At 42.8% G+C, this 288,358-nt stretch overlaps 3 protein-coding genes across 13 annotated transcripts in view; 2 read left to right on the plus strand and 1 right to left on the minus strand.

The window, feature by feature from the left end:
* Nucleotides 1-8,792: 8,792 nt before the first annotated feature.
* On the minus strand, nt 8,793-178,043 carry CFAP77 (cilia and flagella associated protein 77). Its single transcript, XM_010587547.3, has 6 exons — nt 177,840-178,043; nt 107,196-107,295; nt 106,408-106,636; nt 49,449-49,554; nt 37,992-38,093; nt 8,793-9,186 (listed from the first exon to the last, which is right to left on the minus strand). Exons 1-6 carry the CDS (start codon nt 178,041-178,043, stop codon nt 9,064-9,066), a joined length of 864 nt encoding a protein of 287 aa, XP_010585849.2. The 3' UTR covers nt 8,793-9,063.
* Nucleotides 178,044-180,512: 2,469 nt separating this feature from the next.
* On the plus strand, nt 180,513-224,402 carry TTF1 (transcription termination factor 1). Of its 6 annotated transcripts, XM_023544792.2 has the most exons (13): nt 180,911-181,160; nt 181,243-181,331; nt 183,806-183,903; nt 193,762-194,832; nt 197,646-197,869; nt 199,713-199,898; nt 200,762-200,840; nt 206,868-206,998; nt 208,740-208,974; nt 212,318-212,407; nt 213,597-213,662; nt 219,673-219,758; nt 220,598-224,402. In XM_023544792.2, the coding sequence occupies exons 4-13, from the start codon at nt 193,769-193,771 to the stop codon at nt 220,777-220,779; spliced, it is 2,343 nt and encodes a 780-aa protein (XP_023400560.2). In that variant the 5' UTR covers nt 180,911-181,160; nt 181,243-181,331; nt 183,806-183,903; nt 193,762-193,768; the 3' UTR covers nt 220,780-224,402. The 6 variants fall into 6 exon arrangements, 5 of the variants coding, with proteins under 5 accessions (XP_064147339.1, XP_064147340.1, XP_023400560.2 ...); XM_064291269.1 differs by lacking the exons at nt 180,911-181,160; nt 181,243-181,331 and adding an exon at nt 180,513-180,902; XM_064291270.1 differs by lacking the exons at nt 180,911-181,160; nt 181,243-181,331 and adding an exon at nt 180,520-180,563.
* A 46,905-nt stretch (nt 224,403-271,307) lies between these two features.
* Nucleotides 271,308-288,358, plus strand: part of SETX (senataxin) — a 94,070-nt gene continuing 77,019 nt past the window's right edge. For 4 of the 6 annotated variants that reach the window (XR_010322978.1, XR_010322979.1, XM_064291273.1 and 1 more), the window contains exons 1-5: nt 271,308-271,436; nt 272,419-272,534; nt 282,842-283,025; nt 284,270-284,480; nt 287,967-288,076. Coding sequence is in view for 4 of the 6 variants with exons in the window: in XM_064291273.1 (XP_064147343.1) it covers nt 282,849-283,025; nt 284,270-284,480; nt 287,967-288,076 (498 nt within the window). In the remaining 2 variants the exon portion in view is untranslated. Of the gene's footprint in view, nt 271,437-271,637; nt 271,662-272,418; nt 272,535-278,669; nt 278,734-282,841; nt 283,026-284,269; nt 284,481-287,966; nt 288,077-288,358 lie in introns of those variants that run through there. The other 2 variants (XM_010587549.3, XM_064291274.1) reach the window with 2 other exon arrangements.

Raw genomic sequence — 288,358 nt, forward strand, 5'->3', positions numbered from 1 at the left:
CTAATTCCCTGTGGAGCCAGAGCTCACTCGGGGATGTATTTTTAAGGCAACACTGGAAACATGGGCTTTTATTGTGAATAACGCCCCCCTCACCCTCCCCACCCCGCCACAGTGCTCTAGCTCCACTCCTTTGGGGGGTCAGCCTCTAATGCCAAGGTCCAGGCAAGCGGTCAGATAAAAAGCTTGTCCGGAGCCTGGGATATCTCCATACAGCTCCAGGGATAGCGACCCGGGTCAGTGGCCAAAGGGAGGAGGGTGCAGAGGATTCGCGCCCGCTGCGGGGCCGCCCAGCCCGGGGTGCGGCGCCTCACGCCTGGAGCCCAGGCCTTAGCAGCAGGGCCCGGGCACTCCTGCTCACCTCCGAGAGCCCCAGAAAATTACCCCAGACCGTGCCTGAGGCCGCAGCGGAGTAGTAAGGCCCTTGCATCACCCGAGCCAGAGGTCGGGCCGCGGAAGCCCTACGCTGCCGGGCGGAGCAGAAACTTTCGCCTCCCTCGGGCGAGGCTGGCGGTGGCCTCACGCCCAGCTCCCCGCGCTTTCCGCCTGCGCCGGCCGGCAGATTGGAAGCGGCTCCGCAGCCGGCCGAGCTGGGGGCGAAGACGGGCGGCTCCCCCGGGACGACTGGCCGGCTCGGCTGCAAGCTGTCGGGAAGGCGGGGGGGGGGGGGGCGCCGAGGGGCCCCGAGCGGAGAGGCTGCAAGCGGTGCTCTGGGCAGTGGGTGCCTCCCGCCGTGGGGCCGGCCCGGGCTGGTCTTTGGTTTTAGTTTGGTGGATGGAGAGAGGGCCATGAATCAAAAGCACTGCAGGCTGACCCGACTCGTCCAGGTCAGCCCCCAGCTTGGGCCTCGCGGCTGCTCTCAGTACCTCTGGAAGCCTCGCTCTGCTTGCTCACCACTGGTCCAGCCCACCCCTGTTTCCTGGGCTATCACCAGAGGAACATCTGCTCCCCGCAGCATCCTAAGTTGGGTCTACGGGACTCACCCCTCCCGGACCGCCCCTCGGTCAGAATCCGCTGGCCCGGCCAGGCCCCAAGAGCCTCTGTGTCCTCTGCCCAAGACGGTACCCGCCGGTGCAGCTGGCAGCGCTCGGACCTTTTTTGGTCTCGGGTATTAGGGTCTTGTTTGGATCCCTGACCCAGCAAAAACGAGGCCTCCGGTGGCGCGGGGCTGTGTGAGGTCAGGCCCAAGCCAGGCACATTGAAAGGTGTGGCCTCATACCCACTGCTGCCCTGGCCTGTTTGGGATGCTTCTTGGAGCCCAAGAATATTTAACGGTTGAATGGTATCATTAGCACTGACTTATCATCAGTCTACTAAAAAATATGCCATGCGATTTATCTCATTTGGAATTTATGCTAGGATTCATTCCTGTCTTACGGAATGTGACCACTGACATCCTTTTATTCCTGTTTTGGGGTTTTCCAGCTGCACCAGGGTGCCTTCTCCATTTTCCTCCATCACTTGGATGGTTCTTTGCATCTCACTGTTTACAGTGTGAGAGGTTTGTGCACACGCCTGGGCTCTTGTTTAGCGGGAAGGAGCCCAAGAAGTGACATTTTACTAGGCCTCCAGGTGATCCTGCAGGGTGATCCATCCAACCCTTGGAGGGAGAAGCCTGGGAGGAGGGGTGGAGTATCTGAGCTTTGAGGTCAAATTGAAGCTAAGTGTGAACCTTAGCAAGTTACTTAATCTCTCTGAGCCTCCATTTACACAGTGGGAGGCAGACCTCTCTCCCTAGCCCCAGCCCCTGCTCACCAGACCTGGTTGAGGGGGGTGACAAGGCACTTCCAGGGACCAGGAGCCTAGTGTCACTTGGTTTTAATCAAAGGCTCAGAATCATCACTCAAGTGTCCAAGTCCTCTGTTCTGGGCTCCCTTTTCAAGATCCTAACTCCTAGTTTCCCACTTATTCTTCTCCAGAGTTGCTCTTCTCTGTTGCTCCTCTCCAGGGGCAAAGGAGGCAAGGTGAATGAACAAGCCATCAGAAGGCCAGTGTTCTGCCCCTGCCTTCTGCTCTGGACAGGCCATCTCTTGCTGGGTGCAAAAGTGTTAACAATACCAGTCTGTTTGCATCAGAGGTTTATGAGAAGGGCAAGGGTAGGAGAGGCCTACAGACCGCGTTGAAGTGGCCTGGCTGTAGAATTCACATCCTTCTTCTCCATCTGGGGCTCTTGACTTGCCTTTGGTGTCAGGAATGGAACTCAGGGTGCCTGGGCCTCTGGCTGGACCATGGTTCTTACCAACTTCCTTCCTCCCAGTCCTCTACCTCCCAGTTTCACCTCCCTGTCCACTTAATACCACTCAGCATGAAGAAGGGATTGTTTTTGCTGGTTTTGCTCACCTGGCCCAGCAGGTAGAGCCACAAAGGAAGATCTGCTCAAAGCTTTTTGAGAAGCATCTTGAGGTCTTCTCTGCTCATATATGATTTGTGGCTTGAAAGTCCTAATTCAAGGTTTTGAGTAGTTGGGGCTGGGGCAGCATACTGGGGGGTGGAGAGGAGGGAAGGAAGATGGCTAAGGGCATGGATTCTAGAATATGGCAGACTTGAATTAGAATCCTGGCTCTAGTCCCAGCTGGGATTAGGGTGAGGCAAGTGAAATGAGCCAGGCAATGGAGGGTCAGATTCTGTCTTTATTTAAAATTTTGATATTTTGTTTCTCAAGGATTTAAATTTTTTTTTTAAATATTGTACTAAAATTTTTTTGTCTTGGTTACTGGATTTTTCACCTCACCCTAGTCCTGACCCTGCTCTATGACCCTGAACAAATCAATTGACCTTTCTGAATTGGTTTTTGTGAGAAATATTTATGTGTACTTGGCTTGGGTCCTGGACAATAGTAATTACTCTGTTCATAGAACAAATACTGCTACTAGTAATAGTCAGAGCTTGTTCTCTGGCTCAGCCCATACCTTCTCCCTTGGTAGGTTAGAGCCCTCATGCTTGTCTCTCCAGCACCCACTGGAGAAGTCAGTTCTTGCCTTTGTCCAGGGCCTTCCTACCAAAACCATTTTTAAGATGGAAGGGATGGGGAAGTTTTTGGACGGTATAGGCCTGTGTGCAAACATCTCTGTGCTCTGCCAACAGATGGGTTGGACAAGGATTTGGGCAATTTGTGGGCTTCAAGGTCATGCTGTTCTCCACCATTTGTGCCTAGTTCCAAACCCCATGGAGCTCCTGAAACAGAGAAGAGAGCATAGTCTTTCTATTCCTTCCTTCCTTTCTTTCTGGCATGCACTCTATTCTGTGCACCTACTAGATGCTGCTGGTGTAGTGGAGAACTCGGCAGAGCAGAGATCACAGAATGCAAAAGGGCCAGTCACTCTAAATCCCCTTCATAGACAATTTCCTGTTTATAATTGTTTGTGCATTCAGTTCTAGAAACCTGTATAAAAAGCCAACCTAGTTTTTTTTTTTTTTAATAATTATTTCAAGCATCAGGGAGTTTCTCAAGTAAAAAGAAGTGCACTCAAAAGAATGTTTTGGTTCATAAAGGGTAAAATACAAGAGAAAGTACTCGACTGGAAACACAGACTTGCCTGGTTGCAATGCAGGCCCCCCTTGGCACCTAAGCTGGTAGTCTGCTTACTGCCACAGAGAGCGGCCTTCTCTTCTCCTCTGCCTCTGTTGTTTCCAAGCCAGCACCAGTTGGGGCTCAGGGATGGGTGAACCAGTAAGTCAAACCTTCTCTGTCTGGATCCAGAGACCTCCCCACAACTGGAACTGGATCTGTGGTCTATGAGCTGTGCTTCCTTTTCAGGTTTCTGGGAGCTCCATGCTGGGCAGGTGGTCGACATGGCTGTTGGCTCATTGCTACCATTGCTAGTAAAAATCCTTCACAACATTCAGACTCCATAACCTCCTCTTCTTTCTTCTAGTCAGGAATATGAATAATTATTTGGTTATATCACATAGAGAGATAGAGAGAGAATGAGAAAGAATATGAGATTTGAGTTCAAGTTAAAAACTGGAACTAGAGTGGAATCAGTTGGGGGACTATCCAGGAGGTCCAGCCGAGGCCTCCTTTTGCTGCTAAGTTAACTCTACAACCCTCTACCTTCACCTGATGAGACCTGATGATCTCTCAAGCCCTTTTCAGCTTTATGAGCCCTGTTTCCATAGGCTGTATCCCAACAACCTTTCATCCCAGGCCTGCATTTGCTGCCCCTCCTGCCAAGCCCACATCAGCATTGGTGCTGCCTCCTTCCCACCTCTAAAAGCCTTCAGAGGATCTCAGCCAGAGCAGGTGAGGGTCCAGACCAGCCACCTTTCCTATAGCTTGTGAAGGCAGTACATGCAGGCCTCTTTGGTTAGTTAAATATCCTGCAAGGTGTTGCCAAGAAATCCAACCAGGAGAGAGAGTGTTCTCAAATACCAACCAGTGGAAAAATTAACAAAAATAGGGGCCCATCTGATGACGACCATCCTCACATGGCATTTGTTGATATGATTAGGAGAAGGTGGGATGGAAAGCTAAGGTCTCCTCATTTCCCCTCATACTTGAATTAAGAAGCAGTTTGGGGGGCAGGCTCTGGAACACTCAGTGGACCCATCACTGAACGGGGGCCGAGACCCCTGGTCTGGTCTGCTCTCGGCCTGGCTTACTGAGGGGACGCAGGCCCCTTGGACATCTATTTTCCATCTGTGTAGCTGGGGGAATGGTTGTGGGAGGAGGTCAGCAGGATGAACCCCAAAGTCTTTCCAGGCTGGAACCTTTTGGGATCCTCTTTTTTTCTTGGGTCATGAAGGGCAGGCAGAAAGACCTCAGTTAGTGCTGGGCCCAGCCAGGGTGAGTGTGAGTGAGGGCAGGGGCTAGGCTGATGTGACAGGATACCCAAGAAGGTGGAATGAGACCCGGCTTTTGTGCAGGCACAAATAATTAATGAGGAAGGAAGAACTAAGCTGAAGACAGTGAGGGAAGATGGGGGCCAGGAACTTCCTGGGCCTCAGACTTACCAGTGGGTGGCAGTATAGGACAAGGAGCTGAGAAACACTCCGCTAGCACAGTGCAGGCCTGAGCAGGAGTACCAAGAGGCGCTGGACTCCAGGAGAGGATTCTAGGGCGGTGCTTCCAGGGCCTCTGGTCCACCTCTAGCAAAACCCATCAGTAGGCAGCCTGCCCATTCTCAGGGCAAGAAGCAATTGGATAAACAAAAGCAATTTTCCTGTAACTTTTTCTGGCTGAGCCCATATGTTCTCCCGTAGCCCAGAACTTGGAAAAGCAGCTGTGGTGGGGCCATTCACCTGTGGGCGTCTCTCTTTGCCATGACAGAGCTTGTCCCTCCCTTTGGTAGATACAGCCCAATCTCTGGTCCTTCAGGGCACTCTTCTGCCTCCTTCAAAACATTGGGCTTGGTTCGAAATGATCTTCACATTTTTCCAACATCTGGACACAAAGACGTTTGCTTCTTTGAAAATTCAATTAATAGTCACTCATTCTATCACGTCTTTATCCCTGTTACACATAAGGGTTCTGGCTGCCCCCTTTCAACATCCTTTATTCATAGTGAAAAGTAATAATTCACTTTTATCTATTGCTTAATAGTACCAGACCCTGTGCTAATCTCCCTATACACATTCTTTAAGATAATCAGTATTTACTTTAGTCTGAGGAAAATTTCTGTGATGTGTTGGAGTCCTTGTCATACAGATGAGGCACAGAGAAGGTAGGAAACTGCTTGAGGTCCCACAGAAGTTACCTGGAGGGTCTGGGTTTCATGTTCTTAACCACAGTGGGGATGGTATTGTCTGCAGCTGCACTGGCCTAGAAGCCAGGCTCCGGGCTGCCCCCTGCTCCCCCGCCAGTCTGATCCTGCTCTCTGTGGGTCTGAAGGCTCCAGAGTGGTTTTAGCCAACATGAGTGGGGATGTGGCTTCTATTGGGTTCATGTGGTAGGAGGGGTATTTTCAGGGTACGGTCCTATCAAGGCCCTGGTTAAGCCAGGTTTAGGAGGGGGTTGGTGTGTGGCATTTCTATGGAATTGGCTTCTAATGAGCAGCAGTGTGCGGGTGGAATGGGGTCTAATTAAGAAACTCAGTCAAATATGTAATGTGGCAATGGTTCCACCCCTTGGGTAATTGTAAGACTCAGGGTCCCTGACCAGGCTGCTCGCCATTCCCTGCCTGGAGGTGCCCTGTAGGTTCATTCTACAGTTGTGACTCAGCATCACCATGGGATGTGGTGATGAACAAGACCTCTTCAGTCCCTGACCTCAAGGAGTATCCCTTCTAGAGGGGGAGATAGGCCGTCGACTTTATGATAGGGGTCATTGATTTGCAGATCATAAGACAGGCTGATATGAATTTAACTGGTGAACATACTTGGCCGCTAATCAAAAGGTTAGTGGTTTGAGTCCACCCAGAGGTGCCACAGAAGAAAGGCCTGACAATCTACTTTTGAAAATTCTGCCATTGAAAACCCTGTGGAGCAGTTCTACTTTGACACACATGGGATTGCCATGAGCCCGAATTGTCTTGATGGTAACTGGTACTGGTACTATTTCAGGGAAGGGCTTTTGAGTAGGAGACTTGACTTTTTTATTTATTCATTTTACTTTAGATGAAGGTTTACAGAACGAACAAGTTTCCCATTAAACGGGATACATACTATTTTTTGACACTGGTTAACAACCCACGACCTTGGTTCACTATTACCAGCTTTCCTCTCCCCTTCTGCCCTTTAGTCCTTGCCCCTGGGCTGGTGTGCCCCTTTAGTCTTGTTTTGTTTTATGGGCCTGTCTAATCTTTGAATGAAGGGTGAACCTCAGTAGTGACTTCATAACTGGGCTAAAAGGGTGTCCGGGGGCCATATCTTGGGGTTTCTCCAGTCTCTGTCAGGCCAGTAAGTCTGGTCTTTTTGTGTGTGTGTGTGAGTTAGAATTTTATTCTACATTTTTCTTCAGCTCTGTCCAAGACTGTCTATTGTGATCCCTGTCAGAGCAGTCTGTGGTGGTAGCTGGGCACCATCTAATTGTACTGGATTCAGACTGCTGGAGGCCATGGTAGTTGTGGTCCATTAGTCCTTTGGTTTTCTTCACTCTCCCTTGCTCCTGAAGGGGTGAGACCAGTGGAGTATCTTAGATGGCTGCTCACAGGCTTTTAAGACCCCAGACGCTACTCACCAAAGAAGAAGGTAGAACATTTTCTTTATGAACTATGTTATGCCAATAGAGAGAGATGTTCCCTGAGGCCATGGTCCCCACAGACCCCATCCCGGCAATTTGGAGGAGACTTGACTTTTGAGCGAAGGTCTGAATGACGTCAGCTATAGGTTTTTTGTAGATGTCATTTATCAAGTTGAGGAAGTGCCCCTCCATTCTAGTTTACTGAGAGATTTTTATCATGTTGGACTTTGCCAAGTGCTTTTTCTGCATCTATTGATGTGCTCATATGATTTGTCTTCTTTAGCCTATTGGTGTGATGAATTATATTAGTTGATTTGTAATGTCGAACAAGCCTTGCATACTGTGGATAAATTCCACTTGGTTGTGGCGTATAATTCTTTTTTTCATACATTGTTAGATTCACTTTGTGAGGTCTGAATGACAAGAAGGGGCAGGCATGTGACCATCTAGGGCCAAAGTGTTCTAGGCAGAGGGAGAAATAAGCACAAAGTCTAAGGCAGGAATGAATGTGCTGTGGCCAGAGGAGAGTGATGAAAGGGGCAAGAGATTCGAGATGAAGCCAGAGGGATGGCCCTTGGCTACCCCCTAGGGTTGTACTGGCCCTGGTCAGAGTGTAGACTTGACTCTAAGAACAACAGGAGCCGCTGTAGTGTCAAGTGGCTGCCTTACCTGTGGAGGATGGATAGCAAGGGAAGCAAGAATGAAACAGGGAGATAGGTTAGGAATCTACTGCCTTTATCTACACAGGGGATGAGAGGCTGGGACTTCCCGTTGTGGGAGTGGAGATGAGGACAAGTGGATGTATCCAAGATATGTTTTTTGGAGGTAAAGTTGATAGGCTTGCTGATGGGTTAGGTGTGAGAGGTGAAGGAAAGAGAGTAATGAAGGTTTTTGGCTTCAGCCGCTGGGTTGATGGTTGGTCTCATTTATGAGATGGGAAAAACGAGGCAGAAGCAAGTTTAGGGGAAGAAGAATCAAGTGTTCTGTCTTGTCTGGGAGATGAGCATCAGATATCCAAGCGGTGGTGCCAAGTGGCCAGTTGGAAAAAAGAACTTCCAGGCAGTTCTCAGGGCTGGAGACCAACATTTGGGAATCCTCAGAGCAGAAATGGTATTTAAAGACTGGAGAATTTGTCTGACTCAGTAAAGGCACTGTTGGGATATCTCAGAGGAGGGTAGTCGACCTTGAAGAGCCTTTGCATGGTAATGCTCTCATCTAAAGAGTCTGTGGTTTTTTTCCCTCCCTAGTTTTACTGGTTTTCAAATAAAAGCACAAGAGGAGAATGACAAACAGCATCTTTAATTTAAAAAATCGATCAGGAGAGAACCGGTGAGGAGAAGCCAAAGAACACACAGAAAGATTGAGTTAAGAGGTGCCCAGGAGCTTGGCTGAGAAGTTCTCCAGCCTGTATACCTTCAGCCCACTGCTCACCCTGGCACCGAGGGGGTGGAGGCAGGCCCGAGGAATAATGCCTAATAATGCCACGGTGAGACACCAGGCATCTCAAAAACAGCAATGAAAACTCAGATTTGGAATATAAAACCAAGGCTTTCAAAGCATGTCACTGTTGCAGATACAGTTTGTTCTTAACTCTTAATGGGCAGAGCTGTGGAATTGATCCCTTGGCCTGGGGTCTAAAAAACTGTCTAGTAATTTGAGTTTGTCTTGTCCAGCGAGGGTGTGAGAAGAGATGCAGGATGAGGAGGGTGGTCCCCAGATAGATAGAAGAGTAGGACACTAGGGCGCAGGTAAGACTAGTATTGGCTGGCCTAAAAAGAGAGGGATCTACCAAAAATAATTAAACGAAGACCTGAATCTGTGGTCCTTGCAGAAGCAGAACCCCCCAAAAATGGGGGGTGGTATCCTATGTGACTTGGGGTAAGAAAGGTGAGTCCTGCAGGGAATTTCCTACTGCATCAAGAAGGCTTCTTATGGAAGGCGAGGGGCTAGGGGTGGGTGTAGTTGCCCATCCTCAGGGCCCCTTGGCGCACGGCATACTCTTCCCGGTGGGCTTTGAATGCTCTCTGGCGATCAGCTTCAGTGGGGAACGTGTCAAGCTGGGGGCCGACCTGCGGACAGAAAGGAAGCGCAGGCCAGTGAGAGTGAGTCTGCTGTGGAGGCAGCTCTGGACGCTCCCCTTTACCCCTTGCCTGCCCCTTACTTCAATCTTGGAGTAATAATAAAGATTGCTGTTACGTATTGGGAGCCTCCTAGGTGCCATCTAATTAGTTGTAAGATGCTAACGATGTAGGTATTTTGACCTTCGTTTCCCTGGGGCTATGAAAGATGAGGTACCTCCTCATCCCAGAGTCACACAAGCTAGTGGCCACACCAGGCCCTGACTTCCTACCCAGCTCATTTCACCCACAGTGTCTCCTTCAGACTGTGGCCCAGAGCCCAGAACTGGCTCACCTGGCCTCATGTCGGCCCATGCTGACTCCTTGTTTTCCATTTCACTTTCCTTCCACTTTCATAACCTCTCGTCTATTCCTTTCACACCCCTTTACTCCTCACTTCCACTCCCTGCAGGACAGGTTTAGTTGGACTGGAGTTTGGATCCTAGCTCTGCAGCTTATGACTGTGGGCTTTGGGGCAAGTCCCTTCATCTTTCTGAGCTTCCGTTGTGGTGTTGTTAGCTGCCATTGAGTTGGCCCCCGACTCATGACAACCTAGTACACAATAGGATCGGACGATTGTGATCCATAGAGGTTCCACTGGCTGATTTTTGGAATTACATCACACAAGGTCTTTCTTCCTAGTCTGTCTCAGTCTGGAGGCTGGGCTGAAATCTGTTCAGGGTGATAGCAACTCGCAAGCCTCCACTGACAGGTGGCAGTGGCTGCACATGAGGTGCATTGGCTGGAATTGAACCTGAGTCTCCCGCACGGAAGGCAAAAACTATATCACTGACCCACCACTTCTGTTACCTACCCTATGATTTGTTGAGAGAACTCCAGATACTGCATATAAATAGTGCAGCACAGTTAGCTCTCAGTTACTGGCCTGTTATTATTGTAATTATCCTTTCTTTTCTACCCCTTTTCTAATTCTTTTTCTTTTAACCTTTTTATATACATTAGCGAGCACCACGTTTGTCCTGTTTTTAATTTTTTTATTTAATTTTATATGTTTTTAAATTGTGGCAAAATATATATAACATAAAATTTACTCTTTTAACCACTTTAAAGTGTACTATTCGGTGGCATTTAGTAGCTTCACAAAGTTGTGTAGCCATCACCACTGTCTAGTTCCAAAACTTTTTCATCATTCCCAATGGAAACCCTGGGCCCGTTAAGCAGCCACTCCCCTTTTCCCACCTCTGCCCTGCCCCTGAGAAGCACTAGTCTACTTTTTGTCTCTTTGGATTTCCCGATTCCAGACTTTTCATTTAAGTGGGATCATACAATATTTGTCTTTTTGTGTCTTGCTTCTTTGACTCAGATTAGTGTTTCTGAAGTTCATCCGTGTCATAGCATGTATCAGTACCTAGTTCCTTTTTATGGCTGAATAGTATTCCATTATATGTATATACCGCATTTTGTTTATCCATTTATCTGTTGATGGACTTTTGGGTTGTTTCTATATTTTGGCTATTATGAATAATACTGCTATGAACATTTGTGTATAAGTTTCTGTGTGGACATAATGGTTTCATTTCTCTTGGGTATATAGCGAGGAGTAAAATTGCTGGGTCATATGGTGTCATGGATTGAATAGTGTCCCCCAAAATATGTGTCAACTTGGCTAGGCCATGATTTCCAGTATTATGTGGTTGTCCTCCATTGTGTGATCTGATGTAATTTTTCTCTGTGTTGTAAACTCTAATAGCTCCTTGTGGTTAACGAGGCAAGATTAGGCTATTCTAAAGAGGATTAGGGTGGGATGCAACAACCTTAATCAGGTCACAGCCCTGATTCGACATAAGGGGAGCTTCCCTGGGGTGTGGCCTGTATCACCTTTAATCTTACAAAAGATAAAAGGAGAGAGAAGCAAGCAGAGAGATAGGGACCTCAAAACCATCAAGCAAGAAGATCCAGGAGCAGATCACGTCCTCTGGACCCAGGGTCCCTGTGCTGAGAAGCTCCTACACCAGGGGAAGATTGATGACAAGGACCTTCCCCCAGAGCTTACAGAGTGAGAGAGTCTTCACCTGGAGCTGGCACCCTAAATTTGGACATCTAGCCTCCTAAACTGTGAGAGAATAATTTCTGTTTGTAAAAGCCATCTACTTGCGGTATTTCTGTTATAGCAGCACTAGATAACTAAGACATGTGGTAACCCTGTGTTACATTTCTGAGGATACATTTGTCTTTTAAGAGTGGGCGTGCCTAGAACAGTGTCTATAACTGGCCCCTGCTTTTACTTGCAACAGCATCCTGAAAGCCTTGTCTAAAGAAAACCCTTGTGAGGGCTCATCTGTTCTATGTCAGGGGTGAAAGCTGCCCCAGGGACAGCTGAAAAGGAAAGAAGTGAGAATAAGTGTTTCTGAGCACCCTGATCTGAGTTGGGGTGAGCCATGAAAGGGCGGTAGTCGAGAGGGGGGCTGCCCAGGTATCCCCGTGTCCCAGAGTTCCTTATCCTTACCAGCCCATTTCCAGAGAAGAGATATGCATAATAAATAGCACCTGACAGCAAGCTGCAGCCACTATGGACTAGAACCCAATAGCCAGTGCCCGTCCTTAAAATGCTGCTTTTTCATGACCAAACACCCCAACAAGCCACGCTGTCCCAGTGGCTGTCAACGCTCCTTCATTGGGAAGATAACCCGACTCCTCTCCAGCCAGCTGTGGGTGGGGGGCACCCCATAGGAATCAAGTGACTGACAATAGAACCAGAGCCAGGGTTCAAGAAAGCACCTCCTTGCCTCGTCGGAAGGAAACATGTGAGGAAGGCGGATCCAAGGAGTGGTGGTTTCAGTTAAAATTTTATGCAATCAATGTTTCAGACTGCCCTTCCTTCCCAGAGAATGGTAATCGGTGAAAACCCCTCCTGTCTCCTGGTATCCACCTTGTCCATTCTGTCCACCTCCAAGTGTGAGAAAATCTGACTCGTTAACTTAACGCAACATCCCGGCAAAATGGTGTTTTCCCCTTTAGAATAACCCGAGAGGCACGGGGCTGAAAGGGTCTCGGTTCACGTGTTTATTTATGCATCATTGATTCATTCATCATTCATTCATTTATGCAACATATTCATTGATCACCATTCTTTGCTAGGCGCTAGGGATACAGTGGTAAACAAGAGAGAGCTGGGCCCTATTCTCATGGCACTTTTAATCCAGAGGGAGAACACACACGGAACAATAATACCAAGTTATTTCATTACGAGTGACAGAGTAAAGATGAGGGGTGTGAATGAGAACAAAGAGCAATGGGTGAAACTTTGCTAGAGTCAGGGGCAGCCTCCTGAGGAAGAGACAGTTCATAGGAGGCTTGTGGGATGGGCATGGCTTTCCCAGGTAAAGGGAACAGCATGCACTGACCCCGGGGCCCTCTAGAGCTCAAGTTCATGAGGGGACGAGGTGACCTGAGGTGAGACTGGAGGGTCAGCAGGGCAGGTTCCCTCTGGATTTGGCAGGAAACACCAAAGGATAAAGCAGGACCCGTGCCCTGGGACCCCCACGAGCCTCTTGTCAAGAATTCAGGCCTGAGTTGCCCACCCGAGGGTGGTCTGCTTAGCCCCCAATCCTGTAGGCAGCCTTGAGGTGACAAAAGGTGAGAAAGGAGAAAAATGGGGAGAGGATAAAATGTTGAAAGGAAACGGAGGGATAACAAGGAGAAATTGAATAGAAATGTCTCTGTGCTTGGTGGGGGCCAGGGGTGGGGTCCCTCCTCCATCCCTACCCAGGGGAAATTAATGAACCTTAACCAGGGCTCTGCAGCCCGGCTGTGGGTTCTTCAAGGCAGAGAACTAGGATAATGTCTCTACTGAGGCCAGTTACGGAGCTGATGCAGCTCCGGGCCCCTCCAGGCTTGTCATCTGGCCTGTGTCCGCCTCCTTGCCCCAAGACAACATCAGGCTACCTCCAAATCCAAAGTCTGGGTCATTGCTTTGGGTCACTGTGACCTATACAGGCTGCAGACCTCAGGCCCAAGAAGCTGTGCTCACTCATTGTCAGGGGACATGAGAGCCCAGCAGAAACCAGCTTGGACTGTGGTCCCCATTTTACAGACAAGGAAACTGTGCCCCAGAGCTGGGTTTGGTTCAAGGTTTGCCCCACAGGGCAGAGAAGCTCTGACTTAGCCCCCAACCTTTAGGCTCTAAGTTCTGGATTCTCTCTAGAACATTGCACTGCAGCTGTGGCTCATGCTATGTCTGGGGTGCTTCCTGCATTCACCCACTGAGGTGAAATCAAAGAGGCGGGGGGGAGGGGCAGAAGCTCATGAAACCAGTTGCCGTTGAGACAGAACTGACTCAGGGCAACTCCATATGTGTCAGAGTAAAGCTGTGCTCCATCGGGTTCTCAATGGCTGATTTTTCAGAATTAAATAGACGGGGCTTTCTTCCAAGGAGCCTCTGCGGGGACACGAACCTCCAACTTCTCAGTTAACAGCTGAGCGCATTAACCATTCACACCACCCAGTGGCTCCAGAAGCTTATCAGAAAACCGTAAAAATCAAATGGTGATGAGTAGATGTAGTTAGTTATTTCAGGATACAAAAACATGTCCTTTAGTCTCTGGGGGATATGGACCCTTTGGAGACTCTGTGGAAAACCCAAAAACCCACATATTTTTACATATAAAACAGTACAGGCAGTCTCAGAGGTTTTGTAGACATTTGCATGTCCCTGTTTTGAGTATGCATAAGAATTTCCCCCAGGGCTCTTGTAAACCGTCAGGGTTTACCCAAAGCTGAGTCCACCAGGGCAGGGTCAAGGCTGCACGTTCTTAGCACAGTCACCTAACACCCACCCAGACCAAGGATTTCCAGGGAATGCACTCCAGGGCTAAATACCTGGTGCTCACTCATTCTGATCAGTCAAACCATGATCTTGTTCTCAGTTCAGCCTCCAGGTTTAGGAAAATTCCCCAACGGTTCACAAAAGTTATTGAAAAAAATGAAGGCCCTATCCATGGTGCAGGAAGAAAGTAGCCAGTAAACAAAGGCTTCTAGGCTACACCTTTGTGTCCCCTCTGGCAAGCGACGGCTGGATTTTTATACTGTGACACAATTTTCCTGATACCTGCAGTTCCCCAAAGACAGCTAGAGAAACTCAGCAAAGTTGGCCATATCAGGGTCCCAGGACCTCATGGACACCCCAGCAGATTCAGATCCCCAGCCAGGCTCTGACTTAAGCATTCAGATTGGTAATAGTTCTGTCCCTGGTGGCCCATCACCAATGGTTCTTAACAGGGAAGTGCAGCTCTGGGTTCTCTGCCATCTCCTCACATCCCTCCCTGGCCCCCAAGCCATCCCTGGCCTGTTCAGCATCCAGGAATAGGGGGTAGTGCTGATGGTGGAGGTACTGATGGTGGGTGGTACTATGGTGGGGTGGTGCTGAGGGCAGGTGGTACCTATGGCGGGTGGTGTTGATAGTGGGAATCTTGTCAGCACTTGCTCTCATCTTATTTCCTGAGGAGGCAGCAGGAAGAGTGAGCCCCTAAGGAGCTGCTCAGCTTAGAGGTAATGAGGTTAAAACCAGCACATGGACAAAAGTGAACCCCAATTAGAGATATTCTTTTTTGCAATCTCCATTTATTTAGACAGTTCAGTGAGGAAAAACACTAATTTGTTCATCTAAAAAATATTTATTAAGCACCTACTATGTGACAGGGGATACAGGCAAACGTCCCTTGTACTTTGGAATTCCAAGCTCTGTTTTTCCCCATGGTTTCCTGTAGAAGAGTTTGGGCAGGGGAGGGTTGCCCCAGGAACTGAGCACTACTGTGTTCCCAGCAATGCCAGGGAGGCAGAAGGCACGTAGCCTGTGTTCTCTGATGTTGATGAATTCCTGTTCCAACTGGAATCTCCTGGAGTTAAGTGATCCAATACGGTGGAGCTTAAGGAAGTATCAGCCCAGGAGATCTGCCAGACAAGGACTACAGCTGTCCTGCTCCCTGACGGAACCCTTGGGGCCAGGGGGTGTTTAAACAAAGTTGGATGGGTGAACAAACAAGTCAAGAATGAAGGAAGGAAAGAAGGAAGTGGTGGAACTCACCTGGCCTCAGGTAGTCAGAGAAGGCCTCTCTCTCTGGTCAGGTGGGACGTGAATCTGGCCTGGAAGGATTGGGATGAGGGCGGTGGGTTGAACGTTACAGGGGGAGAGAACAGTGTCAGAGGGGAGGAAGGGGCATGTTGAGTGTGGATATAAAGACCAAAGGAGATGCTTTGTGGCTGGATCCTGTGGGCATTCCTGAAAGCTGATTCACCTGAAAGCTTACACCCCATGGATCTTTAGAAAGAGAGGGGAATTTGGGCCTATTCTGAACCACTGATATTCCCACTTGATATCCCTAACCAGAAAATGGAAGTCCAAGTAGCAGGGGGACCCTCTGCAAAATTTTCCCTGGAATCTTCAGCCCCTGTTGTCAAGGCAATATTATAATAAAATCAGACCTGCCATTTGCCAGCAGCTCTGCATTATTTCCCACAAGCCTCAAAACGTCCCCATAAGGAAAGTGCCATCATTGTTTCCATTTGACAGATGTGGAAATAGAGGCTCAACAAGTTCAGTCCCTTGCCCAAGGTTGCAGAGGTTGAAACCCAGGGCTCTGGGCCCAGAGCTTTAATCTCCATGCAACATCGTCCTTTGATAAATGCTTGTGAAATGAGTCGAGTGCAAGTCCCTGCTGGGAGAGTTGTGGTCCCTGATCCTCCTAAAACAGCAGCTCAGGCAGAGATGAGGGTCCTAATTAGGAGTCAGCCTCCTTCCCCTGTGTTGTCACGATCCCATGGACCGCTGGAGTCAAAGGATGAAGAGCTCTGGAGCAAGGAATTCCTACTGAGATGCTTCTAAATTAAGCCATCTGCGGTCTGTCTCTGCCTGGAGCTAAGAAATTGTAACGGCTTTGGCAGGAGACAGCTTTGCTGAATGGAGATCTGAGCCGCTCTAAGGTCAATGCAGGTAAATAAGAGGCGAGCCCTGCACCTGCCAGCAGCCCTGGGAGCCGGGCAGGGCGGCTGCACCTCAGGTGGTGAAGGCGCTGGTCATGTGTGCATGGGGGGCACCTGTGTCACTTCCCACAAGTAAAGATGGAGTGCTTCCACTGTGCAAAACCCTGCCATGCCCACGTGAACCCTGCAGGCAGGCGTGGGAGGCAGGCACTAAGCACGCTATACTTGTAATCGCTCAGTAACAATTATACAAGAGCTGCTAAATATGATTGTGTATTGGGAAAAATCTCAGCCCATCCAAGAAGGCAGGAAGGTCTCTCTAGGGAAGATGAGTGAGCTAGCCAGTGGAAGAGAAATCGGCAGAGCGCTCCAGGCAGCAGAGGTCAGCCAGAGCCCTGAGGTGGGAGGAATTGGGACGAATCAGAGGAACAGAAACCAAGCCAGTGTGGCTAGGGACAGAAGATGACACTGGAGAGATGAGCAGTGGCCATATCTTCGAAGAGATTTTCCCTTGACACTCCTTATTCCAGTTGCCATGGATTGGACTCCAGCCCATGATGACCTCATGTGTGTCAGAGTAGAACTGTGCTCCATAGGGTTTTGAATGGCTGATGTTTTGGAACTAGATCACCAGGCCTTCCTTCCTAGTCTACCTTAGTCTAGAAGCTCCACTGAAACCTGTTTAGCATCATAGCAACATGCAAACCTCCACTGACAGATGGGCGGTGGCTGTACTTTAGGTCCATTGGCTGGGAATTGAACCTGGGACTCCTGCATGAAGAGCGAGAATTCTACCACTAAACCACCGATTATTACTGTTTTCTAATTTAATTTCTTTGGTGTCAGAGTAATCTGTCTGAATTAGATACTGTAGTCTTTGTTGAGGTTTTGCTTTGAATACTTGCTTGAAAACTCTGATCTACTTTCAACAGAAAATCTGTATGTACAGTGAACTGGCGCCATCAGAGAGGGCACCCACATGATCTAGGTTAGGAGGCAAGGTGTGGCCATCATCCTTCCATTCACTATTTTGCTCAGTGAATAGTTACGAGCATCCTCTATGTGCCAGACACTGTCCTAGGCACCAGGATGCAGTGAGAATCAAAGTCTCTGCTCTTATGGGGCCAGGAGGCTAGTAATAAAAATATAATTACAAAACATACGTGGAGCGAAGACAGTCAAGTAAAGCTAATGGCAGAAATTGGAATGATTAAGCTACAAGCTATGGAATACCAAGGCTTGCTGGAAGCCACCAGAAACTAGGAGACATGGAATGCATTCTTCCCTAGACTCCCAGTGACAGCAGGGCCCTGCCAACACCTTAATTTCAGATGTCTACCCTCTAGAACTGTGGGAATTTATTCTGCTGTTTTAAACTAGAAACAAAACCAGAACCAAAACATGTATATAATTACACAACTGATTTCATCATAATTGTGCTAAAAGAACAATGTTGCTGTCGAGTTGATTCCAACTCATAACAACCCTATAGATCAGAGAAGAACTGCCCCATAGGGTTTCCAAGGAGTCGCTGGTGGATTCAAACTGCCAACCTTTTGGTTAGCAGCCGTTCTTTTAACCACTGTGCCACCAGGGCTCCATAATTGTACTAAGTACTGTAAAAGAGGTACCAGATTCTGTAAGAGTTTATAATACAGAGAATAAAATTCATACCTTGGGACCAGAGAAGACTTCTGAAGGAAACAACGTAAAAAGCAGAGACTCAAAGGGTAAGGCAGAGACGGCAGGGGAAAATGATGGTAGGGTCCCACATCAATAGAAAAGTGGGCAGAAGAAATGAACAGGCAGCTCACAGAGGAAAAACCTGAATGGCCAACAAGCATAGGAAAAGATGCTCACCCTAATGTGTAATCAGGGAATAGCAAATTAAAGTAACAAAACACCATTTCACACCCATCGGGTTGGTAATAATAATAATCTGGCATCAGAAACGGAAACTTTTATATACTACTAGTGAGGGTGGCACAGTGGTTAAGAGCTCGGCTGCTGACCAAAAGGTTGGCAGTTCGAAACCACCAGCTGCTCCTTGGAAACCCTATGGGGCAGTTCTACTCTGTCCTATAGGGTTGCTGTGAGTCGGAATTAACTCGATGGCAATGAGTTTTTTTTTTTTTTTTTTTAGTAAGGGTGTTAATCGGTACAGACACTCTGAGAGGAATTTGGCCCCAACTAGAAAGCCTTTTCTTTTTTTTTTTTTTAGAAAGCCTGGAAATGTGTACACTCTATGAACCAATGAGTCCATGTTTAGATGCATATCCTGGAGAAACTTTTAAGCTAAAAGGGGTGTACAAGGATTCCCTCTGTAACATGATAATGTTGTTGTTGTTGGGTGACTTCAAGTCAATTCTGACTCACAGTGACCCCATGTGACAGAGTAGAACCGTCCTAATAGGGTTTTCTAGGCTGTGATCTTTACGGAAGCAGATCACCAGGTCTTTCTCCCTGGGAGCCACTGGGTGAGTTCAAACTGCCAACTTTTTGGTTAGCAACTAAGCACTCAACCATTGCGCCATCAGGGTAATACATACTGGAAACAACTGTATGTCCATCAGTAGTGGACTGGGTAAACCAAAGGTGGTAAATACATACAATGGAATACTACATCTGTTCAAATGAGTATTCTAGAGGTGCAGTGTCCAGCATGGTAGCCACTTGCCACATGTGGCTAGTTAAATTTAAATGAACTAAAATTTAATAAAATTAAAAAATAAGTTTCTCAGTCACACTCATCACATTTTAAGCGCTCCACAGCTGCCTGTGGCTTCCTAGTGGCTGCTGCTTTGGACAGCACAGGTTAAGAACATTTCCATCTTCCTAGAGAATTCTATTTGGAAACCTGGTGGGCGTAGTGGGCGAAAGCTGGACAATGAATAAGGAAGACGGAAGAAGAATTGACACCTTTGGATTGTGGTGTTGGCAAAGAATACTGAATATACCATGGACTGCCAAAAGAACGAACAAATCTGTCTTAGAAGAAGTACAACCAGAACGTACCTTAGAAGCAAGGATAGAAAGACTAGTCTCACATACTTTGGACATGTTATCAGGAGGGACCAGTCCCTGGAGAAGGACATCATGCTTGGTAAAGTGGAGGGTCAACGAAAAACAGGAAGACCCTCAATGAGATGGATTGATACAGTGGCTGCAACAATGGGCTCAAGCATTGCAACAACTGTGAGGATGGCGCAGGACCAGGCAGGGTTTCATTCTGTTGTGCAGAGGGTCGCTATGAATTGGAACTGACTCAAGGGCACCTAACAACAACAGAGAATTCTATTGGATGGCGCTGCTCTAGACCTATCTGAATCAACACGTATAAATATCAAAAGCATAATGTTGTGTGAAAAAAAAGTATTTAGGTTACAGAATAGAACGTAAATACGATGCCATTTATACAAAAATTTTAAGACATACAAAACGATTCCCTATATTGCTCAAGGATGCATCTGAATCTAGTTAAATGAAACAAAAGGGAAGGAAGGGATGCATGAGGAAGGCACTCTTGGGATTGCCTCGGGGAGGGGAGGATTGAGCATAGAAAAGGAAGAAGAGAGAATTTCTGCTTCATTTGTAAGGGATTATTGCCTCCCTCCCCCCGCCTTTTAATATGAAAACACAAACTGTGTTTTGGAGAGGTGTCTTAGGGGCAAGGAATAGGCATGCTGAGGGGCTGGACGGAATTGCCTTCCCCCCTTTCATGCACACACTTTAGAAAGAGTTGCTCTGTTTTATCAGTTTTATTTATTGGAGATGTGTGTATAATTCCATTAGAGTAATGAGTTCTGCTGCCAAGAGAAGGTTTACAACCAGCGGTTTGTGACATTGGCTTATGCTAACTTTGCCTCCTGATGGTTCCTCTCTGGAGTGCAATGGTTAATTAAATGGTGCAAATGGTTAACATGCTCAGCTGCTAACCAACTGAAAGGTTGGAGGCAAGTCCACTCAGAGGCACCTTGGAGGAAAGACTTAGCAAAAAAACAGCCACTGAAAACCCTATGGAGCACAGTTCTACTCTGACACAAATGAGGTTACCCTGAGTCGGAACTGACTTGACGGCAACTGGTTAAGCCTATCTTGGTTCATGGGACTTAAATTCATCTCAGTGCCTTATGAAAATATCCAAGACCCAGAGGCTCAAACTGAAGGTGAGACATTGGTTATTTTCCCATTTGCCCAGTGTCACTGGGCTTTTGTTGGACTCAATGGCTTTGGTCCACCTGCTAAAGGGTGAGTGGTATCTTGCTTTCTCTTCTTTCCTTGCTTTCTTCTTCCTTCAGCAGGAGCACTTTGCTACAGGTAGGGAATGCAGGCATCCATAGCCATGGGGCTCTTTAGAGTAGGAGGACAATGGATTTGATCCAGAGATTTGGGGTGTGTGTGGAGGGTCACAATGGGTAGAAGAAAACAAGCCCACTGGTGAGGCATACACTTAACTTTACCCAAAGAATCTGGTCTCTGTCCTTGGTTCCTGAAAGGTAATTTCTAAACCATTGAAATGCCCCAGACCACACTTACCTAATGGGCTATGCTCATGAGGTGACTCTTGGGTGAGGGATGGCCATGCTGTAAAGACCCACCACATGATATCAGCTGAAGCTCAGAGGATAGGGCTGGAGGTTGAGTTCAACCACATGCACAATGATTCAGTCAATCAACCCTGTGTAGCAAAAGCCCGGTAAAAGCTCCAGACACTTAGTCTTCATGGGATTCCTGTTCGGTGAAAGATACCAGTGCTTTGAGGGCAATGTTTTCCTTTTTGGGACATGGAAGCTCCGCATTGAGGGCCCTCCCAGACCTTGCCCTAGGTGTTGCTTCATTTGTATCCTTCTTGCTATAATAAAACTGCAGTCCTAAGTATAGGGCTTTTCCGAGTTCTGAGAATTATTCCAGTGAATTATTGAACCCGAGGAGGTAATGGAAATCTCCAAATTTGTAACCAGCAGATCAGAAGTGAGGGTATCGTGGAGCTCCAAGCTTGTGTCTGACATCTGAAGTCTTGGGCAAACTTGGCAGTCTGGAGGACTGTGCCCATTTGATTTGTGAGGTCTGACCTGGTTCTGATGGTCAGGGTCAGAAGAAGTGCTGCGTGTGCAGTTGATTTCAGGCAGCAGAGTTAGAATTAGTTGGTGTGCGTCAGAGAAGATAGAGAGATGCCCGATACACCACTGCTGTACAAATTCATGGGCTGAGCAGCTTTTCCGTGATGCTCCTAGAGTTTAGGTCCCTGGTCCAATCCCACTGCCAGGAGCAGCTGGTCCAGCTGACTCTCCAGCCCCGACTCATTAGTCACATGATGGTCCCACGCCTGGACATGAAGCTTCCCAGTGCCAAGTCTGTGGACCAAAAAGGCAAAAGAGAGGATTCGAGAAAAAAAAATAGCCAGATTTAAAAAAAAATCTGCCAAAGAGCTTAAAAAAAAAAAAAAAAAAGGCAGCCACAGAGATTTTAGTTTTGCTTTTTTTTTTTTAAGTGACAACCATTCAGGTGACTGGGAGAGAGATTTTGCTTTAAAAGATTGAGAGGCTGTCTACTTTAATGAGAGGCACTTGAAAATTATGGATCAGTCCCAGGTCAGTAATTTCTGTCAAGTTCGGGGCAGCTGGAGGTCAGAGGTCCTGGTAGGACACAAATCCATGTAAGACATCATGGGCAAACAGGCAGGACCCTAAGCTCTGATGTAGCAGGTTTGTATTTTAAGTAATTAATGAGGATAACAATCTCCCTAGAGATATCTGGTCTCCTAAATTGTTATTCTGCTACCAGCTCTAATTTCTCTGTAGTCCAAAAATAGATGGAGCAAGAACACAGGGGCATGACCCTCCCCGCTGACACACACCGCGTTTTCAAGGAACATCCAAACTCTGGCTGGGAAAACAAACTTCTTGCTTCTCCACAAGGTCTAGTATGGGTTCTAAAATGGCAACTGCAACAACCGCAGCAAACTGTGGTCAGGTGTGTGGGGCAGAGCAACAGCCTCTGGGAGGAGAAACATCATCCCCATTTGACAAGAAAGGAAACGGAAGCTCAGGATGGTTAAGACACTGGCCCAAGGTTTGGCAGCTACTGAGTGGCAAAGCCAGAACTGGAATCTGGGTCTGTGTGAAGGTGGGGTTTGGGCTGTAGGGTTCTTGAATATTTCTGAGGCTGAAGATAGTCACTCATGCCTGGAAGGGAGAATCAATTTGCTGTTTCCACAAGTCATCCAAACATCTTTAGAACATTCTCAAGGATTAGCTAAGGCTACTCGGCAGCCTTCCTTTAAGAAGAAAGGTCTGGCGATTTCCTTCCGAAAATTAGCCAATGAGAGAAAACCCTATGGATCACATTAGAATGTTGTTGGATATAGTGCTGGAAGATGAGCCCCCTGGTTGGAAGGCACTAAAAATATACGGTGGCCACAACTGTGGACTCAAGGCATACCAACAATCATGAAGATTGCACAGGACTGGGCAATGTTTTGTTCTGTTGTTACTTGGGGTTGCCATGAGCTGGAGCCAACTTGATGGCAGCTAACAACAATCAGCAGCACCTGAAATAAAGATTGAACAATGAATCTATCTGCTCGATGCTGATATATATATCGACCATGGTAACACCAGTTCCAAGGTGGGGCGTGCTTCTGAATTTCCCACAAACTTCCAGGTCAGTGTCCATCTCTGCTTCTTCAGCTTCTAAGTTTAATAGGATTCAGGTAAATGGGAGATGTAATGGATAATCAGGAGGAATTGAGGAAACACACGACCCTCTCTCACCATCTGGGGGCCATGTTATTTTATGGAAGCCAATTATCACCCTGCTCAGACTTCAAAGACAGAATTTGGGCAATGCTCCCTCATCTGACTCAGTGAGCTATTTTTTTCAAGTGGCCTGACTTTTTTAAAAAATAGCTTTATTTACATACCATACAATTCACCCATTTAAAGTGCACATTCAATGTTTTTCAAATAGTCACAGGGTTGTGCAACCATCAGTACAATCTAAGCTTAAACCATTTTCCTCACTCCAGAAAGAAACCCTGTACCTACTAGTACCATTAGTAGTCACTCCCCGTTTCCCTTCCAGCCTCTGGCAACTATTAACCTAGTTTCTGTTCCTACGGATTTGCCTGTTCTGGATGTTCCATGTAATTGGACTCATACAGCATATGGTCTTTTGTGTCTGGCTTGTTTAACATTTTTATAATATTAACAAGTACTTTCAAAGTTCATCCATGTTGTAGCATATTTCAGTACGTCTTTCCTTTTTATGGTCAAATATTCCATTTTGTTTAACTATCCATCAGTTGGATACTTGTGCTGTTTCCACTTTTGGCTGTTACGAATATTCACATACAAGCTTCTGTGTGGATGTATATTTTCATTTCTCTTAGGTATATTCTTAGGAGCACAGTTGCTGGGTCATCTACTAACTCTGTTTAACCTTTTGAGAAAGTGTCAGACTGTTTTCCAAATTGACTGCACCTCTTTAAATTTCCACCAACAATGTATGAGGGTTCCAGTTTTCCCACTTCTTCAACAACACTTGTTATTGTCTGTCTTTTCTTATTATAGCCATCCTGGTGGGTGTGAAGTAGTATCTCCCTATTGGCTACTGATGTTGAACAGCTTTTCATGTGCTCACTAGCCATTTGTATATCTTGACCATTTGTATGTATTTGGAGAAATGTCTATTCATATCCTTTGCCCATTTTTAATTGTGTTATCTTTTTATTATTGAATTTTAAGAGTTACTTACATATTATGGATACAAGTCATTTATATATGATTTGCAAATATTTTCTCCTGTTCTGTGGGTTAATTTTTCACTTTCTTATGGTGTTGTTTGCAGCATGAAAGTTTTTAATTTTGATGAAGTAAAATTTAACTATTTTTCTTCAGTGAGCTATTTTTTTTTTACTTCTTTTTATATAAATATCACCTTAATGTACCATAAAAAGACCATAATTTTTAGAATACTTAGCTATTTATTGAAATAACCCCTCAAAGGCAAGGGTGTTGTGTAGGTTTCATTTCACATAGCAGCTTTCATAGACTGATGATGGGTGATAGTAGTGTTCTGTTATAAAATATTCTCAGGCTGAATCCAGTGTGCAGTGATTGATTAGTAAGGTCTGCATGGACACGGGAGGGAGACAGTGCCATGTTTTTGCCCCAGGAGAGCAAAACAGAGTCTCCCACAGTAACAATGATGAATATAGACAATTTAACTAAAAATAACAATCATGAATATAAAAATCCAGGGAGGAGACATCCCCATTCATCTGCCTTTAACTCTCTCTCTTTCTCCGGTGACCTCAGGTCACCTGCATCTGGGCCGGCCAGTGAGTAGGTGCGATTGAGGGGAAGAACACCAAGATGGAAAGAGATGGGAGGGGAAGGCCCGCAGGAGGCCTGGTGAAGGAGCTGGGGCATGAAATCTCAAGAGCCTTATTATACATAGAGCAGCCCCAATCTGGCGTGGGTGCAGGAAAAAAATCAGGACTAACAAATGCTGCCATAGCCATCTCAGGGGAGAATAATGTGTGTCATTAAAAAAAAAAAAAAAAGGTTCTCCTTTTTAAAACCATTCAGTCCTTACATAGGTGCAGAGCAAAGGGAGTAAGCTTGTGGATGATGGCTTTAAACGGGGTCTGTAATAAGTTTTCCCTGGTAATAAGTTCTTTCTGATGAAATCTTGAATGTGGCTCCGAAGCTCTCCAAAGCTCCAAGTCTAGCTTGGACCATCCTTTTGCCCAGCACACCTGCCCTTAGCTCAGCTGTTGTCATACAGGCTCTGGGAGTCCAACAGCTTCAGGGTGCACTGGGTTTTCTCCTTTGCCTCCACCTCGGCTGTGTCCTGCAGGCCTGGAAGCCATCACTAACCACCCATTCATTATCTCTGGCTTTGCATCTTGGCTTCTCTTTGAAACACCTCAGCCCAAGAAGAATGTCATGCTGCAGATTCTTGTGCAGGAGCCAAATACAATGAGGGGAGAGACAGACCCCTTCCTGTTACCCCATCTCCATCCTGGAGCCCCCATCCAACACACATATACACACACCAGGATGCAAATGATAACCGCAGAGCCATCACTTGTGACGCTTGACAGAAAATAATGAGAAACACTAAATCTTTTATAAGGTCAACACTCGCCTTAGCCGAGCAGCTGTCAAACAAGAAAAGAATTTAGTGCCGGAGCCACGAAACTTCCATCGGCTCATTAAACCCAACAGGGCCCGGGCCTGGCGTGGCGGAGGAGACGCGGGGCCTTTCGTTTTGTGTCAGTAATTTGCGGCGGAGGAGGCAAGAAGAAACAGCCAGCGCCAAAGGGGCCTAGGGGATGGCTGGGGAATCGTTAGCGCGCCAGGAGCGGCCTCGGCTCCTAATTGGAAGCATTGGGCATTATCAACGGAGGATTTGCCTCAGTTCCCTGACAGCTAGTGGGCCCAAAATGATCGCCCACTTGTCAGTGTAAAAGACCATTAAAAACAAACCATTTTGATTTAATTGGAGGCGGTGCACTGTGGGGCCAGGTGAGGAAACTCGTCAACTGCAGCTCACCCAAGCTGCTGCCGCTCCCCCTCTGTATGATGGGGGTGGGGGCCGGGAGAGTGCGTGTGTTTTCCAGACTTTTTGCCTTTCAAAAACTGTCTGAGAAAGGAGTGAATGGGAGACAGAACGAGACTTCACAACTGCAGTGAGGTCTGTTTTCAATGGGGTTGTCAACAAATGCCTTGACAAGTTGAGCTGCTGGGAGGGGGAGATCCCCCTGTTCTTTTCAGAGCCCAGATGATGGGAGTCTATTTGGCTCTATTCTTCTGGGAGGTGGCAGGTGAGGGGTCTGGCTGGAGGGGCTCAGCCTGCAAGTGAGCAGCGGGGTACACCAGTGGGGTCCCCTCTCCTGCCTTAGCCTGCTGGCCCCACTTAGAAATAGCAAGGTATGAACGGTCATGGTAGATTCTGATCTTCAACCGGCAGTGGGACTTATTCTTTTCTTTTAACCTCAAGTGAGAGCTAAGAAGGAAGTTAGTGAAGGACAAGTGTTGATGGAGACCCTTCCGAGAAGTCTTTGCAAATGGAACAGTCCTTGGTGATTTGGGATGGCTTCTCTACAATGTTCCCCCAATGGCGGCCATGATGCTGGTGATGTCTGGTTGAGAATTTTACATTGTCTCTGGAAGAAGATTCCACTTGCTATAAATATTAACCTAAACTCCTGGTGGGTTCTCCCACCAGGGTGGGTGCCTCCAATCACACAAAGCATCTATTTGTAGCTTTTGAATTAGAGTGTAGATTCCCTGATGCCAGGGACTGTATGTTTTGCATGTTGATTCTCTGTATTGGGTACACCATGCATACTTGATAAATATTAATTGGCACTTGTTGGACCTCAGAGAGGTCTATATATTTGTATATTAATCTTACCCCTGTCTCAGAGCGGCGACCTCATTTGATGCTTCCTGCATCTTTGACAAGACAACACATGCAGACCCACACAGTGTGCCGGAAGGGCATCTTAGGGAGGGAGGGGGAACATACCAACAATCCCTTCATAAACCTCCACTGTTCATTTTGATGAAGGATCAGGCTGGGAGGAGACACCACATCCCTGGTGAGCATCAAATTTCAGAGCTCCAAATTTTGCTGCTGAATTTAGACAACGGGGATTCCTTAATTACTTTCTCTGGAAATTTACCTGACAGTGCTTTCTCAGGTAGTGCATGGTGGTTATCCAGGCGCACGGTGCCTCAGCTGACAGAGTCTTTGATTTTGTTCTCGGTTGCAAATTAAGTCCTTTGCTGAGCTGTCCGTACAGTGCCTGTCCGTCAGTACCTTATCGCTTATTCATATAGGCTGTTGAACAACTACTGTGTTACTTCCAGGGAAGCTGGGGACACACTCAGATGTTTGGTGTCCACAGCTCACTGGGGTGGGGTGCACTGTGGTGGGGTTTGGTGGTGTTTTTCTCCTTTTCTCTGATTGGAATAATGAACAGGAAGAATTTTTTTCTGGTATCTCATCTAAGAAGGAGAAGAACCTTTCCGTGGTTGATGAGGCCAATTCTCTCTAGTTATAAATAGGAATATTAGAGTTACATGTCCTCAGCCAGACAACAAGAATATTAGTGCTACGTTCTTGCCACTGTTCTGGGGCAATATCAGCAGACAGGAGACTTTCAAACAGCTTGGGTAACTCTACTGTTACGGGTACCAGGTAAACATCAACAAATCTCTGCTGGCTGGCTGACTGGCTGGCTTGACAGACAGATGGATGGATGAATGGATAGACAAATGGACAGACAAATGGCTGGCTTGCTGGCTGACTGGCTGGATGTATGCATGGATGGATAGATGGATGGTTAACTGGATGAACTGATAGATAGACGGATGGATGGATGGATAGATGAAGAACTTGGGACAAGACAACAGAGCCCTTAGAAATGAATCTAAGATTCAAGCATCCTGAAGATCCTTTCCATCTGCTTTGTTTAGCTTAACCTCTAAGTGGAAGAGGTGTTGTGTTTTATTTTCTTCAATGTTTATACTGCTTCTCTTTCCAAGTGACTTGAAGGGGCCTAACTGATTACACATGTCTCTAAATAAGAGATTCAAGGGTTATATAAAACAGACTATATGAAGAAAGTACAGAACCTTCAGGTCCCTGAGTTGAACAGGCTCTGACTGTTGGTCAATTTCTGCGACGTGAGGCAAAAAAGAAGCATATTCCATCCAGTGAACTAAGGTTTTTCAACAAAAGAAGGGACAGCAGCGGAGCTCGGTGGTGAGGAATGCAGGTTTTGAGTCAGAAAGATCTGAGCTCCTATTACTTTCCAGCCATGTGATCAGGGCCCTCAGTTTCTCAACTGCAAAGTGAGGGTAATACTACCCATCCCATGAGGTCATTGTGTGCCAAGCCCTTGGCATGATGGCTGGTACACAGGGTAAACATTTAAGACATGGCGGCTGCCACTATTATTACAATTATTAGCATACAAACCTGACTGCAATTTTTTCCTGAATTTGCCCTCAAGTAGGAAATTTTCACATAGATTCTTGTATTAAATGATTCAAGCGGCACTGATGGACATCTTCAACCACCATTTCTTTGAAAAGCATGTAGAAATGCAGTTCAAATTGACAGATGGTCTATGGCGGTGGATCAGGATGAAGGTGGAGAATGTAACAGCTGAGTGACAGAGACCACGTGGTCTGAGCTGCCTACCGTCATTGTCACACAGGGTTCAACCTGCCCACATTCAGAGCTCTGTGCCACAAGGAGCATAGAAACCTAGGGACTTATGAAGAAGTGGTGTCTGACTTCACGTATTCGAAGGGCTGTTACAGGGAAGGGGGAGCAGATGATTCTGTGGGGTTCCAGAAGCAAGAAACACACCAGGAGGTGGAAGGTGGAAGGAGGCATATTTGAACTGAACTTAAGAAAGAAGTTTATTACCCTTAGAGCTGTTTAACAGATGACAGCCTGTCTCTAAGAGACATCTTTCCTTTGAAGCCCCCAACATATGTCACATCAAACATATGAAAGTAAATATAGTAAATACATATTTTAAACATAATTGTATAAGCAAATATTATCTATGTTTTTACAACAACAAAGAAAAGAATTAACAAAAGATTAAACAAAGAAAACATAGCTGCATATGGGCAAAGTTGATGTTGGCCCATGCAGCTGGGGCAGGTGCTTGCTGAAAATGTAGATTTGGCGGCTACCCCGAACCCACTGAGCCAGACTCCTGGGTGGAACCCAGAAATCTACATTTTAACCTCTTCTCAGACATCCTAGGCACACCCAAGTTTAAGAACTACTGGTCTACCATAACCGACTCTAAGACCCTGCCCAACCAGAGACTCAATTGCTCCATGACCTTCCCTGGGCCAGGTCTGTGCCAAGGGCTTTGCATACACAATTGTACTTGATCCTGTTATTATCCCCACTTTACAGATGCAGAAACAGAGGCAGGTGCATGGTAGGCTGACACCTGAAGCTGGTCTGTGTGGCTTCCGAGCCTACCAGCTCAGCCCTCTCACTTTGCTCAGTCTCTGCCTTGTCCCTTTTGATAAAGCAAGGCTGAATCCCAGATCAACGGCTGCCGTCCTCTTTAGCCTTGGGGCCAAACTGCAATTTAAAAGATGCTTTTTTTTTTTTTTTTTTAATCTTATCAAGGTCTAAAGGCCTCGTGGCAGTGGGAAATCTGGTTTATTGCAAGGGATTAAATCAGCCAGAGCAGGGCTGGCCACGACCCTCTGGACAACTATAAAAACACTTATTCCTGACTGCCCTTCACGTCCCCTCATAGATCCTGCATTTAGCTTCTCTCTGACTCCCGAGCTTGGTATTTATTGGCTCTTCCAGGGCCTGAGGCCTGGAGGCAGCCAGCCAGAGGGTGAAGTCCCCACTCTACCACTTGCTAGTTATTAACCTTGGGCAAGTGATGTTAAGCCTCTGAGCCTTGGTTTCCTCATCACTGAGTTGGGGTGACATACCTCTATGACATGGGGTCATTATGAGTGTTGACATGAAATGAGATAATCCACACAAGTATCCAGCCTGACATGGAAGAAGTGCCCAGGATGTGGGAGCTGTTGATGTTGTTATTATTACTGCCATATAGGAACTCCGTCTTTAGAATGGCTTCCTTGATACCCTTCCCTGTACACTTCCAGCCATTCAACTGTGACTTTGGTCAAACTACCCACATTTTTTGCACAGGACTAAGGCACCATTTCCCAGGATCTCTTTAAGGAGAGGAAGGGAAGAAGCCAGAAGAACATCCCTATGGTCTTACTTTCTTGCCACGTATATCTCTGAAGGCAATGGACTTCGCATCTCCAAGGGAAATCAGTGAGATCGTGTTTGTTGCCTGTGGTCTTTAGATATAAAGATATGCCAGCATGTTAATCATGTCACTTGCCCTTTTGATAAAGCTCATTTTGAATGAAACTTGAGTTCTTCTGATGTTGTTTATCAGTTAGAACCTGTTGCTGGCCATGTGTTACAACTTTGGATTCCCATCACAACAAACCATGTTAGTGCCCGCGACTGAGGCTGACAAGTGGGAACATTGAGGAAGTCGTTGCAGAGGTGGCATAGGTTAGCCCAAACTCCTCCTCAAGCCAGTGGGATCCCCTTTAGGTCCTCAAGGATTTAATCTCTTGGGGGATGAGCTGGAAGCTAGAAGAAGAAATTGAAAACTCCCCAAATTCCATCAACTTCCCAGATTCAACATGAGATTCAAGTTATCTCTAGAGATTAGAAATATATTCCTGACTGCCAGAACAAGCTGCCTATTTTCTGGTTGACTTTCAAAATTAAATTTGAAGTACTTTCACACCCAATAGGGAGAAGGACCTTCTGGATTCAACTGGAAATTCCTCAGGAGCTGGGAAGATTAAATATGCAGCCAGGCTGGGGCCCCTGGGTTACAGGACCAGTCCTGCTAGAAGTACCAGCTTCAGGGCCTCTCACTCTTGGCCTCCCTGGACCCCACCATAGACATCTGACATCTTCCTCCAGGACCTGGGTTTCTGCTGCTCTCGGAACTTTGCTTCTCTCCTGCCTTTCCTCTCATCCCAGTACCCAGATCTCCAGCTCTGCCTATTTGTGACTTGCCAGTATTTGAGCAACAATGTCACCTCCTGAGCAGGTGCCTAAAAAGGCTGTACCTTTGCGACGAGGGATTATGTAAAACCAATTAAGCCCTTGCTTTTATCCCTTCAGCGAGCCTTCTTTTCTGCATACTGATCCGATTTATAATGAGGGGGTATCTGTATTTAGGGGAGAGATGTCAACTGCATCAGGGCCTCTGAGTCTTTCTTTCCAGTGCCCTGTTTCCATGTGTGACACATTCCATTGCTGCGCTCAGTGCCCTGCATGGAAACACAGGGTAATTCCTATTCCAGTGCAGGAAAGCGACAGGATTCTTAAAATACATCGCTGGTGCCAAGGTCTCTGGGAGGCGCAGGTGATCTGGGGTTCTGTCTTTCCTGGGCCTTGAAAGCATGACTTTGGGGTTGAAGACATCTTTGTGGAGAGTGGCCCTCTCTTTATTTTCACTGTGCAAGCCCTTTGGCAAGGTGGAGGTAGCGACATGGACAGGCTAAGAGCCTGCTCTGGGGGTTTAACAGAGAGTTAACTTCCCAGCCAGTTATGATTTGTAGGAGAGCTTAAAGGTGGAAAAGAAAATCCTTTTCTTAGATTCAGCAGCTTTCACTAATCAACCGCGTCTGGGTGTCACTGCTTGGCTGATTGTGCTGATAGTCCAGGTCTGTGAAGGAGCCTGGGGCCCAGGAGACCTGAGGCAGGGTTAGTCTTCCACAAAAAAAGAGGTCTGATCCCAGCATTCAGACCACAAGAGCTTGTAAATCAAACTGTTAGCTTAATAGCTTGGGCCATTATTCTAAAGCAGTGGGGCTGAAACCAAAAGCCAAATGAAAATATAGTCAATTTGTTCATACTTTAGTGACTGAATGACTATGTAATGTCAGTGGATATCGGGCTGTAGAGGAGAGACAAGGGCTGTGGGGGCGGGGGGGGGGTAGAAAGATGGCATGTGCAGGAAACTGTGAGATACTTGGGCAAACATACCTTGTAAAATGGATTTTGGGTCCCCAATAACAACATGGATGTGTCCATAAAGATCCAAACTTGGGAAGTCAGCAGGCTTCACTGCTGGGGTACAGCGTTTGCCTCAGAATTTTATGCCTGATGGAAACTGAATATGAAAAACTGGGTTTGGCCAGCAGCACATGAATGTTCAGTGAGACAATGGGAAGAACTGGGTGAAAGGGGGCTTGAACATTGGAAAGGGCACCCAGGAAAGGCTATGGAATCCCCATCCCCAAAGGAAATTTTAGTTTTTTTTTTTAATAGTCTTATTGGTTTTGTAAAAGTTATATGGACTCATAGTAAAAATTCATACAATTCAGAAAAGAGCATCAGAGAAAGTAAAAATCAGCCTACCTCTCACCCCCAGAGATCACCGCTGTTACCATGTGGAAGACCCTCCCTCCAGACGTCTGTCCACATGCACGGATATGTACAGAGATATACACGTGGGCTCTTATCCAAGAGGGGGCCACACGACACAGGCTATTAAGTAAACAGTTTTTTCCACCCAACAACATGTAATTAAAGTATCAATAAGCACAGGTCAAAATCATTATTTTTAATGGCTGCATGAATCTACCAACGTGTACTTAAGCCATTCCTTCACTGGTTGCAGCCAGTCTTTCACCATGTTATCAGCAATGCCGTAAGCTTTCAGGAGCACTTGTCCCAAGTCACTGGCAGTCCTTTTTAAAAGAAAGAGAAACTATCGGCTTTTCATGGCTTAATATTAGTTGACCATAGAATGTGTGGTTCAGACTAGGTCCTTTTACAAGCAAAAGGGGGTGCTATTAATAATCACACCTGGACAACAGGCCCAAACTAGGACTGTCCTGGGCAAGCTGGGGTATCTGCTAGGAAGAGCCCTGAGGAGGATTCTGCAAAAGGCATGTGAAGAGGGTGGGTGTTATGGTTTGAATTGTGTCCCCCAGAAAGATATCTTGAAGTCCTAACCCCTGGTACCTGTGAATATGACCTTGCTTGGAAACAGGGTCTTTGAAGATGCTATCAGTTAAGTGGAAACCCTGGTGCTGTAGTGGTTAAGTGCTATGACCGCTAACCAAGAGGTCAGCAGTTCAAATCCGCAAGGCACTCCTTGGAAACTCTGTGGGGCAGTTCTACTCCATTCTACAGGGTCGCTATGAGTCGGAATCGACTCGATGGCGGTGGGTTTGGTATCAGTTAAGTTAATATGAGGTCAAACAGGAGTAGGGTGGGTGGGTCCTAATCCAATCTGAGTGGTATCCTTATAAAAGAGGAGGAGGCGGACCTACAGACAGAGGAAGGATGGCTATGTGAAGCACACCTACAAACTAAAGAACGCCTGGGGCTACCAGAAGCTGGGAGGGACAAGAAAGGAACCTCTCCTAGAGCCTTTGGAGAGAGGTTGGCCTCACCAACACCCTGAATTCAGACTCCTACCATACAATGGACTCAAACATAGCCAGGATTGTGAGGATGGCACAGAACCAGAGAGTTTTGTTCTGTTGTACATAGGGTCACCATGAGTCGGAACTGACTCGACAGCACCTAATAACGCTACCGCCCTCCAGAACCATAAGACAATAAATTTCTCTTCTTATAAGCTGTCTACTGTGTGTTCCTTTATTACAGCAGCCCTAGGAAGCCAATACAGGGAGCCAGCCCATGCTGTGGTCATGGTTGATGTGGCCGAATCATCTCCACACCCCAGACCTGGGCTGCCAGCTGAGGTTGGTGTCTTCAAACCTGCGACGACTGGATACCTGGGAATGTAGCTTCACCAAATGTCCCCTGTCTAGCTATCCACCTGTGCAGCCACCTGTCCCTCCATCCACCCCATCCACACCAGTCACCAGCAACACAGCAGCAGCAGTACTAAACTTAAGGTGGCTTGTTCACCACCGTATCACCAGTGCCGAGAACAGAGCCGGGCACAAAGGTGCTCAATGAAAAACTGTGACCACTGTCATGGCAGTGTCATAACATGGGCCAGACACTGTACTAAACCCGGTACATACATCTGCTCACCAAATCCTCCTAGTAACCCTGCCAGAGAATCAGCACTGGCCCATTTTACAGAAAACTGGGTCTCAGATAAAGCCACTGGGTTCAAGGACAGTCACCTGACAGGTAAGGAGTGGCAGGGTCCTGATCTGATCCAGGTCTGGCCGACCCTGGAATCACACTCAGGGTGCCTCAACACCACCCTACTTCTCCTCTTCCTCCCCACGGACACCCCCCTTTTCCTTTAGCTCCATCACGCACTGGTGAAGGCATTAGACAGCCCCCATGCCCTGTGCACAGAGGATGTCAGCCCAAAGGCCAGCACCTCCTCCACTCAGTGGCTGGTTCACATCTAGTCCCCAGATGAGACTCTGAGGGAGGGCTCGAGCTGTTCCCCCACAACATTTCACTCTGGGTTTGGGGTGTGTCCCCTCCAAGAGTCCCCGGCTCCCACCTACATGGTTCCATGACTAGTGGACCTAGAATCACAGAATTTCCTGCAGGAGGAGGCCGTCAAGAAACTAGTCCCACCCCTCTTTTTCAGATAAAGAAACTGAGGCCCACAGAGGTTCAGGGCCCCTTCCGCTCCCTCAGCAGCCCAGGGGCACAGTGTTAACATCCCCACATGAAGGCCACTTGCCAGCAGTCAGCTGACCCATCCTCACTCTGTCCGGGCACTGGCCATTCTGCAGCAGGTGCCAGTCGCAGACCAGAAAAGGAAGATGCTTTCCAAGCCATCTGCCTGGGAGGATGCTGCGAGGAGGCAAGATAGAAGGAACTGTGCTGAGGGGTGTTTTCTTCACCTTTTCTCCGTCCCTCTGTGTCTCAGGACCCAAGTATGTGCCACAGAGTGTCGGAGGCGAGCGGGGCTCTCAGCAGCCCCTGGGAGCACCCCCCTAGTGGCTGGCAGAGTTGGTGCAGAAAGCCAGCTTGCTCGGGCGTAGATGCAGCCCAGCCCGAGAAGCGGCCTCCACCCAGGCCTGCTGCTTTTCCATGTGAAAGGTGTTTAATTATTTCTGACAGAGTTCAGCATCGACATCTGTTCGTGAGCGGGAGAGTCCATTTAGGCTATCCATCACTGTGACAGGTTCAACTTTTTTGGAAGCACTTTTTCCCTTCACAATGGGGTCTGGGTGGGGGCAGGACTGGGAGGCGGAGCAGTAAGGACGCAAGGCACAAAGACCCTCCTGGGGCTTTGCTCAGGATGCCAGCAGCAGACCCGTCGGGGGAGGAATGACCCTGGCTGCACGAGGCTTTCTGAGTCACCCCAGGCCCAATCTGTGGCTAGGAGAGATGCTGGGTGCTGGAGCCTTTGGGTTGGGAAGGAGGCTTTCAGCAGGTCTGTGAATGACTTTTAAATTCTTCCTCCATTCTGGGCTGTCCTGGTCATTCATTCATTCATCTCACGGACATTTGCTGACCACCTACTATGTGCTATGCACCGTGCTAGGCTCCAGGAAACACCACAGGCATGATTCTTGTGGGGCTCACATTCTACAGGGAAGGTGGAAGTTGAACAACTAATTCCACACCAAATTAATTAATTGCAGTGTTGAAAAGTGCCGTGAAGGGGAAGATGGCCCTTCAATGGAGAAGGGGGGGGGCCCGTTGTGGGGGGCTGAGAGGTCAGAGAAAGAGTCCTTGCAAGGCATCATAGCCTAACCTTGGGGTTAGCCAGCCCAGATTCTATCTGGGATCCCCTTCTTACTGGGCAAATTCCTTCACCTCTCTGGGCCTCAGTTTCCACATAAGCAAATGGGTACATCATACCTATGAGATAACGCATGTCCAGCACTTGACACATAGTAAGGGCTCCATAAATCCATTGGTGTTGTTTCCTGACACTGAGGGGACTAAGTGTTGTGCCTGTAATGGCAGCACTGCTGGGCTGTACAGGATAGGGCTGGGGGGTGAGTCCTGCTCTAGGAGTCTCACGCAAGTCCCTGTTTCCCTCAGTCAGTAGGACAGGGGTGATGGCGGCACCTCTACCTCACAGAATCCCAAGAAGTAGTTGTGAACGTCCTCAGAAAAGATGAAAAACACCCTATACATACTGGGACTTGCATTTTTACCCTCTTTCTCAATATTCTGTGATACACAGTGAGTACTGCCTACAAGCTTGGGCCCTGCAGTTGCACAGAGCTGGGTTCCAGGCCCAGCCATGTCCTGGGCGAGGCAGACACATGCCGTTCTGACTCTCATCTGCCCAGTGGGAATGATGATGTTTGTTCTGCCTGGCGCTGAATAACAGGTTATCCTTACTGTTTCATTATTGTTGTTTATAACAACAATCTAAGGACTGGGAGAGACCTGTGGGCAGCTAGTCAAACCCTCTCTTTTGAAGGCAGAAGTTCATTCATTTATTTATGCATTTAAGCTCATACTATGGGCCAGGCACTGGGAGGCTACAAAGGCGTGTGAGACCCGGAGCTCCCAACACAGCAGTATAGGTGTCTTCTGGGGGTGAAGGGGCTGGGGCGGGAGAGAAGCCCCTGTCCTTGCTTTGTTGGGGGAAGTAGCACCTGCATCCTTCTCTGACCATTACTTTGATAGCTATGGGTAGGTTCTAAATGGGAGATGAAGGGGTTGCATGGGGCCAGGAGTTGATGCCGCAGAGCAGAGCACTAGGAGGGCATAACAGCCGTGGGTCCTGGTCCCTCCCCGGGCTGCATCCTGGATGCCTGTGTCACATGAACATCGGAGAAAACAAGAGAGAAAGGAGGAAAGGCAACAGAACGAGGGGCCAGGAAGGAGGCGGTGGAAGGAAACTGGTGAGAGTGAGAAGGAAGAGAGGAGGGAGGTTGTTGAGAAATGGCGGGAAATCGAGAGAGAAATAGAGAAACTGGAGATGAGTGACGACTTAGAGGGCCAGGGTGCACGGGGCTCTGGTGCTCCGTGGCTCCCTCCACCTCCTGAACAACACTCAGTCATGTTCTTCCCTTGATGCACGCTGCGTGCTTGGAGGTGGCGGCCATGCAGGCTGACAGGCGGCGAGGCGAATGGTCACTGACATATGCTGATGGAGGCCAATTTGGGCAGGACATGAGAGGCCACATCAAGGGGGGTGAAGCAGGTTTCTCCCGTGAAGCTCCGCAGCTTGTTCAAGTGCATTAGCCTCAGGAAGGCACCAGCCCCTCCACTGTCTAAATTGCAGTTTAATGCAACACAGTGCTAGGCCTGGGCCTGGGCTGGCCAGGAATGCTGTTTGCGCAGCTGTCTCTCTGGGGGCCCGGCATGCCCCTCTGTGGCTAGACAGAAAGGGGCACACGCAGCCCCCTCCCATCCTGAAGCCACTGTCCCCAAACCTCCCACTTCCCTTCCTCTGCACAGTACCCCCCAACCCTTTGCCACCTCCCTCCCCCCTCCACCCCCGGCTCTTACACTGTTCTTTCCTGCTAAAAGCTGCTGAAGATAAACCCCTACATGGCTGTGTGAACGTGGGCTCAGTTCCAGGGCCGGAGCATGGCGGGTTCCCTGGGTCCTTGTCTGGACCAATCTGGGTGCCTGTCACATACCTGTGTCAGTAACCAGTAGATTATGCTCCTGCTCCCATGGGGACACCGCCCTGTGGAAGATTTGGTTTTGGCGCAGCCTCAAGTCCCCAGCCCCAGACAACTCCACCACCATAGGGAGGCTTGGCCCAGATACTGTCCCCTCAGGGTGGACGTACACACCAGCTCTGCAGCTGGCCAGAGATCTGTCATCTTAAAGGCCAGTTTCCCATCTGTATGTGGGGACGGTAACAGCAGCTCCTCCTCAGGGAGTGAAGATTCCGTGAGATAATGTAAGTGGAGCACCTAGCTCAGTGCACTTAGGAAATATTCAAAAAATGTGAATTGTTACTATTGCTATGATTATAGTTGTTGTTATGCCAATGGATGGTTAACAAAAACAAACCACTTGCTGTCGTGTTGATTCCGAGTCCCTGAAAGATGCAAATGGTTAAGTGCTCAACTAACTACTAACCAAAATGTTGGAGGTTTGAACGCACCCAGAGGTACCTTGGAAGAAAGGCCTGGCGAACTGCTTCCTAAAGGTCACAGCCTTGAAAACACTACAGAGGACACTTCTACTCTGACACACATGGGGTCACCATGAATGAATAGTTGGAAGCTCACAAAACTCCACAGAGACTCAGGAATAGACCAGGCAAGGCACCAACTTTCTGCCCTGGGCGCAGGAAGGGGAGAATGGAGGTAGGTTCTGACCTTCTGGAAGTGAGGCATATGCCAGAGCGCATCCAGCTTCACTGGCGGCTTGTACTTTCTCAGCTGACAGCTCCTGGTCTCGTACAGTTTCCCGAGGATCACCTGCAGGCCAGAGAAAAGCAAAAGTAAAGAGGATTACCTGGTTACCTGGGGAGGCCCACGCTAGAAGGGAGGCATGCAGGGCAGAGAGTTGGAATTTTGGATGTGGCAGACCCGTGGGTCACTCTGCCTCATTCCCTGGCCTCAAGCTTTGCTCTGGTTTCTGGTTTTACCCCAGAACACATGGAGTTGTGGATTATAGCCGTCTTGAAGGCAGGGATGATATCCCAGTCATCCTTGTAATTTCCCCTACAGATAGCACATTGCCTGGTGGGTCACAGGGACTCCACAGCGTTCAGATGATGAAATGCATTATTTGGTGGATTGTCATGATCTCTCAGGAGCAGGAGGACTTCTTTTTGGGGAGGACTTTAGGGGCCCAGTTCAGCGTCTACGACAGGGTCCCTGCAGGATGGGATTTCAGAGGCATGGAGGACATCCTGCCCCTTCTTCTTAACTGCTTGTCCTGTGCCCCTAACAAATGCCGGCAGGTCTGTGATTAGAGTCATGTAGTCCACGTGGTCCAAGGCCTCCAATCTCAGAATCAGCTGGGGCTGGGATTTCCAGGCACAGAGAAGCTCCCTTAGGCCATGGCTTTGATCCTTAGGGAAATTCAAGAACCCCTAGGGGACTTAGCAAGTAAGCTGTTCACTCTTGTGTATACCTAGAGCCTTGGTGTGAAGCGTTGGAGCCCCACACCTGCTACTGAAGAGGTGGGCAAAGTGGGAGAGGGCACTGGGACCCAAGTGACACAGACAGGATGTACCACTGTGGAAGGAGGCACAGAAAGGGACCCAGGACAGGGAGCAAAGGACCATCTTTGTAGATTTCTTCATCCTGCAGGGGTGGCTGGCCGCTGCAATAATAACACCGCACAACAGCTAATAGTTCCTAAGTTTATGCCCTCAGGCTCTGGGCCGGGTATCTTACTTGCATTCATTAATTCATTCATACACTCAACACATATTTATTGAGCATTCATCCCATGCCAGGCACTGTTATAGGAGCTAGGAATACGTCACTGAGTAAAACAAAGTCCCTGCCCTTATGGAGCTCATATTCTAGTGGGAAAGACGATAAACAAACAAAACAATTAGTTTTAAAATGTCAGGTAGTGATAAGTACTTAAAACAAACAACTAAAGCCAGGTAAGAGGCCACAGGGTGAGGGGGTGGAGATGATATTTCAGGGGGATCAGGGGAAGCCTCCTGGATAGCAGGTGACATTTGAGGGAAGACATAAGGTGGTAGAGGAGGAAGCCATCGAGATTTCCTAGAAAGAGCAACAGCAAGTTCAAAGGCCCTGGGGTAGCAGCGATCTGGGTATATGTTTAAGAAACAGGGAGGCCTGGGTGGCTTGTGTAGAAGAGGGGATCAGAGAGACTGAGGGGGCTAGATCATGTAGAGCCTTACAGAGCACTGTAAGGACTGTGCTGGATCAACTCTGGATTAATCTGGAAGCCTTTGGAAGGCAGTGTAAGGACATGATCTGAGAGGCTGACACAGCTGTTGGTGGAGGGTGCAAGGGTGGACCAGGGCAAGCAGGCAGGAGGCTATTGCAATGAGGGAGGCTTAGATTAGAGCAAAGACATGGACTCAGTGAGAAGGAGTCAGACCCTGGATTTGCTGAGGCATTGGAAATGGGGCACAAGAAAAAGAGAGGTGCTGAGTTTGTCTCTGAGGTTTTTGGCCCAAGCAACTGGAAAAAAGGAAGTTGCTGTTTACTGAGCTGGGAAAGATGGGGTGGCTAGGTTTAAGGGTAGGAATTGGGTGTTGGGCTTTGGATGTGTTACCATTTGAGATGCTCCTTAGATATCAGCTGGAGAAGGCGTGCAGGGAGCTAGGGGAAGGCTGGAAATACTAACCTGGGAGGAGCCCCCAGCATTCAGGCTCCCAGGGCCACAGGCCTCTGTCTCAGGGCAGAGCAGCGGGAACGAGTGTGGGGAGGAGAGAAGGCTCCTAGGACTCTTTCAGGCTGCCGGGGCATCCACATGGTTAATCTCAGTTGGGTCCCACCACATGAGGTACCAAAAAACGAAACCCATTGCCATTGAGTCGATTCCAACTCATAGCGACCCTATAGGACAGAGTAGAACTGCCCCATAGGGTTTCCAAGGAGCTCCTGGTGGATTCAAACTGCCAATCTTTTGGTTAGCAGCTGAACTCTTAAGCACTATGCCACCAGGGTTTCCATAGCCCATGAGGGAGGTTATTATTATTCCCTGAGACTCAAGGAACTGAGAAACTCACCTAAGATCACAGAGAGAGCTGGAAGTGGCAGAGTTGGGATATGAACCCTGGCAGTCCACATTTTGCAGCCTCTTTTATGGTCCCCTAGCTCCTGTGGGTCTCATAGGCAGAGTCAGGGTGCAGGAGCAGCCATGGCAGCGCCAGGAACCCCAGTGAGAAGTCTATTGTCCTGGGGACTTACCCTAATAGTAGTAGCTAACATTTACCGAGCTCTTATGCTGTACCAGTCACTGGATATATGCTCCATAATGTACCAGTTGTCAACAAGTCAGTTCCGACTCATGGGGACCTCACGTGTGTCAAAGTAGACCTGCGCTTCATAGGATTTCCAATGGCTGATTTTTAAGTAGATCGCCAAGCCTTTCTTCCGAGGAGCCTCTGAGTGGATCTGAACCTTCAACCTTTCGGTTAGTAGTCAAATGCTTAACTGTTTGCCCCACCCAGGGACTCTATAATGTACTTACAGTACTCCTTACATACTATCCCCATTCTAAAAATGAAAAAAACAAGGCTCAGTGGGATTAGGTCACTTTCCCAAGGTCCCACAGCTTTAAGCAGTAGGATGAGGGTTGGACCCAGGCCCTCTGACGCCCCTACACATGCCCCTGTCTGCACGATGAACCTACCCTCTCCTCACCTGCCCCATCGCTGTCTCTCATAGACTGTTGTCGCTGCGCCTTGGGTACAGGGGCTGCGAGTTGAGTTGAGCCTTTGCAGGCTGGAGCCAAGCTTGATAAGCACTTGCAACAAACATGCTGTGCTACTTGCTGCTTGTTTTGTGTATAGGTGGATTTTCCGAGAAGCTGATGTTACTTGAGCTTTGGGGCTCCTTACTCACACAGATCCCTCCTAAGGCCCTGGAGGGCCCTGGTCATGTGCTCATATGGCTTCATGTTTTTGTAAAAATCGTAACAGTAATATGCTTTTGTTTACTTTTTCTTACATCGGGTCCCCAGACTGTATACGTTTCAGGGCCCACAGAACCTGGATCTGCCCCAGGTTTCACCTGAGTTACCTTTGGTGTTTCCTTCAAGGCAGTTTTTCTCTGAGGGTCAGGTCCCAGCCAGATAGGCTTCCAGTGCCCCCCACAATAAAATACCTCCTGTAGAACCAGGCATGCAGAAGGTGAAGGCAACAAATAAGAGCTGAACCCCCTTTACTGATTAATGTTATTAATCAATTATATTAATTTCATTGAATGTGTCTGTGGACAACTTATGAGCCCTTCGGATCAGTCTAACCTCTCTGCTTTCTAGAACAGAATTTTGAAACTTTAACTTTGAACGAGTAGATGGTAAATTTTTTTTTTTTTTTTTTTTAAAGCAGAGAAGCTGTCTAGTGAGGGGTTAAAAAGCACAGTTCTACTCTGACACACATGGGATCGCCATGAGTTGGAATAGATTCGACGGCAACCGGTATGTTGTATAGAATGTATAAATGGGCTTCGGAATTGAACAGATGTGGACAAGTCACATACCCTTTTTTTAAATTATGCTTTAAGTGAAAGTTTACAGCTCAAGTTAGTTTCTCACACAAAAATTTATACACACATTGTTATGTGACCCTAGCTGCTCTCCCCGTAACGTGGCAGCACACTCCCCCTTTGCACCCCGGATTTCCCATGTCCATTCAACCAGCTCCTGTCCCCCTCTGCCTTCTCATCTTCCTTCTGGACAGGAGCTGCCCATTTAGTTTCATGTATCTTCTTGAGCTAAGATGCACACTCTTCATGAGTACCATTTTATCACATACCCTTTCTAAGTTTCAGTTCCCTCCTCTGGACAGTGGGGAACTGATGCCTAACATACGGGGTTGTTGTAGGAGTCACTGAGTTAAGCTTTGAGCAGAGTGTCTGGTGCAAGACAATTGCTCACTAAATGGTAGTGTTGGGGTAGAATTGCATTTGGGACATCACCGTCCAAAATCCAGGGCATCCCAAAGAAGAGGCAGGCTTCCCCTCGGTTGGTGGTAATTTGGCCTTGCAAACCAACAATCTCATCCACCCCAATAAATTGCTTATCAACCTCAGAAAACAGTCCCCCAGCAATTGGTGGATACCTAACTATTTGTAGGACAATTTAGCAGCCACAAAGAATGTAGGAACAGGAAGAGAATATTCACTTGTTTCAACAGAGTTTGCTGAGCACCTATGTGCTGGACACAAGATAGCAGGGCCCCCATTTAATCTGGGCTCTTCATTTGCCCAATGAGGAAACCGAGACCCAAACCCAGTGGTGACTCAAAGTCACACGCCTGGTGCTAGAGCCAGTTCCTCATTGGTGTTTGGGGTGGAGTCACCCACATTAGCTGCGTAAGGGATGCTTAGCTAAAAAAGAAGGGACACTATCTACAAGATCATTTCCTAGAGTCAGAAAATTGGTCCCCGAAGGCTCAGGTTTCTGTGGCTTTGTCGACACTCTCGGTTGTCAAGAAATAGCTGGTAATTAAAAAACACAGCTGTCATATTGAGCTATAAAACAGTTTGTAATGGCAATGCTCCCTCTGAAACGGGTCATTACCATCGTTGATTCTTGCTTCAGTCATTAACGAATAAACAAGTCATGGGCTGCTTTTAGAATGTTGTTACAACGCTGTGCTCTTTAAAGAGCCAGCCCCTTGGACTCCACTGACTGCCAAGGTGGGCGTGGGCTAGGGATGCTGAGAACAGCCTGGAGAGGCCTCTGCACTAAGCCACCGGCCTGAGGAGCCCTCAGCCCCTCCCTTCCACAGCACCGGCCCTTCAGGAAGATTCTCTATAACTGAGGGGACCAGGATTCCTGGTAAGCCTCTTCTGATACCCAGTTTGGCCCTAGAACATCACAGGTGTTGTCAAACCCTGGATTTGCTGAGGCTTCCCACAATCAGTGGGACGTAGGAGCTGGCCTTCAAAACAGCCTGGGCTCTGGGATTGGACACGCCTTTGGCAAGTCACTTAGTCTCTCTGAGTCTCAGTTTCCCCAAATGAAGATGAAACAAATTGAGATGGTGTCACTGACCTCGTGGAGTTTTTGGAAGGACTACATGCAGGAACACAGAGGGTGTGCTCGGCCAGGTACTTGACACAGAGTGTGGCTTGGGGGCGGTGGTGGTTGTAGTTGTTGTAACAACCAGTGACACTAAAGCCATGCCCTTAGTGAAATCTATAAAGCGCTTTGTGAACACAAAGCAATTCTTATTTTTATGGTGATCAGTTTGGAGCTACTGGAAAGGAGGCCAATCTGAGCTCTCAGAAAGTCTGAATTTTGGAATATTTTAAAGGAAGTACTGTTTTGGTATTTTCAAATGTGCACGGCAATGCAAATTAGCAGCTAACAATGTTTTTCCAGGTAAAAAAAATCTCGCCAGGCTGACTTTCTGCCAGTTGCTAATGATTCATGTTATTAGTCATTGGCAGTATCCACCCAATGGGGACAGCACAGGTTTGGAAGTCTGTCAGGCCTCAGCTCAAATTTCCCCATGCATGGCCCCACCTCTGTGAGCTTCAATTTCTACACCTACAAAATAGGGATAATAACACCCACCTCACAGGTTTTTGGGAGGCATGAATGAGACGATGTATATAATGTACAGAGTCCCTGCGTGGCACAAACAGTTAAGCTGTAGCTGCTAACCAAAAGATTGGTGGTTCATATCTACCCAGAGGTGCCTCAGAAGAAGACTGGTGATCTATTTCCAGAAAATTAGCCATTGAAAACCCTATGGTACACAACAGCCAAATGGTGGAAACAACCTAAATGTGGTACATACATACAATGGAATACTACTAAGCCAGTGGGAGAAATGAAGTCTTGATAGATCCTGCAGTATGGATGGAGTTGGGAAACATGCCGAGTGAAACTGGTCAATCGCAAAAGGATAAATATTGTATGGCCTCACTTACATAATATAAAAAGACAAGAACAAACAAATGTATAGAGAACGAAGTTTACCAGGGGCAGGAGGGAAGGGGAAAGGAGGTTTTAACAGTGATGGAAATATCACGTTAATTAACAGTCAATTATTGTAATTGCTGTTAATAAGTTATACACCTGTAAAAAGTTGACTTGGCAAAAGCTGTGTGATAGATACATTTACAACAATGACCAAAAAAAGAAAAGAAAAAGAGAAAGAGTAGCTGCCGAGGCTGAAAACCTCGCAGGAGTTGGTTTCTTGGTTTGGAGGTTTAGGGTCATGGTTTCATGGGACATCTCAGTTAATTGGCCTAATAACACGTTTAGACCTCTGCTCTACCTCTTAGTTCGATTCGTAGTGCCGGGGGTCTTAAGAGCTTACAAGTAGACTTTCAAGGCACAACAATTGGTCTCTAGCCTGCAACAACAGAGGAAGAAGGAGAGTCAGCAGTAGGAGGAGGATATGGAATGTGTGGCTAATTGCTTCCATTAACAACTGCCTCCTTTACCAGGAGACAAGAAGAACTGGATGGTGACTCGCTACCATTACTGAACATTTTGATCAAAGATTCCATAGAAGAATCCTAATCAAAAGGGGGGAAATGTAGAACAGAATTTCAAATTCTCTTGGATTCCAGACTTCCTGGAGCCATGAAGGCTGGATGAACTCCTGGAACTACTGGCTTGAGATAACCTTTAAACCTTAAACCAAAAATATCCCCTGAATTCTTCTTAAAACCAAAGAACGTTTAGCTTAACTAGTAAAAAAAAAAGTCTGCCTTGAGCAATATGTTTGTCATGGATTGAATTGTGTTCCCCCAAAATATCTGTCAACTTGGCTAGTCATGATTCCCTTGTATGACTATCTGCCATTTTATCTTCTGATGTGATTTCCCTGTATAGTGTAAATCCTAACACTATGATGTAGTAAAATTGATTAGCGGCCATTATACTGATGAGGTCTACAAGATTATGTGGCGTCTTAACCCAATCTCTTTTGAGATATAAAAGAGATAAGTGATCAGAGAGACCTGGGAACCTCACACCACCAAGAAAGCAGCACCAGGAGCAGAGCACGTCCTTTGGACCTGAGGTTCCTGCACTAAGATTCTCCCAGACCAAGGGAAGACTGATGACAAGGACCCTCCTCCAGAGCTGATAGATAGAGAAAGCCTTCCCCTGGAGCTGGCGCCCTGAATTTGGACTTCCAGCCTATTGGACTGTAAGAGAATAAACTTCACTTTGTTAAAGCCATCCACTTGTGTAGTATTTCCGTTATAGCAGCACTAGAAGACTAAGACAATTCTCTGTTCAGAACTATTTCTATGGGATCAAATTGACAGTAGCAACTCAAAAAAATTAGGTAGAAACCTTACAGCACAGTGAATATATGTTAATGGGAAAGGAACAACTCAGAAAAGGAGGAAGAGAGTGGTTGCACAACTCAAAGAATGTAATCAATGTCACTGAATTGTATGTGTAGAAGCTGTCAAATTGCTGCTTTTTTTTTTTAGTTGTCCTTTATGTGAAAGTTTACAGCTCAAGTTAGTTTCTCATACGAAAATTTAGACACACTTTGTTATGTGACCCTAGTTGCTCTCTCTATAATGTAACAGCACACTCCTTTCCACTCCAGATTTCTCATGTCCATTCAACCAGCTCCTGTCCCTTTCTGCCTTCTCAGCTTGCCTCCGGACAGGAGCTGCCCGTTTAGTCTCATGTATCCACTTTAACTAAGAACAGTTCTCACGAGCATCATTTTATGTCTTATAGTCCAGTCTAATCTTTGTTTGAGCAGTTGGCTTCAGGAATGGTTTTAGTTCCGGGTTAACAAACAGTCCAGGGGCCATGTCTTCTGGAGTTCCTCCAGTTTCAAGCAGACCATTAAGTCTGGTCTTTTTACTAGAATTTGAGTTCTGCACCCCACTTTTCTCCTTCTCGCTCAGGAACTCTCTGTTGTGTTCCCTGTCAGGGTAGTCACTGGTGGTAGCCAGGCACTATCTAGTTCTTCTGGTCTCAGGTTGATGGAGTCTCTGGTTTACGTGGCCCTTTCTGTCTCCTGGGCTAATGTTTTCCTTTTGACTCTTTGCTGTTCTTCATTCTCCTTTGCTCCAGGTGGGTTGAGACCAATTGATGCATCTTAGATGGCCGCTTGCTAGCTTTTAAGACCCCAGACGCCACTCACCAAAGTGGGATGCAGAATATTTTCTTAATAAACTTTGTTAGGCCAATTGACCTAGATGTCCCTGAAACCATGGTCCCCAGACCCCTCCCCTGCTACTTCGTCCCTCGAAATGTTTGGTTGTATTCAGGAAACTTCTTAGCTTTTGGTTTAGTCCAGTTGTGCTGACCTCCCCCGTATTCTGTGTTGTCCTTCCCTTCACCTAAGATAATTCTTGTCTACTACCTTTTTTTTACTACCTAGTTAGTGAATACCCCTCTCCCTCCCTCTTCACCCCTTTAACCATCAAAGAATGTTTTCATCTGCGTTTAAACTTTTTCTTGACTTCTCATAACAGTGGTGTCATACAATATTTGTCCTTTTGCGACTGACTAATTTCACTCAGCATAATGCCTTCCAGATTCATCCATGTTATGAGATGTTTTTCAGATTAATCGTTGTTCTTTATCATTGTGTAGTATTCAATTGTGTAATTTGTTTATCCATTCTTCCATTGATGGGTGCCTAGGTTGTTTCCACCTTTTTGCTATTGTGAACAGTGCTGCAGTGAACATGGACGTGCATGTATCTATTCATGTAAAGGCTCTTATTTCTCTAGGATATATTCCAAGGAGTGGGATTGCTGGATCGTATGGTACTTCTATTTCAAGCTTTTCCAGGAAGTGTCAAATCAATTTCCAAAATGGTTGTACCATTTTACATTCCCACCAGCAGTGTATAAGTGTTCCAGTCTCTCCACAACCTCTCCAACATTTATTACTTTGTGATTTTTGGATTAATTGTAGCCTTGTTGGGGTGAGATGGTATCTCATTATAGTTTTGCTTTTTGTTTCTCTAATAGCTAATGATAGTGAGCATTTCCTCATGTATCTGTTAGCTGCCGGAATGTCTTCTTTAGTGAAGTCCTGTTCATATCCTTTGCCCGTTTTTTAATTGGGTTATTTGTCTTTTTGTTGTTGAGGTTTTGCAGTATTTTGTAGATTTTAGAGATTAGGCCCTGATTGGATATGTCGTAGCCAAATTTTTTTTCCTAGCCTGTAGGTTGTCTTTTTACTCTTTTGGTGAAGTCTCTTGATGAGCATTTAAGTGTTTGATTTTTGGGAGCTCCCAGTTACCTAGTTTTTCTTCTGGTGTTTGTGTATTGTTAGTAATGATTTGTATTCTGTTTATGCCATGTATTAGGGTTCCTAGCATTGTCCCTATTTTTTCTTCCCTAATCTTTATCGTTTTAGATTTTATATTTACGTCTTTGATCCATTTTGAGTTACTTTCTGCACTTGGTGTGATGTATGCATCTTGTTTCATTTTTTTGCAGATGGGTATCCAGTTATGCAAGCACCATTTGTTAAAGAGGCTGTCTTTTTTCCGTTGAACAGCCTTGAGGCCTTTGTCAAATATCAGCTACTCATAGGTGGTTGAATTTACGTCTGGATCCTCAATTCTGTTCCATTTGTCTATGTGTCTATTGTTGTACCAGTACCAGGCTGTTTTGACTACTGTGGCGGTAGGTATAATAAGTTCTAAAATCAGGTAGTGTGAAACCTCCCACTTTGTTCTTCTTATGCCTTACTTATCCAGGGCTTCTTCCCTTTCCATATGAAGTTGGTAATTTGTTTCTCCATCTCATTAAAAAATGCCATCGGAATTTGGATTGGGATTTCATTGTATCTGTAGATTGCTTTGGATAGAATTGGCATTTTGACAATGTTGAATCTTCCTATCCATGGGCAATGTATGTTTTTCTACTTATGTGCAGCAGTGTCTTATAGTTTTCTTTCTATAGGTATTTTACATCTCTGGTTAGTTTACTCCTAAGTATTTTATCTTCTTGGGGGCTATTGTAAATGGTATTCATTTGGTGATTTCCTCTTGGAGGTTCTCTTTGTTGGTGGATAGGAATCCAACTGATTTCTGTATGTTTGTCTTGTATCCTGACACTCTGCTGAACTGTTCTATTAGTTCCAATAGTTTTCTTGTGGATTCTTTGGGGTTTTCTGTGTATAAGATCATATCATCTGCAAGTAGAAATACTTTTACTTCTTCCTTAGAATTGGTGTATGTTTTGCTGTGTAAATTCTCAAGAACAACAACAAAATAAATAAAATTATATTAAAAGAAAAAAAGGAAAGAAAACCCTGTGGAGCACAATTCTACTCTGACACGCGTGGGGTTGCCATGTTTTATATAATGTACCTGAAGTGTTTAGCCTGGGGTCTATTCATTAATCTTAACAAAATATATTCCTAATGTTTAATAGAATGTGTTCTTTAAAGCAATCTCCTGGAAGTTAGTTTTCATTTTTAGCTTTTCCTTGTTCTCTATAGATAGTATAGGGCATGTATTTCCATCTAGACCAGATTAGTTTTAGATTAAAATCAGATTTTTGGATGGGCTCAGTGGTTAAGAGCTCAGCTGCTAACCAGAAGGTTGGCAGTTTGGATCCACTAGTTGCTCCTTGGAAACCCTGTGGGGCAGTTCTGCTCTGTTCTATAGGGTCACTATGAGTTGGAATCGACTCGATGGCAAAAGGTTTTTTGGATTTGGTGGCATAGTATTTGAGAACTTGGCCACTACCCAAAAGTTCTTCAGTTGGAATCCACCAGCCGCTTCTTGGAAATCCTATGGGGCAGTTCTACTCTGTCCTATAGGGTTACTATGAGTTAGAATTGACTCGATGGTGATGGGTTTGGTTTTCCTTTGAAGTCACGAAGGAGTTTGGTGGAAAGAACCCCTGGGCAGGAATCAGGAGAGCTGGGTTCTAATCCTGCCTTGGAGGCACAAAGGGCCAAATTGCTGGCGAGATGGCCCAGTCCCTTACACACTCTGGGCTTAAAGGGACTGAATGTGAAAATCTCCAAATCCTTTCCAGCTTACTAATTCTTTGATGCCCGGTTAGCAGAGCAATAAGCAACTTGATTCCTCATCCCACCCTCAAAGACAAACATACGCAGATGTCAATCAGAGCTTTGCCTGGGCCAGTCTTTTTCTCCCCTGCCACCCCAACAACTTGCCACCCAGGAGTTGTGGCTGCATTTACCTTGTGCTTTTTCTCCATTTTAATGGCCTTCTGGGCAGCCTTTTGTTCCTGCACCCACAGTTGCTGGTACCGGTGCTGCAGCAGATCAAAGAAGGGTGTCGAAGGCCTAGAGGGAAGTCCAGACAGAGCTTGAGGTCTTGGAAAAGCCAGCGTCACCCCCCTTCCACACGGTGCTTACCTAACAGGGCTACAGATCAAATCTTCCCAGGGTTGTGAAGACCCTTCCCAAGCCTGCAAAAGCCATGGAAGGAGCAGATCCCTTGCATGATTCATTCAACAAACATTTACTTTGCACCTACAGATGCTAGGGCTGGGGACTGTCTTGTAGCCAAGAAGCCTGCAGTCCTGTGGGCACTTATCCTGTGCTAAGCACTGTATATGCCCTGCCCCCTAGCAGCACATTACAGCAGGTACAATTATTAAAGTCCACTACCCAGCTGTCAGTTTTTTGTACTGTGGTGGCTTTTATGTTGCTATGATGCTGGAAGCTATGACACTGGTATTTCAAATACCAGCAGGGTCACCCATGGGGGCAGGTTTCAGCAGAGCTTCCAGACTAAGACTAGGAAGAAAGGCCTGGCAATCTACTTCTGAAAATTAGTCAGTGAAAGCCATATACATCACAACAGAATATTATCTGATATTGTCATGAATTGAATTGTGTCCCCCCAAAATATGTGTCAACTTGACTAGGCCATGATCCTTAGTAGTATGTAATTATCCTCCATTTTGTGACCTGATATAATTATTCTTCACTTTTTGATCTGATGTAATTATCCTATGTGCTGTAAATCCTAACATCTATGATGTTAATGAGCAAGATTAGAGGTAGTTATGTTAATGAAGCAGGACACAATCTACAAGATTAGGTTGTATCTTCAGTTGATCTCTTGAGTATAAAAGAGATTAAACAAGTAAGCAGAAATCAAGGGACTCCCTACTATTAAGAAAGAAGAGCTGGGAGTGAAGTGTGTCCTTTAGACCCTGGGTCCCTGCACTGAGAAGCTCCTAGATAAGGGGAAGATTGGTGACAAGGACCTTACCCCAGAGCCAACAGAGCAAGAAAGACTTCCCCTGGTATAACAGAAATACAAGTGGCTAGTTTGTTAAAGCCATTCACTTACGGTATTTTTGTTACAGCAGCACTAGGTAACTTTTGCCAGTTCAACTTTTTACAGGTGTACAACTTGTTAGCAGCAATTACATTAATTAGCTATGCTACCCTACCCTTAATCAATGACATTTTTCTATCACTGTAAACTGAAATTCTGTATTCCATAAGCTATAACCCCCTCTCCCCCTCCCTCCTGCCCCTTTGTTCTTTGTTCTCTATACAGTTGCCTGTTCTTGTCTTTTTTATAGGAAGCCGTTGTGGTGCAGTGGTTCAGCACTCGGCTACTAACCTAAAAATCTATGATTTGAACCCACCAGCCACTCCAAGGGAAAAAGATGTGACAGTTTGCTTCCATAAAGATTTACAGCCTTGGAAACCCTATGGAGCAGTTCTACTCTGTCCTATAGGGTTGCTATGAGTAAGCACTGGCTCAATGGCAATGGGTTTGGTTCTTTTTTTATGTAAGTGAGGTAATATAATATTTGTCCTTTTGTGATTGATTTATTTCACTCACCATAATGTCTTCAAGCTCCATCTATATTGTAGCATGTATTGAGACTTCATTTCTCCTACTTGCTGCATAGTATTCCACTGTATGAACGTACCACATTTTGTTTATCCATTCATCTGCTGATGGACATTTAGATTGTTTTCACCTTTTGGCTATTGTACATAGTGCTGCAGTAAACATTGGTGTACAAATCTCTGTTTGGGTCTCTGCTTTCAAGTCTTTTGGGTATATACCTAGGAGTGGAATTCCTGGGTCACATGATTGTTATATTTTTAGTTTTTTGAGAAACCGCCAAACTGTTTTCTACAACAGCTGTACTACTTTGCATTCCCATCAGCGATGGGTAAGAGTTCCAATTTTTCCACATCCTCACCAACATTTGTTATTTTCTGTTGTTTTTTTTTTTTTTAAGCCATTCTAGTGGAAGTGAAATGGTATCTCATCGTGGTTTTGATTTGCATCTCTCTCATGGCTACTGACGTTGAATTTTTTTCCTGTGTTTGGTGGCCATTTGAACATTCTCTTTGGTGAAATGTCTATACAAGCCCTTTGCCCATTTTATGATGGGGTTATTTGTCTTTTTGTTGTTAAGTTGTTGAAATTTTATATATATTCATTAGATTCTTGTCAGATATATGGTTTCTGAAGATATTCTTCCAGTTGGTATTTTGGTTTTTCACTTTTTGGGTAAAGTTTTTGATAAAAAGTTTTTAATTTTTATGAGATCTTATTTATTTTGTTTTTGCTGTTTGTGCTATTGTTATTACATTAGATAATCCACTGTTAAAAGCTAGGCCTGACAGCATTGCCCCTGCTTTGTCTTTTAACAATTTTATGGTTTTAGTTTTCACATTTAGGTCTTTAATCTTTTTTGAGGAGGCGAGGCCAAGATGGTGAAATAGACACATCCTGTGGTCCCTCTTACAACAAAGACCAAAAAAAACAAGTGAATAGATTATATATGACAATCTAGAAGTCCTGAACATCAAGGATAAAGTTGAAGAGTCAGACTTAGTGGCAGGGGGAGGGAGAGTTCGGAAGCGGCAAAGAAGTGCCATATGTGACCTAGCCAGCATCCTGCAGGCTGGGTCATTTGGTGCACGTGGGCTGAGACAAGCAGTAGGGCCTGGGATGCATTTTACCACATCAGGAGAGACCTAGTGGTGGAGAGTCTGCACAAGCCTCCAGAGCCAAGAAGAAGCAGCGCTGGATCTGTGAAAGTTAAGTCCAAGTGTCTAACCTAAAGCACAGGTTCAAAATAACCTTTCCTCTCTGGGACTTCCAGGAGGGAGAAGTGCCTCTCTTCTCCTCACCTACCCCCACCCTGCTCTGCTGCAGTGTCAATTGGCAGTATTCAGCAGTTGCTGCACCCCGTAGGCCGGAAGTGGGACCTGTTGCACCTGAGCCTGTCTCCTGGCCTTTGAGGAGAGAACAAATGAACAAACAAACAAAAAAGAAACCACCAGCTCCTCTAAGCTGGGAGCTCAGGACTAACCTTACCCAAGCCAGTCTCGTGGGTTTAAAAATTGCCACACCCCCTAAGCTGGGAACTTATGACAGGCACTGCCTCTTTGCCTAGGCACAGGCATAAGGGGTCCATGGACTTCAGTGCCTTTCATCCCTGCCTAGACTTGTGTGGGCCCATTCAACAGCATATGCCCTCATTAGCATAGTCAACAGGATACATACCTGAAGCCTATTTTCAGTTGCAACAGCTAAGGGGGAGTGGCAGATTCGCAGCATTTGACACCACCCTGCCCATTAAGCAGGGTCCTCAGTCACCCATATCAGGGGCCTGAGGACTGGTGGCTTAACGCATTCCACCTAGCCACCCACGACAGGGGTCTGAGAAAAAGTGGTGCCTTCCAGTTCTTACAGCCAACAGCACTGGTGCCCAAAGTCTGGCTGTAAAACCCACCCTTCTACATGCTATAGGGGACAGGGACATACCTTCCATCCAGGCACTCAGGGGCAGCTGTCAGCCCCCTACCTTGCTCAGCACATAACCCACTACTGCATCCAGATGCCTGTGACTGCTCCAATCACCCCTACATAGCCCTGCCCGTCTAGCACTGTAGATTATAGGCTGTACCACATACTCGGTGACTGAAAACTTGGACACCTGAACTGAATCCACACAAGAAAGTAAACGGACTCCTGGGCTCACACACCTAGTAGCAGCTCTAGCCACCTAGAGACAGAGTTTCAAGGACACCAATAACCAAAGTAGCTCACATGCCCAGCTTATTTAAGCATATTAAAACAAAACAAAACTAGAAGGTAGGACACAGTAAGCAAACACAAAATAAATAAATACAATAACTTATTGATGGCTCAGAGACAACAGTTAATATCAAATCACATAAAGAAGCAGACCATAATGGCTTCAGCAAGTGACCAAAACAAAGAACCAAAAAACCTTCTGGAGGAAGAGAAGGTCTTAGAATTACTAGAGGTAGAATTCAAAAAATTAATATACAGAGCTCTTCAAGAAATCAGGAAGAAGATCAGGCAAAACTCAGACCAAGCCAAGGGACACCACAGACAAAGCAACAGAGGAATTTAGGAAAACTATACAAGAGCAGAATGACAAATTTAACAGGCTGCTAGAATCTATAGAGAGAGAGCAAACAGAAATTCAAAAGACTAACAATAAAATTCCAGAATTAGACAACTCAGTAGAAAGTCAGAGGAGCAGAATTGAGGCAATGGAAGTCAGAAGTAGTGGGATTGAAGATAAAGCACTTGACACCAATTTATTTGAAGAAAAATCAGATAAAAGAATTTTAAAAAGTGAAGAAACCCTAAGAATTATGTGTGACTCTATCAACAGGAATAGCCTACGAGTGATCACAGTACCAGAATGGGGGAAGGGGGGAGAGGAGATAAAAGAAATTACAGAGAGAATTGTTGAAGATTTGCTGGCAGAAAACTTCCCTGATATCATGAAAGATGAGAAGATATCTACGCAAGAAGCTCATCAAACTCCACATAGGGTAGACCCCAAGACATAGTATAATCAAACGTACCAAACCAAAGACAAAAAGAATTTTAAGAACAGCTAGGGATTGAAAAGTCACCTACAAAGGAGAGTCAATAAGACTAAGCTCTGACTACTCAGCAGAAACCACGCAGGCAAGAAAGCAATGCAATGACGTATATAAAGCCTTGAAGGAAAAAAATTGCCAGCCAAGATTTAAATATCCAGCAAAACTAGGGCATTTCCAGTTAAACAGAAGTTGAGGGAATTTGTAAAAACTAAACCAAAATTACAAGCTAATAGGAGTCCTCTGGCCAGAGAACCAATAAAACCAGATAACAACAGGAGACTAGAACACAGGACAGAACAACCAGATATCAACCCAGATAGCGAAGTCACAAAAATAAGTCAATGCTAAAACACTGAAGATAGGGAAACAGAGATGTCAATATGTAAAAGACGACAACATTAAGACAAAAAAGAGGGACTAAATAGTGTAATCATAGAACTTGCATATGGAGAGGAAGTTAAGGTGATATCAAGAAATAAAAGATTGGTTTAAACTTAGAAAAATACAGGTAAATTTTAAGGTAATCACAAAGGAAACTAACAACCCTACACATCAAAATGACAGCATTAAACTCCTACCTATCAATCGTTACACTGAATGTAAATGAACTAGCTGCACACATAAAGAGAGTGAGTACAGAATGGATTTTTAAAAAACATGATCTGTCTATATATGCTGCCTAAAAGAGACACACCTTAGTTTCAAAGACACACACAAACTAAAACTCAAGTGGGAGGCCTTACTTTACCAGATTTTCGAACCTATTATACTGCCACAGTAGTCAAAACAGCCTGGTACTGGTACAACAACAGATACATAGACCAATGGAACAGAATTGAGAATTCAGAGATAAAGCCATCCACATATGAGCAGTTGATATTCCACAAAGGCCTCAAAACAGCTAAATGGGGAAAAGACAGTCTTTTTAACAATTGCTGCTGGCATAACTGGATATCCATCTGCAAAAAAATGAAACAAGACCCATACCTCACTCCATGTACAAAAATGAGCTCAAAATGGATCAAAGACCTAAATATAAAATCTAAAACAATAAAGATCATGGAAGAAAAAATAGGGACAACGTTAGGAGCCCTAATATATGGCATAAACAGCATACAAAACATTAGTACAATGCAGAAGAAAAACTAGATAACTGGGAGCTCCTAAAAATCAAACACCTATGCTCATCCAAAGACTTCACCAAAAGAGTAAAAAGACTACCTACAGACTGGGAAAAAGTTTTTAGCTATGAAATTTCCAATCAGCACCTGATCTCTAAAATCTATATGATACTGCAAAAACTCAACTACAAAAAGACAAATAACCCTATTAAAAAATAGGCAAAAGATATGAACAGACACTTCACTAAAGAAGACATTCAGGTAGCTAACAAGATACATGAAGAAATGCTCACAATCATTAGCCATTAAAGAAATGCAGATCAAAACTACAATGAGATTTCATCTCACTCCAGTGAGGCTGGCTTTAATCCAAAAAACACAAAATAATAAATGGTGGAGAGGCTGCGGAGAGATTGGAACATTTATACACTGCTAGTGGGAATGTAAAATGGTACAACCACTTTGGAAATCGATTTGGCACTTCCTTAAAAAGCTAGAATTAGAACTACCATAGGATCGAGCAATCCCACTCCTTGGAATATATCCTAGAGAAATAAGAGCCTTTACATGAACAGATAAGTACACGCTCATGTTTATTGCAGCACTGTTTACAATAGCAAAAAGATGGATGTACCCAAGGTGCCCGTCAGCAGATGAATGGATAAATAAATCATGGTATATTCACGCAATGGAATACTACACATCTATTTTTTATAAAGAACAGTGAGGAATCTGTGAAACATTTCATAACGCGGAGGAACCTGGAAGACATTATGCTGAGTGAAATTAGTCAGTTGCAAAAGGGCAAATATTGTATAAGACCACTATTATAAGAACTTGAGAAATAGTTTAAACCGAGAAGAAAACATTCTTTTGTGGTTACGAGAGGAGGGAGGGAGGGAGGGTGGAAAAAAGGTATTCACTAATTAGATGGTAGATAAGGACTACTTTAGGTGAAGGGAAAGACAGTACACAATACAGGGGAGGTCAGCATTACTGGACTAAACCAAAAGCAAAGAAGTTTCCTGAATAAACTGGATGCTTCGAAGGCCAGTGTAGCAGGGGCAGGGGTTTGGGGACCATGATTTCAAGGGACATCTAAGTCAATTGGCATAATAAAATCTATTAAGAAAACATTCTGCATCCCACTTTGAAGAGTGGCATCTGGGGTCTTAAATGCTAGCAAGCAGCCATCTAGGATACATCAGTTGGTCTCAACCCACCTGGATCAAAGGAGAATGAAGAACACCAAGGACACAAGGTAATTACAAGCCCAAGAGACAGAAAGGGCCACGTGAGCCAGAGACTACCTCATCCTGAGACCAGAAGAACTAGATGGTGCCCGGCTACAACCGATGACTGCTCTGACAGGGAACACAAGAGAGAACCCCTGAGGGAGCAGGAGAGCAGTTGAATGCAGACCCCAAATTCTCATAAAAAGAGCAGACTTAATGGTCTGACTGAGACTGAAAGGACCCCAGTGGTCATGGCCCCCAGACCTTCTGTTGGCCCAGGACAGGAACCATTCCCAAAGCCAACTCTTCAGACATGGGTTGGACTGGACAATGGTTTGGAGAGGGATGCTGGTGAGGAGTGAGCTTCTTGGATCAGGTGGACACTTGAGACTATGTTGGCATCTCCTCCCTGGAGGGCAGATGAAAGGCTAGAGGGGGATAAAAGCTGGCGAAATGGACATGAAAAGAGAGAGTGGAGGGAGAGAGTGGGCTGTCTCATTAGGGGGAGAGTAATTGGGAGTGTGTAGCAAGGTGTATATAATGTTTTTATGTGAGAGACTGACTTGATTTGTAAACTTTCACTTAAAGCACAAGAAAAATTATTAAAAAAAAAAAAAAGCAGGAGTGGCAATGTTAATCTCTGACAAAGTAGATTTCAAAGCAAAATCCACCACAAAGGATAAAGATGGACACTATATAATGATTAAAGGGTCAATACACCAGGACGACATAGCCATAATAAATATATATGCACCCAACGACAGTGCTGCAAAATACATAAAACAGTCTAACAGCATTGAAAAGAGAAATAGACAGCTCTACAATAGTAGTAAGAGACTTCAACACTTCTGGTGAAGGACAGAATATCTAAAAAGAAGCTCAGGAAAGACAGGGAAGATCTAAATGCCACAGTCAACCAGCTTGATCTCATAGACATATACAGAACACTCCACTCAACTGCAGCCAAGTATACATCCTCCAGAATAGACCACATATTAGGCCACAAGGCAAGCTTCAACAGAACCCAAAACATCAAAATACTACAAAGCAACTTCTCTGACCATAAAGCCATAAAGGTAGAAATCAATAACAGAAAAAGCAAGGAAAAAAAAAAAAATCAAATACGTGGAAACTGAACAAAACCTTGCTCAAAAATATAGAAGAATTCAAGGGCAGAATAAAGAAATTCATAGAATCGAATGAGAATGAAAACACATCCTACCAGAACCTTTGGGACACAGCAAAAGCCATGCTGAATTTATAGCAGTAAATGCACACTTCCAAAAAGAAGAAAGGGCCAAAATCAAAACATTAACCCTACAACTCAAACAAATGGAAAGAGAGAAGCAAAAGAAACCCGTGGGCACCAGAGAAAGGAAATAATAAAAATTAGAGCAGAAATAAATGAAATAGAGAACAGAAAAACAATTGAAAGAGAAAACAAGACCAATAGCTGGTTCTTTGAAAAGATCATCAAAATTGATAAACCATTGGCTAAACCGACAGAAGAAAAATGGAATAGGAAGTAAATAACCCAGATAAGAAATGAGATGGGTGATGTTACAACAGACCCAACCGAAATTAAAAGAATCATAACAGAATACTATGAAACACTGTACTCCAACAAATCTGGAATCCTAGAGGAAATGGACAAATTTCTAGAAACATACCACCTACCTAAGCTAAAACAAACTGAGGTAGAAAAACTAAATAAACCTATAATAAAAGAAGAGATTGGAGAGGTAATGAAAGAAAACTCCCAACAAAAAAAAGCCCTGGCCCTGACAGCTTCACTGGCGAATTCTACCAAACTTTCAGAGAAGAGTTAACACCAGTACTACTAAAGGTATTTCAGAGCATAGAAAAAGGTGGAATACTTCTGAACTCATTCTATGAAGCCAGCATAACCCCGATACCAAAACCAGGTAAAGACACCACCAAAAAAAAAAAAAAAAATTACAGACCAATGTCCCTCTTGAACATAGACGCAAAAATCCTTAACGAAATTCTAACCAATAGAATTCGACAACATGTCAAAAAAATAATTCACCGTGACCAAGTGGGATTCATAGGAGGTATGCAGGAATGGTTCAACACTAGAATAATAATCAATGTAATCTGTCACATAAGTAAAACAAAATATAAGAAACACATGATTTTATCAATTGATACAGAAAAGGCATTTGACAAAGCCGTACACCCATCATGATAAAAACTGTCAACATAATAGAAGGGAAATTCCTTGACATAATAAAGGCCTTTTATGTAAAGCCAACACCAACATCATCCTAAACAGAGAGAGTCTGAAAGCATTCCCCTTGAGAACAGGAACCAGACAAGTATGCCTTTTATCACCACTTTTATTCAACATTGTGCTGGAGGTCCTAGGCAGAGCAATAAGGCAAGAAAAAGAAATAAAGGGCATCCGAATAGGTAAGGAAGAAGTAATCTATTTTGAATTTGTTTTTGTATATGGTGTGAGGCATGGGTCTTATTTAATTTTTCTGCAGGTGGAAACCCAATTTTGCCAACACTATATATTGAAGAAGGAGCCCTGGTGGCAAAATGGTTAAGAACCAGACTGCTAACTGAAAGGCCAGTGGTTCAAACCCACCGGTCGCTCTGTGAGAGAAATAGGTGGCAATCTGCTTCCATAAAAACTACACCCATGAAAACTCTATGGGCCAATTCTACCTGTCCTGTAGGGTCACTATGAGTCAGAATCAGCTTGATGGCAATGGGTTTTGCTTTATTTATTAAGAGACTCATCTTTCCCCATTGAATGGTCTTAGCACCCTTGTCAAAAATAAGTTGATCATAGATGTGTGGGTTTATTTCCGGACCCTCAATTCTATCCCATTGGTCTACATGTCTGTTCTTATACCAGTACCAGGCTGTTTTGATGACTGTAGCTGTATAATATGTTTTAAAATCAGTAAGTGTGAGTCCTCCTACTTTGTTCTTCTCTTTCAACATTGCATTAGCTATTTCAGACCTCTTGCCATTCCATATAAAGTTGAAGACTGGTTTTTTCCATATCTATAGAGAAGGCTGTTGGAATTTTGATCAGGATTGTGTTGAATCAATAGATCACTTTGGGTAGTATTGACATCTTAAAGATAGTAAGTCTTCCAATCTATGAACATGCAACCTCTTTCCATTTATTTAAGTCTTCTTTAATCTCTTTCAGCAGTGTTTTAAAATTTTCATTGTGTGAGTTTGTGGTGCAGTGAATTACTTAATATGGCCCTTTTAGCCATAGTCTTTGTGACTTCCACACCATGACTGGGTGGGACTATGTAAATAAGGCATATGGAACATGTGATGGTTAAGGTTATGTGTCAACTTGGCTGGGCCATGATTTTCAATGGTTTGGCAGTTATGTAATGATGTAATTTGGCAGTTATGCAATGATGTAGGCATCCTCCATTTTGTGACTGATGTAATTATTTTCCATTTTGTGACTGATGTAATTATCCTCCATTTTGTGATGTATTCCAAATCCTAGCCTCTATGCCTGTGTTTATGGTCCCATTTGGGAGTGAGTTGTCTGTTACGTTGATGAGGCAGGATTAGGGTAGGAAGTATCTTGAGTCATTACCCTATTATACGTTGTGACTCAAGTCACCACCCCTACCCCAGTCACCACCATTACTACCCGTATTCAAATCACTCCCTTACTTGAGACACATCTCTCATCTTACAAAAGATAAAAGGAGAGAGAAGTGAGCTGGTGAGGGACCCACTACAACCAAGAAGAAGAGCTAGGAGTGGAGTGCATCCCATGGGGCCAGGATCCCTGTGTAGAGAATCTCCTAGGCCCCTGAGGTAGAGAACTGTAACACTGGAGATGGTGCAAGTTGGCAAAAAGTGGTAGTAAGCATGGCAGAGACTCAGCAGCAGCAGAACCAGGAGACTAACATGAGACAGCACAGTGGGCTTCCTAGCCCACGGAGCAAGGTGGCTGCTGCAGATGTGCCAACCCACAGAGTGAGAGAGCTGAGCACCTTCAGGCAGGAGGCTTGCTAGTGGAGTGAGGTCCCTCTGGGCACTTTTTGGTGGAGCTAAAGAGATTTATGACACTTGCCTGAGCAGGGCAGAGGCCAGGCTGAGGGATCAAGGGGCCAAGAGGTCAAGGGGCCGAAGGGCTGAGGGACCAAGGGCCAGACAGAGAGGCATGCCTGCACGCACAGCTGAGAAGATGTTGTCCTGATCAACAAACTGTTTCCTGAGTCATTTCTGATCCTGAATTGTAACCTGCTACTTCCCTAATAAACTCCATAATTGTGTGTATGGTCTGTGAGTTCTGTGTGACCATTGCAACCAATTACTGGACCCAGCAGAGAAGTAGAGAGTGCCGCGGGAGGGACGGTGGGTGTCAGAATTGCTAAAAAGGTTGGAGGGTGGAGGTATGTCTGACCTCTGCTTCACAGGAATCAGTCTTGGGCTGTTGATGCTCATCTTCATTCTCCTTCCCTCTTGTGAACTTAGAGGAGATCAGATGACATCCTGCCATGCCATCTTTACAAAGTCCTTCACATCCTTGGTTAAATTTATTCCTAGGTATTTTATTCTGTTGCATGCTATTGTAAATGGAATCATTTCCCTCATTTATTTTCTTTTCAGATTTCTCATTGCTAGTGTATAACTTATTTTGAAACTATTATATATATCAAACAAAAACCAAACTCATTGCCGTCGAGTGGATTCCAACTCACAGTGACCCTACTTGTTTCAGAATAGAACTGCACTCCATAAGGTTTTCAATGGCTGTAATCTTATGAAAGTAGATTGCCAAGCCTTTCCTCTGTGGCATTGCTGGGTGGATTCAAACTGCCAACCTTTAGGTTAGTAGCCAAGAAATTGTATATATAGGGTAAAACAAATGAGGAATTATGTAAATGCCACTAGGACACAATACTTTCAGCATAAGAAAAAAGAAACACAAATATAAAATAAAAGGCATAAAAAACTTTTTAAAACTTTAACCTTTAAATTGTAAATTCATCAAGAATTCATGGATTTTCCTGTTTCTAAAAATATATATTTTCTACCTCTGTCCACTAAAAAGGTCTAGAAGCAATCACAATCCAGTAGCAATGAGCACCACTACTGCTCAGACTGTGGTCTCTAAGTGCCATTCTACACTAAAAGGAACCAGGGCTCAGTGAAGAAATGTCTGATCCCCTGTGCCTAAAAGCTCCCTGTGCCAGAAGCAAGGAAGTCATAGAGGCTACTAGAGGTCATGGCAATAGGACATAGGGACAAGCCTAAAGGGGTTCCCTCTGGCCAAAGACGGGACAATTTGAACATTAAGAAGAAAAATGACTGCCATAGATTGAAATATCACACACACACACACACACACACAGAGGAGATGGGAAGAGAATCAATATCAACATCAGCCCAAGGCTGACTCCTATGTGGCAGAGGTCAGACATACCTCTACCCTCCAAAATTTTTACCAATTTTGACACCAGCCGTCCCTCCCACAATGCTCTCTACTTCTCTGCTAGGTTTGATAATTCGTTGCAATTGTGACACAGAACTCACAGACCATGCTCATAGTTACGGGGTTTATTAGGGAAGTAACAGGTACAACTCAGGATACAGTTCTTCGATCAGGATGGCTGTAGGCAGGCCTCTGCTGCTGAGCCCTGCTTGGGCACGGGACCTTGTGCTTGGCTTCCAGGCTCCTCTCAGCTTTCTGAGGGCAGACTCCTCTTGGCCCCCTTAGGACAGGCTCCTCTTGGCCTCGTCTCTGCCCTGCTCAGGCAAGTGTTACACAGCTCTTTATCTTCACCAATAAGTGCCCAAAGCCACCCCACTCTGCCAGGAAGCCTCTTACCCAGAGGCACTCAGCTCTTTCACTCCATAGGTCAGCATGCCCACTGTAACCACATCCAGCCCACCAGTGTTCTGCTGCTATTGTTCTCTGCTGTGCTTGCCACTGCTTCTTGCCATCTTGTACCTTCTCAGTGTTACAGATTTCTTTCTGTCTCCTGGGTCTAGGAGGTTCTCAGCAGAGGGACCCCAGGTCCAAAGGATGTGCTCTGCTCCAGGCTTTTCTTTCCTGATGATAGTCAGGTCCCCTCTCTGCTCTGGGATTGGCTTTCTTTTCAAGCCTAGGAGGATGGCAAAACTGACCAATCCCCTCGTTAGTGTTACATACACATTATTTGCATGGCACCGCCCCCACAAGGGTTCCATTTACCTTACTGGCATTATTAGCAGGCTGTCCAAACCCCTCAGTAGGCCACAAACACCCTATTTGCATACTCCCACCCAATCATCGTGTGGGAGTCACAAAGACTATGGCTAGAAGGGCCATATTAATTCACTGTACTGCAACTGCATTTCAGGGTAACCAAATAGATGACGGAAGAAAGTTCTTTATAGAAGAAACAGGGTCAATAAACTTGGAATTAAGTGGGGGAATAAAATCACTATTTTGCAACCTCTAGTGAAATAATGGATCTAGGCAACGCTCATCAATGACTGCTAAAATGCTGAAGTGGAAGGTTGATGGGAAACTTTATAATGGACAGATCAGGCTGACAGTAGCTGAACTAAACGATCAGTCTTAGCGTCACTGAAAGTGTGAAAGACATAGTGCCAGGGTGATACAATGGGAGGGATGCAGCACCACTTACCATGTACTAACAAAACCACCATTAACAAAAATCCAGCGCCCCCTAAACAATGGCTCCTTCTTCACCCTTCCTTCCCACCCCTGGTAACCACTAATAAACTTTGCTCACTATAAAACCCCTGTTGCCGTGGAGTAGATTCCGACTCATAGTGACTCTCATAGGGTTTCCAAGGCTGTAATCTTTATGGAAGCAGGCTGCCATATCTTTCTCCCATGGAGCACCAGGGGGGTTTGAGCCACCAACATTTTGGTCATCAGCTAAGTGCTTAACCATTGCACCACCAGGGCTCCTTTGGTCTCTATACATTTCGCTATTTCATATAAGGAAGGCCATATAATATTTGTCCTTTTGTGATGACTTTTTTCACTCAGCATATTGTTTTCAAGGTTCATCCGTGTTGTAGCATGTCTAAGGACTTCGTTTCTCTTTGTGACTGAGTAATATTCCACTATGTCATCTGTTTATCGCAGGTTGTTAACGAGTCTTCCTCCAATCCTGATGCCTCGTTCTTCTTCACAGAGCTCAGCTTCTTGGATTATTTGCTCAGCATACAGATTGTGTAGGTAGTGAAAGGATACAACCCTGACGCACACCTTTCCTGACTTTAAGCCATGCAGTGTTCCCCCGTTCTGTTCGAATGATTGCCTCTGGTTTATGTACAGGTTCTTCATGAGCACAATTAAGCGTTCTGGAATTCCCATTCTTCATAACGTTATCCATAATTTGTTATGATCCACACGGTCAAATGCCTTTGAATAGTCAATGAAACACAAGTAAACATCTTTCTGGTGTTCTCTGCTTTCACCCAGGGTCCGTCTGACATCAGCAATGATATCCCCCATTCCACGTCCTCTTCCGAATCTGGCTTGAATTTCTAGCAATTCCCTGTCGATATACTGCTGCAGCCGCTTTTGAACAATCTTCAGCAAAATTTCACTTGCATGTGATAGTAATGATATTGTTCAATAATTTCTGCATTCAGTTGGATCATCTTTCTTGGGAATAGGCATAAATATGGATCTCTTCCAGACGGTTGGCCAGGAAGCTGTCTTCAAAATTTCTTGGCATAGATGAGTGAGCACTTCCAGCACTGCATCCATTTGTTGAAACAGCTCAACTGATATTCCATCAATTCCTGGAGCCTTGTTTTTTGCCAATGCCTTCAGCTTCCTTCCTTGAGTACCATCAGTTCCTGACCATATTCTACCCCTTCAAATGGTTCAACAGTGACAAATTCTTTTTGGTACAGTGACTCTGTGTATTTCTTCCATCTTCTTTTGATGCTTCCTGTGTCGTTTAATATTTTCCCTGTAGAATCCTGAGATACTGCAACTCAAGGCTTGAGTTTTTCCTTCAGTTCTTTCAGCTTGAGCAATGCCGAGCATGTTCTTCTCTTTTGGTTTTCTAATTCCAGGTCTTTGCATGTGTCATTATAATACTTTGTTTTCTTGAGCCGCCCTTTGAAATCTTCTGTTCAGCTGTTTGACTTCATTATTTTTCCCTTTGCTTTAGCTACTCGACATTCAAGAGCTCATTAACGACCTGTGATAGGTAGATGGTGCAACCTTGCTTGCTGAAAATGAAGAGGACTTGAAGCATTTACTGACGAATATTAAAGACCACAGCCTTCGGTGTAAATTACACCTCTACATAAAGAAAACAAAAATCCTCACAACTGGACCAATAAGCAACATCATGATAAATGGAGAAAAGATTGAAGTTGTCAAGGATTTCATTTTACTTGGATGCACAATCAACACCCATGGAAGCAGCAGTCAAGAAATCAAAAGATGCGTTGCACTGGGCAAATATGCTGCAAAAGACCTCTCTTTAAAGTGTCAAAAAGCAGAAATGTCATTTTGAAGACTAAGGTGTGCCTGACCCAAGCCATGGTGTTTTCAATCATCTCATATGCATGTGAAAGCTCGAAGGTGGACAAGGAAGACTGAATAAGAATTGGTACCTTTGAATTATGGTGTTGGAGAAAAATATTGAATATACCTTGGTCTGCCAAAAGAACGAATGAATCTGTCTTAGAAGAAGTACAGCCAGAATTCTCCTTAGAAGCAAGTATGGAGAGACTACGTCTCATATACTTTGGACGTGTTATCAGGAGGGATCAGTTCCTGGAAAAGGATGTTGTGCTTGGTAAAGCAGAGGGTGAGTGAAAAAGAAGAAGACTCTCAAGGAGATGGATTGACACAGTGGCTGCAACAATGAGCTTAAGCATAGCAACCATTGTGAGGACGGCACAGGACCGGGCAGTGTTTCTTCGATGGCACCTAACAACAACAACGATATTCCCTTGTATGTATATACTCTATTTTGTTGATCCATTCATCTTTAGATGGACATTTAGGTTGCTTCCATTTTTTGGCTATTGTGAATAGTGCTACAATAAACATTGGTGTACTTCTATTTCTTTGTGTTACTGCTTTCAATTCTTTTGGGTATGTACCTAGGAGTGGAAGTGCTGGATCGTATGATAATTCTGTTTAACTTTTTGAGGAATCTCAAAACATTTTTCCACAGCGGTGTGTCATTTTACAGTCCCACAGTGATGGATAAGTTTTCAAATTTCTCTGCATCCTCACCAATGCCTGTTTTCTTTCTTCTATTTTTTTTTAATCATAGACATCTTTGCAGAGGTGAAATGGCATCTCATTGTGGTTTTGATTTGCATTTCCTTAATGACTAATGGAGCCCTAGTGGCACAGTGGTTAAAAGTTTGCCTACTAACCAAAAGGTCAGCAGTTCAAATCCACCAGCCGCTCCTTGGAAGCCCTATGGGGCAGTTCTACTCTGTCCTATAGGGTCACTATGAGTTGGAATCGACTCCACAGCAATGGATTTGTTTGGTTTGGTTAATGATAATGACATTGAGCATCTTTTCACGTATTAATTGGCCATTTGTATATCCTCTTTGGTGAAATGTCCTTTGCCCGTTTTTCACAGAGTTATTTGTTATTTGCTATACTTTTGGGCATGTTTGAAATTTTTCATGCTAAAGAGAAAAAAAAAAACAGTGAGCAAAGCACTTTTGTGTGACCTTTCTCACCGTGGCTTTGTACCTCCCACCCAAGTGATTGGGTGGGAATGTGCAAATAAGGTAATTGTGGCCCACCAAAGGGATTGGTCAGTTTTGCCATCCCACTGGGCTTTAAATGAGCCATCCCAGGGGTGGGAAGGAGAGCAACCCACCGCCAAGCCAGGAGAGACTAGCAGAAGACGGTATAGTGGGCCTCCTGGCCCACAGAGCGAGAAAGCTGAGTGCCTTTGGGCAGGGGCCTTGCTGGCAGAGTAGGGTGCCTCTGGGCACTTATCGGCAGAGCTAAAAGAGTTTCGTGACACTTGCCTGAGCAGGGCAGAGGCTGAGGGCCAGAGAGGTGTGCCTGTGAGGATGGCTGGGAAGAGGCTATCCTGACAGAAGAACTGTATCTTCAGTGTTCCTGAACCTGATTTGTAACTATTACTTCACAATAAACTCCATAATCATGAGTATTATCTGTGAGTTCTGTGTGGCCACTGCAATAAATTATTGAACCCAGCAGATAAATATAGAGTGCTGTGAAAGGTACGGTGTCAGAATTAGTAAAGATGGCAGAGAGAGGAGGTAATTCTGACCTCTACCTCATAGGAACCAGCCATGGGCTGTTGATCTCGATTCTCCTTTCCCCTTGTACAGTTAGAGGTGGTCAGACACCGCCCTCACAACATTTTTATAAAAGCTCATTTTTCGCCTTCACTTCTTTCTAGTCTTTCTTTTGATCATGAACAGTTCTAGCTACCTTCTCCACCACCAGTTCAAATCTGAGCTGATTATTTCCTCATTTCTTTGGACCAGAGGTTCTGAGGTTTTACAGTACATAAGACCTACCTGGGCCCTACCCCCAGAGGTTTTTGTTTTTGCTTGCTTTCCTTTTGGGCTGGTGCGCCCATTAGTCTTGTATACATGATTGAACTATGAAGTATGTCCCTCATGTGTGTTATTGTTGGCCGTATAGACCTGTCTAATCTTTGACTGAAGTGTGAACATCAGGAGTAACTTCAGTACTAAGGTAAAAGGGTCTCTGGGGGTCCCCAGGGGTTTTGAATCAGGAAGTCTAGGAATGGAACCCAAGAAATAGAATTTTTAGCAAATACAGGAAGTAGTTCTGATGCAGGGTGAAGTAGGTTGAGTGGTGGCCCTCAAAAAGACATATCCATGTCTTAACCCCTGGAGCCTGTGAATATGAACTTATTTGAAAAAATGACTTTACAGATGTCATTAAGTTAAGGACCTTGAGATGAGCTCATCCTGGATCTTTTGGGTGGTCCTTAAATGTAATGGCAGTGTCTTCCTGAGAGGCAAAAAAGAACACCAGAGCCATCAGATGCTGGAAGAGGCAAGGAAGCATTCTCCCCTGGAGCCTTTGGAGGGCCCACAGCCCTGCCAATACCTTAATTTCAGACTTCTGTCCTCCAGAACTGTGAGAGAATAAATTTCTGTTGTTTGAAGCCACCCAGTTTGTGGTAATTTTCTACAGCAGCCTAAGGAAACTAACGCACAGGGTGTCCTCAGCTCACATATGTGAAAACATTGATAGAAACTGTTGTCCAGATGAGCGCTGTGCAGAGGGACTAAAAATCATGAGTCTTTTACAGCTGGAGGAACCTTAGAGCCACACTTGCCAAACTGCCACATGCACAGGAATCACCAGGGATTGATTAAAGGCAGGTTCTGGTTCAGTCTGTCTGAGGTGGGCCTGGGATGCCACAAGCAGGGACCACATTTCAAGTCTTAAGGCCTTAGAGATTACCTCGCCCCAGGGCTCTTTGCCCCCTGAATCTCCTCTAGTTTCAGCCAATCATTCATCAGCAGGTATGCAAGGACATTGTCTGGGGAGAAGATCCACAAACTTTATCAAATTTTCAAAGGCACAAGTGTCCCAGGAAAGGTCCAGAACTTCTGATCTTTCCCAGTGCCCTTATTTTGCAGACAAGGAAATGAGGAAATGGAGGTACCAAGTGGAAAGGCGATTCCCCCAAGAGCATCCAGCTGAGAACCAGAAACAGCAAACCAGGAGCCTCCAGCTTTGTGTTTTGTTAGGCCTGCACAGTGGGCACTTTGAAATTGCTGCCAATGCTGAAATATTGGGAAGTTTTACATAAACACCCCATTTTCTAGACTTTCTTGAAAATTTGGAAGCTCTGATAACACATATATGCATAATTGGCAGGAGCTGAGTGTCAACTGCCCTCTTTAGCCCCAGTCCTCACCCTTCCCTATTGTTTGTTTTACCCGGCCTAACAGCAGTGGGTTTTTTTTAACCCCACTGGCTATTGGGCCTCTGAGTTAGAGGCAGAGTTGGACTGGACCCTGAACCCTTCACCTGTCACTCTCCCACCCCATCTATGCTCTGGGTACAGTTTGCCTCACCCCTAACTTAGGACTCGCCTTTTCTAGTGTGTGGTCTTCCAGCTCTCTTCTGGACTTTAGTTGAGAGGAGGCAGCTTTGAAATGCTACTTATGCTCAGAGGTCTCTTTACAGAGCAGCCTGAAGCACATCTAAAACAGGGGCTCTTTGTTTTCTGGTTCTTTTACCCCTGTGGTGACTTTTATTACTTAATTATTACACACCCCGTGCTTCTGAGCAGCCTAATTTATAGCCGTGTTTTCTAATGGCACTAGATGCGTAATCTCGAAATATCTACCCCAGGAGGCCATTCACAACGGAAAACCATCTTCCCGGCAGCCCCTGCTGCATACATCACTGCCAGCCTACCTGCCTTCATTGCCCTCCTGCAGCCTCTGCTGACCACCATGGTGTCTTGCTCTGGACCGCAGTTTGTATTACTGGGAGAGAGGCAGGGAGGGGTTAGGAGCATGAGAACTGACCGACAAACCTTGTAAGTCATGACAGCCCGAGTTCTGGTTGCCAGAGGAAAATCTAGCAGGTTTTGCCTGTTTCTGCTCTGGATCATTAAACTGAATAAAATGGTGGAGAGGTTGGTCTGAGAAAGGGAAAAACCCAGGATATAAACTGGATCAAATCACTCCTTTCTTAAATCTTCCTCGATGACCACCCCATTTCTTAGATGAAACCCAGACTCCTTGCCATGGCCCACCAGGCCCTTCCAGATGCGGCTTCTGCCTCCCTCTCCAAACTCCTCCTTGACACTGGGCCTGTCCCTCGCTCCTTCCTTCTTTCCGTTACACCCTCTGCCTGGAATGCCCTTACTCCCTTTTGACACATGTTTGGCTTGACCTTTGTTGTGTCCCCTACTCCAGAGGGACTTGTCCCTGACCAGCCCATGCTAACACAGCTCTCTGGGTGTTCTCCATCTCATCGTCCAGTTTAACCCAGTGCCATCCAGTGTATTTGCTTTATATTCTTGTCCCAGGCAGGAGGACTCCCCTTCATTTCATTCATTTACTGGTTTAAAATTGGGTCCTTCATTGAACGTCAAGGCTACCAGGGCAGGAATAGTTTGTATCTAGCGTGAACTGGCAAAAGGGCGCTCTCAATAATGATTTTTTGTTGAAGGAGCACAGGAAGGGATGGAGGGAGAAAGAGAAAGAGATAGAGAAAAAGAAAGAAAGACTAGGCAAATTTTTAGGAGTTGTGCTTTTCATAATTCAGGGCATTGTAAATTAGGCTCTATGTAAGTTATAAAAAGTTAAACTAGGTAAATTCACGGAAATTGCAATTCAGTGGGGGAAAGGTAGTCTTTTCAACAAATGATACTGGAGCAATTAGATATCCAAGTTGTTGTTGTTAGGTGTCGTTGAGTTGGTTCTGGCTCATAGTAACCCTATGGATATCCTTGGGGGGGAAATGAACCTTGACCTAACCCTCACACATTATAAGAGAATTAACTCTAAATGGATCATAGATTTAACTGCAAAATGTAAAACTATAAAAGTTTTTAAAAGAAAACATGGGAGAAAATCTTTGGGACCCAAGGGCTGGATGAGAAGCTTTTAGACATGACATCAAAAGCATAATTCATAAAAGAAAAACAAAAAATCAGTAAGTCAGATTTCAGCAAAATTGAAAACTTTTGCTCCATGAAAGGCTCTGATAATAGGATGAAAAGACAAGAAACATACTGATGGAAGATGTTTGCAAACCACATACCTGACAAAGGACTCTTATATAGAATATATAAAGAACTCTCAAAACTCAACAATCCAATTAGATCAACAATCAAATAATCCAGTTAGAATATAGGCAAAAGAAATGAAGAGAAATTTCACCAAAGAGGATATATTGATGACAAATAAGCAATGAAAAAAATATTCAACATCACTAGCCATTAGGAAAATGCAAATTAAGACCATGATGAGATATCATGATACACCTCTTGGAATGGCTAAAATAAATAATGATAATATTAAATGCTTGGGAGAATGCAACTGGATCTCTCATACATTGTTTCTGGGAATGTAAAATGGTACAACTATTCTGCCCTCAACATAAAACAAAAATCCTCACAACTGGACCAATAAACAACACCATGATAAACGGAGAAAAGATTGAAGTTGTTAGGTATTTCATTCTACTTGGATCCACAATCAACAGCTATGGAAGCAGCAGTCACTTGAAAAGATGCATTGCATTGGGCAAATCTGCTGCAAAAGACCTCTTTAAAGTGTTAAAAAGCAAAGATGTCACCTTGAAGACTAAGGTGCGCCTGACCCAAGCCATGGTATTTTCAATCGCCTCATGAGCAAGCAAAAGCTGGACAATGAATAAGGAAGACCAAAGAAGAATTGACACCTTCGAATTATGGTGCTGGTGAAGAATATTGACTATACCATGGACCATCAAAAGAACAAACAAATCTGTCTTGGAAGAAATACAGCCAGAATCCTCCTGAAAAACAAGGATGGTGAGACCATGTCTCACATACTTTTCACATGTTATCAGGAGGGATCAGTCCCTGGAGAAGGACATCACGCTTGGTAAAGTAGAGGGTAGGTGAAAAAATGGAAGACCCTCAAGGAAATGGATTGACACAGTGGCTGCAACAATGGATTTAAGCATAACCATTGTGAGGATGGCACAGGACTGGGCAGTGTTTCGTTCTGTTGAACATAGAGTCGCTGTGAGTCAGAACCATACAACACCTACACAACAACAACAACATTCTGGAAAACGGTTTGGCAATTTCTTAAAAAAAAAAAACTAAGCAATTGCACTTCTGTTCATTTATCCCAGAGAAATGAAAGCTTATGTCCACATAAAAACCTATATACAAACGTTCATAGCAGCTTTATTTGTCATGATCTTCAGTGAGTGAATGGATAAACAAACTGGTACATTCATACCATGGAATACTACTTAAGAATGAAAAGGAACAAACTATGATACACACAAAAACTCGGATGGATCTCAAGTCTGTTATGCTGAGTAATAAAAAAAAAAAAAAAAAACAGTTTCAAAAGGTTACTGTTACGGATTGAATTGTGTCCCTCCAAAATATGTGTTGGAATCCTAACCCTATATCTGTGGATGTAATCCAGGATGGGAATAGGGTTTTCTTTATGTTAATGAGGCCCCGTTAGTGTACGGTGGGTCCTAAATCTAATCACTTCTGAGTGATGTGAAGAGAAATATATACACAGAGATGGTCAAGCACAAAAAGGGGGAGATAGATGCTACGTGAGGTAAAGCTCTCCAAGGAACTGAGGAATGCTGGGGCTAAAGAAGCTGAGACAAAGATCTCCCCCCAAAGTCAACAGAGAGAGAGCTTTCCCCTGTGGCCAGTGCCCTGAATTTGGGCTTCTTGGCTCCTAAACTGTGAGAAATTAATTTCTATTCTTCAAGGCCATTCAACTGTGGTATTTCTATTATATATAAAAATATATATATATATAGCAGCACTAAAAAAGTAAGTTATATTAAAAGAAAAGTTACATACTGTATGATTCTACATATATCACACTCTCAAAATTTGCCAGGAATTAGGAAATTGTGGGGGTGGTAGTGTCCCTATGGGGTAGCATGAAGGAGTTTTTTTGATGATGGCACTGTTCTGTATCTTGATTGCAGTTTTGGCTACATGAATCTATGTATGTGATAAAATTGCTTAGAACTACACACACACTCACACACACACATACAAGTACATGTAAAACTGGTAAAATCTGAATAAGATCTATGGATTTTACCAATGTCATTTTTTTTAATTTTAATATTGTACTACAAATTATGCAAATTGTTATTGGGGGACACTGGGTGAAGGGCATACCAGATCTCTTTGTACTATTTTTATAACTTCTTGTGAATCTATGATTTTTTCGAAGTAAGTTTTTAACCATTTTTAAGCGTACAATTCAGCAATATTAGTTACATCATGTTGTGCAACCATCTCCACTATCCATTTCCAAAACGTTTTCACCACCCCAAGCAGAAACTCAGGGGCCATTAAGCAATAACTCCCTATTCCCCTGCTCCCAAGGAGCCCTGGCAGCACAGTGGTTAAAGCGCTCAGCTGCTAACTGAAAGGTCGGCAGTTTGAATCCATCAGCTGCTCCGTGGGAGAAAAGATGTGGCAGTCTGCTTCTATAAAGATCACATACAGCTTTGGAAACCCTCTTGGGTAGTTCTCCCCTGTCGTATAGGGTTGCAATGAGTCAGAATCGACTTGACAGCAGTGGGGGCAGCCCCTTCTCTCCACAGGCCCTGGCAACTATATACCAAGTATGGTATAAATCATACATGGCTTTTATAGGACCCTTTTGCATCAAATAAAGCAAAGAAAAAAACCTGAGCCCGAGAGGTTGTGTGATTTGTTGGAGGCTGCACAGCCAGAGATGGGGTGATGGATCTGGGCCCCCAGACTTGGTGCAGGACACGTGTCCCCCACTGCCATCCACAGACTGGCACTGAATATCCCACCTCTCTCCTGGTTGGTTTTTCACCACAAACAGCCAAAGGTAACCAGGTCTTTCTAGGGCCACAGGGACAGAAGCCCTGACACCGTGGAGGGCCTTGGTAAGAGCCCGGCCCTGTACTGTTATGCATTGGGAATGCTTAACATTTCCCGTGTACTTGACCCTTCTAGGAGCCCTGGCACAGTGGTTAAGAGCTTGGCTGCTAACCAAAAGGTCAGCAGTTCAAATCTACCAACTGCTCCTTGGAAACCCTATGGGCAGTGCTACTCTGTCCTATAGGGTTACTATGAGTCTGAATCAACTTGATGGCAAAGGTTTTTTTTTTTTTTGACCCTTCTAGGATGCATCTTTGTTGTCGTTGTTAGTTGCCGTGAGTTGATCCCGACTCATGGCGACCCCATGTGTGCAGAGTAAAACTGCTCCAAAGGGTTTTCAAGGCTGTGACCTTTTGGAAGCAGACCGCCAAGCCTGTCTTCCAAGGTACCTCTGGGTGGGTTCAAACTGTCAACCTTCCGGCTAGTAGTCAAGCGCTTAACCATCTGTGCCACCCAGGGACTCCCTGGATGCGTCTTTAGGAGTATTTTTTCCTGTTTTCTTCCACAGCTATTTTTGCTTCTACCTTAAAACCTGTTCAGTATTTTTTAAAATGTAAATGTAGTTCTTTGTTGTAAAAAAAAAAGCATTTTTCCACCCAAAAATGAATGATTTTTGCCACAGGCTGAAAGCCCCTGTGGTAACAATTACAGCCATCCTATCTGCAGCTTTCTTTTGAGGAGCTGACGGGGTTCACATATAAGATCTTAATTATTTATCCTCACTAAATGAGGATGGGGGAAGTGTGGGCTGGGAGGCTGAAGCCCAGAGAGGTCAAATGGCTTGCCCAGGGTCACGAAGCATGCTCAGCTGTAAAGCCTGGACTCCTGCGCCTCAGGCTACAATGTCTCCAGCCGAAAGAATTCAAATCAATTTTCACAAAGGGTGAGGTGGATAAGGCTAGGGCCCTCCAGTGAGCCAACTGCAGACTGAGCCCCAAAGCCAGGAGGCCTGGCTATTTTCATGAAGGACCCCACACTTTCCAAGACATTGTCACTCTGTACTCTGTCACCAGGCACTGGATCTTTCCCCCACCCCACACACACACGTAGGAGCAGAGAATTTTTTTTAATTTTTATTGTGCTTTATGTAAAAGTTTACAAATCAAGTCAGTCTCTCACACAAAAACTTATATACACCTTGCTACGTACTCCCAATTGCTCTCCCCCTAATGAGATAGCCCACTCCCTCCCTCCACTCTCTCTTTTTGTGTCCATTTCGCCAGCTTTTAACCCCCTCTACCCTCTCATCTCTCCTCCAGGGAGGAGATGCCAACATAGTCTCAAGTGTCCACCTGATCGAAGAAGCTCACTCCTCACCAGCATCCCTCTCCAACCCATTGTCCAGTCCAATCCCTGTCTGAAGAGTTGGCTTTGGGGATGGTTCCTGTCCTGGGCCAACAGAAGGTCTGGGGGCCATGACCACCAGGGTCTTTCTAGTCTCAATCAGACCATTAAGTCCCGTCTTTTTACGAGAATTTGGGGTCTGCATCCCACTGCTCTCCTGCTCCCTTAGGGGTTCTCTCTTGTGTTCCCTGTCAGAGCAGTCATAGGTTGTAGCCGGGCACCATCTAGTTCTTCTGGTCTCAGGCTGATGGAGTCTCTGGTTTATATGGCCCTTTCTGTCTCTTGGGCTTGTAATTACCTTGTGTCCTTGGTGTTCTTCATTCTCCTTTGATCCAGGTGGGTTGAGACCAATTGATGCATCTTAGATGGTCACTTGCTAGCGTTTAAGACCCCAGACGCCTCTCTCCAAGGTGGGATGCAGAATGTTTTCTTAATAGATTTTTTTACACCAATTGACTTAGATGTCCCCCGAAACCATGATCCCCAAACCCCTACCCATGCTATGCTGGCCTTCGAAGCATTCAGTTTATTCCAGAAACTTCTTTGCCTTTGGTTTAGTCCAGTTGTGCTGACCTCGCCTGTATTGTTTGTTCTCTTTCCTGTCACCTAAAGTAGTTCTTATCTACTATCTAATTAGTGAATACCCCTCTCTCACTCTCCCTACCCCCTCTCGTAACCATCAAAGAATGTTTTCTTCTCTGTTTAAATTATTTCTTGAGTTCTTATAATAGTGGTCTTATACAATATTTGTCCTTTTGCAACTAAATTTCACTCAGCATAATGCCTTCCAGATTCCTTCATGTTATGAAATGTTTCACAGATTCATCACTGTTCTTTATTGATGTGTAGTACTTCATTGCGTGAATATACCATAATTTATTTATCCATTCATCCGGTGATGGGCACCTTGTTTGCTTCCATCTTTTTGCTATTGTAAACAGTGCTGCAATGAATATGGGTGTGCACTTATCTGTTCATGTAAAGGCTCTTATTTCTCTAGGATATATTCCAAGGAGTGGGATTGCTCGATCCTATGGTAGTTCTATTTCTAGCTTTTTAAAAAAAGTGCCAAATCGATTTCCAAAGTGGTTGTACCATTTTACATTCCCACCAGCAGTGCATATATGTTCCAATCTCTCCGCAGCCTCTCCAACATTTATTATTTTGTGTTTTAAGGATCAAAGCCAGCCTCATTGGAGTGAGATGAAATCTCATTGTAGCTTTGATTTGCATTTCTCTAATGGCTAATGATCGTGAGCATTTCCTCATGTATCTTGTTAGCTACCTGAATGTTGTCTTTAGTGAAGTGTCTGTTCATATCTTTTGCCCATTTTTTTTTAATTGGGCTATTTGTCTTTTTGTAGTTGAGTTTTGCAGTATCATGTAGATTTTAGAGATCAGGTGCTGATTGGAAATGTCATAGCTAAAAACTTTTTCCCAGTCTGTAGGTCATCTTTTTACTCTTTTGGTGAAGTCTTTGGATGAGCATAGGTGTTTCATTTTTAGGAGCTCCCAGTTATCTAGTTTTTCTTCTCCATTGTTAGTAATGTTTTGTATACTGTTTATGCCGTATATTAGGGCTCCTAACATTGTCCCTATTTTTTCTTCCATGATCTTTATTGTTTTAGATTTTATATTTAGGTCTTTGATCCATTTTGAGCTCATTGTTGTACATGGAGTGAGGTATGGGTCTTGTTTCATTTTTTTGCAGATGGATATCCAGTTATGCCAGCAGCATTTGTTAAAAAGACTGTCTTTTCCCATTTAACTGTTTTGGGGCCTTTGTGAAATATCAACTGCTCATATGTGGATGGATTTACGTCTGGATTCTCAATTCTGTTCCATTGGTCTATGTATCTGTTGTTGTACCAGTACCAGGCTGTTTTGACTACTGTGGTGGTATAATAGGTTCTAAAATCAAGTAGACTAAGGCTTCCCACTTTGTTCTTTTTCAGTAATGCTTTACTTATCCGGCGCCTCTTTTCCTTCCATATGAAGTTGGTGATTTGTTTCTCCATCTCATTAAAGAATGTGGTTGAGAGAACCCCTGAGGGAGCAGGAGAATAGTGGGATGCAGACCCCAAATTCTCATAAAAAGACCAGACTTAATGGTCTGACTGAGACTAGAGGAATCCTGGTGGTCATGGTCCCCAAACCTTCTGTTGGCCCAAGACAGTAACCATTCCCGAAGACAACTCATCAGACATGGAAGGGACTGGACAATGGGTTGGAGAGAGATGCTGATGAAGAGTGAGCTACTTGTATCAGGTGGACACTTGAGACTGTGTTGGCATCTCTTGTCTGGAGGGGAGACAGGAGAGTAGAGAGGGTTAGAAACTGGCAAAATTGTCACGAAAGTAGAGACTGGAAGGGCTGACTCATTAGGGGGACAGTAAGTGGGAGTATGGGGTAAGGTGTATAGAAGCTTATATGTGACAGACTGACTTGATTTGTAAACGTTCACTTAAAGCTCAATAAAAATTATTAAAAAAAAAAAAGAATGTCATTGGAATTTGGATCAGAATTGCATTAAATGCATAGATCGGGGCGGAGCCAAGATGGCGGACTAGGCAGACGCTACCTCGGATCCCTCTTACAACAAAGACACGGAAAAACAAGTGAATCGATTACATACATAACAATCTACGAACCCTGAACAACAAACACAGATTTAGAGACGGAGAACGAACTAATATGGGGAAGCAGCGATTGTTTCCAGAGCCTGGAGCCAGTGTACCAGTCAGGTACGGCACAAGCACAGAGAGCTGCTCCACCCCCCTGAACTAACCCCGGGAGGGGGACCAGCCGGTTCTACGGGCGGCGTGGGACGCAGCCGGTAGGAGAAGTCCCCGGGAGGCAGTGACTGGTCTTGGAGCAGAAAGAGCAGTGTCCGAGCCGGGGAACCGTCCCGCAGGGATTTGGACTGGACGCAGGTATGGCATAAACACGGAGAGTTGCTCCACCCCCCTGAACTAACCCCGGGAAGGGGACCAGCCGGGTCGTGCGGGCGGCGTGGGACGCAGCCGGTGGGAGAAATCCCCGGGAGGCAGCGACTGGTATTGGAGCGGGGAGAACAGCGTCCCAGCCGGGACACTCGGTCACGGCACAAGCACGGGGAGCTGCTCCACCCATCTGAACTAACCCCGGGAGGAGGCCCAACTGGCTCTCGGGTGTGGCACGGCCACGGGGCTGGAGGGACGAGAAGTCCCCGGGAGGCAGCGACTGATTTTGGAGTCGAGAGTGCACCGTCCCAGTAGGGGAGCCTTGACGCTGGGCGTGGGGCTGGAAGCGGAGGATCTGACCGTGACTCCAGCGGGCCAGACCCCCCGGGGGCAATCTCCACACAGCCAGCACACATAGGCGACGCGCCCCGCGAGAATCTCAGATATAATAGTCATTCCAAGCAAGACAAGCAACTCTGGCTATATTCTGAGGTGCTACTCTCCTATCTCTCTGTTCCCTCCCCCACCCTCCCCAGGCGGCTTCATTAACATCTGAATAGCCTGAGCCAGAGGGAGAACTCTGATAGGGATCTGACTGCATTTTTTTTTTAGCGGATTTTCTGGAAAAACTAGTTTCCCAGTGATGGCTCGGAGACAACAATCCATATCAAACCACTTAAAGAAGCAGACCATGACAGCTTCTCCAACCCCCCAAACAAAAGAATCAAAATCTTTCCCAAATGAAGATACAATCTTGGAATTATCAGATACAGAATATAAAAAACTAATTTACAGAATGCTTAATGATATCACAAATGAAATTAGGATAACTGCAGAAAAAGCCAAGGAACACACTGATAAAACTGTTGAAGAACTCAAAAAGATTATTCAAGAACATACTGGAAAAATTAATAAGTTGCAAGAATCCATAGAGAGACAACATGTAGAAATCCAAAAGATTAACAATAAAGTAACAGAATTAGACAACGCACTAGGAAGTCGGAGGAGCAGACTCGAGCAATTAGAATGCAGACTGGGACATCTGGAGGACCAGGGAATCAACACCAACATAGCTGAAAAAAATCAGATAAAAGAATTTAAAAAAATGAAGGAACCCTAAGAATTATGTGGGACTCTATCAAGAAGGATAACCTGCGGGTGATTGGAGTCCCAGAACAGGGAGGGGGGACAGAAAACACAGAGAAAATAGTTGAAGAACTCCTGACAGAAAACTTCCCTGACATCATGAAAGACGAAAGGATATCTATCCAAGATGCTCATCGAACCCCATTTAAGATTGATACAAAAAGAAAAACACCAAGACACATTATCATCAAACTCACCAAAACCAAAGATAAACAGAAAATTTTAAAAGCAGCCAGGGAGAAAAGAAAGGTTTCCTTCAAGGGAGAATCAATAAGAATATGTTCTGACTACTCAGCAGAAACCATGCAGGCAAGAAGGGAATGGGACCACATATACAGAACACTGAAGGAGAAAAACTGCCAGCCAAGGATCATATATCCAGCAAAACTCTCTCTGAAATATGAAGGCGAAATTAAGATATTTACAGACAAACACAAGTTTAGAGAATTTGCAAAAACCAAACCAAAGCTACAAGAAATACTAAAGGATATTGTTTGGTCAGAGAACCAATAATATCAGATATCAGCACAACACAAGGTCACAAAACAGAACGTCCTGATATCAACTCAAATAGGGAAATCACAAAAACAAACAAATTAAGATTAATTAAAAAAAAAATACACATAACAGGGAATCATGGAAGTCAATAGGTAAAAGATCACAATAATCAAAAAGAGGGACTAAATACAGGAGGCATCGAACTGCCATATGGAGAGTGATACAAGGCGATATAGAACAATACAAGTTAGGTTTTTACTTAGAAAAATAGGGGTAAATAATAAGGTAACCACAAAAAGGTATAACAACTCTATAACTCAAGATAAAAACCAAGAAAAACGTAACGACTCAACTAACATAAAGTCAAGCACTATGAAAATGAGGATCTCACAATTTACTAAGAAAAACGGCTCAGCACAAAAAAGTATGTGGAAAAATGAAATTGTCAACAACACACATAAAAAGGCATCAAAATGACAGCACTAAAAACTTATTTATCTATAATTACCCTGAATGTAAATGGACTAAATGCACCAATAAAGAGACAGAGAGTCACAGACTGGATAAAGAAACACGATCCATCTATATGCTGCCTACAAGAGACACACCTTAGACTTAGAGACACAAACAAACTAAAACTCAAAGGATGGAAAAAAGTATATCAAGCAAACAATAAGCAAAAAAGAAGAGGAGTAGCAATATTAATTTCTGACAAAATAGACTTTAGACTTAAATCCACCACAAAGGATAAAGAAGGACACTATATAATGATAAAAGGGACAATTGATCAGGAAGACATAACCATATTAAATATTTATGCACCCAATGACAGGGCTGCAAGATACATAAATCAAATTTTAGCAGAATTGAAAAGCGAGATAGATACCTCCACAATTATAGTAGGAGACTTCAACACACCAGTTTCGGAGAAGGACAGGACATCCAGTAAGAAGCTCAACAGAGACACGGAAGATCTAATTACAACAATCAACCAACTTGACCTCATTGACTTATACAGAACTCTCCACCCAACTGCTGCAAAATATACTTTTTTTGCTAGTGCACATGGAACATTCTCTAGAATAGACCACATATTAGGTCATAAAACAAACCTTTGCAGAGTCCAAAACATCGAAATATTACAAAGCATCTTCTCAGACCACAAGGCAATAAAACTAGAGATCAATAACAGAAAAACTAGGGAAAAGAAATCAAATACTTGGAAAATGAAAAATACCCTCCTGAAAAAAGACTGGGTTATAGAAGACATCAAGGAGGGAATAAGGAAATTCATAGAAAGCAACGAGAATGAAAATACTTCCTATCAAAACCTCTGGGACACAGCAAAAGCAGTGCTCAGAGGCCAATTCATATCAATAAATGCACACATACAAAAAGAAGAAAGAGCCAAAATCAGAGAACTGTCCCGACAACTTGAACAAATAGAAACTGAGCAACAAAAGAATCCATCAGGCACCAGAAGAAAACAAATAATAAAAATTAGAGCTGAACTAAATGAATCAGAGAACAGAAAAACAATTGAAAGAATTAACAAAGCCAAAAGCTGGTTCTTTGAAAAAATTAACAAAATTGATAAACCATTGGCTAGACTGACTAAAGAAACACAGGAAAGAAAACAAATAACCCGAATAAGAAATGAGAAGGACCACATCACAACAGAACCAAATGAAATTAAAAGAATCATTTCAGATTATTATGAAAAATTGTACTCTAACAAATTTGAAAACCTAGAAGAAATGGATGAATTCCTGGAAAAACACTACCTACCTAAACTAACACATTCAGAAGTAGAACAACTAAATAGACCCATAACAAAAAAAGAGATTGAAACGGTAATCAAAAAACTCCCAACAAAAAAAAGCCCTGGCCCGGACGGCTTCACTGCAGAGTTCTACCAAACTTTCAGAGAAGAGTTAACATCACTACTCCTAAAGGTATTCCAAAGCATAGAAAATGACGGAATACTACCCAACTCATTCTATGAAGCCACCATCTCCCTGATACCAAAACCAGGTAAAGACATTACAAAAAAAGAAAATTATAGACCTATATCCCTCATGAACATTGATGCAAAAATCCTCAGCAAAATTCTAGCCAATAGAATCCAACAACACATCAAAAAAATAATTCACCCTGATCAAGTGGGATTTATACCAGGTATGCAAGGCTGGTTTAATATCAGAAAAACCATTAATGTAATCCACCACATAAATAAAACAAAAGACAAAAACCACATGATCTTATCAATTGATGCAGAAAAGGCATTTGACAAAGTCCAACACCCATTCATGATAAAAACTCTTACCAAAATAGAAATTGAAGGAAAATTCCTCAACATAATAAAGGGCATCTATGCAAAGCCAACAGCCAATATCACTCTAAATGGAGAGAACCTGAAAGCATTTCCCTTGAGAACGGGAACCAGACAAGGATGCCCTTTATCACCGCTCTTATTCAACATCGTGTTGGAAGTCTTAGCCAGGGCAATTAGGCTAGACAAAGAAATAAAAGGTATCCGGATTGGCAAGGAAGAAGTAAAGTTATCACTATTTGCAGATGACATGATTATATACACAGAAAACCCTAAGGAATCCTCCAGAAAACTACTGAAACTAATAGAAGAGTTTGGCAGAGTCTCAGGATATAAAATAAACATATAAAAATCACTTGGATTCCTCTACATCAACAAAAAGAACACCGAAGAGGAAATCACCAAATCAATACCATTCACAGTAGCCCCCAAGAAGATAAGATACTTAGGAATAAATCTTACCAAGGATGTAAAAGACCTATACAAAGAAAACTACAAAGCTCTACTACAAGAAATTCAAAAGGACATACTTAAGTGGAAAAACATACCCTGCTCATGGATAGGAAGACTTAACATAGTAAAAATGTCTATTCTACCAAAAGCCATCTATACGTTTAACGCACTTCCGATCCAAATTCCAATGTCGTATTTTAAGGGGATAGAGAAACAAATCACCAATTTCATATGGAAGGGAAAGAAGCCCTGGATAAGCAAAGCACTACTGAAAAAGAAGAAGAAAGTGGGAGGCCTCACCTTACCTGACTTCAGAACCTATTATACAGCCACAGTAGTCAAAACAGCCTGGTATTGGTACAACAACAGACACATAGACCAATGGAACAGAATTGAGAACCCAGACATAGATCCATCCACGTATGAGCAGCTGATATTTGACAAAGGACCAGTGTCAATTAACTGGGGAAAAGATAGCCTTTTTAACAAATGGTGCTGGCATAACTGGATATCCATTTGCAAAAAAATGAAACAGGACCCATACCTCACACCATGCACAAAAACTAACTCCAAGTGGATCAAAGACCTAAACATAAAGACTAAAACGATAAAGATCATGGAAGAAAAAATTGGGACAACCCTAGGAGCCCTAATACAAGGTATAAACAGAATACAAAACATTACCAAAAATGATGAAGAGAAACCCGATAACTGGGAGCTCCTAAAAATCAAACACCTATGCTCATCTAGAGACTTCTCCAAAAGAGTAAAAAGACCACCTACAGACTGGGAAAGAATTTTCAGCTATGACATCTCCGACCAGCACCTGATCTCTAAAATCTACATGATTCTGTCAAAACTCAACCACAAAAAGACAAACAACCCAATCAAGAAGTGGGCAAAGGATATGAACACACATTTCACTAAAGAAGATATTCAGGCAGCCAACAGATACATGAGAAAATGCTCTCGATCATTAGCCATTAGAGAAATGCAAATTAAAACTACGATGAGATTCCATCTCACACCAGCAAGGCTGGCATTAATCCAAAAAACACAAAATAATAAATGTTGGAGAGGCTGCAGAGAGATTGGAACTCTCATACACTGCTGGTGGGAATGTAAAATGGTACAACCACTTTGGAAATCTATCTGGCGTTATCTTAAACAGTTAGAAATAGAACTACCATACAACCCAGAAATCCCACTCCTAGGAATATACCCTAGAGATACAAGAGCCTTCATACAAACAGATATATGCACACCCATGTTTATTGCAGCTCTGTTTACAATAGCAAAAAGTTGGAAGCAACCAAGGTGTCCATCAACGGATGAATGGGTAAATAAATTGTGGTATATTCACACAATGGAATACTACGCATCGATAAAGAACAGTGACGAATCTCTGAAACATTTCATAACGTGGAGGAACCTGGAAGGCATTATGCTGAGCGAAATTAGTCAGAGGCAAAAGGACAAATATTGTATAAGACCACTATTATAAGATCTTGAGAAATAGTAAACCTGAGAAGAACACATACTTTTGTGGTTATGAGGTGGGGAGGGAGGGAGGGTGGGAGAGGGTTTTTTATTGATTAATCAGTAGATAAGAACTGCTTTAGGTGAAGGGAAAGACAACACTCAATACATGGAAGGTCAGCTCAATTGGACTGGACCAAAAGCAAAGAAGTTTCCGGGATAAAATGAATGCTTCAAAGGTCAGGGGAGCAAGTGCGGGGGTCTGGGGAACATGGTTTGTGGGGACTTCTAAGTCAATTGGCAAAATAATTCTATTATGAAATCATTCTGCATCCCACTTTGAAATGTGGCATCTGGGGTCTTAAATGCTAACAAGCGGCCATCTAAGATGCAGCAATTGGTCTCAACCCACCTGGAGCAAAGGAAAATGAAGAACACCAAGGCCACACGACAACTAAGAGCCCAAGAGACAGAAAGGGCCACATGAACCAGAGACTTACATCATCTTGAGACCAGAAGAACTAGTTGGTGCCCGGCCACAATCGATGACTGCCCTGACAGGGAGCACAACAGAGGACCCCTGAGGGAGCAGGAGATCAGTGGGATACAGACCCCAAATTCTCATAAAAAGACCAAACTTAATGGTCTGACTGAGACTGGAGGAATCCCGGCGGCCATGCTCCCCAGACCTTCAGTTGACACAGGACAGGAAACATCCCCGAAGACAACTCATCAGAAATGAAAGGGACTGGTCAGCGGGTGGGAGAGAGACGCTGATGAAGAGTGAGCTAATTATATCAGGTGGACACTTGAGATTGTGTTGGCAACTCTTGTCTGGAGGGGGGATGGGAGGATAGAGAGAGAGGGAAGCCGGCAAAATTGTCAAGAAAGGAGAGACTGAAAGGGCTGACTCAAGAGGGGGAGAGCAAGTGGGAGTAGGGAGTGAGATGTATGTAAACTTATATGTGACAGACTGATTGGATTTGTAAACATTCACTTGAAGCTTAATAAAAGTTATTAAAAAAAAATGCATAGATCGCTTTGGGTAGAATAGCCATTTTTATAATGTTAAGTCTTCCTATCCATGAGCAAGGTATGTTTTTCCATTTATGTAGGTCTTTTTTGGTTTCTTGCAGAAGTGTATTGTAGTTTTCTTTGTATAAGTCTTTTACATCTCTGGTAAGATTTATTCCTAAGTATTTTGTCTTCTTGGGGGCTACTGTAAATAGCATTGATTTGGTGATTTCCTCTTCGATGTTCTTTTTGTTGGTGTAGAGGAATCCAACTGATTTATGTATGTTTATCTTGTATCCCGATACTCTGCTGAACTCTTACGTTAGTTTTAGTAGTTTTCATGAGGATTCCTTAGGGTTTTCTATGTATAAGATCATGTTGTCTGCAAATAGAGATAATTTTATTCCTTCCTTGCCAATCTGGATGCCCTTTATTTCTTTATCTAGTGTAATTGCTCTGGCTAGGACCTCCAACACAATGTTGAATAAGAGTGGTGATAAAGGACATCCTTGTCTGGTTCCCGATCTCAAGAGGAATGCTTTCAGGCTCTCTCCATTTACGGTGATGTTGGCTGTTGGCTTTGTATAAATGCCCTCTATTAGGTTGAGGAATTTTCCTTTTATTCTTATTTTGCTGAGAGTTTTTATCATGAATGGGTGTTGAACTTTGTCAAATGCCTTTTCCGCATCAATTGATAAAATCATGTGATTCTTGTCTTTTGTTTTATTTACTTGATAAATTACATTAATTGTTTTTCTAATGTTGAACCATCCCTGCACACCTGGTATGAATCCCACTTAGTCATGGTGAATTATTTTTTTGATATGTTGTTGAATTCTGTTGGCTAGAATTTTGTTGAGGATTTTTGCATCTAAGTTCATGAGGGATATAGGTCTGTAATTTTCTTTTTTTGTGGTGTCTTTACATGGTTTTGGTATCAAGGATATGGTGGCTTCAGAGAATGAGTTCGGTAGTGTTCATTGTTTTCTATGCTCAAGCAGAGCCTTTTTTAAAAACATAAACTTGGCCCTGTCTTTTCTAACACCAGCTAGTGACTTCCCATTGCCCTTAGGATGCAGTAAATAATTTTCAAAGACCCTCCGTGATCCCTGGTCTCTCCTGTTTCCTCCCAGACCAGTGTGTCCCAGGACGCTCCCAGCCCACACACGGCCCCCAACTGAGCTCCAGGAGCTCATTGCCCTCCACCTCTGCCTCCTGGGGTCCTCTTCACCTGAATCAATCCATCACAGCCTTCAGAGCCCAGTTTAAATGAAACGCCCCCAATCCTGCCCTAAGGCCCTTTTACCCCCATTCTCACCCCATCCCCATCTCCTTTAGCTCTGCTGACATCACCTTCCCTGCTCTTTGCACATGTGAAGGTATTTTCCAAATTATGTGTAACCACTGGCTCCTTGTCTGTCTTCCCCACTGGGCTCTGAGCTCCTTAGAACAGGGGTCTTGTCTCTTGTTCACTGGGAATCTCTGGGCCCGCACAGAGCATGTGCTTTGCAAAGAAGCTAAGTGACTCTGGGAGCTTTTCCTTGGACAGCTGACCTCCTCCACTCTAATGCCCCAGGACAGCCGTCTTCAGAATGAATGAGCTTTTCTTTGGGGAGTCTAGTGGTAGGGGAGCCCTGACATCTTGCAAAAAGGGGGTACACACCTGAGGACAAGCCACTTTGCTGCTTGATTCTTTTCCCTCTCTCTCCATCATGAAGGCACAGTCATGAAGGTTAGCACGTCAGATCCTCTTTGTCAAAACGGGGCAGCGGGGGGCAATCCCCAGAGCACAGAGGACCTGGCAGGGACAGGCAATACTGGAAAAGGCCCCTCCCTGAGAATGACTGAGAGGGATATCTGAAGCCCAGGAGCAGGTGGGCAATGAGCCCTCTAAGTCCCCATCCAGCTAAATCTGTGCTTCTCAGACTCATTCATTATAAATCTTCAAAACAACATTCCGAAGTAATTCAGGCTTACAAAAGTCTGTGCTTCCGTGTGCTGTACCAGTAGGATCCCCAAAGAGTACTGGGGTTGGGCATGTAGGGTTAGGGCTGCTCCAAAGCAGGTCAGTCGAACCATCCAGAACTTGATGGCTCTTTGGAGCCCCGAGAGAGACAAGCGGAGAGCTGGCTGCGCACAGACGTCTGGGAAGGAGCCCCTGGGCAAGCAGGTCAGGCTGACTAAGGCCGAGTGCACCACGGAAGGAAATGCTTCGCAGTCCTACGCCATCTTCGTGACCGTTGGTATGCATGAGTCCATTGTTGCAGCCACTGTATATTTTGAGTGACTTCCAGCCTAGGGGCTCATCTTCCAGCACTATATTGGACAAAACTGTGTTGTGATTCAGAGGGTTTTCATTGCTAATTTTTCAAAATAAGTTGCCAGGCCTTTCTTCCTAGCATTTCTTAATCTGGAGGCTCTGATGAAACCTGTCCACCATGGGCGACCCTGCTGGTATTTGAAACACCAGTGGCATAGCTTCCAGCATCATAGCAACTGCAAGTCACCACAGTATGACAAACTTTAACAGTGATTTAAAAATAACTCCCATTTTAATGAGCACTTGCTACACCAAGTATGCTTTTGAACATTCTGCCTGTAATCCCATTGATTCCTCACAACTCTGAAAGTAAGGATGAACATATGGAGAAACTGAGGCTCAGAGAAAGCAAGCTGCTTGCCCATGGTTTTTGCTCATGGACTCAGAGTAGCCAGGCAGTAGGATCTGAATCCAGATTGACTCTAAAGATTCTTGCTCCTAACCATTAGGCTGTGCACTAAGAGATTCCCTATTCGGATCTGAACGATCAAATCATCCTTGGCCACGTGGAGTCAGTGGGTCCCACCACTGGTCCTACTTTGTGCCTGGACGGTCGAGGTAAGTTGTACTTTTTCTATAACTTGCTTCCCTGGGCTTCTCCTACAGTGATGCCCCTGCACAAAGAAGTTCGATTTATCCTGATCCCTTAACAAGCAGCCAGTTGCTATTGAGTTGAATCTGACTCATGCGGACCTCATATGTGTCAGGGTAGAACTGTGCTCCATAGGGTTCTCAATGGCTGATTTTCTGGAAATAGGTTGCCAGGCCTTTCTTCTGAGGCACCTCTAGGTGGACTTGAACCTCCAACCTTTCATTTAGCAGAAGCTCCCCTGGCTCCCTGCTGAGGCCCAATCCTGAAGGCCTCAGACCCTCACACTTACACCGGGAGGTCTTCTGTAGTGCTGTTTGCGCCATTCCTAAAGCGGGGCTTTGTGCTTGCCTGTGGACCCCCAAGCAGCGTCCATCAGTCATGGCGGGGCTACCGCAAAGAGCTTCGACAAATTATTTGCTGATAACCTGGCAGGAACATCTCGGAGAAGTTCCTCACCGCCCCGGCGCTCCCACTAACAACAAAACTGTGTCAAAACTAAGTCTAATAAAGCAAAAGACGGGGGAATCAAATGAAATGAGATAAGCTCCTACTCAGGGTAGGGCTCCAAGAAACTTCAAATTAGTTCAGTCAGCTCCATCTTGGCTGCTTTGCGATTGATACCCCAGACCAGGGGTTGATCTCCAATGAAGGCACTGGGGACGTGTGAGGGAAATGGAAATTATTATTTGCAAACATTTGGCTGACACTTTGTGCGTGCGGGTGGATGGGGGCTGACAGCTCTGATTTGCCTGCTCGGCTCCTCTCTGCCAAAGAGTGCTCTGTGGAGATTAGAGGGGGCCCCTTTCATGGCAGCCCATCTCCATCTTCGCTGCTCATTAAAACTTTGTGGAGCTGGAGAACTTGGTGGAAGAGAGGAGGCTAGAAGAACCTTCTGAGGGACTTTAGGTGCACATTTGTTGAAAGGTGTTTGAGAAGGGAGCCTTGGGTCTGACAAACTGGATTTTAGTGCGGCTCTCCCTTCACAGCGGGCTGAAATAATTGGTCATCAGTGACTACTAATTCGGTTTAGTAGCCAGAGGCAATTTTTTTCTTCCTGGAAAATCAATGACAGCACGGAGGTCTGTTCAACGTGATTCCGCTCAAGACGGGTCCTTATTTAGCTCTTGATGCTTCTTCCAGCGGAGACAGCTATTTTGTTAAAATAAAATTAAAATCCATCTCTAATATGCCATCGGCCTTCTGCTCCCAGGGGATGGGAGAGGATTTGGCGCTGTCGCTGTTCCCACCAGGGGGGCGGGAGGAGTGGACCGTGGCCTCCCAGATGGGCTGCACCTCCTCCGCTACACATGAAATACAAAACACTGTTGGATCACGAAGGGTCTGGGATTTGGAGAGGTGGAAAAGCTGGTGGGCTGGGCTTCTCTCAGCGGTTCTAAATCAAAACTGAACCCACGAGGGACACCCAGCAGTGATACCACTTAAGGAGACCTGACTTCTTTTTCTCCCCCTGGAGATGTTTCTAAGCATCAGGTGGAGCTTCTGAGTATGTGGACAGCAGCAAGCAATGTGCTTCAGGGTTGGGGGCACCTTCCCTTTTTCTCATCACCTGTAAACTTCATGAATGGTCTTGTCTGACTGTCAAGTGACTTCAACTATTTATTGAGCACTTGTGGTGCAAATGGTTTGTGCTTGACTACTAACTTAAAGGTTGGAGGTTCAAACTTACTCAGTGCTGCCAAGGAAGAGAGGCCTAGTGATCTGTCTGTGAAGATTACAGCCAAGAAAACCCTACCGAGCAGCTCAACTCTGTAACACATGAGATCGCCAGGAGTTGGAATTGACTCGACAGCAAGGGGTTCAGTTTTTTTTTTTTAGGTTTCACTTGTGCCTAAAGTTTGTGCAGCTGTTTTTTCTAACAAGTGATTCTGCCAAACATTGCCCACATAGTACCAGAGTCATCAGTTAAATCTTTTTTTTTTTGCTTCTTTTTAATTGAAACCTTTATTGAGATAATTGTAGATTCACAAAAAGCTTTAAGAAATAATATAGAAAAATCCCATGTACCCTTTACCCAGTTTCTCCCAATGGTAACATCTTGCAAAGCTATAGTGCAATATCACAGGCAGGATATTGACATTGGTACAGTCCATCAATTGTATTCAGATTTCCCCCAGTTTTACTTGACTTGTGTGTGTGTGTGTGTGTATTTCTGTGAAATTTTAGCACATGTATAGGTTTGTGTATCCACCACAACAGTCCAAATATGGAATGGTTCCGTCATTACAACGATCGCTGGGGTTACCCTTTTATGACCACGCCCATCTCCCTCCCACATGGCACCCGTGTACCAGAGACTGCTTCATTTTGTCCTTATAAGAACAGTTATTATGTTATCTCCCATTTTATTGGTAAGGAAATCGGAGTTCAACGAAGTTAAATAATTTGCTCAGGATCAATGTTTAGCAAATACTGCACTACAGTGGTTGCAGATAACAAACTCTAAGCCACATCTGGCCTGAGAGTAGTAAAAAAAAAAAAAAAGAAAGAAACAAAACTCTTAAGTTACCAATATTTTTTAAAAAGTCAGAAGAATTCGTATAAAAATTCATATGTCTAGTTTTTCTTAACAAGACATTAGATTGTCTGGTAACACTGGGTCCTCATTCCTAAGTGTTGACAATTGGCTGGAGCTGCCGCCTTTAGACATGGAATGTGCTCAAGTTTGGAGCAGTCCCCACCACTCCCTACTGCTTTACACAAGGCCAGCATCACCCTTTAACCTGCCAGGCCTCTGTAACGTGTGAATTTGTAACGCCTGCTCAATGCCTCTTAAACAACAACAATACTTCGTTATCACTTTCTCTTCCCAAGAGCTCAAAAAAACTCTTAACTCATTAACTCCAGCCATTTTTTCTGACACAGACAAAGGCAGCTATCAATCCCATTTGTAAATGGAGAAACAGAGGCCCATGGAGATTAACTGCTGTGCTCAAAGTAACTCAACGTAGAAGTGGGAGAGCCAACAAGTTCTAGAGCCTTTGAGCTTGAGTCAGTTTACTACCCTTCCTCGGCTTTCATCTCTGCTCCTTCTGGGTGCACAGTTTTCCTCTCTAAAAATGGGGGGGGAGGGGGAGGGTGGAAGAGGTGGAAGAAGAAAGTAAACTCCCTTAAAGGAGAAAGGGAGTGATGAGGCCTGCCTGAGGGAAGAAGTAGGACCTACTTACCCATTAGGTCCAGGAGGCACAGTGCCTGGGCCCAGAGACATTTTTAGGGGCCAGTAAAAATGTTTTAATTTCTTTTAAAATCAGAAGAAAAATGCAATCCAGCTTAGACTATATTTGTCTTTATGCCAGCACAGTCACAAAATATTATTTAAATGTTTTGTTTTAGGTTAAAGTTTACACAGAAAATTAGATTCCCATGAACAGTTTTTATACAAATTATTCTGTGACATTGGTTACAATTTTCACAATGTGTCAGCATTCTCATTATTTCCATTCTGTTTGTTCTGTTTCCATTGATCTAGCTTCCCTTCCCCTCCTTGCCTTCTCAACATTGCTTTTGGGAAAATGTCAACTGTTTGGTCCATATAGTTGATTGTTTAAGGGAGCACATTACTCATGGGTAATACTGTTTTTTTTATAGGCCAATCTATCACTTGGCTAAGAGGTGACCTGCAGAAATAAATTTCAAAAGAAAACTTCAATTCCAAGTTCAAAGGGTATCTTGGGGTGATAGTCTTGGGAGTTCCTCTAGTCCCTATCGGTCCAGTAGGTCTGGCCTTTTTTAGGAATTTGAATTTTGTTCTACATTTTTCTCCCATTCTATCCAGGACCTTCTATTGTGTCCCTAGTCAGAACTGGTCAGTAGTGGTAGCTGGGCACCATCTAGTTCTTCTGGTCTCAGGTTATAAGAGGCTGTGGTTCACATAAGCTATTAGTCCTGTGAACCTGTTTCTTCTTTGAGTCTTTGGTTTCCTCCTTTCTCTTTTGCTCCAGGCGAGTAGTGACCAATAGTTGTATCTTAGATGGCTGCTCCAAGATTTTAAGACTCTAGACGCTACTCAGCAAACTAGGGTGTTGTTTTTTTTATGGGTCACAAAGGCAAAACTGCCTAGGTCCCACGGAAGCCCTACTGTGGCCTTGGGAGGGACAGTGGCACTCAGATCCAGCTATCCTGGAGCTGGAGAACACAAGCCTTGGCCTGAATCAGAAGTTGCGTTTTAATACTCTCTCTCCTCTACTTCATGGTGTTGAGGCTCGAAATTCTCAAACTTGAGTGTGACTAAGAATCACCCATCGAGTTTTTTCAAAATAGAGGTACCTGGGCCCACCCTCAGACATTCTGACTCGCCAGGTCTGGGAGGGCCCAGTAATCTGCATTTTAACAAGGGTGCTTCTGGCCCTCATGATCCTGGGCACCCTCTGAGGGCTACAGCTCTGAGCCTTTCCAATCTGCCTCCCACCAGCACCTCTGTTTGTCCAGCAGGAAGCTGGGGTGGGCTGGCTGGTCAGCTCGGCCCCAGGGGCAGTGGCAGCCCCCTCACCCGCCCTCTCCACCTTTTTCTTAATTGCTCCCCCTTGGCCTGAGGGCCTGTCTTTTCTAACGAGGCTGGGATGGAGGAAGGGGTGGTAATTGAGGCAAGCAGCCTCTCTGGCTGGCAGGACTCTTACAGCTAATTAGAGAAGAGGACTGCTGGGTTCATGGTTATTTTTTAATTGTTTGTGGATCCAACATAAAAGCTAATGACAGAGGAGGGAGGCTTAGATAGCAGCACATTTCCTGACTTCTAAGAGGTCATTTGCAATTTGTTAACGTTTTTTTCACAAGGGTGAATTCAATTAGCACTTATCGCCCAGGTGCCCAGCAGCAGGCTGGCAGGGCAGGCCCTGAGGTGGGCTGGATTTCCAGAAGCTTCCACCAAATTCAAGTGCCTGTGCTGGAAATTTCAGAGACCTCCCTGCCCATCCCCAACATCCCTCTACCCTGCCCCTGGGCTGCAGTTTAAGCTCCTCTCAACATAACTGAAATGGATATGGCTGAGAAGGAAATATCCTTGAGTCCACTCAGGAATCTACCATGCATCTGGAGAAAAAGATGAGAACAAGATGGGCTATCCCTGCAGGGAGGCAGTGAGGGTGATAGAAAGAGTGGTACACCGGGGTTGGAAGCCTGGGCTTTTGCCAAGTGTGTGTAACTAGGAGGTGGTCCTTCTGCTCTGGGCCTCAGTTTCCCCTTCTCTAAGTTGACCGTGGATGCCCATCCTTGGCCTTCCCAGGAGGACAGAGGGGGAAGCACCTCCACACTGCTACCTGTGGTCAGTGACTCTGGCAAGGTAGGAAAGAGGGAGAAGATGAGAGTGCAGATGGGCCAGGCACGGGGGGAAAAATGGGTGGCGTCTAGGATCAGCTGAGGAGGTCCCCACTTCAGCCCTGCAGTGCCACTTCTATGGAGGTCAACCCCAAGGAACTGTCCCACATGCACAAGGTGTGCGTGGGATGTCCACTGTGGCCTTGGTGTTTCGGGAAAATGAGAAGCAACCGGATGTCCGACAATAGGGAGATGCTCACCTCTGTGGTGGGCTATTCAGACAGTAGACCAGGGCAGCAAGTACAAACTTGTGAAGGAAGAAAGCAAGCTGCCATGCAAAGTGATTTCTAACAGTGTGAAGCCACTCTCCATGATCATATACAGGAAAACCTGTGAAAGCTGGAACCCATGTGGCGGGGGAGGGAACCCGACAGACAAGGAAAACTCAAATATTTTCCACTACAATGAGTGATAGAAAAGTGGTAAGACGGCACCCTGTCAAAGGCAGAAAACTTTCAAGACCTGGAAAAACAAGGCAGTCCTGTTGCGTTCTGAGTCTTGCAGGCTTTACTGTATTACATACAGCATCTATGGAAATCTAACGATACAGCAAAAACGTGGAAAGAGTGTGCATGCCAACCTCAGGCTGGTCTCCAAGGAAGAGAGGGAGGGACATGGGCTAGGAAGGGGTGTAAAGGGGCTTCAAACTGTATTTGTTATGTTTTATTTCTTTAATTATAATGGTAATAATAAAGATCAGGAGCACATGCTGCCAGGCGTTAACATTTGTTAAATCTGAGTGGTAGGTTCATGTGAGTTCGTTATGTAGCTTCTGTACTTTTCTATTTCTTTGAAAAGTTTCCTAATAAACAAAGGGAATGGTAAAAATGTTTGCTGCCGAGAAAAACATTTATACTTGTAATCTTTTGGTTGATTAAAACTTTTGATTGATTACAAACCACTTCGTATATTTTTCACAAAAATATAAGGAGGGAATATGTAACAAGGGGAGCCCTGGTTAAGAGCTCGGCTGCTAACCAAAAGGTTGGCAGTTCGAATCCACCAGGTGCTCCTTGGAAACCTTATGGGGCAGTTCTACCCTGTCCTATAGGGTCACTGGGTTGGAATCAACTCGATAGCAATGGGTTTGGTTTTTTATGTAACAAGATTCCACATATGGTTAATAATAATAAAATAATAGTCCTAAAGATAGTTGTCTCATAACCCCATGATATCTAAAATGGAGAACTTTCTGTCTTTGTGCTAAGATGCTCTGATGATTGTCATGGGTTGAATGGCAGCCTCCATATGTTATGTGCAAGTACTAACGCCGGGAACCCATGAATGGGGCTTTATTTGGATAAAGGAAGGGTCTTTGCAGGTATAATTCAGTGAAGGACTTTGAGATGAGATCATCCTGCGTTACTCGTGCGGGCGCTGAATTCAATGACAAATGTCCTTATAAAAGACAGAAGAGAAGGCACATGTGAAGACTGAGGCAGAAATTGGGGTGACGCAGGCACAAGCCAAGGAACACCAGGAGCCGCCAAAACCTGGAAGAGGTAAGGAAGGATTCGTCTTGATTTCAGACTTGAGGCTTCCAGAACTGTGAGAGAATAAATTTCTGTTGTTTAAGCCACCCAGGTTGTGGTAGTACCTTGCACCAGCCCTGGGAAGCTCAATGAAGACGTCAACACCCCCTAAAGCTGGAGCTCAGTGCCCAACATGAGTCACCCCCAGGAAAGAGTAGTCATCTCCTGTTCTTCGGCATTAGGATATTAGCTGTTCCCAATATTGGGGATGGACTGCAATCAAGCTAGCTATTCTTTCCCATGCAGTCAGTCAACAAGCATTTATTGAGCACCTACTATGTGCCAGGAACCTGCTAGGTACTGGGATACAGCAATGAGCAAAAGCAGACATGACTCTGTCCCACTGAGGGAAATTGGCAGGTCAGCAGGCACTGACCACGCACAGTAGCCTGAAGAATGGAGAGACATCAGTCAGGCAAAGCAGGGGAAGAGCATCCTGGCAGAGGGAAAAGCATGCGTAAGGCCAGAAGCAGGAGAAGATGTGGGGAGGAGAGAGGGGTTCAGAGGGCTGAAGGAGCTTTTTCATGGCAGAGGCCAGAGTCAGGTCACAGAAGCCCCACAAAGCACCCCCATGCCCTCCTCTGTGGCCCTCCTCTGCTTACCCAGGAACAGCACCCACACAGACTCCTGTAGCACTTAGCACACTGCATTGCTCTCTTATCCATTTGTTGCCTGTTTTATTTTGTGTATTTTTGCTTCTCTGAATCCCTAACTCCTGGCATAATGCCCAGAACAGGGTGAGCACTAACTGAGCACATAGCATAGAACAGAGGTAATGAACGTGGGCTATGACCAACTACTTTTTGGCTATGTGATCCTAGACAACTGTCTCTGGACCTCAGTTTTCTCATCTGTAAAATGGGGAAAAGAGTCATTACCTAAAGAGTTGTCATGTGATGATCACTTGAGATGATTACGTGAAGCACCTAGCATAGTACCTGGTCCCATACATCCTATATACCACTGAGTTGATTCCAACTCATAGTGACCCTGTAAGACAGAGTAAAACTGTCCCATAGGGTTTCCAAGGCTGTAGTCTTTGCAGAAGCAGCTGGGGGGGGTCAAACCATTGGCATTTTGGTCAGCAGCTGAGCACTCAAACACTGTGCAACCAGGGCTCCTTGGCCCCATATAGAGGATCAAAAAAAAGGGAAGCCGGTATTATTAATAATAATACAAACAAATGCCACCGTGCTGGGGCAGTCCAGCATGAACGCCTGCCTCCATCTGGTCTCCCAAGGGACTGAGCCAGGTGGCCATGCCTCCAGCTCACCCCTGGCTGAGCCAACTGGTCATAGGTGCCGTAGGCTCATTCTGTGGATAGTCTTGCTTGCCGGCTCCTTCACAGCAGTGGAATGTGGGTGATGTGTCGGGCTTGGAGTATGGCTCTTCCTGAGCACCAAGGAGAGTTGGCTCACAAAACTGCCAGCTCCTCCGTGCCCCATGGAGGCTGCCAGGTCACTGGAGCAGCAGAACCAACCATGCCCAGCAACCCCTTTAATTATGTCGAGGTGCCAGAGGCAGAAGAGACAACACCAGGCACCGAGCCGACCCCTGCAGCTGGCACCCAGCAAGGCTCAATGCGTTGTCCACCAATTCGGGCAAGGCTCAGCTCTGGAAAAATCAAAAGCCCAAGCCAGAGCCTGTGTGATGCAACTGGGGAGGCCCCGAGGGGGAGCGGCTGGCCCGGCCTCGTTAGCGCTGACCTTGGCCCAGAGCTGCTCCTGATGGATGGGGTTCGGGGCTGGATGGGCCCCATGGGAGAGGCGGCCCTATCCATTATGGGCCCATCAGCACCTCTCTGAACCCTCCCGGCTCGGAATGTCATGAGCGTCAGGCCGGGAATAAATCTCTGTCTTGGCCACAGGAGAGCAGAATGGGGGAAAAAAGGCAAAGAATGAAAAATATCTCCTTCCTGACTGGGGCAACAAAGCCAGCTGCGGATGAAGGAGCAAGAAGGGGCTCAGGAGATGGGAGAGGACAGAGCAGAAGCTGCAGGTGCCAAAGAGGAGAGGCTGGGCCCCTGGGATGGGACCAGGAAAGGATGGGCCTCAGGCCACCACCTCCTCCCAGGCACGTCTTCCTGCCTGGGCCGCTTGTAATGAAACTCCCCCGAGATCCAGGTCCATGGAAACAGGCTGGTCCTAAGGTGGAGGAGACCCCTGTCGGACCCAGTTTGAGGTGTTCCAGGTGGGTCCAAGCCCCAGTAGAGGGAGCCCAGCCCGGCAGAGATGCTGGGGCCCGGGTGTTGCCTCCACCTCCCGTAGGAATCCGTTCTGGCTACTAAGTGCGAGGGCCCTGGAGTCAAACTGCCTGGGTTTAAATCCTTATACCTCCACTTTTCAACTGTGACCTCTTGCTGAGTGACATACCCACTCCGTGCCCCATTTCCTAATGGGTAAATAGAGGTGATGACAGAACGTATCACCCAGGGCTGCAGTGAGGATTAATACACTTATTACATGAAAAGTGCTTGGCTGCATTAATAGAGGTAGAAGGTTCAGAACAAGGGAGGTGAACATTCTGCTCTATTCTGCAGCTCAGGCCATATTTGTTGAATCAAGTTCAAGGGCACTTAGCACTTGTCAGTGTTGGATGTTGATTGCTATAGTTGTTGTTCACAGGCACCATCCCACTGCTGAGGACCGCCTCTGTGCCAGGCAGCCTGGTCCATTGTTAATGGAGCTCAGGATGAGAAATAATGTCTTCATCCAGGGCCTTGCTCTGCCTCCTGGAAGCATGCAACACATGGATACAGACAGCGGCTCTGGAATGAAACGTTGCTCAAATCCTAGTGCTACCACTGACTAGCCTTGTGGCCTTGGGCAAGTGACTCTCTGAGCCTCAGATTCCCAATCTACAAAATTGGAATAACAGTCCCTAAGTTTTTCTTTTTTTTTTACTTGGTAGAGTTGTGAGGACCTAATGAGATGATGCATGCAATGCGCACCTGCTGGCTGCATAGCGAGGGCTCCACAGATGTTAGCCATGAGCACTACCCCCTCCCAACACACACACTGATCCTTGCTTTGTTCTCTAAAGCCACTGAAAGCAGAGCACACCCCTTGTCCTCATAACAGGGCTTCAGGTGTTGAGGATGGCTGTTGTGTCCCCTTTGCATCTTTTTCATCCAGCTAAGAAGACTTGGCCTCTTGCTATGTTCTTGATACCTGGTGGTCTCCCTCCTCCCTTCCTACCCACCATCCTCATATCTCCCTACTGGATACTCTCCTGTTTGTGGACCTGCTCCTGAATGTATGAAGTCCCAAATTTTTGAACTGGATGTTACAAGTATGACCTGAGCAGCAGAACAGAACAGGAAGTTCACCTTCCTTCTTCTGGACTTGCTACCTCTATTAATGCTGCCAAGGAAAACATTCAGCCTCTGAGGCTGTATCACCGCACTGCTGATGCATAACATTGGCCGGGGTAGAACACAGCAGAGTCTGTTAAACGACACAATCTCTGGCTTTACCATCTGCTCTCTAGGTCTCAAACGGAACATCTCTTTGCTTTCAACAACTTAGTTTCAAAACCTCAAAGGGCCCTGGATCATATTTCTCCCCAACAATTATTTATTAAGTGCCTACTACAAGCCAGGCACTGTGTTAGACTGTGATGATACAGCAGTGGACAAAACTGACATTGTCCCTGCTCTCTAGGCTCTGAGTGTCCAGTAGAGAAGCAGTGGTAGAAAGCAGAGAAATATTTACAGTTGTGGCCAGTGCTAAAGGGAGCAGGTGATGCAGGAGCCAGGAAGGCTTGGCTTTGCCTGGCAGGGTGTACATTGCAGCCTACCCTTTCAGGGCTGACTCTGGAGGCCTTGCGGTCTTTGAGAGGTCCGCTTGCTCCCTCTTGTGGTCAGCCCAGGATTCAGACCACAAGTAAATCTGGACTTGGCGTCGCCATTTAGAAACTGTCTTGAGTCACCGGGACAGTTGCCTGGGAAGGGACTTAGTATTATTTTATAGGAGTTTTGGTGGGTGATTTGGGTTTTGGCTGTTAGCTCCAGGAGAAACAAAATAATCCAGAGTGATTGATGGGCCCATTGTAAATTTGTAAAATAAATCAGCTTGGCAGAGAGATTCAAAAAAACTGTCAGGCGGCAAACATTTTTTTAACAGCCTGTAAAATTTTCTCCATCCTTCACATCTGTCAGTGTCAGGCTGATGATGCATCTGATGGAGGGGAGAGCAGCAGCCGCAGACACAGGGTGGGCCAGTACCATTTCCTGTTTTCCTCCAGTTTCTTGTTTTTCCTTGGCCTGACGGCTTCCAGCACCAGGGCTGGGGTGGAGGGAAGGTCTAGACTCGACTCATTAGTAGACAAACTAAATATTCTACTGAGGTTGCACATTGCTACTGGCTTTATCTTCTGATTCAAACGTGGTCAGTTGTTCATGCATTCATTCAGCAAACATTTACTGAGGGCCTCATCATCAGAGGCACTGTGGGGGGCACCGGGGATACTGCATGGAGCAAAAGCAGGCCTGGAGCTTCGGGTGTCGTAAGGAAGGTTCTGGATGCCTCATCAAGGAGTTTGAATTTATTGGGAAGTGGGGAGCTACAAAAGGTTAGAACAGGGAAGTGACACATCAAAAGAGAGGCTTGACGGGCTCTTTTGATTTGTTGAGATTAAGTTCTGAACCCTTAAGAAAAATTCAGGTAAGATGACCTCACAACATAAAGAGGTATCCTGTTTCAGGCCCCTCTAGTGCTTTTCTAGTGCAGGAAAAGTCTGAGTAGTGTCTCTACCTGCATTGCCTTCATCCCTGTGTTTGTTAGGAAGGTAGATCAGTGCCACGGCCATCCCATTACAGAGCAGCCACGAACAAACCATTTCATTACTTTGACCCTCTGTCTCCTTTTCTATACCAAAAAAAGCCAAACCCATTGCTGTCAAGTCGATTCCAACTCATAGCGACCCTACAGGACAGAGTAGAACTGCCGCATAGGGTTTCTAAGCAGCGCCTGGTAGATTAGAACTCCCCATCTCTTGGTTAGCAGCTGTTGCTTTTAACCACTACACCACCAGGGTTTCCCCTCTTCTGTAAGATGGGGATATAGAGTTCCAACCTCATACTCACTGAACTGTTGAGAGTTATTTAAGAAGGCAGTGCACAGGAGGTGCTCAGCCCAATGTCTGAAGTGTCATGGTAACAATAAAACAAAGTTGCCATTACTGGTTCAAAGCCAGGGTTTCCTCCCTTCTGTCTGGACCCCATCAGACACTGAGCATGGAGGGGATGGGGAGGAGGCTTTTTGTTCAGTGACTGAGTGACGGGTCCTTCTGCTAGCATACTTGACTTTTGGACGGCACAAGGGGAACGGCTCCCAAGCATGGTGGTGCTGGAGCCCTTGGCACCCAGAACTGGCCAAGGGCAAGAGCTGCTGCCCAGCTCCAGCGCTTGTTCCCTGTCTGCCAGCCCTGACTCAACAAGGCTGGACCAATTAGGAGCAGTAACAATTAAGATGCACCAAGGGCATGTGAACATTTGCAAACACTTATTCAAATGCATAAGTAATTAAGCACTCCTTTAATAGTTTTTTTGTTTTTTTAATAGTTACATTTCTGGCCTCCAGACATAGCTCTTTATGGACCTTGGGTCACAGCGTGCTCTGAGATCTGTGTTACCGCCTTAGAAGCTGGGAATGAGAATTCAAAATTCTCCCCAGACTTGAGTTCTGAGATATGACAGTGAAACTGTTGAGGGAAAGAGGCAGGGTCTCTTTCCAGAGGCCTGATCCCAGGCATGTGATCTCAAAGCTGGCCAGCCAGAACCAAGTACACGTCCAGGCTCCACAGCCCTGCAGCCTCAGGCAGGGTCCTTACCCTCCCTTTCCTGGTCTGTGAAGTGAGCAGAATGTTATTTGCCTCATAGGATTGATACAAGGATTTGCAGTTGCGTTTACAAAATGCCCACCACATTTAAGCTCAATTCACAGCAGCTACTATTAGTGGTGTAGTGGTTAAGAATTCGGCTGCTAACCAAAAGGTCAGGAGTTCAAATTCACCAGCTGCTCCTTCAAAACTCTATGGGGCACTTCTACTTTGCCCTATAGGGTCACTATGAGCCAGACCTGACATGATGGCACCTAACAACAACTGTTAGTGGTGGAACCCTGGTGGCGCAGTGGTTAAGAGCTTGGCTCCTAACCAAAAGGTTGGCAGTTTGAATCTACCCACCCTCCTTGGAAACCCTATGGGACAGTTCTGCCCTGTCCTATAGGGTCACTATGACTTGGACTATGAGTTGGAAAAGATTCAACTGCAAAACCTAACGAGTTTGGTTTTTGGTTTTACTGTTAATGATAAAGGACCCCTAGTGGCACAGTGGTTAAGAGCCCATCTGCTAACCAAAATGTCAGCAGTTCAAATCCACCAGCCACTCCTTGGAAAGCCTATGGAGCAGTTTTACTTTGTCCTATAGGGTCGCTATGAGCCAGAACTGACCAGACATCAATGAGTTTGGTTTTCTTGGTTAGTGGTAAGGAGTCTTGGTGGTGCAGTGGTTAAGTGCTCAGCTACTAACCAACAGATTGGTGGTCCAAATCCACCAGCTGCTCTGTAGGAGAAAGATGTGGCAGTCTGTTTCTGTAAACATCACAGCCTTGGAAGTCCTTATGAGGCAGTTCTGCTCTGTCCTACAGGGTCACTAGGAGTCAGAATTGACTCGACGGCAATGGGATTGGTTGGTTGTTTGGTACTGTTAGAGGTAGGAGTCCCTGGGTGGTGCAAACTGTTAAGCACTTGACTACTAGCGGAAAGGTTTGTGGTTCTAACCTACCCAGAGGCACCTTGGAAGAATGGCCTGGTGATCTGTTTCTGAAAGGTCACAGCCTCGAAAACCCTATAGAATGCAGTTCCACTCTGCAACACATGGGTCGCCGTAGTAGGAATTGTGTCAAGGGCAATAACAACAACAATATCATTAGTGGTAAGAGGACAGAAACAGGCAGCAGTTAGCTGAGCAATAAGATGACCAACTAACTACTCTACACCAGCAGTTGGAAATTCAATGCTTACAGGAACCAGGTAGATTATGAAATCGGGAAGTTTGGACTATATGGGGGCCTTGAAAACAGAAAATTGCAAATTACTTGGATTCTGTCCAAAAGGGGGACTACCTCTCAGCCCCAGACCCCTGGTGCCAGGTGGGAGTACGGACTCAGGGTGCATGGGCATCCTGAGAAGCAGGAAACCCAGGTTTTTATATGAAGTCTTCTGCCTTCTAAATGGGGCAACTCATTCAATTTTATAATTAAAAAAAAAAAAATCCCGTATGGGCCAAACAAATACGTGTGTCGGTTGACTTGGCCATGGCCGTAGACCACGGTCTACAGGGTCCCCGTTTTCCAGATAGTTGCTTAGGTCTCTACTTCCTTTAAGCCGTAGAGGCTTATGGGTTGAAATGTACCTTTACAAGTTAGTGATGACCCATAACAAACTAGTGTGGATTGGGAACTAAATAAGCTAACTGGGAAGGAGGTAATTGAGTAACTCCAAATTCAGGTTTGAATCCCATCTGGTATTGAGAGGCTGGATGGTGGGTGGATGGAAGTGTGTGGAAAAGAGAGAGCGCTGTCCCCTTATAGCCTATTAATTTTGCTTATTGCAAGTTATGTAAAGGGCAAGAGATTTGATGGTCAGGGTGAGGTGGGGAGGGAGGATGGGCAGTAGCTGTGCTTGAGAATTTAACTCAGGTGGTGGGTACAATCCCTCTCTTCTTGTTAGCATCCCTAGCTTAGAGCAAGCTTTTCATGCATTTAGTCTGAGGTGGTACTTTATTTTTAAATTTTATTGTGGTAAAAACAAAAACAAAAAACACATTGCCTCAGAGTGGATTCTGACTCATGGCTCGTGTGTTATAGATTGCCAGCTCTTTCTTCCATGGCACTGCTGGGTGGGTTCAAACTGCCAACCACTCGATTAGTTGCCAAATGAAAACCGTGTGTGCCATCGAGGGATCTTTCTGGTAAGATATTTGTAACCAAAAATTTGCCATTTTAAAATGTATATGTCAGTGGCATTAATTATATTCACCATACTTTGCAATCACCAGGGACTTCATAATTGTGAGGAAATGGCACTTGTTTGTTGGAGTAAACCACCCCAACAACTCTTTGGTAATTGGGTGTAATCAGGTTCGGTTTTTAACATGTTTTTAAAGTAAAGAAAAAAAAATACAATCAAGGCTTGTAAAAGGTGGCTGTTAGAGAATAGGCTTTGGCCCCATAACTTCAAAGTAATAGCCCCATTACAGAAAGGGGCAATTATTTTTTAACGGTTCTTCTGCACTTATGCTGGGAAGTTGAGGGGTTTTCTGGGTAGGTTGGGCATCTCAGTGAAAGCTTTTCCAGCAGCCATTTAACCTCCATTTATGAAGAAATAAAGTGAAATGGATGCTGATTTGGGCCTGCTTTGGGGGACATTTTTGTTTCATAAAAGCTCTTTTGCCTGCAATTTGCGGAGCTGCCCTGTCACATCAGAATGGGCTGCTGTTGATAAAGATAAAGCTTTATGGCCACAATATTTGCTGCTAACAGCAACCTAATGCAGCATTTTCATTTTTGTGCAATTAATGTTAATGTCTGCTACGAAAATTGTCATTAAATACCATTTTAAAATCCATTCAATTTGCATATGCAAAGCCCATTTACCATCACAGAAGATGCAGCCAGCACTTAATCACGTCCTTTCCCTGGAATTGTAGCCACTCGGTTTTATAGCAATTTAAGATTTTATATTGAAAGCTAGATGATAATGGATGGCCTTTCCGAGCCCAGCTGACTTAAGCTGACAATGGAAAAACAAGGCCCCAGGACCAGAAACTGTAGGTGTTCACATTACACCCCAGGACCAAGGAGGCAAAGCAGGGAAGACAGAGCACTGGACAGGGAGCCTGTCAGCCTGGCTCTAGTTCTGATGTGATTAACAACTTGCTGTGTGACCCCAGGAAATTCTCTTCTCCTCTCTGAACTTCTATTTTCTCCTGTTTTAAATAAGGACTTTAAACCAGGTGATACCTAATGTCTGCATATTCTAATATCATATATTAGAATATGCAGACATTAGGGATAGGTTTATATATATATATATATATATATGTATATGTAAAGTCTGGTCTGCTGGCAAGCATACTAGATTAAGAATCTAGGTCAAGCTCTGCTGTGAAGTTGTGTGAACTTGTGGAGGCCAATTAATCTTTCCCTGCCTCAGCTGTCCCTGACATGAAATGGGGATAATAAGCCTGCCTACTTCCTGATGGAGTTTTACTGAAAATAAAATGATATGATGAAGAGACAACAAATCCTGAGAATCACAGAATGCCAGGTTTCTAGGGTAACTCCCTATTTACAGATGAGGTAACATGGGAAGAGTGACATGGAGAGTTGGGGACAAATCTGGGACTAGAACCCCAGGCCGACATCTGGCCCAGAGTTCCTTCCATGACACCATGCTGCTTTTGAGACCCTTGATGACTAGCGTGGACCAGTCTAGTGCGCAGCGTGAACTCTGTTCTACTCTTGCTTCAGGCATTCTGCGAGAATGAGGGCCAGGAGGCCACAAGGGCTGAGGGGCTGCAGAAGAGGAGCCAGAATCAGGCAGAGATAATCAGGGAAGATGCCATGGGGGAACTGACATAGGGAATTATTTCAGAGGTGGGGGAAGGATGACGTACAGATAGTTAGTTAACCCAGCCCAGAAGGGACTTTACAATGTGTCTCTAACATCACAGTCCAGGTTTTAAAGGTTAATGAATAGAAATGCATTTCTGGTGAGAGAGATGCGCATAGTATTTGAGGCTCTGGGAGGTGGGGAATCTTGTCAAAGAGATGCCTCTGAGCTGAATTTTGAAGATTGAGTTGGCTTTACCAGGTAGGTTGGAGAGGGAAATGCGTGGACAAAGTAGGATAGTGTAGCCAAAGAAAGAGTCAGAGGCAAACATGGGACCCTGGCCTGGCCTACCAGTCCGTTTGAAAAACCTTAGTCACAGTGATTGGTTAAGGGATAAACATGTGACCCAAGTAGGATCAAAGAATTTCAAGGCTTTTGTAGTTTCTACACTTTTCTTACTGGCATCAATAATAGATGTAAGAATGGAACTGCTAGTGGCCTTTTTGCCACGTGCGGAAAAAGTTTGTCAGAGAACAGAACACAGCCAAGAGAGCTGAGTAGAGTTTTGATTACATGCAACCACACTCTATTTCTATAGAATGTCCTGGATGCCAGGGCTGGGCCATAGTTACATGTCTATCCCTGAACCAATCGCCATGACTAGAGTTTGTGAAATATACTGATTGGCCAGACCCAGGTTGTCACATGCCTGTCTCTGAAATAATTGCTGAGGCCAGGGCAATCTGATGCCCTGATTGACCAGGCTTGTGTCACCTGCCCATCCTGGAGTCAGGGGTGAAATCAGTCTATGCAATCCATGTGTGCTGACTGTAGAAAATATGTGGAAATATGGGGTTTTATGCTGTCAGTATGGATTACACCTCAACATAAAGAAAACAAAAATCCTCACAACTGGACCAATATGCAATATCATGATAAACAGAAAAAAGATTAAAACTGTCAAGGATTTCATTTTACTTGGATCCACAATCAACGTCCATGGAAGCAGCAGTAAGAAAATCAAAAGACGCGTTGCATTGAGCAAATCTGCTGCAAAGGACCTCTCTGAAGTGTTGAAAAAGCAAAGATGTCACCTTTAAGACTAAGGTGCACCTGACCCAAGCCATGGTATTTTCGATCGCATCATATGCATGTGAAAGCTGGACAATGAATAAGGAAGACCGAAGAAGAATCTACACCTTTGAATTGTGGTGTTGGTGAAGAATATTGAATATACCATGGACTGCCAAAAGAATGAACATATCTGTCTTGGAAGAAGTCCAGCCAGAATGCTCCTTAGAAGCAAAGATGTGAGACTGCGCCTCACATACTTTGGACATCTTGTCAGGAGGGATCAGTCCCTGGAGAAGGGCATCATGCTTGATAAAGTACAGTGTCAGCTGAAAAGAGGAAGACCCTCAACGTGGTGGATTGACACAGTGCCTGCAACAATGGGCTCAAGCATAACAATGATTGTGAGCATGGCTCAGGACTGGGCAGTGTTTCATTCTGTGGTACATAGGGTCGCTATGAGCCAGAACCGAATTGATGGCACCTAACAACAACATGCCCAGAAGGAAAGGGAATGGATGCTGGGCAGGTAAAAACAGCAAATAGCTGTTACAGATATCTGTGTAGGAAGCAACATAATTTGATCTGTGCTTTTGGAAAAAACTTTGGCAGTCATGTGGACGATGACTTGGGAAGGGACCATTCTAGAAGGAAGAAGAGCAATTGACTGGTTACTGCAGAGGTTCAGGCAGGGGAAGACAAGGACACTGAATGAAGAGTATTAAGGCTCCATGACTCCTTTTATGTTGGCAGCCCCAACTCCCTGCCTATGTGTGAACAGTGGATCCTCATTACCGTTAAAGGACTATAAAGTTCACAGCACTTAATATCAGCAAGAATGTGGAGCACCTGGAATGCTCATACAAACTAATATAGTCAAAGGTGATGGTGGGCAGAAGAGTGGTAACTTCTCAGGAGGCACATGGGAACTTTCTGGGGTGTTAAATATATTTTATATCTTTATATGGGTGGTGGTTACATGAACATTTCCATTTGTAAAAGTTCATTAAGCTGAACACTTAAAATCCATGTACTTTATTATGTATAAGTTATACCTCGACAAAAAAAAAAATTAATGTTGGTAGTACTTGGGTCTACACTTGGCATTACTGTTTTAACAATAATAATAGTTAACATTTATTGAGCACTCACTATGTCCCGGTCTCCATGTTAAGGCCTTTATATGTGGCACATCACCAAAACCTCACAGTAACACTACGAAGCAGGTACTGTTATCGTCCCCATTCTACAGATGCAGAAACCGAGGCAAGGATCCCACAGCTAGTTCTGACCAGTCCAGGCTTGAGCCCAGGCTCCAGAGCCTCTCTCGTGGTCTCATTGGCATGGCACTGTGCTGGGGTACCTGGCATGCTTGAACTCCCTCGCCCAGGTCATTAAGTCCCCTGAGGGCAGAGACAGGCCCGTAATCTGGTTCTTAATAAATGTTTGTTGAATGACAAAGTGGGTGGCCTGTGTACACCCCTATAGTGAGTCCCTGCGAGGCAAGGACACAGCTTAGCAGCATGCAGGGTGTGACTGCACAAGTAGACAGGATAGAGAAGTTGCTTCGCTTCCCTGTCATGCTGCGATATCATCCCTTGATTCACTTGGGGCCACTACCTTACCGTGCTGGGATCCCAAAAGTCATGTTTGGTGGTAGAGAGGGCCGCTCCTTCTTCGTGTGCCGGTCTTCCTGGTCGCTGATGCGGATGTCATTGAGCCGGCGGTAGAGGAAATTCTCTCGGGCCGTTGTCAGGCCAGCTTTCACGGCCCCCCGGTTCATCGCAATGTAATTCCGGGTCAGCTCATGGGGGCAGGTGGGCTGCTGCTTGAACACATTCCAGTGTCCAAGGGCTGGGAGCAGGGACAGACAGAAGGACAGCAAGGCAGTCAGTCTGGGAAGTAAGACTCCATGGCATCCGACTGAGAAGAAATGGGGCGAGTGGTGTACACGGGCCTTTTCACCTTCCCCCTTCCCTTCCCGCTAACCGGGAGTCTGCTGCGTGGCTCCAAAAGGGAGCAATCAGGATTCCCAGAGATTCCAGAGGGTGTTTTCGAAACCTACATGGACCTGGGTTCTCTTGGCCCTTGACTTCCTTTGGGCTTTCAAATACCACAGGGTAGATAGTCTTTCCCCGCCCCGCTGAGGACAGGGCTCCTTTGCAATTCCCCTGATATCTCAGACCTGGATCCTGCTTGGTCCTCCCCATGTTAGCCAATCCCTGGGTTTTACTACTATCTGCCCAGACCTGTGGCTTCCACCAGACATGTGCTTGGAGGCAGGCTCCTGGGCCCTTTCTGGGCACGCTGCCAGAAACCAAGAAGCCAGCCTAGGTGGAGAGCTCTGTGAGGAGGAATGAGCCCCCCCACCCAAACCTCGAGCCTTTATGGGCTCTGAAGCAGGCTCTCTCACCTGCGGGGACCCCTCCATCCGTTCCCCGGATGTACAGTCCATAATTAAAGCTAATTCCAGGCAGACTACAGCTTCTTTCCCGGGGCTTGCCAAGTTCAGCCTGTTGGGGGAAGGAAAGAGAGTGAAGTTGAGTAGTGGAATTTCAGCCAAACCATATAATTCAGCAACAGGGAGTGACTGCTTTGCCCCAGGCACCCTGCCCAACCTTCACAGGGTGCAGGACATGTACGACAGAGTCCCCCCCCCCCCCCGAAGAGGAGCCCAAACTGCGGTAAGGTAGTGAGACACACCAGTTGGAAAGACAGTTGCCATTGTGTCAATTCTCATTCAGCTCTTGAGGCAGTCACTTTCTCCTTGAATCCTCAACTCACAGTGGGGATCTGGTAAGGATGCCCGCTACCACTGGCTTGGCAGCTGACACCACCATGCCCCAAGAGGGTGTCCGTATGAGCAAAATCACTCCATCCTTTCAACAACCCCATTATAGCTCCCAGTTTAGAGAAATGGAAACTGAGTCCTAGAGAGGCAGAGCCATTATTCATGGCTAGTAAGGGATGGGCTGGATTCATATGCTGGTGTGTTTGACATCCAGGCTGGAGCTCATTGTACTACACTGCCTCGCTTTAGAGCAGCAGCTTCCTGCGATCAGAGACCCTATCTTGTGACAACTCTCCGGACTCCTCGGGCTCACAGTGGCCTCTCCTTTGTCTGAACTCTGGTAACTCTTACTACTCTCTTCTATTTATTTGGGGTTTAGGATTTAAATGATCTTCTCAATTTTCATGACTGCACATGCCAGGCTGGGCTGCCTAGATTATGAATTCCTACACAGCCAGACCCAAGACTTCTATTGCCTTTTATCCCCCTGGTGGCATAGAGTAGGTGCTCAACAAATACCTGATATTAAAAATCTCTTCCTAATTTTCACCCAATGCACAATAAAAAAATTTTAAAAAGAAGCTAAAATTATGTAATAAAAAAAATACATATATATCTTCCTCTGGGAAGCCTTCCCAGGTTGCCTGCAGTCCAGACAAGCCTCCTTGTTATACAGAACCATAGCACCCTGTGCCCACCTTTAAAATTACATAGCAGTACATGCTGTGACATGGATGAACCTAGAAAACATTTAATAAGTGAAAGAAGCCAGTCACAAATGGCCACATATTATACGATCCCATTTATATGAAATCTGCACACTAAGCAAATCCACAGAGACAAAATGGAGATTAGTGGTTGCCTAGGGCTAGAGAGGATGGGTGGATTGGGACATAGGGTTTCCTTTTGGGGTGATGAAAATTTCTACTATTGATTGTGGCAATTGTTGTACAACTCTGAATGCATTAAAAGCCACTGAATTTTATACTTTAAATGGGTGAATTGTATGGTGTGTGAGTTACATTTTGGTAAAGCTGTTAAAAAATTACATAGTAGTCTAGTTAAGTTATTCACTGCATGATAATTTGTTGAGTGAACATCTCCCCCAGGGGAATACGTGCTCCATGTGGGCAGAGATCAGTCTTCATTTTCACCCCTTTTCTTCCCAAAGTCCGGCACAGAATGTTGTTGTTGTTAGGTGCTGTTGAGTTGATTTCAACTCATAGTGACCCTATGTAACAGAGCAGAACTGCCCCACAGGGTTTCCTAGGCTGTAATCTTTATGGGAGCACATTGCCAGGTCTTTCTCCCACAGAGCTGCTGGGTGGGTTCGCACTGCCAACCTGTTGGTTAGCAGCCAAGCGCTTAGCTGTTGGCCACTAAAGCTCCTTCCAGCACAGAATTAAAAAAAAAAAAAAAAACCCATTACTGTAGAGTTGAATCCAAATCATAAATACATATAGATGCTAATAAATAGGTGTAGAATGAATGAATCAATACAGTGCCTATTTTGAGACTCCATAGATTCTTTTCTGCAGTGACTGGTCATTTTTCTCCCTCCTCTTACCCACCTCAAATCCCAGACCCTACCTCCCTCGCGAGCAGGTGGGTTCTGAGTTCCAGGTGGGTGCACAGGGCCTCTGCTGGGGTGGTTTGTTTTGAATTCCTTACAAACAACACACTCTGAGCTGCAGACAAAGCTCCGGCCTCTCATTTGTTTATGAAAATGATCTGGCCTCTCCAGTGACTGCTGAGGAAGTTAATTAAAATGTGATTTCTCTGAGAGAGGCCCTGCCTCCCTTAGGGCAGCTGCAGGTGGGCAGACTTCCAGCTGGCAGAAGGACGACAAACTCAGGAGCTGGCTGCCACCATCAGGCGGGCTGGTGAAGGAGCAGGCAGGCACCTCATTCTCCATGCTTTTTAATATGGGTTGTCTGGGAATCAATAACTGCCCAAACACATTGAAGCTTTAGGCTGCAAAAATCATACCAATGGAAGGGTCACACATTCATTCATTCCACAAATATTTAGTTTGTGCACACTCTGCACTGAGCCCTGTGTGAATAGGACAGTTAAACAAGTAATGACAGTCAAGTGCACCAGAAGGGTTGATGGGAGATGCATAGAGCACCTCTAGCTCTAAAAATTTGAGTCTATAGTGAGATAAGATGATCTACAAACATGTACCTGGCAAAGAACTCATCCATCATATATAAAGAGCTGCTACAGATCAATAAGAAAAGGCAGACAATTCTATAGAAAAATGAGCAAAAGACTTGAACAGGCACTTCATTAAGGGATATTGAAGTGAATAATACCCATACATAAAAGTGTTTAATCTATGTGGGATGTGCAAAGTAAAAGTTTAACACTATTGGTAAAGACGAAGAACAACTGGAACACTCATGTACTTGGTGGAAATGTAAACTGGTACAACCACTTTGGAAAACTGTTCAGCATTATCTGTTAAAGCTAAATGTTTGCCTACCTGTATCTCAACAATTTTCTCCTGAATGCCCGGCAGAAATGAGTGAATATGTTCACTCCAACTGGGAATATTCATAGCAGCTCAATTCATGATGGCCAAAACCCAGAAATGATCCAAATGGCCATCACAGGTGGATAAATCAGTTGTGACATATTCATATCATAGACTATAGCTGCAGTTCTCAACCCAGGGCCATTTTGTCCCCCAGAGAACATTTGGCAATGTCTGGAGTCATTTTTGGCTGTCACAGCCAGTGAGGAGGTACTACTGGCATCTAGCGGGTAGAGGCCAGAGATAGTACATCCCCCGACAACAATTATCTGCCCCCAATATCAATAGTGCCAAGGCTGAGAAACTGCTCTACAACAGTGAGAATGAAGGAATGACAACAGCACACAACAACATGGGTGGCTCCCACGCACAGTGTGGAGGGAAAGAAGCCAGGCACACAAGGATACATGCTACTCCATTCGGGTGAACTTCAAATGTGAGCATTATCAGTCCATGGTTTTAGCAGTCAGGAGTGTAAACACCTTTGGGGCAGGAGGTAGTGGCTGAAAGACGATACGGAGGCTTTAGGGGTACTGGCTACGTTCTGTTTCTTGACTTGATATTGGTGCCCTTAACACTGTAAAGTCCTGCCTGCTCCTGCCCACAGTATCTGTTTATCTGTAACTGCAGCCACTGATCCTTTCCTACCATACATGTCAAAAGACAAATGGGTTCCCTACATACAAGCAGGAGACCCAACTTCATACAAGAACCACATAAACACAGGCACAGAGGCAAAAGATCAACAACAGCTTTTTACCTCTCTGGGAATGTGTTTCTGAGACTGGGGGTGGGGGTGGGGGTCACATCCTGAAATCTCTGAGAGTGTGGTACTGGTTTTCTCGTTTCCTCTGACTTTCCCTGCCTGGAGAATGGCCTGGTGGAACAAAGTAGAACTGCCCAAGAATTTGGCTCAGAAGCAGATTCAGCATGATTGGCTCCTTAGCCTCCACCCTGGCAACTGGACTTCCCTCTCTGGAAGGTTACACCAAAGTATCGGTGAGGGCCACTTGCGGGATACCCAGGGCTCCCTGGGCCTGTCTTAAGCACAGTTTGAGAACATCCACAAAGCTTTTTAAAAAAAAAAAAATTTAGTATTTCTTCATGCTTTTATTCACTAATTTTTTGTGAGAAATAATATGTGTTTATTGTTTTAAGCCATTCAATTTTGAAGTGACTTGTTACACACCAAAACTACCCATACACAATTTCTAGTGACTGAGAACCCTACTTGATACACTCCCGCTTCCCGTTCATTTCCAAGTCCCATTGATTTTAACTCCTCATTCTGTCCTTTAGAACCATCGTATTTTCTTAACTATGGAAGTAAAGAAAGGAACAAGCAAGAGGATAAACATTGACTGAGCACCCACTGCACGCCAGGCACATTTTATATCCCATGACTTCATTTAACCAGAGACCAGTTGCGGCTAAGTGGATTTTGACTCTGTGACCCCATGCGTGTCAGAGTAGAGCTGTACTCCATAGGGTTTTCAATGGCTGATTTTTCAAAAGCAAATCATCAGGGCTTTCTTCCGAGGTGCCTCTGGGTGGACTTGAACCTCCAACCTTTCTGGCAGAAGTCGAGCATGTTAACCATTTGTACCACTCATGACCTCATTTGGCTGCCCCATTTATTGAACATTTACATGTGCTGGGCAGAAATCCTGGTGACGTAGTGGTTAAGAGTTCAGCTGCTAACCAAAAGTTCAGCAGTTCGAATCCGCTAGGTGCTCCTTGGAAACCCTTTGGGGGCACTTCTACTCTGTCCTATAGGGTCGCTATAAGTCAGAATCGCTTTGACAGCAACGAGTTTTTTTATGTGCTGGTCTTGTGACAAGAGCTTTTTGTGTTTCTCCCTTAATGCTGCCAACCCCACTGAAAGGAAACCTAAAGAGATAGGGAAAAAAAGTTTAGAGGGGCTAACACTTGCCCGAAGCCACTTGCCCAAAGTCACACAGGTATTAAGTAGAAGAGCTGGGACTCAGCTCTGTCAGATGTCACGCCTCTGTTGCTAACCCACAGTGGACTCTTGTAATGGTTTGAACGGTGGCCTCACAAAATATATGTCCGCCCAGAACCAGCGAATAGTATATGGCAAAAGAGTGAATATTACCTTATTTTAGCAAATGATGTGATTAAGTTCAGGATCTTGAGAGGAGGGGTTTATCAGGGTGGCTCTTAGATGCGATCGCAGTAACATTACAAGATAGAGGAGAGGGTAATTACAGACAGACACACCAAATACTTGCCATGTGAAGCCAGAGACATACAAGAACACAAATGCAGAGACTGGAGTTATGTTGCCACAAGCTAAGGAACACCTGGAGCTTCCAGAAGCTGGAAGAAACAGGGAGGATCCTCCCCTAGAGTGGTCAGAGGGAGTGTGGCCCTGACAACACCCTGATTTCAGGCTTCTAGCCTCCAGGGTGGCGTAGTGGTTAAGAGCTTTGGCCACTAACCAAAAGGTTGGCAGTTCGAATCCACCAGCTGCTCCTTGGAAACCCTATGGGATAGTTCTACTCTGTTCCGTAGGGTCGCTATTAGTCAGAATTGACTTGACGGCAGTGGGTAGGTAGGGTGGTAGTACCCTCCAGGGCTGTGAGTGAATAAATTTCTATTGTTTTAAGCCACCAAGTGTGTGGTACTTCATTAAGGCAGCCCTGGGAAATTAATACACTCCCCAACCCTCACAACAACCCTAAGATCGAGGCCATTGATCCCCACTTGAAGGGAAACTGAGGCTCAGAAAGGGAAGAGACTGATTAGCCCCTTTTAGCCTTCAAACCTCTTGCATTTCCCATTTCCTATAGCTGAATTGTAAAACATCTCACGAAAAATCCACAAGGCTGTTTAAGACGTACACCCTTAATTTTGCACATCAGAAAATTGTAAGATATTGGAAGCGATTCAAACACAGCCTACCAGCCTGCACCCCTGGTCATCAAGGTGTTAGAATCAAGAGACGAATGTGGGAGAAAAATCTCAGCTCTGAGTCTGACCCCCCACCCTCCTCAGCTGCCTTCAGACTGTGCCTTTCTCTGAGTTTCCTCAGTCACAAAGCGGCTTGGCTAGAATACAGCTCTGGGTGACAGCTGTCCCCATCAGCAGACAGCTTCATTAAACCTCATTAAGATGTCATCCTTCTCTGCCTTATTTCCCATCTCTCACTTCTAATTAAAACCATCTCTCTCCCTGTCCCAGGGGGTTCTGGGATTCTCCCAGCTCCTCCCGCAAAGGCGGCTCCCTCTGCTCCCCAGCATGAAGGGCCAGGCTGGGCAGCAGCCCCCAGGCCTGGAAGCAAGTACCTAGGTGGCGTTTTCCAAAGGATGCTGCCAGAGGTGCTGAGGCCTTGCTTTGAAGTCATCTGGGACCCAGGAATGGAGGTCCCTAGCTTGGGGGGGAGGGGTGAGCAGTGCTCACCAAAGCTTATGTTTGCATGATAATGTCTTAAAAAAAGAGCCCAGCCTTTCAACTCAAGTCTAATCATTTCTTATCCAACATATATATATATTTTTTAATTAGCTCTTATTCCCACGAAAGAGGCGAAATCAGTTGGCCTTATTGCTCATATGGCCTTGTGAGTACAGGGCAAGTGGGCTAGTGGTCATTTCCAAAATGGCTGGGTTTCCACCAGGGAGCTCGAAGCCGGGGCTCTAGGCCTATCTAAGATGTTCATTTGGTCAGGAGCAAACTTCTTATAGGATTCACTCCCCACTTCCTGGCAACCACATATAGTGTAACTCGTTAACCCTCAGGCCCTGTGTCTAAACTAAATAAATGTTTGTTCGACCGCTCACTTCCCTGCATTCCACAAAAGCATAGTTACATGCAATCCCACGGTTATCAGCTGGTAGTTATTAAATAAATATCTGTTTATAGCCATAACCATGCATACATATGCACACACATACCATTGTGCTCACGGGTGGGTAGTTCATTATTATAAAACAACTTAAGATCCTCGAATGAAAAGCACAATATAAATGCAAATTGTGATCATTATTAGCATAGGGGATATTTATTTATTTCCATAATGAGAACCTCAGATAAACAATCATGTAAAATAAGGAGCATTACGCATCAAAGGACCCAGGCATCGTCTTAGAAGCCAAATTCTTTGAACCATGTGCATTGTCTGAGTGGCAGTTGAACATTGCATAATGACACTAAAAAGCCACACATGAGAAGTCCACAACCCTACATGATCAAAGGCATATAAGATAATGTCAAGTTAAAAAAGAAAAACCAGCTGGATTCAAAATTTTATAGCAACTGTTAAGAACATGTAAAAAAATGCATTGAAAAAAAAAATACTGGAAGGAAACACAGTAATGCAGCCGTGACTGTTTGAGAGTATGTCATTAGAGATATGAGCCTTTTTTGGTATTGAGATTATTTTACTTTTATAATTAAAAAAGCCAATTAAAAAAAAAAAGCAGTTGCCATCAGCTCATGGTGGCCCCATGTGTATCAGAATAGGACTGCGCTTCATAGGGTTTTCAAGGCTGTGACCTTTTGAAAGCAGATCTCCAGGCCTTTCTTCTGAGGCACCTCTGGGTGGGTTCAAACTGCCAACCTTTTGGTTAGTAACTGAGCACTTAATGTTTGTATTCATTAACTTGGACTCCAGAAAGGAAAAAAAAAGCCGATAAGCAGACTTAAGTATAAGCTTCTATTTTATATATTAAAAAGTTACACAAAAGGTTTTCCTATGTCATTACAACTCTGCTGCAAGTTTTCTAATCAGGGTTCAGATGGCTGTTGCTAGGTGGGAGAAGGTAAAGAGGAAGAGGCTACAAGCCAAGGGTGACGTTTCGGGAAGCCAGTATGTTAAATTACATCACACACAAATAGGTACAATCTCAGCTCGGCCATTCCTGTGTGACCTTGGGTAAGCCACTTAACTTGTCTGGACTCCCATCTCCTTGCCTGTAAAAGCTTCACGGGGCTGGGAAATATGCTTGGTAATCAGTGGCTTCTATTACTGCTCTCTTCGTTGTATTACTATTGCAGCTCTCCAGCTTACGTCCAAGGGGAGCTCCAGACAGTGGGAAGACCTCTCCAAGCCCCACTGTGCCTGATTAGCCACCTCACTCGGCCCTTGCCTGGTTCTCACAGCCCTGGGCTGCGTGTGCCTTGCCACCACCTGCCCGGTTGCTCCCTCCTCCCAGGTGTAGCCCGACCTCCCTCCAGGCCGCCAGTACTGTTATTGCTGCTGATGTATGGCCCTGTGCTCTGTGAGGTGGTCACGATGACAGGGCCCAGTGCTCCCTCCCCTCCCCCTCGACAGCTTGAAATCAGGTCCTTCATTTGCATTTACATGATCTCGCTGTGCAGCTTATGAGATCGAGAGATTTATTTGCTACTTAGCTTGATGTTTGATTACACTCGGAGAAGATGGCAACAGCAAAGTGCATGGATGCATCCGCTCAGAGCCCGTGGCCTCTGGGGGCCGGTAACTCAACAGCAGGTTTAGGTGGATGAGGGAGAAATGCACAGCGTTTTGAAACAGGCAGATGGGAGGAGGTTGGAAGGAACAAACACCAGGATTTGGATTTAAAACAACAGCCACAACAAGAAAACCGGCTAGGTGTCATCTGAGACTATGAACAGGACCCACGTCACTTCTATGAGGTAGCTGTATTGTCCTGGGGAACTAACTCCCACAAACTTTTCCTCCTGAGCAAAATCCGAAGCTCCTAAAAGGGATGGTGTGTCCACTGTAGGGCATCCCTGGCTGGTGCAAATAGTGAACACGCTCAGCTGCTAATCAAAAGGCTGGAGGTTAGAGTCGGCTCAGAAGTGCCTGGGAAGAAAGAGGCCTGGTGATCTACTTCCAAAAAACCAGCCACTGAAAGTCTCACAGAGCACAGCTCTACTCTGATACACATGGTTGCCATGAGTCAGAATCAACTCCATGGCGACTGGTTAAAGCGTGGCTCTGGAATCTGAAGGAGTTCTTGCCAATGACCAGCTGGATGGTCTTGACCTAGTTACTTAACCTATGTGCACCCCAAGTCCCTGATCTCTAAAATGGGGAAAATAATGGCACCCCCTCTCTGATCGGTGGCTAAGAAGAACAAATGAAATGACGCTTACAAAAGCCTCAGCACTACGCTGGACACGGTGTAATTGCCCCACAAATGGTAGCTGTTATAGGTATGACGACTATTTTCCGAAGAAACTGAGGGATAAAACTAAACGGCCCGACTGAGAGAAATCGCTCAGTGTAGTTTTTGGGCAGCCAAGTGTCACTTACTTGCTTTGTGGGTTATCCAATGTGTGGGGCTTCATTCTAGCCACCCGTCAGGGCAGCTCCTGTGGCTCACAGCCGGGGCATGCTTAAGGAGGGCAAATTCATTTTCATGGCCATCTCAGTCGGAGCATAATCAGGAGCAGAGATCTGCTGCTGCCAGCTCACACCCTGTCACGTTCCAGATCCAAACAGAAATCATATGGCACTATAGGTTGGTGATTAAGAACAGGAGCTTGCTTGTGAGTGGCCATCTAAGATACTGCACTGGTCTCACCATGTCTGGAGCAAGGGAGAATGAAGAAAACCAAAGACACAAGGGAAAGATTAGTCCAAAGGACTAATGGACCACAAGTACCACAGCCTCCACCAGACTGAGTCCAGCACAGCTAGATGGTGCCCGGCTACCACCAACAACTGTTCTGACAGGGATCACATAGAGGGTCCTGGACAGAGCTGGAGAAAAATGTAGAACAATATTCTAACTCACACACACACACAAAGACCAGACTTACTTGGCCTGACAGAGACTGGAGAAACCCCAAGAGTATATATAGCCTGTGGACACCCTTTTCGCTCAGTACTGAAGTCACTCCTGAGGTTGACCCTTCAGCCAAAGATTAGACATGACTATAAAACAAAATGAGACTAAAAGAACAGGAGTTTGGGGCCAAACCACCGGAGTTGGAATTCTGGCTCCTCAATTCTCTGTGTGAACTTGAGCAAGTTATTTAACCTCAGAATCTCAGTTTCCTTCCCTATAAAATGGGCATAATGAGAGTACCCAGCCTGTAGGGTTGTTGGTACATTTAATAATGCAGATAAAGAATCTGGAAGGTTCTCATCGAAGAGTAGTAATTCTAGCTAGTGATCGTTTCTAGACTCTTCACTGTTTTGAATTATCAGCCACTCTATCTCCATTCCTGCAAGGAATAGACAACTAGCCATAAAATTACAATGCCTGCAAGGATAGGCCATGCCTCCCATCCAAGCAATTTAGGAAAATCTGTCTTAAGGATGGAAAAGGAAAGAAATGCAAAGAAAGTGACTATGTTGTCACACAATAGGATGACATGATTTGAAAACATTGCTGGACTTTGAAGTTGTGGGGGAAGTGGATATAGTGAGTGGGGGAGAGGGGTTCCAGCCTGAGACTAGAATTTTTAAGGTCGTTTCCCACCCATGTCTCATTGCTTTGATGGTGGGTAGGAGAGGTCCTGGTGGAAGCTGGTGGTGGGCATGTCTTTTAGAGGCTTTTTAGAGCTTCATAAAATATTTGTTCCAAGGCAAGTCCAAGGCTGGTGAAACTTGGTGGACTCCATTTCACTTTGTGTCCCTCCTTTGCTTTATGGGTCCTACCCTTCGAAGGCCAAGTAGGGAAGGAAAGGAGCACTGGACTGTGAGTCTGGAGACTTGGATGCTAGTGCCTGTCTGCCTGGCCTTTCCCCTGTGGCCCCCGCCTCAACCAAACCAGGGGGCATGGGATTGGATCAGCGAGCTTCCCACTGAGTGCCACAATCTCTCATGGCTCTAGAGAGGAGCTCAGGGCTGCCTCATGTGGAGGGTGAGGAGAAGGAGCACGGTAACACGAAGCCCTTCAGCCTGACCCAGCCAGGCGGCCACTCTGATACCTGTTTTATATATTGGCGGGGGTGGGGGGGGGTGGGAGGGTGGGGGGAGGGTCTCCACATAAGACTTCTTTTGAGGCACAGGTTCTCTGGCTTCAAGAAAAAAAGGAGAATCATTCAACTATGTAATCTCAGAGGTCCCCTAAAGCTTCCACCTGGCGTAGACAGATGGGATCTGAATCCAGACTCTGATACTTCACAGCGTAAATTTGAACAAGTTACTTGACCTCTTTGAGTCTCAGTTTCTCACCATTTGTAAAACAGGGGTAATCATCCCCACCTCAGGGTCCGACGACAAGATTTAAACAAGACAATTCAGGTAAAGTGCTACGGATGTGTCCAGCACGCAGCAGGTGTGCAGATGTTGGGAGGGGCTCTTCCTTTCCCCTCCAATGTGATATTATTTTAGTAAAAGGAAGAGACCTCTTTGAGCCTACTTTGATGTGGTGTCCAACAAGGAAAGAAATAACTTTCTGGACTGCTGACAAGTAATAAACACCCCCTCCATTGAGGTGGGGCCAATGGCATTGAAATAAACGGCATATTCATTTGATTATTTGGTCAGTTCAGCTGCCAAGGGTCAAAGCCAGAGGACCACAGAGTGAGCAAATTCAAGAAAGAGGCTCCCTATTTGGAAAAAAAAAAAAAAAAAAACCAGAATGAAAAATAGCAGAGAATGATCTGTGTACTTTTCAAAACTTAAAACAGAAATCAAAGGAAAACTGAACTGTTTTAAGTTTTGACAGCTGCAGGGATCATTCTGTTTGGTTGCTCTATTTATGTTTTCATTTTCTTTATAGATTCATTGAAAATCGTATCATGTAATAGGGAAGAAAAATGTTCTGTGTTCCCCCCCACCATAAACCCTTGTTCCTTCCCGAGAACAGATGAAAACGCCAGCTCCACTGACTTTTGTTTTGATGTATATTTCATAACAGCTCATTGATTGTAAGTTCTATTTCCATGTCAATAAAAAAAAGTGGTATTGTAATAAATGAGAAGGAATTTAACACAAAATGGCAGCCGACCTCCTGGCAAGGCAGATAGCAAAAGTGGAGGGTGTGGCACTAAAATGAAGCCTGTTAATAAGGATGGGTCATCTCTGGGAAGGAGAACCAGAGGCTATTGATTTCAGCACAAAGCTGGGAGGCGGGGGGACAGGGTCCCATCTCTCGCTTCTCCTTGCCACCTGTGAGGTAGTTTTGTGATGGTTCTGGCTTGACATTTCATGGGCAAGATGATGCAGGACCTAAACAATACTTCTCCTTTAGCAGTGGTGGCAGCAGCAGACACTTACAGGGGCACAATGCACTGTGCTTGGTACCTCGCAACATATAAAGATCAATAATAACCTAGTCAGGGAGAAAGAGCCCCAAGTAATACATCTTTTGCTTCCCTCCTTCACTCTCCACTTCAAGCCATTGGCTTTCTCTTAGCTTCTTGAACTTGGTAGCCTCCTTCCCACCTCAGAGTCTGTGCTCCATCACCTCCTTGTCCTTGTATCACCCCAGGGCTTCCCTAAATCCCAGATTAAATGTCACCTCCTTGGGGAAGCCGTCCTGACTGCAGCCTTGCTTAGAAAACCCATTGGCACAATCTTATGTATTTTCCTTCCTAGACTCATCCCATTGTAATTGATTGATCATTTGGGTGGTGGTTTCTGGGCATTTCTGTCTCCTTTGCTGTAGTATCTCAAGTATCCGACACCTAGTAGGCCTTCAAGACAGGTTTCTGGAATGCTGGTGTGGCTGAGTGCCTTTTGAGTGAATGGTGCAGATGGCCAACACTCTGGAAGCTCATGGAAGAAGCGCTGCTCCCAAGCCTGGGCTGTCTGGAGCAGGTCTTCTAGAACAGGGTATGGAATATGCTCCCAGGTTCTCTAGAGAGTTGAGGTATGAGGGCAAAAAGTGAAAAGGCCCCGCATTGTCCCAATGTGGGCCCTGTGGGGTGAGGGGAAGAAAAGGTTGGAGTTTCTGGGTCCAGTGGGAACAGCCAAATCAGGCAGTTTCCCACCTTGTGACTATGACAGGCAGGCAGGAGCCTAGAGGGGTGGGATGCTGGAGGTTAGCTGTATAACCTGGGACACCATGTAAGCCCATCTCTGGATATCACCCAATTTGTGGGCTTGGTGCCAGACTTCCAGGAGGTAGTATTCATTGCCTCCCCCGTTGTGATTGTAGATGTCAATCAACATTTGCAGTAGGAATGAACAGTAATTGTTATTAGAAAGAGTCAGTGCTCCCTGCCCCACATCCATAAGCAACACCTATACCTGGTGACCCACTCACACCCATCTGCCACATGCACTCAACCAGAATGGGCTATTTTGGGATGGAACTCCACACCATGGTCTCTCCAACACAGCCCACCAACCACTTGGCAGACCATCCCTGGGTTTGCGGGAAGTCCTTTAGACACTGAACTGCATCACGTATAACAAATGGAAAGTCTTTGAAGAATGTGATAATGAAGACCTTGGGTCAACCAAACCATGCCCAGCCCTCCAAGGCCTTCCCCCATGCATCCACCCACCCATGTCTACATCTACAGCCCCATGGATGGGAGGAGGGAATGAACTACAGTAGAAAAGGTTTGAGCTCCCCTGAAGATGTTCCAGAGAAAATGACAGCTGAGCGATGTTAACTCTGGGTGAGGGGCTAGACTATAGACAATTTAATGGAGGACTTCTTAGATGGAATAGGGTTGATAACTAAGGAAAAGGTTTCAAATATATGGCTTAATTGCCACATGTGAAATCTGTTTGTACTCAGCTTTTAGTCCTGGAAATTACCAAGCTCAGTGCCGCTCCTACAATTAATCATTAAAGAATTAAGAGTGAGAGTACCCATTATTGTAAAAGACTCTACTGATGGGTCTTGATCCAACTTATAAAATAGACAGATTTGGTGCAACTGAATAATTTTCCTCTTCTCTGCACAAAATCAGGAATGCTAGTCATACTCAGTGGCTGGAGTGAACGCTTACAAACTGGTATAGACCAGCCTATAATTACCAAAATAGCAAAAGAACAGCATTTTGTAATGAATGACAAGCTGCTGAGCGGAAATCTAATTTGGTCTAATTAAGCAGCCTTTTGTGAGGATTTGTCTTTAGATGAAAAGAGGGAGCCAAGGAGATCTAAATGCAAATGAACTCCATCATTTTGGTTTTAAAGCGCTAGGCTGATCTGAGCGTCTTCGCAGCCAGTCCTCTCCTCTTCATTAGATTATTAGTCATTACTGTTGTCACCTTGAGCCCATCATATGCTGGGCCCCACCCGCCTTGGAGAGGCCTCAAATTTTTTGTCCCTTGCCTCTCATATCTTTTCACACAGGACACCTCGCAGTGACAGGGCTGTCAGGCAGCTTTTGCTTATTCAGGAGCAAATTTTACTTTGCCCAAAGTAGTAAAAGCAAATGGGTTTTGCTTATTAGAGGAATTCTCTCCTGTGCTCTGAAGGTGCACCTTCTGAAGTCTGTAGGGTTAAAGGCACACCCAAGGCTTTCAGCGTTGACAGAGCAATTGGGGGAAAACAAACTCCACAGCGTGCTATGTGAGGTAGACCAGATATCCGTCTGCCTGGTTTCCCTGGATTCCCATCTGATCAAAGTTTGAGGCCAAATTCCAGGTTGGATGCCCACTTCTTCCACCAGATCATGGGTTCAATCATCTGATCCACTGGGTTCTCTTTGTCCCGCTAAAGATAAAGATGTACATCTTTTTTTTTTTTTTTAAGCATGTTCCAGGCATGCCCTAGGTGCTTTATTTCAGTAACTCATTTAACCCTCATGCCAACCTATGAGACAAGCACCACTGATCATTTTATAGATGAAGAAATGGAGGCACAGAGAGGTTAAGTCATTCGCCAAGGTCACATAGAACCTAAGTGGTAGAGGCAGGACTCAATCCGGGCCATCCGGATCCAGGGTTCTTGCGGGTAAAAACCAGTTGCCGTTGAGTCCAACTCATGATGATCCCATATCTATCAAAGTAGAACTGCCCTCCATAGGGTTTTCAAGGCTGTGACCAAGACTTTCTTCCAAGGTATCTCTGGGTGGGTTCAAATTGCCAACCTTTCAGTTAGTAGCCAAGGGTTTAACCTTTTGCACCACCCAGGGACCCCTTGCTGCTAACCATTGCAATATATTTGGTCTCAGGCTGGAGGCTCTACCAAGCCCTAATGGTCTTCTGATCTTTACCCTCCGTACACTCTGCTATTTCCTGAGGGAGCCGTGAGGTCCAGGAAACGTACATCTTAATGTCTACAATATTCTTTTTTGGTTCTTTTGTGACACATCCAGGAGGATCACATGCATACCCTTTGTCAGTCATTTTGAGTTAAAGTTGGTCACCAGAATTCTTAATAACTTAATAATGGTGGAAAGAGAGTGCTAGGACAACAAACAGCCTGGGGTGAGCCAGTAAGACAAGGAGAGCCAGGACTGGTACTTGTAAGCCTGGCGGCAGCCCTTAAACAAACTGAAAAATCCATTCAGTGGGTTGTAATGATGCACATCTTAATCCATCCTGCATGCTAGGTGGGAACCCCTCAGGTTTAGGCAGCCAACTTCAGGAAGGCCAAGGCCAAGGACTTGGCTGATCCTCTCTTGCCAACTACCCCCATTGTAAGCAGCAGAGTCATAAGACCTGGTTAAAAAGAAAAAGACCTGATTGACTCTGACTCATAATGACCCCGTGTGTGTCAAAATAGAACTATACTCCGCGGGGTTTTCAATGGCTGATATTTTAGAAGTAAATTGCCAGGCCTTTCTTCTGAGGCACTTTTGAGTGGCCTGGAGCCTCCAACCTTTCGGTTAGCAGCCAAGCACATTAACAGTTTACACCAACCAGGGTCAAAAATTCACTCACCTCCCTCTGTGATGCATCAATTGGTCCCAACCCACCGGGAGCAAAGGAGAATGAAGAATACCAAAGACACAAGGAAAATATTAGTCCAAGAGACAAAAGGGGCCATGTAAGCCAGAGACTCCATCAGCCTGAAACAGAAGAACTAGATGGTGCCCGGCTACCACCAATGACCGCCCTGACAGGGAATACAACAGAGAGTCCCTGAAGGAAAAGGAGAAAAGTGGGGTGCAGGGCTCAAATTCTAGTGAAAAGACCAGAGTTAATGGTCTGACTGAGATTAGAGGAACCCCAGAAGACATGGCCCCTGGACTGTCTGTTAACCCAGAACTAAAACCATTCCCGAAGCCAACTCTTCAGACAAAGATTAGACTGAACTGCAAGACATAAAATGATACTTGTGAAGAGTGTGCTTCTTAGTTCAAGTAGATATATGAGACTAAAAGGGCAGCTTCTGTCCAGAGGGGAGATGAGAAGGCAGAAAGAGATAGGAGCTGGATGAATGGACACGGAAAATTGGGGGTGGAAAGGAGTGTGCTGTCACATTATAGGGATAGCAACTAGGGTCACATAACAATGTGTGTATAAATTTTTGTACGAGAAACTAACTTGAGCTGTAAACTTTCACCTAAAGCACAATAAAATAAATAAATATATCCACTCAACTCCCACCGTCTCCACAATCTCTCATCTTAACTTTCTTCTTTGTTTTCAAAGAAATTACAAAATTTGGGCTTTTTCATGTTCCAAACAGGAACAAGTTGAGTGTATGAGAGAGCAGGGGATTGTGGCCAATTCACACCAGCTCAGCTATCCCACTGGCTCCCTCCTTGCAAACACTGCCCGGGTTCAGAGCGCCCACTCCCAGACTGCCCAACCAAGGCAAGAGTCCTTCACTTCTCCATCTGAGCTTGGTCAGTCCTCTCCTCACCCCTAGATGCCTGCTTTGGTGTCCAGAATGCTCAATGGAGGGAGCCAAGAGGAGGGACTTAAACAAAATGGGAGGCAAAAGAAGGCACAGAGCATCCCAAGGAGAAATAGAATGCAGGGGGCAGGAATTAACTTCTCTGCTTCAGTACAAATAGCTAATGTATGTTGAGCAATTACTATGTGCCCAGTACCATGGTTGGGGCTAAGCTCTGTATACCTACTGCCTCCTTGATCCCGTCCTGACCCAACCTCCCTATTTAAAACTGTAACTGCCTCCCTTTCCACCGTCTCTACACCTTCCCACTCCTTCCAGTCCATCTCCTCATACTCTTCCCTGCCTTGTGTTTCTCCACACCACTTGTCACCAACTAACAAGCTGAATTTTACTTACTAATTTTGGTCACCATCTTTCTCTTCTCCCTAAAATGTAAGCTTCGTGTGATAGAGATTTTCTGCCTTTTTTGTGCACTGTTCTGTCTCCAGTGCCTAGAATAGTATTTGCCACATAGTAGGTGCTCAGTAAATATTTGTTGAATGAATGAATGCATGAATTCTCAACATAACCTATGAAGCAGGTCTACTCTTGTTCTTGTTTTACACATTAGTGCTCAGAGAAGTTAAGTGTGTGCCCTGGGTCACACAGCCCAGAGGCAGAGCTGGGAGACCAGGTGTGCCTGACTCAGGAGCCCACTCTGGCTGATGCTGCCCAGCCTTCTTACCATTCTGGTGCACAGAGAGAACAATCATCTTTTTTTTAAAATCGTGCTTTAGATGAAGGTTTACAGAGCAAATTAGTTTCTCATTAAACAATTAATTAAACAAAACAATAAGGTATTGTTTTGTGACATTGGTTGCCAACCCCATGATGTGTCAACACGCTCCCCTTCTCAACCTTAGGTTTCCCTTTTCCATTCGTCCAGCTTTCCTGTCCCCTCCTGCCTTCTCGTCCTTGCCCCTGGGCTGGTGTGCCCATTTAGTCTCATTTAGTATACATGGTTGAACTATGTGTATTATCAGAACAATCATCTTGATATGAGACACTGAGGTAGATGCAAGAGGTTGCTTAAGGCTCCAGATGCCCCAAAGCCGAGGGAGATCAGTGTCACCAGGTGGGCAGGTTGGGAAACTCTATCTACAGCATCCCCCTCCTGGCCCCAAACCATCACCTCCAACAACACAACACAGCAACGCGATCTGCTGTCCATGCTGACAAGCCCACAGGGACACCCATCAGCACAGCACTTAATAGACAAGCATGTCACAGGAACCACTTCGGTGCCACGTGCTGTATGAAGATAAGCCAGACTTGTCTACTGGGACTGGCACCACGCATATGCTCTTCATTATAGCTCATGGGGAGAGAAGGGGCCCAGAGGATAAGACACATACGGAATTGCCTGGGCACAAAGGAGACCAGCCTAATCGCCGTAAGTGGAGGATAACAGGCCACAGGGGTTTCAAGGAGGGTATAGACCCGTCTGACTGCCAGGTTTGGGCAGACCTCCTGGAAGAGGTAGCCTTTGAGAAGAACTTTGAATGCTGAATAGAGAGTCATAAAGCAGCGTTTCACAGCATGAGCCAATCATGACTCCAGCCTATGAAACACAGATAGTAGAAAATGGTCCAGCAACAAGCGGTTAGAAAGCCAAGTTGTCTTCTTTGATAGTTAATAGGGAGCCACAGATGGTTGTGGGTCAATAGTCACAGAAGGACCAATACTGTGGTTTAGGGAAGCTGAATTGGTAGTGAATGCTGGACGGACTGGGAGAGCAGAAGATAGGGGACTTCCCAGGAGTCTATTTCTGCGCTCCAGGTGGAAGGTGATGAGGGTCAGAATTGGGAGAGAAGCTGTCAGGGTCCTCCCAACATCATGTCAATATACGATGTTTGAGCTCTTCAAGCTCAGGAGTATTCAAAGACGATTTGATGTAGAGAATGCTGCCATTCTAATTTCACATGTATTCTTTCACATGGGTTTTTCCAGATTTCTCCCTTGACTGGGGCATTCAGGACTGGCCATATGGAGGATCGTCTGTTCCGCCCCAAAGTGGACCTCCTCCCCACTCCAACATCCTCCCGGCCTGGAGGCTGCTTTGGGGACTGGAGCCAGCTGGGGTCCTATGCCATTCCCAACTGCAGACCCAGCATTAGAGATGGGGGCCAGTGGTGAACGATTCCATAAAAAAAAAATCAGAAAAAAAAAAACAAAGAATTAAATGTAGACTCCAGTCCAGATTTTTCTGTACGCCAAGATGTGTGATGCCCAGGCTGGGCTCCTCCAGATACCTGGTGAATCTGATAGTTCTTTTCAGATTATCAGAAGAGTCTAAATTTAAAGGTTAGAACATAAATGGCAAAGCAGAGTCGAAGAGTTGCTTGAAAGTTTAAAATGAGATTCCTTCTCCCTGGAAGAACTAAGGTTTAGTTAAATGCCTCAAGCTGGTAACAAAATCTTCTTGTTCTATTTGAATGATAAAAATCATTAAAAGTTTTTGCCAAAGAAAATGAAGAAAACTAAAGACACAAGGGAAAGATTAGTCCAAAGAACTAATGGACCACACCTACCACGGCCTTCACCAGGCTGAGTCCGATACAACTAGATGGTGCCTGGCTACCACCACCAACTGCTCTAACAGGGATCACAAGAGAGAGTCCCGGACAGAGCCGGTGACAAATGTAGAACAAAATTCTAACTCACAAAAAAAGACCAGACTTCTGGCCTCACAGAGACTGGAGAAACCCCAAGAGTATGGCCCCCGAACACCCTTTTAGCTCAGTAATGAAGTCACTCAGTCACAACAGTAGACAGACCCATAAGACAAAATGGGACTAAAGGGGCACACCAGCCCAGGATAGGAAGAGACTGGAAAGCTGGTGACAAGAAACCCAAGGTCAAGAAGGGAGAGTGTTGACATGTAGTGGGGTTGTTAACCAATGTTGTAAAACAATATGTGTACTAACTGTTTAATGAGAAGCTAGCTCTGTAAACATTCATCTAAAGTACAATTAAAAAAGGACATAAAAAAAAAAAGTTTTTGCTAAAATGCTGCGTTTCCTTAATGTAAAACAACCTCTGAAGGACAGGGCATTTTTACTATTCTACACCCCAGGATTCCCACAAGAAATCAAATATAATCCTCTTTAAGAAGCTTTAAATAATTTTGAGCTTTCTTATTGACTTATTAAAATGCAGCTTAAAACACATCTTCAATGCAATCCTTTTACAAGGGTCAGGGATATAAAATTTGAAGAAATATGATTAGTAGATCAGTTGGAAAGACATAAGCAGTCAGATCCAATTTTGACTATTTCCAAGAAAACTTCCCCTGGCTTTTCTGCTACCCTCAGCTGGCCTGCCCCTGAAACTGGGGCACCATTTTGCCTGCCTTTTGTCTGACCCTTTAACCCTGCATGCCTATTCATAACTAACCTAGTCATTCCCTAATTGTTCTCTGTGCAGAAAAATCTACTCCTGAACCCCGCTCACGTTCTCCCTACAACCCATTCTGAGTTGCTTCATATGTGAGCTTCCCTCTGGTCCTAATGACTGTGAACTTTCTTAGAAACTCCTTTGTTACAAGCTTCAAAGGGCTTAGAACATTCCAAGTATGGCCTTTGATCCCTGGAATACTTGAGCGATAAAAACCCACAGTGTCCTTTCTGAGGCACTGTGAAATACCACGTCTATTCTCTTTCACTTGAGTCATGATCCTTCCTGGGATAAATGAACCCCACAATCATGGTTTGATAATTGCACGTTTGGGTGAATGAGTGAATGAATGAATGAACAAATGAATGCATGCCTGAGGCCTTCGAAAGCATATGGATGTCCAACAAAAAGCCGCACAGAACAGGGGCTAGGAAAACCCTCTCTTTCAGGGGAAAGCATCCTTGGTGCCATATTTATTCCCTATTTAAACCAAAAAGACACAGCACTTAAGTGCATGATGAACTTTTTTTTTTTTAAGATGGGAGATTTTTACAAATGCAGACCCTTATAAGAGACAAACTTCAAACCTATACACCACTTTTGACACTTGCGGGGCTCCTGGATGACCCCTCCAGGACAGGCTCTTTGAGGGTTCGAGGCTGCTCCTGTCACAACAAGGAGTTGCCCTGTGTCTGTGCCAGGAAGGGTACTGGAACCTTCCACAGGTTGTCTGGGGTTCCACCAGACCACTCTGTGGGACCTTCTCAAAGTCTGCCTCTCATTTACATTATTTCCTGGTGGCTTTGGTTCACAAATGCCAGGGCCAAATCCTTGAAGGTCTGTGGCTTTCCTACCCGTTGAAGTACTCAAACTGCTTTCTTGGACTGCCCAGTTAGCTGCAGGCAAAATCGACTAATCCATCCAGCACAGTGCTTCAGGCTCAGGGCACTTTGAAGGGGTTCACAAAAATGTTTTAATTTTTTTTTAATCAGAAGGAAAAAAAATAAATACATCCTCCTGTTAAAAAAAAATTATATATATGGTTATGTGTATATAAGAAGCGCCTCAACTACTATCCGAGAGGTTGACAGTTAAAACCCATCCAGAAAGGCCTGGAGATCTGCTTCTGAAAGGTCAGTCTTAAAAACCCTATGGAGCAAGCAGTTCTACTCTGCACACATGGGGTCACCATGAGTTGGAATTGACAGTGAACACTAATGTAAACTATGGATTTTAATAAACTTATTAAATTAATAAATTAAATGTAATAAGTTTACTGAAACCCATAGTTTACATTAGTGTTCACTGTGTGTTGCACAAGCGTATGGATTTTCTTTCTCTGTTTTTTAAAAAATTTCTAAGGCAATAACACCCCATTTCCCCCTTCTAGTAAAATAAAATTTTTCTTTTATTTTTTTTAATGGAGTAAGGAACCCAGGAAGGCAAAAGTGCCTAGGGTTGATGACCATCCTATGTGTCCCTCCTTGCTGGTCGCTCCCATCCACCTCTTGCTCAAAGCATCTGATTCACTTGAGTGATGGCCCAAATTTCTTTCTCAAAAAAGAATAAGCATCCAGACTTCAGGGCACTGGTGCTCAGGAGGCACCGCACATCCCAGCAGAACACAGAGAAGTAAAGGGAACTAGACCTCGCCGCCTCCCTCCGCTGCAGTAGCTGTTGGAGGTCAAGGGCTCGGGCTCTGCAATCTCTAGACCTGGTTCTAATCCCACCTCCACCGCTTACCAGCTGTGGGACCCTGAATAAGGGGCAACCTCTCTGATCCTCAGCATCCCCATCCGTAAAACAGAGATCACAAGAGGACTTACTTCATCCAGCCCATAGAAACCCATTGCCGTTGAGTTGATTCCGACTCAAAGCGACTCTATAGGACAGAGTGTAGCTGCCCCATAGGGTTTCCAAGGAGTGGCTGGTAGATTCAAACTGTCTCAAACTGGAGACATTTTGGTTAGCAGCCAAGCTCTTAACCACTGCAGCACTAGGACTCCTACTTACCTCACAGGGAGGTTGTAATGATTCGGTAAGATACTGACTGTAAAGCACTAGCCTCAGGCTTGGCAGATGATACTTACCAAATGACACTTATTATCATTGCAATTAGTGCACATTGAGACGTTTATGAAATGCCCCAAAATAAGATGGAGCAACTGGTGAAACCTGACTGAGGTCTATAGATGGAACCAATGTCCGTTGCCTGGTTTTGATATTGTCCTATAGCTACTTGAGATATTACCACTGGGGGAGGCTGGGGGAAGGGTACTCAGGACCTCTTCATACTATTTTTGCAACTTCCTGCGAGTCTAAGATTATTTCAACATACGAAGTTAAAAACAAAAGATGGAGCAAATTAAATATCTTTGATAAAAGAGCACTTTGAAGGCAACGAAGACTGAGTGGACTTTGCAAACGACTCCCATTTTCTGGAGACCATGGATGTGCCTGTATGTGTCCTCGCCTCCTCCCGCTGCCCCTGTTCAGCTGCCGTGGCATTTTCCTTCATTATGCCAGTGCCTCAGAAGTAAACCTCTCTAATTTTCTACACCACAGCTATTTATTTAAATGCTAACTCGCATTATGAAGTGATAATCCACACGCGCAGGAGAAAATTTATGAACCATTTAAATTAAGAGCAGCAGCTAATTGGGAGCATGTGTCTTATAAGCCTTGCTAACACCAGAAAACTACAAATTAGGGGGGAAATGGAAGATATTTTTATCTTGTTTTTCTCTTCTTTTGTAAGGCACTGGGGGGAAAAATAACTCTGAGACTGCATGAGCCAGTCCACCGTCCACTCTCGTGGCTGTGTGGTCCCCCCGTCTCCCACCCTGCATTTAGGCTTTTTACAGAGACCCTATTATACCCGGGCAAGTGGTGGATCACCCCCTACAACCTGTTTTTCTAAAAGGGAGCATTCCTTTTTTTTTTTTTTCCTTAGAAAGCTTTTCAACTCCATTACAAAGAGGCAAGTGGCAAAGATGATACTTTTTAGGCATTTAAGCTTGATTGAAGGAAGAAAGAAAATTTGGAAGAGAGGACTGGGAGTTGGAGGATCAAAATAAAATGTGGTGCATTTTATAGTTATTTCAGCTCTTCCATTTGAGAAAGGGTGCCTGCATTTTTGCACATAGGCTGAAAGTTAAACACGTGGGCTCCGTGTATGCAAGTGTGCGCCTGTGTGTGTTCCCAAGTATGCAGATGTGTGCATTTATTCTTTGAAAAGATATTAAGTGAGCACCTACCATATGAAAGGCACTGAGCAGTGAACAAAAGAGACATCATAGTCCGTGGCTGCATGAAGCTTCCTTCTAACTGGAAAGACAGATATTAAACAAGTTACAGGATAAAGTATTAGTTATCCTTGAGGTAAGTGTCGCAACAGGAAAGTACAGGCTGCTTTTGGGGTGTTCAGCAGGGAGCTGCGGCCTGGTCTGGAGGGGTGAGGGAAGGCTCCCCTTAGAGAGAAACATGTAAGTTGAGACCTGAAGGATGAGTAAAAAATAGTTGGACAAGAAGGTGGGCAAGCGGGGTGGGTGGGGTGGGTGGGTATGAGAATGGAGTTTCCAGGTTCTAGAGAGAGTGTCCAGGGAGATGGTTTGAACGGTGGACACAGTCCAGAACATGTAGTGCTCTGGCCCATTTTAAGGACTCTGGTCTTTAGTTCTAAAGCAATAAGGAGGCTTCGAAGGATTTTCAGCAGCAGGGGAAGAGTGAACTCTTCATGTTTAGGTTTAATTTTGTGACCCTTATCCCAGAACACTTAACTCACATAGCATTTAAAAGGATGTTCTCAGCCCCAGGACAACTAGCTATGACAAAATGTCATTGGCTCATTTGGACCAAAGAATTAGGGCAGGTGGAGGAGCCCCGGGGACCGTCTCCTGCAGGTCTTCCATTGGGCAAACCCTGGGGATAGGATGAGGGGGATCTGCTGGGCTTCTGGAAGAGGCTCCAAGGCCTGGGGAGAACTAATGCTCCTCTTGAAGGGCAGAAATAGCCCGTTAGGACCTCTCGGCCAGGTGTCTTCATGCCGATCCAAATGGTCATTCTCTCCCAGCGACCTGATATGCAGGAAATTGCTGATACGGTCAGAAGGGCAATTTAACATTCCCTGTCTGGTGTCTTTTTTTGGTCTGGTGTCTTGACTTACAGAATGTTCAGGAACCCTTGACCACAAGTTCCAGGAACTGTGCCCCTCCCAGGACTTGGCTTACAGGTGTGCCCAGCTTAACACAGCAGAGACACGGTTCTGCAATCTGAGGGTAACTCAATTTCTGTAAATCAAATGGCTGCCTAACAGAATCTTGCGTTGAAGCCTGTTTTTAAAGTAAAGCAGAGAGTCTCAACTCCAGCAGCCCAAATAGAATCATCTGGGACTTTTAAAAAATGTTAATGTTTGAGTCCCATCCCTAGGTATTCTGCGGCCAGGAATTCTTTGTAATGTAAGTTATAACCCCCTAACTTAATTTCCCAAGTTCAAGTATTAATATCAGATATCCACAGATCGAGGCAGACTGAATAGTCTGAGGTTCCTGGTGAGAGCTCTTCCACTTCACCAGCTCATTCATTGCCTCATTTTGGATCACTAGCCTCTGTTGAGTTTTTATGTCTCCTCATACCCTCAGCCCAGTTTACTCCTTTTGCTTCTAGAAAGTCCCTCAATTCTGTCAAACCCTGCTCCTGGAGCAAACAGGCAACTTCTCTGCCGTTTTTCCCGCAGCAATGGGCTTGTTTTTTTGTTTTTTTTTTAATAGTTGTAAAATAGACCCAGGATTTCAAAGACAGTACAAAAAAAAAAAGGAATGTAAAAGAAAAAAAGCTCATTAATAATTTTTATATTGATTATATGTTAAAAGGAAACTGAGTTAAAATATATATCATTAAAATTAATTTCATCTACTTCTTTTTATTTACTTAATGTGGCTTCCAGAGAATTCTACACCACGTATGTGGCTCATGCTGTGTATTATGGGTTGGCGCTGCTTCAGAGCCCCCGCTTCACAGCCATGTGGCACCCAGGACATGGGCTTTGGAAAAAGGCACATCCAAGCTGAGACTCCAGATCTGCCACCTTTTTTTTTTTAAATCTGGGTAAATAATCTGTAAAATGGGGGGCATGGGGAGGACTCAAGGGAAACCGTCTGCAGAGGCTGAGCCTGGTTGTGGCCCAGGACACACGCACTTAATCAACGGTAGCTATCAATATTCTAGCTATTGACTGGAAAATTAGTATATTTTCTTTATACATGAAATTAGAAAATGCTTGTGATTCTTTTAAGTGCAATTTCCTGAGAAGTACCTGGAATTTTTTATGGCTAGTGATTAAGAAACTAGTCTTCCATATGGAGACGTTTGCTGTCAGAGAAGCAAACGTTATGCGGGATTAGGTAAACCCACCTCTTTCCACGATTCCTATACATCTCACCCCCTTTTCCTGCCCCCAGACAAGAACACTGCATATTAGGAACCCTATCAAATGATTCCCAGCTCAGGTGTCCTTGGGGCTAGAATTTACCCACAACCATTCATTCACTCGAAGCCCTGGTGGCTCAGTGCTTCTATAAGCCATGGGCTGGGTTTGCTGAAGCAGGCTGACTCCACACTGGTGTCAGCTACTGGGTATGATGACCCCACCCTCCCCCTTCATTTGGTCAGTGTCCCCTTTTCTCCTGTGTCCCTTGGGGGTAATCTATTTGGGCAAGGCTCACTCCTCTAGTGTACTTGACCGACACCCTGGGGAAGGCCTAGGGAACGCTGAGCTTCCAACCTTATCCAGCTGTTCATTCCAGCTGCCTGCTGGACAGTAAGCTCCATGAAGGCAGGACTGGGTCTTTTTTCACTAGCACCAAGTCCACCGCTTGGCACACAATGGGAGTTCAGTAATTTATTTCTGGGTTTATTAATGTTGAGTACTATATTAGTTTCCCAGGGCTGTTTTAACAAAGCAACACAAAGTGGTTAACTTGTAAAAACAGAAATCTATTGTCTCACAATTCTGGAGGCTAGGAGTCCCAATTCAGAGTGTTGGCTGGGCCATGTTCTCTCTGAAGGTTCTAGAAAATCCTTTCTTATCTCCCTCAGCTTCTGGTAGCCCCAGGGGTTTCTTGGTTTGCAGATGCCTCTTCACATGGCTGTCTTTCCTGTCCATCTCTCTGTGCCTCTTCTCTTTTGTAGGTCACAACTCAGATGGGGGAGCCCTGGTGGTGCAGTCGTAAGAGTTTGGCTAAACAAAACGTTGGCAGTTCAAATCTACCAGGTGCTCCTTGGAAGCCCTCTGCGACAGTTCTACTCTGTTCTACAGGATCACTATGAGTCGGAATCAACTCAATGGCAACAGGTTTGGTTTTTTGGATACTCAGGTTGGATTAGGACCCTACTCTGTTATTGTCTCATGTTCTCTGATAACATTTTCAAAGACCCTATTTTCAAACAAGGTCACATCCATAGGTACCATGGAAAAGGTAGGTGACTGGGTATGGGACCAGAAGCGGGCACTCAGATGCTGTGGGTGGAGCACAAGTTGGTCAACCTTTGTGAAGGGCAATTTCCAGCACCTATGAACTTTTTAAGTGTGAGTACCCTTTGTCCCACCAACTCCACAACTAAAAATTAACCTACTTGCACGTATATACAAAGATGTTCTTGTGCCATGGTTTTGTAGTGTTGAAAACCTGGAAGTGAACGGCCATCATGGGGGAAGTTGCATATTTTATGACACATCCATGTAAAGGAATGAGAATCAGCCATTCAAAAAGGAGGAAGATATACACCTACTGCTTTGAAAAGGTGTCCCAGCCAGTGCCCAGCACAGTTAAAATTAAGTAAATGAAGTACAATCAGTCCCATTTGTGGAAAAACAAAGCGAACAAGGGAACAGAAAGGATATTGTCTTAGTTAGCTAGTGTCTCCATAACAGAAATACCACAGCATTCCACCATTCCTTGGCGATCTCCACGTGGCATCTATCTTTCCCCTACTTGTGCTTGCTTCTCTCTGTGTCTAATCTGCTCCTTTTTTTTTTTTTTTTTTTTAGTTTTGGTGAAAATAGACACAGCAGAGCATATACCCATTCATCAATTTCTATGTGTACAATTTAATAACATTTGGCTACATTCTTCACACTGTGTCACCGTTCTCATATGTCTACCCATATTGTTTCACCATTGACTTAGGCTCACTACTCTCTAAACTTCACGTCTGTGCTTTAGAATTACTGTTGACCGTTTGATCTCGTATAGATAATTTCTTTAGAAGAGCACAATGCTCATGGCAAGCATTCTTTACTATTTTAGCTAAACAGCTGTTTAGTTTAAAGATGACTTCAAGGGATAGTTTCGGTTCGTGGTTTGTAGATTTTTTCAGAGCGATAGATTCGGGGGTTCTTCCAGTTTCAATAGGTCCCGTAAGTTTGAATTTCGTAAGAATCTGAAATTTTGCTCCACATTTTCCCCCTTTTGATCAGGATTCATCTATTGATTCCTTGATCTAATCTGTTCTTTTTATATCTCAAAAGGCATTAGTTTTAAGACATACCCTACAACCATATTCTACATAACAAAGAAAACCCCATTCCCAAATGGGATTACATCCACAGGTATGTGGTTAGGATTCCAGCACAGATTTTGGGGAGACATTATTCAACCTATAGCAGATATGAACACTCACATGCACTTAAGAAATTGTCTGGAATAACTTGTAAGAGATGCCCCACAGACACAACCCCCTGGAAATGGGGCTGGATTTCTACCATCTGTTCCAGGGGAACCAGGGAGCCCATTCCCTTTCTGGTGCTCCAGTATCAAGGTTTGTAAACAGGGCTGAACACTGAAGCAGCCAGCTCACACTGGGACATGGGGGAGCAGCTGTGTGACAGTCACTAATCGCCTCCTCTCTGGGCCTCTTTTTTCTCTCCCATAAAAGGAAGGAGCAGAGTTGTTCAATAAATATATAGCAGGTGTCTGCCACATGCAAGGGACCACAAAGTCCTCTCTGGGTTTCCCTGATTTCTCCTCCTCTTTAAACATTTGCAGAGAAAACTGGAAAGGACCCTTGGGGCTTTTAAAAATGCTTACTGCATTCTCAAGGACGCAGCCTGGAATGGGGAGAAATTGCAGGCCCTCTGGAGGCATGGATGGAGTCACACAACAAAGGCTGGCATGGGGCCCCAAGCAGAAAGCCCGCCTGTCTTTAATAAAGCATCACCCGCACACACCAGTAATTGCCTTGTTATGGCCATTGGTGTCATCGTTCATCGGTCAGTCCCAGTAAGGGCCCAGGGGAGCAGTTCTGCCTTTGCTAAACCAATATCCCCCATGACAGCCCCCTACAGTCTCCCCTTTGCAGTCCTGGCAGAATAAACCCTCCATCGCTCTTTGCTGAATGATCATGAAGACATGATTAAAGCCCTAGGTTTATAGCTTCTGTGGGCTTGAGAAATCAAGCTGCTCTAGCAACTAGGGCCTGTCCCTGTTGGCTACAGGGGACAAGGAAGCAGGGATAGAGAGGTGGCCCCCAAGCCAGAGGGAAGGCTGCAGAAGCCAATGCAATAAACACATCTGCCAAATTGCAGCAGGTGCCACGGGGCTGCCCCGGCATCTCTAACTCATTCTGACTTTAGAGAGACAGCCAAAAGCGGTCCCCTGAACCCAGACACACCTTGTTCACATGCCTTGTCCAGCATATGGGCTTTGTCTAACTCAGGAAGAGCAGGTCCTTTGCCTGTGTTCCCACTCACATGTGTAAACAACCTCCTCGCATACAATTACTCTTTAAGCATTGCCCGAGTATGTCCCTGTTCATCCTGAGGGTGTCCTATGGTCAGAAGTGGGGGACTTCTATGCAGAAATCACACCCAGATGGCACATGCTTGGTTATCATTGTTCTTACTGTTACTAAGAGCTTCACTGAGCACTCACTTTGTGCCAGGCACTGTGGTATGGGCCTTACTCACTGAATGTTCATAGGATGCAGTCTCTGAGGTGGATGCTATTATCATCTCCATCCTACAGATGAGGAAACTGGGGCTTTGGGAGGTCAAATCACTTGCCCAAGGCCTCATGACAAACTAGTGGAGGAGGCTGAATATGACCAGGCAGCCTGACCGCTGAGTGCCCAGGACAAAAGCAACGGCAGTGGGGAGGGACAGCAGGACATGGGACACAGTGGCTTTTCAGTCACATTCCATCTGGCATATCCAGAAAAGCACATCCAGTTAACGCAGAAGGGGTTGATCAATAGCCCTATTGTTTATGAAGCCTTCGTGGTGTATAGTGCACTGTATTGAGCAATATTTTAAGACCTGGGTAATCAGGGGTAAGTTTCTTGAAGGTCTTTAGGAAGTACACACCCACCCATCTAGGCTGGATTAGGTTCTTGGGGATAAATAAGATGACTCTGGGATTGTAGAATGAGCTGCTGGGAAAGCAAGTGACAGTTTACCAGGATCATCTTTTAATTCTTAGCCAAAGGAAAGTTTTCCTTCATGACCTGGTCTGGTTATGAAGTCTGGGCATGTCTTCACTCCTGGTTGTGCTTAGGAAGAGAGTGTGACTTCAAAAAAGTTCAATCATTTCATGATTTTTTTTTTCATACTTTTATCTCCTTGTACATACCTCAGTTTTTTTTGTGCCAGCCTACTCAAGAGAGCAGCTGCTGGATATAACAAAAGACATAACCAAAGGAAGGCTTTCCTCTCGGAATTTTCCAGAGTGTCTGTCTATATCCCGGCTGTCTAATATGATAGCCACTAACAACATGTGCTATTTAAATTTAAATTAATTAAAATTCAGTTCTTCTGTCATGCTAGCTAAATTGCAAGCACTCAATAACCACATGTGGACAGAAGAGATACAAAATGTTTCCATCATCACAGAAAGTTCTATCGGACAGCACTGGTCTAACAGTTGTCGTTGAGTCCATTCTGACTAATGGTGACCCCATGTGTGTCAGGGTAGAACTGTGCTCTATAGGGTTTTCAGTAGCTGGTTTTTCCAAAGTAGATCGCCAGACCTTCCCTCCAAGGCACTTCTGGGTGGACTCTAGCTGCCAAGCTTTCAATTAGCAGCCAATCACGTTAACCATTGCACCACCCTGGGACTAGTCTACTCAATGCCAATTCCCTGAGTAATCATCTCCATTTCCCTCTGTACTCTGTAGTCCTGACCTGTGAAAGGAAATAATTATTTTCTTTTGCTGAGTAAAGATCATTAGCAGGATTGATACTGTGAAGATGGCAATGAAATGGAGGGAGACGAGGCAATGATGGATAATTCAGCAGAAATTCCCGATATGAAGAAAAGAAGGTGTGAAGGGTGGCCCAGGTGGGATCTACCAAGCCTTCCATACCCCCTGCCAGACAGACAAAGGTTGAAGGGCCTGTTGGTAAAGAAGAAAACAAAGTCTCCAAGCGAGCATGTGTCCCTGCAAGGAGCCGGAGTTAGTGAAAACGCACCTGGCTCCAGGATAACAGGACCCATCTTTATGTCCTGATTTAAGACCAGGCAGGGTTTTCATTGCTGCGCCCTGATCTCACACGCACAGCGAGGCCGCTCTGAGTCAGAAGGAGACCCACAAAGAAGCCCAACGCTTCACTGCCCCTTTGAGCTACAGAGAAAATGGGACCATAAAATACGAGAAGGGAGGCCCTGGGCCTCAGAAAGAAGGGATCGGGGCCGTTAGACTCCTAACTGTGCCTGGGAGAGTTGGGCCTGACAATCTGGTATACTGGATTAATGACGCCAAATCCAAGCTTGCAGATGGGTTTAAAGAAGTTGGGCAGAGAGCTGTTTGGGGAGGCAGCTTTCACGGAGGTGGAATCCAAAGAAAAAAGCACACCCTTCTTCACGCTCCTCCTCTCCTGCGTTTGCATTTTCCTTCTTTCTCTCTCTGCTTCCTCGAGAGCAAGCAGGAGCAGTTTGTTTTCGACTGCCGAAGGAGGCTTGAAATATTACAAAGGTGGTGCGTGGAACGCTCCCTACGGTCCTGCCCCGATGGCATGCGTACAGACATAAAACGCAAATACCATCAGTAACCTGTCGCCAGAACCCAGCAACAAGGCGAGAGCTTTCCTCCCTGCCGGGGCTGTTAGCGGCGATGTATCTCTCCCTGCACTAAGCACCATCTTTCCCAAGGCTGCATTACAATGATTTATAAACCCCATTTCTGAGGAAAACGAATAGATCAAAGTGAGGAGAAAGAAAAGGAGACACGAGCAGCTGGAGGAAGATATTGAAGCATGAAACAAAAACACAAATGAAAAACTAGGCAGTGACACAACGGAGCTATTCCGCGCCGCACTTTTATCAGAGAAAAATAATAGCGAAATCTCTATTTTAATCCTTTTTCTTCCCCCCTTCTCTCTCTCTCTAAGATGCAGCCTCCTGTCAGTTACTAGGGTTCTGAGTCATCTGGTGGGCATGCGCCGGAAGGGGCTACCCAAGATCACAAGGGACCCAGGGCTTTGCCAAGAGGCTGTTCAAATCTCAGCCTCACCCTTGCCTTCCTTGCCGTAAGGGGGTGGGGAGAGGGGTGACCTGTGTCATTTGGCTCCTGAGTAAATAAGCGGAATTGCCCTCAGTTGCTTTCACTGTAGGGATCACCCAGGGGTGGAATTTTATCAAGGCATGATCTTTTAAAAATCTCCGGCTTGATCAGTGACCTCTTCCCACTGCCCAGCTGGTTGTTGCCCAAGCTGAAGGGTTTCTTTGCCCTGCGGTTGTTCCATGCAGGCTACAGGAAGAAGAAACAGGCTGAGGGGAGAGTGTGCTGTCTAAAAGTTCACCGTGAAGGACGCTTCTCTGGAAATCCTACTAAGACTCCACACGTGGGTTCGAGTCCATCAACACTACATCACTGAAGGGGCATAAGACACGGTCCCTGCCTAGTTTTCTTGGAAAGGTTCAGCTCCACACATATTTCTGGAGCCTAACCACGTGCTCAAGAATGGTACCAAGCAGGCACCCTGGGGAACACCAGCGTGAGCTCACCAAGCACGGGGTGTAAATGAGAGCATGCTTAGCACACTGCAAGGCACACAGTGATGGGTGGAGGAAAGGAGATATCAGGGGGTCAGGCCAGGCTACCTGGAGGAGGCATCCTTTGAAATGGGTCTTGAAGGAAGGGCACTACTCAGAGCAGCCTTCCCTGCCTCCTTGTCCAGCCATTTACTAAAACCAGAAATGTTATTTTGTTGTTGTTGTTTGTTATTCATTCATTGTACAGCTTTTCCCAGTAGAGTATAAGCCCCACAATGAAGGCACCTTATTTGTTCAACTCATTCACCTAGGATAGTGCCTGACACACAGTAGGTGCTTCATAAACGTGTACCGAATGAATGAATGAGGCACAGCACTCACACTTTCTCATATAATCCCCACAGCAATGCTACAAGCATGTGTTCTTATTCCCATTTTACAGATAGGGAAACTAAGGACAGTTAAGTAACCTGCTCAAAGGTACACAACTGGTAAGTGACTGAGGCCAGATGAGAACTCAGGTCGGTGGACCTCAAAGCCTACCACGTTCGACAGCCTCCCCAAATCCTAAGATTTGGACTCACTGCTTCTCCCTGACAATTCCATCTTTTGGGGGCCAAGTAGTGAGAAACTAGGGAGTTGCTTTTGGCTTGTTTCTACTTTTTAAGGTGAGAACCCCATGCACAGCAACATTGTATCAGACTCAGCTGCAGTGACAAGCGACATTGCCAGGAGAAGGTTCATCACTAACAGGGCCTCATAACCTGCAAGTAGAATAAAGAGGCCGCCTACTCCTTCTCAAGATATCACTGAGTTTTACCACAAGACAAAGCAGGCTAATTTATCGGCTTCTCTTTTAAAGGCCAAACCAATCAAACAATATCTATACGGAGCTGTGACCAGGAGATAATTTGCATATAGAGCCGTGACATTTCAAGGTGTCCTCACTTCTTGAAGAGTGTGCGCCTTAGTTCAAGGAGATACACGAGACCAAATTGGTCAGCTCCTGTTCAAAGGCAGGATGGGAAGGCAGGAAGGGACAGGAACTGGTTGAATGGACACACGAAACCCGGGGTGGAAAAAAGAGGAGTGTGCCGTCTCATTATAAGGATTGCAACTAATGTCACATAACAATATGTGTATAAATTTTTGGATAAGAAATTAACTGAATCTGTAAACTTTCACCTAGAGTACAATAAAAAAAAAAAATGCACTGCCAACCTGCCCTCCTGGAAGGTTTAAAAATTAAAAAAAGGTGTCCTCACTCTCAGTGGGCTCTGAGACTGTGTAAGTGACCACGTACTTCTGACGTAAGGAGGCTTAGAAAGAAGTGCCTCGGCATGTGGGCTGGGTGGGAAAGGGCAGCTCAAGTCAGAGACTGACTGAGGTCAATAGATTATCCTTGGTGCCTGGAGTCCATGCATCTACCTGCATGCTAAACTGCGGGACACTTGTCCTGGCCTCATCTTCTCAATGACAAGGGTAGTGCTGGTCCTTGGCTACACTTACAGGTATGTCTACTTTCTTAAAAACCAATATGCCAAAAAAACAAATTGGCTGTCAAGTCAATTCCGACTCATGGGTGTGACCCCACGTGTTGCGGAGTAGAGCTGTGCTGCATCGGGTTTTCAATAGCAGTGATCTTTTGGAAGTAGACTGCCAGGCCTTTCTTCCGAGGCACCTCTGGATGGACTTGAACCACCAACTTTTGGTTAGTAAGCGAACACCAACCGTTTTGGTTTGTGCCACCCAGGGACTCCAAATATACCTATACCAATCTCATAATTAGGAGCATTTATATGCTTTCCTGAAGGAGGTTTCATTTCTGGAAAAGGAGTCACGTTGTGATTCCATTTAAAATGGCATTGTACCAAACTATGACTCAATTGGTAAAAAAAAAAAAGTGTAGGTAGCTTCTCCAGAACATACCTACCACTGAACACATATCAGAGACACTGAATCAAACACCTGTCCCCTCCAGTTGCAGCTGGAAACCCCAACAACATCTGAACACTTCTGATAGAAAAAGAAACTTAATTCCACTCTAAGGGGAAGAAAAACAAAAGTCCCACCCTGACTCACCCTACGTGTTTAATATTTTAGAAAGCACTCAGGTTCCTGGGATGACAAGCTATCACTGTATTTTGAGCCTGATCTGATTTTTAAATAGACAGATTACAAATCTCCTGAAAACTGGGGTTTATAATTGAAATATTGATAAACTCTTTCCCATAAAGAAGCTACTAGATGCTGCAGTAATAACTAGGAAATAGGCAAAAAATAATAAGAATGCTTTTCTCTGCTTAGCTAAGAAATACAATGGCAGAGGTTATTGCTTGCAAAACACAGCTGCCTCTCCTCAAATTGGATAGAAAAAAATGAACCCCGCTAAATTATGATGCCCCTAAATTCCAAAGAATGTACATCAATTATTGGGGGTGCCACCACCATCCTTCTGGGCAGCCTACTTATTAGGACGGTAATTTATTATTATTATGCTATGGTGCAAATATACAGGCTGATAAAAAATTCAAATCTATAAAAACAAATGTCCTCCTTTCTCTGAATCAGTAAGGGACAACATTCCAAAAGCAAATATTGTAAATTAAGAAAAACAAATGGCTCTTATATACTCAAAAGTGAGAGACCAAAAGATAATTGAGGTAGGAAACATCCCGTAAAATCCCAGCTTTCTGAATCTTACCCAAGAATCCAGGAATTGCTACCTAAGTGAGCAGAAAGATACAGGACTGGGGGTCAAAACCTGGTGTTCCTGGCCCCAACCTCCAGACTGAAGCCCTTTTAATGAAGACAAGATGGTTCTGTGGTATTTTTAAGAATCAGTCTTTTGGCTTAAATTTTAACCAACATCAGATACATTTCCTTCTTCAAGACATGAGAATTATATTGGCTTTTTAAAAAGCTGAATGTTAGATTTGGAAAGGACTTTAGGAATCTCCAAGTTACTCCATCCTTTACAGAGGAGAAAACAGAGACTCATTGAGAACACACAGGTGAACTGTCATGTCGTGGCCTGGATTTGCCCAGCTTCACCATGATACTTCACAAAAGAAAAGCCAACTGGTTTGCCTCGGCTGAGCACACACTGTGAATCTAACACAACGCCACTAAGGATGATCTTGTTAGATATGGAACTACTTCTTAGAGTCAATAAATTTGAGAGTCAGAAAGGGCCACCAGTACCAAAAGACCACTGTTTACATCACATATCCAAACCTAATTCATGATCTTTCTGCAGATCTGCTCCCTTTCTGGAATTTTCTATCTTGGTTAATGGCACCATCACTGGTTCAGTTGCCCACACCAAAAACCTGATATTCATCCTCCACTTCTTTTCCTTGCCTTCCATACCCAATGAAGCTACCTCTTGAATAGCTCTCTAATCCATCTCTTCACTTCTTCCCCACTGCTACTGTCTTACCTAAGACTGACCTTTACCTCTTACCTGGACAGCTGCAGCAGCCTGTTGCTTGGTCTCCCTTCCTCCAGGCTTACCCTTTCCATTCTGTTATCACCCTGCACCCAAGCGGTCTTGGGGGGAAAAAAAAAAAAGACATGTCTGTTCATTTCATTTCTCCACTTAAAATCTTTAAAGGCATCCCATGGCTTATAGAGTCATAACCAAGATTTCCAGGTTGGGCAGTGATGCATAATGGTTAAGCACATGGCTTGTACAGCCAGACCACCAGAGTCAAATTTCTACTGTAGTATTTACTAGCTATGGTCAGTAGCTAGCGAAGTACTATTTACCATATGGTAAGTAGGTAAGTTAATTAATCATGTCTCAGTTTCCTTATCTGTAAAAAGGGAAAATATCTCACAGAAGCTTGGAGGCTGGTACGCAGCATTTAAAGGGGGGTCATTGCAGTCATTGTTTTTATTATTAACAGTCTATGTTCATGTCCAGCCTCTTCCCACAGCTTGAGGTCATCTCCTGCTCTCCCAACTTCCCCACTCCCCAGGCCCCAACCTTTTGGCCCAGCAATACCGACCTACCTGCAATTCTCACATGTGTTTCCATTCTGCTTCTTGTTTCCTTGCCTCTTCACATGCTAAATTTTCTTTACCTGGAATACTCTCCCCACTCATCTGCCTACCAAACTCTAATCTTCCTCCAAAACTCAAGCATCAAAGTTAAAAAGATTGACAATATCAAGTGTTGGTGAGGGTGTGGAGCAACTGGAACTTTCATACACTGCTGGCAGGAATGCGAAATGGTACAGCCACTTTGGAAAACAACATGGCAGAACCTTGTAAAGTTAAACATACGTTGACTATGTGACCCAGCAATCACTACTAGTTCTATATACTCAAGAGAAGTGGAAACATATGCCCCCACAAAAACAGGTACATGGAAGTTCATAACAGCATTATTCACGTTGTTGTTGTTGTTAGGTGCCGTTGAGTCGGTTCTGACTCATAGCAACCCTATGTACAATAGAATGAGACACTGCCTGGTCTTGTACCATCCTCACCATCATTATCATGCTTGAGCCCATTGTTGCAGCATTATTCATAACAGCCCCAAATGGGCAGCAGCCCAAATGTCCATTGACTGGTGAATGGTAAACAAACTGCGGTACATCCATACAGTGGAATACTTGTTGTTGTTGTTAGGTACCACCGAGTCTGTTCCAACTTACAGCGACCTTATATATAACAGGACGAAACATTGTCCTGTCTGTGCCATCCTCAAAATCATTGCTATGTTTGAGCCCATTGTTGCAGCCACTGTGCCAATCCATCTCATTGAAGGCCGCTCTCTTTTTCACTGACCCTCTACTTTACCAAGCATGATGTCCTTCTTCTGTGATTAAAAGAGCAAAAAATTTAAAAACCAACCTCCAGAATCACCCCCTCTGTAAAATCTCTGACTGTTAGAGAGTTCATACTTCCTGCCTCAATGGCTGAACTTCTCCCATGATCTTGTAATGAGGTCTAACGAGTCTATCTCCAGGTTAGTCTAGAGATAGGGTCCTCAGCTCCTTCATTTATCTCTGCTCCCCTGCAGCTTGTAACGGAAAAAAGAAACTTCTCTTATTGAGCACTTACTGTGTTCCAAGAACTGTGCTGAGTGCTGTCTCATTTAATTCTCTAAACAACCCTGTAAGTTAGGTGTATTACTATCCCCATTTTACAAAGAAACAGAGGCTCAGAGAGGTTAAATGAATACCTAACTGTCCGACATCACATAGCTAGAAGTGGTGGGGCTGGATTTCAAAACCAGGTCTGTCTGTCTGACCTCCAAGTTGTACCTTAAACACTGTGTTAGGCTGCCTGATGCAGCACGGGGGTATCGAGAAAGCCCTTGGTAATTATGTGTTTTATTGACTGTAATTGAATGTGGGAGTCATTTCAATGCCCCCTACTCTGCCTCAGGCTACAATCTCTCCGAGGGTCACGCAATCAAAATGGTAAAGGTTTTGTAATATACGTATACTATCCGTGTGTGTGTGTGTTGTGTGTGTGTATGTGAGTGTGTATTCTTCATCCACTATTGCCTGGGCTTTTTCCCTCTCCTGACTTCTGAATTAAACCAAAAAGCTAAATTAGCCCTTAGCCCAGGAGACCAGTATTACCTTGCAAACAGCTAGCACCTCCAAGTTGTCATCTAATTAAGCCACACTCTCCAACAAAGCACTTAACAATGTCACCATATTAACAATGGCTACCTCCCCTGGCAGTTCCTAACTGCATAATGCAGTGGCTCGCTGTAAAACAAATAATCCCACTGCCGTCTAAACTGCGCTCTTAAGTAGGTCTTTTCCTTCAGCGGCTACTCCTTTGAACGTTTGGTGGTTTTATGAAGAAATATTCTAGGGCTGGGTACAGAGAGAAAGTAGCAGGTTGATTCTTTAATCAGCCCAATTTTCTGGTGTGTTCTACCTTTTAGCATTCTAGAAATCCTCTTTCAACATATACGTTGTTCTGCTTGGGTTTTGAAGTCTCTGTGTTCACTGCTGTCAGCAACTTTGTGTACATCTGAGAGGAGTGTTAGTTTAGAGCAATGCAGGAGTGCTGGGTACAGTTTCATGCTGATGTGAGTGTGCGCACGGCCAGCCCGGGAAAGGCCGAGGAGGTAGCAGGGGTGTGGATCACGTCCATGCTGGGGAGCAAGGACAAAGCCTCCATGCACCCTGGCCAGGGCAGATAGCTGTATGCCTCTCAGGGGCCTGGTTTCAATTATTTGCAATGCTTGAACTGAAACCAGAATTAGAATAATAGGATATTTTTTCTTAGGGAGGGGAAAGAGAAAACGATAAATTAATTTGACCTAGTTCACGCTCTGCCTTCCAAAAAGATGCAGGTGCTAATTGACAGATGGAGGACTGTCACTTCCAGCTGCTTTCCACATCAGGCTTCACTCATTAGTTGGTTTTTAGGAGAAAAACACAAAAACCCAGAATCAGTGGCAGAGTGGGGAATCTGGAGAGAGACAGGCCTGGTGTGTCATGGGTCCCCTACTTTACTGACTCTGAGACATTGGGGCAAGTCATCTAGCCTTCTTGAGCCCCTATTTTCACTTCTGTAAAATGGGAGAGCCAATATCTATCTCATAGGGCCACTGTGAGATTAATTTGAATGAGATGATGTTGATACATCACATAGCACGTTTTCTGACACAGAGCAGAGCCCTCAATAGCCACAGCATTATCTTTATTGTACAATTCCATGCCTAATTGTGAGAGAAAAGAATGACACAACCATGTGGCCACTGCATAAATGCATGAAGATTCTCTAAGGCAAGTTTATGAAACTGAGCCAACCCGAGATAACGTGGGTGATAAGAGGCCCAATTCTTATCCGGTGTTTCTGTCCAAATCTCCTACTTAAAATTCAAGCCTCAAATGCAAAGAGTACCAAAGAAAAGAATGAACTCAGAGAATGAACAAAGAGGGTGAAAAAAGGTTTAGTAATTCTTAAATCAAGGCAAGCGCCTTTTCTCTCAAACTTGCTGGTAAGGAATCGACTGTTTAATGACATATCTTCTTGCCCTGGCCCATCCCTGGATTGAGTCACCCCACCATGATCAGGACACCCAAGAAAAGGAGGGTCAGTTTAAGCTCTCCTTCAAACATGAGCACAACTACACAACTTGGTTCCCAATGGGGTAGGGAGTATCTCAAAGTGCAGCCCATGGGTGACCTACAGGAGAACCACCTGGGAGCTCAACAAAATGCTACTGAGTCAGACTCTCCAGATGTGGGGCCCAGGGAGTCATATTTCTAACAGGCTCCCCAGGTAGTTCAGTGAAGTGTGAGAAGCACTATATCTGTACTGACTTCATTACAGCTGGTGTTCACATGGCGACGATAGCAAAAAGGATCACCTGCATCCAGCAGACACCAAGACCTGGGGCTGGAGGTAGCAACTTCAGGTCTCAAAATCTGAGTTCAGGCCTACTTCCTAGGGCTACTCAAGCTGATTCCTTAACTTCCTAAATTCTAAGGAAGGTCTTCTCGGCCTTTCACCCATAGTGACAGTTAACATGTGTTCACATTGCCCAGGAGCAAACCTAGATCTTGAGGAATGTTCCCACCAAAATCACCATTTACAGGAGAATTAAATCAGAACGAGCGTTCATAATCAGCACAACTGTGTAAGGGCCAACAGTAAGGGCCTCTTACTAAAGCTGTGGTTAGACAAGTAGAAGAGCCATGCCCAGTGCCCACAGCCCTGCTGGAAGGCTCCCTCCTGCCCCCTCAGGAGAACGCTTCAGAGGGCACAGGGTAAGAGAAGCAAGACTAGAGAAATGCTCCCTTTTTTTCTTTCTTAATGGAAGCTTTTCCTCAAAAATTTAAACATAGAATTACCACAGGATTGAACAGTTCCACTCGTAGGTATATACTCAAGATACCTGAAGGCAAGGACACAAACAGATACATGTACACCCTCCTTCCTTGCACCACTATTCACAATAGCCAAAAGGCAGAAACAACCCAAATGTCCATCAGTGGATGAATGGATAAACAAAATGTGGTATATACGTACAATGGAATAATACTCTGCATAAAGAGAAATGAAGCCCTGGTACTTGTTATGACATGGAAGAACTTTGAAAACATTATGCTGAGTAAAATAAGTCAGACACAAAAGGGCAAATATTGTTTGATCCCATTCAAATGAAATATCTAGAGCAGGCAAATTCATACAGACCAAAATTTACTAGTTTACAGGGGCTAGAAGAAGAGGTAAAGAGGGAGTCACTGCTTAAGGGACACTCAGTTTCTGTTAATGGCGATGAAAAAAATTCTAAATGCACAGTGGTGATGATTTCCCAATGTAGAGAACATAATTAATGTCACTGAACTGTACACGTAGAATTGTTGAAATGGCAAATGTTAAATGTTAATTAAAAAAAAAGTCAATAACCTGCCAAAGTCGGTATTTTACCAGTAGTGACAAATTACTTGCAACACACACCGCAGTGGATCGAAACACCACAGCAGGTCAAAAGACCACAGCCAATCCCTGCCAGCCTGCCTGAAGGACTCAAACCTATCCGCCTTCCTGCCTGGCCTTGGCCGACTCTTGACTCTGACCATGGACACCTCCTGAACCTGCAGCACCTGGTGGCGGACCACAATCCAGGAGGAGGTACTGTGGCAGAGATATGGCGAGTGTGTGTGCTGCTTTGTCATCTCTCTTTCACTCTCTTTCCTCTTTCCTGGCATGTAACCAACCCATAATTAGGCAGATTCTCAAAGGAGAGAGAATACTTCCTGCCCAAATGACAAGCTGTGGATTATGCAAATCTCTTTCCAGATGTGGCATTTGTCTCCCTGGCAATGCTGCAGGTGGCTCTAGGTTTGCTTGGCCGAAAGCTCCATCTGAGCACATTATCCTCACAAATACCTTCCTCCGTTGCTTCTCCTTATGCTTTCATTTTCAAGCTGATTCCCCTCAAAGCTGCAAGGCCACCTCACTATAGGAAATGGGAAGAAAAAGGGGGAAGGGTGTTTTCAGAACCAAATGAGGGACCAGGTGTAGTCCTTTGCCCCCTTGGCTGCCTAGCTCTCAGCTCTCAGAATACTCTCAGGAATATCCGTGTGCTGATCTATGGCCTGGAGTGCCCACTCCATCAGCGACTGAGGAATGAATTCAATGGTTGATCGAATAAAATGAGAAAATGACCCTGGATAGCCACTGATTTCACGCAGGGTTGGCTGTGCTAACATTCATGCTTTGCAGACGCAAACAAATGATTTCCAAGTGTCAGGACCTAAAATTCAAGTGTGTCTAGGAGTCTCATGTATGGAGCCTGGAGTCCTGTTTTCAAGGTAACACTCTGATTTGATCCTTATAGACCATATTCTTATCCTTCACAGAAAGAATGCTTGCTACGCACTATTAACTTGGGTTAATAAATTGGAAACTGCTACAAACACATACAAGGGACAGCTTTTGATAATGTATATTTTGATACATGAAAATGCTACATTTTGATGATGTGATAATCCAAAATGAGCATAGCTGAACCATGAAAGTCCAGTTTACCAAAGGTGGTCTATTTCACATAAGATAAGCATGGGCCTGTTCTGAACTGAATTTTTTTTTTTTTTAATGAACATGATTATCTGGGTTCCAGGTCGCCTATAAGATGAGGTCTATGACCAAAGTTTATTAGTGGTTACTGGAGGCCTGTGGTGGGGGTGGGGACAGGTTCATTGTTTAGGAAGCATTGAGCATCTGCTTATGGTGATGGAAAATTTGGCAATGGATACTGGCGATGGTCGCACAAAATGACACAACATTATGTAATTGGTGTCATTAAATTATATATGTGAAAAACACTGTGGTGTCGCTGGGGATGGTGTCACCCGGTGTGAGAAGTCATGGTGTCACATCCCCCCCCCAAGGACCTCCTCCAGTACCAGACCATACAGAATCCTTAGTAATGTTTTTGTACCAATGTTACTCACGAATTGTAATTCCCATATATCGCTCTTTCTTTTCCTTTAATTACTAGTTCATTCTCAAAACAGTTATTGAAATAGACTCGCAAATACTAATCATCACAATACTGTAGCTAAAACACCAGGAAATTTCACAAAATCAGTGACTATAAAAATACTGGAAGCAACAAAAACAACAGTGCAGCTTATAGTGGGTGCAGACGAACCCCTGTGATTTGAAGTGTCATTGGAATAGGGTAATAATGACAGCTCTGACCAGAGCACATTAGAAGGTTCAAAAAGTAAGTTAGCCAAGCGGCCATCTAAGATGCATCAATTGGTCTCAACCCACATGGATCAAAGGAGAATTAAGAACACCAAGGACACAAGGCGATTACAAGCCCAAGAGACAGAAAGGGCCACATGAACCAGAGACTTACATCGTCATGAGAACAGAAGAACTAGATGGTGCCCGGCCACAACCAATGACTGACCTGACAGGGAACACAACAGAGAACCCCTGAGGGAGCAGAAGAACAGTGGGATGCAGACCCCAAATTCTCATAAAAAGACCAGACTTAACGGTCTGACTAAGACTAGAAGAATCCTGGCGGTCACGGTCCCCAAACCTTCTGTTGGCCCAGGACAGGAACCATTCCCAAAGACAACTCATCAGACATGGATTGGACTGGACAATGGGTTGGAGAGAGATGCAGATAAGGAGTGAGCTACTTGCATCAGGTGGACACTTGAGACTATGTTGGCATCTCCTGTCTGGAGGGGAGATGGGAGGCTAGAGGGGGTTAGAAACTGGCAAAACGGTCTCAAAAGGAGAGACTGGGAGGAGGAAGTGGGCTGACTCATTAGGGGGAGAGTAAATGGGAGTATGTAGTAAGGTGTATATAAGTTTATATGTGAGAGACTGACTTGATTTGTAAACTTTCACTTAAAGTACAATAAAAATTATTTTTAAAAAATTAAGTTAGCATAGTAAAAGCCTTGTAGGTATATTGATACATGTCAGCTGGGCTTACAAAAAATGTTTTTGTTATAACTAACTACAGGGATATTTTTATTAAAAATAATACATTTCCACTGAAACACTGCACAAAAATTTTATAGACAGTCACTTTGGTGTCACCTCTGACAGTATCGCCCTGTGCCATCCACACTCTCCACACCTCCCTAGTGACGCCCCTGGAAAACTATTGAATTGGCAAATATTGTGATACATATATTTTTACAATAAAAAAAACAAAGATGAGGTCTATGAGATTGTGTAGATGGATGAAGCGCAAACTATAACGTAGATGTGCTTTTTCTTACTTGGATAAATTTTGCCACTTACAACTCCATGAAGATGCAAATGCTATTCTGTCCAGATGAGAATGGCTTCCTAATCCATCCCACGTGAGATTACTGGTTCTATGTCTGGCTTCCAAGCTCCTAAAGGGCAGAGGCTTTGTCTGTCTTATTCCTTACGCCCCTAGTGCATAGCATGGCTCCTAGTATATACCACAAAAAAAAACCCAAACCTGTTGCCGTCGATACATAGTAGGTGCCAAATAAACGTGAGCCGATTAAGCGAATGACCACCGGTAATCCAGCTTCACTAGATCTGGGCAAAGAGTGAAGGATGCCCTAGGCCAGTGCTTCTCCAACTGCAACTTGCGCACAAATTAGCTTTGACCTTGTTAAAATGAATATTCTGGTTCGGTAGGTCCGGGGCGAGAGGTGAGATGCTGCACTTTTAATAGTACCCAGGGATGCAGGTGCTGCTGGTCCACCAGCCTCACTTTGAGGAGCGTGAGTCAAGCCACTACTAACTCTGCTCACCAGCAATTAGCTCTCTCCCTTCACTCATTCTGGAACTATCAGCTGAGCACCTACTGTGGACCCTACTTTTGGGGGGAAGCTGTTGTTATTAGTTGCCACAGAGTCAGCTCCAACTCATGGCAACTCCATGTACAAGAGAACGAAATACTGCCTAGTCCTGCACCATTTTCACGATCATTGGTATGCTCTTGTTCTTTGTTGTGGCCACTGTTTATTTCGTGTGCCTTCCAACCTAGGAGGCTCATCTTCTAGGACTGTATCAGAAAATATTCTGCTGTGACGCACAGGGTTTTCACTGGCTAATTTTTCAAAAGTAGATTGTCAGGCCTTTCTTCCTAGTCTGTCTTAGTCTGGAAGCTCCTCTGAAGCTTGTCCACCATGGGTGACCCTGCTAGTATTTGTATACCGGTGGCATAGCTTCAGCATCATAGCAACATGCAAGCCACCACAGTACAACAAACTAAAAAATGGGTGGTGGTTTGAGATGCTACCCATTGCCATCAAGTCGATCCCTACTCCTAGTAACCCTGTAAGACAGGGTAGAACTTCCCCCACAGGATTTCCAAGGCTATAAATCTTTATGGAAGCAGACTGCCACATCTTTCTCCCTCGGAGCCACTGGGGTGGGTTCCAACTGCCAACCTTTTGGTTAGCAGCCGAGCACTTAACAGCTGCTAGAGATTTAAAAAAGAGAGAGGGGGGGAAGCATCCACAAATAAAATATGATGAAGTACTTATTTAAAAAAAAAAAAGATTCAAGCCATACCAGACCCCAGCCATGCTACTGAAGAAGAAGAGCAGGCTTCCGCTTTAAATATCTGGGTTGTTTGTCTCCCCAGCCTTCACTGCTCACTCTGCCATAGCTGGCTTAGAGGCAGCCTAAGCACCTTCTTGTTGTTATCCTGAGGAGGATAATTAAGGTAATTGGCAACTTTTTCCCGTGATTCCAAGGTAGACTGTCATTTCAAGGAAAATACGTCCACTCCAATTCGGAACACTCTGTTTTCAATGTTTTCTTCTGTATGGCTCGGGGGTGGGGGAGGGAGAGCCTGTGGCCCCCAAAAGAAATATGCTCTTCTCCCTTTGTGTTTCCAAGCATGTAAACTCAGTCTGAATCACAGCTAATAAATAGGTCATCTTGTACTTTCAAAATAAAAACATGCCGTATTTCAGTGGAATAGCAACTGTACATTAAAAAGCTGTCAACTTCACTACAATTTCCCTGAACCTTGCACTGCAGAAAGATACCTTGTCACTCAGAGTTGAGTGCAGTTTTACTGAAATATCTCCTTGTCTGTGTAAATAATGAGTAGAATTGCACGAAAATATCTGGCCTGCAGCCTCCTTTTCCCCCTGCTCCCAAAGAAATGGTATGCAAATGACAGATTTAGGGGGTGAGCATCACAACATTTCACTTTGAAAACAAAGGGTGTTCCCACTAACGCTGGTGTTGTGCATTTAGGATTCAGGGAGAGGGTGGAGGGTGGTAGAGGGTAAGGGGCAAGAAGAGAAGGGTGGTGGTAATTAAGACAGTGGTCTTTGCAAGCTTCAAAGCAAGGGTGCTAGACTGTCATTCAACAGCTATTTTGAGAACATACACAGGTTGCATCAGAAAGCGCCATGTATGGGAGGTATTTACTGGAAAGGAATGGCCCATATCCCAGAAGATGTTTGCACAAAATAGAGCAGCCCACAACAGCCTGCAAGGTGAGGTGGTGGGCTGCCACAAGACACAGGTTTAAGGACCACTATACTGACCACCATGGGTGAGATCTTACAGGTCCTTCACCTCTTCCTCATCTCTCAGATGACAACAATAATGATTGCCTCACAGGGTTTTAGTAAATGAGGTGATAAATGCAAAGGTACTTTGTAAACTCTCAAGCGTGTTCTGAATACTAATTATTGTCAATAGCTAGCCAATGGAAATTGAGGCATTGTAGCACTTTTAACAAAGCAGCTGGCTTTGGAGTCAACCCAACTGAGGTTCAGAGCTTGGCCCCACCACTTAGTAGTGATGGGACTTCAAGTGAGTTTCTATGACTCTCTGACCTCAGTTTCCTTGTCTGTAAAATGGGATAACAATAGTACCTACTCTTGAAGGTGTTCAGTGAAAGAATTGTATGTTAAAACCAGTGCCTGGCCCATAGAGAGGGCTGAATAAATATAAGTTATTATTATTGTTATTGCTGCTGCTGCTGTTGATGACAATGATGACGACAACCATGATGATGACAATGATATCCATGATGATAATAATGATGACAATGACACTTCCCATTCCTCTCTGAGTGGTGATCTAGATTACTGTCAACACAGGACCAAGGAACAGAAGAGATGCTGGGGAATTGATTCTGACTCCTATGGACCCCATATGTTTCAGAGTAAAACTGCACCCCATAGGGTTTCCAATAGCTATGACCTTTTGAAAGCAGATCACCAGGCCTTTCTTCAGAGGCACCTGTAGGTGGGTTCAAACTGCCAACCTCTTGGTTGGTAGTCCCATGTGTAATTGTTTGTGCCGCCCATGGGCTCCTCTGAAACCTTAATAGTGGTTTATTTGTCTGAGGATGAGTCAGGGAAACTGGATCAGATCACAAAGAGCTGAAACTCTCAGCTCGTAGCTCAAAGGTTGGAGGGAAGAAGATGATTCAGTTACCTAGGTTGGCTTCATCATGGAGCTTTCTGGAGGAGGAGAGCCAAAGCCAGTGATTTAAGCAGGTGAAGGAGCAGGGAATACTGCTAAGCCCCCTTGCTGGTTTTGTAGTTCCCCATTTGCATCCTTCAGGTCCTATTCTATGGGACCCAGGGCTGGGCTAGGTCAGAGTGAAATGTCATGTTCAAATTCTTCCTAAGCCGTTTATTTAAGAATGTTGGTCATGACTTAAATATATCATATGGCCTCATAGACATCCACCACCAAATAAAGGGGATCCCAGGGATCCTCTCATCCCTGAGATTCTGGTGAGCAGTATAATCACTAAAATACACACATGTGAGGCTAGGTAGAAGCCAGTGGTGTGCAGAGCCAGTTTGTACTAGCTCATGAGTGCTACTTGTTAAATATTTGAGAATGCTGCCACCCCATATTAAAAATTAAATTACATAATCTTGCAGCTAAATAAATGATATTAAAAACAAAGGTAATAACTTAAAACTCATAACTTCCTAATTATTTTGCTATATATTACTATCTTCTATGCTCTTAACGTTATTTAAATCTATAACTAACTGTTACCCCTTTTCATTTTTCAGGGTTCCCTTCCAGGCCCTGCTCACATACAAGGATAATTTTTTGCATAACTATAACCATGCTAGAGGTATAACTTTGTGTTCTTCTTATTTCCCCACTTATATTATGAGCATTTCCTCCATTGTTTATAGTCTTCACAATCATAACTTTTAATGGGTATAAAATTAACCACATGTAGAATGATGGAGTGGCTGTGAGTGCTGGATCTCACATTCTTTTATGAATGTACTTTTTATAAGAGTCATTCTGCATATATATTCCTGCCACAGAGATTGAGAGAGAGAGAACCAATTTCTTTCTTGAAGCAAGAGTGAGAAATACTCCTTCAATCTTGGATCAACTGACCAATTCAACTTCATCTAGGCCAACTCTGCCAAGTCCGTTACCAGATCATCCTCTCTTCACTCCCTCCGTTCTTCCAGGGAATGAGCACCTGCTACTGGGGGATGGTGAGCCACCCAGTCCACCTGGCCTGCAAATCCTCTCTGGTAACAAAAACCTCAAACCCAGTCTTACCAGCATAAAAATCCCATTTGGGAGAATCTAGACAAAGTTGAATATTCTTTGTTTCCCTAATCTACTGTACATTGGGTGTCAATGAAGTCGTTTAGCTGAACTCACCAAGCATTTTAGAGAAAAAAAAAGGCAAGGGACTAAATGAAGATGGAGGACCCTGGGGTACTCTGACAATATTGAAGGGTGAGGTCATGCTGGGCTACATTAAATATCATATTAATTGAATTCTTGCCACAGTGGTGGAACCAAACACTGATGGGATAAACACTAAATCTGTTTGAGCACAGGGACCTCACCAAACACCGTCTGATACCAATGAGGCTTTTCAACTTGACTGGCGACCCACCCGGGGGACTGAGGCTTCATAAGCAAACCAGCCTCTTAGATTTGGGGGAAAAATACTCTGAAAAGAAATTCAAATGACTTCCATTTTTATTTGGTTCAGAGTGAACACAGAAAAAACCCTCCTCCTAGAAGAGTGTTATTATTGAAAATTGGAGATAAAATTTTCTATCACTAAAGACATGTTAGGGGATAGCTCATCGTGAACAAAGGGATGATGATAAAAAATGGCTTTCCAGCAAATTTTTGAAAATTGCTCTCTCACTCTCCCAGAACCCCAAAATGGAAGTTATAGCATTAAGTAAATAAATAAGTGGTGAATCACATGGTGACATTTTCATTAACCCACTCTCTTTCTGTCTCATTAGCTTTCATGGGGAGAGGAAGGATTGTTTTAATTAGCAGGGTTGCAAAGCCTGACTTGGGTTGCCTAGCCTCCCGCTGTTCCCAGGATTACCCTGTCAGCTTATAAATACAATACCAAATCACTACCTCCTGGAACATCACCTTCAAGGCAAAAGAAGAAAGAGAATCCACCAGCGCCCATGTTACGCATCTTTGAACAATGTTCTTTCTCTAAGTATTCAGGTATAACTCGAGCGTAATATCTGGCTTTATCAAACAGCTCAATATCCTCTCACAGAAAGGCCCTTTCTAGTGTAGGATCCGCCATGTGTTCTGTCTATTTCCTTTTATTCTCCAGGCGCCCAGGCACAGAGCACATCTGACAGAATGGCCTTGCTAGGATCGTGGTTCCAAAGTCCCCATTTGGATTTACTTGTTAAATGCTCAAATTAAAAGGCTAGCCAGAGGAACCTTAGATGCACGCTGCTAAGTGAAAGAAGCCAGTCTGCAAAAGCTACATAGTGTATGATTCCAACTACGTATGACATTCTAGAAATGCAAAAACTATAAAAAAAACAGTAAAATGATCAGTGGTTGCCAGGGGTTGGGGGGAATGAATAGGTGCTTGTTGTTAGGTGCAGTGGAGTTGGTTCCGACTTATAGCATCGCTGTGTACAACAGAACAAAACACTGCCCGGTCCTGCACCATCCTCACAATTGTTGTTATGCTTGAGCCCATTGTTGCAGCCACTGTGTCAATCCATCTCCTTGAGGGTCTTCCTCTTTCTTGCTAACCCTCTACTTTACCAAGTATGGTGTCCTTCTCTGGGGACTGGTCCCTCCTGATAACATGTCCAAAGTACATGAGACAAAGTCTCACCATCCTCGCTTGTGAGGATCGTTCCAGCTGTACTTCTTCCACGACAGATTTGTTCTTGCGGAGCACAAGACATTTTTAGGGCAATGAAACATTTTCCGTGATACTGTAATGGTAGACACGTGACATTAAGTATTTTTCAAACCCATAGAACTATACAACACCAAGAGTAAATCCTAATGTAAACTATGAGCTTTAGCTAATAATAACATATCAGTATTGATTCATCAATTGTAACAAATGTGTCGCACCAATGCAAGAGGTTAATAATAGAGGAAACTGGGGGCGGGGGGAGAGAGAGTATAGGTGAACTTTCTGTACTTTCTGCATGATTTTTCTGTAAACCTAAAATTGCTCTTAAAAAATTGTCTATTTAAAAAAAAAAAGAAAGGGTGACCAGAAACAGAAACAACCTCCCAAGTCCCCTACAGATTTCCATGTGTTTCTGCTGCTCTTTTGATAATACTTGTGTTGTTGATCTTAATTGCATTTCAATGACACAAAGTTCTATGCACAGATACTAGTTTCTCGATTAGGCCGAATCGCAAATTCATAGACTTCACCAACATACGCACAACCTTATGTCCTCCTTAATATGGAAAAACCCATCTTTAAATCTTAAAATGAAAGTGCCTTAAGTCTGAATTGAAAATACATCTAGACATTCATAGGGACACCAAGGTTACTATTTACTTGGAAACAGTCTCCAAGGTACTCATTAAATCGTTTATTTATTCACTTGTTCAACAAACATTTATTGAGCACCTACTTTATGCCAAGCACTCCAGGCACTGGGGATAAAAAGATGAATAAGACCTGGCTTGTGCCCACAAGGAGCCCCCAAGAGCAGACATTTAATACATATGGTAAGCGCAATGACAGAAATATACACAGGATATTAGAGAGGGGAAAGGAGGGCCCATAAAACATCTGGGACGGGGAATGGGGTTAGGAAAGGAAGTGACTCAGGGCTCTGTTTTGAAAGATGAGCCAGGAATGGCCATGTGACAACAGGAGGAAGAAGAGGAAGTAGAGAGTCAGCATCTTAGGTAGGCAGAGCAGCCTAACCACGGGCATGGAAGCTACAAATGTCACATCAACTACCTCATGCCATCACGGGTGTCCATCCTCACAGAGGTGATAAGGCACGTACCACATGTGGTAACACCTCACAAAGAGTGATGAGTAATGAATGTCTACAAAGGGCTTTAAGTGCCCCAAAGTAGGGGCTTCTAGCCAAGAGAATAATAGTAATAATTATAGCAATTGCCTTTTAGTAGGCTCTTGCTTAGTGGTTGAGAGCTACGGCTGCTAATCAAAAGGTTGGCAGTTTGAGTCCACCAGGTGCTCCTTGGAAACCATATGGGGCAGTTCTACTCTGTCCTATAGGGTTGCTAGGAGTCGGAATCGACTCGATGGCAATGGGTTTTTTGGGTTCTTGCCATTTACCCAGCTCTGCACTTAGCTCTTTACATACATTTACCTGATTTAATCTTTGCAAAAACCCTATGAGGTAGATACTATTATTCATTTGTTATTAGGTGCCCTCAAGTCGATTCCAACTCATAGCAACACCATGTGACAGAGCAGAACTGCCCCATATGGTTTTCTAGGCTGTGATCTTCACAGGAGCAGATTGCCAGATCTCTCTCCCGCAGAGCCACTGCGTGGGTTCTATTGTTAACCCCATTTTATAGACAGGAAACTGAGACTTAGGGAGGTGAAATAACTTGCCTGAGGCCATGCAGATAGAAAGTGGCAGAAGGAGGGAGAGGATGCAGAGCTGTCCAGGTCCAAAACCCACTCCCAGGTCCACGAGTAGAACTGGCTCCCAGCAAGATGATGAAGCTAACAGTGTTTCTCAAATATGGGTTCATAACTTTCCATCTCTTGACATCTGTTATGAGGTGATTTCTGTCCCCCCAAAATATATGTTCAAGTTCTAATCCCCAGAACCTGTGAGTATGACCTTATTTGGAAATAGCATCTTTGCGGATGTGGTTAGTTAACATGAGATCATACGAGAGTAGGGTAAGCCCTAATCCAATATATGACTTGGGTTCTTACAAGAAGAGAAGAGAAATGGGAGACATGAAGGGAAGACGGCCATGTAAAGATGGAGGCAGAGATTAGAGTTATGCTGCCACCAACCAAGGAAAGCCTGGGGCTACCAGAAGCTGTAAGAGTCAAGGAAAGATCTTCCATTAGAGGCTTCAGAGAGCGCATGGCCTTGCTGACACCCTGAATTTGGATTTCCAGCCTGGAGAGCTATGGAACTTCCAGAGAACACATTTGTGGGGTTTTCGGCCACTCAGTTTGTGGTACTTTGTTTCAGCAGCCCTAGGAAAGTGACACAAATGCTCCATTCATTTGTTGCTTAAGGATCCCACTGGGCCTTGTTGAACAAACCACACTTTTCTTCCATACATCACCCTTCCTCCCTCCCCAGCCCCAAATCTAGAATTGTTTATATTGTGTCCTGCTCCTTGATGTTCTTTTGAAAAACTAGACATTCTAATAAAGGAACACATGCCAAGGTCTCTATTACTGAACTCCATTGTTTCGAATAAGAAGTCAGCAATCGTTTGAATTGTTGCTCCCTTAAATGAAATGTTTTCTTTTTCACTGTTGGCTTTCAAGATTTTCTCTTTATCTTTGGTTCTTAACAATTTGACTATTATATGCATAGGTGTCATTTTGTTATATTTTTAAATCTTGGCTGGGGCTCATCGAGTTTTAGTCTGTAAATATATGTCTTTGAGTAAATCTGGGACATTTTTGGCTATTATTTCTTTAATTCTACATATGTTGGTAGTGTGTTAGACTTCTTGATATTGGATCACAGTTTCCTGAAGATCTGCCCATTTCTTTTCAATTATTTTTCTCTCAGTTCTTCAACTGGATAATTTCTATTACTGTATCTTTGAGTTCACTGACTCTTCTGTCATCTAGATTCTGTTGTTAAACCCAGTCAGTGAATTTTTTATTTCAGCTGTTGTATTTTCACTTCTAGAATTTTCATTTATTTCTTGTTCGTTCTTTTTCCTGTCTTCTCATTCATTATGATCATATTTTTCTTTACATCCCTGATCAAATTTATAATAGCTGCATTAAATTCTTGATTGCTAATCCCAAGTCTTGGTAATTTACGGCATTTATGTCAATCGAATGTCTTTTCACTTGAGAGTAGGTCATGTTTTCCCATTTCTTCATATGTCAAGTAATTTTGGACTGTACTATGGTTGTTGTGACTGATACACTGTAGAGATTCTGGATTCTGTTATATTCCTGCAAGAGTTAGTTAGTTTGTTTGTTTCAACCAGTTAACTTGGTTATTGCAAACTTTGCATCTTTTGCAATAAGCAGCATTTCAAATGTAAGTTCAGTTATTTTAGCCTTAGCTGGGCTTCTTATAGTCTGCCCCACTAATGCATGGTACTGGGATCATCCAGAGACTTAGGCAGAGTTTATCCACAGAATTTGGACTTCCCTTCCTGGCTGTCTCCTTTCTTGGCTTCTCCCCTCACTTTCCAATGGCTGCCCCAAAATCTATCTTCTGATTCTTCAGGATGCAGGACCACAGGGTTTTATCCTAATTCTATGGATAGAATTTGTGCAGCACTGACTGTAGTTTGGGCTTAAGCTAAAAGTCATTTTTAAATGGGAAAAACACCCCATGCTGTTCTCTTCTTCCGCGTGTCGACACCTATCATGTATCTGTCTCCTTTTGTCCACTCTCCAGTGTGTGGAATGCTTCTCCTTCCCTTCTGCCCCTCCCTCCACTGATCCTCGGGTTAATTCAAATCTCAGCTTAATTTTCACTTCCTCCAAGAAGACTTCTCTGACACCCTGATGAGGCCAAGTCCCCCAAGTAGATACACCATGAACTTCTACTTCAAATCTTACATTTATTTTTGATTCTTTGATTATATTCATTTGCCCTATTAGACTGTAAGGTTCCACAAGGATGATGCCAATATCAATTTTTGCTCACCAGTAACTCCCTAATGCCAAGTCCAGTGCATGGCACATATAATGAAAATCCAATAAAGTATTTGTTGAATGAAACAATGGATGGGTAGATGAATGGATAGCTATGGAGGTATCCATTCACCCATCCGTAGTTTTATTCGATTATTAGGCAGCATCTCTTTCCCTGGAGCATTGACCATGCCTTGAAGGTCTGCCACGCATCTCACTCTCAGGAGCCAGAATGATGGATGGCAAGAGAATGGCCAACACTTTTACACCTCCATAGCTGTGCCCATTTCAGCTTTGTTTGGAAGGAACTCCATTGCCAGAGCAACCTGGGCATGCTTCTGTCTTGCAAACTTAGAGTCCACTGCTCAGCAAGTATGAGCCAAGGGTCAATGGAAGGCAAAATCACTATACATCAGAATGACCAGAGAAGTCTTGATGGAGCAGATAGGATTTGGGCTGGGCTGAGAACTACAGGAAGAGTTGGATGGACAAAGAAAAAGGGAAGATCAGGACAGCATTCATGTTGGGAAGGAAACAGTGAACAGGCTGGAAGCAAAATCTTATTACCTCATCTCAGGAAAGGAAACCATCTTGCATCCAGATAGAAGAATCAGGGCTTCTTGTGTCCTAGAGAAGCCAGTTCTAAATTGCCTAAATTTGTTTGAGTCTGGCCCACCTGTGTTTTAAAATTTACTCTCTCCAGCCTGGAAATAACTTGACTGCAAGCTATTTATATTGATAAATTCATTATACTGTATTATTAAGCAGCATCTTCTATTTAGATTAATAACCACGTAATGATCACCTTTGCTGATTTACATGGCGTCATTTTGAGAAATTATGGTTTAGATCAATCTTCTCTTTCTCCTTTCCCTCTGCCCTCCCTGAATTATTCCTGAGGAGGAAACCAATTAATAGTAGCTTGACTGCTGTAATGCAGGCTGCTCTACAAAGTAGCAGTGTCTAATAGAGTTTTAATTTCCCCGTGGTGAGTCAATATTTGCTTTAAGAAAGAAAAATGTCACCATAAACCACTGCCCCAAATGAATTTGGTAGCACAGAGGGTGAGATAGTTTTCTTTCTTTTTTTAAACAGACAGTGATAGAAAGTGGATATGGGGGTAGGAGGGACCTCACTTTTCACAAATAGGATTGCTTAGGGTTTTTGCTGCTGCTTCAGAAAAAAAAGATGGTGGTTATTCAGTATTTTGCTTTGCAAATGCAGACGACTGTAAGAGACTCACCCACAGTTTAAAGGGTCTGAAACAAAGTCATTATAATATAGAGGAGGAACAATTTATTCCAGCCTTTTAATAACTTGTGGGGATTAAGAAGGAGAATAAGATTAGGCAGCCCTGTCTGAAGACATTAGGGTGGTTTCTTATTTCCCCAAACTCGAGTCGCATGTGGAAACCAAATCCTACTTTTTTAAAATGTATTCGACTTTTCAGCATTATGTGAGGAAATAAAGTTCTGCAATCCTCTCTCTCATAATAAGGCTGTCCAAAAATGATGTTGCTCATTCTGTTGAAAGATAGTTTCATTTCCTTCTCAAAATTGGTATGAAAAATTTGCCTTGCCAAATGAACATAGTATACTGAACTTGTCAAATCCTTTCTCCTGACACAAATAAAAGATAACATTGGGTGGCAGCATGTAAAACAGCTCTGACAAGATAGCAAAGGGAGACAAAGAAATATACATATTTTGATTCTCTGTTTTAGAAGCTGGGGAGGGGGGTACCAACCAAATGACTGGCCAGCGCTGGTGAATGCTTCAGGTAACAATTGAACAAGTCACTTTCATGTTGATTTTCAATAGTGTAATGACCCCATTTCCAATTAGCCAAAACATGACAAAATCTCAACTTTCATAGCAGCAAAAGCTGCCAAGGAGAAGAGTGCCTGACTGACAAGCCTCTTCATTCAAAAGTTTACTGGTGCACCATGTGGCTGTAATTACAAGTTCTAACACAGTGGGAAATTATTCCAAGTGTGTTTAAAAATAAATAAGGTAAATGATCACTCTTTCATTAGATCTGTACTCACATCATGTAAGGGACTTTTTTTTTTTCCTGTTAAAATTGTCGATTGAAGGTGGTTAGCTGTTTATCAGCTCAGAATTACATTTTTGCTCTCTTTGGGGCTACTGCCATTAAGAATCACACCCAGTGCCTCGTGAGTAACAAGAAAATACTCCTAAAACTGCAGTTCCAGGGGGGAAGAAAACGCAAGCCAGAAAACCAGATTGCACCTTCACGTCCCCAAAGGCATCACGCTTCTTTGTTCTGCTAAGAAAAATTAACCTCAATCTCAGCTCCAGGTCCCTAGATTGATTATCATAGTCATTTAAATACTGTAATCTCATTTTCAGCATCAGGATAAGGAGGCGGGAGGGGATGGGACTCACTGAGAAAGGAGCGAGGCTGGAGAGAGAAAGAGAGCAAGGGGGGAAAAGGAGAAAACAGAATAAATTATCTGACAAAAGGCGTCAGGTCTTTCTGCGTGCACAGCCTATTTCAGATCCTTCCACTTGATTGGAAAAGTTGATGAAGTTTAAATGAAGCAGAATTAGAACCTCAGGCCGCTGAGTATTGAAGGGGGCTACGTAAGAATGTGCAATTCGACAGCCTTGATTTCGGGAGAAAACAAGGGACGAGCCTAAATGGTATAATCTTCAATCAAATCCAACATCCACACTGACAAGGCAGGGTAATGAGTTAGGCCAGAGCAGGCCTGTTGGTTAAAGAAATTAATCCCTCCCGCCGCCCTGAGACCGGCTTTGATGCCTATTGTGCCGGCCTCTGTCCCAGTCTATCTAAATGCTAACTAACTTCGGGGGTGAGCCCGACTGCGCTTTTCAATGCTGGCGCTAATCTGATAACAATTTGCTCTCTCTGATTAGGGAGGTGAGGGTGGGAGGGGGACCAAGGGTGGGAGAGGCAGAAGAGACAACTTCCCTTAGAAAGAGCCAGAACATTCTGGTTGGCCTGGATGGAGGTTTGGCCCCAGCCATCCTAGCTCCCTTGCCAGTAGATGCCCACGTTTCAAAGAACCTAAAATCCAGGCATCCACGGGAAACCATGTGTCCATGTTCCTTTTTTCCTTATCTCACGTCTCTGCTTAAAACTTTAAGTGGAGACATCAAAAGTGCAGGCCTCTTAAACTGTCCCATCCTGATCCCAGAGTCCCTTTCCCAGGTGACCTCCCTCCCACTGCTTCCTTCTTTGTATTAAAATCCCTCCAGACTTAATCCTCCAGATTTACCCAAATGTATAGCATCTGATTTCTCACTTCATCTGCCTATTTTCTGCACTGAAAATGACCTTCTTTTCCTCTCAGCCTATCTGGGTCCTACTAGTCCTTCCAGCAACTCCACTAGGCCTTTCGAGACCACCCCAGGCCATGGGGCCCTCTCCCTCTTCCCAACTCTTTGTCACAGTCACTTACGTTTGGATCACTCCCTTGGCTCTGCTTGCTACAGTTTTAGTCAACTTGTAGGCGTATGTGTTAATGTGTGTGGTATGGCTTATCTGCCCAGTTAGAGGGTAAACTCCTTGAGAACAAAGTTGACCTTTTAGATGTAGGCATAGATGGAGATAGACATGGATACAGATATGGATGTGGATGTAGACATAGACACAGATTTAAACTAACTGGATTCTTCTCTCCAGTCAAGATAAAGGAGTCGCCGGGTAGTGGGCAGCGTGATACATCATATAAAGAGCAGGACGAACTACAGTCTCACACAAGCCAACTGCAAAGCCCAGCTCTGCCATTTACCCTCTGTGTGACCTTGGGCATATTACCGAGTCTTTCTGAGCTCAAAAAACCAACCCTGAAGAATTGAGATCATTTGGGTAATAGATCTGGTACTTGGTAGGTACTCAACAAGTGGTGCCACTGACGTCACTAAGTACTTTTAAAATATTTGCACAGTAGTTGTAACTACTATAGGCTTTGGAGTCACAGACCTGGCTAGCTCCTCCTTGGATTAGCTGAATGACCGTGGACAAGTTATATAACCTCCGATACCTTGGCTTCCGTATCTGTAAAATAGGAATGATAGTAACCATGTCCCACAGGACTGTTGAAAGATTTAAATAAGATAATTGGTAAGAAGGGCTAGCACAGTGCCTGGTACACAGCAGGGCACTCCTCGAAGGGTAGCTGCTGTCAGCCTGCATGGTGGTGGTGTCAGCTTACTAAAAGGGTTTACAAGCCAGGAGCTTCCGAGAAACCCAGATTCCAGAACTCAGCCTGCTCCTAAAATTCCTGATATGGGAGAAGTCAAGCCCAGGAGAAGTCAGGCCCAGGAGCATCCTGTGAGGTGATTCTGGAAGGATCTACCACAAGAAGCAGGTGGTTGCCTAAGAAAAGGCAGAGCTTTCAGAAAAGCCAGACAGGCACTTTCCTTTCAGAAAGGGAGTTTTTGAAAAACTTGCTTAAATCTCCAAATTTATGCCCACGGGGTGCCTACAGAGAGAGCAAAATCTTCAGTGACAGTTTATAAGGGTTTTGGAGACAGTCGCACAGCCCAGCACTCAGCCCTAAGGGACCCCTCGAAATCACTCAGCTGTTCCCTCAAACGACTTGGAGAAAATGCAGAACATAACAGACCCAGAGCTTGTTCAACTTGCAAAAAGTAAACAAATTGCAGTCGCTAACCCTAAATCATTGTAGCACACATTCCACTGATTGGCGCTTTAAATATCAGGCCTGTGACGGAAACAGGAAGCAGTTAATGTGTTCATTCCAGGGAAGGAGGATGCTAGGCATTTTTCCTTCAGGCAAACTGCAAGATCCTGGAGTCCAGAACATTTGTCAATTTGTTGTTGTCATCAACTCAGGACGGGAGATGTGGTCACTGTAGATGCGTTGTTTATTTCTGAGCTTGTCTCTCAGTCCTCTGTTCTCTGTCTTGTTTATTCCACTTGTTTTGACCCCTGCAGGCCTCTCAGTTGATTAGGGGCCTCACCAGACCTGGCCTCTGACTCACCACCCAGCGTCATCTTGTTGCCTTTCCCTTAGGTCGGTTGCTGCGCTCCAGCTACCAGCTTCCTTCTCCAAAGCTTCTGTTCCCTCATACTTTGTGCCTTCTCACCTAACCTCTTATTTTGCTTGGAACAATGTCCTCCCACCACCCACCCAAACATTAACACACCCACACCCTACCTCCTCCAGCACTTCTCTACCACCCAACTCTCTCATGAGTCTGGGCTTAATGTCACATTCCTAGCTTCCTGGTTACACAGCCTCTTAGCACCCTAGACTCCTTGACAGCGCTTATTCCTAAGTAAGAAAGAATTGGTTTATCGTCAGTCTTCACCAGGTCTCGTAAGCTGCAGGGACTAAGGCTGCCTGGTCCATTAAGTTACCCTCAAGGCCCTGCTCACCGCCTGGCACATAATAGCCCCTCAATAAAAGTTTTGCATATAGTCGAATGAGTAAATGAAGGATGGGTTTAAGGTTGTTTTCAGGAGAGAAGCCTTTCTTTCAGGTATGTGGGAATCAAGGCTCAGAGACATCCAGGACTCATTCAAGGTTTCAGAGCCAACAGGAGTGTGCAGTAGACAGTGAGCTCATCACAGTGGTCCTAACACCTGGTGTGCCTGGCTCAAGGGAAGTGTTCAGTACTTACTAAATGAATGAATGACATGTAGCATGGAGAAAAACCAAAGACTTTTAAATCCAGTAATATAGTGTATTTCCCCTTGTATCTCACCAGCCATACTATCCCTTTTCCTGAAAAGCTTTTTCTCCCTCAGCCAAAAGCTGATTTACCCTGAAGTTAATGAAGGTTCAGCTTCAGGGCCCCCCACTTGCATGGGCCTCTTCCAAGGCCTTGGACTTAGTTTCATTCATGGGTGATGGTTGCACAACATGATTAATCTAATGTCACCAACTTGTACACCTGAAAAATTTCAATTGGCAAATGTTGTGAGATATATGTACGTATATATATAAACCAAATCAAACCCACTGCCATTGAGTTGGTTCTGACTCATAGCGACCCTGTAGAACAGAGTAGAACTGCCCCATAGAGTTTCCAAGGAGCACCTGGTAGATTTGAACTGCCCATCTTTTGGTTCGCAGTCATAGCACTGAACTACTATGCCACCAGGGTTTCCTACATATGTATGTGTGTGTGTGTGTGTGTATAAAAAGGAGGAATCTACCAGATTAAATCTGGTAGATTAAAAAAAATTTTTTTTTCTAAAAAGGAAGACTCTACCAGATTCCAAAATTGTATTAGCTTCAAGCCATACTAAACCTGGATCCACCTCTGCCCCTGCCTCTCCAGCCCCTGCATACATTTATTAATCTTTGTGTCAAGATTCAGCTCAAGCTGTCTAGTCTATGAGACCTTCCTTTGCCTCAGCTCACAAAGGTGGGTCTGCCCTCACTGCTGGGTGAAGACTGCATCCAAATGGCTGTCACCACATCTGTACCACTTAGTTTATTTTTATTCATGCCTGTCACGGACTGAATTGTGTCCCCCGCCCCCGCCCCCAAAATATGTGTCAATTTGTTTAGGCCATGATTTCCAATATTGTGTGGTTGTCCTCCATTTTATGATTTTCCTGTGTGTTATAAATCATAATCTCCGCCTGTGGTTAAAGAGGAGTAGGGTGGGATGTAACACCCTTGCTCAGGTCAGATCCCTGATCCAATGTAAAGGGAATTTCCCTGGGGTGTGGCCTGCACCACCTTTTATCATAAAACCCAAAGCCCAGTGCTGTCTTTGAACTGCCGACCCTTTGGTTAGCAGCCGTAGCACTTAAACACTACGCCACCAGGTTTTCCCACCTTTTATCATGTAAGAGATAAAAGGAAAGCAAGCAGAGAGTTGGGGACCTCATACCACCAAGAAAGAAGCACTGGGAGCAGACTGTGTCCTTTGGACTCTAGGTCCCTGCACCTGAGAAGCTCTTCGTCCAGGGGAAGATTGATGAGAAGGACCTTCCTCCAGAGCCAACAGAGAAAGAAGCCTTCCCCTGGAGCTGATGCCCTGAATTTGAACTTTTAGCCTACTAGATTGTGAGAAAATAAATTTCTTTTTGTTAAAGTCATCCACTTGTGGCATTTCTGTTACAGCTGCACTAGGCAAAAAAGACAATGCCTGTTTCTGCTTAGTAGGTCGTCAGTTCTTTGAGGGTAAAGCCTATATGCAGGCTGATAACCAAAGGGTCGGCAGTTTGAATCCACCAGCTGCTACCTGGAAACCCTATGGGGCAGTTCTACTTTGTCCTATAGGGTTGCTATGAGTCGAAATTGACTCGACAGCAACAGGTTTGATTTTTGAGTGGCTTTATTGCCTAACAAAACTGCCAGCAAATTTTCTAATTCCCTCAACAAAAACATCATGGCCAAAAGGTCACCTCTCTCAATGTCTTCTTTGATGCCCCCATCTTTGTGGGAGGCTGAGGCATCCGAGTTGCGAGTTGCGGCTAAGGCTAACTCGGGCTTTCTCTCTGAATCAGCCTCAAGGCTTGGATGCTATGCTAATGGTTACAAATGGCCAGCAACCCAGCAGTGGTGTGGCCTTTCATTAACTCTGTACCTTGAAATCAAAGAGCTTCTGAGCCTCCACTTTCATTCTACTGGGCAAGCACAAAAGATTTTGATCCACACAAAGAAATTTACCTTGTACGCTTCGGGGTTCATTGGTCTCCCTAATATGTATTGTTTGGTTCATATAAAAGATCAAAAATCCCTCTTTTGGGCTCATTATGTGTTTTCTACAATCCCTTTGGTGGGCCACCTCCATCCTGTATGCTACTTGTGTTGACCTTTCTGCTCATTGACCCGTGTCAATCAGTTTCTTGACCAAACCTTGACGCATTTAAATTACTGGGTGGAGAGTACAGCTCTTTTCTTTATAAAGTGCATTTGTTTACTTCCTTGAAACGTTGTATTTAGCGTTACAATGAGAGCAAAAGATCCAGAATGGGGCCTTGGCCCACTGTGAGTTTAATTTCTGGTGTACCAAATCATTTCTGTTTTAAATCTTAGATTAGTCATGCTGAGGGAAAACCAAACAAAACCCTATCAGGTTGGTGGGCTGAGGAAACAAAACTAGTACGCTGGTCAGTGATCACTCAACAAACCAGCCCCTATGCTAATTCATTTATCTAATGAATTATTGAGCCACGCTGCATGTATTGCTAGAAATTCTTTTTTATTTTTTTTTAACTATTTTTTTTAAGATGGGCGAGGCTGAAGATAGACAAGGCTCAGACAAAATTTAGCAAACTTACACAACCTACATCACTAAGGGGAAAAAACTGATTCATAAAAGCACATTTAAAATAGCCATAAAATATATTTGAGGAAGGTAACCAGAAGCAAACAATGGATACAGAAGCAATTAAAACCAAACGGCCTCATCTGTATAATCTTTGTATCAGGTTTTCAAGAGATCATGGACCATAAAGAAAAACTAATTTCCCACACGTTTCTGTCTTCCACTTTAGGGTTTCTCACTGCTGACACTTGGGGCCGGATGATTCTTTGCTGCAGGGGATTGTCCTGTGCGCTGTAGAATATTTAATCACATCCCTAGCCTCTACCCACTAGATGCTGGTAGCACCCCTCCTCACTCGAAACATCCAAAAATGCCTCCAGACATTGCCATATGTTCCTTAGGGGACAAAATTGCCCCCAATTGAGAACCAACAATCTAGTTCCAGAATGTCATCATCTGTTACATAATATAGTGTCGTTTTTAACATTAGTCTTCATTACAATGCTGAGAAGTAGGCAAAGTTGGTATCAATGCTCACACTTTATAGATGAGGAAACTGAAGCTCAGAAATTAAGCCACTTGCCCAAGAATCCTCACAAGTAAGCATAGGAGGGGAACTAGAAGTGGATAATTTTCTCCCTTCACCAAGGCACTCCCATCTGCTCCAGGGCACAGAGTTGCAGGAACTTTAAGAGGGGATAGGTGACAGCATTTTTCATTGAGAAAGCAAAAGAGGGGGAAAAAGTAAGCATTAGATGGATATGTATCATTAAAAAATTATTTTATAATATTTTCTTAAAATCAATTGATGAGAACACTGAGGTTATTTTGAGGAATATAAAAATTTGGAATCAAGATGATGGATAATAACAAAAGTGTCTACTTATTGTGTGCCTTCCTGTGTCCTGGGCACCTCATTGAATCCTCACAACTCTCCCATGGGCCAGGTGTTATCTATTATCAACCCATTTTATAGCAAGGAAACTGAGGCTCAAAGAGTAAGTAACCTGATAGGTGGCACAGCAAACAGCAAAACAGAGCTCACACTCAGATATACCTGACTCCAAAGCCTGTGGGCTAAACTTCTACACTGGCCTTTTTTGCCAGTGAAGCAACTACGGTTTTATATCTGCCTGAACAACCAACTTATTTCTGTGTGTGTGTATGTGTGTGTGTGTGTGAAAACATTAGCTGCAGCCTAGAATCATGTTTAACAACAGTTTAATGATTCAGAATCTTGAAAGAAGAGGCAAGGGACAGTTTTATTTAAAGTTGAATCATTACCAACGATGAAGAAATGCTTGCATTTTTTTATAAATACAAAAGTTGCACGAGAAACACCCAATACCATATACACTAAAACCAATCAAGACACCCTACCATCATGACTGTGTTGTGCCATTGCTTGTTTTTGCCCAGCCAACCAGAGGGCCCAGAGGCAGAAGCAAAAGCCAAGCTGGTAGGTCTGAGGTTTAATTAAGCCCAGTTTCCAGGGACCTTGGATTCACCCCAGCCTGAAAGTCCAGCAAGACTCATGCTTGGTTACAATCTTCTTGGCCTGTGACAAGCTAACAGGTGGTTCAAACACAAACGCAGAACTAACTTCCCTAAACTAGTTCACCTCAGGGATGGATTACCCAATAAGCAAAGTAAGCACATGCTTAGGGCATTAACAAAACAGGGGTACCTGTTGTCCAAAGCAAAGACCCATAAATGCGAAGCAGACAGGACACAAGAAAAAGCAAGTGCTGCAGTGGAAGGGAACTGGCAGGGCACGAAATGAAACTGATACCAGCTCCAGTGTGTGAGAATGTGCCAGATGAAAACAAAGTTCACACAGGGTCACAAGGGTACCCACACGCAAGGTCGTCTAAGCTACGAGGCCCCTACTACTTCAACACCTTCATTGACATTTATCTCCTATGGTCCTTTCCCGTGTAATTGAAACTCCTTATCTCTGTAGGTCTCTTGGGCATATACTTTTTCTTTCTAATAAACAAGAAGTGGGGGTGGGCTGTCGAGTCTAGTTGCTACATTCACCCAATATGCAACTGGATCCAACATGAGTGGTTGCTGGGCAAGGACAGATTATATTAATAGATAATGGGTCTCTGATCCATTTTTAGAGAACCGGCTTGTACATCCACATCTGCTGCTCCAGCAACTCCAGGCAGGAGGGCCGGCAATGCTCTTTCACATGATACAAACATAAGAATATGCTCTTGCGCACATTCTGGTAAATAACCAAAAAACTCCAGTCCCAGGTGATGTGCGAAAGCAAAAGAACTTGAATAAGTCGACAATTGCAATGAATTCAATCAACTTATTTTTTAACTGTATAACCTGTATGTGCAGAGTTATGTTCTAAGTTTCATCAACAATAATATTTGTAACTTTAAAATATGTTTGGCTTACTATGTTGGCATCTCCTGCCTGGAGGGGAGATGAGAGGGTAGAGGGGGTTAGAACCTGGTGAAATGGACACGAAAAGAGAGAGTGGAAGGAGGGAGCAGGCTGTCTCATTCGTGGGAGAGTAATTGGGAGTATGTAGCAAGGTGTATATAAGTTTTTATGTGAGAGACTGACTTGGTTTGTAAACTTTCACTTAAAGCACAATAAAAATTATAAAAAAAAATGTTTGGCTTACATGCAGACGCAGCCTAGTTACACGTTTAATGTAATACTAACATGGGTAATTAATATAATCCTAAAATAGCAAACATCCAAAAATACTAGAAATATTAATATTTACCTAACATGAAAAGTTTCAATTTCCCGTTCTAAGGTGTAAGTTTTTGTTTTTTTTAAGGTGTAAGTAAGCAGAGGAGGGGGTACCACAGATTATCAATGCTTAGGGCGCTGGTTCACCTGAAAACAACTAACACACTGGTGGTCTCCAGTGTCAACATTTGGCATAGAATACATTTAATGGTGTTGAACTTTTGTTGTATTATTTAAACGCATTTTCTTGAAAAGCAATTTGAATCAGACATTTGTGAAACCTCTCATGCTTCTGGAGACCACAGAACAGTTTTAAAACCACTCCAGTAGAATTATAGAGTCTTGAAATTTTGTCTGCAGGGCCAGTTGTAAATCAAGAAAATTTTGTCTTTCCAATCAGGAGAAAGCAGCCTAAATTATACAATGGAACCACGATTGAGCCTGGATTGCTCTGGAAGGAGCTGGAAGCAGCCACTGACTAGTTCACTCAGTCTTCAGAATATTTCCTGGAGGAACAAGGCTTCCCACAGCGCTGCAGGGTATTCTGAGAACCCTGTAATCAGAAGGTAGCTGGAGTTCTGTGGGAGGAACCCAAATGTCGAGATCTTATCTTCATTAATGCTTCAAAGCCAAACCACCCCTTTCTAGGAAGGACAAAGAGGAAGCCGGCTCCTCTGTTGAAGCGGCTGCCCCTGGGGTGGGCTGAAAAGCTGGGCAGGCGAGGGAGCAACTCTGGCTTTCTGAAATTGTCATGGGGCTTTGGCTCCTGCTCACTGAAGGATGTGGCTGGGCACCAGGAAGAGGGAGGTTTTGATTTGAAAGGAAGAAAAAGAAAAAAGGATAGAGAGAGAGAGTTGCAACTATAGATAAACCCACAGCTTGCCATAGAAACACGAAACTTACCCACTGGTCAGCTGAGATTGGGCCATTAGGATGGACAGCTCATTTTTAACCCCCTCCTAACGTTTTATTTTCTCCTATTACGTTGTAATTGAGTATAAAAGGATTTGCGCAATCAGAGGTATATAATCGTCAACAGATAATGCTGAAATAACATTTTCACATTTTACTCAAATGTAATAAAAGTACTGACCCATGCTGAGATATTTGTACAACTGTGTGTTTGTCTGCCTGCCTTCTTTGCATTTGTCTTTATCTACATGTTTATGTTCACTGGCATCAATATTTATTAGAAATGTTAAGCTATTAGTGGGCATGGTGTGGTTGCCTAATTTTGTAGAGCGTCCAATTTGAAGACACTGGCTCTAAATAAATGCTTCCGCATAATGGTAATGATAATGATCCTTGCAGCGTTGCTGAGACTTGTACTCTAGAACTCAAGCTGTAGTGAAAACCTAAAAATACTTAGGAGATAAGGAGAGTGGCAGGAGTCTTGGTGGCGCAGTGGTTAAAAGAGCTCAGTTACTAACCCAAAAGGTCGGCAGCTCCCCAGGTCTGAAACCCTATGGGGCAGTTCTCCTCTGAGCTATAGGGTCACTATGAGTCGGCATTGACTCAAAAGTTAAGTACAGTGGAATCATTCGGCCCCAGAGGACTGGATTTTTTTTTTCCCCTCCAATTTCTTCACTCCAGATTTGAATCTGCCTCTTCACCCTTCAAGGTCCAATTTCAGGTCTATTCCTTCATAAAAAAAAAAAAAAAAAATTAAGCCTTCCCCAAATCCTTCCCAGGGCTCCCTCCTGAAAAACCCTAACCTCTCTAGGTAGTGCAGTTCACTTACTTACAGGGGGTGATCCATGACATCGTGTGTGTGTGTGTGTGTGCAACAATAAAACCAAAAAAACCAAACCCACTGCCATTGAGTTGATTCCAACTCATAGCAACTCTATAGAACAGAGTAGAACCGCCGTATAGGGTTTCCAAGGAGAGCCTAGTAGATTCGAACTGCCGGCTGTTTGGTTAGCAGCTGTAGCACTTAACCACTATGCCACCAGGGTTTCCGTGTGTAATAATAAGAGCTAACATTCCCTGACAGGCACTGTGCTAAGCTATATATATAAGTATGTATACATATATCTATGTATATCTATCTATATATCTATATACATCTACACATATACATGTGTATACATGTGCTAAGTTTTATGTATATGTATATGTATATATATATATATATGCTAAAGGAGCCCTGGTGGCACACTGGTCAAAGTGCTCTACTGCTAACTGAAAGGTCTATCATTCGAAACTACCAGCAGCTTCTCAGGAGAATAACGTTGCAGTCTGTTTTTGTGGAGATTTACAGCCTTGGAAACCCTATGGGGTCACCAAGAGTTGGAATTGACTCGATGGCAGTGGGTTTTTTTAAATATGTGCTAAGCTATATAGAGAGCCCTGGTGGCACAGTAGTTAAGAGCTTGCCTGCTAACCAAAAGGTCAGCAGTTCAAATCCACCAGCCGCTCCTTGGAAACCCTATGACACAATTCTACTATGTCCTACAGGGACACTATGAGTCATAATTGACTCCACGGCAACGGGTTATTAAGTTATATATCTGTATATATGTGCTGAGCTATATGTATGTATCACATCTCCCAGCTAAATAGTTAATTCCTTGTGGGCAAGGGCTGTGTTCTAAACTTGTTTCTCTGACCCCCCAAGAGAGTTTAGGATGGTATTAGGCATTTAGTAAACAATCAACAAATATTTCTTGGCTGTCAATGAGCCCCAAGATGTTAGCAGAGCTTACTTTGTAAGGAATGCTGAGTGAAATGATATTGGAATCAGATTTACTCGTGAACATTTTCTGACTGCCTGCTGTAAAGGACATAACCAATCTGGTTGTAATTAATTAACGAATGGTGTGTTGTGGTCAATTGAACATGAGGCTGGAAGTCAAGAGGCCTGACTCTCATCCACCTCTGCCACCAGGTCAGCGTAGTACCTGAGGCAAGTCTCTCCCCCTTTCTGGGCCTTAATGCCTCAAAAAAAAAAAAAAAAAAAGATTTGAACTAGATGTGTCTGTACGCCTCCTTCCAGCTCCCAAGTGCTGGGATCCTATGACTCTGTTTTACAAATGCATGCAGTTCTTATTTGTGACATAAACCCCCACAGAAAAACAAAGTCAGTAATAAATTATGAAAAAATCGGGTGCCATGATCATTTGCACTTTCTAAGGGTACTCAATCAATTCAATCAATTCCACCCCTGTACACAGCCTGCCTCTCCAGGGCGACAGAAGAGTCAAGGTTGTCAGTGGAGCAAACCAAGCAGTCTCTCCCTGTAATTGTATTGACAGGATATCAGCTGAGCTCTGATGGCAGGAAAGGTGCACCCCTGACAGGTTCTATGAAGGAGGCTTGAAAGCCACTGTAGCAGGATTCTATGTTGAGTCACAGAATTCTGGGGAAATGAGAATCAAGCAAAGAGAAGCTTGGTTCTTTCTCTATTTAATTTTATTCTTCCCAGAGAGTTACTTTTGAAGGAAAAACTGGCCAACTGCACATCACTTTATAAATAGGGTAAAAGCCCTATCTAATGGAAAAATATTAACATAACCATCCACGTCTCTTTGTGGCCACATAGAACACCAAGTTGATTCAATCAGTTCCATTAAATAACCAGTTGGTTTGGTTTTAAATGAGGCAAATGGCTGTTGAGCATTTGTGGATAAAATACCTGTGTGGTTGTCTGAGTTTTCCACTTCACTTGGTTACTGTGGCATCTTGCAGACACTTTCTTGAATAACTGATGTGTATAGAAATACGTCCTGTTAAATTCCATGGGTGTGAAATAGCAGCGTTGGGTTTTTTCAGTCAGTGTTTCTGCATTTTAAATGAAAAAATGCTGATCCTATTCACTAGAGAAAACAAACCAAGCAACAGCCCCCCAATACTGTAGAATAAATGACTATTTCTAAGATGCTATAGTCTTCCAGTATAGATGCACACCTTCAGGCTCAAACTTGCACAGACAAAACCAAAATACACTTCAGTTCCAATAATCCTCATAAAGACACCCAAGGCAGAGGGCACCCCCAGCTTCTGTCACACAGAAGGAGGAGGTACGTGCTAACCCCGGGTCCGAAACTCTGGCTTGCAAAACGGAGGTGCCATAAAGAAAAAATCCAATAGAAATTTCAGTAACATATAAAAAAAAGATTTAATAAAAAAAAGGTTTCTCAACCCTGAATACTTCCAATTTTCTCCCTTAAAACCAAAAGCCCAACGTTTTTTCATAATTCAAAAATTTTTTTAAATATAGGAAGCTGTTTGGAGTAGTAAAAATATGCTAGGCTAGAAGTCCGAGAACTTAGCTTCTAACCCGCATTCTGTCAGAATCTAGAGCAAAAAGCCCACCAGAGAGAGCTTCACTGTCTTCTTATGTAAAATTGGGTTTGAAAATTGTAACCGCCAAGATTTCTTTTCACTCTCGAATTCCCCGCAAACTTTTATTTAGGTCAGGTTTTGATAACAAGGCTAGAAAATCTTACAGAGGTGGTAAATAAATGAGATGTGGACACAATTTCAACTGCTTCAAACTAACGTAGGTACCTTGTGGCCCATCAAGAACCCAAGGAAAGAAATGAGCAGGGAAAGGCTGCCCCCTAGCTGGCCCCGACAGGAGAAGAGAATCCCAGGTTCCAGAGAGCGCTTGCTCGTAGCAGCCAGGTGCTCTGGCTGCTTCACCACTGCCCAGGGCAGCCCTGCTCAGCATCTCACGGCCTGAAGACAAAATCCCAGCCAAGGGTCACTCATCTCCTGTACATTTCCAACCCTAGGTTCGGGTTCAGGCACCCGGTATCAAATTTGCCCTGGAAGCTGTTCATCTAGTGCCATCCAAAGGCCAAATGTTGTTCTTGATATAGCAGAAGGGGGGAGAGTAAGGATGCGGGTGGGCAGAGAATCTGAGGAGTAAGAAGAAAAGGGGGGGGCGGGATTTTTATATCGCTCAGGGTGAGCATCCAGTTAACCGGTTGTCAATTCCAACTCACTGCCACCCACTTGTGTCAGAGTAGAATTGCTCCATAGGGTTTCAGTGGTTGATTTTTCAGAAGCAGACCACCAGGCCTTTCTTCTGAGGTGCCTCTGGGTGGACTTGAATCTCCAACCTTTCAATTAGAAGAGTGCATCAACCATTTGTCCCACCCAGGGATTCCACACTACCAATTCATTATGGATAATAACTTCATAACATCCTTCATCTTACATTTAATATAAAATGAGTAGCTGCCCATGAGTAGCTACTGAAGTAAAAGCAATGACCTAACATTAAAGCAGCTAATCAGAAGTGGTAGACTTGATTCTCCCCTTTAATCCCAAAATGGTGAGCCTCATCTGTTTCATCTGTCTGCTGAGAATGGCTCTTTCCACCTAGAAATAAGTGAAGGAAGGACCTTGTTCCACTTTGGGGGGGGGGGGGCTAAGGAAGGAGGCATATTAGATGGAAGGCTCTGGAGCGTGATAGCAAGCTTCCCCAAGGTGCTTGCTCAAGGTCCAGCTTGCCTGTGCAGCATTCTCCTGCCCCTGCAATGACTTAGCTTGGGGAAGACAGAGAGTCAGTGTTTCCTAGAAGCAAGTTAATTCTGGGGATTCTAGCACAGTGTTAAAAAGTTCAGGCTCCCTGTGCCAAAACCCAAAACTAACAACGAAAACAACAATCCTCAGAACTTTAATCAGGGCCTGGGCTCGGATAAATAATTGTTGCCGAATCCTTGGTTACAGGCCCTACCTAGGAAGCTAACTGCTCACATTTTTAAAGGCATACTGCCCTCCAGTGGCATAAGATAGTCTGCTCCATGACCGGCTCCCTAACAATCCCGCCAAACCACAGCTAGGCTCTTCCTGTGACCTGGGGAAGGTGTGGAGGTGCCACATGTGCACAGTCCCTAGGAGTTTGGGGTGAATCACCAGGAGGGGAAGGAGACTCCAAAGTGTGGGAGCATGCAGGTCAAGGGAGAGGTGATCTATTTAGAAACTGCAGCTCCCTCCCGCTGCGGGGTCTCTTAGGACAGTGATTCCTGCTTTCCTCTCTCTTTTCTTACGTTGTGATTTAGATGCGCATGTTTGAGCAGAAGCTAACTTGTGAAGCGATACTTTCAGGAGAGATTCAGAAACACTTGCTGCGTGGTTATCCCAGCGTGCAAGGAAAAATGAAGAGGCAAGCGGTGGTCTGCACCCTAAGAGGGTTGGCAGATGTGAGGAAGGACGTACACTGGGTGTATGCGACCTGTCAGCCACCTGTGAGTTCACTAGCCGGCTCCTGGGGAAATAACAGCAGCCAATATTGCAGGCTTACCACGCGTCCGGCCCTGCGCAAGGGTCCCGCAGGGGCTTTCCTATTCAATCTTCCCAATCTCCCTTTTTAATGGGTGCTGTTATGAATCGGAAACGACTCGATGGTAGTGTGTACTGTCTATCATCCCACTTCCAGGATGCGAAAACCCAGGCTCAGAGAGGCGACGCGACATGCCCGTGACCGCACCGGAGTCCAGGTCGGCACCACAGCTGCGGCTCCCAACGCTGCGATCCCACCAGGGGTCGGCGAGGGTCCCGGGCTCGGCGGGTGAAAGCCCCCGGCAGCTCGTGTGCCCGTGAGGGGGGACTGCGAAAGGGAGGTGGGAGTCGGGGTGGCTCACCTTGACGATGAGCGGATTCTGAAACATGGAATCCCTGACGACCCCCAGCCTCTCGTTCTCCATGCCGGGCCGAATGTCGGCCACGGTCAGGGGCCGCCGCGGGGGCGGGCAGATCTGGCTGGCCGTGCGGCGCGCCGGCTGCTGCGGCTGCTGCTTCTTCTTCCATTGCGCGACTTCCAGGCAGGCGGTCTTGGCCTCTGGCATCCTGGGGGTCGCCGGGGAGTCGGTCTGCGGGCTGAGTCCCGCGCGCTCGCTCCGCGGGTGCCGCCGCTTGTCCCGGGCCGTGCCACCTGGACCCCAGGGTGGACGGGGGACCCCGGGTTCCGTCCCGAGCGGGACACACCTGCCCCGCGCTGCCCCCTTCTTACGAGGACCTCTGAAGCACAACTTGAATCGCTTCGGCTTCTCAGAGCGGCTTCTGGGCCCTGCGCTGACAATTGGGAAAACAGACAAAATCAAGGCCGCCCCTTGAGGAAGGATGGAATGGTCTGTCTCCGTGACAACGGGACGCCAACGGCGCCCGGGCTGGGCCAGTCGTTTTCCGTCAGGAACCTACTGGTGGCCACAAATGTGGGCCTGCTTAGACTACTTTTAAAAAAAACCCGTTGCGGTGGAGTCCGTCCCAACTCATAACAACCCTGTAGGACAGAGTAGAACTGCCCCATAGGGTTTCCAAGGAGCGCCTGGTAGGTTTGAACTGCAAAATAGGCACGGGGGAAAAAAAAAGAAGCATCACCACTGGGTTGTGTTAAATCAACGGAGCTTGACCTTCAAGTCAAAGATACCTTCTTTCTTTCCACCCTATTCCTCGCTCCTCCCCACCTCTGCCCCGCACACCCCCTCACTCCCCACTGCACACACCTAGGGTATAGTAAAAAAGTTTTCATGATGAAATACAAGACTGCATTCCAGGCCTGATGTTGCCACTAGTCCACTGGATGATCTCGAACTAGTCACCCTCTCGAGCCTCAGTTTTTTCTCCCTTGAAATGGGTAGGAAGTCTAGAGTTAGACTAGATTAATGGTTTCCAACTTCGCGCAACAGGATGGGGGGAGAGAGGCAGAAAAACAGAGACTCACAGGATGCACCCCAGACTCACTGAACCACAATAATCTGAAAATGGAACCCGGAAATCTGATTTTAAAAAATTCTTCTTCCCCCAACTGGCCCTGGTGGTGCAGTGGGTTAAGCGTTTGGCTGCTAACCAAAAGGTTGGCAGTTTAAGTCCACCAGCTGCTCCTTGGAAACATGAGGCAGCTCTACTCTGTCCTGTTGGGTTGCTATGAGTGAGCATTGACTCTGTGGCAATGAGTTTGGTTTGGATTTTGGTTTTCCCCCTAAACTTTTTATTTTGAAAAACTTCAAACCAACAGAAAAGTTGAAACAATAGTAAATTAAAATTCGTATAGATTTAACTTAAATTCACCAGTCTTTTTTTTTTAACACTTGCCACATTTACTTTACCTCTGAATTGTCTCTTAAAATGAATCATTTGAAAATACCTGCAGACAAGATCATATTTGACTTTAAATACTTCAGCATGTACCTACCAAGAACAAGGACATTCTTGTACTTAACTACAATGTCATCATATTGTTCAAGTATTTTAAGGTGGTACAACAAAAAGTTGGGAATCTGCATTTTTTAAAAAGCTTCCCAGGTGATTGGCACAGTGTTTTTGGAACACACTAGACTGGATGATGATCTCTAAGCTTCCTTCTGGTTCCAGTCTTTTATAGGTTCATTCATCCACCGTTATCATCTTCCTTATGTGTGCAAATATCCACCTACATAAGTTTCTGGGTTTGTAGGTTTACCACAGAGCAAGCTGCGCCAAAGCCAAACCTGAACTTCCAGGCCTTACATATCAAAAGTGGTCAACACCCACCCCCCGTTTACAGACCAGACGGACTAAAAATAGGGCCTCCGATTGGTCCGAGGCGTGGAGTAGCTCCTGTGTGGTGATGCCTGTGTGCTCACGGCTTCTCCAGCCTGCTTCACGTCCAGACTTCCAGAGAAATGTATAGAGTGCAGTTTTTGATCAAAGCCACTTGGCAGCTCACACAGATGAAGTCAGGCTGGTGCAGCAAGGGACAGGATAGTGGAGTCGTAGAAAGGGTACAGGTTTGAATCCTGGTTGGGCCATGTAAGTCACCTTGGAAATGTTACCTAAGCCTCAGTTTCCTCATCCGAAAAAAAAAAAATGAGGCTAAAAATATCTTTTTTTTAAACCTACAACAGAAGATGAATGACAAAACTCATATTAAATAGACTGATTCCCTTCTCTTATTGCCGATGTGGTTATGTCACTTCTCAAAGGGTCTTCCCTTCCATCTGTCCCCAGTCACGCTCCATCACATCACCCTGTTTCATTTTTCTCACAGGATAATCCAAAATTATCTTGGTTAATTTGTTATCTGTTTTCCCCAGGTTAGGGACCTCACCACATTGTTCACTCCTGAACTATAGAAGGAGCTCAGCAAACATTTGTTGAATAAACTGAATGCATGCATGAATTAGTAAGGCAATGGAACTATGCCACCTCACCCCAAGCACGCTACGAACATGGGCAGGTAACTACGCATGCGTCATGTTGTAGCCCAGCGCACCACCTGTGTTACTATGGCAGCGTGACGCCAAGGCGGGACAGCGGCCCGGGACTACTTCCGCTTCCACTATGGTAGTGCTTCCGGGTTGGGAGAAAGATGGCGGGAGCTTCGGCCGGTAGGTTGTGAGCGCTTTTATTAATCCTTTCGGTTAAAAAAGAAATGCGCATTGTAGATCGAGTAGTGGATGATAGTTGTCTTCATTGCCGGAACCCTTCTTTGGCCTGAGGTCTCCAGGGTTGGGATTGGCGCCTCTGTCTCCTCAGCTGCCTCTCCAGGCCTGAACACATGGGAACTGAGACTCGGGTCTTTGGGAATAACAGGATCGAGAGTTGGACGTCAGGTTAAATCCTTCTAACTGCACACCCCAGAATAGGGTAGGCTCTCTGTTGTACCCTAAAGATTGTGAGAGAATCCGAGACCAGGCTTGCGCATGTGCGCTGCAGAGCGGGAAGCGGTAAGTGGGGATAAGTGTTTTTCTTTCTCTGCGTGTGTGTGTTGAGCGCTGTACTAGTTTCTGGGGGAATACGCTGCAGGCAAGACAGACATGATCCCTGCCCTTAAGGACGCCGGTCATATCGTAAACGCTGTAGGGAAGGAGCTGGATTGCCGAGAAGCACTGTAAACAGGGAGACGTGACCCATGTTAAAGCGCAACAGAGAAGACCTTCTTGAGGAAGTGATTTTCAAACTTAGACAACCTAAAGTGCGGGAAGGTGAGTGGAGGAAGAGCATTTCTAGCAGAAGGAACTGCTTTTGCAAAGTCTCTGAAATGAAAAAGAACATAATGTATCCTAGGAACTGAAAGAAGACAGGGTGTCCAAACCTCAGAGAGAAATGAGAGGTGGAAAGATAGGCACGGGCCAGACACCATCATGAAGGACCTTGTAAGTGTGTAAAGATTTTATCTTAAGAACAGGGGAAGAATAAAAAGTTTTTAGTGGGACGTGGTTGCCTAATTTATATAAAGTTGTACTGGACTCAAGGGATCAGAGGGAAAAGCTTGAGAGGTATTTTAAAAAGAAAAAGAAACTAATGGAAGGTAAAAGAATATTTAAAGTAGTCATCTGCTCTGCTTATTGCTATTTAGAGGCTCTGAAGATGGGCCCGAAAAGGGGCTATTGAATTTAATGGTTTGACCTGAGCAGTCTCAGTGAAAGTAGTGGGATGGGAGCTACAAGGAAGTAGGAAAAAAAGGGGATGGAAGGTGAGGAATAGAGAGAGCAGTTTTTCTCTTATAAAAATTTTGTGAGGGGGAGAAAAGAGAATAGCTAGATAGAACCTAAAGGTAAGGGAATGGTTCCTTTTTTTTTTTTTTTTTAAGTTAAAAAAACTAAAGATTGTTGAAGTGTAAATAGAAGGGAGCCAATGCAGAGAGGAGAAGCTGAGATAGGATACCTGATGGATTGCAACCTCTCTGAGAATGCAGGAGGAGGTTGGGATCCAGCACACACATGGAGGAAATGGCATTTGACAGGAGAAGGAACACTTCTTTTCTGGTGGCAAGAGGGAAAGGGGACAGGGAAATGCACGCAGTTGTATTAGATTTGGAAGTTAACATATTTCTTGTCTAATGTGTGTAAGAATGCGAGATAGTGGACAAGTTTATCTCAGCAATGAGAGAGAAGAAAGGAATTTAAAAGTTGAGAGTGGAGGAGGTTTCGAATAATTATTTCAAGAAGAATGAGAGACTACCACAATAAATAGATATATGGATAGAAAATATTCACAGCAGTTGATGACTAGGGCAGCTTCTCAAAATTTAATGGGCAGACAAATCAGCTGGGGAGCTTGATAAAAGGCAGATTTTGATTGCTTAGGATCTGAATGGGGTCCTTTTTGCATTTCTAGCAAACTCCCAGTTGTTGCAGTTGCTGCTGGTCTGGGGACCACGCTTTAAAAAAGAAGAGTGGGAGGGTGAGCTCTGTAGAGCAGCATGCACAGTCCAAAGAAACAGAATGAAAGCCACAAGTGTAATTTAAAATTTACTAGTAGCCACATTAAAACGCATTAAAAGGAACAGGAACAGGTGGAATTAATAATGTATTTTATTTAACCTACTATCCAAACTATTATTTCAAGGTGAAATTGATGTACAAATATTACTAATGAGATATCTTACCTTCTTTGTTCTAAGTCTCCAAAATCTGATAAGTATTTTACACTTAGAGCATATCATAATTTGGACTGGCCACATTTCAAGTGCTCAGTAGCCACATATGGCTAGTGATTACTGTATTGAACAGTAAAGATCTAGAGAGACATAGTTTGCTGGGTTGTGTTCATGTCCCAGTTTTAGGTGGGAACCAAGTGTTTATAATGGTGACCATCTGCCCAGTTGTGAGTTTTTTTATTCATTCAAAAAGTATTTACAGTATTGAACTCCTCCTATGAGCCAGGCACTATGCTAGATGCTGGGCCTTCATTAATGAATAAGACTGACAAAGTCCTCATTTTTATGGAACCCAATTATTGGATTCAGCCAGGATTGAGGCTTTGCCTGGCTATACATTGAAAGGACAGAGAGGCAGGGACTTAAAATGTTGAGACAAGTAGTCAGTGTGATGAACCATAGAATCTAAGGTGAATATGAACGAAGTGAACACAGCAGGTGACTGATGGATATAGTAAGGGACAAGATGGGTGAGCTGGAAGGTTCTGATGTGTGTAAAAAACGCCGTAGTAGCTGCATAGGCAAGCCAAAGAGATTCCTGAGTTCAGTTGTTGAATGTTTTCATTAATAGTTACAGAGTTACAAATTCTTGTAAAAAGACCAGACTTAATGGTCTGACTGAGACTAGAAGGACCTCAGAGGTCGTGGCCCCCAGACCTTCTGTTAGCCCAAGACAGGAACCATTCTCAAAGCCAATTCTTCAGACGAATTGGACTGGACTATGGGATAGAAAATGGTACTGGTGAAGACTGAGCTTCTTGGATCAAGTAGACACATGAGACTATGTGGGCAGCTCCTGTCTGGAGAGGAGATGAGAGGGCAGAGGGAGTTAGAAGCTGGCCGAATGGACATGAAAATAGAGAGTGGAGGGAAGGAGTGTGCTGTCTCCTTGGAGGGAGAATAACTAGGAGTATATAGCAAGGTGTGTATAAGTTTTTGTATGAGAGACTGACTTGGTTTGTAAACTTTCACTTAAAGCAAAATAAATAAAAATTTAAAAAAAAGTTATGGAGTCAGGGCAGTTCTGATTAAGGACAGGATAGAAGTAGTTGGCAGATCTGGCGTGAAGGAGAAAGTCGTTAGATAAGAGGAGGTCAGGGGATTGGATCCCGGTGGACATGGAAGTCAATGAAAATGAGATGACTCTTAAAAACCACTTTTTTAAAAAAGACCCAATTGCTTCTCTAGTTTGCAGGTATAGCTTTTGAACCTCACACAAGTTGAATTGAATAAGAAACCCCAAGCAGCAAACCTAGGAGCTTCAACCTGGCAAAAGCAACTAAAAGGTAAGGTTCTCCTTTTGTAGGCCGATTGTTAAAGGTACCTCCCTACCAAAAAGAAGAGTGGGAGAGTGAGCTGTTCAGAGCAGCATGTGCAGTCCAGAGAAACAGAATGCAAGCCACATGTGTAATTTAAAATTTGCTAATAGCCGCATTAGAACATATTAGAAGGAATAGGTGGAATTAGTAATATATTGTATTTAACCTACTAGCCAAACTATTATTTCAACATGAAATTAATATACAAATTTTACTAATGAGATATTTTACCTTCTTTGTTTTAAGTCATCTATATCTGGTACGTATTTTACCCTTGGAGCACATCTTAATTTGGACTGGCCACATTTCAAGTGCTCAGTAGCCACATGTAGCTAGGGACTACTGCATTGAACAGTACAGATCTTGGAAAAATACTGTAGTCCAAATGGAAAATCAGAGAAATAGATCTTTAGAATAGGCAGGAACTTCAGAAATTATGAACTCCCTGAAACTGGATATGTATGCAGAGAGGGTTCATCGTTTTTATTAGATGCTTAAAGCATTCTCAATCTAAGAGAAAACCTTTGATCTAGAGCAGAGGTCAGCAAACTGTGGCCTGCCATCTGTTTTTGTAAATAAAGTGTTCCTGGAACACAGCCATGCTCATTTGTTTACATATTGTAGGTGGCTACTTTCACACTACAACATTAGAGCTGAGTAGTTGTGACAGCGATGCATGATTCACAAAGCCTGAAATGTTTACTGTCTGGCTCTTTACATTAAAAGTTTACCAAGCCCTGGGCTAGAGCTGTGGTTATCATAGTGTGGTCCCAGGTAGAACAGGCCCAGCATCACCTGGGAAAACCAAAAAAAAATCCATTGCTGTTGAATTGATTTCGACTCATATGACTCTATAGGACAGAGTAGACTGCCCTGTAGGGTTTCCAAGGAGTACCTGGTGAATTTGAACTGCCGACCTTTTGCTAGCAGCCATGGCTCTTAACCACTACGCCACCAGGGTTGCCATCACGTGGGAATGTACTAGAAATATAAGTTCTCAGGTCCCACCCCATACTGCCAAGTAAGAAATTCAAGGTGGGGCCCAGCAATCTTGAACAAGCAGTCCAGTTGATTTTGGTAAACACTGAATTTTGAGATCTAGAATTAACCACACGTCCTACGCCACTGTCAAAAGCTAGTTAGCATCTGAACCGGGGTAAAAAGGGTTGTAGCCTGTTCCCTGGAAAGATTTTGACAAGGAGAAAGACCAAAAGAGTGCCAGGCATGATGAAAGACACTACCAGAAAATAAATAGAAAGTTATTTCCTCTTACTTAGCCACTTAGAGTGCCACGAACAGACCTGACATGAGGGCCGTACTTGAGCATAAACCAGTCAGCAAGGAAGGTTTAGTGAAGAATAAATGGAATAATCAAGAAGATAGACAGGGCATAGGGGAGCTGGCAGCTAAAAAGTGTGCAGTCTGGATGCCAGAGGCAGTATGGCCCGGTACCAGGAGTAGGGGTGGTTGGCACTCTTGAGCTTGACTGATGATGATGATTATGGCAGCAGCAGCAGCAGCAGCTACCATTTATTGCCATATACATACTAAGTGCTTTACGTATATGTGGTGTAGGATTTTGTCTTAGAAAATTCATAGAAAATACTGGGGTTTGTCATGCATAAATTCATTTAGTTTATTGCAAGGTAGTCATGACAAGGCACGCAGGTAAGACCTTATAACATTCATTTCGAACCAGAGAATCAGAATTAACAATTATCAAAAAAAAGAATTAACAATTGCAATTATAGTGTTGGTTCAGTGGTTCAAGTCCAAATCTTCAGATTTCAGGATTTTACTTGAATAAGAGGTCTCAGGAAGAAGGCTTAACCATGGCTAGAACTCAGTAGAAGCTTCTTGTAGTTAGGATCCAAGGTCAGCCGCAGCGGGCAGAGTCTCAACCGGTTCTTGGTGTTTGTTTCTGCCTTGTTTCAGTGAGTGAGCAAAATTTAGGGTTTTTATGTGAATTTGTCACCTTGGTTCCACATGGCAAGGGCCAGTGTGACATCAGAGATTACTATGTTAGCAATAGAAAGAATCAGTAAAACCAGAAGTTGATTCTTTGAAAAGATCGATAAAACTGACAAACCTTTAGCCAGACTGACAAAAAAAGAGAAAAGATGCAGATAACCGAAATAAGAAATGAAAGAGTAGACATAACATCTGCATTACAACTGACCTGATAGAAATAGAGTTATGACAGAATATTATGAACAACTGTATGGCAACAAGCTTGATAACTTAGATGAAATGCACACGTTCGTAGATGCACACAACCTACCCAGACTGACTCAACAGGAAATAGAAAGTCTCAACAGGCCCATAACAAGGGAAGGGATAGAATTAGTGGTCGAAAATCTCTTGAAAAAAGAAGTTCTGACCAGCTGGCTTCACTGAGAAATTCTACTAGACATTTAGAGAACTGACACCAGTACTGTTTAAACTCTTCCAAAAGATAGAGAAGGAAGTAATATTCCCTGATTCATTCTTTGAAGCAAACATAACCCTGATACCAAAACCAAAGACACCATAGGCCAATGTCTCTTATGAATATAGCTGCGAAAATCCTCAATAAAATACTAGTGAACAGAATTCAACAGCATATTAAAAGAGTCATACACTGTGACCAAGTGGGATTTATTCCAGGAATGTAGAAATGTTTCAACATTAGAAAATCAATCAATGTGTAACACACCACATTAGTAGAACAAAGGAAAACAACCATGTGGTCATCTCTGTCAGTGCATAAAAAGGATTTGATAAAATCCAACACCTTTTCTTGGTGAAGACCCTAAAGAAAATAGGAATAATGGAAAAACTAATCATTATATGGAAAAGAAAGAGAATAAGTAAAGCATTGTTGAAGAAGAAGAACAAAGTAGGAGGCCTCACACTACCTGACCTCAGAACCTGCTACACAGCTATGGTAGTCAGAACAGCCTGGTACTGGTACAACAACAGACACATTGACCAGTGAAACACAGTTGAGAACCCATCCATCTGTGGTCACCTGATCTTTGACAAAGGCCCAGAGTTCATTAAATGGGAAGAGACAGTCTTTTTAACAAATGGTGTTAGAAAAACTGGATGTCCATCTGTAAAAAAAAGGAACAGGACCCATACCTCACATCACACACATAAACTAATTCAAAATGAGTCAAAGACCTAAATATAAAAAAAAGTATACAGATTATGGAAGAAAAAATACAGCTAATGCTAGAGGCCCTAGTGTATGGCCTAAATAGGATACAAACCATACTAACAGTACACAAACACCAAAAGATAAGCTAGATGACTGGGATCTTGTAAAAATTAAACACTTACGCTCATCAAAAGAGTGAAAGAGAGTCTACAGACTGGGAAAAAAATTTTGGCTGTGACATATCCAACAAAGGTCTGACCTGTAAAATCTATAGGCAAATCCAAAACCTCTACAACCAAAAGACAAATTTAATCCAGTTGAAAAATGGGCAAAGGATATGAACAGACACTTCACCAAAGAAGACATTCAGGCAGCTAACAAACATGTGAGAAATGCTCACAATCACTAGCCGTTAAAGAAATGCAAATCAAAACTACAATGAGATACTGTCTCACCTCAATATTACTGCCAGTGATCAAAAAAACAGAAGATAACGTGTTGGAGAGGCAGCAGGGAGACTGGAACTCTTACGCACTGCTGATGGGAATGCAAAATGATACAACCATTTTGGAAAACAATATGGCACTTAAAAAGCTAGAAATAGAAATACCATATGATCCAGCATTCCCTCTCCTAGGAATATATCCTAGGGAAGTAAGAGTTGTCACGTGCATAGACATATACACACCCATGTTGAATGCGGCATTATTCACAATAGCAAAAAGATGGAAACAACTTAACATGCCCATCAGCAGATGAATGGATAAACAAACTATGGTACACACACACCATGGAATACTACACAACGATAATGATGAATCTGGGAAACATCTCACAACATGGATGAATCTGGAGGGCGTTATGCTGAGTGAAAAAGTCAGTTACAAAAGGTCAATGCTGTGTGAGACCATGTTGTGGATTGAATTGTGTCCCAAAATACCTGTGAACTTGGCTAGGTCATGATTCCCTTGTATGATTGTCTACCATTTTATCTTCTAACGTGATTTCCCTATGTGTTGTAAATCCTAGCACTATGATGTAACAAGATGGCTTAGTGGCAGTTATATTGATGAGGTCTACAAGATTAGATAGTGTCTTAAGCCAGTCTCTTCTGCAATGTAAAAGACAGAAGCAAGCAGAGAGATGGGAGGACCTCATACCACCAAGAAGGCAGTGCCAGGAGCAGAACGTGTCCTTTGGACCTGAGGTTCCTGCGCTGAGATACTTCCAGACCAAGGGAAGACTGATGCATCACAAAGACCTTCCTCCAGAGCCAACAGAAAGAGAAAGGCTTCCCTTGAAGCTGGCACCCTGAATTCAGACTCCTAGCCTACTGGACTGTGAGAGACTAAACTTCTCTTTGTTAAAGCCATCATCCACTTGTGGCATTTCTGTTATAGCAGCACTAGATGATTAAGACAGACCACTATTGTAAAACTCATGAAAAGGTTTACACACAGAAAGAAACAACCTTTGATGGTTATGAGGGAGGAGAGGGGAGGGGTAGAAAGGGAGAAACACTAACTAGACAATGGATAAGTGGTGCCTTTGGTGAAGGGTAAGACAGCACACAATACTGGGGCAGTCAGCACAACTTGACCAAGGCAAAGTCATAAAAGCTTCATAGTCACATCCAGACTCTCTGAGGCACCAAGTTACCATGCTGAGGGGTGGGGATTATAGTCTCAGGGGGCATCTAGACCAGTTGGCATAACATAATTTATAAAGAAAATGTTCTACATCCTACTTTGGTGAGTAGCATCTGGAGTCTTAATAGCTTGTGAGCGGCCATCTAAGATACATCTACTGGTCCCACCCCATTTGGAGCAATGGAGAATGAAGAAAACCAAAGACACAAGGAAAAGATTAATCCAAAGACTGATGGACCATAACTATCGCAGCCTCCACCAGACTGAGTCCAGCACAACTATATGGTGCCCAGCCACCGCCACCAACTGCTCTGACAGGGATCGCAATAGAGGGTCCTGGACAGAGCGGGAGAAAAATGTAGAACAAAATTCAAACTCACTAAAAAAGACAGACTTACTGGTCTGACAGAGATTGGAGAAACTCCAAGAATATGGCCCCTGTACACCCTTTTAACTTAGTACTGAAGTCACTCGTGATGTTCACCCCTCAGCCAAATGTTGTTGTTGTTGTTAGGTGCCATCGAGTCAGCTCCGACTCATAGTGACCCTATGCGCAACAGAACGAAACACTGCCCGGTCCTGAACCATCCTTACAATCGTTGTTATGCTTGAGCTCACTGTTGCAGCCACTGTGTCAGTCCACCTCGTTGAGGGTCTTCCTCTTTTCCACTGACCCTGTACTCTGCCAAGCATGATGTCCTTCTCCAGGGACTGCTCCCTCCTGACAGCATGTCCAAAGAATGAAAGATGCAGTCTCGCCATCCTTGCCTCTGAGGAGCATTCTGGTTGTACTTCTTCTAAGACAGATTTGTTCATTCTTTTGGCAGTCCGTGGTATACTCAATATTCTCCGCCAGCACCACAATTCAAAGGCGTCAACTCTTCTTCGGTTTTCCTTACTCATCGTCCAGCTGTCACGTGCATATGATGCGATTGAAAAATACCATGGCTTGGGTCAGGCACACCTTAGTCTTCAAGGTGACATCTTTGCTCGTTGATATTTTGAAGAGGTCCTTTGCAGCAGATTTACCTAATGCGATGCGTCTTTTGATTTCTTGACTGCTCCTTCCATCGCTGTTGATTGTGGATCCAAGTAAAATGAAATCCTTGACAACTTCAATCTTTTCTCTGTTTATCATGATGTTGCTCATTGGTCCAGTTGTGAGGATTTTTGTTTTCTTTATGTGAAGGTGCAATCCATATTGAAGGCTGTGGTATTTGATCTTTATTAGAAAGTGCTTCAAGTCCTCTTCACTTTAGCAAGCAAGGTTGTGTCATCTGCATAACGCAGGTTGTTAATAAGCCTTCCTCCAATCCTGATGCCCCGATCTTCTTCATGTAGTCCAGCTTCTCGGATTATTTGCTCAGAATACAGATTGAATAGGTACGGTGAAAGAATACAACCCTGACGCACACCTTTCCTGACCTGAAACCAATCAGTGTCCCCTTGTTCTGTGCAAACAACTGCCTCTTGATCTACGTAAAGGTTCCTCATGAGCGCAATTAAGTGTTCTGGAATTCCATTCTTTGCAATGTTATCCATAATTTGTTATGATCCACACAGTCGAATGCTTTTGCATAGTCATTAAAACAGAGATAAACATCCTTCTGGTATTCTCTGCTTTCAGCCAGGATCCATCTGATATCAGCAATGATATCTCTGGTTCCACATCCTCTTCTGAAAACAGCCTGAATTTCTGGCAGTTCCCTGTCAATATACTGCTGCAGCCGTTTTTGAATGATCTTCAGCAAAATTTTGCTTGTTTGTGTAATATTAATGATATTGTTCTATAATTTCCACATTCGGTTGGATCACCTTTCTTGGGAATAGGCATGAATATGGATCTCTTCCAGTCAGTTGGACAGGAAGCTGTCTTTCATATTTCTTGGCGTAGACGAGTGAGTACCTCCAGAGCTGCATCTGTTTGTTGAAACGTCTCAGTTGATATTCCGTCAATTCCTGGAGCCTTGTTTTTTGCCAGTGCCTTCAGAGCAGCTTGGACTTCTTCCTTCAGTACCATCGGTTCCTGATCATATGCCACCCTTGAAATGGTTGAACATCGAGTAATTAATTCTTTTTGGTGTAATGACTCTGCGTATTCCTTCCATCTTCTTTTGATGCTTCCTGCATCATTTAATAATTTCCCCATAGAATCCTTTACTGTTGCAACTCGAGGCAATTCAAGAAGCCAAATATTAGACAGACCTATAAAACAAACAAAAACACACATAGTTCAGTCATGTATACAAGACTAAATGAGCACAGCAGCACAAAAGCAAAGATGAGAAAGCAGGTAGGGACAGGAAAGCTGGAGAAATGAAAATCGGGAAGCCAAGGTCAAGAAGGGGAGAGTGTTGACACTTCGCAGGGCTGGCAACCAGTGTCACAAAGCAATATGTGTATTAATTGTTTGGTGAGAAACTAATTTGCTCTGTAAACTTTGATTTCAAGTATAATTTAAAAAAAGGAAAGAAAACGATTGTAATAGCAGGGAAATTCCTCAACATGATTCAGGGTGTATATGAAAAGCCAACAGCCAACATTATACTGAATGGAGAAAGACTGAGAGCTTTTCCCTTGAAAGTGAGAACAAGATAAGGGTGCCAGCTCTCACCACTTCTATTCAGTATTGTATTAGAAGTCCTAGCCAGAACAATAAGACAAGAAAAAGAAATAAATGTATCCAGATTGGAAAAGAAGAAGTAAAATTATCTCTATTTGCAGATGACATAATCCTACATATAGGAAATCCCAAAGAGTCCGTAAGAAAACTTCTAGAACTAATAGAAGAATTTAGCAAAGTTGCAGGTACAAGGTCAGCAAACAAAAATCCATTGAGTTTCTATACACCAGCAATGAGAAACGTGAAAGAGAACTTAGTGAAACGATTCCATTTACAATAGCATCTAAGAGAATAAAATATTTACGAATAAATCTAACCAGGGATGTGAAGGACTTATACGATGAATATAATAAAGCACTGCTAAAAGAAATTATGGAAGACTTAAATAAGTGGAAAAATGTCCCACATTCACGGGTTGGAAGACTTAATATTTTTAAGATGTCAGTACTGCCCAAAGTATTGTATAGATTCAATGCAATCCCAATCAAAATTCCAACAACCTTCTTTACAGAAATAGAAAAACCAATCTTCAACTTTATATGGAATGGCGAGGCTCCAAATAGCCAAAGCAGTGTTGAAAGAGAAGAACAAAGTAGAAGACTCACACTTCTGTCTTAGTCATCTAGGGCTGCTGTAACAGAAATACCACAAATGGATGCTTCAACAAACAAGTTTATTTTCTCACAGTCTGATAGGCTAGAAGTCCAAATTCAGGGCATTAGCTCCAGGGGAAGGCTTTCTCTCTCTGTTGGCTCTGGAGGAAGGTCCTTGTCATCAATCTTCCCCTGGACTAGGAATTTCTCAGCACAGGGACCCTGGGTCCAAAGGACACACTCTGCTCCAGCACTGCTTTCTTGGTGGTATGAGTTCGCCCTGTCTATCTGCTCGCTTCTCTCTTTTATATCTCATAAGAGTTTGACTTAAGACAAACCTCATCTTGTAGATTGAATCTTGCCTCATTAACATCATAGAGGTAGGATATATAACACACAGGAAAATCACATCAGAAGACAGAATGGTGGACAGTCACACAATACTGGGAATCATGGACTAGCCAAGTTGATACACGTATTTGGGAGACCCAACTCAATCCACAACACTTTCTGATTTTAAAACATACTTTTTCAGCCCTGGTGACGTAGTAGTTAAGAGCTTAGCTGCTGACCAAAAGGTCGGCAGTTCAAATCCACCAGTTGCTCTTTGGAAGCTATAGGGCAGTTCTACTCTGTCCTTTAGGGTTGCTATGAGTTGGAATCAACTTGATGGCAACAGATTTTGGTTATACAACCACAGTGATCAAAACAGCCTGGTACTGGTATAATGATAGACACATAGAAAAAAAGTAGAACCACCATATTGTCCAGCAGTTTCACTCCTGGGTATATACCCAAAAGACTTGAAAGCAGAGACTCAGAGATGTGTACACCACTGTTCACTGCAGCACTATTCACAACAGCCAAATGGTAAAAACAACCTAAATGCCCATCAGCAGATGAATGGATAAACAAACTGGTACATACATACACTGGAATACTACCAAGCCAGTAGGAGAAATGAAGTCTTGGTACATGGTGCAGTAAGGATGGAGCTGGAAGACATTATGCTGAGTGAAATAAGTAAACCACAAAAGGACAAATATTGTATAACCTCACTTATATAAAAAAAACAAGAAAAGACAAATTTTATAGATTCCAACATTTATTAGTGGTCACCAGGGGAGGGAGGGTGGGGCGGGGGGGGTTAACAGTGATGGAAATACCCATTGATTAAGGGTAGGGTTGCACAGTCAATTATTGTAATTACTGTCAATAAGTTGTACACCTATGAAAAGTTAAATAGACAAAAGCTATTTGATATAGATACAACAACCACAGCAACAAAAGAGGAGCTGCCAAGGCTGTTTATGTACAGCCAAAAACCTCATGGGATTTGGTTCCTTGGTTTGGAGGTTTTGGGTCATGGTTTCATGGAGTATCCCAGTTAATTAGGCTAGTAACATGTTTAGTGCTTCTGTTCTACCTCTAGCCATAAAGAGAGGTAAAGTTCTAATACATGCTACAACATGGATGAACCTTGCAAACATTATGCTGGGTGAAATACATCAGACCCAAAAGGAAAGTATTATATGATCCCACTTATGTAAACTATCTAGAAAAGGTAGATGCAGAGAGAACAAAGTTATTAGTGATTACTAGGTGCAGGTGGGAAGGGACAAAGGGAAGACATTGTTTAAGGGGCACTGAGCTTTCCTGTTAAGGCTGATGAAAAAAATAAACAGGTAATAGGATGGTTGTACATCCATCGTGAATGTAATTAATGTCACTGAATTGTACATGTAAAAATAGTTGAAATGGCAAATGTTTTGTCATATATATTTTATCACAGTAAACTGTTGTCGACTTTCCCTATAGGAAGAAAATGGAAGGAAAATCAAGCAGATATGAAATCCATACTCCAGTTGTTGACAAGAAGAAGAAAAAGAAGAAACATTTGGTAGACAAGGAAATACATCAGAAGTGCTCCAGTAAAAGTTTCAAAGATTCCTGCCTGGAAAACAAACAGTCTGAAATAACTAAGAGCAAAAAAAAGAGAAAAGATAAACAGCATCTCATTTCTTCTCCTTTGAACAAATCAGAAATTTGTGACAAGACCGAAAAGGCCACTTCAATACTCAAAAAGAAAAAAAAGAAGAGAAAAAGTGCTTTGGGGGTAGACAGGCAAACAGTTGTTGAATATGTCCTTGTGGATAAAGAAAACATTGAGAACACACCGAAGAATTTTAAAAAGGATGTCGGTGTCATTTCTGCTGATAAGAACAAGGAACAAAAGTCAGCAGAAGAGCCTGAAGCAGATGAACTGCCTTCAGTTCCTAAGTCATACAAAGATGAGTCAACAGAACTACATGATAAAGTCAGGAGAAAAAAGCATAAAAAACAGCAGAGGACAGAAGCACCCTGTGATCCCCAGGAAAGCCCACAGGCGACCATTGCCTGGCACCAATCAGAAACACAGGAGCAGGAATCCTTGCATTCTGGGGGCCTACGAGGGGAAACTCCAGAACTGTCAGTATCTGCTGTTAAAAAAAAGTCTAAGAAAAAAAAGAAGAAGAAGCTTTCAAATAACGCAGAGTTTGAGGCATCGGCCATGCCTGAGAGTCTTGAGAACCTGTCCCCTGAAGGATCACAAGTGCTCAGTGAGATTGGTACTGTAGAAGGCAGTGACGCCCTTAAAGAGATCAAGGAATCCAGCGGTGCAAAGACAAAGTCTAAGAAAAGGAAGCGAAGGTCTTTTGAAAGTGCTGTCGGATCTGGTGCTGATTTGTCAGTGCTCAATAAGAGCTCTGAGAACACACACGTAGGTCTGGAAGGTGATGGTTCACTGGCAAGTGAGGGTGCCTCGATTGAAGAAATTGTGAAAGCCAGGACAAAAAGGAAGAAAACCCAGTCCTGTTCAGAGGAGAAGTATGTGGAAGAGGTACAGAGGTAATTGGAATGTTAAGCCTTCTGGTGGTGTATTGCTTTTGCATGAATTCTGTCCTTGGTCACTATTCAGCACATACATACTAAATGGCAGAAATCAAAGGGACCCTCAGATGTACAGAATAATGAACATATTGAACTCCATGAACTTGACAGGTAGCTTAATTCCTTCATCTATGAAATTAGGCATTTAGATTAGATTTTCACTAAGAACTATTCTAGCCCTGAAATTCTATGAGTAAGTTAAGACATTTTAAAATCCCAAAATTACCTTTGTCTTCCTGCATGTGGATAGAAGAAATGATTAGGTATATAATGATTAAAATGTTAGAGAGCAGCAAAAAAAAATCTTGAATTAGGATTCTAATATAAGAAATTTAAATATTATTATTTATATAATACCTGATGAATAAAGGCAGAGATCTTTTTAAACCACTTTCATCTCATACTTTTTAGGACTTGGGATGAATTTTCTTCCTATTTCTTACATTGTTAGATTGTCTTGTCTTGAAATAGTTTAACGTAAAAGTTAATGGAAAAGGGCATCACTTCAGGTGGTAGTGATAATAGTCATGGGCCCACTCATGTCATCCGATCATGAGTCAGGAATATTCTAGGACTAATTAGTTTTTTTTTTTTATGGTTCTTCACTTGTATTGGGCTACAGGCTCTCTGAAAGCTGGTGACCCTTTGCTTAGACAAATGCACACAACATTTTCAGTTCCTAGTCTGACGGGAAACCCTGGTGGCATAATGGTTAAGTGCAGTTCAAATCCACCAGGTACTCCTTGGAAACTTTATGGGGCAGCTCTACTCTGTTCTATAGGGTCGCTGTGAGTCGGAATTGACTCCATGGCACGGGTTTGGTTTTGGTTAGACAGGTTAACCAATGTTTGAATACACTGAGGAGACAAACTTCAGGCAGAGAGTTAAAGGGTGAATTAGTGGTGGTGCAACAGCTAAGCTCTTAGCGGCTAACCAAAAGCCACTCCGTGGGAGAAAAGACTTGGTGCTCTGCTCCTGTAAAGATTACAGCCAAGGAAACCCTATGGGGTGGTTCTTCCCTGTTATACAGGGTCACGATGAGTCAAAATGGACTCGATAGCACACAACAAACAACAATACATAGAAAACTAAGCAAAGGAAAAAAGTTTACGGCAGCAAAACCAACTGTGATCCTAATGTCTTATGTGGCTCCAATGAGAATAATAGTGACACAATCTTGGTAATGCAAAGCCTGAATGTTGATTTAACCAATTATTAACCAGGATGTTATAAAACTTAACACATTGGGAGAATCTGGGAGAAGTACATGAACATCAGGGTAGAATAGAAGAGGGCTTAATCTTATTAGGAAGTCAATATCTTTTTTAAAAAATGAGGAATAGTAAATAAGCAAAAGTTATTTAGAAATTTGGAATTAAAACCAGGAAAAAAAAAAACCGTAGAAAAATAAAAAGTTAAAAGTGGTTACTTATGGAGGGTGGCAGGGGATGGCGTGGAATGTCTGTTTTTCCTTGTTGAACTATTTGATTTTTTTAAACTAGGCACGTTATGGCTTTGGTTTAAAGAGTAATACATCTACTCCTCACTTATCTACTATCCTGGTACCCGAAGTTTCACATTTATGATAATAAAAACTCTATCCAACTGCTTTGCACATTAATGAGACGGCAGGCACGGCAGCAACGGCTGCAGAGGATCCTCTCCGTCAAGGAAGGCCTCCAGGAAGCTGGGCAGCACTGCCCCATGCCCTCTGCTCCCTCCTACTGGCGGGGGTGCCAGGCCCAGCTGCTGCGTGTGTGGGGCTGGGTGGACTGGCAGGCAGCACCAAACTAGCAGGTGTCTGTTTTGGGTTCTCGGCTCCTGTGTGGCCCAAGGCCCTGCAGCTCAGAACTGCTGTGGGGTAGGAAGGGAGGAAAGAAAGAGGGAAGAAATGTCTGCAAGTTTATTGACATCCCAAAGTGAGCGGAACTGGGCCTGAACCCTCCGCCTAGGGGGTGAGTGGCTCCCAGTGCCCTTGCAGGATGCCCCGAGCCTCGGTGACTGGCCAGGCCCAGAGGGCAGAGCAGGCTCTGGGATTGTGAATGCAGGGCTTGCAGGAGTGGAAGTGGAGCCCTGGAGGCAGCTCTGAGAGGGAAGCTATGACATAGCACAGGAAGATGACGAAGTGGTTAAGCTGTGGGCCCTCAAGTCACACAGCCCAGCTTTATCCAGCTTTGTCTCCTCCAAGCCTCCTTGTTCGCAGAAGAATAATCCATAACTGGACTCATTACAAGAGCTCGGCTGCTAAGCAAAAGATAGGCAGTTCACATCCACTGGCTGCTCCTTGGAAACTCTGTGGGGCAGTTCTACTCTGTCCCATAGGGTCACGATGAGTCAAACTCAACGGCAATAGGTTTGGTTTTTGTTTTTTTATTTAGATTTGTCACAGCAATGAGTAGATCAGTAAATCTTAGCTGTTGTTATTTCTATGATCATATTTTCTAAATAAAAAAATCAGACAAATAGATGGTCTGAAAACGGGGGGCCGGGGGGAGTTCTCCGTGTTCATATAACTTGGATTTTTGTGTAACAACCTGGTCTTTGGAACCTAACCGTGTTGATAAGTGATGAGTGTATGTAGTGTGGAAATGTTTATCCAAGTAATTAAAATTTCTTGAAAGAGTTTGCAAATCATGGACTGAGTCAGCTCCAAGATCCCTTCCAGCCCTAACACTGTAGTAGTCTAGGTAAGAGTTATTTTAAGAAAAGAGTTTAAAAGATTTTAGGGCAAGTGATATGTTGATGCTTATCAACCCAATTTTTTCCCTTAGATTAGAATCGACAAATGAAGAAGAGATCAATTTGGAATCGGCTAGACATTCTGAAACATATTTATCTGACGATTCCAGAGATTCAGATGATTCAGATGTGGATTTGGGTTCTGCTGTGGAGAAGCTACGAGAATTTATTCCTGGTATAAAGGAAAGGGCTGCCACTACAATTAAGCGAATGTATCGAGATGACTTCGAACGGTTTAAAGAATTTAAAGCACAAGGTAAGCTTGTAGCACTTTAATATTTGTTGAACTTGTGATATAACTAGCACTTGACTTTCTCTTATGAATGGTTAAAATTTATCCATTGGCAAGATGTACCCTTCAGCTACTTCCAGCTTTGTCTCCTACCAGAGTTTTTATGAGGGCTATAAGATTAGCAGAATTAAGTGTACTAGTTTTCATCTTTGCCTAACTTCTGGTAGAGGAGGCCAGGAAGAGGAATGGAGAAATATGGCTGAGAGGAGTAACTTGAGACTTCTTTTAAACTTTATTTGAATGCTGTTTGAATTTTTAATGAACACGTATTACTTTTCAATATAAAAACACACACCCATAAGGATGGCTATTATTAAAAAAAAAAAACAGAAAATAAGTATTGGCAAGGATGTGGAAAGATTGGAACCCTCATGTACTGCTAGTAGGAATGTAAAATGGTACAACCACTGTGGAAGACAGTTTGGCACTTCCCCAAAAAGTTGAACATATAATTACCAAATGACTCAGCAGTTGCATTCCTAGGCATATAACCAAAAGAACTGAAAGCAGTGACTCAAACAGATATGTTCATTGCAGAATTATTCACAATAGCCAAAAGGTAGAAACAACCCAACTGTCCATCAGTAGGTAAATGGATAAACAAAATATGGCATATACATACAATATAATATTATTCAGTCATAAAGAGAAATGAGTCCAGATACATGCTACAACATGTGTGAAACTTGAAAACATGCTGAGCAAAATAAGTCTGACACAAAAGGACAAATATTATATGATCCCACTTAACATGAAGTACCTAGAATAGGTAGACTCATTAAGACAAAAAGTAGATTGGTGTTTACCAGGAACTGGTGAGAGAGAGAAATGGGAGTTATTACTTAAGGGGTACTGAGTTTCTGTTTGGGGTGTTGCAGAGAACAAAACTACTCAGTCCTTAAAATAAAATTAGGAGAATTTATACAGTAAAAAAGAAAGGTACATTCGAATACAGAGGGACACCAGTTCACATAAGTGAGAACTGATGACTCCAGTGAGAGAGCTTCTAACAGGAACAGATACAGTCCAAGGAACAAAGAAATTGTAATACAGATTGTTTGATTGGTTAGTCTTTGGTTGAGGTCACAGGAAGGATGGGTTAGGAGGTAGGGAACGGGCTTCTATTGGATAACTAGGTAGAGAGGCTTACAGTGGTTGATTTCAGGGACTAATTACAGAGGTTTTCAATCGTTAGTATCCTTCAGGAGGGGTCATAAAAACATCATTGGTTGATGTGAAACAGCTCTAACCAGATGTCTCAGGGATTCATGATAACCATTTGGTACCAGGACCTCATTTCCCAGAAACAGCTTGTTGAAACAAAACCCTGTTAAGTTGTTAAGTTGTCTGGCAAACCTTAGGTAAGGCTGGCTCCAGGACCCTTTCAAAACAATTTTTTTATTCCATCCTTGTCATAAACATTTCTGAGGCCCACTTTACACAAAAAGACACCTGTGTTGAGATCCCCTTCCTTAGAGTGTAAATCTTTCACATCCTGTTTGACAGCAGAGGGAAACACTCCCTCAATTCCCATGGCTACTAGTGGGTTGGGTTACTAGCAATTGAGGAGTCAAATGGCAGGTGCCCATGAAAAGTCTGGGTTGACTCGCTGTGAGCAGCTAGGCAAATAAAGAGTCCATGCAGGCATGTCGAAAGACCAGTTTAATTCAGCAGAAACTGAGTTTAATTCAGTCATTAAGTTCTGGTTCTAAAAGGCTCCATGTTGTAATTGCTGATTGAAGATCAACTGGTGGGTTTACTTTTACACATTATTGACGATAATATACTTTTTTTCCCTCAATCCTAGGTGTTTCTATTAAATTTGGCAAGTTTTCTGTAAAGGAGAATAAACAACTAGAGAAAAATGTACAAGAATTTCTGTCCCTGACAGGAATCGAGACTGCAGACAAGCTGCTGCACACTGACAGATATCCAGAGGAGAAATCTATGATCACCGATTTAAAACGAAAATATGCATTTAGATTGCACATTAGTAAGTTTAGAAATGTTCCTTCTCTGACCATCTGTATCTGTAACCTTATAACCTTAAAGTAAACAACATCACCCATGGTAAGTAAGATAGCCCCTGGCACAATGCCTGGCCCATTCAGTGCCTGTAGTGCATGTTAACTGCTGCTATGGTTAATAGTATTCTTATTATTGCTAGCCTATACTTGTAGGGATTTGGAATATATTCCAATCTCCCATATATAGTGCTTTTACAGATTTTATGAAAGTTTACACAATCAACTTCTATCTTTCCTCCTTAATAATAATTATGGTTTGGGTTTTATTGTTGTTGTTATCATTCCTTATTTACCTTTTTTTTTACTTCACAAAGCATATCCTTATATGTACCTTGGTCTCCTATTTTTTTTAGAATATAGCCATATGTGAGCCTTGTAGCTGGAACCTTCTTTCTGGAGGGCATGATTAGAAAGTTAAAAGGTCATGAAGTAATATGGGATCAGACTGAAAGAAAATCTCCCTTGAATTTGAAAAGGATAATTTCTTAGTTATTGTCTTATTTCAAATTATGTTAAAATTACTTTGCCATATAAGGGTCTTTTCCATGAATTTAGTAGACCAGAATCTGGGGCCTTTAGTTACTAAGCTTTTAGATTTGAAAGATCTCCAAGGAAACTGGTATTTTATATATCTGTTCCCCAAAACAACATTATACAAAACATGAGATCCCAACCTTAATGTGGGGGTTAGGATAGTTAGTGTTGTTAGAAAGAGTTTGTTTGGGTTACTTTTGTAAATGTGACTCTTTCATGCCATGCTCTGAAATGTTCCCCCCTTTTTAAAAAACTAAAATGTGTGTCTTCTGACTACTTTTCTTTTTGACTTTAGGCAAGGGCATTGCTCGGCCTTGGAAACTAGTATACTATAGAGCAAAGAAGATGTTTGATATCCATAATTACAAAGGCAGGTAAGGAAAAGGTCTTAGCTTGAGCCAGAACGTTTTCTTTGGTCTTTGACAATACTGTCAATCAAAATATCCACAGTGATAAATTTGAAGTAAAAGTTACATAGATCCTTTGGTGTGTGAAACCAGAAGATGTATTTGTTGTCATGTGTATGTCTTTCAAGGCCATTTTAATTTAAAGGCTTCTAATCTCTTTTCTAAATGCTTAGCTTTCCTTTCCTTTTTGCCTTTATTTTAGCACATAACATATTCTGCCTTTCTTACTGGTACTCATGAAATTTTCTCTGCTCTTTACCAAATTGTAAGCTCCTTATGAACCCAAACTTTCCTTCTCAGTCTGATGTTCTTTTAGCACTTGGCACAGTTCTTTGGATTTTCAATAAATATTTGAAGGCGCAGGTAAACACTAGTATTAGATCATTTACATGTGATTCAGTAGAGTTTAGGCAGAGTGCTTAATATGGTTATTCTAATTCCCTCCTCTCTTTGCCCTCCAATAAAATATCCAATTATAATTTGTTTCCAACATTCCAAAAGTAGATTAAGGATCTGCTATTGGAACCTTGGTAGTATAGTAGTTAAGAGACTGGCCACTAACCCAAAAGGTCAGCAGTTCAAATCTACCAGCAGCTCCTAGGAAACCCTGTGGGGCAGTGCTGCTCTATCCTATAGGGTTGCTATGAGTCAGAATCGACGTGATGGCAGTGGGTTTGGTTTGTGGATAAGCACTATGCTGAAGGACAAAGGGATAAGCAAGAAAGCATCAGGTCCCACCTCATAAGGCCCAAACAATTATTGGCTCGCCTGCTTTATCTTAAATTTGGGAGGCATGTTTAGTAAATTACAGCAGTTTTCTAGCAGGATTAATTGAGGTCTGTTCATCTGTATGACTTTAAACCAAAACATACACATTTTCTCAACTTCAGACATTGATATGACCTTAGTTTCTTTCCTGTTTTTAAATTTTTTACGGAAAGAAATAAAACCTCATGTAGAGGAGAGTTCCCACACAGACTGAAACTTGCTGTACCCTTTTTTTTCCAACCGCAAGGCTAGACATTTGTAAGCAGAGGTTTAAGAAAATTCACTAGATATGACATTTTAAGTGCAACTTGAAAGAATACTTTTAACTATTTTAAAAAATGCTTTTGGTAAAGATGGTGGCAGCCCAGGTAACATATTTCTCTACCTGTGACAGATGTGGAATGAAATTTTTTTCAATGAAGTTTTTTTAATTGTGATAGAATGAAATTTTTAGAATAATAAAATTCTGTCATGCTAATAATATTTTTTAAAAACTCATTTGATTTATGCCATATTATTTGTGATGTAATCATTTGCCCTTAGAATATTTTTCCAACTTAAAAAATTCTTAACTGATAAGCTCAACCACACATAGAAGACTAAATGGGCACGCCAGCCCTGGGGCAAGGACAAGAAAGCAGGAGGGGTTAGGAAACCTGGACAAATGGAAATAGGCAACCCAAGGTCGAGTAGGGGAAAGTGTTGACATGTTGCAGGGTTGGCAACCAATGTCACAAAACAATATGTGTATTAATTGTTTAATGAGAAACAGATTTGCTCTGTAAGCCTTCATCTAAAGCAAAAAAAAAAAATTCTTAACTAAAAAAAGTAGAAAGTCAAAAAAAATCAAAAAAATTTAAGGCTCTGAGGGGCTTTGGAAGTCAATGTACACTAGTCTCATTTTTTACACTCATTTTCTCTCTTACTGCCTCTACTCTGTGACTTCAAGGGTCCATTTAAAACAGTCTTTATACCAGAAGGACCCTGATTGCTTTGAAAACTACTAGAAAGTAGTACTTTTTGAAACCCATGGATTTTAATAATCAAGGATGATGAGTCTCTGTTGACCGTACTCTGCATTTACAGATGAATTTCCGAAAACATTAGGGTGTTATTTTCCTGAGGTGGTTCTGGATTGTAATCATCAGAGACCATTAGTATTTTGCCAGGGCTTCTTTTGTATTGCCTTTCGTAATAGCATAGCTCCCCTTCCCAATTAATGTTTAGAAGTCTTGGGATGTCACATAAATTGCTTTTTCTTCACTTAAACATTTCTGGTAGTTAATCTCAAATTTGATAATATTATAGTGCTTTTTTTGAGTTTTATAATACATTTTATGTGGTATTAATACACCTTAAAAATCTCTCAAATAATGAAGCCACCATATCCCTGATACCAAAACCAGGTAAAAAGACACCACAAAAAAAGAAAATTACAGACATATATCCCTCATGAACGTAGATGCAAAAATACTCAACAAAATTCTAGCCAATAGAATTCAAAACATATCAAAAAAATAATCCACCACGACCAAGTGGGATTTATACCAGGTATGCAAGGCTGGTTTAATATTAGAAAAACCATTAATGTAATCCACCATATAAATAAAACAAAAGACAAAAACCACATGATCGTATCAATTGATGCAGAAAAGGCATTTGACAAAGTTCAATACCCATTCATGATAAAAACTCTCAGGAAAATCCTACACAAGTGGAAAAACATACCTTGCTCATGGATAGGAAGACTTAACATAGTAAAAATGTCTATTCTACCAAAAGCTATCTATACATACAATGCACTTCCGATCCAAATTCCAATGACATTTTTTAATGTGTTGGAGAAACAAATCACCAACTTCATATGGAAGGGAAGGAAGCCCCGGATAAGTAAAGCATTACTGAAAAAGAAAGACAAAGTGGGAGGCCTCACTCTACCTGATTTTAGAACATATTATACAGCCACAGTAGTCAAAACAGCCTGGTATTGGTACAACAACAGACACATAGACCAATGGAACAGAATTGAGAACCCAGATATAAATCCATCCACATACGAGCAGCTGATATTTGACAAAGGCCCAGTGTCAGTTAATTGGGGAAAAGATAGTCTTTTTAACAAATGGTGCTGGCATAACTGGATATCCATTTGCAAAAAAATGAAACAGGACCCATACCTCACACCATGCACAAAAACTAACTCCAAGTGGATCAAAGACCTAAACATAAAGACTAAAACGATAAAGATCATGGAAGAAAAAATTGGGACAACGTTAGGAGCCCTAATACAAGGCATAAACAGAATACAAAACATTACCAAAAATGACGAAGAGAAACCCGATAACTGGGAGCTCCTAAAAATCAAACACCTATGCTCATCTAAAGATTTCACCAAAAGAGTAAAAAGACCACCTACAGACTGCAAAAAAATTTTCAGCTATGACATCTCCGACCAGTGCCTGATCTCTAAAATCTATATGATTCTGTTAAAACTCAATCACAAAAAGACAAACAACCCAATCAAAAAGTGGGCAAAGGATATGAACATGCACTTCACTAAAGAAGATATTCAGGCAGCTAACAGATACATGAGAAAATGCTCTCGCTCGTTAACCATTAGAGAAATGCAAATTAAAACTACAATGAGATTCCATCTCACTCCAGCAAGGCTGGCATTAATCCAAAAAACACAAAATAATAAATGTTGGAGAGGCTGCAGAGTGATTGGAACTCTTACACACTGCTGGTGGGAATGTAAAATGGTACAACCACTTTGGAAATCTATCTGGCGTTTTCTTAAAAAGCTAGAAATAGAACTACCATACAACCCAGAAATCCCACTCCTCGGAATATACCCTAGAGAAATAAGAGCCTTTACATGAACAGATGTATGCACACCCATGTTTATTGCAGCTCTGTTTACAACAGCAAAAAGCTGGAAGCAACCAAGCTGTCCATCAACGGATGAATGGTTAAATTATGGTATATTCACACAGTGGAATACTACGCATCGATAAAGAACAGTGACGAATCTGTGAAACATTTCATAACATGGAGGAACCTGGAAGGCATTACGCTGAGTGAAATCAGTCAGAGGCAAAAGGACAAATATTGTATAAGGCCACTATTACAAGATCTTGAGAAATAGTACAAACTGAGAACAATACATACTTTTGTGGTTACGAGGGGGAGAGGGAGGGAGGGTGGGAGAGGGTTATTTACTGATTAGATAGTAGATAAGAACTACTTTAGGTGAAGGGAAGGACAATACTCAATACAGGCAAGGTCAGCTCAACTGGACTGGACCAAAAGCAAAGAAGTTTCTGGGATAAACTGCATGCTTCAAAGGTCAGCAGAGCAAGGGTGGGGATTTGGTGACTATGGCTTAAGGGGACTTCTAAGTCAATTGGCAAAATAATTCTATTATGAAAACATTCTGCATCCCACTTTGAAGTGTGGCATCTGGGGTCTTAAATGCTAACAAGTGGCCATCTAAGATGCATCAATTGGTCTCAACCCACCTGGATCAAAGGAGAATGAAGAATACCAAGGTCACACGATAACTATGAACCCAAGAGACAGAAAGGGCCACATGAACCAGAGACTTACATCATCCTGAGACCAGAAGAACTAGTTGGTGCCCGGCCACAATCGATGACTGCCCTGACAGGGAGCACAACAGAGAACCCCTGAGGGAGCAGGAGATCAGTGGGATGCAGACCCTAAATTCTCATAAAAAGACCAGACTTAATGGTCTGACTAAGACTAGAAGAATCCCAGCAGTCATGGTCCCCAAACCTTCTGTTGGCCCAGGACAGGAACCATTCCCGAAGACAATTCATCAGACATGGAAGGGACTGGACAATGGGTTGGAGAGAGATGCTGATGAAGAGTGAACTACTTGTATCAGGGGGACACTTGAGACTGTGATGGCATCTCCTGTCTGGAGGGGAGATAGGAGGGTAGAGAGGGTTAGAAACTGGCAAAACGGTCATGGAAGGAGGGAGCGGGCTGACTCGGAGAGAGTAAGTGGGAGTATGGAGTAAGGTGTATGTAAGCTTATATGTAACAGACTGACTTGATTTGTAAACTTTCACTTAAAGCACAATAAAAGTTATTTAAAAATAAAAAAAATTAACTACCATCAATGTTAAAACCTAAAAAAAAAAAATACTCTCAAATAGTTTTATCTGTTGGTGTTAAGCCATTCATTGCCTATTTAATGAATATCTATTGCCTGGCAAGCATTATAGATGTGTTAGTAAACAAAACCCAAACTCATCCTCTACTCCCGTGCCATGGAAGCCACTCAGAGAGCAGAGAAAATCACATGAACACTTGAAATGTAGCTAGTCCAAATTGAGATGCACTGCAAGAGTAAGATATATATTAGATTTGGAAGACTTGGTTTGAAGAAAAGAATATTAAATATCTCATTAATACTTTTTATATTGATTATATGTTGAAATGATAATATTTATTATACATTGGTTTAAGTAAAACATTAAAATTTCACCTTTTTTTACTTTTTTTCATGTAACTACTAGAAAAATTTAAAATTACTTTTGTGGCTCGCATTATATTTCTGTTGGACAGAGTTGCTCTAGAGGAAGAGATGAATAAGCAAGGGAACCTATAAATATATAGCAGCAAATTCATTACAGTGAAAGAGAAGCACAATATTCTGTGAGATAAGTGGGGACCTTCCTAAGCTAAGGTAGTCAGGAAAGGCCTCTCTGAAGAAATGCCATTTAAGCTGTATTCTGAGGGTTTGTAGGAGTTTCCCAGTCAGAGTGGAGGGAAGGCCATTTCTACCATCGGTACAGAGGCTCAGAGGTGAGAAAGAGCTAAAACAAGGCTGGTGTGGCTGAACTGTGAAGAGCACAAGCTTTGAAGGTACTTTAATAAGTTGTATTTTATTGCAAGTGTAATGCGAAGCCTTTGGGGCTTGCATAGGAAGTAACATGATCCGATTCGTTTCCTCTGGCAGCTGTGTAACTGAGCCAGGTTTCTGGGCTGGGATTGTGATTATTAATTTATAGGATGAACACAGTTGAAACTAAGGGACATGAAGTGATAAGAGTTCTAGTCATCAGAAGGACTGGCGCTGAAACGGGGTTTCTGGCAGCACTCCCCACTCAGCTTGGTCCATTCTACTGCAATGAGAATAAAGCTTTTAATCTTGTAATTAATTCAGAATTGTGATATGTTTTCTCTTCCTCTTAGGTATAGTGAAGGAGATGCTGAGAAGGTAAAGCTATACCATTCCCTCCATGGAAATGACTGGAAAAAGATTGGTGAGCTGGTGGCCCGGAGTAGCCTGTCTGTTGCCCTGAAGTACTCCCAGATCAGCAATCGTAAGTTGCCATCTGTAGCATCCACTTAGGGGAATAAATCAGCCTCCACAGGCCTGGGTCAGCACACAAGCTGATCCAATGCCCAGAAATTGTTTCAGGCCTGTCTTCTAGCAGAGTTAGAATTTTATTTTGGTGAGTAGGATAGTTTGTCTCCTTTGTGGTTACCTTATTATTTACCCCTATTTTTCTAAATTTAAAACTAACTTTTATTTCTTTGTATTGCCGTATCTTCCTCTCCATATGGAAGGTGAGAGTTAGAATTTTAAAAGACGTTCTCTATACTGATTCATTTCATTTCCTCATGTTTATTGGAACCTTTATTCACAAGACCAATTTTAACCATACTTTTGGGTAGAAGCTTAGTAACTTTCACCACAAATATAACTGCCCAGTGGAGCCACATCCAAAGAAGCTAGTCAGTTGGAGAGACTGGGCGGAGGAGGTTGCTTCCCCAAGGTGGCAAGGGAGACTTTGGGAGGGATGGAAAGAGGGAGGGATACAGCTCAGTTGTCTGCTTAGACAGGACATTTCCCAAAACGAGGAGCCCTGGTGGCGCAGTGGTTAAGCATTTGGCTTCTAACTGAAAGGTTGGCAGTTCGAACCCACCAGTTTTTCTACGGGAGAAAGATACAGCAGACTGCTTCCATAAAGGTTTATAACCTTGGAAACCCTATGGGGCAGTTCTGCTCTCTCCTGCAGGGTTGCTATGAGTCAGAGTCAACTCAGCGGCAGTGGATCTGGGTTTGGTTTTCTCAAAACCAGTGTTGGTGATCTCCTACCTATCTGTCTCTCATTTTCATAAAGTTTCCTTGATTACATTCTTTACATTAAAAAATCCCCAATTGCTTTAAGAAGGCAGTAGCGCATGTTACTGTTCAGTGTGGAGGCACGTGTACTCCAGCACAGATAGCACTGTGAGCAACAGTGCGTCTGTGTGGGCAGCGCATGGCAGGCCCTATGATGAGCTGGAGAGACTGTACATCGTGTCATTTAATTCCAGCCACTCCTGCCATGTGAAGACTCCATGTGGCCAGTTCTTCCAGTGTCCAAGAATAAAGCAAAATTGAACATTTTTTAATGTGAAATTTACGTTTCTTTCCTTTTTTTTAATCTCTTGATTTTTAAATGTTATTGATAGGGTGGAACCAAATTGTGTGTCATACCAAAGATAGTCACAGGCTGTCAGTTTGAGACCACTTCCTTAGCATGACTGTGAGTGTCTGTAGTCAAGAAGAGTAAACCATAAATAAGTGCTTTTTGCACCCTACGTCGGTAATTTGTTTCAGAAGTTCTTCAGGTGTATTTATCATCAAGTACTGTGTTGCTGTCATTGGTGGCCATTAATTTTACACTAGGACCTCTTCTGGGGGAGGATTCATGTACATAATATAGAAGTCATTAGATTTTTTTTTCTGTTTAGTGTTTTACAATTTCCTGGAGAAGACATTGCTCTCGGAAACTGAAGAACAACTCTTTGTGAAGTTAAAAACAAAACAAAACATTGCTTTAAGAAAAGACTTGTTATTTAATAATTTCTGGCCTTTGATTATAAAAAGAATCCATTACCACTTTAGTAATTTCATTTTAATTTGCATATGATTGTATTTGATAATTTCTGTTTGTGTAATTGAGATGTCCACCCATTGTTTTCTGAAAAGTGCCTAGGTTATCATTTAGTTTTTAATATTGTGTTTGAAAGCAAATAGATGAGCAACTCTGAGACTGTCCTTTTATTCTATAGAAGTAAATCATGGTACTTGGAGTAAGACAGAAACCCAGAAACTAGTCAAGGCCGTTGAACAAGTGATTCTAAAAAAGATGTCTCTCGAGGAATTAAAGGAGGTAGATTCTAGGCTCCAGGAAAATCCTGAAGGCCGCCTATCAATTGTTCGGGAAAAGCTCTACAAGGGCATATCTTGGGTAGAAGTAGAAGCTAAAGTGGAAACAAGAAATTGGATGCAGTGTAAAAGTAAGTGGTAAGTTTTAAGATTTTCTTAATATAAATTTCAACAAGATGGTATTCTCTCTTGACAATTTCTGCAGAGTGAGTAGAGAGGTAAGGTTACTAAGAATATATGTTGCTATTATGTGAAAAACCTTACATGTCAAGAATTATCTGTAGTCTGCTTTCCAACCACTTCAATAGGTAATTTTAATTAGCACTTAACAGCCCTTACAATTCATTGAAGATTGTGTAGATTCCTCAAAAAGAATTCAAACCTTTTAATACCGAATGCTGACTTCAGGTTTCTTCACTCTGTCCTTTTCTAAGGCTTTAGTAAAAACAGGCAGTTATCTATTTGCAGCACACACACACACACACACACACACACACAATATATGAAACTAATGCTCAGGAGAGAAACGACAAGCATGGTATTCAGTAATAGCTCTGCCTTGCTTATTTTGCTTTGTAATTCATCATTTCCTCTGTCTCGTCTAAAGTAAGGCAGTCACGCTCTTGATTTTAGAACTCCTTTAGCTGAACCAGTCACCTGGAGTTATTTTCAGTTAACCTTGCTGTGTGTTGTTTGCCTGATGTAGCTTTTCTAAGCCCTGGAGGATGTCTGCGTGGGCTCTTCAGCTGCAGCATGAATCCTTGTATCAGTGGCTCTATGCATGCACAGCTCACACCTCATGCAAAAAAAAGGAGCTCAGTGATCCTTGAATATCAAATACGAATGAAGTCCAAAGTAGGCATAGTTTATTTTTAAAAGCAGACTCTTAGAATGTGCTGTTTATGTGCATTATAGTTTTTCTGGGGGGTATTTGTTTATTTTAAAACAAGATTCCGCTCAGGAAAATAAACTCCAAAGAACAGATAATGTTTTTTCAAAGTACTACAGGGAAGAACTAAAACCCTTTCTGCCCCTCTAATATGGGGGCAGAGGGGATTATAAGCCTCAGTTGGAGGACGATAGATCAATGTTAAAAAAAAAAAAAAAAAAGATACAGGGCTTTTGTGCATCAAAGGACTTTATCAACAAAGTAAAGAGACAACCTCCAGAATGGGAGAAAATATTTACAAACCATATATACGATAAGAGTTTAATATCCAGAATACATAAGGAACTATAACTGAACAAAAAACAACCTGATCAAAAAATAGGCAAAGGACTAAAGAAGATATACAAATGACCAACAAACACAGGAAAAGGTATTCAACATCATTAGTTATTAAAGAAATACAAATAAGCCACAGTGAGATACTTCAGCCCCACTACTAGTTTCTGTCTGTTTCACCTCCACTAGGATGGCTATTATAAAAAAATGGAAAATAACAAGTGTTAGCGAGGATGTGGAAAAATTGGAACCCTCATCCATTGCTGGTAGGATTGTAAAATGGTGCAGTTGCTGTGGAAAACAGTCCTCAAAAAGTTAAACATAGAATTACCATATTACCCAACAATTCCACTCCTAGGTCTATACCCAAGAGAATTGAAAGCAGTGATTCAAACAGGTACTTGTACACCAGTGTTCACTGCAGGATTGTTCACAATAGCCAAAAGGTGGAAACAACCCAAATGTCCATCAGCAGATGCATGGATGAACAAACTGCAATATATTCCTACCAGGAAAAAAAAACTCTTTGCCGTCAAGTCTATTCCAACTCATAGTGACCCTATAGGACAGACTACAACTGCCCCATAGAGTTTCCAAGAAGTGACTGGCGGATTCAAACTGCCAAGCTTTTGGTTAGCAGCTGAGCTCCTATCCACTGCACCACCAGGGCTCTGCAATGAAATATTATCTAGCCTTAAGGAAAAATGAAGTTCTGATACATGCTACCACATGGATAAACTTTGAAAACATGCTGAGTGAAAAAAAGTCAGACACAAAAGGACAAATATTGTATGATCCCACTTGCATGAAATATCCAGAATAGGCAAATTCATAGAGACCAAAGTTTATTGTTACCAGGGGCAAGTGGAAGGTCCCTGGGTAGCGTAAATTATGCTAACTACTAACCTAAAGGTTGGCAGTCTGAACTCAGCCAGTGGCACTGGAAGAAAAGGCAATCTGCTTTTGTAAAGATTACAGCCTAGAAGAACCCTGTGGACCAGTTCTGCTCTGTCATACGTGGGGTCTCTATGAGTTGGAATCAACTCAACGACAAAGGGTTTGGTTGTTTTTTGGTTTAGGGGCAGGTGAAAGGGGGAAATGGGAGGTATTAAGGGGTATTGCGTTTCTCTTAAAGGTGAAAAAATTTAGAAACAGTGGTGATGATTACACATGATGAGCATAATTCACTGAATTGTACACATAAAAATGGTCAAATTGACAAATGTATTCGGCCACCATAAAAAAGATAATGTAATGTCATATCTTAAAATATATAATGTGAGTAGCAAAATCCTTTGACTATCAACTCCATCTGAAATATAATATATATCCCAAGACATTAAGTCAGAATGGAATTAAGAAAGTATTGAAGTAAAAGCTTCTATCAAAGCTATTTATAAAGAAATTTGAAAACAGTTGTTTTTAAAAAAGACGGAGAATTATTAAGGGTATTGCTCCTTCAGGATTTGCATAATTAAGGTAACATGCGAGATTTCTTTTTTAGTTAAAGGGGGAAAAAAGGAATTGGAAGCCTCAGCATACATTTGCCCTGTGTAACATGGAAATGACACTGAGTGATACGTTTCAAAATTCTAAACGTGATAGGTATTAGTAAGAACAGCCTCTGTTATCTGTTTGTCATATATCTGCGTTATGAAGAATGACGTAATTGTAAGAGCTAGTGATCTGTCACCCAAATTGTGGCAGATTTTGCTATTCAAGAGAAGTAAGTTTTTAATATTTTTAACTGAGTTGCTACTCTCATTAGGTATTTCAGTCAACCCTGTCCTTCAACCATTAGCTTTGGGCAGGAGAGGAATCTTCACATCATTTATCACTGAATTTATGTAGTGTTCCAACAGCTGGTAACAGGAATAAGGGCAATATCCATCTGTTTCGGAACAACCCGAAGTGCAGTGAATTTCCGTAGTGTCTTTAAGCGCCTACTAGTGGCCTTACTCTTCCCCATTTGACTTTTACTGTGGAAATTTTCTAGCACACAAGTAAACGTAGTCCCTCATGTGTCATCATCCAGCTTCAGTAACCATCAATGTTCTATCGTTATTATTTTATGTATCTCTCCCTTGCTCTTTTTTTAAAAAAAATTGTGCTCTCGATGGTGGTAAATGTTAGCAGTGATAAATTGCGAAAGTTAGAAATTGGTTCTGAACGAGGGCAATTTAGATGAGCAAGAGAGATGTTAATGGAAACTCTGCCCCTGAAAGTAAATTATATTTTTCTCTTTTTCTAATGTAGGACTGAAGTTTTAACCAAAAGGATGACTAATGGTCAGGATGTATACCGGGGAGTCAATGCCCTGCAGGCCAAAATCAACCTTATTGAAAGGTACAGAAATAGGAATTGACGATATTTAACTGCTTTTCTCTCTAGCCAAAATGCAGTTGTTAAGACAGCAGGGTCTGCATTGAGATTACTAAAGTTCAGATCTGTTCAGCACTTTTCACTTGTATGACCTCGAGTATGTTACCTCTCAAGCTTCTGTTTAATCATCTTAAATGATACTGGTAATGGTAGTGACTACCTCTGTTGTTGCTGGGAAGATGAAATGTTGCATGTAAAACAGTGTAGTTATTTTAGTCCTTGAAACTTCTTCTGTGGTTATGTTATTTCCATCTATTGGAAAATTGAGGTGAATAATTCAGGCAAAGCCTTGCTGCTCTCGAGTACGCATTTGTTGGTGTCACTGTTGCTGGGTTTTTGTTTTTGTCTTTGCAATCATGGTCCATGCAGAGCCTTCTACTAGGTGTTTGAAGGGCCAAAAGGGAAAGGGAGGTGTGGACCTGTTTTATGAAGGGTGCTCGTCTAGGAGACCTGGGCTGATGCTGGGCTCATGTTGAATGAATAACAACAAAGCAGAAGAAACTTTTGGATTCTGGTCACCCTCTCCCATTTCATTCTCCCTGCTTTATGTCATGAGCTCTGCTTTAAGTTCATTGGTGTGCTTCCTGATTCTTCACACTGGCTGGCTGGCTATGCCTCCGCCCTTTTTTTCCCTGCTAGGGAGACAGCTTAGAACAGCAGATCCAAGGAGGACATCTCAAGTCAGGCAGGCCTGGGTTCCATATTAGTCATGTAACCTTGAGCCAGCTACTCTATCCCTCAGCTCCAGTTTCCTTGTCTGTAGAATGAGGATAATCCCCCCAATCTCATCAGGTGTTTTTGAGGATTACTGTAAATGAGTTAGTGGATTTAAAGGATTTAATAGTGTTGGGCGCATAGTAAGTGCTGAGTATAGATGTACTATTACTGTGTCTGCATTGAGTGGTGAGTTGTGTTTATGAGTAGGGTAAAGCAAAATGGTTTGGTGGGAGGTGCAAAGGACTCAGCAGGAGGAGAGTTGGCTTTTCAGTCCACCTTAGGCTAGGGTGCTGACCTTACGGCCTGTGCAATGAAGGGGCTGGAATGGGGGCTGAAAGTGCTGGTGCCTTCGAGCTATTAGTGTTCTGTGAGTCCATGAAAATGTCCATCATGTTGATTTTATTTTTGAAAACTTAATTTTTAATTTTTCTTGTAGGTTGTATAAAATAAATGTGGAAGATTCTAATGAAATAGATTGGGAAGACCTTGCCAGTGCCATAGGGTAAGACCATTTGTTTAATATTAAGCTAATTATAAGAGATGACTTAATACAACAACAAGAAGAATAAAAGAAATTACTTTTAAAAAGAGAGAGATGACTTAATAAATGACTGCCTATCAGATTTTGAAAAGTGAGGCTGAAATTCATACTGCATATGGAATTTTGTATCAGTGGCTAAAATTCATCGTATTTGCTAGAAAACCAATCCAATGTAATACAATAAACTTTAAAGCAAAGTGTACCTAAAAGTTCTGATCTGCTAGGTAGACAAGGTTTCCATGGCCCTAGATATATCATTAATTTGCTATGTTTTTCATTTTTCTTCAGATTTTTCTTTGGCTGTCCTATAAATTAAATCATCATACCTAAAGTGTTCTGTGATCACAGATTTTAGGTTGAGCAAAATGCCTGTGGCCCTCCACCTATCCCACCTGTTTGAATTCTCCAGTTTAAAAATAACTGTGATAAGGAAGTATTGCCATACAATCAAATTGGCATTTGCAGGAGATGGGGGTGAGAGGAGATTATAGATACCTTGCTTTAGTAGTAAGGTAGTGAATTGTTCTAGCACATACACTTCATCCAGACTAATTATTGGAAAATTAAAGGCCCAGAATTATTCCACGTCTACCAAATAGGAGCCCCTATATTCCAGAGATTTTTCTAGGCTCTAGAGCTGTGGCAGGGGGCGGTGGTGGTTCAGTGATAGAATTCTTGCCTTCCACACAGGAGAACCAGGCTTCATTCCTAGTCAGTGTACCTCATGTGCAGCCACCACCCATCTGTCAGTAGAGGCTTGCATGTTGCTATGATGCTGAACAGGCTTCAACAGAGCTTCCAGACTAAGATGGAGTAGGAAAAAAGGTCTGGTGATCTACCTCCATAAACCAGCCAATGAAAAGTCTATGGATCACAACAGCCCGATCCTCAACCGTTCATTGGGGTGGTGCAGTACTGGACAGAGTGTTGTTTCATTGTGCATGATGTCACCTTGAGTCAGGGGCTTACTGGACGGCAGCTAACAACAACAGAGATATGACAAAGAAAAAAGATAAATCGCCTGCCCTATGGAGCTTCCATTCCATAGATACAAATACCATAGGATTAACCTAAAAACTCAAAACAAACTACATCAACAATAATGTTGCCAAACTTACAATTACTTCATTCATTTACTTAACAAATATTTATTGACCACCTTCTATATGCCAGGTACAAAAGATAGTGGTGAATAAGGACACTAGTAAGTCTCATTTAGTTATAATGAGATTTTAAACAAATAAGCTCATTTCAGATGGTGATGAGTACACAAAAAAGAAAAGAAAAATGCAGTGGAAGCAATTGGGGCAATCAGATAGAGTGGTTAGGGAAGACCTCTCTAAGTGGCACTGTGTCCTCCAGGGATTGGTCCCTCCTGATAACATGTCCAAAGTATGTGAGATGAAGTCTCGCCATCCTTGCTTCTAATGAGCATCCTGGCTGTACTTCTTCCAAGTCAGATGTGTTTGTTCTTCTGGCAGTCCATGGTATATTCAGTATTCTTTGCCAGTATCACAATTCAAAGGCGTTAATTCTTCGGTCTTCCTTAGTCATCGTCCAGCTTTCTCATGTACACGAGGCAATTAAAAATACCATGGCTTGGGTCAGGTGCACCTTAGTCCTCAAAGTGAGATCTTTGCTTTTTGACAGTTTTTTTTTTTTTTCAGTTTTTTTGCAAACTTTTTATTAGGAAAATTTTCAATGTATGCTAAGTAAATAAACCCCCATGCACCCCTCAGTTCACTGCAGCAACTGTCAACACTCAGCCAGGCTTACCTTATCTCTGCATTCATCCATTTCAGACACCACACTTTTGTTTTTTTCATAATTTCATAGGTAGATTTTACATACTTTACAGATTCAGTATATTTCAAAATTACAAATAAACATTCCCTCTGATTGAGTAGTTTTATTTCTAGAAACATATATTACAGTATAAATTCACAGATGCATTAATGACTTGTGTACAAGATTATTTACTTCAGCAGTGTTTTTAGGAGAACAACCTAAGCATGCATTAATAGACGACATCACGTTCTACCCACATGATGAAATACTTCATGGCTGCAAAAAGAAATGAGGAAGCTCATTAAGTTCTGGTGCACAGAGAGTTCCAGGATATATTGTTAGATGGAAAAACAAGGTATAAAACTGTGGATGGTCTTCCAGCATTATTTAAACAAAAAAGAACATACTACGGGTGTGTTGCATCTGAAACCTCCACTTTGCTGTGGACAAAGTAAATTGGACCAACCCTTCCCCCACTGCACTTCCCACTGAAGGCACCTAGAAAAGATGCATAAAATGAGTGCAAAGTCTCTTAAAGGCTTCAGAGAGCTAACAGGTGGTGAAAATAATACAAAGAACTCCCATATACCCTTCACAGCCATAACCACCAATTCTGAACATTTTGCAACATTTGTTTTGTCATTCTCCCTTCCTTCCCCATCCCTCCAAGGGAATATGACTTTTCCCTTAGCTGTTTGAGAGTTTAACTGGCAACAACACGTCCTGAACAAGGATGTTATTTTCCGTAGCCACAGCACAATTATCATATTCAGGAATTTAACATTGGTAAAATACTGCTAATACTGCTACCTAAAACACAGTCTGCATTCAGATTTCGCCAAATGTCCCAATAAAGTCCTTCACAGCGATTTTCATCTGTTCCAAGATCCAGTCCAGGATCACACATTGCATTTAATTGTCATCTCTCCTTACTGTCTTCTAATCTGTAAAGTTCCTTTGCCTTTGTCTTTGAGGACATTGAAATTTGAGAAGAATACAGGCTAGTTTTGTAGAACATCCCCCCACTGGAGTTTGTTGGATGTTTCTAATTATAAGATTCAGGTGATGGGTTTTAGGCAGGGATACAACACAGGCAGTGTTATGTATGCCTTTATCACTGCATCACATTACGAGGCTAATGGTGCTAAGTTTGATCATTTGGCTAAGATGGTACCTGACACGTTTCCCCACTGTATAAAAGTACCCCTTTTCCCTTAGTGATTAAGAAATGGCTGTGGGGAGACACTCTTGAGACTGTATAAATAGACCCTGTTCCTCTTCAAGCTTTCATTTCACTCAGTGGTTTCTGTGTAGCCTCATTTGCATTTCTTATCTGAGGAGTGAAACTGAACATCACTTTCATATGTTAATTAGCTACTTCTGTTTGCCTTCACTGTGAGCCTTCATTGCATATAGTTCTCACATTTTCTATCACTTCCTGCTATTGAAGAACGAGGCCACCACACTTAATGTCTGAATTTATTGCTTGTTAAGCAAGGAGGAGCTATATTTGCAAAGCACAGTCTCTCTAAACAAAGCAGATTGTTGAGAAATGTGGCTCAGGGACTGGTGGACTTTCAGAAAGGAGAGTGTTGAGGGATTGTTTGGGCTTTGTTGTGGAAGTGTTTACATTGGAGCAAGGCTGCAGCCTCCTGGCTGACCCTCTCTCAAGTGTGGTTACTGATGGCCAGCTGTTGATCCTTTAGAAAGGCTTTAAACCTGTTCCGATGGTTAGTTATTAACAATTTGGGATTATGGCCAAAGGACAATCAGTCTTTTTCTTTCTTGGACTTGGAGAATTGGAGTATTTTTAGTGACTTCTCACAAACCCTGCCAGGAATCACAGACACGTGCCAATGGTTCCAAACTCTTTCTTCTTATTAGTTCAGCTGAGAGGCAGGGCCCACACTCTTCAGTCCCGTGGGTTCCTAAGAGATGAGAGTGTCAGAAGCTTTGAAAGAGGTGACTCTAATGTGCACCGCACCAGCTCCTGTCTTGAGAAGTGCTCACATTGACGTCTTCCCTTTTCAGTCTCAAACCACTTTTTAGAAACTTTCCATTAAACTTTCGTGTATTTTGTGACATTGCTTCAGAACATAGGTTTTTGTTTTTATTAAAATGGGTTTTTAATGACTTTAATTAAAATTATATTAAATATTATTTTACTTAAGATTTATATAATCTCAAAGCTGTTAAAGTAGAGAGTATAGCATCTAGATAGTATATTCCTAAAGTTTTGGTAATGGATTGAAACAAGGCAAATTAATGATATTAAGGTCCAGTTTCTTCAAATTTTTAAAGCCTGTTTTGTGTATTACTTAGGCAGGATTTAAAGAAAGCATCTCCACCAAATAAGATATAATACCTAACCGGTTTTAAATGTCCACATCATTGTTGTTCTTTCTCAGAGTTGGGCTTGTTTCTGCAGAACATCCACACTGGGTGCACAGCATTATGGGGAGAAGACAGGCATAGGGATGTCCTAGAGCTCAAGCTTTGGAGTCCCACAGCCCTGGCGCTGAGCCCTGGCACTCTGCTTACTAGCTAGCCGTCCTTGGGCAGGTCGTTACCTAAGTTTTCTCGAACTGTGGTCTCTTCAACTACAAAAAAGCTTCATAGGGCTGTGGTAAGGACTACGGGAGACAATGCAACAACATGTCCTAAATAAGGATGTTATTTTTTTATTGCTGTTATTTTTTTTCCTTTCTAAAGTGAGGCACCTCTATCTTTCGATCAAAGTAATAAGATTTATAAGCTAAAAGCTACTTGTGTTCCCTTTTGGCAGAAAAAGACATTTCCAGGTCAGTATTCTTAATATTTGAATAGTTAAGAACACAGAATATGGCGCCACATACATGTAGTTTGACCTTGGGCAAGTTATGTGACTTCTGGGAGCCTCAGGTTTGTCCATCGTAAAATGGTGAAAACTGTAAAATTCTTAGTTAGTGGTTGCTATGATGAAGAGATCAGAAGGACCTGATCATCTTTTATCTCTATATTGTTGTTGTTCAGTGTCGTTGAGTTGATTTCAACTCCTATCGACCCATGTGACAGAGTAGAACTGCCCTGTAGGGTTTTCTTGGCTGTAATCTTTATGGAAGTAGATCACCAGCTCTTTCTCCTGCAGAGCAGCTGGGTGGATTCGAACCACCAACCTTTCAGTTAGCAGCCAAACTGTTTGCACACTAGAGGTCCTATCTCTACACACTTAACAGATTAAATTATTTACAAAAACCATTTTAACAACTAAATTAGTTAATTTCTGAAAAAAGATGTTACACTTTTATTGTTCAAGAAAAAAAGTGTCCCGGAAGTTAGTGATTTTTACTTTTAAAACAACTTACGGTCTGGTTGTTTCTGTTCTTACCGTTATAAATCGAAAATGATAAGCATCTGCTTTTTCCTTTTTTAGCTTTGCAAGATAAAAAAGGAGGGCACATCTGCCTTCGAGTGGTGCCAGATATATATTCATCCTAAATGTGTGGTTAAGAGTGGAGGAGTTGGAGTCAGAGTACCCAGTTCACTTACCCCTTATTAGCTGTATGTTGTTGTTGTTTGTTGGATGCCATTGAGTCGATGATGACTCATAGCAATCCCATGTGACAGAGTAGAACTGCCCCACAAGGTTTTCTTGGCTGTAATCTTTGTAGGAACAAATCGCCAGGTCTTTCTCCCACAGAGCCGCTGGGCAGGTTCCAACCTTTGGGTTAGCAGCCCACACCTTAACCATTGTGCACCAGGGCGCCTTTATTAGCTGTCTGGCCTTCGGCGACTTCTCTTCGCTCATCTCCAAAATGAGGGATAGTAGTAGTAGCCGCTTCATGGAGTTGTCATGAGGGTTATTAGTACCCGTAAAGTGCTCAGGGCAGGGCCAAGGACATGGTAACATCATGTCAGCTGGTAGTATATTTTGTCTTCCTGACAAATAAATTAATTTAAACAAAATCCATGTTATTGCATTACTTATTTTCCTTCTCCCTTTTTTTTAACTGAACGAACAATAGCTTTTCATATGCATCTTATTTTTATCACATAGTTATAGACATAATTATTTCATATTTGGATAAGAAAACTACTTATGTCTGTAGACCTCATCTTAAAATAAATGTATTTATATTTAGCTCACTTTATTGAAATGGTAAATTTGTAAATTGACTGCCTTTTTTTTTTTTCCTTTCTAAAGTGATGTTCCTCCATCTTTTGTTCAAAGTAAATTTTATAAGCTAAAAGCTACCTGTGTTCCCTTTTGGCAGAAAAAGACTTTTCCAGGTCAGTATTCTTAATATTTGCATAGTTAAGAACACAGAATATGGTGTCACATACATGTAGTGTGACCTTGGGCAAGTTACATGACCCCTGGGAGCCTCAGGTTTGTCTATCGTAAAATGGTGAAAACTGTAAAATTATAATCCCTACCTGATAGGATTCTCAAAAGTATTAGATTCAATAACATTTGAATAATACATGTTCAGCACAGTATCACTACTGCTGCTACCGTCATCCTGTCCCCCACCCTGATTCTAGAAAGAATGTAAGATGCAAATTCCTTCTTGGTAGTCATTTGTAGGTGGTTTAGATATGTGTTTCCCATATTTGGATCATCTGAGTTTGTGTGGAAAGCTTATTAAAAATACAGATCCCTGGGCCTCATCCTAGACCTGCAGAAACCTAAGCTCCAGGGATGGGGTCCCATGTCTAGATGTTCTTTAACTAGCTTTCAGGTGAGTCTCATGTGATCTGCGTAGCACCAGTGCGTAGGAACCGCTGGTTTCGATGGCCTTGTATCCTGGGGTGTGTACTGAAGTAATTCTTGGCATTCTGCAGACATCACCACCTAGTTTTGAATCCTGGCTCCACTAACTCTATGACCTTGGGCAACCTTCTTAATGTCTTCATCCCTTGGTTTCCTCATTTGAAAAATAGTGCCTACCTTATAGGATGTTTATTAGGATTAACTGAGTGCATGTAAGTAAACCACTTAGAAGAAAACCTTGCACACAGTAATTATAATAGCAGTGTATTATTATTATTTATACCCTATATCCTTTGGCCGTGATAAGAGGCTTTGTACAGAAAAATAATTTCGAAATTAAATTTCTTTTCTTTAGAGATTATAGACTACCTTTATGAAACCAGTCTACCTTTGCTTAAAGAAAAGTTAGAAAAGAAGATAGAGAAAGAAGGCACTGAAATCCGGACTCCTGCAGCACCAAAGCAAGTTTTCCTTTTTCAAGACATCTTTTATAGTGAAGACGATAGTGAGGGAGAAGATGTAAATGAAAAATGTTAAGCAGAGGTCACCATTTTCTTGTCCTTTTTTTCTATCTGATTGTATTTATATACATGTATTAACAGAGCTCCTTTCAGTATTGGTGTTTATTAAAGAATGCACAATGGCCTGGGAAGGATATGAAAATCATTTATATTCTGGAACATTAGTAACTTATTAATGCATTCATATTAAAGTTTGTTTCAGTGTATGTAGAAAGAAGAGCATATGAGATGATTCAATATTTCTGTGCCATTTTTTTGAAAATACAAGTAACAGTTTAATAAAACAAAATATCCCTAGTCTCTCTGATTGCAGCAGAAGGCGGAGTCACGTCTTACGAACATTGAACATTTCGTTATGCGGACTCCACTGTATGTGCTCAGCAAAAATGAGAAAGTTCGCAATATTTATAATACATGCCATTTTGCTCTGTTTTTCTGGTTGTTTATATATGTATGTTCTCAGGATATATAAGCATTAGGTGCGAGTTGTGAATCTGCTGTATCCTCAGACTGGCCTCCGTTCCTGCTTACCTATCACAGTGTGTGCATCTCATCTTCCTGAGTAGGATTCCAGCGTTTAAACATGCGTGTTTTTTATACAAGATGCCCTCTGAAAGCAAGTTACCAAATTCATTTGATTTTGAACTGAAAAAAAAAAAAAACCAGCAGTGAATTGTTGCTTGTAGAAAAACTTATTTCTCATTTTATCATTTTCCTTTAAAAACTATTAATGGCTTTGTTAGACTTACTGAAAAATGGTATGTCAGTCTCACACTCAGCTCACACCTAATAGATTTTCAGTGATATTTTTAACATTGGGCTAGTGTGTTAGTGGCGGGGGGAGGGGAGCCACTGTAGATATTTCAGAGAAGGATTTAATATAGGTATTTGGATTACAAAATAGGATAGGATAAAGGAGGAAAGGGGGGTAGGCTGAATTACCCAGAGATCAGGAATTGTGGGGAAGCTGCTGCAGCCCCCTGTAAGGCCTGCACTAATCTGCCTCATGGGGGTCCCTGGGTAGCATAAACAGTTAAACACTCGACTCCTAGCTGAAAGGTTGGCAGTTTGAACCCCTCCAGAGGAGTCTTGAGAGACAGTCCTGGTGATCTGCTTCCAAAAGTTGACAGCCTTAAAAACCCTGTGGAGCAGTTCTACTCTGCACACACAGAGTCATCATGAGTTGGAATTGACTCAATAGCAACAAGCTATACCATCCTGCCTCTGGCTGAGCCCCAAACTCTGGGGTGGCTGCTGCTGCTGCTGCTGCTGCTGCTTCAGCCACTGTCACCACTGCCCTTGCAGGGGCCTGTGCTCCTCTCTCCCTTCGCTGCCACATGGCCACCTCAGGAACCTGTCATGTCCGGGGAACACAGCGGCTTCTGCCTCCCTCCTGCCTTCTCGTCTCTCATGAGTGCCTCCGACAGGCAGCCCCTTAGCAGGCAAGAGAGACTGGGAAATAAAGTTGTCAGGCATCTGTCCCTCTCTGTATAAGGGAGAGCATAGAAAGGAAACTAAGGGTTAACCGTGTCCAGTAGAGTGATATCACTATCTGTGCTAAGATGCAACGCCATTGTCTTCTCAGTGTGCTCTCTGATGTCTTTTATAGAACAATTTATGATGTTTTGTTAGTTAATCTACAAAGCTAGGTATTTTTCCAAACCGGCCATTGTTGGAGAGGGAGGAATTCCGAGAAACAAGTTTAGGAGTCCCTGTTCATCACTACATCCCCAGTACCTATCATTAAACCAAAAAGCCAAACCCGTTGACGTCCAGTTGATTCTGACTCATAGCAACCGTATAGGACAGGGTAAAATGACCCCATAGAGTTTCCAAGGAGCACCTGGTGGATTTGAACTGCTGACCTTTTGGTTAGCAGCCGTACACCTATCATACTGCTGTGCAAATAATAGACATTCACTAAATAAATGAATATATTTTCTTTCCAGCAAACAGCATTTCCCCTTAGTCACTTCCTTCTGTCTCTCAAATATACCAAGCTTCATGCTAATGGAAATATAAATTGTATATTTTCTTTTGAAGAACAATCCAGTAAGATACATCAAAAGCCTTATGAAAGTACGTATTCTATGATCCAGCAATTTCACGTCTAGCAAATTCTCCAAGGAGATGTCTTAGTTGTCTAGTGCTGCTGTAACAGAAATACCACAAGTGGGTGGCTTTAACAAACAAATTTATTTTCTCACAGTTTAGGAGGCTAGAAGTCCAAATTCAGAGCATCAGCTCAAGGGGAAAGCTTTTCTCTCTCTGTTGGCTCTGGGGGAAGGTCCTTGTATCTTCCCAGCTTCTATTCCTGTGATCTTCGTGTAGCTTAGCATCTATCTTCCCCAATCTCTGCTTGCTTAATCTACTCCTTTTATATCTCAAAGGAGATTAACTCAAGACACACTGTATGCTAATACTGCCTCATTGACATAACAAACACAACCATCCCCAAATGGGATTATAAACATAACTCACAGTGACTCTATACAGAGTAGAACTGCCCCATAGGGTTTTCAAGGAGCACCTTGTGGATTTGAACTGCCAGCCTTTTGGCTAGCAGCCATATCTCTTAACCACTGTACCACCAGGGTTTCCAAACCATAACTACAGGGGTTAGGATTTACAACGCATTTTTGGTGGACACAATTCAGTGCATAGCAGGGGATAATAGAAATAGTATATAAAAATGGCACATTTATAATAGAGAAAAAATAGAAAAATGTACATGTTCCTTAATAGGAAACTTGTTAAATTATAGTATACTACTAGAATGGAAGATTATGTAGTAATTTAAAAAGATAATGGTAGATTTGATTGACATGAAAAGGTTAACATTATCAACTGAAATATTTCAGAAGAGTGTATTTTCTCTTTTTTGTAAAGTAAAAAAAAATGTAAAGGAAATTGTATATATAGATGCATTAAAAAATATGGGAGGAAATAAACCCAAAATGTCAACAGTGGTTCTCTCTGGGCAATGGGGTTGTGAGTTTATAGGTTAGGACTCTGAATTGTAATTGCCAGAGAGTTAGACTCAAAAAGACTTAAGGAATCTGAGTTCTCAAAACTGAAAGTCCAAAGGTACCACTAGTTTAAGTAAGGGTTGAGCCATCTACTCAGTGTCACCAAAGACCTGCTTTCTTGCTGATTCTCTGCTGTGCCTTCTGTGGAGTCCACTTACCTTCAGTCCACACAAGGTGACCCTTTGGCCCCCCATACCCTCATATAGCCACATGATTTTAGCAGTTCTGTTCCCCACAGGGGAAAATAGAGGGTCTCTTCTGATAAAAAAAAAAAACTAGGTTTTGCTCTTAGTGCCCAAATAAGATCTCATACCCAACTCTGAATGATCACTGTAGCCAAGGGGATAGGATTGGGTTCAACCAATCTGGGCTTATCTCTCAAGCTGGGATTTGGCTCACTATTGCTTGAATGGCCGAGAGGGTAAATACCCAGTGTAAAGTCCAGGTACCATCAGCAGAAGAAGGGATGAATGGACTCTGGGGAAGCAACCAGCAAATGCATTACAGTGGGTAAATTATTTGTGCTACAAATTTTATCCAATAAACTTGTGTACTTTGTAAAAGTTTTGTTCCTGTAACTTGTTCTCACCTGTATTTCTCATGCCCCTTCCCTCAAAAAAAAAAAAAAAAGCAAGCAGTGTAAATCTTATCTTGGCCAAACACTTACATAAAAAGAATCCAGAAATTTGGAAGAAAGGTAGAGTGTATACATCAAGTGCATCCAGGAAAAGATTAGGTTGTAAGGGGAAATAGTGAATTTTGTTGGGATATGTAGACTTTGAGGTACTGATGGGGCACATTTGAGAAGAGCCCCGGTCTGTGGTATGAAAAGAATGAACAAAAGAGAAGAGCCATGCTAGAGATACGTAGGTCCATGAAAGTGATGGTCGAAACCATGAAATGGGAGACATACTGAGTTTAGACAGAAAATAGCAAAGGAAGAAACCTCAAGTAACATCCGTACTTGGGGGGAAGTGGAGAGGAAGAGTAGACTCTGAACAGAAGTAAAGAAAGAAAAAATATCCATTGCTGGTGGAAATGCAAAATGATACAGCCGTTGTGGAAAACAGTGTGGCAGTTCCTCAAAAAATTAAAAATAGAACTACCGTATGACCCAGAAATTCTACTCCTAGATATATGCCCAAAACACTTGAAAGCAGAGACTCAAACAGAGATGTGTACACCAGTATTCATTGCAGCGCTATTCACAATAGCCAAAAGTTGGAAACAATATAAATGCCCATCAGCAGACGAATGAATAATAGTACATACAATGGAATACTACTCAGCCAAGAGGAGAAATGAAGTCTTGATACATGCCACAATATGGATGGAGCTTCAAGACATTATGCTGAAATAAGTCAATCACAAAAGGACAAATGTTGTATGACCTCACTTATATAAAAAGAAAAGGCGAAGAATACGAGAGGCGGAGCCAAGATGGCGGACTAGGCAGACGCTACCTCGGATCCCTCTTACAACAAAGACACGGAAAAACAAGTGAATCGATCACATACATAACAATCTACGAACCCTGAACAACAAACACAGATTTAGAGACGGAGAACGAACTAATACGGGGAAGCAGCGATTGTTTTCAGAGCCTGGAGCCAGTGTACCAGTCAGGTACGGCACAAGCACAGAGAGCTCCTCCACCCCCCTGAACTAACCTCGGGAGGGAGACCAGCCGGTTCCGCGGGCGGCGTGGGACGCAGCTGGTAGGAGAAGTCCCCGGGAGGCAGTGACTGGTCTTGGAGCAGGAAGAGCAGCGTCCCAGCTGGGGAACCGTCTCGCCGGGATTTGGACTGGACACAGGTATGGCATAAACACGGAGACCTGCTCCACCCCCCTGAACTAACCCCGGGAAGGGGCCCAGCCGGGTTGCGCGGGCAGCGTGGGACACAGCCGATAGGAGAAGTCCCCGGGAGGCAGCGACTGGTATTGGAGCGGGGAGAACAGCGTCCCAGCCGGGACACTCGGTCACGGCACAAGCACGGAGAGCTGCTCTACCCATCTGAACTAACCCCGGGAGGGGGCCCACCTGATTCGCGGAGGCAGCACGGCCACGCGGCTGGAGGGACAAGAAGTCCCCGGGAGGCAGTGACTGATTTTGGAGTCGAGAGTGCACCGTCCCAGTAGGGGAGCCTTGACGCTGGGCGTGGGGCTGGAAGCGGAGGATCTGATCGTGACTCCAGCGGGCCAGACCCCCCGGGGGCAATCTCCACACAACCAGCACATACAGGCGACGCGCCCGCGGGAATCTCAGATATAATAGTCATTCCGAGCAAGACAAGCAACTCTGGCTATATCCTGATGTGCTACTCTCCTATCTCTCTGTTCCCTCCCCCACCCTCCCCAGGCGGCTTCATTAACATCCGAATACCCTGAGCCAGAGGGAGAACTCTGATAGGGGTCTGACTGCATTTTTTTTTTTAGCAGATTTTCTGGAAAAACTAGTTTCCCAGTGATGGCTCGGAGACAACAATCCATATCAAACCACTTAAAGAAGCAGACCATGACAGCTTCTCCAACCCCCCAAACAAAAGAATCAAAATCTTTCCCAAATGAAGATACAATCCTGGAATTATCAGATACAGAATATAAAAAACTAATTTACAGAATGCTAAATTATATCACAAATGAAATTAGGATAACTGCAGAAAAAGCCAAGGAACACACTGATAAAACTGTTGAAGAACTCAAAAAGATTATTCAAGAACATACTGGAAAAATTAATAAGTTGCAAGAATCCATAGAGAGACAGCATGTAGAAATCCAAAAGATTAACAATAAAATTACAGAATTAGACAACGCAATAGGAAGTCAGAGGAGCAGACTCGAGCAATTAGAATGCAGACTGGGACATCTGGAGGACCAGGGAATCAACACCAACATAGCTGAAAAAAAATCGGATAAAAGAATTTAAAAAAATGAAGAAACCCTAAGAATCATGTGGGACTCTATCAAGAAGGATAACTTGCGAGTGATTGGAGTCCCAGAACAGGGAGGGGGGACAGAAAACACAGAGAAAATAGTTGAGGAACTCCTGACAGAAAACTTCCCTGACATCATGAAAGACGAAAGGATATCTATCCAAGATGCTCATCGAACCCCATTTAAGATTGATCCAAAAAGAAAAACACCAAGACATATTATCATCAAACTCACCAAAACCAAAGATAAACAGAAAATTTTAAAAGCAGCCAGGGAGAAAAGAAAGGTTTCCTTCAAGGGAGAATCAATAAGAATAAGTTCAGACTACTCAGCAGAAACCATGCAGGCAAGAAGGGAATGGGACCACATATACAGAACACTGAAGGAGAAAAACTGCCAGCCAAGGATCATATATCCTGCAAAACTCTCTCTGAAATATGAAGGCGAAATTAAGATATTTACAGATAAACACAAGTTTAGAGAATTTGCAAAAACCAAACCAAAGCTACAAGAAATACTAAAGGATATTGTTTGGTCAGAGAACCAATAATATCAGATATCAGCACAACACAAGGTCACAAAACAGAACGTCCTGATATCAACTCAAATAGGGAAATCACAAAAACAAACAAATTAAGATTAATTAAAAAAAAAATACCTATAACAGGGAATCATGGAAGTCAACAGGTAAAAGATCACAATAATCAAAAAGAGGGACTAAATACAGGAGGCATTGAACTGCCATATGGAGAGTGATACAAGGCGAGATAGAACAATACAAGTTAGGTTTTTACTTAGAAAAATAGGGGTAAATAATAAGGTAACCACAAAAAGGTATAACAACTCTATAACTCAAGATAAAAGCCGAGAAAAACGTAACGACTCAACTAACATAAAGTCAAACACTATGAAAATGAGGATCTCACAATTTACTAAGAAAAACGTCTCAGCACAAAAAAGTATGCGGAAAAATGAAATTGTCAACAACACACATAAAAAGGCATCAAAATGACAGCACTAAAAATTTATCTATAATTACCCTGAATGTAAATGGACTAAATGCACCAATAAAGAGACAGAGAGTCACAGACTGGATAAAGAAACACGATCCATCTATATGCTGCCTACAAGAGACACACCTTAGACTTAGAGACACAAACAAACTAAAACTCAAAGGATGGAAAAAAGTATATCAAGCAAACAATAAGCAAAAAAGAAGAGGAGTAGCAATATTAATTTCTGACAAAATAGACTTTAGACTTAAATCTGCCACAAAGGATAAAGAAGGACGCTATATAATGATAAAAGGGACAATTGATCAGGAAGACATAACCATATTAAATATTTATGCACCCAATGACAGGGCTGCAAGATACATAAATCAAATTTTAACAGAATTGAAAAGTGAGATAGATACCTCCACAATTATAGTAGGAGACTTCAACACACCACTTTCGGAGAAGGACAGGACATCCAATAAGAAGCTCAATAGAGACACGGAAGATCTAATTACAACAATCAACCAACTTGACCTCATTGACTTATACAGAACTCTCCACCCAACTGCTGCAAAATATACTTTTTTTGCTAGCACACATGGAACATTCTCTAGAATAGACCACATATTAGGTCATAAAACAAACCTTTGCAGAGTCCAAAACATCGAAATATTACAAAGCATCTTCTCAGACCACAAGGCAATAAAACTAGAGATCAATAACAGAAAAACTAGGGAAAAGAAATCAAATACTTGGAAAATGAACAATACCCTCCTGAAAAAAGACTGGGTTATAGAAGACATCAAGGAGGGAATAAGGAAATTCATAGAAAGCAACGAGAATGAAAATACTTCCTATCAAAACCTCTGGGACACAGCAAAAGCAGTGCTTAGAGACCAATTTATATCGATCAATGCACACATACAAAAAGAGGAAAGAGCCAAAATCAGAGAACTGTCCCTTCAACTTAAACAAATAGAAACTGAGCAACAAAAGAATCCATCAGGCACCAGAAGAAAACAAATAACAAAAATTAGAGCTGAACTAAATGAATCAGAGAACAGAAAAACAATTGAAAGAATTAACAAAGCCAAAAGCTGGTTCTTTGAAAAAATTAACAAAATTGATAAACCATTGGCTAGACTGACTAAAGAAATACAGGAAAGGAAACAAATAACCCGAATAAGAAACGAGAAGGACCACATCACAACAGAACCAAATGAAATTAAAAGAATCATTTCAGATTATTATGAAAAATTGTACTCTAACAAATTTGAAAACCTAGAAGAAATGGATGAATTCCTGGAAAAACACTACCTACCTAAAGTAACACATTCAGAAGTAGAACAACTAAATAGACCCATAACAAAAAAAGAGATTGAAACGGTAATCAAAAAACTCCCAACAAAAAAAAGCCCTGGCCCGGACGGCTTCACTGCAGAGTTCTACCAAACTTTCAGAGAAGAGTTAACACCACTACTTCTGAAGGTATTCCAAAGCATAGAAAATGACGGGATACTACCCAACTCATTCTATGAAGCCACCATCTCCCTGATACCAAAACCAGGTAAAGACATTACAAAAAAAGAAAATTACAGACCTATATCCCTCATGAACATAGATGCAAAAATCCTCAACAAAATTCTAGCCAATAGAATCCAACAACACATCAAAAAAATAATTCACCCTGATCAAGTGGGATTTATACCAGGTATGCAAGGCTGGTTTAATATCAGAAAAACCATTAATGTAATCCATCACATAAATAAAACAAAAGACAAAAACCACATGATCTTATCAATTGATGCAGAAAAGGCATTTGACAAAGTCCAACACCCATTTATGATAAGAACTCTTACCAAAATAGGAATTGAAGGAAAATTCCTCAACATAATAAAGGGCATCTATGCAAAGCCAACAGCCAATATCACTCTAAATGGAGAGAACCTGAAAGCATTTCCCTTGAGAACGGGAACCAGACAAGGATGCCCTTTATCACCGCTCTTATTCAACATCGTGTTGGAAGTCCTAGCCAGGGCAATTAGGCTAGACAAAGAAATAAAAGGTATCCGGATTGGCAAGGAAGAAGTAAAGTTATCACTATTTGCAGATGACGTGATTATATACACAGAAAACCCTAAGAAATCCTCCAGAAAACTACTGAAACTAATAGAAGAGTTTGGCAGAGTCTCAGGTTATAAGATAAACATACAAAAATCACTTGGATTCCTCTACATCAACAAAAAGAACACCGAAGAGGAAATCACCAAATCAATACCATTCACAGTAGCCCCCAAGAAGATAAGATACTTAGGAATAAATCTTACCAAGGATGTAAAAGACCTATACAAAGAAAACTACAAAGCTCTACTACAAGAAATTCAAAAGGACATACTTCAGTGGAAAAACATACCTTGCTCATGGATAGGAAGACTTAACATAGTAAAAATGTCTATTCTACCAAAAGCCATCTATACGTTTAACGCACTTCCGATCCAAATTCCAATGTCGTATTTTAAGGGGATAGAGAAACAAATCACCAATTTCATATGGAAGGGAAAGAAGCCCCGGATAAGCAAAGCACTACTGAAAAACAAGAAGAAAGTGGGAGGCCTCACTTTACCTGACTTCAGAGCCTATTATACAGCCACAGTAGTCAAAACAGCCTGGTACTGGTACAACAACAGGCACATAGACCAATGGAACAGAATTGAGAACCCAGACATAGATCCATCCACGTATGAGCAGCTGATATTTGACAAAGGACCAGTGTCAATTAATTGGGGAAAAGAAAGCCTTTTTAACAAATGGTGCTGGCATAACTGGATATCCATTTGCAAAAAAATGAAACAGGACCCATACCTCACACCATGCACAAAAACTAACTCCAAGTGGATCAAAGACCTAAACATAAAGACTAAAACGATAAAGATCATGGAAGAAAAAATTGGGACAACCCTAGGAGCCCTAATACAAGGTATAAACAGAATACAAAACATTACCAAAAATGATGAAGAGAAACCCGATAACTGGGAGCTCCTAAAAATCAAACACCTATGCTCATCTAAAGACTTCTCCAAAAGAGTAAAAAGACCACCTACAGATTGGGAAAGAATTTTCAGCTATGACATCTCCGACCAGCGTCTGATCTCTAAAATCTACATGATTGTGTTAAAACTCAACCACAAAAAGACAAACAACCCAATCAAGAAGTGGGCAAAGGATATGAACACACATTTCACTAAAGAAGATATTCAGGCAGCCAACAGATACATGAGAAAATGCTCTCGATCATTAGCCATTAGAGAAATGCAAATTAAAACTACGATGAGATTCCATCTCACACCAGCAAGGCTGGCATTAATCCAAAAAACACAAAACAATAAATGTTGGAGAGGCTGCGGAGAGATTGGAACTCTCATACACTGCTGGTGGGAATGTAAAATGGTACAACCACTTTGGAAATCTATCTGGCGTTATCTTAAACAGTTAGAAATAGAACTACCATACAACCCAGAAATCCCACTCCTAGGAATATACCCTAGAGATACAAGAGCCTTCATACAAACAGATATATGCACACCCATGTTTATTGCAGCTCTGTTTACAATAGCAAAAAGCTGGAAGCAACCAAGGTGTCCATCAACGGATGAATGGGTAAATAAATTGTGGTATATTTACACAATGGAATACTACGCATCGATAAAGAACAGTGACGAATCTCTGAAACATTTCATAACATGGAGGAACCTGGAAGGCATTATGCTGAGCGAAATGAGTCAGAGGCAAGAGGACAAATATTGTATAAGACCACTATTATAAGATCTTGAGAAATAGTAAACCTGAGAAGAACACATACTTTTGTGGTTACGAGGAGGGGAGGGAGGGAGGGTGGGAGAGGGTTTTTTTTATTGATTAATCAGTAGATAAGAACTGCTTTAGGTGAAGGGAAAGACAACACTCAATACATGGAAGGTCAGCTCAATTGGACTGGACCAAAAGCAAAGAAGTTTCCGGGATAAAATGAATGCTTCAAAGGTCAGTGGAGCAAGCACGGGGGTCTGGGGAACATGGTTTGCGGGGAGTTCTAAGTCAATTGGCAAAATAATTCTATTATGAAATCATTCTGCATCCCACTTTGAAATGTGGCGTCTGGGGTCTTAAATGCTAACAAGCGGCCATCTAAGATGCATCAATTGGTCTCAACCCACCTGGAGCAAAGGAAAATGAAGAACACCAAGGCCACACGACAACTAAGAGCCCAAGAGACAGAAAGGGCCACATGAACCAGAGACCTACATCATCCTGAGACCAGAAGAACTAGTTGGTGCCCGGCCACAATCGATTACTGCCCTGACAGGGAGCACAGCAGAGAACCCCTGAGGGAGCAGGAGATCAGTGGGATACAGACCCCAAATTCTCATAAAAAGACCAAACTTAATGCTCTGACTGAGACTAGAGGAATCCCGGCAACCATGCTCCCCAGACTTTCTGTTGGCACAGGACAGGAACCATCCCCGAAGACAACTCATCAGACATGAAAGGGACTGGTCAGCGGGTGGGAGAGTGACGCTGATGAAGAGTGAGCTAATTATATCAGGTGGACACTTGAGATTGTGTTGGCAACTCTTGTCTGGAGAGGGGATGGGAGGATAGAGAGAGAGGGAAGCCGGCAAAATTGTCAAGAAAGGAGAGACTGAAAGGGCTGACTCAAGAGGGGGAGAGCAATTGGGAGTAGGGAGTGAGATGTATGTAAACTTATATGTGACAGACTGATTGGATTTGTAAACGTTCACTTGAAGCTTAATAAAAGTTATTAAAAAAAAAAAAAGAAAAGGCAAATGTATAGAGAACAAAGTTCATTAGTGGTTACCAGGGGCAAGAGTGAGGAGGTAAAGGGGGGTTAATGGTGATGGAAAAATCACATTGATAAGGGTAGGGTTGCACAGCCAATTATTGTAATTGCCGTCCATAGTTGTACACCTGTAAAAAGTTGAATTGACAAAAGTTGTTTGATAGATGTATTTCCAACAAAGACCCAAAGAGAAAAAGAGTAGCTGCTGAGGCTGCTTATGTACAACCAAACACCTCATGGGATTTGATTCCTTGGTTTGGAGGTTTAGGGCCATGGTTTCATGGGACATCTAGTTTGTTGCATAGTGCCTGGGGTATTAAAAGCTTGCAAGCAGCCATCCAAGGCCCAAAAATTGGTCCCTATTTACCTGGAGCAACAGAGGAAGGAAAGTCACGAATAGGAGAAGGAAATGGAATGTGTAGCTAATTGCCTCCATGTTTTAGGCTCAGTTCTCTAGAGAAGCAAAACCAGTAAAGCATATAAATATATATAGAGAGAGAGATTTATATCAAGGAAATGGCTCACACGGTTGTAGACGTTGTAACATCCCAAGTCCATGGGTCAGGAAAGAGGCTTCTCCTGATTAACGTAGCCATATAGGCTGTCAGACCCAAGATCAGCAGGCTAGACCACAGGTAAGCTGCTAGCTCAAGTCCCGAGAACTGGAGGTCAGACGAACAAGAGCCAGCTGCAGGATGCAGAACAAGCAAAAGCCCTGAGCCCTGCCTAAATGTCTGCCCGCACTCGAGGAAGGCCACATGCTCAAGGAAACTCCCCTTCAACTGTTTGGCTGCTCACAGCAGATCCCATCGTGGGGTTGATCACATCAAATCTCAACAGGGAAGTGATCACAACATTATATGACTGCCAAAACACCAAGAATCATGACCCAGCCAAGTTGACACACAATCTTAACCATCACACTCCATGAACTGCTTCCTTTGCCATGAGACAGAAGAACTGGATGGTGCCCGAATACTATTACCGGACATTTTGATCAAATATTCCACGGTAGAATCCTGATCAAAAGGGCGGAAATGCAGAAGAATTTAAAAATTCTCATGGACTCTAGACTTTCTGAAGCCATGGAGGGTGGATGAACCCCTGAAACTATTGCTCTGAGATAATCTTTAAACCTTAAATGAAAAGTAACCCCTGAAGTCTTCTTAAAACCAGGCAATAGTTTAACTAGTAAAAAAAGGTCTGCCTTGGCATTATGTTCTGTTAAGAACTATCTACATGGAATCAAATTGACAACGGCAACTGGAAAGATTAAATAGGAACCCTAGGGGGCAGTGAATTTATGTTAATGAGAGAAGAACAACTCAGAAAAGGAGGGTAAAAATGGTTGCACAACTCAAAGAATGTAATCAACGTTACTGGATTGTACCTGTAGAAACTCGGTGTATGCTTTGCTGTGTCTGGAAACCCTGGTGGCATTGTGGTTAAGACCTACAGGTGCTAACCAAAAGGTCAGCGGTTTGATTACACCAAGTGCTCCTTGCAAACCGTATGAGACAGTGCTACGCTGTCCTATAGGGTTGCTATAAGTCGAAAGTGACGACGACAATGGGTTTGGTTTTTTTTTTTTTTTTTTTTGGTTTTGCTGTGTCTACTCTCAAATAAAATTTAGAAGAAAAATAAGATTAATCACACACAAAAAATTATTAGACGAAAATGGTCAACATTTATCCTAAAGCAAAGATGAGAAGAGGGGGCAGGAAAGCTAGATAAATGGAAAGTGAACAACCAGGACAGAAATAATGAGGTGGGGCCAAGATTACAGAATAGTCAGACGCTTCCTGTGGTCCTTCTTACAGCAAAACCCCCCCGAAAACAAGTGAATCCATTATATGTGACAATCTAGGAGCCCTGAACATCAAAGACAAAGTTGAGGAGTCGGATTGAGCAGCAGGGGGAGGGAGAGACAGTTTAGAAGCAGCGAAGAAGTGCCAGACTTGAGCTAGCCTGGAACTGGTGGGCTGGTGCATGCGGGCTGAGGCAAACAGTAGTGCTCAATACGTGTTTTAACACAGTAGGACAGACCAGGTGGCAGAGAGTCTGCATAAGCCTCTGGAACAGGGGAAAATGGTGCTGGATCTGCAAAAGTTAAGTGGAAGCATCTAACCTACTGCTCGGGATCAAAATAACCCCCCTCTGAGACTTTCCTAGTGGAGAAGTGTCTCCCCCTCACCTACACCCTCCCCGCTTCTCTCCCATACCAGTCCAGCAGTATTCAGCAACTGCCACACCCCCTAAGCCCGAAATAGGACCTACTGTACCCAAACCAGTCTCCCGGCTTTAGGGAAAAAACAAACAAAAAAAACCCCACCAACTCCCCTAATCTGGGTACTCAGGACTAACCATACCCAAACCAGATATGAGGCTTTAAAAAATCACCACACCTCCTGAGCTGGGAACTCAGGGCAGACACTGCCCCTTTGCCTGGGCATAGGCATAAGGGGTCCACAGACTTCGAATGCCTTTCACCCCTGCCTAGACCTCATTAGGCCCTCGTTAGATACAACAGGGTATATACCAGAAGCCTATTTTCAACTGCAACAGCTAAGTTGCAGATTGATGACATTTGACATTGCCCTGCTCAATTTTGGCTGCTCATTAGGCAGAGTCCTTACCCACCCACATCAGGGGCCTGAGGACTGGCTGCTTCACCCATTCCACCTAGCCAACCATGACAGGGGTCTGAGAACAAGTGGTACCTCCCAGTCATTACAGCCAACAGCATTGGGTGGCCAAAGACCAGCTGCAAAACCCACCCATGTGAGCATTCTAGGGGACAAGGATATGCCTTCCACCTAGGCACTTAGGGGCAGCTATCACTCCCCTACCTTGCTTAGCACATAACCCCCTACTGCAGCTAGATACCTGTGCCTGTTCCAGTCACCCCTATGTAGTGCTGTCTGTCTAGGACTGTAGATGAGAGCCTGTACCACACATTCAGTGACTGACAACCTGGACACCTGAGCTGAATCCACACCAGAAAACTAAATGGTCTCCTGGGCCCACTCACCTAGTAGTAGCAGCTCTAACCACTTGGTGACAGAATGTGAAAGCTTCAAGGACACCAATAACCAAAGGAGCTCACATCCCCAGCCTATTTGGGCAAATCAAAACAAAATAAAAAGCTAGGACACAGTAAGCAAACATACAATAAATGAACATAATAATTTATTGATAGCTTGGAGACAAGTCAATATCATATAAAGAGGCAGATCGTGATGGCTCCAGCAAGCAACCAAAACAAAGAACCAGGAAACCTCCTGGAGGAAAACAAGGTCTTGGCATTACCAGAGGTAGAATTCAAAAGATTAATATACAGAGCTCTTCCTTCAAGAGATCAGGAAGGATATCAGGCAAAACTCAGACCAAGCCAAGGAACACAAAGACGAATCAATAGAGGGGTTAGGAAAACTATACAATCAACACCCATGGAAGCAGCAGTCAAGAAATCAAAAGACGCATTGCACTGGGCAAATCTGCTGCAAAGGACGTCTTTAAAACAAAGATGTCACTTGGAAGACTAAGGTATGCCTAACCCAAGCCATGGTATTTTCAATTGCATCATATGGAGGCGAAAGCTGGACAATGAATAAGGGAGACCAAAGAAGAACTGACACCTTTGAAATGCGGTGTTGGCGAAGAATACTCAATATACCATGGACTGGCAAAAGAACAAACAAATCTGTCTTGGAAGAAGTACGACCAGAATGCTCCTTAGAAGCAAGGATGGCGAGACTGTGTCTTACATACTTTAGACACGTTGTCAGGAGGGATCAGTCCCTGGAGAAGGACATCATGCTTGGTAAAGTAGAGGGACAGCAAAAAAAGAGGAAGACCCTCAATGAGATGGATTGACACAGTGGCTGCAACAATGGGCTCAAACATAACGACTGTGAGCATGGCGCAGGACTGGGCATTGTTTCATTCTATTGTACGATGAGTCAGAACTGACTTGATAGCACCTAACAACAATACAACATACAAGGTCAGAATGACAAATTTAACAGGCTACTAGAAGGAGACGGCAAATAGAAATCTAAAAGATCAACAATTTCAGAATTAGACAACTTGATAGAAAGTCATCAGAGCAGAATTGAGGCAATGGAAGTCAGAATTAGTGAGTTTGAAGATCAAGCACTTGACACCAATTCATTTGAGGCAAAATCAGATAAAAAAATTAAAAAAAATAAAGAAACCCTAAGAATTATGTAGGACTGTTATCAAGAGGAATAACCTACGAGTGACTGGAGTATCAGAATGGGGGGAATAACAGAAAACACAGAGAGAATTGTTGAAGATTTGCTGGCAGAAAACTTCCCTGATATCATGAAAGACAAGAAGCTCATTGAACCCCACATAGGGTAGATCTCAAAACAAAGTCACCAAGACATATTCAAACTTGCCAAAACCAAAGACAGAGAATTTTAAGAGCAGCTAGGGATAAACACAAAGTCACCTACAAAGAAGAGCCAACAAGACTAAACTCTAACTACTCAGCATAAGCCATGCAGGCAAGAAGGCAATGGGATGACATACATAAAGCCTTGAAGGAAAAAAAAACTGCCAACCAAGAATTATATATCCAGCAGAACATAATGAGAATGTTGCCACACTGTAAAAAAAAAAAAAAAAAAAAAATGTAACCAATGTCACTGAACAATATGTACAGAAATTGTTAAATGGGAACCTGATTTGCTGTGTAATTTTTCACCAAAAACACAATAAAATATTATTTAAAAAAAAAAAGGAATTCACAAACTGATTCTAAAATTTATTTAGAAATGCAAAGGACCTAGAATTACCAAAAAAAAAAAAAAAAAAAAAGTCGGAGGACTAATATTACCTGATTTTACAAGACTTTTATAGTTATAGTAATTAAGACAGTGTGGTACTGACGTAAGGACTGACATATAAAAATGTAAAATGATCAAGTCCAGGAACAGATCCAAAAATGTAGAGTCAACTAATTTTTGACAAAGGAGCCAATGCAACCGAATGGGGAAATTATAATCTTTTCATCAAGTGGTGCTGTAACAACTGATTATCTATAGGGAACACAATGAACGTCAAGTCTTAACCTCACAGCATATACAAACATCAACTTCAAATCTAAAAGTAAAAGCTAAAACTATATAAAAATTCTAGAAGGAAACATAAGAGAAAATTGTTGTGACCTTAAAGCAGGCAAGGATTTCTTAGCTAGGATACAAAAACCATGAACTATAAGGAAAAAATTGATGAAATGGACTTGCTCATCATGAAATACTTGTGCTCTTTGAAAGACACCATTAAGAAAATGAAACGGCAAGCCACAGACTGGGAGAAATTATTAACCATACATATATCTGCAAAACACTTGTATCCAGAATATAGAAAGAACCCTTACAACTCAAATTAATAATAAATAAGCAAACAGATAACAAAATGGATGAACAGTTACCAAGGAAGATAAATTGTGAAATAAAATTATAAGCTTTGCTTTATGAAAACAGAGTTCTCTTGCCCATGACACTAAAGGTTATCTTATTAAATGTTAGAAACCTATGTGCTCTATAATCATATATATATAATTTTTAAAGTTTATATATAATTTTTAAAGTCTATAGTTATGCCTTAAACTGTAACGAACCTTTAGAAGCAGCTTGTCTTGTTTCGCATAATTGTATTCAGGTGATCAGGCTCACTGAAACATTTGGAACTCATTCTTTCAGAAAACAATCAGAGATGAATGGACGTGTACTGTTCCTGAGGCTCAGAGGTCCTACAATTATGGCTCACTGATCTTGTGATTGTCTTGGCAAGATTTCTATTTTTCTATTCTTTATAATGTTTGAGCACATACTGTTCTCTTTTAAGATTTATATATTCTGATGTAATCATCAACCAATCAAAAGTTTTTTGTTCAAAGTTCCTGATGAAATTATATATAAGCCCCCAAAACTCATTGCTGTCCAGTCAATTCTGGCTCACAGCAACCCTATAAGACAGAGTAGAACTGCCCCCACTGAGTTTCCAAGGAGCAGCTAGTGGATTCGACCTGCGGACCTTTTGGTTAGCAGCTGAGCTCTTAACCCCTGTACCACCAGGGCTCTGCAATTATATAAAAGTACCCTGAAAGTCTTAATCAGAGCACAGATTTACTCGATAATGAGGTACTGTCCAACTTTAAAGTTGTCTATTAAACCTGCATAGCAATCTAAAAAAAAAGGAAAATTACTTCCAAGAATTTCTTCCAATCTCACAAGAAACAAAGCTTTGAGGGACAAATAAAATTGTTTTGTTTTTAAACAGCCTTGGCTAGATTGGGCATTATTTGAGTTCTTGGCCCAGTTCATTGATCATTTTGCACTTTTCAATGAGCATGCTTTTAAAAAGGAGCCCTGGTGGCGCAATGGCTAAGAGCTCAGCTGCTAACCGAAAGGTTAGTGCTTGGAACTCACCCAGCAGCTCCTCGGGAGAACAACCTGGCAATCTGTACCAGTACAGCCTAGAAAACCCTATGGGGCAGTTCTACTCTGTCACATGAGGTCACTATGAGTTGAAAATCGACTTGACAGCACCTAACAACAATCATACAAAATGTTCAATATATCAGAAAACAAAACTTATTTCAATAAGCACGCTCTCCAGCTTTTTATCTTCACTTATGGACAGCAGAGAGGTCCAGGACCCTGGGTAGGTAGAAAATGAATGCCTTAATCGGAACAAAAACATCCTTCTCCTCATAATACTACCTTCAGTTCAACAAACATTATTGACCCCATACAGTGTACCAAGCACTGTTAAGAGCTAAAGATACAGGAGTGTGTAGCATAGGCTCAGGGCCTGTTTTCCTGGAGGCTATACAGCCTTGTGGAAACTCTGATGGCGTAGTGTTTAAGTGCTACGCGTGCTAACCAAAGGGTTGGCAGTTCGAATCCTCCAGGTGCTGCTTGAAAACTCTACGGGGCAGTTCTACTCTGTCCTATAGGGTCGCTATGAGTCGGAATCGATTCGACGGCACTGGGTTTGGTTTTTGGTTTTGGTATACAGCCTTGTGGGAACCCTGGTGGCATAGTGGTTAATTGCAACGGCTGCTAACCAAAGGGTCAGCGGTTCAAATCTGCCAAGCGCTCCTTGGAAACTCTATGGGGCAGTTCTACGTTGTCCTGTAGGGCTGCTGTGAGTCAGAATCTACATGAACGGCAACAGTTTGGGTTTTTATATATACAGAACAGCCCGGTTGGTGCAGTGGTTAAAGCCCTCAACTGCTAACCAAAAGGTCGGTGGTTCGAAATCATCAGCAGCTCCAAGGGAGAACAAGGTGGCAGTCTGCTTCCATAAAGAGTTACAGTCTTGGAAACCCTATAGGGTCACTAAAAAAAACCCAAACCCAGCGCGATCGAATCGATTCTGACTCATAGCAGCCCTTACCCCTCACATTTTTTCAAAGATTTTGACCCTTTTGTTGATCCCTCTCTGAAATCCCTCCCCTGTTCTGGATCACTATGGACATATCAGCAAGCTCTAGTATCACCCACCTTAAAAACAAAAGCATATTTGGGAATCAATTAGCAGTTTCCGCTCCACTCCTCCCACTCCACCCAACTTCTATAAGTGTTAGGGCTTCTCAGGCCTCAGTTTTGGCCTCTCTTCTCTTCACAGACTCCCTAAAGGAATTCGTCCATTCCCATGCCTTTAAATGACATCTTAATGTCAGATTTTCCGCTGAACTCCAGGCTACTTAGGTGTCTTACATTTCAAATTTAACATATTACAAACAACTTCTTAATTACCCACACGCCCTTCAAAAATCTGTCACCCGCCCCCAGACTTCCTTGTCACTGTCAGTGTATCATCATTCACTTACTTGTGCTCAAGTCATCCTTTATTCTATCCTTTCCCCCAGCACCCCACAGCCAATCCATCAGCAAAACCCATCAATTCTGCCTCCAAACACTTGGAATCTATCCACCTCCACTGCCATGTCCCATGATCTCAAATATCATCCTCTGTCTGAACCATACTCATCTTCCTGCTTCCACTGTTGGCCCCTATCTAATTTATACTCCCCATATCTGCAAATTGATTGTCACCATCCTGTTTAAAAACGAAAACCAAGCCTGTTGCTCTCAAGTCCATTCCAACTCATCACATCCCAACATCTGTAACCGCCAGGCCTTTCTTCTGCAGTGCCACTAAGTGGGTTTGAACCACCAACATTTAGGTTACAAAACCCATTGCTGTGCAGAACAGAACCACCCCATAGGGTTTCCAAGGAGCAGCTGGTGGGTTTGAACTGCCGACCTTTTGGTTAGCAGCCGTAGCTCTTAACCACTGTGCCACCAGGGCTCCCTTTAGGTTAGTAGTCAAGTGCAAACCATTTGTGCCACCCAGAGACCCTTGAAATGGGTTTCCACTGCACTTTGGGATAATGTACAAACTATGTCATAGTGTCTACAAAGGTTCTCCACAACCTGCCTTCAATGATTTTTCCAGCGTTGTTCCAGTCCCCATTTCCGTCATGCACTCATGCCACACTAAACCATTGTATGAACAAATGAAACAATAGCAAAAATGCCTCAAGGCCTTTTCAGGAGCTGTTTCTTGGCTAGAACACCGCACCAGAGTTTTGCAAGGATGACTCACTTCTGTCTCAAATGTCACTTCCTCAGAGAGAAGAGATTTACTGACTTTCCCCAAAGTAGATCCCCAGTGAACATTTTTTCTTTTTATAGCATTTATCTAATTATCTTACCTATCTTTTTGTTTTTTCCTTTATAACAAATTATTTAATTCTAAGTTTATGTAATGTTTTTGTTTTTATAATTCATTTAATTTGTTTGGTTGTTGCTGTTGAGAATATAACAGTAAAACACACACTAATTCAACAGTTTCTACATGTAGATTGCAGTGGCAATGATTACATTCTTCGAATTGTACAACCCTTCACACTTCTTTTCTGAGTTGTTCCTCCCCACTAACATAAAATCACTGCCCCCTAAGGTTCATATCTAACCTTTCGAGTTGGTGTTGTCAATTTGATCCCATATACACTGTTCTTAAAAGAGCATAATGGTCATGGCAGACATTCTTTATTAGTTAAGCTAAACTGTTGTTTGGTTTTAATAAGACTTCAGGGGATATTTTTGGTTTAAGGTTTAAAGGCTATCTCAGGGCAATAGTTTTTGGGATTCATCCAGCTTCCATGGATCCAGAAAATCTGAAGTCCCTGAGAATCAGAAATTCTGGTCTTTATTTTCCCCTTTTAATCAGGATTCTTCTATAGAATATTTGATCAAAATGTTCAGTAGTGGTAGCGGGGCACTATTGAGTTCTTCTGGTCTCATGGCAAAGAAGGCAGTTGTTCATAGAGGCAATTAGCCACACATCCACACATTCCATATCCTCTCCTTCCTCCAGGTGAATACAGACCAATTGTTAGCTTTGGACGGCTGCTTGCAAGCTTTTAAGACCCCAGACCCTATGCAATGAACTAGGAGGTAGAATAGGAGCACCAAACACTGGGAATGTCCTATGAAACCATGACCCTAAACCTCCAAACTAAGGAACCAAATCCCATGAGGTATTTGGTTGTACATAAGCAACCTCACCAGCTCTCTTTTTTTCTTTTTTCGGCATTGTTGTAAATATATCTATCACAGAGCTTTTGCCAATTCAACTTTTTACAGGTTTGCAACTTATTGACAGCAATTTACAATAATCGGCTGTGCAACCCTACCCTTAATCAATGTGATTTTTCTATCATTGTAAACTGAAACTCAGTACTCCATAAGCAATAACCCTTTCCCCTCCTTCCTACCCTCTTAACCACTAATAAACTTTGGTCTCTATGTAGTTCCCTTTTCTTGTCTTTCTATATAAGTGAGGTCATACAATATTTGTTCTTTTGTGATTGACTTGTGTCCCTCAGCATAATGTCTTCAAGCTCAACCCATACTGGCTGAATAGTATTCCATTGTATGTATGTACCACATTGTGTTTGTCTGCTCATCTGCTGACGGGCACTTAGGTTGTTTCCACATTTTAGCTATTGCAAATAATGCTGCAATGAACATTGGTGTACAAGTCTCTGTTTGAGACTCTGATTTCAAGTCTTTTGGGTATATACCTAGGAGTAGAATTTCTGCGTCATATGGTTCTATTTTTAGTTTTTTGAGGAACCACCACACTGGCTGTATTATTTTGCATTCTCACCAGCAGTGGATAGGGGTTCCAATTTCCCCACATCCTCACCAACATTTGTTATTTTCTGTTTTGTTTTGGTTGGTTGGTTTTGTTTTTTTTTTTATAACCGTAACCACCCTGGTGGGAGTGAAATAGTATCTCATTGTGGTTTTGATTTGCATCTCTCTGATGGCTAATGACATTGGGCATCTTTTCATGTTTGGTGGTTATCTGAAAGTCCTCTTTGGTGAAATGTCTACTCAAGTCCTTTGTCAATTTTATGATTGGGTTATCTGTCTTTTTGTTGTTAATTCCTATCTTTTGATTTACTTCTTTATTGCCTGACTCCTGCCTGAGAATTTAAGTTCCAAGAAGGCAGAGATTGATTCACTGCTGCATCCTTAGCACCTTAAATGGTGTCTAGGTTGAATGAATAGAAGGGAAGAAGAAGGGGCAGGGGGAGTAGACAGACAATAAACAAATAATCTCAATTGTAATGAATAGTACGATAGAGAATTCTAGGCTGGGCCATCCTTAGGATGTGGGGGGAGGGGGCAGGTGACTGACAATTTGTGTGTGTGTGTTCCTGTCTATATAATATTTTGAGACACCACAAACTAGATCATTCTGGCGACTCAATATCACATGATTCCATGAAAGAAATATTTCATTGGCTAGTTGGAGCAATTTGCTTGCCCTGGGACAACTCTATCATTGTAAGTTCAGGAGCTCCTCACAAGACAGGGAACAGGGGGCCCCCCAAATCTGCACAGTACAGGAAATGGGCCAGGATGCAGAAACAAAGCCATTCCCCAGAACAATGGGGCAGGGTATCAGAAAATAGCCTGCAAACTTCTTTAAAGTTGTCTTTCAGAAGCAGCTGGATAAAAGCCCCAGGGACATGCATAGAACATCCACCTGTGACCGCTGTGTGACCTTCCACCAGGGGCAGTGAAGGGCTGCAGCAGCAGTCGGGGAATTGAACTTGGGGAGCGTGACACCCCATAATAAGTCCTGCTACAAATCCCAGAAGCCTCCGGGACAGGAGCCATCTTAGGAAGCTGCTGCACTCGGACCGTAGTTAACATATCCCTGCCTATGCCTCTAAATAAACATGAATCTTTTTCCTCCCCAAGAACTTAAAAAAACCCAGGCAAGTCCTTTGTTCTGTGAAAGGGGGTATGTGTTGCTTAGGCCCTCCTTGTCTCCGCTTGCAAGCCTCTTCAATAAAGCTTAGCTCGTATGGAAAACTCTTTGTGCCTTACCTGCTCATTCTTGACCAGTGACACGCAAGAACCTTATTTGATTCTGGCAATACTCAGGGCATGTGGTCAACCCCATGCACAGGGAGTGGGATAGAGAACCTGAAAATGCCCCCAAAGGGGAGAAATGGGACTGGGTACCATGGGTTTTTTTTCAGGCTCTGAGCACCCTGCCCAGGGACGGTACTGTGGCCCTAACCTGTCCCCGGCAGCAGAGAGGTCTTTGAGGGGTGCTTCTTGTCCAAGTCTAAGGGTGATACTGAGTATATGGGCATTCATAGAAGGGCCTAACCCATTCAGGGGAAGGAGAAGGCTCTCAGAGCATCCTGTACTTCAGTAATTTTCAGCACAATGGTAATTACCAGCTTAATGCCTGCTCCTCTCTCCAGCTGGGAGCTCCATAATGGGTCATGATCATCCCCAGGGTTTAGCACAAGGGATTTATTCCATGTTTACTGAATAGATTGTGGGCTTTAGGGTGCTTTTACTATAACTTAAACTTTTATGTACTTAAAAAAAATATTTTTAACATCTTGCCACTTTTTCCAAAAAGCATTGTAGTTCTTCTCAAAAGAAGAAAATTATTAAAATCACTCTTCTGTAAAAGCAATCTAAAGACAACCAAACCCACTGCTGTCGGCCTGATTCTGACTCATAGCGACCCCATAGGGTTTCCAAGGCTGTAAATCTTTTTTTTATATAATTTTTATTGTACTTTAAGTGAAAGTTTACAAATCAAGTCAGTCTCTCACACAAAAACCCAGATACACCTTGGTACACACTCCCAATTACTCTCCCCCAATGAGTCAGCCCGCATTCTCCCTCCACTCTCTCCATTCGTGTACATTTTCCCAGCGGCTGTAAATCTTTATGGAAGCAGACTGCCACATCTTTCTCCTGAGGAACTGCTGGTTGTTTCAAACCACCGACCTTTTAGTTAGCAGTCAATTGCTTTAAACACTGTGCCACCAGGGCTCGATCTAAAGACAACGCACAGCGATTCCTGTTTTCAGCAGTTTAGCAGACTAGGTATCCCGACAGTCCCAACCTCCCTCTGAACACTAAAAGTTTAATTAAAACTAGTTTTTAATGTCCTTAAACACATAAGGGAGGTGGTAAGAAAAATTGTGAAGGTGGGAATCCATACAGGAAAGCAAAGAACTGTAACTGGCTTTTAATCTGGAAAAAAAAAAAATTTTTTTTTTTAGTTACCCAGCTGAATTTGAGCTTAAGAATTTGAGGCCTCATAGACTAGGGTGGAAGAGACAGAGTCCAGGGCCTTCCCAAGGCAGGGAACCTAAGTAGGAGCCCCATAAAACTGAGATCTCCAAAAAACCCTGCCCTAAAAGTAAGGATGAAAGAGATATAAACCTGTTTCCCTTTCACCTACGGGCTACAAAGAAGTTTACCTGTTGCAATCACAAACCTATATATAGCCATCACAGGGGTTTTGCAGCCTGAAATCACACTACCAGAAATGTCTGAAAAAATGTCAAGCTGATGGAAATTTTAGATTAAACTGATCTTGGACTGATAGTGTCCCAGTCTGCTATCGGAAGAAAACAAACCTCTCCAACCCTCAAAAATTTCCACTACTTCATTCCTGCCCTTAAAAAATTCCCAGAAATAAAGTGCCCAAGAATAGTGACCTCACAGGACAAAAACCACAGAATTACAAAGAAACAAGACATCGAAAAAAATCAACAGAAACAATAAATGGAAGAAGCAAACCTACAAAGACTTCAGATATTGAAATTATCAGATACAGAATATAAAAAAGTGTGCTTAATAATATTTTTTTAATTCAAAAGCTTATATTACTAAATAGTAAGATAGTATAAAATTGTTCAAAGAGACTTTAAAAATAAAACAAAGAGAATAGACCTGAAAAAATAAAGTAACAGAAATTAAAAACTCAATGGAATGGATAAGCAAAAAGTACTATAACCACACAATGAAATATTGTAGTTGTTGCTAGGTGCCGTCGAGTCAGGTCCGACTCATAGCGACCCTATGCACAACAGAACGAAACATTGCCCGGTCCTACGCCATCCTTACAATTGTTGATATGCTTGAGCTCATTGTTGCAGCCACTGTGTCAATCCACCTCGTTGAGGGTCCTCCTCCTTTCCGCTGACCCTGTATTCTGCCAAGCATGATGTCCCTCTCCAGGGACTTATCCCTCCTGACAACATGTCCAAAGTATGTAAGCCACAGTCTCGCCATCCTTGCCTCTAAGGAGCATTCTGGCTGTATTTCTTCCAAGACAGTCCATGGTATATTCAATATTCTTCACCAACACCACAATTCAAAGGCGTCAACTCTTCTTCGGTCTTCCTTATTCATTGTCCAGCTTTCACATGCATGATTCGATTGAAAATACCATGGCTTAGGTCAGGTGCACCTTAGTCTGCAGGATGACATCTTTGCTCTTCAACACTTTGAAGAGGTCCTTTGCAGCAGATTTTCCCAATGCACTGCGTCGTTTGATTTCTTGACTGCTGCTTCCATGGCTGTTGATTGTGGGTCCAAGTAAAATGAAATCCTTGACAACTTCAATCTTTTCTCCATTTACCATGATGTTGCTTATTGGTCCAGTTGTAAGGATTCTTGTTTTCTTTATGTTGAGGTATAATCCATACTGAAGGCTGTGGTCTTTGATCTTCATTAGTAAGTGCTTCAAGTCCTCTTCACTTTCAGCAAGCAAGGTTGTGTCATCGGCACAACGCAGGTTGTTTATGAGTCTTGCCCCAATCTTCTTCGTGTAGTCCAGCTTCTCGGATTATTTGTTCAGCATACAGATTAAATAGATATGGTGAAAGAATACAACCCTGACACACACTTTTCCTGACTTTAAACCAATCAGCATTCCCTTGTTCTGTCCGAATAACTGCCTCTTGATCTATGTAAAGGTTCCTCATGAGCACAATTATGTGTTCTGGAATTCCCATTCTTCGCAGTGTTATCCATAGTTTGTTATGATCCACACAGTTGAATGCCTTTGCATAGTCAATAAAACAGAGATAAACATCCTTCTGCTATTCTCGGCTTTCAGCCAGGATCCATCTGACATCAGCAATGATATCCCTGGTTCCATGTCCTCTTCTGAAACCAGGCTGAATTTCTGGCAGTTCCCTGTCGATATAGTGCTGCAGCCGCTTTTGAATGATCTTCAGGAAAATTTTGCTTGCATGTGAGATTAATGATATTGTTGTATAATTTCCACATTCGGTTGGATCACCTTTCTTGGGAATAGGCATGACTATGGATCTCTGCCAGTCAGTTGGCCAGGAAGCTGTCTTCCATATTTCTTGGCATAGACGAGAGAGCACCTCCAGAGCTGCATCTGTTTGTTGAAACATCTCAATTGATATTCCGTCAATTCCTGGAGCCTTGTTTTTTGCCAGTGCCTTCAGAGCAGCTTGGACTTCTTCCTTCAGTACCATCGGTTCCTGATCGTATGCCATCATATTCAAATGGTTGAATATCGACTAATTCTTTTGGTATAATGACTCTGTGTATTCCTTCCATCTTCTTTTGATGCTTCCTGTGTCATTTAATATTTCCCCCATGGAATCCTTCACTATTGCAACTCGAGGCTTTAATTTTTTCTTCAGTTCTTTCAGCTTGAGAAACGCCGAGCATGTTCTTCCCTTTCAGTTTTCCATCTCCAGCTCATTGCACATGTCATTATAATACTTTACTTTGTTTTCTCGAGAGGGCCTTTGAAATCTTCTGTTCGGTTCTTTCACTTCGTCAATTCTTCCTGTTGCTTTAGCTGCTCGACGCTCAAGAGCAAGTTTCAGAGTCTCCTCTGACATCCATCTTGGTCTTTACTTTCTTTCCTGTCTTTTCAGTGACCTCTTGCTTTCTTCATGGATGACGTCCTTGATGTCATTCCACAACTTGTCTGGTCTTCGGTCACTAGTGTTCAGTGCATCAAATCTATTCCTGAGATGGTCTCTAAATTCAGGTGGGATATACTCAAGGTCATATTTTGGCTCTTGTGGACTTGCTCTGATTTTCTTCAGTTTCAGCTTGGACTTGCATATGAGCAATTGATGGTCTGCTCCACAGTCGGCCCCTGACCTTGTTCTGACTGATGATATTGAGCTTTTCCATCATCTCTTTCCACAGATGTAGTCAATTTGATTTCTGTGTGTTCTGTCTGGCGAGGTCCATGTGTATAGTCGCCATTTATGTTGGTGAAAGAAGGTATTTGCAATGAAGAAGTCATTGGTCTCGCAAAATTCTATCATTCAATCTCCGGCATTGTTTCTGTCACCAAGGCCATATTTTCCAACTACTGATCTTTCTTCTTCGTTTCCAACTTTTGCATTCCAATCACCAGTAATTATCAATGCATCTTGATTGCATGTTCGATCAATTTCAGACTGTAGCAGCTAGTAAAAATCTTCTATTTCTTCATCTTTGGCCCTAGCGGTTGGTGCATAAATTTGAATAATAGTCACATTAACTGGTCTTCCTTGTAGGCGTATGGTTATTATCCTATCACTGGCAGCGTTGTACTTCAGGATAGATCTTGAAACATTCTTTTTGATGATGAATGCAACACCATTCCTCTTCGAGTTGTCATTCCCAGCATAGTAGACTATAGGATTGTCCGATTCAAAATGGCCAATACCAGTCCATTTCAGCTCACTAATGCCAAGGATATCGATGTTTATGCATTCCATTTCATTTTGACGATTTCCAATTTTCCTGGATTCATACTTCGTACATTGCAGGTTCCGATTATTAATGGATGTTTGCAGCTGTTTCTTCTCATTTTCAGTCGTGCCACATCAGCAAATGAAGGTCCCGAAAGCTTTACTCCATCCACGTCATTAAGGTCGACTCTACCTTGAGGAGGCAGCTCTTCCCCAGTCATCTTTTGAGTGCCTTCCAACCTGTGGGGCTCATCTTCCACCACTATATCAGACAATGTTCCGCTGCTATTCATAAGGTTTTCACTGGCTAATGCTTTTCAGAAGTAGACTGCCGGGTCTTTCTTCCTAGTCTGTCTTAGTCTGGAAGCTCAGCTGAAACCTGTCCTCCGTGGGTGACCCTGCTGGTATCTGAATACCAGTGGCACAGCTTCCAGCATCAGAGCAACACACAAGCCCCCATAGTACGACAAACTGACAGACATGTGGGGCAAATATTATTCACCCATAAAAAGGAATGAAGTACTGACACATGTTACAACATGGATGAACCTTGAAAACATGCTAAGAGAAAGAAGTCAGACACAAAAGGCCACAGAGTACATAATCCGTTTATACAAAATGCCCCAAATAGGCAAGTCCATAGAGACAAAGTAGATAGTGGTTGCTGTGGGATGGGTGAAGGAGAGAATGACTGCTAATAAGTACAGAGTTTCTACCTGGAGTGATTAAAATGTTCCAGAATTAGACGGTAGTGATAGTTCCACAACCTTGAGTGCTATATATTAAAAACTGTTGAATTGTATACTTTAAAACAGTGATTTTTATGGTATGTGAATTATATCTCAATTTAAAAAAAATGCAAATGAAACAAAACTCAATGAATATACTGCCCACCAATGAGAATGGCTAAAATCCAAAAATAAATAAATAAATAACAATACCAAAAGCTGTCAAGGATGCAGAGTAACACGCATTGCTGGTGGGAATACAAAATGGAACAGGCACTTTGGAAGATGATTCATCAGTTTCTTATACAATTAAACATGAACTTACCATACAACCCAACAATTCTACTCCTAGATATTCAGCCAAATGAACTAAAAACTTACGTTCACACAAAAGCCTGTAAGTGAACATTTATAGCAGTTTTATTCATAATCACCAAAAACTGAAATCAACTAAAATGTATTTCAACAGGTGAATGGATAAACAAACTATGGTATTATTTACAATGGAATACTATTTAGCAATAAAAATAATTGAGTTCTTGGTATATATAACAACATGAATGAATCATGAATGCGTTTTGCTAAGGGAAAGAAGTCAGACAGAAAAGGCTACATATTGTATGATTGCAATTATATGACATTCTGGAAAAGGCAAAAGGACAAGGATAGAAAACGGATCATCGGTTGACAGGACTGGGGATGGTGTGGGTGAAGTGGCCGATTACAAAGGGAATGATGCACAGCAAAATCTTTAGAGTCATGGAACTGTTCTGTATGTACTAGAATAAGGGAGCCATGACTCTGTGCATTGGTCAAAGCCCAGAGAACTGTACATCACAAAGAATTGTAATGTATTCCAGTAAAAAACAAAAAAAACTACTCAGGATGTCAGGAGATTCTAGTATGGAATGAAGCCTCTGACAAGGAAATCTCATTGTATTACAAATATGTGACATAATCTCACCGAAGAGAGTGAGGAGAAAGGAGATGACCTAAGTAACTTTGGAAAATACTGTTTTGACTGGAAACTGTATAGCTAAAGACAAAAATAATTGTACATAAACTCTATACAGTATTCAAATTGGTGTATTTGTTTCTTAAAAAGGTACAGGTTAACAATTCTGAAACTAATTTACATGCATATTGTTGTGTGCCATCAAGGTGATTCCTACTCATAGCAACCCTATAGGACAGAGATGAACTTTCCCCAAAGGTTTCCTAGGCTATGATCTTTTACATGACCAGATTGCCAGGTCTTTTCTTTGGCAGAGCATCTGGTGGGTTCGAACCTCCAACCTTTCAGTTACCAGCCAAGTGTTTAACCATTATGCCATCAGCGCTCCTTGCATGTGTGCTGAACAAATAAGTAAATAAATGACAGATAATGAGAGCCAGGTTTCTCACTGCCAGAGAAAGAAGTTACAAATAACCAAAGGAGGAAGGCTAGAATGAACCGTAGTGACAGATAAGAGGGCAGCAATATAAACTCATGTTTACATTAAGTATAAACAGATAGACAAATTCAGAAGTAACTATCGGCATATGTGTATACATGAGTTAGAATATGTACATGTATTTCCTAGTTCTTTATGCTGAGAGGGCCTAGAAGTGACACCCCACAGCAACAAGCAGACCTAAATCCCAGATCTTGGCTTCTAAATACCATTATCTAACAAAAGGAACCAGGGCTCCTTGGAGAAATGGCTGATTCTGAGGCTAAGGCAGGGAATATATGCTGAGCCTGAAACATCTTGTAGTGCGAGAAAGTAAAGAAATACTCAGAAAACAAAAGAACTGAGGCATGTCAAAGAGACACAAGAGCTAACTTGAAAGAGCTCCCAATGGCCAAAGCTGGAACAATTTGATCAACCAAATAAATAATGTAGTATGACATTATAACCTAAAGTAAAAAATAAATATCCATGAGTCCATACTGATACAAATGAATGATTGCATATATAAATTAATGGGGAAGAATAGACTAATCTTCCATACAGAAGAATTCTAAATGTTATGTAACGTAACATAACATATTCACAAATTCTGGGGACTAAGACGTGGACATTTTCATTGTTATTACTGTTGCTGTCTAGTTGATTTTGACTCATGATGACCCCACGTGTCCAGAGCAGAACTGCTCCAAAGGGGTTTCAAGGCAAAGGATTTTGAGTCACCGGTCTACCTAATTCAACATTCTAAACAGAGATTCTGTATTAAGACAGAAGAGGGAATGGGCTCCTTGGGACATGGTCTTGTGGTTTAGTCTGTAATTTGGCCACATTTTCTTTTGGACCTTTTTTCAATGTTGTCGTTAGTTGCTGTTGAGTCAATTCCAACTCACAGAGACCTCACGGGTCAGAGCAGAACTGCGGTCCGTAGGATTTTCAAGGCTATGACCTTTCAGAAGCAGATTGCCAGGACTGTCTACTAAGGTGCCTCTGGGTAGGTTCAAACTGCCAACCTTTAAGCTAGTAGTTCTAGTAGTTGAGCACTTAATTGTTTGCACCACCTAGAGACTCCTTGGGGGCTATTATTCTGCCTATTACAGTTACCATTTATGTTAAAAGACTACCAGATTCCTAAGAATGATTCTAATGCAATATGTGCTAGTTCTTTATGCAGAAAACTACAAAGTATTATTGAAAGAATTTAATACTGTTGAATCTTAAGGTAGAATTTTAAAGCTTTTCATACTAGAACTCAGCCTGGTTTTAGACCAGCCCCAGAATGAAGTAGAGCTACCTTGTGTATACATATGATTACCCTGATGGCTTAAACTTCAACAGCTTGCATGAAGGAATTCACTCTAAATGGAGAAACTGTGCACTTTTAAAAGCCATTTTTGTATAAAAATTTCCTCTGCTATGGCATGTGTGGTGTTGATTGCCATATAGTCGATTCCAACCCTTGGCAACCTCATGTGTGCCAGAGTAAAAGTGTGCTCCATAAGGTTGCCAATGGTTCACTTTTTTGGAAGCAGAGAACCGGGTCTTTCTTCCAAGGCAACTTGGGGTAGATTTGAACTGCCAATCTTTCAGTTAGAAGCTGAGCTTATCAACTGTTGCACCACCCAGGGACTCCTGCTCTGCTCTTAAAACCCACAATGTTTTCATTTAGTACTTAGATTATATTTTTAGAGTAAAAATTAAAATAAAATACATTAAAATAGCATATGACTCCAAAAATATGATTTTATTAAAGACTATTGTATTCATTTGCCAAAGTCTGTAACTCAGTAAAGATACATTACCTTCCTTTTAGATTTATACTTCCAAAAGCCTTTATGATTTAGTATGCTGTACTGTGGGCTGGTTATGTTAACAGAAAAAAAAAAAAGTCATCTTAACTCAGTCATTGCTGAGTTTTGCAGCACTGTCAACTTAAACAGATGAACAGCTGTTCACATCTTTTAGCATTTCATATTTGCCTAACTTATAAAATTGCCATGTGTCAAAGTTAAACTTCTATAATCGCTAAAGCATGATATGTTTTAAATTTAAATATAATTACCTTTTGAAGAAATTATGACCACAAAACATTTTTCACATGAAGAGCTGTGTACATCATTTGAAATTACTCATATGGTATCTTGATTGGAGGCATAAATTCCAAGTGCTTGATGCTTTTAATAACATGTGGAGGTGGGGGAGGAGAAAAAGAATAAAAGAAAAACAAGTATTGATCTATACTAACGATGAATTGGATTGTACTGTAGCTTTTATTTATGAGAAATCCTTGTTTTGGGTGCCAGAGGGCAGGTGCAATCTGAAGAACAATCCAGTAAGTGTATGTCATAGATTGAATTGTGTCAACTTGTCTAGGCCATGATTCCCAGTATTGTGTAATTGTCTTCCATTTTTTGTGATCTGATGTAATTGTCCTCCATTTTATGGTATTGTGTAATTATCCTTCATTTTGTTTTGTAAATCCTAAACCTCCATATATTAATGAGGCAGGATTAGTATAAAGATTAGCTTTACTCAAGTCACTCAAGTCACACCCTTACTCAAGTCACTGCCTTACTTAAGTCAACCCTTACTTAAGTCACACCCTTACTCAAGCCACACCTTTGCTTGAGTCACAGGTTATATCTTATAAGGGATAAAAGGAGAGAGAAGTGAGCAGAGAGGAGAGGGACCTCACTACAACCAAGAAAGAAGAGCTGGGAGCTGAGAAAGTCCTTTGGCCCCATGGTCACTGTGTTGAGAACCTCTGGAGCCAGGAGAAGATTGATGCCAAGACACATGGAGATTTCCAAAGACTGCCGGGTTCACAGATGTTGAGAACAGACCAGGACCTTCCTCTAGAACCAACAGAGAGAGAAAGGCTTCCCCTTAAGTTAGCACTCTGAATTTGGGCTTCTAGCATGCTAAACTGTGAGAAATAAATTTGTTTGTTAAAGCCATCCACCTGTGGTATTTCTGTTATAGCACCACTAAATAACTAAGGTATTTTGTTCCATATTTTGTTGTTGTTGTTTGATGACATCAAGTCTGTTCTGACTCATACTGACCCTACATACAACAGAATGAAACACTGCTCAGTCTTGTACCATCCTCACAACTGTTGTTATGCTTGAGCCCATTGTTAGCAGCTACTATGTCAATCCATCTCATTGAGAGTCTTCCCCTTTTCCACTGACCCTCCACTTTAGCATGATATCCTTCTCTAGGGACTGGTCCCTCCTGATAACATGTCCAAAGTATGTCAGACAAAGTCTTGCCATCTTTGCTTAAGGAGCATTCTGGCTGTACTTCTTCCAAGACAGATTTGTTCATTCATTTGGCAGTCCATGGTATATTCAATATTCTTTGCCAACACCACAACTCAAAGGCTTCAATTCTTCTTTGGCTTTCTTTATTCACTGTCCAGCTTTTGCATGCATATAAGACAATTGAAAATACCATGGCTTGGGTCAGGTGCACCTTAGTCCCCAAAGTGACATCTTTGCTTTTTTAACACTTTAAAGAAGTCTTTTGCAGCAGATTTTGTAGCAGTTATCAACCACTATATCTTTGATACTTGTAATTGCTGCATACAGAATATTTTTATAAAAGATTAATAGAAATAGATGATAACTCAGGTGTTAGTTTTAGCAGAAAAAGACTTTAATGTAACTATTATAAATATTCCAGGTTATTAAGAGGAGAATATGCCTGCAATGAGTGAAGAGATGGAGAAATCTCAACAGAAAAACGGAAACTTAAAAAAAAAAAAAAAAGAACCAAATGGAAATTTTAAAATAGAAAAGTACAATATCTGAAATGAAAAAATCACTGGATGGGTTTAACAGGAGATTAGAGATGGCAGTAGAAAGGGTGAATGAAATTGAAGACAAATTCATAGAAATTTATTTTTTTTAAGAGAAGAAAATGAACAGGTCCTCGGTGACCTGTCAGACAATATCAAGCAATCTAAATATGTCTAGGTGGAGCTTCAGATGGAGAGGAAAGATAATGGAGCAGAAAAACATATTCAAAGAAATAATCAGTGAAAATTTCCCAAGTTAGGGAAAAACATCAACTTTCAGATTCAAGAAGCATTGTGAGCCCCACGCAGGATAATTAAAAAGGAAGCCATGTTAGGTACAAACAATCAAACTGCTGAAAAAATATTTTCAAAATTCAAAATTTTGAATGCAGTCAGAAAAAATGACCCATTACCTACAGGGGAACAACAGCATAAATGACAGGCAACACTCATCAGAAACAATGGAGGTTAGAAGACAATTGAATGATAACCTTTAAACCACAGAAGAAAAAAATATCAACCAAGAATTCTACATATAGTGAAAATAATTTTCTAAAATGGGAGTGAAATAAAGGTTTTCAGAAAAATTAAAGCTGAGAGAGTTTGACACATGCAAATTTTTTGTATAAAGAAATACAAAATGTTCCTTAGGCTGAAGGGAAATGACAGAAAATAGAAACTGATGTATGAAAAGGAATGAAGAGTATTGAAAATAATCAGAAGCAAATTAAGGATATCTGCTCTCCCTATGTCTATTCAACATTGTACTAGATACCCCAGCAATAAAATAAGAGGAAGAAATAAAAAGACACATAGATTGGAGAGGTAGATGCAAAACTGTTTTTACTTACAGACAACATGATTGTGTGTATACAAAATCCCAAAGAATCAAAAACAAAAAACCTAGTCAAATTAGTAAGTGAATTTAGCAAGGTCTCAGGATACATTGTCAGTGTATGAAAATCAATTATGTTTTTACATTATGGTCATAAACAATTGGAAAACTGAAATAAATAAAAACAATTCCACTTTAAATGGCATTAAAAATAAAATAAAATACTTAGAATAAATTTAACAGAAGACATATATTATGGATTGAATTGTGTTCCTCAAAATGTGTGTCAGCCTGGCTAGACTATGATTCCCTGTTTTGTGTATTTGTCTACCATTTTGTGATCTGATGAGATTTTCCTGTGTGTTTAAATCCTACGTCTATGATGTTAATGAAACAGGATTAGAGGCAGTTATGTTAATGAGCCAGGACTCAATCTACAAGATTAGGCTGTATCTTGAGTCAATCTCTTTTGAAATATAAAAGAGAGAAGGGAGCAGAAGGACAAGGGGATCTCATACCACCAAAAAACAAGGGCTGGGAGGGAGTGCATCCTTTGAACCCAGGGTCCTTGCACTAAGAAACTCCTGGACCAGGGGAAGACTGATAGCAAGGATCTTCCCCCAGAACTGACAGAGAGATAAAGCCTTCCCCTGGAGCTGGCACACTGAATTTGGACTACTAGCCTCCTAAACTGTGGAAGAATACATTTCTGTTTGTTAAAGCCATCCACTTGCAGTATTTCTGTTACAGCTTGTTGTTGCTAGGTACTGTCAAGTCAGTTTCAACTCATAGCAACACTATGTACAACAGGAGGAAACAGTGCCCAGTCCTGCACCATTCTTACAACCGTTGTTATGCTTGAGCCTACTGTTGCAGCCACTGTGTCAATCCATCTTTTCAAGGGTCTTCCTCTTTTTCACTGACCCTCTACTTTACCAAGCATGATGTCCTTCTCCAGGGACTGATCTCTCCTGATAACATGTCCAAAGTATGTTAGGCAAAGTCTTGCCATTCTTGCTTCTAAGGAGCATTCTGATTATACTTCTTCCAAGACAGATTTGTTCGTTCTTTTGGCAGTCCATGGTATATTCAATCTTCTTCACCAACACCACAACTCAAAGGTGTCAATTCTTCTTCAGTCTTCATTATTCACTGTCCAGCTTTTGCATGCATATGAGACAACTGAAACAGTCATATAGCCATTAAAGAAATTGTATCCATACTTTTAAAACCTTCTGGAAAAGAAATCTTCATACCCAGACGATTTCACTGCTGAATTCTATCAACTATTTAAAGAAATACACTAATTCTACATAATCTCTAGGAAATAAAAGAGGAGGGAACACTTATGAATTTAGTATGATGCCAGGATTATCCTCATATCAAAACTAGACAAAGGCAGTACAAGAAAAGAAAACTAGGGACCAATATCTGTCATGAATGTAAATATAAAAACCCTCCACAAAATATTAGCAAATAGAATCTTGAGTAATACACCACGAGTGAGGTTTATCCCAGGAATGCAAGGTTGGTTTAATATTTGAAACTGATCCATACAATCTACTATATCAATAGCCTAAAAAGAAAAACAATGTGATCCTACCAATTGATGTATAAAAAGCATTTGAAAAAAAAAATTCAACATCCACTCACAATAAAAACTCTCAGCTAACTAGAAATAGAAAGGAACTTCCTCAGTCTGATAAAGGGCATCTTCAGAACACCCACAAGTAACATCATACTTAATGGTAAAAGACTGAGCACTGCCCCCTAAGATTGGGAACAAGGGAAGTATGTCCACTCTCAGCAGCCCAATTCAACATCATACAGTTGTCCAAGTCAATGCAATAAGGCAAAGAGAGAGAGAGAGAAAGAAAGCATCCAGACTGAAAAAGAAGAAATAAAACTGTCCCTATTCATAGATGGTATGATTGTCTACACAGAAAATACCTAGGAATTTGCACACACACACACACACACACAAATCCTAGAAATAATAAGTGAGCTTAGCAAGGGTGCGGGATACAAGTTAAATATATAAAAATCAATCCTATTTTGAAATACAGTAAGGAACAGTTGGAAACCAAAATTAAAAAAAAAAGTACAATATACAATAGCTCCTCCCAAAATTAAACTGTTGTCGTTGTTAGGTGCCGTAGTCAGCTCCTAAGTATAACAAAACGTTGCATGGTCCTGAGGATAGAAATATAATAAAACATGTACGGGATATGTCTTAGTCATCTAGCACTGCTATAACAGAAATACTACAAGTGGATGGCTTTAATGTAGAGAAATTTATTTCTCCACAGTAAAAAAAAGGCTAAAAGTCCAAATTTGGGGAGTCAGTTCCAGGGGGAGGCTTTATCTCTCTATTAGACTTCTCATCAATCTTCCCCCAGACTAGGAGTTTCTCCACACAGGGACCCCCGGTCCAGAGAATGTGCACTGCTCCCAGCACTGCTTTCTTGTTGGTATGAGGTCCCCAACTCTATGCTTGCTTCCCTTTCTTTCTATCTCTTGTAAGATAAAAGGTGGTGTGGGCCACACCCCAGGGAAACTCCCTTTACAATCACAAAATGGAGGACAACCACACAATACCAGGAATCATGGCCTAACCAAGTTGACACATATTTTGGGGGGACACAATCCAATCCATGACAGGATCTATAAGCTGGGAACTACAAAATGCTTATGAAACGAATCAAAGAAGATCTAAATAAATGGAGAGACATGCCACATTCATGACTTGCAAGATAGCATGATAAAGATATCAGTTCTCCCAATTTTATCTATGGATTTATGCAATTCCAATAAAAATCCCAGTAACATTTAAGGCCTGGAGCACACGATGTCCATATTTAAAGAGCCATGTTGTTGTTAGGTGCCGTCGAGTCAGGTCGGACTCATAGCGACCCTATGCACAACAGAACGAAACATTGCCTGGTCCTGAGTCATCCTTACAATCCTTGTTGTGCTTGAGCTCATTGTTGCAGCCACTGTGTCAATCCACCTCGTCGAGGATCTTCCTCTTTTCTGCTGACTCTGTACTCTGCCAAGCATGATGTCCTTCTCCAGGGACTGATCCCTCCTGATAGCATGTCCAAAGTATATAAGACACAGTCTCGCCATCCTTGCTTCTAAGGAGCATTCTGGTTGTACTCCTTCCAAGACAGATCTGTTCGTTCTTTTGGCAGTCCACAGTATATTCAATATTCTTCGTCAACACCACAATTCAAAGGCGTCAATTCTTCTTCGGTCTTCCTTATTCATCGTCCAGCTTTCACATGCATATGATGCGATTGAAAATGCCATGGCTTGGGTCAGGCGCACCTTAATCTTCAAGGTGACATCTTTGCTCTTCAATGCTATAAAGAGGTCCTTTGCAGCAGATTTACCCAATGCAATGCGTCTTTTGATTTCTTGACTGCTGCTTCCATGGCTGTTGATTGTGGATCCAAGTAAAATGAAATCCTTGACAACTGCAATCTTTTCTCCGTTTATCATGATGTTGCTCATTGGTGCAGTTGTAAGGATTTTTGTTTTCTTTATGTTGAGGTGCAATCCATATTGAAGGCTGTGGTCTTTGATCTTCATTAGTAAGTGCTTCAAGTCCTCTTCACTTTCAGCAAACAAGGTTGTGTCATCTGCATAACACAGGTTATTAACGAGTCTTCCTTCAATCCTGATGTCCCGTTTTTCTTCACATAGTCCAGCTTCTCGTGGGAAGGTGGTAAACAGATTGGCCTGGGGTAGTGAGATCATTGAGGTACTGGGCTTGCGGCCTGGGCACAGCACCATCTGATTTCCTCACATCCACACCTCTGATTGAATGTGCAGCCACTAGCATCAGCAGGAGAAGCCCCTTCCTCTCATGATGTTCCTCCAGTGCCCTCTACTGAGAAAGCTTATCATCATGCTCACTGTAAAGGAGAAATGTTTATTCCATCCATTACTGTAGAGCATATATTAAAGGATGAATTTGAAGCTGAGTGAGGCAATACATTAATAACTGGCACAGGTGCCAAGGACAATAGTCTTTTCAAGAAATGGTGCTTAAACAACTAGATATACATTTGGGGGAAAAAAATGAATCTATATCCCTACTTCATACCATACACACAGGAAAAATAGAAAAAACTGTTTAGAAGAAAATATAAGAGAAAACCTTTATAAAGTTTTAGACAATATACAAAAAGCACTAACCACTAAAGAAGCAGTTGATAAATTAGACTTCATCAAAATTAAAAAAAAAAACCTCCGCCCTTCAAAAACACTGAAACTTAAACCAGAAACTTTTTGCAATAAAGACATATAATAAAGGCTGTGTACCAGAATACGTGTAAAGAACTCTTAGAACTTAATAGTAAGAAATAAACAATCCAATTTAAAAACAAAAGACTCATGCAGACAATTAACAAAAGAAGATATAATAATTGCCAAAAAGCACACGACAAGATGCTCAACCTCATTAGTCATCAGGGAAATACATTAAAATCACAATAACACACGGGACAAACCCACTAGAATGACTAAAATTAAAATAATTCACAATGGAAAGTGTTGACAAGGTTGTGGAGCAAGTAGAACTTTCATACATTTGCTGATGGGACTGTAAAATGGTAAAAGCACTTTTGACACTAGTTTGGTAATTTCTCATAATATTATAGACGTTAGTTGACATCAACTTGGCTTTCACTCACGGTGACCTTATTTATAATACAGTAAAACTTGCAAAAGCCAGAACCTGTGTAAGGTGGAAACCTGTCAGAGAAGGAAAACTCAAACATTTTCCACTAAAAGAGAGCAATAGGAAAGTGTTAAGATTGCACCCTGTCAAAGGCAGAAAACTGGTGAAACCTAGAAAAACAAGGCAGTCTTGTCAAGTTCCAGCTCTCACAGGTTTCAGTGTAGGCTGAAACGTTGCCTGGGCCTATGCCGTTTTCACAATCGTTGGTATGTTTGAGTCCATTGTTGCGGCTGTTGTGTCAGTCCATCTCGTTGAGGATTTTCCTCATTTTCCTGATCCTCTGCTTTGCCATATATGATGTTCCTTTCTAGCAACTGGTCTCTCCTGATGACGTACCCAAAGTAAGCAAGCCAAAATCTCACCATTCTCACCTTTAGTAACCCAGCAATTCCACTCCAGGGCATTTATCCAAGTAAAATGAAAACATACATCCATAAAAAGATTTGCACATGAATGTTCGTAAAAAAATTTATTTATAGTGGCCCAAAATTTGAAACAACCCAAATATTCATTAATATGTGAATAAACAAACTGTCGTATATTCATTTAACCAAATGTTGTACATAGTGATTCTATGTACAACAGAATGAAACATTGCACGGTCCTGTGCCATCCTCACAATCATTGCTACGTTTGAGCCCATTGTCGCAGCCACTGTGTCAATCTATATCGTTGACAGTCTTCCTCTTTTTCATTGACCCTCTACCTTATCAAGCATGATGTCCTTCTCCAGGGACTGGTCCCTCCTGATAACATGTCCAAAGTACATGAGATGAAAGTCTTGCCATCCTTGCTTCTAAGGAGCACTTGTTCCAAGACACGCTTGTTCATTCTTCTGGAGTTTCATAGTATATTCAATATTCTTTGCTAACACCATAATTCAAAGGCATTGATTCTTTTTTGGTCTTCCTTATTCAATGTCCAACTTTTGCATGCATATGAGGCAACTGAAAATATCATGGCTTGGCTTAGTCCTCAAAGTAACATCTTTGCTTTTCAACACTTGAAGGAGGTCCTCTGCAGCAGATTCTCCCAGTGGAATACATCATTTGATTTCTGGACTGCTGCTTCCATGGGCATTGATTATGGATCCAAGTAAAATGAAATTCTTGACAACTTCAATATTTTCTCTGTTTATCATGTTGTTGCTTGTTGGTCCAGTGTTGTTTTATTTATGTTGAGGTGTAATCCATACTGAAGGCTGTAGTCCTTGATCTTCATCAATAAGCCCTTCAAGTCGTCTTCACTTTCATTGATCAAGGTTGTATCATCTGCGTATCGCCGGTTGTTGATGAGTCTTCCTTCAGTCCTGATGCCCTGTTCTTCTTCATATAGTCCAGCTTCTTGGGTTATTTGCTCAGCATATAATTTAAGATTGAATAAGTATGGTGAAAGGATACAACCCTGATTCACATCTTTCCTGATTTTAAACCATGCAATATCCCTTTGTTCTGTTCTAATGACTCCCTCTTGGTCTATGTACAGGTTCTGCAGGAGCACAATTCTGTGTTCTGGAATTCCCATTCTTTGCAAAGTTATCCATAATTTGTTATGATCCACAAAGTTGAATACCTTTGTATAGTCAATAAATCACAGACAAACATCTTTCTGGTATTCCCTGCTTTCAATCAAGGTCCATCTGACATCAGCATGATATCCCTCATTCCACATCCTCTTGTGAATCTGGCTTGAATTTCTGGCAGTTCCCTATGGATGTTATCACTGCAGCTGCTTTTGAATGATCTTCAGCAAAATTTTATTTGCATGTGATAGTAATGATATTGTACAACAGTTTTAGCAATCTGCTGGATCACATTTCTTTGGAATGTGCACAAATATGGATCTCTTCCAGTTGGTTGGCCAGGTAGCTGTCTTCCAAATTTCTTGGCATAGGTGAGTGAGGGCCTTCAGTACTGCAACCATTTGTTGAAACATCTCACCTCGTATTCTATCATTTTCTGGAGCCTTGTTTTTTGCCAATGCCTTCAGTGTAGCTTGGACTTCTTCCTTCAGTTCCATTGGTTCTTGATCATATGCTACCTCCTGAAATGATTGAATGTTGACCAATTCTTTTTGGTACAGTGACTCTGTATATTCCTTCCACCTTCTTTTTATTTTATTGTGTTTTAGGTGAAAGTTTACAGCTCGAGTTAGTTTCTTATTCAAAAATATATACATACATTGTTTTGTGACATTGGTTGCAATCCCCACAACGTGACAGCACTCTTCCCCTTTCCACCCCGGGTACCCTATGACCACTTGTTCAGTTCCTGTTCTTTTCTCCCTTCCTGTCCTGCCTTTGGGCAGGAGTTGCCCATTTGGTCTCATATATTTGAATGAACCAAGAAGTATGTTCCTCATGTGTGTTAACTGTTTGCTTTATAGGCCTGTCTAATCTTTGTCTGAAAAGTGGGCCTTCTATCTTCTTTTGATGCTTCCTGTGTCATTCAATATTTTGCCCATAGAGTTCTTCAGAATTGCAACTCAAGGTTTGAATTTTTTCTTCAGTTTTAGCTTAAGAAATGCCAAGCATGTTCTTCCCTTTTGGTTTTCTAATTCCAGGTCTTTGTGCATTTCATTATCATACTTTATCTTCTCGAGATGCCCTTTAAAATCTTTTCTTCAGCTCTTACTTCGTCATTCCTTCCACTGGCTTTAGCTACTCTACATCCAAGAGCAAGTTTCAAGTCTCTTCTGATATCCATTTGGTCTTTTCTTTCTTTTCTGTCTTTTTAATGAAATACTACTCCACAATAAAAATGAACTGCTGACATATGCAAAAGAGTACATAATGTATAATTACATCAATACAAATGAATCTATGTTGATAGAAATCAGATCTGCGTTTCCATTGCGTGAGTGTGGGAGGGAAGACTGACCACAAAATGACACAAGGGCACATTCTGGGATGAAGAAAATGTCTTATATCTTGATTGGGAATGCTTATATGAAAGTACAGAGTTTTAAAGCTCATCAAACTATACATTTAAAATCTGTGCATTTTATTGTATATGACTATATACAAATTATACAGTGTTAACAAAAATAAGATATATAGGAATATGAAAGAAAAGTAAAGATGAACAATGATGAAATCAATAGAAATTATTGCAACAAAAAATTCAGTAATTCATTTAAGAAAAAGAGATCCGTTTCACATGGAAATAATGAGTAATAGTTTCTTAGGTAGTTAAAAATAATGAAGAAGAATGAGTCACATGATCAAATTGGAAAAAATAATGATATGTATTTGTTTTGACACAAAATACCATCATACAAAACTCACAATATGCAAGGGTAAGTCAAAAGGTATTGCTACGATATCATAAAAATCTTTATTAAACAAAAACATCAAAATGTGAAGCTATCACTTCTCAATATATCCTCCATCTAGGTCTATACACTTCTGAAGGTGGTGTTTCCTCTCTCTAACCGTTCCCCAGAGACTTCTGCATTCTTCAATCTACACCACATCAAAACGGCAGTTTTGGCATCCTCCATTGACGCAAATTGTGTTCCTTTTCAATGTTCTTTCAGTTTTGGGAACAAAAAGAAGTCTAAAGGGGCAAGATCAGGGTTGTAGGGTGGATAGAGTAAGACTGCCCAGGGAAATTCTTGTAGGGCAGCCCTTGCTACCCTTGAAGAATGAGCAGGTGCCTTGTTGTGATGGAAAACATACCTCGGCACAACTTTCTCAGCCTTTTTCTCACCAAAGCAGTTTTCAATTTTCTTAAAACTTCTTCATAATAAGCCCCCGTGATTATCCTGTGTCCTTCAGGAAAATCAAGATTACCCCTTTGGACTCCTCCCCCTCAAAAAAGAGTTGCCATAACCTTCTGAGCAGTCTTCCCTCTCTTGGCTCATTTTTGAGGTCTTCCTGACCTTTCTTAAAATGCTTGATCCATCTAAAAACTGTTGTTTTATGTGGGGCAGCATTCCCATAAACTTGTTGCAAAGCTTCAATGATTTGGGAAGATGTCCACTTGAGTTTTGTTAAAAATTTAATATTAGCCCTGACCTCAAAATCGTTTTTTTTCCATGGCACAAAAACTATCCTTTTTTTTAAGGCACTCTGTCATGGATTGAATTGTTTCGCCCAAAAATATGTGTATCAGTTTGTCTAGGCCATGATTCCCAGTATTGTGTGATCATCCACCACTTTGTCATCTGATGTGATTTTCCTGTGTTGTAAATTCTATCTTGGCTAACGAGGTCAGAGATTACTGTTGTATTTTTATCTCATTAGCAACTTCATTTGTTATTTTTCCCATAATGATTGACAAATTTCTTAAAGATTTCTCTAATTCATCTATACCATAACGAGGAATTAAAGCTACCAACCATACCCTGAATGCTGGACCAATGGGTTTCTTTTTGACTCTCCTTTTATAACGCGTAACAATTTAACATTACCTTTTCAATATTTACTAGCATCATTACTATGAACATACCTAAAGGCAATCTTAAAAGTCTCCAAGTGCATTGCCCATGCATTCACCAGGAATCTAAACAAGAAATTGCCCATGTAAATGCACTGTCAGTAGGAAAGGGGTAGAGGAAACAGATGGTATAGAAAACTCCACATGTGACAACCAGAATTTCATTAGAGAGTACATTATTAATAAGATAATATAGGATGGACCTCCCTTGTTGGAGGTCTTTAGTTAATCTGTTTAAAACATACTATGTGTTCTTCTTGAAGGCAAGTTGCCCCTCCTTGGTTTACCTATTGTCATGGATTGAATTGTGTCCCCCCAAAATATGTGTCAATTTGGTTAGTACATGATTCCGAGTATTTTGTGGTTGTCCTCCATTTTGTGATTTTCCTATGGGTTATAAATCATAATCTCTGCCTGTAGTTAAAGAGGGTTAGGGTGAGATGTAATACCCTTGCTCAGGTCATATCCTTGATCCAATGCAAGAGGAGTTTCCCTGGGGTGTGGCCTGTACCACCTTTCATCTTACAGGAGATAAAAGGAAAGGGAAGCAAGTAGAGAGTTGGGGACCTCATACCACCAAGAAAGCAGTGCGAGGAGCAGAGTGCATCCTTTGGACCCAGAGTTCCTGTGTGGAGGACACAGGGAAGGCTGATGACAAGGACCTTCCTCCAGAGCCGATAAAGAAAGCCTTTCCCTGGAACTGACCATGAATTTGGACTTCTAGCCTACTAGACTATGAGAGAATAAATTTATCCTTGTTGAAGCTATCGACTTGTGGTATTTCTGTTATAGCAGCACTAGATGATCAAGACACCTTTTAACAGTCATGGGTCACTTTCTCAGAAGCAGAAGAGTCACAAAACTTTTAGCAGAGAAGAGCTTCTATTTGGAGAATTATAATATCTAAAGCCATTAGTTAAATAATTTAGGAGAAAGGAAAATGGTTTCTGATATTCAGAAAGTAGGACCTTAAAACATCAGCAATATTCCCACATAAAATCCATGGTTTCCTTTCGTTGACTCAGTCTTATGTAGTTAATCTCTGTTTCACGGGAGTCTGCATCAGCCACAGTCAGTGAATCTGTCAGCTTCTGCATAGGAGTTCAGGGAATTTTATTCAGTCTAGTCACAGTCCTTTTCGCAAGTCCAATACAGTCCATCTTTTTGTTGAGATATTTTGGTCAAATGTTTTCAGCAAATCAGCAAAGTAAAAACTTATCTGCAGATGACAAAACTTAGTAGGGTCATGACAAACTTATAAAAATAATACTCTTATAGAGAAAGGCCCGATAGAGATACATTACCTGCATAATGTAAAGGCCAAATGAAATCAGTTAAAAAAAAAAAACTTTAGATAAAAATATCTCTAAATACAACCATTAACCGCATTTCTAAAGAGCTTCAGATGTAATAATAATAACCCTGAGGCATAATACCATATAGTCAGGACATACCAAGAATATAACAAGATTATCAAATCTTTAAATACCTCAATAGTAATAAAAGAGAACTTCATAGGTAAATGATATGAATTCCTAATCAAACCACTGGCTTTGATAAAGTTGCGACCAAGTTACCAATTAAGAAATAACAAAGTTATGACATATGCATTTGCTGTCTAGTATTAGGCAAAAACGCAAGAGGCAATAGTAACACATAAATTTTAATCCAAAGAGAATCAGGTGTTTCTCTTGATTTTGACAACATGTTTCATGTAATTTATTAAATAAAACTTTTTAGCACTTTTCCTTTATAAAAGTTTTTTGTGCCTTTCCGGGAAGTGTCAGCGTTGTCAGGGGTTTATTATAGGTCACCGTGAAACAATACTTACAGTTATTTAACCAAAGGTTTTAAAGTAAAAACACCTTAGCTTTTTTTTTTTCCCTAAAAGCCATGAAGTTTGGTTTTTGACTCAGGAATCTTATTCTAATGAGAGGTCAAAACTTTGCCTTCAAGGCAGATTATACAAAGAATAAATTAACCCTTCAACTCAGAAATCAAAGAAAATTTTGTTATTTTAGCAGCAAGAAACCCAATTCTTTGTTTTATACTTATTTAATGTTAAATCTCCTAAAAATCTCACAAATTAGACCATTAAACTTTAGTCAGACAGATAAAACTTTTGACCGTATCAAATAAATTTCTTTTTAATAAATCTCCTTAAACATTGTCTTTGTTGCATATCTCTTATAGTACCTTCTTTTAAAATGGAAAAAATGAACACGCTCATTAGCAGACTTAAGTATATATATCCATATCCTTTCTTTTGTGACATAAAAAGCAAAAATACATAAGCTTAAATTATGATAAATATCTATTAACTCAATTTAACATCAGTAAGTTACCTAAAAGTATTTACAGCCTGTATACCATAAAATATAGCTGTTGTTGAAAGAAAGCCTGTTTAAACATTCTCAGTTTTCATTCAACTTTTACTATTTCCCATATTTTTCCTACCTAATTTTAGCCCTTAAAGATTTTATCAGCTGGCTTTGGAAATCACAAAGTCTCTGCTCACCTGACCAATTCATTGATACAGATATAACCTTATGTGTCTAGTTAGGGCTGGAAACATTTTCCCAGGCCATTTCAGGTATGTCTCATTGTGATTTCCTTCTTTTTTTTTTTTCGGCTTCTTACAGTTTCATTTTGTAAATGAATCTATTAATTCTTGGCTAACCTTTTTTTTTCCCCTAGGCTTCTCCTATGTTTCTTTTTTTTACGCACTCTAGAACTACTAGTTTTACTTTAAGACAAAATTGTTCTTTTTCCTCAAATAAAACACATTTCATATACCATATAACTTTCTTAGAGAGGCTTTTTAAGATTGAGTTAAACATAACGGTCTTCAGTGAGGCTACTAAAAATCTAAATCATAAGACAGACAGAAGACAGTTTTATTTGGATGAGGAAAGAACTGAGGTTCTAAGACAGCCTTACAAAAAACAGCAATTCTCAGCCATAACATCCAGCCTGGTACAAGACAAAACTAGACACAATGCTCTAGACCAGAAGCAAGCTCCCAGAACAAAACGAGACAGAAAGACCACATAAACTCACCAAACAATACCACACAAAACAAGAATATGGAGATTCTAGTTTCTTAAAGTGTATACGGCAATTATTGGTAAGATCGATTCAATTCAACGGAAATAGCAGGTTTTAGATAAAACTCATTAATTTGCCAGAATGTCAGATGGAGGAATATTATTGTGATTCTTTATTGAGAAAATATGTCATAAAACAGGTATTGAGCCACCAATTTTCCCTGCAAACTTTATAAACCAGGTCAGGAGATGCCACTTCTCCCTGAGAATTTGGCAAAACAGGTCACGAGCTGCCCCCTCTACCTGCAAATTTGGCAAAATAGAGCACTATTTTCCAGGTTTTCTCTGAGCCACAAAAAGAAACCTAACGAGGAACACCACAGCGTGTAGACAGCGTTTTGCTTAGACCAAGGTGTACCTCCACTGCTCAAGAGTTTACTTGCAGGTGGCAGGCAGCCTAGTGCTCTAGCCTGTCTCACAACCACCTTATCCTGTCACGGGAGTCTTCAACACTCGTGATGAGCGCTGGCAACCACCCTGGTGGCTTTTACAGATTGACCTGTCCCTGAATTTTTGTGGCTCAGAGCTCTTTGAAAATAGAATTACTTCTTTAATGTTTCAAATGCTCAAATTCAGACCTAAACTGCAGTTCACCAAGAGTTACTAGATATCACTCTTAAGCAAACGATCAAGCAAAAATCTAAAAATGGTTCTCTTTAATGAGACGACTGGTTTTGCAAACAAATATGCCGAACAAAACTTAAGAAAACATGAGAAAAAGAACAAAAACAAGCAAAAACTCGTTTTTCGAGAGCACTCACCCCATTGGTGCACCAGATTACATTGTGTGAATGTGTAATTGTGTGTACCCAAAGAATGGGGAACGTTCAAGGGATCCAGCAATACGGCCCGCTAAGACGTATCCTTAAGAACTGGGAGCAGAGACACAGACATGGCTCTGAAAGCATGCTTGTCCCTTTCCAACTTTTGCCTGTTTTAATATATGTCAGATAAAACCTTTCTTTTTGTTTTACTAAACTTAGTGATGTTTTCACTCTACAGGAGTTAATGTTGTAGTTGTTGTAAGATTTCTAAAACTACAAATGCAGTTGACCTTGAGGAGACCTGAACTGCAGAGCAGAAGCCAGCAAAAAGAGAGGCCCAATCTTCTGGACCTAAGCAGGTACTTGAGCCTTTTATGACCTCAGCAGTCAATTCCTTCTGCTTTTTTGGGATTCTTCTAAGGCCTTACCTAGGAATTACCCTGTATTTACCAAATCGCCTCAGGTTCCTAACGGCCTCAAAGGTCAGTTTCTCCCGCTTCTTGGGACTCTGGTAAGGCCTTACCTAGGCACCTACCAAACAACCCAGGCATGTTTCGTTTCTCTGACTGAGCCACCGTTTGGGTCCCAGGGGGGATCCGCTTTTAGAGCTGCCTCAAGTTCTCCAGGAGAAATCTCCGGGTGGTGCCAGACACTGGGGCCAGTCTGTTTTCCAATCCATCTCAGGAACTGAGCAGATGGCTCCTGGCTGGCTCACCAGAAATGTTACCAGGTTGAAACCCAGGTTCTTGCTTGGCATGACTCATATTGGTCAACAAATGAGAGACTGAGGTGGGAGCAGAGGAAAGGCACCTTTATTTCGTTGTACAAGGAAAGGAGGCAGTCGAAGCCACTGCTGCCAGGACTGCTTGCCAAGGATGGGCAGGCCAATTACTTTTTTTTTTAATTAATTTTTATTGTGCTTTAAGTGAAAGTTTACAAATCAAGTCAATCTTTCATACAAAAATTTATATATACCTTGCTACACACTCCTAGTTGCTCTGCCCCAATGAGACAGCACACTCCTCTCCACTCTCTATTTTTGTGTCCATTCGGCCAGCTTCTGACCCCCTCTGCTCTCTCATCTCCCGTCCAGACAGGAGCTACCCACATAGTCTCATGAGTCTACTTGATCCAAGAAGTTCACTCCTCACCATTATCATTTTCTATCCCATAGTTCAGTCCAATCCCTGTCTGAAGAGTTGGCTTTAGGAATGGCTCCTGTCTTGGGCTAACAGGAGGTCTGGGGACCATGATCTCTGGGGTCATTCTAGTCTCAGACCATTAAGTCTGGTCTTTTTACGAGAATTTGGGGTCTATATCCACTGCTCCCCTGCTCCCTAGGGGGTTCTCTGTTGAGTTCCTATCAGGGCAGTCACCGGTTGTAGCCAGGCACCATCTAGTTCTTCTGGTCTCAGGCTGATGTAGTCTCTGGTTTATGTGCCCCTTTCTGTCTCTTGGGCTCGTAATTACCTTGTGTCTTTGGTGTTCTTCATTCTCCTTTGCTCCAAGGTGGGTTCAGATCAACTGATGCATCTTAGATGGCCACTTGCTAGCGTTTAAGGCCCCAGACAGCAGTCTCCAGAGTGGGACGCAGAATGTTTTAATAGATTTTTATTATGCCAATTGACCTAGATGTCCCCTGAAACCGTGGTCCCCACAGGGCAGTTACTTTTAAAGGGGTTTACAAGTAGAGAGTTCATACAAATTATGTCAGCAACATTCTTAACCATACTAGGCAGGCCCAACGGGGGTTACATAATTGCAGAATTCAAATACAAAGCGCCAGGGGCGGGGTGGGGGTGGGGAGAAGTAAAAAAAAAATTGGATTTTTAATAAAGTACTGTGGGAGCTGTCTCAATTTTATTTTGTTTCCTCTGGTTGACGATAAGCTAGTAGTTACTCCTCATCAAGATCTGTAGATAACACATCATAGGTGTTAAGAATAATGGGTAGTTTTTCCAATGTATTAAAAAAAATCTTTGTTGTATTCTGTATTCGTATACTTTACATTGCCCACTATATCCTTTTTCGGTAATACAGTGTATATTTATATATATGTATGTATATGGAGCACTGGTGGCACACTGGTTAAGAGCTATGGCTGCTAAAAGGTCGGCAGTTGGAATCCACCAGCCGCTCCTTGGAAACCCTATGGGGCAGTTCTACTCCGTCCTATAGGGTCGGTATGACTGAATCGACTCACCGCAACGCGTTCGGTTATATACATACTATTCCCCTAACATGGAAACTCTATGGGGCAGATCTACTCTGTCCTATAGGGTCGCTATGAGTCGGAATCGACTCCACGGTAGTGGGTTTGGTTTTGGTATTCTCCTAAACTACATTTCGATTACATATACTTTAAGTCTTTAAATAGAAAAAAACTCATTCGCAATCCGTAACACTGAAGTTGAAACTCCTGAGGCTTTGAAAAAAAGGAAAAAAAAAAATCTCAAAAGACGGAACCGAAACCGGAGGAAAATTGCCGCTGAACCTGTTCTAACCGATGAAGTCACGGATCTGTACCCACTCCGGTGGGCTCACTTCACTGATCGGCGACAAACTTTCCACACCCGTACGCTCCTGATTGGCCGTGCCCCAGCAGGCCGGAAGTGAGGTACCGTCCGGCGTCCCAACAAGCCGGGTTGCCGCTTTGCACGTCCCGCCCCCCGGGGTACCAAAACAAGAAAAAAGCGGCCGGGGCGGGGCCTGTGAACGGCCGACCTCGCGGAGGAGGCGGAGCTTTTGGTCGCGGCGACCGCCGGTTGGGTCGCCGAGGGCGGAGTGGGGCTGCGCTGCAGCAGACGCGGCCAGGTCGGAAGGACCGGACTTCCGCCCCTTCCGGACTGTGAAGCGGAGGCATGGAGGTAGGCTAGCGGCCGCCGTGAGACCGAACGGGTTGAAGAAAACTGTAGGCATGCGGCCGCGGGCTGATCCCGTGGGAGCACGCGCGTGGCGAGTGCGCGCGGGGTCGGGTCGAGTAACCGTCGCGGCGCGCGAGGGCCTGGCGGGTGGGGGAGGGGCGACGCGAGCCCCGCCGCCCCCCTTAGCGAGTCGCCGCGCCTGAGGCAGGAGCACCCCTTCGGCGTCTGGTAGGCCACCCGTCTCTGTGCCACCTGCACTTCAGGCTCCCGGGCGCTGGGACCCATTCCCTTCCTGTCAGTCCCGAGAGTCTGCACCGCGGTCTTGTGTGAGCTGTTTTTGGTTCGGTATTGCGTAGTTTCCTTGACGGTGAGCGGGGAGATTGGTCGGAGTCTTGCTTTTAACAATCTCTGTTGGGTCGACGCCCCGCCTTCCTCCTGCTTCTAGGTCTCTGCCTTTGGCGAGTGTATTGATCACGAATGGCCACCTGAGCTCTCCCTGCCCCATATAAAGGGGATGGAGCGTTGACATCACGCCTGAGAGGATTTGTTTGCTTTCCCCCCTTTCAGGCATTGATGAATGTACCAAAGACTCGCCAGGACCCAATGCGAAATGGGCATGGCTGCTTTAGGGGAAAAGAACCCCATGATGATGAGGAGGAGGAGTTTGCTATTTGGAATGACAGAAATGAGTTAGTTACTGATGATACTAGGGCTCAAGTTACCTGTTCTTGCTAATTTGGGGGCGTTTTTGATGAAGTGCTTAGCTGTCTTAGGAGCAAACATGGGACTGAGACTAGGAGTCAGAATCAACAGTTCCACCCTTGATTTGTAACCTTTGTTTCCATGGGTTAGTCGCCTAACCTCTCTGAGCTTGAGCTTCCTTATCAGGTGGGAATGTCCGTCTCTGTAGGGCTCATGTGAGGCACAGATGAGATAAAGAGTATAAAGACTTTAAATATCAGGCTTGTTCCTTTTTTCATTTCAGAAATGGTCTTTTGGGGCCAGAGTCTGGGTATATATGAATGCAAAGCCTCACCCATTCACAGATAAACCCAGGAATCTTGGCTGACAGGATCGCTTTGCTGTAGGCCATTTGCCCAGGTAAGTATTCTTTAAATGAATATTTAAAATATTTTTCAGTCACCATGTTCTAAGCAGTGGAGTTAGATATATAGGGCAGGTCCTTGCCCTAACAGACTCAGAATTGGTGAGGATGGGGCAGTTGAGTGAAAAACAGATGAACAGGAGTTTGGATCGACATGGTAAGTACAATGATGGAAACATATTCAGAGTCCTGAAGGGATAGAGAAGAGGGTCATCAAAGACTGATTGAAAGGGAGAGGGTGGGTCGCACAAGTCTTCCAGACACCATGACACTCTGCTTTTCAAACCTGGTTTTCTATTAGAATCACTGGTGAAGTTCTTTCAAATTAATCTGAATTTTATCAGTAGGATTTCATCATCTACATTTTTTAAGTTCCCAGGGTGATTCTGATGTACATTCAGGGTAAAGAACCAGGCAGAAATACGGAAGATGGGTGGGTATTCAAGGCAGATAGAAGAACTTCCATAAAGTCAAAAAAACCCAAACCCGTTGCCATTGAGTCAATTCCAATTCATAGCAACCTCTATATAGCAACCTCTATAGGGAATACCAAATATGAAGAATTTTACGAAGAACAAGTGAAGGGAGGTAAGTGTGGGAAAATGGCAAGAGATGGTGCTGAAGCCAGAGTTTGGAGGGCCTGTGTGTTGAGCTGAAAAGTTTAAATTTTATCCCAGAATTGTGGAGGAGTCATTTGTGCTTTGAACTCTGACAATATGTCTTAGTTACCTAGTGCTGCTGTAACAACTACCACAAGTGGATAGCTCTAACAAACAGATTTATTCTCTGACAGTCTAGGAGGCTAGAATTATGAATTCAGGGTGCCACCTCCAGGGGAAGGCTTTCTTTCTCTGTCAGCTCTGGGGGAAGGTCCTTGTCATCAGTCTTCCCTGGTCGAGGAGCTTCTCAGCAAAGGAACCCCACGTCCTTTGGATGAATCATTCTCCTCTGGATGCGCCGTTCTCCGGGCTCTTGTTTCTTGGTGGTATGAGGTCCCCCATGTCTCTTTGCTTGCTTGTCTCTTTTACATCTCAAAAGAGATTGAATTTAGACACAACCTAATCTTAGAGATTGAGTCCTGCCTCATTGACATAACTGCTGCTAATCCTGCCTTGTTAACATCAAAAAGAAAAAAACCCAAACCCTGTTGCAGGTGATTTGATTCCGGACTCCGATTCATAGCAAACCCTATGGGACAGAGTAGAACTGCCCTGTAGAGTGTCCAAAGATTTCCTGGTGGGTTTGAACTGCTGACCTTTTGGTTAGCAGCCATAGCACTTAACTACTGTGCCATCAGGGTTTCCTCATTAACATAAAGATAGGATTTACAACACATAGGAAAATCACATCAGGTGACAAAATGGTAGATAATCACTCAATACTGGAAATCATGGACTAGCCACGTTGACCCGTATTTTAGGGGGACACAATTCAATCCTTAGCACAATATTTAGGAGGAAGAGTTGGTGGTGGATCAAAAAAGAGACAGATGAGGTTGGCTTCTAGACGAGGTAGTAACCCTGGCAAATAATGAAAAATGCAGTTGGTCTGAAAAAGCCCAGATGTAATTAAGGAGATAGGCTCTATGGAACTCATAAAATTGGGAGTGAAGGGAAGATTAAAAAAAACCCACTGCCGTCAAGTCAATTCCAACTCATAATGACCCCATGGAATTTCCAAGGCTGTAAATCTTTACTGAAACAGACTGCCACATCTTTCTCCCATGGAGGTGGTGGTGGTTTCGAACTGCTGACCTTTGGGCTAGCAGTCATTCACTTTACCTACTGTGCCACCAGGGTTCCTAAAGGGGATATCCAAACCTGTTGCCGTTGAGCCGACTCTGACTCATAGCGACCCTATAGGAAAGGATAGAACTGCCCCATAAAGTTTCTAAGGAGCAGTTTGTGATTAAAACTGCAGACCTTTTGATTAGCAGCTGAGCTCTTAACCACTGTGCTGCCAGGACTCCTTGGAACTCAGAGATGGGAGTGAAGAGAGGATAAAAAACAAACAAGCAAAAAAAAAAAACAGACCCACTGCTGTTGAGTCAGTTCCGACTCAGCAGCCCTGTAGGGTTTCCAAGGCTGTAAGTCTTTACGGAAGCAGACTGCCACATCTTTCTCCTGTGGAGCTGCTGGTGATTTCAAACTACCAACCTTTTGGTTAGCCCTCTATTGGCTTTACCCACTGTGCCACCAGGGCTCCTAAAGGGAAGTTACCAAAACCTAGTATAGGATAATTCCCAGGTTACTGGTTTGAAAACTGAATGGATGATAATGCCATCAATATAGGGAATACAGGACTAATGAGAGATTTAAGTTAAAGACTTCCTTCTGTTTGCTTTGAGACATGAATAGAGATACACTGTATGCAGTTGGATATTGAATATATGGGTCTGGAGTTGGTGGAAAAGGTCTAGGCTGTCATTTACTGAGTAGCTGGAACATAGTTATGCATTGCATTAAGAGTTTTAAATTTATTCTCAGTCTTTGGAAAGCTTCAGTATAGGTAGTAGTTGAAGCAGTGGTTTGAATTAGGTCACCTGGGAGGAGAGTATTGAAGAGGGAAGAGTCCTGAGGATAAGCCTTTGGAAACTTTGATATTTAGAAGAGGACGAGACAATTGCAAAGGAGATTGAGGAGGAAAATGACAGGAAAACTGTGCGTTGTCTTAGCTAAGGAAAGTATCTTCCTATGCTTTGTTGGGGCGGGGGAGGGTCAAGTAAAGAACCTATTTAATTTGATAATACGGAAATTATGAGGAACTTTTATGAAAACTTTCAGTGGACTGTAAGAGTAGAATCCAAAGTGCAAAGGCGATAAAGTAGGAGGTGGTAAATCTACGTTTTTTCAAGAAGCTTAGCTGGGAAGGGTAAAAGAAAGTGATTGTTATTTGAGATTTCTGGCTAGCTAATATTGAGAAATGATATCCCAAGGATGAGTCTGTGAAAAATCATGGCCTGTGCCTCTGATGAAGCATAGTATATTACTGACACTCTTTTTCCTGCTTGGGAATTGGTTTTATTTTCTGCCCTGCAGCTTGGGGATTGCATGGACAGCCTAATTCTGTGTGGTTCAATAATGATTCCAAGCAGTTAAAATAAAATCTGATGTGATTAACAAAACAGACTTCAGGAAGAGCTCAGAGCTTTATGAAAACAGGATGCATGGTCATTTATAAGTTTTTCTTGTAAAGGAAGATTAAAAATTGACCCTGTTGAGATTTCCTGGTCTTAGCTATCAGGCCAATAGCAATTTTCGATTTGGGAACATAACCTCATTATGACCTATTGAGAAGAATCATAGAAGCACACGTTTCTGTTGTTGACATGCAGTACAGCATTATCCTCTATTTTGTTTATTTCATGGCACTTACATGTTCCGTGGCAATAACTTCCATCTACTTTGAGAAAATGTAGTCCTGCTTTCTGGGGTGTGGAACCAGGCTACCTCTCTTTTTGCATGAGACAAAAAGCAGACTCCTAATTTTATTTTTTGCTGTCTGCTATTATTTTAAAGTACACAGTGCTTTATTCGCCTTTGAGTCTCTTAATTTTTTTTTTAATTTTATTGTGCTTTAAGTGAAAGTTTACAAATCAAGTCAGTCTGTCACATATAAGCTTATATACACCTTACTCTCCCCCTAATGAGTCAGCCCACTCCCTCCTTCCAGTCTCTCCTTTCGTGACGATTTTGCCAGTTTCTAACCCTCTCTACCCACCTATCTCCCCTCCAGACAGGAGATGCCATCACAGTCTCAAGTGTCCACCTGATACAAGTAGCTCACTCTTCATCAGCATCTCTCTCCAACCCATTGTCCAGTCCCTTCCATGTCTGATGAGTTGCCTTTGGGAATGGTTCCTGTCCTCGGCCAACAGAAGGTTTGGGGACCATGACCGCCGGCATTCTCCTAGTCTCAGTCGGACCATTAAGTCTGGTCTTTTTATGAGAAGTTGGGGTCTGCATCCCACTGATCTCCTGCTCCCTCAGGGGTTCTCTGTTGTGCTCCCTGTCAGGGCAGTCATCGATTGTGGCCGGGCACCATCTAGTTCTTCTGGTCTCAGGATGATGTAAGTCTCTGGTTCATGTGGCCCTTTCTGTCTCTTGGGCTCATAGTTATCGTGTAACTTTGGTGTTCTTCATTCTCCTTTGATCCAGGTGGGTTGAGACCAATTGATGCATCTTAGATGGCCGCTTGTTAGCATTTAAGACCCCAGACGCCACACTTCAAAGTGGGATGCAGAGTGTTTTCATAATAGAATTATTTTGCCAATTGACTTAGAAGTCGCCTTAAGCCATAGTCCCCAACCATCCGCGCCCCCGCCCTTGCTCCACTGGCCTTTGAGGCATTCAGTTTATCCAGGAAACTTCTTTGCTTTTGGTCTAGTCCAGTTGAGCTGACCTTCCATGTATTGAGTATTGTCCTTCCCTTCACCTAAAGTAGTTTTTATCTACTAACTAATCAGTAAATAACCCTCTCCAACCCTTCCTCCCTCCCCCCCGTGGTAACCACAAAAGTATGTTCTTTTCAGTTTATACTGTTTCTCAAGATCTTATAATAGTGGTCTTATACAATATTTGTCCTTTTGCCTCTGACTAATTTCACTCAGCATAATGCCTTCCAGGTTCCTCCATGTTATGCAGTGTTTCACAGATTCGTCACTGTTCTTTATCGATGCATAGTATTCCATTGTGTGAATATACCATAATTTATTTAACCATTCATCCGTTGATGGACAGCTTGGTTGCTTCCAGCTTTTTGCTATTGTAAACAGCTGCAATAAACATGGATGTGCATATATCTGTTCACGTAAAGGCTCTTATTTCTCTAGGGCATATTCCGGGGAGTGGGATTTCTGGGTTGTATGGTAGTTCTATTTCTAACTTTTTAGGAAAACACCAGATAGATATCCAAAGTGGTTGTACCATTTTACATTCCCACCAGCAGTGTGTAAGAGTTCCAATCTCTCCGCAGCCTCTCGAACATTTATTAGTTTGTGTTTTTTGGATTAATGCCAGCCTTGTTGGAGTGAGATGGAATCTCATTGTAGTTTTAATTTGCATTTCTCTAATGGCTAATGATCGAGAGCATTTTCTCATGTTTTTTCTCATGTATCTGTTAGCTGCCTGAATATCTTCTTTAGTGAAGTGCGTGTTCATATCCTTTGCCCACTTTTTGATTGGGTTGTTTGTCTTTTTGTGATTGAGTTTTAACAGAATCATATAGATTTTAGAGATCAGGTGCTGGTCGGAGATGTCATAGCTGAAAATTTTTTCCCAATCTGTAGGTGGTCTTTTTACTCTTTTGGTGAAGTCTTTAGATAAGCATAGGTGTTTGATTTTTAGGAGCTCCCAGTTATCTGGTTTCTCTTCGTCATTTTTGGTAATGTTTTGTATTCTGTTTATGCCTTGTATTAGGGCTCCTAACGTTGTCCCTATTTTTTCTTCCATGATCTTTATCGTTTTAGTCTTTATGTTTAGGTCTTTGATCCACTTGGAGTTAGTTTTTGTGCATGGTGTGAGGTATGGGTCCTGTTTCATTTTTTTGCAAATGGATATCCAGTTATGCCAGCACCATTTGTTAAAAAGACTATCTTTTCCCCAATTAACTGACACTGGGCCTTTGTCAAATATCAGCTGCTCGTATGTGGATGGATTTATATCTGGGTTCTCAATTCTGTTCCATTAATTTTATTTTTTAAATGATATTTTGTTGTCGGTGAATGTTTACACAGCAAATTAGGTTCCCATTTAACGATTTTTATGCATATTGTTTCATGCCGTGGATTACAAGTTTTCACTTTTTCACAATATGTCATCTTTCTGATTATTTTCATTCTGTTTGTTCTATTTCTAGCTTCCCTTCCCCTCCTTGCCTTCTCGTTTTTGCTTTTCAGTAAATGTTGATTGGTCTCATATAGTTGATTGTTCAAGGGAGCCCATTACTCATGGGTAATATTGTTTATTTTAGAAGCCAATCTGTTATTTGGCTGAAAGGTAACCAGCAGAAATTGCTTCAGTTGCATTAAGTTTTTGAAGTTTAAATGCACTGTGAACTGTTATCTACCAAAATCATGCTTGAAACAAGTGATGTTTGAGAAATCTCCATGATGTTTAACTTTCTGTTCTTAGGTCTTCTAAGTTCATTCCCTACACTGAATTAGATCAACGGAAAAAAACAGCTTATGTGAAGTCGGTGAGCTCCCTATTATTATGTTGATCTTTCAGGTATAAGAAATTCTCTTTCAAATAAAATAATTTTATATTCTGCAAAAACATAGTGAAGACCTCATCTATTATGTTACCCTCTATCCCCTAGTCTGTAGCATGCTTGCATGCAACAGGTTTTACTGAAATATAGTTGAAGTAGAATTAGTGCCAGGAAAGAGCTGGGCTCTTCAGTTGAACTCGTGTACTTTCTTTTGTTCACATGAAAACTGTGTAACTGATCATGGCTATTCTCTTTGCTCTGCTTTTGAGGAAGTTCCTAATTTAGGACTTAGTGAAATTCTAAATACGTTTTGATTTCTCTTGTTTTTTTTTTCTTTTTAAATCTCTGTCTTAAGTGTCTTTGTATGTATGCAACAATGTTGAAAGCTAACCACAAATTCTTTTTAGAAGCATGAGGAAAGTATAAAATTAATATTTAATAAATTTAAAAACTCAATTCACAAAGCAAATACCTGTGTATTATTTTATTTATGCAGTTACATATAATTATTTCGTCATGGGTGTAAGAAGAAATTAAGGAATTAAAAAAATTCATTTCTTTTGGGAAGTGGTATTATGCTATAAAAGCTTTGCAGCAAAATGCAATTTCTGTCAATATGTTAACTGATTTCCCATTAGCAAAGATTATGCACAGTGGATTTTGGAGGGTATCTGTTCAAAAAACCTTATATTGCCAAGTTTCCGTATTCAAATATTCAGTGACTTGGATTAGGTTTCTTAACTTTGTATTGTCCCCTCTTCCTCCTTGCAAAGAAACTTTTTAGACATCTTTTCCTAATTGCCCCCCCTCATGAAATTTTAATACCACAGATATATGTGCTAAATAAAGATTAGGACTTTCTTGATGGCCTCAAACTGATATTCATCCCCTTGAAGGTGATATGAGAGTGCATGAGTGTTAGGTCCATTATGTTCATGAAATAAATTTTATCATTGAACAGTTGACTTTGTGAGTTTTTTTCCTCCATTAGACTGATGTTTTATATCTCTTGGATAGTTAATTTAAGGTCAAGTTTCTCAAGATCAGGTCTGTTGTATAATTTCTTGCCTCAATCCCCAATCAGTATTTTCATATGAATGAACACTTTCCTTGATTCTGCCCGGCATGGGTTTCTACCTTTTGCTGTTGCAAACTGACTAATAGTTGTTAGTTTAGATAATACACATTTGGTTTTTCTAACGTTTTTCACATGATTAGACTGGGGTGGTGGGGTAGCTATGAGTAGAAATCTATTCAACAACAACCCAAGAGTTGAAATTCCCTTCTCATCCCATTGTGTGTTTGTGTGTGGGGGGCAGGTAACCAACATGACTTACCACTGGTAATGTTAACCTTGATCAGGTTTGCCAGGCATCTCCGTTGCAAAGTTACTGTTTTTCCCTTTACACACTTTTCTTTGGAAGTGGTTCTCCCTAAGTGCAGCTAAGACTCGAAGGGGGAATTTAGCCCCACCTCCTGGAATAGGGAGTAGGTATGTATATTATTTTTAATTCTTCTGTGAGAAAGATAGAAACACCCTGGTGGCGTAGTAGTTAAGTGCCGTGGCTGCTAACCAAAGAGTTGGTAGTTTAAATCCGCCAGGCACTCCTTGGAAACTATGGAGCAGTTCTACTCTGTCCTATAGGGTTGCTATGAGTCGGAATCGACTCAACGGCACTGGGTTTGGTTTCTGGGTTTGAGGAAGATTTGTCTTTCTCTCCCATTTGTTTATTTATTCAGTCATTTGTATCAGTATGGATTTTTGTATATTTTATACTTTAGGTTATAATCCAAGATTACGTTATTTTCTTTCTCATATTATTTCAGCTTTGGCCACTGGGGACCTCTTTCAGGTTGTCTCCTGTGGTGAAATGAGTTCCTTTATGTGGCATTTTGCCCTGGTTCTTTGTAAAAACAGCTTGAGAGATCTTCACCCTAACCCCTGAGGAGTTATTTTTGCCCTAGTTTTCTACCCCAGAGGGTCTGTTACTTTTGCTAGGTTGATTGAATTACCTGGGTAAGCTGTAAATAGCTTGGTTTGATACATTTTGTCTGGCCCTGGGCTGCAGCCTGCCCTGTGATTGGTGTGCACCTTGAAGTAATTGGTCAATATACCATGCAAATGAAGTGATTGTAGTCTATGCAGATAAGGTGGCTATAGCTTACTATGCAAATGAAGTATCAATGGCATACCGAGAGGAGATTGGTCCATTTGTGGTTCCTCTCTGGAAGAGGCCAATCCTTGAAATCGACAAGGAATTGTGTGTTTAAGCAGCCAACCCCACAGAGGTTTTTGAGACAGAAGCAGGAGGAAGAGAGAGAAGCAGCAGAGAGAGGAGGCAAGGAACCTCCCAAAAGAGCTGTAACACCAGTCAAGGGGTATAACATTGAAGACAGTGAGAGGCTCAGAAGGGGCCCAGCGGCAGAGCCAACGGCAGTGGGCCTGGGAGAGAGCTGGTAGCAATGAACACAGAAGGGGCCCCACGGCAGAGCCGGCAGCAACAAACAGCAGGGCCAAGAAGAGCGTATTCTCAGGGACCAAGACAAGCCTGCATGAGGGGGCCGAGGGTAGGCCAGCACAGCCAAGAGGAGCTGAGAGAGTTGTCTTGCACTGAAGAAGGGAGGCCCTGTGTGCTTCCTGATGATGGTCCTGATTTGTAACCTCTTGATCCTGATCCTAGATTGTACCCGGTTACTTCCCTAATAAATCACTTAACTGTAAGTACGATTCACGAGTTCTGTGAAACATTGCAGAGAATTACCAAACCCAAATGAGGGAGGGAAAGTGGCCATTGTCAGAAATGGAGTGATAAAGCAGCTTGGGGAATGTAGAAATCTGGGATATAGTTGACCTCTGCCTCATCAAAATTGATTTTGTGCTGATGCTTATATTTGAAGTTATTTGTACAACTCCTGTGTCCCTTTGACATCTCCCCAACTTTTTGCAGTATGAGCACTTCCTTCCTTTCTGACACTATAAGATACTCTAGTCTGGTCTGGTTCTGACCTAACCTATCCTTTATTTTTATCAATGCAGACATTTGCTTTTTGTTTAGACATGAGACACTTTACTAACAATGACCTTTCTTTTAGCTTTCTACATGCCTTTAGTTAGTGATAAAAATACAGGACCTTAGCTTGTTTTTGTTACACCTCATTAGATTTCATCCATGGAGATCTCTTTGGAGTCTGGTCTCCATCCTACTTGCTAATGCCCTCAGTTTCATGTTCTCTGCAGTTCTGATAAATCTGCCTCATGTATCTTCACTCACACCTTTGACAAATGTGGTTCCTTGGACTTCTCTTGCCTTCTGGTTCCCTCTTGCTACTTTGCTGTCTTTGCGATGGCTAGGACTTGGAAGATTATTTCGCCTTAGCTGTTTGACTGGATGGTGGAGGCTCTGATATGAAAACAAATTATCTAAAATGGAAGGCAGGCAAATACTGTACATATTAAGCTTAGTAGCAATAGGTTGTTAACATTTGTAGCTTATTAGAGTTTACAATGTGTTGAAGAGCAGTGAGTTATGATCAGTGATTCACACACATACACACATACTCATCTATGTGTACTTTCTAATCAAGAGAAAATCCTTTTCTATATGGATTTTTGTTACTGGTACAGGTTCCTATTTATGAATTTTTTTATTTCCAGGATTTCTGGAACATAGCCTCTGGGACTGTGAAAGATTTCCAGAGCTTTTGATTGGTTCCAGTACATCACTAGAACAATCTAAAATCTGTACTTTGAAAACATGTTGATAATTCTGTCCATCAGTACTACATAGTTTTGAGCCTCCTTTGTAGCACAGCTCTGTATTGGTTTATGGTATTTATTACCAGCAAAGTGCTTTCATATCATTTCTCTGTATTTTTCATGTGTCAAAGGTAAGGTTTTTAAGAGTGGGCACAGATCTGAGTTGAGTCGTTCGTTGTTATGCCAGTCAGCAGAGTGCTCTGGCTGTGGTAAAGGCACATTTTGAGTTGCAGATCAGGGCCACTGGTAGGAAGTGTGTGTATTCACACAAAATAGGCCTGAGATTTAAAAAAATTTTTTTCTTTAGTTTTTAGCTGTCTTCTTTTCTGAATATAGGTACAGAATGAGCACATGTTGTTGGTGTACGCCTGGTGGTGGTTCCACCGTTGACTTCCTACAGCGCTATGCAGCCAGGACCCATACCAGTGAATTTCAAACAGCTGATGAAGACCTCTGCTATTGCTTGGAGTGTGTGGCTGAATACCATAAAGCAAGAGATGAATTGCCATTCTTGCATGAGGTAATTTAGATTAGATGAGCAATATTTGTAAAAGCTTAATAACTAGGAAGAGAATAAGTTTAAACTCTATTGGAAGCATTCAGGTACATGATGCTGTGGTTTAAACCCTGAAGGCTAGTATAGCTGCCCCTCCACTACCCTGCCCATTGACTGGGACCTAGTAGGTACTGAGTAAACACTTCCTGACTAGTAGAATGGAGTTGAAACCTAAAGGAGAATTTTATGTTCCATTAATCATTTTGGTAGAAAATCAGTTTTAGGAAAAATTATGTGTGGGGCTTTTTTTTTTTTTCTTTTTCCTATAATAATTTATTTGAGAATATATACAGTTTGGGTTCTTTTTCTCATGTCAGTATATTTGACGTGCCTAAATGGCTTTTTTTTTTTTTTTTAATGGCTTGGTTGTTTTCATTATTGGTTAATAGTTCTTTTTTTTTTTCTTCACTTTTAACGAGTAAATGGTATAAAACTCTTAATGGCAACTATATTTTTTAGTCATAGTAGGCAAGGTGAAAGAACTCTAAATTAGCCGTCAGCCATTGCCGTTGAGTCGGTACTGACTCATAGCCACCCTATAGGACAGAGCAGAACTGCCCCATAGAGTTTCCAAGGAGCACCTGGTAGATTCGAACTGCCAACCTTTTAGCTAGGAGTCGTAGCACTTAACCACTGCTCCACCAAGGGTTTCCAAATTCTAAATATGTGACAGAATATTTGGTTTATTGTATTTATCTAATGAAAAACTTAACAGATCATGTAGATGTGTAAGATATTTAGAGGAAGAGAGGTTGATTAGTTATGAATTTCTGTTGAGAAAACTTTTGCATTTATAAAGCTTTTTCATTATGAAGCAAGCCAGTGTCTTTATCCTAAAGCCGAAGTTTTAAGGTAAGTACTATGGCTAGAACATAGAAGGGCAAGACATAAAAGGCCTAGTTCATGCCTTTGACAAAGAAGCTCTAGCTTCTCATTTCACCTTGAATATAGTTGGGAGGAATATTATGCTATTTACAGCAAAAGTGTGTAAAAGAAGTGTTTAAACATTTCTTTGTACTTAATCTTACGAAAGCAGCCATGTTTAGTGACTGTTTTCTTTAAATAAATCTAATATGCGATACGTAGTATGTCTTTAAACTTATAAATTTTTATGTTTAGGAAAAGGTTTTCTAGAAGGATAATCGTATTTAACATATTTTGTTGATATTAAGATATAAAACACACTGCCCATTTTTCTCTTCCTGTAGGTTTTATGGGAATTAGAAACTTTACGTCTCATAAATCATTTTGAAAAATCCATGAAAGCAGAAATTGGAGATGATGATGAATTATATATAGTAGACAACAATGGAGAAACACATTTGTTCGACTTTACTGGCCAAGACTTTGAAAATAAGCTTCGAGTTCCTCTTCTTGAAATACTGAAATATCCTTACCTACTTCTACATGAGCGTGTTAGTGAGTATCTTCAGTATTCCTCAAGTTATATTGGTTTTATTATTTTAAAAATTGTAAGGATTTAGGTTTATCTATATTGGAAATTTGATTACTAAACATATAGTTAGGGTACTTAATATTATTTTTCCCCAACATTTTGTTACAGCAGTTTTCAAACATACAGAGTGGTTGAAAGAATGATACAGTGAACACCGTATACCCACCACATCGATTCTACAATTTTTAACGTTTTACAGTATTTGTTTTATCGCATAATTATTTATCTGTCCATTCAGTTCATTTTCATTGTTACAATTTGTTTATAACAGGATTTCTCAACCTTGGTGCTTATGATGTTTTGGACTGGGTAATTCTTTGTTGTGGGGCGCTCCTTCCTTGTAGGATGAGTAGCAGCCCCAGCCTCTACTCACTACATGCCGGTGGAACACACACCCTCAGTATGGCACCAAAAGTGTTGCCAAATGTTGTCAAATGCCCTTGGGGGCAAAAATCAGTCCTGGTTGAGAATCACCGGTCTGCAGTAATTTTCACTAATCATCGTGGCATAGTGTATTATGGCTATATAGATTTTGGTCATTTTTATTTGCATTTCTTAATATGAATGTCTTAAGAGCAAGAACATTTTCCTAATCTATCAAATCCTAACAAAATAATATTTAATCCATATTCAAATTTTCCACTCGTCACAAGAAGTGTTTTATGGCTGATTTGTTTAGAATCTAGTCAGGCCACGTTGCATTTGGCTTATACTTCTTTTGCCTGTTTTAATCTGAAATGAGTCTCCCCTTTTTTTCTTTTTAGTATTTATTTTATTTTTGATGAAAATATACACAGGTCATATAGCCATTCAACAATTTCTGTGTATATATTTCAGTGATATTGGTTACATTCTTCATGTTGTGTCACCGTTGTGCTGACTCTCTCTATATTGTTTCACCACCATTGTCTTAGACTTATGGCTGCATAAGCTACTCATCTGCCTTAGAGTTACTGTTGTCAGTTTGTTTTGATATAGATAATTCTTCAAAGGAGTGTGGTGCTCAAGGCGAACATTCTTTACTAATTTGGCTAACTGTTGCCTAGTATGAAGATGACTTTAGAGGATGGTTTCCATTCAAGGTTCAAAAATATTCTCAGCGCAACAGATTCAGGGGTTCTTCCATCCTTGACAGGTCCATTATATCTGGATTCTATAAGAAATTTTAAATTCTCTTCCTTCCCTTTTGATCAGGGCTCATCTATAGAGTCCTTGATCAAAACGTTCAGTAATGATACTTGGGTACCATCCAATTCTTCTGATCTTGTGGCAAAGGAGGCAGTAAGTAGTTCATGGAGGCAGTTAGACCTGCAGCCCAGTTCCTTCTCTGATTCCTGGGTCTCCTTCCTCTGTTGCTCCAGGCAAATAGAGACCAGTTGTTGTATCTTGAATGGCCACTCACAGACTCTTAAGACCTCAGACACTACTCACTGAACTGGGGGATAGAACAAAACCAAAACCAGGCCCACTACTGTGGAGTCGATTCTGAGTCATAGGGACCCTATAGGACAGAGTAGAACTGTCCCATAGGGTTTCTAAGGAGTGGCTGGTGGATTTGAACTGCCAACCTTTTGGTTAGCAGCTGAGCTCTTAACCACTGGAGGCAGAACAAAAACTATAAAAACAGTATTAGGCCAATTGGCTGGATAGTCCCATGACCCTAAACCTTCGAACCAAGAGAATTAACCCCATGAGGTGGTTGGTTGTATCTAAGGAGTTTCAGCAACTGCATCCTCTTTTTTCTGCTGAGCAGAGGGGTTGCTGCTGCTGTTGTAAAATTATATAAAACTACATTTGCCATTTCACCCTTTTTCTGGTGTACAGCCTAGTGATACCAGTTACATTAGTCAAGTTGTGTAACCATTACCCTTAATTAATGCCAGTTTTTCCATCAACATAGGCATAAACTAACTACTTCCCAGAGAATGATTCCTTTTCTCCCTCCCCCTCCTACCCTAGGTAACCACTGATAACTGTTTGTTTCTATGTATTTACCTGTTCTTGTCATTTCACATGGAGCCCTGGTGGCACAGTGGTTAAGATCTCAGCTACTAACCAAAAGGTCAGCAGTTTGAGTCCAGCAGCTGCTCCTTGGAAACCCTACGGGACAGTTATACTCTGTCCTGTAGGGTCACTATGAGCCGGAATTGACTTGATGGCAGTGAGTTTTGATTTGTTTCATGTAAGTGAGGTTAGACAGTAATTGTCCTTTTGTGATTGACTTATTTTCACTCAGCATGATGTCTTTGAGGTTCATCCATGTGTAGCATGCATCAGGACTTTTATTTCTATTTATGGCTGAGTAGTATTCCATTGTATGTATGTACCACTTTTTGTTTGTTTATGCATTATCCATTGATGGGCACTTGAGTTGTTTCCAACTTTTTGCTAAAAAGAGCCTACTCATATACGCACAGTTATTTTTTTGGCCATGCGTTTGACTTGCTGAAGAGACTGTATGGTAGAATAATGTATTTTCTAGATTTTTCTGATTGCTTCTTTGTGATGTTTAACTTATTTCTCTAACTTCTGTATTTTCATTAAATGCAAAGGTAGTTCTTCTGTAAATCAATAAATTCTAAGTAATTAGATTTAAAATTCTAAGAAGGGAACTTTCAAACTCTTATTGAAGAAAAATGTATTCAAAAAAGTATATAAGCTTGACTTTTCACAAACTAAACATTTTGTGAAAATAGATCAAGAAACAAAGCATTACTAACACCCTAGAAGTTCCCCTCTTGCTCCTCCAGTCATTTGTCTCTCTCTCTAAAGACAACAACTATCCCTAAAAAATATGTTTTGAAGCTTGACAAACTGAAGTTGATACACCTAATAGGGTAAATGTATGAGCCTGTTTGGACACTTCTCAAAAGAAGAGTAATGAGGAATTTTTTATAAAGCAGCAGGAATTAGAATGGTGCTAGTGTAGGCCAGTGGAACAAAATAGAGGGTACAGAAGTAAGCCACATATATTTGAGGAATTTAGTGTTTGGTAATGGCAGCCTTTCAGATCAGTGGTGAAAAGATGGATTATTCAATCAGTGGATTAGGACAACTAGATATTTGGGGAAAAAGCTGACTTCGTCTCTTACTCCTGTATCAAATAAAGTCCAGATGTATCAAAATGTAAAATGCAAATGAAATTAGACTTACACTTCTAAGAAGATACCCCATGGAGGTAATTATGCCAAGTGTAAAAGAAGATGTATGGACTAATAAAGTCTGAATAATTCATAATAATTCACTATGATCAACTGATTAATCTGTTACATAAGTAAAAATTATTTCTGCATTCACACACTATCAGTGTTTTTATGCCTGAGTTAAAAACAACAGAAAAGCTTTTTGTTTATTTATAGAACAAGGGAATCTTGTTCTGTACTTAGAGATTTAAGGAATCTTGATAAGTTGATAAGATTTATATCTTATATTTACTGCTTCCATTTTAGATGAATTATGTGTCGAAGCACTTTGTCGAATGGAACAAGCCAATTGCTCCTTTCAGGTTTTTGACAAACATCCAGGAATCTATCTGTTTTTGGTCCATCCCAATGAAATGGTAAGTGTGAACATGAGGCAGTGGTAAGTTATATGAGGGTTAGGTGATAGAAAAAACTTTTTTGTACATATGGTAGCTATAATAGATGTTTTTAGCAGTGGTTAAGAGCTCGACTGCTATCCAGAAAGGTCGGCAGTTACGAATCCACTAGCTCTTCCTTGGAAGCCCTCTGGGGTAGTTCTACCCTCTCCTATAGGGTTGCCATGAGTCAGAATCGACTTGACAGCAGTGGGTTATGGGTAGTGTGTATTTAGTATTGGCTAAACTTTTTTTTATTATTAT

The sequence above is a fragment of the Loxodonta africana genome, chromosome 9, assembly GCF_030014295.1.
Source record: "Loxodonta africana isolate mLoxAfr1 chromosome 9, mLoxAfr1.hap2, whole genome shotgun sequence".
NCBI classification, from domain to species: domain Eukaryota; kingdom Metazoa; phylum Chordata; class Mammalia; order Proboscidea; family Elephantidae; genus Loxodonta; species Loxodonta africana.

Excerpts from the sequence above, each read along its gene's own strand:
- CFAP77 (XM_010587547.3), bottom strand. The coding sequence starts at position 178,043 with ATGCCAGAGGCCAAGACCGCCTGCCTGGAAGTCGCGCAATGGAAGAAG. Across the intron at positions 106,637-107,195 it reads GGATGGAGGGGTCCCCGCAG|CCCTTGGACACTGGAATGTG; the intron begins GTGAGAGAGCCT and ends CCCTGCTCCCAG. Across the intron at positions 38,094-49,448 it reads AAATGGAGAAAAAGCACAAG|GTGATCCTCGGGAAACTGTA; the intron begins GTAAATGCAGCC and ends TCTGGCCTGCAG.
- TTF1 (XM_064291269.1), top strand. The coding sequence starts at position 193,769 with ATGGAAGGAAAATCAAGCAGATATGAAATCCATACTCCAGTTGTTGAC. Across the intron at positions 197,870-199,712 it reads TAAAGAATTTAAAGCACAAG|GTGTTTCTATTAAATTTGGC; the intron begins GTAAGCTTGTAG and ends CCTCAATCCTAG. Across the intron at positions 219,759-220,597 it reads GCAGAAAAAGACTTTTCCAG|AGATTATAGACTACCTTTAT; the intron begins GTCAGTATTCTT and ends TCTTTTCTTTAG.